We start from the raw sequence: 287667 nt of genomic DNA, 5'->3' as shown, positions 1-287667 counted from the left end.
CTGGTGCTGGGCCCGAGACATTTTCTGCCCCCACTGTACACAATCTGGCCCTCATAAAGTCTCAAGGACCATAAACTGTCTCTTTGTTTGAAAAGTTTGGAGACCCCTGTCCTAAAGTCTAATCTGCACCAGTGGCTGAAGTGTTTAGGCAGATACAAAGTACAAACTTAAAGCAGAGATACCTCCCCACCATTGTCATACCTGCTCCAGAATCTGCTTTCTGTTGTCAATCTCTTTCTGGCTGTCAGATACAGATAGCAATATAAAGGTTCTATCCCTCCTCTCCCTAGCCAGAACTAAAAAGTTGCCTGGAGACCTTTTTTTAAAGTAAAGGAAATTGAATTGTGGTCTCTGAAGGAGAAAGTGTCACTAAAGGCAAAACGTTTTCTTTTTTTTCCAAAAATACAATTTGTTTCCTAGGGTGACAATTCTTACTTAATGTGTCTGTGGAAGAGCTGTGTTGTCACCCTAGGCTGCTCTCCGGATTTAGTCTATGAAAACCTACCCCTCTTTTCATCTAAATTACATAGGAGGGGGTGTTTGTAGTTCACGGCAGATACTATAGCTGGATAGGCTGCTGACATTGTTTGAGATTTCAGTTCAGTACACAGGTAGTTACAAGGACACCTGATATCTGCAAGAACAGGTAGTTTTCTGTACTTGCAATGGAAAAAACACATGGATGGACATGGACACACTTGCAGAAAATGTGCTTAGGCTGAAAAAAGAAATCAAATTCAGCCCTATCTAAGAAATGGTATGCTGCAGTATAATGCATTTATGCTGTTGGCTTTCGATATACTTTGAAGCCAGGGCAAATAACCCAGTGGACACTCTTGTCTCATCCATTATTATGAAAAAAATAAGCTGATAATATTGAGGTATGCACAGGTATAAAATGATTTAATCAAAGCAATAAATTTAGATCCTATAATGACTGTCCCCATACATTACTTTCCATTGAACCCCGACCTCTCTAATCAGACACTTTTTCAGCATGCATATGTAGCGCACCCCATGTAGGAGCCGCAAGTAGAAATGGGATTCCGGTCCCCCACCCTGCACAGCCAGGCATACCGAATTTCCACAGTTTCCCAAAGTCAGAAAACAGTCCAGTACTTTTTTTGTATTTTATTGGGGGGATAAAACTTGGATGGGGAGTAGGGGTATTATGGGATCCCTCTTTGAAGCAACTTCAGGGACAACTGGTATATACAGTCCTATAAACAGCCACTTTCCTTCCTCCAGCACTTCACTTGCTTGCAGAATCACCAGCAGTGTCACTTTGTAAAAGTCCATAGCCCTTGCCCATTACAGGCAGGGACCGCAGGCCCCTATACTTGTAGGATGTAGAGTAATACCACTAGCACATTTACTGCACTGCCTCCTGTGGTCACTAATCCCAGCACCACCTCTCCAGGCCCTGCCAGCCCTCTTGGCTACAGCACCACAATCCTCCTGACTGATGCTCCCAGTCCTCCAGACTGACATTCCCCAGTTCTCAAGACTAAGGCTGGCCATACACTATTCAATTTTCCTGTTCAACTTTCCTTTAGATTTACCAAAACCATATAATAGGAGGTCAAACCTAAACACTTTCAATTTGGATGCAATCAGGCAGGCCCTTGTACTACATAGTTGAAGGTAAATCTAAAGAAAATTGAACAGGAAAATTGTATGGTGTATGGCCAGCTTAACACTCACCAGTCCTTCTAGACTGACTCTCAGGAGACCTCCCAGACTTGCTGAATCTCTCTTCTTCTGTCCTCACACCTGTTCCTAGGCAAAAAATGCTCTATGTGTTGTAGAGGGTCCCTCTAGCACCCGAGCCCCATGCCCAAGGTCACCCCCCCAAACTAGGGGGGCACCCTCAAGGGCCACGACAGCCTCTTCAGCACTCCATCTCCATCTTCCACGCGACTGCCCCTGCTGACATGACTTAAAGGTATTTAAAAGGTGCCCGTCCACTGGCTGGGGCCCTCATTAATACTCCAAGCAGCTCCTCCTAGACTCCCTCCTCCACTTCTAAAAGCGTCTCCAAGCCTCCAGAGAGCAGGGGGAGTTACCAGAGGTGCTGCTTGATGAGTCATTCAGCATTCCTGAGTCACTCATCCCTGACCCAGACTCAACCTATTTACATTCTAGCTACAGGTCCCTGCAGCTAACTCTACGCAGTATAAAACACATGCAATTTTAGCTGAAGTACCTCTCCCTGAGGCTGGGTTCACACCTCCGACGGATGTGACTCGCAGCAGGGGTCCAGTGCATCCCTGTTTTCTGTTTCAGGGATGAACCAGGGCCAAATTTTTGCCTTAATTCGGCCCTAAAACTGAGCCAAAGACACACAGGTTTCCTGTGCAAGCCGTTCCACAGCTGCAACGGAGATATGTGAACCACCTCCATAGAAAGTCGGTCACAATCTCCTGTCATGCGACTTGGATGCGGGGAAACCTGCATCCAATTTGAATAGATGTGAACCCAGCCTAAAGGGAAGCCCTCCCAGCAGGCTGGAAACGTTAAATCCATCACAAGCAGGGTGAATGGTCATTCACAACGATACCTGCAAAAACAGAACAAAGGAAGAACATATTCCTATCACTAACTTGCAGTCTAATCTGTACAGTCTGTCAGCAGGGGGTTATAAGCCCCTGGGAAATAAACACAGTGCAACACATATTTGTTTCAAGAGTCTCTGATGGGAGGAGCCCCTCCCTTTGCTGGCAGGCTTTTTTGAAAACGTTGTAGCAAAATATTAGGTCTCGGCCCTCACCCAAAGTTCCCTCAGTTGGGAATGGAACATCCATCTGGAACAGGTCAGGGTGCTAGGCTGGCCTAGTCCGTGAAGAAACAACAAGAAGGCAGCAACTTTCCCTGCTGTTCATGCAAAGTTTACCCATGGCTGAACACTTCCACATCAGTCCTTTACAGGTAAAATGAGGGTTTAGCAATCTCTTTAAGTTGCTGTCAGTTCCTCTGACAGCGACAGAGTGGCTCTTGGTGGGTTGTCCGGCTTTAACAATCACCACCCTGTCTTTGTAGATTGCTCTCCCCCGCCTCCATTCCTGCTGGACAGGCTTGGTCACAACAATCCAGCACCCGCAGAGGCTTTGGGACATAGGGATTGTCCAGACCCCACTCCAGAGCTGTTTTTCGCAAACATTCAACTGTTCTCAGCAGGACATTTCAGCATGCAGTCATTTTTTTAAGCAGCCCTCTGGACATTTTGTAATCCAAGAGCATGATGGCGCGCCGTGGTTGACACGGGTGACAGCACATTACTCAGTTCTCACTGAATAGCAGGTTTTTAGTACAAGTGTCTGTCCCAGCCATGGTAACTGGGTATGCAGGGCAGCAGTTTCGGCAGCAGCTCCTGCTGGTTACTATGGGCAACAGAACTTGACTTTAAGCACACTGCCACAAATAGGCAGAGCACAGTGGCGAAACTACCGCCATAGCGATCCATGCAAACGCTATGGGGCCCGCAGCCGCTATGGGGCCCGGTGAGGATGACAGCACCGCTGGTACAGTCTCCCAGCCAGGGGAAGAGAGAGGTGAGGAAGAGGCGAGCTGTCCGTATCAGCAGAGAGTGTGATTGCTCGCTGTAATAGCTTTCATTAGAACTTCCAGTGTTGCCGGGGCTCACGTCACATAGCTCCACCTCTTGGCCCAGTGCCTATGATAGACAGAACGCCGGTCCAAAGCGGGACGTGTGACGTCATCAAAGGCGTCAGGCCAAGAGGTGCGGCTATGTGACGATGAGCCCCGGGAAGACGGGATATTCAAATGAAGGCTATTACAGCGGGCAATCTTGCTCTCTGCTGATCCGGGTGGCTTGCTTCTTCCTCTGCACAGGTGAGGCTGTATGGGGCACAGGTCGCGCTGTATGGGGCACAGGTCACGCTGTATGGGACACAGGTCACACTGTATGGGACACAGGTCACGCTGTATGGGACACAGGTCATGCTGTATGGGGCACAGGTCACGCTGTATGGGGCACAGGTCACGCTGCATTGGGCACAGGTCACGCTGCATTGGGCACAGGTCACACTGTATGGGGCACAGGTCATGCTGCATGGGGCACAGGTCACGCTGCATGAGACACAGGTCACGCTGTATGGGGCATAGGTCACGCTGTATGGAGCACAGGTCATGCTGTATGGGGCACAGGTTGCACTGTATGGGGCACAGGTCACGCTGCATGGGGCACAAGTCACGCTGCATTGGGCACAGGTCACGCTGTATGGAGCACAGGTCACACAGTATGTGGCACAGGTCACACTGTATGGGACACAGGTCACGCTGCATTGGGCACAGGTCACGCTGTATGGGACACAGGTCACGCTGTATGGGGCACAGGTCACACAGTATGGGGCACAGGTCACACTGTATGGGACACAGGCCACGCTGCATTGGGCACAGGTCACGCTGTATGGGGCACAGGTCACGCTGTATGGGACACAAGGCACTCTGCATTGGGCACAGCTCACGCTGTATGGGACACAGGTCACGCTGTATGGGGCACAGATCATGCTGTATGGGGCACAGGTCACGCTGTATGGGGCACAGGTCACGCTGTATGGGGCACAGGTCACGCTGTATGGGACATAGGTCACGCTGTATGGAGCACAGGTCACACTTTATGGGGCACAGGTCACGCTGTATGGGACACAGGTCACGCTGTATGGGGCACAGGTCAGGCTGTATGGGGCACAGGTCATGCTGTATGGGGCACAGGTCACGCTGTATGGGGCATAGGTCACGCTGCATTGGGACACAGGTCACGCTGTATTGGGCACAGGTCACGCTGTATGAGACACAGGTCACGCTGTATGGGGCACAGGTCACGCTGTATGGGGCACAGGTCACGCTGTATGGGGCACAGGTCACGCTGTATGGGGCACAGGTCACGCTGTATGGGGCACAGGTCACGCTGCATTGGGCACAGGTCACGCTGTATGGGGCACAGGTCACGCTGTATGGGGCACAGGTCACGCTGTATGGGGCACAGGTCACGCTGTATGGAGCACAGGTCACGCTGTATGGAGCACAGGTCACGCTGTATGGGGCACAGGTCACGCTGTATGAGACACAGGTCACGCTGTATGAGACACAGGTCACGCTGTATGGGGCACAGGTCACGCTGTATGGGACATAGGTCACGCTGTATGGGGCACAGGTCACGCTGTATGGGGCACAGGTCACGCTGTATGGGGCACAGGTCACGCTGTATGGAGCACAGGTCACGCTGTATGGAGCACAGGTCACGCTGTATGGGGCACAGGTCACGCTGTATGGGACACAGGTCACGCTGTATGGGGCACAGGTCACGCTGCATTGGGCACAGGTCACGCTGTATGGGGCACAGGTCACACAGTATGGGGCACAGGTCACACAGTATGGGGCACAGGTCACGCTGCATTGGGCACAGGTCACGCTGTATGGGGCACAGGTCACGCTGTATGGGACACAGGTCACGCTGTATGGGACACAGGTCACTCTGCATTGGGCACAGATCATGCTGTATGGGACACAGGTCACGCTGTATGGGGCACAGATCATGCTGCATTGGGCACAGGTCACGCTGTATGGGGCACAGGTCACGCTATATGGGGAACAGGTCATGCTGCATTGTGCACAGGTCACGCTGTATGGGGCACAGGTCACTCTGCATTGGGCACAGGTCACGCTGCATTGGGCACAGTTCATGCTGTATGGAGCACAGGTCACCTTCTATGGAGCACAGGTCACGCTGCATTGGGCACAGGTCACGTTGCATTGTGCACAGGTCACGCTGTATGAGACACAGGTCACGCTGTATGGGGCACAGGTCACGCTGTATGGGGCACAGGTCACGCTGTATGGGGCACAGGTCACGCTGTATGGAGCACAGGTCACGCTGTATGGAGCACAGGTCACGCTGTATGGGGCACAGGTCACGCTGTATGAGACACAGGTCACGCTGTATGAGACACAGGTCACGCTGTATGGGGCACAGGTCACGCTGTATGGGACATAGGTCACGCTGTATGGGGCACAGGTCACGCTGTATGGGGCACAGGTCACGCTGTATGGGGCACAGGTCACGCTGTATGGAGCACAGGTCACGCTGTATGGAGCACAGGTCACGCTGTATGGGGCACAGGTCACGCTGTATGGGACACAGGTCACGCTGTATGGGGCACAGGTCACGCTGCATTGGGCACAGGTCACGTTGTATGGGGCACAGGTCACACAGTATGGGGCACAGGTCACACAGTATGGGGCACAGGTCACGCTGCATTGGGCACAGGTCACGCTGTATGGGGCACAGGTCACGCTGTATGGGACACAGGTCACTCTGCATTGGGCACAGATCATGCTGTATGGGACACAGGTCACGCTGTATGGGGCACAGATCATGCTGCATTGGGCACAGGTCACGCTGTATGGGGCACAGGTCACGCTATATGGGGAACAGGTCATGCTGCATTGTGCACAGGTCACGCTGTATGGGGCACAGGTCACTCTGCATTGGGCACAGGTCACGCTGCATTGGGCACAGTTCATGCTGTATGGAGCACAGGTCACCTTCTATGGAGCACAGGTCACGCTGCATTGTGCACAGGTCACGCTGTATGAGACACAGGTCACGCTGTATGGGGCACAGGTCACGCTGTATGGGACATAGGTCACGCTGTATGGAGCACAGGTCACGCTGTATGGGGCACAGGTCATGCTGTATGGGGCACAGGTCACGCTGTATGGGGCACAGGTCACGCTGTATGGGGCACAGGTCGCGCTGTATGGGGCACAGGTCGCGCTGTATGGGGCACAGGTCACGCTGTATGGGGCACAGGTCACGCTGTATGGGGCATAGGTCGCGCTGTATGGAGCACAGGTCATGCTGCATTGGGCACAGGTCACGCTGTATGGGGCACAGGTCACGCTGTATGGGACACAGGTCACGCTGTATGGGACACAGGTCACTCTGCATTGGGCACAGATCATGCTGTATGGGACACAGGTCACGCTGTATGGGGCACAGATCATGCTGCATTGGGCACAGGTCACGCTGTATGGGGCACAGGTCAAGCTGTATGGGGCACAGGTCACGCTATATGGGGAACAGGTCATGCTGCATTGTGCACAGGTCACGCTGTATGGGGCACAGGTCACTCTGCATTGGGCACAGGTCACGCTGCATTGGGCACAGGTCATGCTGTATGGAGCACAGGTCACCTTCTATGGAGCACAGGTCACGCTGCATTGGGCACAGGTCACGTTGCATTGTGCACAGGTCACGTTGCATTGTGCACAGGTCACGCTGTATGGGGCACAGGTCACGCTGTATGAGACACAGGTCACGCTGTATGGGGCACAGGTCACGCTGTATGGGGCACAGGTCACGCTGTATGGGGCACAGGTCACGCTGTATGGGACATAGGTCACGCTGTATGGAGCACAGGTCGCGCTGTATGGGGCACAGGTCGCGCTGTATGGGGCACAGGTCGCGCTGTATGGGGCACAGGTCACGCTGTATGGGGCATAGGTCGCGCTGTATGGAGCATAGGTCATGCTGCATTGGGCACAGGTTACACTGTATGGGGCACAGGTCACGCTGTATGGGGCACAGGTCGCGCTATATGGGGCACAGGTCGCGCTGTATGGGGCACAGGTCGCGCTGTATGGGGCACAGGTCGCGCTGTATGGGGCACAGGTCACGCTGTATGGGGCACAGGTCACGCTGTATGGGGCATAGGTCACGCTGTATGGAGCACAGGTCATGCTGCATTGGGCACAGGTCATGCTGCATTGGGCACAGGTCACGCTGTATAGGGCACAGGTCACGCTGTATGGGGCACAGGTCGCGCTGTATGGGGCACAGGTCGCGCTGTATGGGGCACAGGTCACGCTGTATGGGGCACAGGTCACGCTGTATGGGGCACAGGTCACGCTGTATGGGGCATAGGTCGCGCTGTATGGAGCACAGGTCATGCTGCATTGGGCACAGGTCACGCTGTATGGGGCACAGGTCACGCTGTATGGGACACAGGTCACGCTGTATGGGACACAGGTCACTCTGCATTGGGCACAGATCATGCTGTATGGGACACAGGTCACGCTGTATGGGGCACAGATCATGCTGCATTGGGCACAGGTCACGCTGTATGGGGCACAGGTCACGCTGTATGGGGCACAGGTCACGCTGTATGGGGCACAGGTCACGCTATATGGGGAACAGGTCATGCTGCATTGTGCACAGGTCACGCTGTATGGGGCACAGGTCACTCTGCATTGGGCACAGGTCACGCTGCATTGGGCACAGGTCACGCTGCATTGGGCACAGGTCATGCTGTATGGAGCACAGGTCACCTTCTATGGAGCACAGGTCACGCTGCATTGGGCACAGGTCACGTTGCATTGTGCACAGGTCACGTTGCATTGTGCACAGGTCACGCTGCATTGTGCACAGGTCACGCTGTATGAGACACAGGTCACGCTGTATGGGGCACAGGTCACGCTGTATGGGGCACAGGTCACGCTGTATGGGGCACAGGTCACGCTGTATGGGGCACAGGTCACGCTGTATGGGGCACAGGTCACGCTGTATGGGACACAGGTCACGCTGTATGGAGCACAGGTCGTGCTGTATGGGGCACAGGTCGCGCTGTATGGGGCACAGGTCGCGCTGTATGGTGCACAGGTCACGCTGTATGGGGCACAGGTCGCGCTGTATGGAGCATAGGTCATGCTGCATTGGGCACAGGTTACGCTGTATGGGGCACAGGTCACGCTGTATGGGGCACAGGTCGCGCTGTATGGGGCACAGGTCGCGCTGTATGGGGCACAGGTCGCGCTGTATGGGGCACAGGTCACGCTGTATGGGGCACAGGTCACGCTGTATGGAGCACAGGTCACGCTGTATGGGGCACAGGTCACGCTGTATGGGGCACAGGTCACGCTGTATGGGACACAGGTTACGCTGTATGGGGCACAGGTCACGCTGCATTGGGCACAGGTCATGCTGTATGGGGCACAGGTCACACAGTATGGGGCACAGGTCACACTGTATGGGACACAGGTCACGCTGCATTGGGCACAGGTCACGCTGTATGGGGCACAGGTCACGCTGTATGGGACACAGGTCACGCTGTATGGGACACAGGTCACTCTGCATTGGGCACAGATCATGCTGTATGGGACACAGGTCACGCTGTATGGGGCACAGATCATGCTACATTGGGCACAGGTCACGCTGTATGGGGCACAGGTCACGCTGTATGGGGCACAGGTGATGCTATATGGGGAACAGGTCATGCTGCATTGTGCACAGGTCACGCTGTATGGGGCACAGGTCACTCTGCATTGGGCACAGGTCACGCTGCATTGGGCACAGGTCAAGCTGTATGGAGCACAGGTCACGTTGTATGGAGCACAGGTCACGCTGCATTGGGCACAGGTCACGTTGCATTGTGCACAGGTCACGCTGTATGGGGCACAGGTCACGCTGTATGGGGCACAGGTCACGCTGTATGGGGCACAGGTCACGCTGTATGGGACATAGGTCACGCTGTATGGAGCACAGGTCACACTGTATGGGGCACAGGTCGCGCTGTATGGGGCACAGGTCACGCTGTATGGGGCACAGGTCAGGCTGTATGGGGCATAGGTCGCGCTGTATGGAGCACAGATCACGCTGCATTGGGCACAGGTCACGCTGTATGGGGCACAGGTCATGCTGCATTGGGCACAGGTCACGCTGTATGGGGCACAGGTCACACAGTATGGGGCACAGGTCACACAGTATGGGGCACAGGTCACACTGTATGGGACACAGGTCACGCTGCATTGGGCACAGGTCACGCTGTATGGGGCACAGGTCACGCTGTATGGGGCAGAGGTCATGCTGTATGGGACACAGGTCACTCTGCATTGGGCACAGATCATGCTGTATGGGACACAGGTCATGCTGAATGGGGCACAGATTATGCTGTATGGGGCACAGGTCACGCTGCATTGGGCACAGGTCACTCTGTATGGGGCACAGGTCACGCTGTATGGGGAACAGGTCATGCTGCATTGTGCACAGGTCACGCTGTATGGGGCACAGGTCACTCTGCATTGGGCACAGGTCACTCTGCATTGGGCACAGGTCACGCTGCATTGGGAACAGGTCATGCTGTATGGAGCACAGGTCACATTGTATGGAGCACAGGTCACGCTGCATTGGGCACAGGTCACGCTGTATGGGGCACAGGTCACGGCGCATTGATAATAGGGCGGCTGTGGGGGGCTGTTTGCAGGGGGGGGCCCATACAGCATTTTGCTACGGGGCCCTGTGATTTCTAGTTACGCCCCTGGCAGAGCACATAAGTCCTTCTCCCTGGCTTTGACCCACGTAGTCTTGGAACACAGCACAGTTCCCTGGCTCAATGAATCTTCAGTAGCTAGGCGCAACGGCTGTGCAGGTTGCCGTGGGCTATATCCCAGACGATGCCCCCCAAATGTAGCGCACCCCATGTAGGAGCTGCAAGTAGAATTAGGATCCCCCACCCTGTACAGCCAGGCACACCAAATTTCCACAGTTTCCCCAAGTCAGAAAACAGTCCAGTACTTTGTTTTTGTATTTTATTGAGGGGATAAAATTTGGATGGGGAGTAAGGGTATTATGGGATACCCACTTGACTTTGAAGCAACTTCAGGGGCAACTCCTAGTTTATACAGTCTTATATACAGCTCCTTTCCTTCCTCCAGCATATCACTTGCTTGCAGAATCACCAGTGGTACCTATGTACAAATCTGTAGCACTGGCCTATTACAGGCAGAGACCACAGGCCCCTATACTTGTAGGATGTAGAGTGATACCACTAGCACATTTACTGCACTTCCACCTGTGGTCGCTGATCCCAGCACCACCTAAGGCCCTGCCATCCTTCCTGGCTGCAGCAGCCTCTTTCACTAGTCCTCCTTGCTACAGCACCACAATCCTCCTGACTCTCCCAGTCCTCCAGACTGACATTCCCAGTCCTCCAGACTGATACTCACCAGTCCTCCCAGACTGACTCTCAGGAGATCTCTCGGATGTGCTGTCCTCACCCCTGCTCCCATGCATCCAGGCAAGGATTCCTCTGTGTGTTGTAGAGGGTCCCTCCAGCACCCGAGCCTCGGGCCTGAGCCCCCCACCAGACTAGGGGGCACCCTCAAGAGCCAACAACAGCCTCCTCAGCACTCCATCTCCATCTTCCAGCCGACTGCCCTTGCTGGCATGACTCAAGAGTATTTGGTACTGCCAGCCCACCTTCTGGGGATTGGCTGGGGCCCTCATTAATACTCCAAGCAGCTCTTCCTAAACCCCCTCCTCCACTTCTGGAAACTTCTTCAAGGTTCCAGAGAGCAGGGGGAGTTACCAGAGGTGCTGCTTGATGAGCCATCCAGCCTCCCTAAGTCACTCATCCCTGACCCAGATTCAACCCAGGCTTGGCTGCTAACCATGCCAAATTTACCTAATCTTACAACCATGTGCACCCTATCTAGCATACTAGAGGGTGCTACATATATAAAGTGAGCTTTATGTGTGCTTCTGTTCTCCTTGATGATGCCATGGCTTCAAGGTTGACAATAAGATTAGTTGTATTTGCATTAACCTACATCCATGAGACATGTATTAGTGAATTGTGACTACTATGTTTTTAAAAGATCGAATTGGATGGTTTACTTTTATGGCAAAATCCAGGTCAGCACACTTAAAATACAGTGTACCAGACTTTTTACAATGCACTGCAATGTATGAGAATAAGTTCTTATAAAACCACTAGATGTCACTATTAGCATATCATGTAAAGCACTTTTATTTTTTTGGAAGCTGAAAAGTCATAATTGAGTTCATGCAATAATCTGATCTTTTAGTTTTAAATGATATAATTCTGTAGGCTGACCTACAAAATATTTATATTGAGCCCCTTATTAAAGCGGAGTTCCAGTCGTTTCTGTGTTTATTAAAAGTCAGCAGCTACAAAAAGTGTAGCTGATGACTTTTAATAAACACACACTCACCTGTCCCACAATCCAGCGATGCGGCCGGTTCTCTTCCACGCCTCTCCCTGCTGCTGGCATCACAAGTGTGGGCACCTGGCTGTGACAGCTTGTGGCTTCACAGCCAGGTGCGCACTGCGCCTCCTCAATGGTAAATGCCTCAATGGAGAGCTTCTGCTTGAGTCGCCCAGGCGGCCCGAGCGGAAAAGCGAAAGTGGAAGCTGGGTACCTGTCAAAATTAGGTACCCACTCCCCTCCCCCCAAAAAGAAAATGACATGCCAAATGTGGCATGGAAGGGGGTGAGGATTCCTCAAATTGGAACTTCCACTTTTGGGTGGAACTCCACTTTAAGCATTATTGTCAGAGTTCAGGTAACTCCCCACCTCCAACTCCCAGGGTTTAGAGTAAGCCCCAAAGTTACTTACTCTATTCAGGTTTTGTGTTAGGGGCCAAGCAATCTATTTCCATTACTAAGAAATGTGGCTGCTGTCCAGTGGCGGCTGATGCTCAAAATTTTTGGGGGGGCACAAACTGAAAAATTCAGAAAAATACTGAAACAAAAACATCAATTGCAGCCTCACTGTCCCCTCAATTGCAGCCACTGTGCCCACCATATGCAGCCAACTGTGCCCATCATGTGCAGCCAACTGTGACCATCATATGCAGCCAACTGTGCCCATAATATGCAGCCAACTTTGCCCATAATATGCAACCACCTGTGCCCATAATATGCAGACCCTGTGCCCAGCAAATGCAGCCACTGTGCCCATCATATTCAGCCACCTGTGCCCATAATATGCAGAATCTGTGCCCAGCAAATTCAGCCAGTGTGCCCATCATATGCAGACACGTGTGCCCATCATATGCAGCCAACTGTGCCCATAATATGCAGCAACCTGTGCCCATCATATGCAGCCAACTGTGCCCATCATATGCAGCCAACTGTGCCCATCATATGCAGCCAACTGTGCCCATAATATGCAGCCAACTGTGCCCATAATATGCAGCCATCTGTGCCCATCATATGCAGCCACCTGTGTCCATCATATGCAGCCACTGTGCCCATCATATGCAGCCATTGTGCCTGTCATATGCAGCCACCTGTGCCCATCATATGCAGCCACTTGTGCCCATCAAATGCAGCTTATTGCTTATCAAATGCAGCCATTATGCCCAACAAATGCAGCCACTTGTGCCCATCAAATGCAGCCACTTGTGCCCATCAAACGCAGCCACGTCTGCCCATCAAACGCAGCCATTGTGCCCATCAAATGCAGCCACTTGCCCATCAAATGCACCCACCTGTGCCCATCAAATGCAGCCACCTGTGCCCATCATATGCAGCCACCTGCCCATCAAATGCAGCCACCTGTGCCCATCATATGCAGCCACTTGCCCATCAAATGCAGCCACTTGTGCACATCAAATGCAGCCACTTGCCCATCAAATGCAGCCATGTGCCCATCAAATGCAGCCACCTGTGCCCATCATATGCAGCCACTTGCCTATCAAATGCAGCCACTTGTGCCCATCAAATGCAGCCACTTGCCCATCATATGCAGCCACTTGTCCATCATATGCAGCCACTTGTGCCCATCAAATGCAGCCACTTTCCCATAAAATGCAGCCACTGTGCCCATCATATGCAGCCAACTGTGCCCATAATATGCAGCCACCTGTGCCCATCATATGCGCACTGCACCTCCTCAATGGCCAATGCCTCAATGGGGAGCTTCTGCTTGAGTCGCCCAGGCGGCCCGAGCGGAAAAGCGAAAGTGGAAGCTGGGTACCTGTCAAAATTAGGTACCCACTCCCCTCCCCCCATAAAGAAAATTACATGCCAAATGTGGCATGGAAGGGGGTGAGGATTCCTCAAATTGGAACTTCCACTTTTGGGTGGAACTCCACTTTAAGCATTATTGTCAGAGTTCAGGTGACTCCCCACCTCCAACTCCCAGGGTTTAGAGTAAGCCCCAAAGTTACTTACTCTATTCAGGTTTTGTGTTAGGGGCCAAGCAATCTATTTCCATTACTAAGAAATGTGGCTGCTGTCCAGTGGCGGCTGGTGCTCAAAATTTTTTGGGGGGCACAAACAAACCGAAAAATTCAGAAAAATACTGAAACAAAAACATCAATTGCAGCCTCACTGTGCCATCAATTGCAGCCACTGTGCCCACCATATGCAGCCAACTGTGCCCATCATGTGCAGCCAACTGTGACCATCATATGCAGCCAACTGTGCCCATAATATGCAGCCAACTTTGCCCATAATATGCAGCCACCTGTGCCCATAATATGCAGACCCTGTGCCCAGCAAATGCAGCCACTGTGCCCATCATATTCAGCCACCTGTGCCCATAATATGCAGAATCTGTGCCCAGCAAATTCAGCCACTGTGCCCATCATATGCAGACAAGTGTGCCCATCATATGCAGCCAACTGTGCCCATAATATGCAGCAACCTGTGCCCATCATATGCAGCCACCTGTGCCCATAATATGCAGCACCTGTGCCCATAATATGCAGCACCTGTGTCCATAATATGCAGCACCTGTGTCCATAATATGCAGCACCTGTGTCCATAATATGCAGCACCTGTGTCCATAATATGCAGCCACCTGTGCCCATCATATGCAGCCACCTGTGCCCATCATATGCAGCCACCTGTGCCCATCATATGCAGCCAACTGTGCCCATCATATGCAGCCAACTGTGCCCATCATATGCAGCCACCTGTGTCCATCATATGCAGCCACCTGTGTCCATCATATGCAGCCACTGTGCCCATCATATGCAGCCATTGTGCCTGTCATATGCAGCCACCTGTGCCCATCATATGCAGCCACTTGTGCCCATCAAATGCAGCTTATTGCTTATCAAATGCAGCCATTGTGCCCATCAAATGCAGCCACTTGTGCCCATCAAATGCAGCCACTTGTGCCCATCAAACACAGCCACGTGTGCCCATCAAACGCAGCCATTGTGCCCATCAAATGCAGCCATTTGCCCATCAAATGCACCCACCTGTGCCCATCAAATGCAGCCACCTGTGCCCATCATATGCAGCCACCTGTCCATCAAATGCAGCCACCTGTGCCCATCATATGCAGCCACTTGCCCATCAAATGCAGCCACTTGTGCCCATCAAATGCAGCCACTTGTGCCCATCAAATGCAGCCACCTGTGCCATCATATGCAGCCATGTGCCCATCAAATGCAGCCACCTGTGCCCATCATATGCAGCCACTTGCCTATCAAATGCAGCCACTTGTGCCCATCAAATGCAGCCACTTGCCCATCATATGCAGCCACTTGTCCATCATATGCAGCCACTTGTGCCCATCAAATGCAGCCACTTTCCCATAAAATGCAGCCACTGTGCCCATCATATGCAGCCACCTGTGCCCATCATATGCAGCCAACTGTGCCCATCATATGCAGACTCTGTGCTCAGCAAATGCAGCCACTCTGCCCATCTTATGCAGCCACCTGTTCCCATAATATGCAGCCAACTGTGCCTATCATATGCAGAATCTGTGCCCAGCAAATTCAGCCACTGTGCCCATCATATGCAGCCAACTGTGGCCATCAAATGCAGCCACTTGCCCATCAAATGCAGCCAACTGTGCCCATCAAATGCAGCCGCTTGTCCATCAAATGCAGCATCTTGTGCCCATCAAATGCAGCCACTTGCCCATCAAATGCAGCCACCTGTGCCCATCAAATGCAGCCAACTGTGCCCATCAAATGCAGCCACCTGTGCCCAGCAAATTCAGCCAACTGTGCCTATCATATGCAGAATCTGTGCCCAGCAAATTCAGCCACTGTGCCCATCATATGCAGCCAACTGTGCCCATCATATGCAGCCACTGAGCTCATCAAATGCAGCCACTTTCCCATCAAATGCAGCCACCTGTGCCCATCAAATGCTGCCACCTGTGCCCATCAAATACAGCCATTTGCCTATCAAATGCAGCCACTTGCCCATCAAATGTGTCCATCTGTGCCCATCAAATGCAACAATTTGCCCATCAAATGCAGCCACCTGTGCCCATTAAATGCAGCCATCCATGCCCATCAAATGCAGCCACTTATGTCCATCAAATGCAGCCACTTGCCCATCAAATGCAGCCACCTGTGCCCATGAAATGCAGCCACCTGTGCCCATTAAATGCCACTTGTGCCCTTTAAATGCAGCCACTTGCCCATCAAATGCAGCCACTTGTGCCCATCAAATGCAGCCACTTGCCCATGAAATGCAGCCACCTGTGCCCATGAAATGCAGCCACCTGTGCCCATCATATGCAGCCACTTGCCCATCAAATGCAGCCACCTGTGCCCATCAAATGCAGCCAACTGTGCCCACTAAATACAGCCACTTGTGCCCATCAAATGCAGCCAACTGTGTCCATCAAATGCAGCCACCTGTGCCCATCAAATGCAGCCACTTGCCCATCAAATGCAGCCACCTGTGCCCACCGACCCTCACCCCGCGGATCGTGGCTCCAAACCCATCCCCCCGACAGAGCCGAGAGGACTTACCGCAGCACTGTGTGCAGCAGATTCTCTCAGAGCAGCGGCTCCAGCGCGAGTCTCCTCGCTCCTCTTCCTAAGTGCCAGGCATCCAAGAGGGTGGCCTGGCGCTTTGGCCAATCAGGAAGCAGGTCTGACGTCCTGCCTCCTGATTGATGGAAAGGAAGGTTAGTGTGAAAATAGCGGAAAATTAATTCGCTATGGTTACGCGATTGGGTGGGATCAGGGCGCACTCTGCGCCCCGAGTCCACCCTATTTTGAAGCCTATTACAGCCTCTGGTTCTAATCAGGTGCTTCAAAAAATACCACCCCGCCATAGGAATCCATGAGTTCGGCGTCCTGAAAGGGGCGGGTCGCATGGATTGGGGGGCGGTGCCCGTGCGCCCACAGTGCACGGGCCGCCACTGCTGCTGTCAGGCCTGTATAAACTGTATGTAGCTTCAGCTACATTCAGTATACAGCACTGTTTTCCAGTAGTGGTATGGGGACGTCCTGTTCCAGTATAAAATTGAGTTGGTCTGAGAGCTACTCAGCCATTTATAGGAAGCTTTGGGTCCCAGCCGGGGGTACCCAAAAAAAAAGAGAATTGAGGCTGCTCTATGCAAAACCATTGGTAGAGCAGGTAAGTATAGTGTGTTTGTTAGTTTTTTTAAAAGCAAACCTTTAGATTCACATTAATGCATTCTCTGCATTAAGGTAAAAAACCTTCTGTGCTGCAGGATTCCCCCCAAATGGCACTGAGTAAATAAAGGGCTGCTGATCAGCTGTTGACAGACATACAACAGTAGAAAAGTGGTTAATCCAACCATCGTGGGATGGGTAGATGTTGAATGTCCAAAAACAGGATATAAATGCTGGGGTATCTTAGTGACACTCATTGGAACCAAAGGGAAGCTACAAAATGTCAACATTACAAATAAAGTCCAGTAGAGTGTTAATAACTACTACTAGCAATACAAAGCAACAATAGCACAGCATATGTCATCAACTGAAGTATACAAGACATCCCAACAGGTAACAGTGGATACAAATTATAATCAAATGTCCAGTATATAACAGTATCACTCTTTCCTTATAGTGTTGTCTATTGTACAGTTGTATACATTTTACTCTTCTGATACTGATACACATTTTAAGCGAAGCATACATTCAATTTAGCAATACACTATACAAACCTAGCACTTTGATGTGAGGATTCAGTTCAATACACAACTTGGACACCAAGTGCTATTAGGCACTCAATGTATGTTACAAGGCAACTCCACTTTCATGGGAAAAATATTGCAAATTAAAAAATATATATAGCATATACATATGTTACGCAACCTATATTGTAATATTATTAAATTACCTTTCCTTTTCAATCTACAGCTCTGTAATTTTCTGTAAAATGCAATGGAATATGGCTACCTGGAGGCGTTCTGTAAACAGATACATAAGCCTGCACTAAAATACAAGTCAGATATTTGGCATCCCCTGCAGCAAAAATTAAATTTTGGTGAGAAACTCCCAAATGGAAATAATGTCAAGGGATGCAGACCAGGCCACTTTCCCCATTAGAACCCTGCAAGTGCAGCAGCTAATTGATAATTATAAAGTCACTCCCATTCACATATACTTTGCACATGGACACAGACAAACAGCTATTTTTTCAGAAGGTAGCAACGAAGTTTGGTAAAATCCCTGCAGTGTACATAGATCCTGCAGATGGGAATGCTTTTTTCTCAAGAAAAGTAGTTACTCTTTAAGCCCATGTATCTAATGACAGCCATTGAATATTTTACACTTTCTGAACAAATCCTTATTATTATTCCCAGTTACACTTATTAGAGAAACATGTGGAGCAAACAATGCAGTCTTTGTCTTTCCCAGATTGCTGTCAGTTTGTCAAGCCAAAAGAAACATTAGGAACTGTGAAGATCTTTCTTTGTAGTCTGAATATGATGAATATGCCAGAATTAAACTAGTACAACATGCTATTGATAGATGTTGCTGTTCAGTTTTGCTGTCATAAAAATGCTATGCTATCCTCTCAGACCTCCCACACCTACTGTGGCCAAGGTCCAACACTGAGGCCCAAACCCGTTCTAAAAGTGGGCAATATTCCACTAACACCGACAAGGTGGCACTTTTTACCAGACCGCTACTGTGAAGGTGCGCTTCTACACAGGCCCCTCGTCTAAGAGTAAACTACAATTTTTAGAGTTTCTTTTTTGGCTATTAACTATACATTTTATTAATAATATTATTATTGAAGATAATTTTATCATATAGAGCAGGGAGGTATCATAAAGCGATCCTCTCTTAATGTTAAGTTTTCTAGTTACAGCATATTATTTTGTTTATTCCTGTAGCTACAGTCTACCAAACAGTAATATACCACAAACTAGATACGCACCGATTAGCCGTAAAATTATGACCAGTGACAGGTTACGTGAATAACATTAATTGTTTCATTACAATGGCACCTAAAAGTTGGTGGAATATATTAGGCAACAAGTAAACTTGCTACCGAAATTGATATGTTGAAAGCAGAAAAAATGGGCATCGCAGTTTGTTGTGTATGGGGCTGTGTAGCCGCAGACCAGTCAGGGTGCCCATGCTGACCTGTGCCCACAGCCAAAAGCACCTACAACGAGCATTAGATCTAGACCAGAGAGCAGTGGAAGAAGGTGGCCTGGTCTGATAGATCACATTTTCTTTTACATCATGTGGATGGCCAAGTGTGTGTGCGTTGCTGACCCGGGGAAGAGATGGCACCAGCATGCAGTATTGGAGGAAGGCAAGCTGGTGGAGGCAGTGTGATGCTTTGGGCAATATTCTGCTGGGAAACCTTGGGTCCTGCCATTCAAGTGGATGTTACTTGACATGTACCACCTACCTAAATATTGTTGCTGACCAAGTACACCCCTTCATGGAAACATTTCCTGATGCCAGTGGCCTCTTTCAGCAGAATAATCTGCCCTGCCACAATGAAAAAATGGTTTAAGGCGTGACGTCATTGCGGCTTCGACCACTCACAGCTCTGGACCTGCGAACCTGGATAAAACGCTGAGGGAACGTCAGCTCACTCAGTGGTGACTGGGAGGCGGTACAGGCGCTTCGTTCTAAGGTACTTCATAATGAGTTAGTATGCGGTGCATACTAGCTCATCATCCCTTTGCCTTACAGGTTTTTCATTTTTTTATATTTCAGGGCATACAACCGCTTGAAGGCCCCACCTTGCAGCTTATATGGCTTAAAAGATCTGCTACCGATGGCTTGGTGGCAGACACCACCGCATACCTTCAGAAGTCTAGTGGCAACCATGCCTCGATGGGTCAGGGCTGTTTTGGCAGAAAAGGGGAATCTACTCAATATTATGTGGGTGGTCTGACTGGTGTAGTTTTTAGCAGGGGTTCCCAAGGACCTGAAAATTATTTTAAGGATAAAAGGGCTCTCCTCTACAACTAGTCCAATCTGCCTTAGAGAAGCTTCTTAGGTTGGATTGCACAAAGAATGCTGCATCTAAATTGTATCTTCACTATCTCCCTGATTTAGAGAAATTAAGATCAAAATGGTCTAAGGATATCCCTGAACTTAATGAGGATGATTGGGATAATATATGGGACTCTCCCTTCAACTCTCTCGTTTCCTTGAGAGACAGACTTATTCCGTTTAAGATAGTCCACAGGGCATATTACACCCCCCATATATTAAATAAAATTAATTCAGACTCTGCTCCTGGTTGTTGGCAATGTGGGGAGATTCCTGGAGACTTTACCCATATATTCTGGACTTGTCCAGCTATCGTAAGGTATTGGGAAGAAATACTAGCTTTTATATTCAAAATAACATATATCCCACTGCAACGATCAATGCCAATATGTATTCTAGGTCTGATAGAGCAATTTATCCCTACGACAGCAGGGCGTACTTTGGTGGGGCTGCTTTTGTTCTATGCTCGTAAAGCTATAGCTCTCAGCTGGAAGAAAACCACCCCCATCGCTGACTTTGTGGAAACAACTCATTAATAATAGCTTACCATTATACAAAGAAACATATATAAATAGGGGTTGTCTCCTCAAATATGAAAAGGTTTGGTCCAAATGGCTTACAGACCCCTCTACAGCCTCAATAGCCTCCTAGAGGAATATGACTCTTTGTAATCTCTCCATTAGTTATTGGGCTCTAGGTGTACATATGTAACATGGGATAACACCTTTCTTTAAAATTAAACTGGCATAGGAACCAGGTATGACCAATGTATATATGTATGCGGGTTTTTTTTTTGTGTGTGTTTTGTTCTTTATGTATATAGTTTCTTTAATTGCTAAAAGTATTCATTTTTGTTTGTTGTGTTTTTTTGAAAATTAATAAAAACGTATATTAAAAAAAAAGGATAAAGGGGCTGGGAAAGGCCGAATCATGCAGTATATGTAATAAGATGGCACAAATATGAACCATGTACTGTAACCTACAGCAATCATTAAAGTGGTTGAAAGCCCTAAAATATACCCAGGGAAGTGAATGACCTTGGGTGATACACAAGAATGAAACAAATCCTCGTACATAAATGGTACCTGTTTATCTGCAGCCATTCCCTCTGTAGATCTTTCTATAAACACAAAGATCAAAGGATTTTTCTCAGCACTAGCTGCAGGGGGCAAGGATGTGAAGTCTCCCAGCACAGATTTCAGTAAGTGGACAGCAGGGGCACACTCTCTTTCATACAGTATACAGGAAGGATGTGGAGCTGTGGCTCTGAATCGCAGGCTGTGTGCTGGAGCTCCCTTACCATCACCTTTTTATCTCTAAGTGTTATAGGTACAAATGTTGAATGCCTCAAGTGTCAGATTCGTAAGTGATTTACCTATTTTATAATAAAGAAAACATTAGCAGAGAGAACTATCATTTTCTATCTGTTTTATATATATTGATAAAATCAAGGAGGAATCATCACTCAAGAGACTCGTATTTGGCCACAAGAAAGTTCTTAGACCCTTATCAGGGAATGCTTGTTTTGACCATCCTGTTTGTTTTGGGGGGGTCATACCTATGTGGTGAGTGGCTATAAGTGTCTCTGGTGGAGGTGATACACAGATTTTGACACCTGATTGTTGTGTGGATGCACAGCTTTACAACATCTGGATCTTCTATCTCTAGCATATGAACTTTTCTTTCTCTTCCTGAAGATTAGGCACCCAGAAAAGACTGCTAAAACAAACATACAGTGTATCACAAAAGTGAGTACACCCCTCAGATTTTTGTAAATATTTTATTATATCTTTTCATGTGACAACACTGAAGCAATTACACTTTGCTACAATGTAAAGTAGTGAGTGTACAGCTTGTATAACAGTGTAAATTTGCTGTCCCTTCAAAATAACTCAACAAAACTGAGTACACCCCTAAGTGAAAATGTCCAAATTGGGACCAAAGTGTCAATATTTTGTGTGGCCACCATTATTTTCCAGTACTGCCTTAATCCTCTTGGGCATGGAGTTCACCAGAGCTTCACGGGTTGACACTGGAGTCCTCTTCCATTCCTCCATGACGACATCACGGTGCTAGTGGATGTTAGAGTCCTTGCGCTCCTCCACCTTCCATTTGAGGATGTCCCATAGATGCTCAATAGGGTTTAGGTCTTAGCAATGGCCATCTTGGAGGTGTGTTTGGGGTCGTTGGAATATTGCCCTACGACCCAGTCTCCGAAGAGAGGGAATCATGCTCTGCTTCAGTATGTCACAGTACATGTAGCTCCCCAGTGGCGGCAGCACTCATGCAGCCCCAGACCGTGACACTCCCACCACCATGCTTGACTGTAGGCAAGACACTTGTCTTTGTATAAAGCCTGGTTGCCACCACACACGCTTGACACCATCTGAATTAAATAAATTAATCTTGGTCTCATCAGACCACAGGACATGGTTCCAGTAATTCGTGTCCTTAGTCTGCTTGTCTTCAGCAAACTGTTTGCAGGCTTTCTTGTGCATCATCTTTAGAAGAGGCTTCCTTCTGGGACAACAGCTTTGCAGACAATTTGATGCAGTGTATGGTCTGAGCACTGACATGTTTACCCCCCACCCCTTCAACCTCTGCAGCAACGCTGGCAGCACTCATACGTCTATTTCCCAAAGACAACCTCTGGATATGACGCTGAACATGTGCACTCAACTTCTTTGGTCAACCATGGCGAGGCCTGTTCTGAGTGGAACCTGTCCTGTTAAACCACTGTATGGTTCTTGGCCACAGTGCTGCAGCTCAGTTTCAGGGTCTTGGCAATCTTCTTATAGCCTAGGTCATCTTTATGTAGAGCAACATACAAGGAAAAGAGAGCGCATGGCTGCCCTAGTGTAATTCCACACAAAAAAAAACTCCTTTTTCAGGTCCACAGTGACTTCTCATACCATCACCACTCGTTCTTGGGAGCCAACCCAGTTACACAGGCCAGGAAGGGAGACATACATCCTGCTGTACATGCGATTTAAGTCCCATGTTTGTGAGTGCAATCTTCTATTGTTTGATTTTGCATTTGTATCATTAAAATGGAATTACACTAGGGCAGCCGTGCCCTCTCTTTTCCTTGTATATTTCAGATTAAGTCCACCACCCAGTGGATCTTTGAGAGAGCTGCAGCACTTAGAGCAAGAGAACTTTTTCTATATACACCCTGTTCATAATAAATTTATATTATGCCAATGATATTTTTCTCATTTTCCTAATTGATGTAAACAACAGTCAGCATAATTCTCATGTTATCAACTATTAAGAGTACAATTCAATTTTTATTGAATAAACCTCCTAATAACAGTTTTTTTTTCAAAATAAACTTACAATGCACTGTTCCAAATTATTACGCACAGTAAGTTTTAAAACACTTCATAGGTTGTAAAGAACTGAAAATTGTCATTTGTTGTGTTTGCAGTGTATTTACTAAAATCAAAAGCTATTTCGAACAAACGTTGAACAACATTTTAACAGGTCACGTTACATTTTAACATAGGACCCCTTATTTGATAGCAGCTTCACAGTTTCTGCTTGAATTTGTTTGCAAGATGCCAGAATAGCCTCCCAGAGCTGCTGTTTGGATATAAACTGCCTCCCACCCTCATAGATCTTTTGCTTGAGGATGCTCCAAAGGTTCTCAATAGGATTGAGGTCAGGGGAGGATGGAGGCCACACCATGACTTTCTCTCCTTTTATCCCCATAGCAGCCACTGATGCAGAGGTATTCTTTGCATGAGATGGTGCATTGCATGCATGAAGATGATTTTATTACAGAAAGCATAGTTCTTCCTTCTGTACCAGGGAAGGAAGTGGTCAGTCAGGAACTCCACATACTTTGCAGACGTCATCTTTACACCTTTGGGGACCCTAAAGGGGCCGACCAGCTCTCTTCCCATGATTCCGACCCAAAACATGACTCCACCACCGCCTTGCTGACATTGCAGCCTTGTTGGAACAGGGTGGCCGTCCACCAACCATCCACTACTCCACCCATCTGGACCATCCAGGGTTGCATGGCACTCATCAGTGAACAGGACTGTTTGAAAATTAATTAGTCTCCATGTATTTTTCTGCCCACTGCAGCCATTACTGCTTGTGAGCATTGGTTAGTGGTGGCTGAATGGAAGGTTTATGCACAGTTGCAAGACTTTGGGAGGACTCTACACCTTGATGTCCGTGAGACTCCAGAGGCACCAGCAGCTTCAAATATCTGTTTGCTACTATGTAATGGCAATCTAATTATCACAGGTGTCCGAGATTGTTTTCAGTGATCAAAAGAGCCCTGAGATACAATGCCATCTATGAGTTAAACTGAAAAACAAAATATTTAATCTTTGTGACACTGAAATAGAATTTGCATAATAATTTGGAACAGGGTGTAGACTGTGAACATTTGAGATTTGGTTGTGGGGTCAGCGCTGACTGTTTTTTTTTTTTTTTTTTTTTTTTTGTGTTTGGACTTTATGTAAAGCAACAAACCTTTTTTTTCAGATCCGTGCCATGAACTTCCAGTGACCAGCATGAGAGTGAGAGCAATAAACACCAAATTTAACACACCTGAGATCTTGTAACACTAATGAGTTACATGCCCCCGGGGAGGGAAAATGGCTAATTGGTCCCAATTTGGACATTTTCACTTAGGGGTGTACTTCACTATGTTGCCAGCGGTTTAGACATTAATGGCTGTGTGTTGAGTTATTTTGAGGGGACAGCAAATTTACACTGTAAGCAAAGTGTAATTTCTTCAGTGTTGTCAAATGAAAAGATATAATAAAATATTTTCAGCATACTTGCCTCCACTGTGCAGCTCACTTTGCACAGAGTGGCCCCAATCCTCAATTTCTGGGGTCCCCGGCGGCTCTCCCCACATCAGATAATCCCCTAGGAGAAGCGCTCTCCGGGGGGGGGGGGTTACCTTGCAGGCGCGATCCCGAGTCCAGAATTTGCATCCATAGACACGAATGCTGGACTCAGCGTCATTGGATTTGATTGACAGCAGCGGGAGCCAATGGCTGCGCTGCTATCAATCTGTCCAATCAAGTGCTGAGAACCTCGGGTAGAGGGACAGCACAGGGACGGGGGGGGGGGGGGGGGGGGGGGGTGGGGTGGGGGGGGGGGGGGGGGCGGCTGGGCTGGGCCAGTGACTGACAAAAGTTTTTTCACCTTAATGCATAGGTTGCATTAAGGTGAAAAAAAAACACGAGGGTTTACAACCCCTTTAACTCAAATGATGATTTCTGTGATTGAAAAAAATTGTACACTTTCTGCCACCTCCAATGAATACAAACATCCACAATGCATCTGGTAGCCAGAGACCTTGTCATCATTCCCAGGGCTATAAATGGCATGAAGGAGCACATAACAGCAGTTTTATTTACAAGGAAATTATATAATTTTTTTTTTTTTTACTTCAAAATATAACGTTCTTTGCTAATATTGACATGTGCCCTGTGGATTCACATAAAATTAAAAATTTCACTAAGTCCTCTTTAAAAGAAAGTTTTGAATGCACAAATATGCAATGCAATATATGTCACTGCCAACTTGGATTAAGATGTGAAAGTTCCAGGAGTGGTGTATTTATATTTTTGTTCTTCACATCTTTGTGACAGGTCTCATAAAACACAAGTCTTCAATGATAATGTTTAAAAATCAAAATAGTAATTGATGATGGTAAACCGATTATTATCCAGACACCAAACTTTTTATACAACTGGTTAAACATTGATTCGTTGTTAAACTAACATTTTCAGCTCTATTCAAAGAGTATTATCAAATAATATTTTATATATACACATTTTGAAGAAATAAGTGCCCTTTCCTGAACCAGGCCACAGCAAGCAACTGCTATGCAGTTTACTGAACATATCTCAGGGTTTTCCCTCCTACAATGCATTTTCAAACACTTGTGCTTGGAAACTGCTAACCCTATGGCAACACATTGAGCCTTAAGAAGTACTTCTGAGAGAATAATTGTAAACTTTTGTAGACTTCAACAGTCAGTCAGTCCTTCTACAAACAATATTTCCATCATGGGTGCAATCACCAGCTTGTTTCCTACAGTTCACGTATGTTTCCCAGATATTCAGTATCTGGTAAACATACGTTGCAGGAGATTTTTATGAGCTACAATTTACCAAGATACATTTACGTTGTAGTAAATATCACTGGCATAGCCAAACAGGGCTCATATAGTCCAGAAGCTTTAGAATCCTTAGTCACTAAAGGAAGATTCACTGTCAGAGCTGTCTTCTGCTGCAAGTTCTTCATCAGGAACTGGGGCATTGGGGGTTCTAGGGAAATGGGAAATAGAAAAAAAAAAAAATTAAGTCACACATACCCTTCCAGGCAAAAAAGCCATTAACACCCACCTTGGACTTCACAAAACCTTATTTATAATGACATATTGTAATATTCATTACCAACTGGGTTATATGCCATCTCTAGGTGAATGGACACTGGTAGAAGAAAGTCTTAGACCGGAATTGATCCCCTATATAACCCCTCGCATATAGGAAGTACTTCCGTTTTGTAGCAAACACCGAATCCTCAAAAAAGAGGGGAGGGATCTCTGTGTCCCATGAAGTACTCAAAGAAAAGGATTTTACAGGTAAGTATGACAAAAAAATCCTATTTTCTTTTTCATACATCATGGGACACAGAGTTAGGCTAATATTCATTACCTACTGGGACGTCCCAGAGCAATAGCCTTGAGGGGAGGGAGACACCCAGCCAAACAATAGCCATCAGACCTTATACGGCAGCCTGCAGTACACTGCGGCCGAAAGTCGAATCCTCGGCTGCTCAAACATCCACTTGATAAAATTTTGTGAAAGTATGCACTGAAGACCAGGTAGCAGCCTTACAAATCTGAGCCACAGATGCCTGATGGCGAAAAGCCCAGGAGGTTCCTACACTCCTGGTAGAATGAGCTCTTACCTTAAAAGGGAGGAGCTTTACATTTCAGACCATAGGCCTGAATAACAAAATTGACGGACCCGATTGGCAATGGAAGCTGCCTGCCCCTTTTTTGGGTTCTTTTGGTAAAACAAAAAATTCTGATCCTCTGACCTCTGCAGATCTAGGTAAAATAATGTCCCGATTTAAATGAAAGGCTGACAGCACTTTTGGCAAAAAGGATGGAACAGGTCGTAAAACAACTCTGTCGTGGTGAAGGATCAAGTATGGTTCCCTGCACGAAAGGCACCCTTTAGTGCACCGCCTACTCGGACACCCTTCTAGCCAAGGTGATGGCCATCAGGAAGGCAAGCTTGCGTGACAGCAAGTTTAATGGAATTTCCTTGACAGGCTCAAATAAGGTCTGGAAGACCTTGTTTCTGTAACACAGAGAGCACCAAGTTTAGGTCCCAAAGACACATAGGTGACCTAATGCGGGGAAGAAAACGAGTTGCCCCCTGCATAAAGTTTCAAACCAGCAAATGGGAGGCTAAAGGCCTTTGGAAGAATACTGATAGAGCCGAAATCTGACCTCTGATTGTACTCAAAGCCAATCTGATTTCCACAGCTGACTGTAGAAAAGAGAGAATTCTCCCAATTACATATTTCCGAGGATGCCATTTTCTGGCTTCACACCAAGCAATATAGGTCTTCCAGACCTTATGATAGACCTCCCTAGTGACAGCTTTTCTAGCATTCACTAGGGTAAACACCACTGGTTCCGAGATGCCACGGTCCTTCCCTACCTTGGCTTCAACAGCCATGCCATCAAATTTAGAGACCGCACCCGTGACCGCCGCGCCGGCATGTTATCCTGCTGGACGTTATGACTCCCAGTTAGGATAACAGAACCACTTCCCGGGCCGTCATTCTGCATACGACGGGCGGGAAGTGGTTAAGAACCGTGTGTGAGACTAGAGACCTGGAGCTCAGAGAGCTCAAACATGCTCATCCACCTTTTAGACACTGGTAAAAAAAACTGAAGTACTTCCTGTATGGGAGGGGTTATATAGGGGATCACATCCTGTCTAAGACTTTGTCTACCAGTGTCTATTCATCTAGAGATGGCGTATAACCCAGCAGGTAATGAATATTAGCCTAACTCTGTGTCCCATGATGTATGAAAAAGAAAAACCAAATCCTGTCCACAGCAACACACAAATAGGATCCTCTCACATTACCACTGCCGGGTGCTCATTGACTACAGTTAATATAACATGATACTATATTATTTTACTAGAGTTTTTCCTTATACATACATCTCTCTCACACACAGAGCCATGTTCTGCCTTTGGGATTTAAAGTGACTTACTCTAAAAGATCTGGATTAAGTCCTTCTGAAATCATTTTGTTTCTGATGGCCATCACAGGTACCCCCTATAACAGAAAAGGTAATATTTAATATAATTACAACAACAGGTGTACAGCGTATAGATCGAGAGTCTCATGCAAAGGAGAACTGAAGAAAACCATGTGTTATGCCACTAGTTATTTCTCTCCACTGAAAGGAATATTGCCCATCATTCTTTTTTTTTTTAAATGCAATTTGATTGATTAGTATAGAAAAACAGACATCCACCTCCATGTCTACTTTTAAAGCCCAACTCCAGTAAATCTAAAAATTAACCCTTGCAAGCATAGCCTCACTGCAAGGGAGAACTGCTTGTTTAGTCTAGGGGCAAATACGCACTCCCCCATGCTCCAGAAGTGTCCTCAGTTCCAGTTTAAGGCTTTGGACCCTGTATCGATTTGATGACATGAGAGAACTTTAAACTATCAGAGCATTGGGGAGGAGAAGGCTGCAGGGACTGATTTAGCAGTGCAGAGAAGCCTGCAGGAATGGAGGATTAGGTAAGTAAATCTGCTTTTCCATGTTCCCTAGACAGAAATGAGCAGTTACTGAATTTAATGGCGTATAACACTCACTTTTTCACCATGAAAATTGGGTGCAAATAGTGCGTGCGTGTTATATGCCAATACTTAAATTTTAGCTGCCTCGGAGGGGACAGGGAAGGGGTTGGGACGAGCGCCGTCAGATTAAATACAGTGAGAATCTCCTGTTTACTTGGCAGCCTCTGTAATAGGAAGTCCCGTCTCCTGGGACACCATTGGACCACTGTTCTGTCTATCATTATGCTGCATTGATGGCAATGGTGAGGCTGCATTGATGTGGACTGATGAGGCTGCATTGATGGCACTTGTGAGGCTGCAGGTGGGCATTCCTTATTTAAAATTTAAGTTTTTTTCCTGAAACTTCCCTCTTAAAATGAAGGTGGGGGTTATACGCCTGTGCGTGTAATACGCCGATAAATACGGTAATTCTTGCAGTGGGGCTGGAAAAGGTTTTCCTGGAGTTCAGCTTTTAACCCAATTGTCCCATTCACACTTGTGCAATACACATGTGCATTACCACAATGCATGTGCCATTGATTGTAAATAGCACCCCAACGCATTGTACAGTAAAGCCCAACACACCACAACACAAACCATGCAATGCATTATTACATTAATAAAAGGATCATGTAAATTATTTTGAAGGCTGTGGTGCATCATCGATCCATTCATACTGAACGGGCTGGCTTAACACAATGCATCTTAACGCACCCTATAACGTGCATTAATAAAACACCTAAAGGTGAATTGGCCCCAACTGATAAAGTGACATCATCCTCCTGACTTTGCTGTATGTGGATCACGAAGCACCAAAGTGACTGGACATGATTACAAATGTTTTGGGATATAAGATATTTCAGACATGTGCATTCAAACTGTAATTAGCTTTTTGCCTAGAGGTAGTCATCTGAAGTCTGTGAATAAACTAGGTTTAAACTTCAGCAGCTCCAGCTCCTGGCTTCCTTAGCAATTACTGTGGTTACATTTGCTGCAGTTGTCATCAAAGTACAGCACTGCCTTCATAAGTATACCCATGATAGGGATGTTTTACTTACCACTTGGACCATCTTCAGATATCTGGCATATCTAGGATCTTTAGCCACGGTTGCAACACTGTTTGTGTGTACTTCTTCCTTTTGTGATGTGTTATCATTTATGGAATTCTGCTGCACCACCTGCCAACAATAGTAAAAAGTCTTTGAGTAGATAAAGCTTGTGTGCTGGTAGAGCCAGCGAGCATTCTGTTGTGTATGCCAAAAAACTACTCCTTTTATTACCACACAAAACAAGGAAAAAACTCAATGAACGCATCTAACCTAGTATTAGCTTGTTATCCTCACAAGTCAATCCCAACATAGCATCAAATGCTGACAATGATCCTTAAAAATAGATCCAAATATTTCATACATACAGTATATCAGTCTGTAATAGGGCTGCCTATGCCAAATGTAACTATTACAATTAGCTCTGCAAAGTAGGTCATGTATACACAATCCAATGCTCAAAAGGGCTTAAAAAGATCCACAGCCATGATTCAGTGCATGTCTGATCCTTTCCTAATTGCTGCCTATAAAAGCATAACTGCTTGGCGCCAGGTTATCTGGATGACATCTGCTCATGTTGTCTGCATAGCAAGGAGGATAGAGAATCTCAGAACAATCTGCAGAAACCCTTTTTAACTCTGACACAGGTCACCGGGAGGCTACCAATACTATTGTTCTAATTGCTCTCACAGATCCCTGCCTGCCCTACACTCACGGTGGGGACAAGGGAGATGCAGGTGCAGTGTGGTCATAGGTGGGATGGGGCATCATGTGGTAGGCTGTACTGCGATTCCCATCTGTGTCCAGATGCCAACCAATGATCTCGCTGCAAGTGAGAGTGAGAGAGTAGAAAAGTAGCCTACACCGCATGGAGGTACTAGAGCCGGATCAGGTTTTTTGAAAAGGTAAGCTGCAAGGAAGCTTTGGGGGAGGGGAGATGAGGGCTGTGGAGGGGGGTGGGTGATAGTGGTGCATGAGTCAAAGCTGAGGAGGCATGGAAGTGTGAGCCTGTGAAAGAGCTGAACTCGCCGGCACTCAGTACATAGCGCACCCCTGAACCCTGCACTTTGTACATAGCGCCCCCCTGAACTCTGCACTTCATACATAGCGCCCCCCTGAACTCTGCACTTCATACGTAGTAATTTATAATGCACAATGTACTTCTGGTATTTATTGCCTCTTTTAAAGATTGTCCCACCATTGGATCCTGTTTGGTGGTGGTAGAGGAGGGGGGGGGGGTGGCGTGGTGGAGTTCCTGCACCCATTCTCTGGGAATAATAACCCTGGATACGTTTATGTAGTCTTACAGATACAACCAGCCCTTTGAGTGCAAATATAATGCTGATGTGTCCTGCAATGAAGTTGAGTTTGACACCTCTGGTCTAACAGTATTATCTTATGAGCAATTTTACATAGACATGCAGCATTATATACTGAACACGTACTGTGTATATAATACGATTCCTAAATATATATGATCTGTATTTATACAGTATATGGTCCATAAAAGGACAAGCAGTCAAGCTAGTGGGCCATAGGTTAATTTGCATATTCAATGTTTTACCACTGTGAAAATGGTCATGCCATTATCTTTTCATGTCTGGCAATGACAGTTGAAGAATACAGAGAAGGAATGTCATGTGGCCAATTTACTAAATGATTTGAGAATGCTCACATAATAAAATTGTATGTTATAAATTAAAGTGGTTCTAGAGGCTAGACATTTTTCATCTTAATGCATTCCTTACATTAGGTAAAAAATGTCCCACTAGTTGTATTGCCCTCTCTCCTCCCTTTACACTTACCTGAGTTTATTCTCAATCCAGCACTGTGCCCATCTGCAGCAGCACTGTTCCCTTTCTCTCATAGGCTCAGGGATGGCAGCAGGAGCAATTGGTTCCCGCTGCTGTCAAATCCTGTGAGGAGGGAGCTGAGCCACACTGTGTGTCAATGGATGCACACAGCCTAGCACGGGCGCAGGCCGCAGGTGTACCACCACAGGAAGCGGCTGGCACACAGAAGAGGAGGAGCCAAGCAGGCGACCTCAGAAAAGGAGGTTTTGGGTTGCTCTGTGCAATACTACTTCACAGAACAGGCAAGTATACCATGTTTATTAGTTTAATACAAATAAAAGAAAAAAAACAAAAAAAAAAACAAAAACACTTTACAACCACTTTAACCAATTATGTGAAAAACAAAAATGATTGGATAGTAAAAGTGCATATTTACACAAATGACTGTGTGAAGATTCTCAGCTCGTAGTAGTAAATCAGTTGTAATGTACCAGTTGAATATTTGTCTAGTTGCTAATGAAAATAAATCACAGGATTACTCATCAGCTACACTGAAAAAATCATGAAGTTCATTAATCTGCCTTTTTTATAAATAAGTCTGTACACAGTACAATAGACAGTGATGCACTGATGAGCCTGATGGGAAGCCTACACTTAAACAAAAAAAAAAAAACAGACAATTGCACTGTTGGTAACAATGTACTTACATCTGACTGGGGTGAAACTGTAAGGGATTCTGTATCAGCTTGTAATGATGGCACGTGTCCATTGGTAAGACTGGTAGGCAGAAGTGGCGTTTCAGCTTTCACATCTTCTAAGCCAGGGATGGAAGAAAGCTAAGGGGAAAAAACAAAAAACAAAAAAAACACCTTAGCAACTATAGATAAAAGGCAGACCAATAGTTTGATTCCTTAGTACATCATTTTGAATTAAAAAAAAAAAAAAAAAAAAGGTTTCACAAACCTTTGCTTCTAAAATGTTGAGAGTTGTTTCAATCTGTTGAATACGCAGAGAAAGGCCTGATAGTTTCTGAAGCAATTAAGAGAAAAAAATGTTATAGAATCATAAAAATAATGTTTTACATATGAATAGCCATATACATAAAATACTACTCTCTCATAATTGCGCAAGACATAACATTTCAAACAAACCCACGTGAATCAACAAATGACCATTTACATAAACCATACAATATCATAACACAATATAAGATGTCTAGGCATGTAGAGCACAGCAACATTTTAGCTTTAAGCCAGTCATAGATGGCTCCAAATAGCCTTGCTTTGGGCTCTTTCACACTAGATGTGGTGACCTTTTTCTGCACAAGAACAAAGCAAACAATTGCTATGTGCCTCGTTCACACCACAACGCCACGGTGATGTTAAGTGCGGAAAAAGATTTTTAAAACAGCTTACCTGTAAAATCCTTTTCTTTAAAGTACATCACGGGACACAGAGCCATAGTAGTTACTATGTGGGTTATAGGCCACCTTCAGGTGATGGACACTGGCACGCCCTAAGACAAAAAGTGCACTCCCTATATAACCCCTCCCACTACTGGGAGTATATCAGTTTTGTAGCAAAGCAATACACGTGTATACCAAAGAAGGAAGGGACCTCTGTGACCCGTGATGTACTTCAAAGAAAAGGATTTTACAGGTAAGCCGTTTTAAAAATCCTATTTTCTTATTGTACATCACAGGACACAGAGCCATAGTAGTTACTATGTGGGATGTCCCATAGCAATGCCAACTGATGGGAGGGAGACACAACAAAAAGTAAGCAATAAGAGACAAGAGGACTAATACTGCAGCCTGCAGTACCCAACGCCCAAAGGTGATATCTTCATGACCTTTTACATCTATTTGATAGAATCTGGTAAATGTATAGACTGAAGACCAAGTTGCGGCCTTACAGATTTGAGCCATGGAGGCTTGGTGATGCACTGTCCAGGAAGCACTAACGGCCCTAGAGAAGTGCGTTTTGATTTGAAAGGGTGGCATCCACCTCTTAATCATGAGCTTGAACGATTACTTGTCGAATCTATTTAGTAGATTATATAGTAGATTTCGATGCTGCCTATCCTCCTTTAGGACTCTCAGGCAACATGAATAAAAACATCCATTTTTCGAATCTGAGCAATCACTTTTAAGTAGACACTGACTGCTCTCACCACATCAAAAAAATGTAGTGATTTTTCTTCCAAGAACAGAGTTCTGGAAAAAAAAGACGGTAGAACAATATCCTGGTTTAGATAAAAACCTGATACTACCTTTGGTAAAAAGTTAGGATGAAGATACAATTAAGCCGAGTTACCCCCTGAATAAAGTTATGGACCAAAGAATGCGAAGCAAGTGGTCGTTGAAACAATACCGATAAGGCTGAGGCCTGTCCTTAGAAAGCACTCAAGGCCAGTTTCATTTCTCACCCCCTGTGCAGAAAAAAATCAAGGACTCTAACTAGACTTATTTCCTGGGGTGCAGCTTCTGGTTTCACACCAGGAGACTTAGGTTTCCTAGACTCCATAATATACAACCATGGAGCCTGGCTCTGCATAAACCAAGGTAGAAAACTATTGAACCTGACAGCCCATGCTTCTTCAGAGTGGGGGCCTCAATAGCCAAACTGTTAAATTTATAGTTTGTAAAGTAGGATGGAACTTCGGACCCTGCGAGAGAAGGTCTGGCCAACTTCCCTTCCTGCTTGATCCTGTGAAGACGTTGTGAAGAAGTTGTGGATACAGGCAGAATAGGAGGGAATGCACAAATCCGTGAGAACCAATTCCACGGTAATAGCAAGGCATCCGTTCCGCATGCTAGCGGATCCTTTGTTTATGACACAAAGTTGTCAATCTTATTTGTTGATCCTGGGCGCAAACAGATCTATGTCTGGGAGTCCCCATTCTTGACATATTGATAGGAAGATATCGGGGTGAAGGAACCATTCTCCCAGGAAAAACTGCTGGTGGCTCAAGTAGTCCGCCTGCCAATTTTCTATTCCTAGAATGAAAACTGCCGATAGGAAAAGCTTCACCTTTCTTTGGGCCACACAACTTCTTGTGCCCCCTTGGTGATTAATATATGCCATCGCTGTGGAATAAACGGATTGACTCCTAGCAGGACAATACCTTAAACTGAACGTTCAGGCCTAAGAACCAAGTGTTCTGCCTCATTTTTTAAAAATGTTAATGGGCAAGGCCATTTCTGATCTAGGCCACTACTCCTCTTTCAGGACTGTCCCCCAACCTAAACAAAAAAAAGGTTGGCATTTGTTGATACTATTTCCCAGGTAACTGAAAGAAGGATTTCCCCCTTCGCAAATTTTTGGATGTTTACCATAAACTGAGGCTCCGGCGCACTCAGCCTACAGCACCTGGTATTTCCAGGTGGTCTTTCATCCGGGTACTAACCAGGCCCGACCCTGCTTAGCCTCCAAGAGCGGACGAAATCCAGCGCTCCAGGGTGATGTGGCCATAGGCTTTGGAGTCAGATACATTGGGAATACAGACCTTGAATTCTCTGTTTCAAGCCGATAGGATACTGCTTTGCAGCAGTCCAGAACAAGACTGAGCATAAAGACTGGCCTCAAATGAAGCTCCCGACAACCTCACACAAAGTTGAATAGGAGAAAAACATCTTGCTTCGACTACCTAGATCAGACCTTTATGGTGCTGATCTTAGCCTGGGCTACAAATACCCTTTTCTGGGTGTACCTATGATCAGACCCAAGTATTTTCTTCATGTTTTAAAGAAGATTCCTCCTAGGTGAGAATCCGACCTAGATAATCCAGATAGTCGAATGTGGTGACCATACTTTTTGTCTAAGTTAGCTACCGACTGGTCTAACAAGAACAGATCGACTAGATAAACCATATTCGTTATGCCTTGGGCCCTCAATCTGGCTAGCAAAGGAGCCAGAACCTTGTACTTGAGGTGTAGCAGCTAGGTCGTAAAGCATAGTTAAATGCTGAAAAATATTACTAGTGAGCGAGAAAATAGGCATATGGAGATATGCATCTTCATGCAAAAAGGGGGAGATTATATTCAGCAATTGAATTTTAGATTTTTGAGATCTAGAATGTCCATTTGGATTTAACCAAATCCCAATCTCTGCTCTTACATGGGGCCACCATGAACACTTTTTGCCAACATATGGTCCAATGCTAGAGAGAAAGATTTTTTTTTCTCTGGATCCTTAGGAACGTTTGATCTGAAAAAACAAGGGGACAGAAACTCTTGGAACTCAAGCTTGTACATTGGAGCTATTGAGGAAGACCCCCATTCGTTTCGACATTCCTTCTGCCAGATCCCTGAGAACTGTAGAAGAATTCTCCCCATTGAGCAAGCGGGGGGCACCTCCTCATAAGGAAGCTACAGTATCTTGTAGACTTCCTCCCACAAGACCCCTTTTGTTCCTGGGGTTAACCCTGAGGATTACCCTTTGAACCTGATGGCGGAGGCCGTCGTGACTGAATGGAGGCTGATGCCCCTGGCACAGAAGAAGGAACTTTGAAATAAAAAACATAATTAGTCCTTCATTTAAAAAGACAAAAAGGGGTATCTTTCTTTTGCTAGAAATTCTTTGGATATATCCAAAATATCCCCATATAGCTGCCTTACCGCAAAAGACTAGACAGGAGCTTCTTGCATCGCTTAGTGAAGGCGCAATCTGTCATAGCAACTATTGCAAACATAAAGTTGCCTCCTAGCCCTGCTGAGCAGGATAACCTTAAACACCGGTTAAAACTGGTTTCTCAACGATTAACCAATTACTGTCAGCGCAGGCTGAGACACTCAACCTGCCAGAGAAAAGAGTGTTTTTTGTTTTTTTTAATAGGAATTCCAACCTTTTATCCATTGGATCCCTAAGTATTCAAGCAATGTCTGCCGGACAAGTCAAACTTACTCACAAAGGATATAAGTAGCGTTAATTGCTGGTATACCCCGTTTAGTGAATTTTCTCTACCACAGGATAAAGTAGGAAAACTTTTTAGAATGGAAAATAATGCTCATCTGGGTGATCCTGCAGAACAAAAAAAATTTCCCAACAAAGAATGGACAGGGAAAAGCATGCACAGCTTGAGGAGGCTTTAGCGAACCCAAACACTCAGTTAAGGGTACATAAATGTGGAACGGATCAATCAGCAAGAAATTGTACCATCAATCATACAGATTGTGAAAGCTGACTCTCCCGCAATTGACACCTCAGAAGAGGAGTCATCAGCCTCACCACAGTCCCCTGAGGGAATCGTCTTCTCCTACCTCTAATCCCTCAGACTGAGGGTCTTGTAGGAAAATGGAAGAGAACCTGTCACATCTTGACCATACTGGGATGCGATTAACCACACTGGGATGCGATTTAAAGTTGCTAAACTTCTTTTAAAAACCTACCATGGCTGAGGAAAAAGGGTAAAATGAACAGGGGCTGCAGTGTTGAAAACAGTTGCAAACATTTTATGGCCCCCATGCTCACTCTGACCAGCCACCCCCTCTCAGGGGAGGATGCCATTTGTAGAGTAGGATTGAGGGAGACCCTTTTCGCTATTTTTTGGGGGGCGTTTCAACCCCCCTTCTGAACATAGCCTGATGCACAAAGCAGAGGCACTACCAGAAGAAATCGCATCCATTGCTTGAGCAATAGTCAGCCACTGCCGATGCTATTAGCGCTCAGCCTGATGCAATAGTAAATTAGTTTAAAAAGAATGCTTGTGTCTCCAACCTCTTACATGCCCCTCTACACTCGTGTCCCTCTGCAGCTTGCAGCAATAACACTTAGTGCTTTAAAAAACACTCTCTCCTGCGCTGGGTGTTGAAGGACGCCAACGCCATGCTAAGCCCCGCCCCCTCTTCTCTTTCAACAACAAAAAAAAGTCTTCCCGCGCGAGCGTGGCCTCTGATCCTATGGGATCTACAGAGGGGAGAAAATGGCGAGGAGAGCCTGGAAGCCGCTGAGTAGTGCAACGAGCCGTTCGCTTTTTGTTTTCTTTGGTGCTTCTTCCTCTTGAAGAGGGGTACAAATAGCACAGGTGGGGGAGGCGTCCAGGGGGAGGAAACCCCCCCCCCCAGACTTACCAGAGGTCTGCTGCTGGCTGGAGGAAACGGAACCCGCTTGCTCCGGATACATCATGAGCTCTGCGAGGAAGCGTGCGACAGTATGTGCGCTATACAGCCCCCAGTGGTGACACATAAAAAGAGAAGCTTTTACAGGGAAGACCTCGTTTCTTCAGACACGAGGCCCGCATACCATTCAATGCGGCCTAAAAGACACTTTGAATGGATCTGGCTGCATGGCTAGACCCAGCAAGGATTGCTCCAGTGGAGCTCAGCACAGCGCATCTTTGCTCGTGACCAACACCTTAGACACTGGTGAAAAAACTGTGATACTCCCAGTAGTGGGAGGGGTTATATAGGGAGTGCACTTTTGTCTTAGGGTGTGCCAGTGTCCATCACCTGAAAGTGGCCTATAACCCACATAGTAACTACTATGGCTCTGTGTCCCATGATCTACGATAAGAAAATGAAAACCTGCTGTATTTTTCCACAGCGCAACCTGCTGCATCCTTATCAAGTAAGGCTGGAAACTCAGTGTCCTTTCCAAGCTATTAACTTTATTTGATAAGGATCTGCTATTGTGGGAGTTGAACGCCCCAGCCAGAGCACCAGTCTCCAGCTTCTGTGTGGTAGAGCTTGGGTAATACTTATTTTCTACAACTTGCTGCATGGCATGTCACTGCAGCTCAGCTGTGGCCAATACATGCTCATGAAGTGCCATTTTGTGAAATTTATGTAAAGTTAAAAACAAATATAAAAACAGTGCATTGTACTGAAACACAATGCGATTGCGCTTGTACACAATGAACACTAGCCTGTACATGAAAATGTTGCAGGCTGTGTAAACAAAGTATTATAAATGAAAGAAGTAAAAACAAATTAACCCTTTCTCATGCCCTCCTGAGGCTCTTTAACTGGGTCTTTACACCCGAGGGCAAGACGGACTTCTTGATCACGATTACTACGTTTGGCTGTCACAGTGGTCACATGATCGGGAGCCCATCCCATTGGCTCCTGACATAACCAGAGGCCAGGAGCTGTCTGTGACAGCTCATTCAGTGTACTAGGAGTATACAGTGAGCACATGTGGGTGTTAAAGTTCACCCTCCTTGCTGCTGCACATATGCATTACATGGCCAGTAAGAGATTAACCACTTCCATACTGGGCTTATTCTGGCACTCCTCTACTACATGTAAAAATCACAATTTTTTTCGCTAGAAATTTACTCAGAATCCCCAAACATTACATATGTTTTTTTTTTTTTTGTTAGCAGAGACCCTAGAGAATAAAATGGCGGTCGTTGCAACTTTTTATGTCACACAGTATTTGTGCAACAATTTTTCAAATGCATTGTTTCACGAATTAAAAAATAAAAAACAACAAAACAGTAAAGTTAGCCCAATTTTTTTGTATAATGTGAAAGATGATGTTACGCCAAGTATATAGATACCCAACATGTCATGCTTTAAAATTGAGCACACTTGTGGAATGGCGCCAAACTTTGGTACTTAAAAATCTCCATAAGCGATGCTTTAAAATATTTGCAGGTTATCAGTTTAGAGTTACAGAAGAGGTCTAGTGCTAGAAATGTTGCTCTCACTCTAATGCACACGATGATTCCTCACATGTGTGATTTGAACGCTGTTTATATATGCAGGCGCAACTAACATATGCGTTTGCTTCTGTGCGCGAGCACACGGGGGCGCTTTAAATTTTATTTATTATTTTAAGGTGAATAATCCCCAAGGGAAATCGTGATGCTAAATGACAGATTAACTAAATAATTGTGAATCAGTGTAAAAAATGTGTATATTAAATGTGATAAACCACCCACTGGTGATAGTGGGTCCGTTTAGTGATCATCCAATGATCCCTCCCACTACAGGTAGGGACCTTTTTAGCTTCAAAAAAATATGGAAATAAATAGTGACAACAGTCCATATAAATTAAATAATAAAATGAGAACTAAAAAAAAAAAAAAAAAAAAATGGATATTTATTTTACTTTATATATTTTTTTTTTTATCATCACTTTTATTCCTATTACAAGGAATGTAAACATCCCTTGTAATAGGAATGGTGCGTGACAGGTCCTCTTTATGGAGAGATCTGGGGTCTATAACACCCCAGAGCTCTCCTCTGGGATGGAAAGATTGAGATAAAAAAAAAAAAAAAATGAATGAATGATCTCTTTCTTTCCAGCCGAGTTCTCAGCTTTGTTTACTTCCACCGGTCGGGTGTGATGGCATAACGTCGTGCCCAGACGCCCGAAATCTCTATGATCAACGTCCGGCGGCAGTGGATTCTTTGTCCGGCTCACCAATTGCACGGACGAGCCCGGAGAAGCACCGAAGGGCGGCAGGAGGGGGGAGATGTCCCCTCCCATCACCTGTAAGAATGATCAAGCGGCTGAACTGCCGCTATGGTTGTTCTTACAGTGCACAGAATCGCCGGCTGTAAAAGATATCTGAATGATGCCTGTAGCTGCAGGCATCATTCAGATATCCCCACTTAAAGTCAAAGACGTCATAGGACCTCCTTGGGCTGGAAGTGATTAAAGGAGGAATTAAAAGGAAAACCAATTGCTGCATTACTTAAATGAGTAGTAATATAACAAACCTCTTCACACACAGTTGAGAAGCGATTGAGGAACTGCACTGTGTGCAGCACAAACTGATTCAGAAAAGCAACAGTCCTCTTCTGTTGGATAGCTGGGACCTGCACGGAAGGACATGCAAGGTTAAAAGATAATTATATTCAGCAGGGAGTTCATCAACAGGTAAAACCCATCATCAGGGAGGTCTGCTTCTGGAGCATTATTTGTCTTTGGTCATAATAAATTTTTCATTGTTTCATAAGGCCTTCAGAAAAACAGGATTTTTAAAACAGCTTACCTGTAAAATCCTTTTCTTTAAAAAGGTACATCAGGGGACACAGAGCCATAGTAATTACTATGTGGCTTATAGGCCACCTTCAGGTGATGGACACTGGCACGCCCTAAATTAAGAAGTGCGCTCCCTATATAACCCCTCCCACTACTGGGAGTATTCAGTTTTGTAGCCAAGCAATACACGTGTATACCAAGGAGAGAGGAATCTCTGTGTCCCCTGATGTACCTCAAAGAAAAGGATTTTACAGGTAAGCTGTTTTAAAAATCCCGTTTTCTTTTCATACATCAGAGGACACAGAGCCATAGTAGTTACTATGTGGGATGTCCCATAGCAATGGCAACTGAAGGGAGGGAGACACAATAAAAGGTAGGGCCATTAAGAGGCCAGAGGACTTATACTGCAGTACACTATGCCAAAGGCAATATCCTCATGACCTTTTACATCGATTTGATAGAATCTGGTAAATGTATGGACCGAAGACCAAGTTGCGGCCTTGCAGATCTGAGCCATAGAGGCCTGGTGACGCACCGCCCATGAGGCACCAACAGCCCTGGTGAAATGTGTTTTAACATGAAAAGGAGGAACTTCTTCCTCAGACCATAAGATTAAACAACCACTTGACTAATCCATTTGGAAATAGTAGATTTCGATGCTGCTTGTCCTCTTTTAGGACCTTCTGGCAGCACAAACAAAATATTTGTTTTTGTGAATCTGAAGGGTTTCCTAAAAATAGGCCTTAACCGCTCTTACTACATCAAACGAATGTAGCGCCTTCTTTTCCTTAGATCGAGACTCTGGGAAAAAAAGGCAGAATAATATCCAGGTTCAGGTGAGAACCTGTCATCACTTTCGGTAGAAATTTAGGATGAGGCCGCAATACCGCCTTATCCTTATGCATGATTTAAAATATGGCTCTTTAAAAGACAGAGCCGCCAATTCCGATATTCTTCTTGGCAGAAGATATGGCAACCAAAAAGACAATTTAAAAGAACTAAAGGGAATTTCCTGTATAGGTTCAAAAGGCTAATCTGTAAAGCCGACAAGACTAAAATTCAAATCCCAAGGATTTAGAGGTGCCCTGACAGGGGGATTAATTCTTGTTACCCACTGAATAAAAGTACGCACCAGAGAGTGAGAAGCAAGAGGCCGTTGAAAAAATATTGATAAGGCCGAGACCTGGTCCTTGATCGTACTCAGAGCCAGGTTAATTTCTAATCCCATATGCAGGAATTCAAGAATCCTACCTATGACATACTTCCTGGGGTGCCAACCCCTGGATCCATATCAGAAAATATGTGCCTTCCAGAATCTAAAGTAAATGACTCTGGAGGCCGGCTTCCTAGCATTAATCAAAGTAGAAACTACTGAAGGAGATAACCCACGATCCTTTAGAATGTGGGTTTCAAAAGCAAACCACTAAATTTAGCGTTTGTAAGGTAGGATGGAATACCGGACCTTGAGCTAAAAGGTCTGGCCATAATGGCAGGGTCCAAGGGACTTCTACTGCCATCTTTATGATCTCGGCAAACCAAGATCTTCTGGGCCACACTAGGACCCACCAGAATCGCTTCTTCCCCTTCCTACTTGATTCTGCGGAGAAGGCGTGGAAGTAGCAGAACTGGAGGAACGCATAGATCAGTGAAAAAAAAAAAAAAAAAAAAAAAAAAAAAAACTGATCCTATTGGGAAGACCAAGGTATCTGTTCCGCACGCTAGCGGATGCTTCGTCCTAGACACAAAGTTGTCGACTTTGTTGTTGAATCTGGACGCGAACAGGTCTATGTCCAGAATACCCCATTCTTGACATATTGAGAGGAAGATGTCGGTGTGAAGGGACCATTCTCCCGGAAACAATAGTTGATGACTCAATAGTCCGCCTGCCAATTCTCTATCCCTAGAATGGACATTGCTGATAGACAAGGTATGTTGCTTTCTGCCAAAGCTAGAACATGATTCACTTCTTTTTGGACGGCACAACTTCTCGTGCCCCCTTGGTGATTGATGAAAGCCATAGCCGTGGCATTGCCGGATTGAATCCTGACAGGACAATTCTGCAGCTTGGGCGTCTGGAAATTCAGGGCCAGATGTACTGCCCTAATTTCTAGAACATTGATGGACAGGGTCCTTTCTGGTCCTTGGACCATTTCCCCTGGACAGAAGCTTCTTCCAGGACTGTTTGCCAACCTAGAAGGCTGGCATCCGTTGTTACCATTTTCCAAGATACTGGTAAAAAAAAAAAAAAAAAAAAAGAAGAAGAAAGACTTTCCCCTTTTGGAGGTTGCTGACACCAATTTAGGTTCAGACACACCTGGGGGGATAAGCCTGAACCTTCTTGTTCCAGACCGACAGAATAGCGTTTGTAGCAGTCTTGAATGAAACTGGGCATAAGGAACGGCCTCGAAGGAGGCCACCATTTTCCTTAACAATTTCATGCACATCTGAATGGAAAGCTTTCTCTTTGCTTTGACAAGTTGAATCAGTTCTTTACTGGAACCAATGCTTGCCTGGGGTAGGATTACCTTCTTTGTACGGTATCTATGACTAGCCCCAAGAACTGTAATCTCCTTGATGGTTTTAAGGAGGATTTTTCTAGGTTGAGTATCCAACCTAGGCATTCCAGGTAGCTTACAGCAGAGATTAAACTTTGGTTTTAGGCCAGAGACTGATTGATCTACTAAAAGAAGATCATCTAATAGACTAAGACCGTTAACCTGACTAAGGGAGGTGTCAGGATTTTTGTGAATACCCATGGTGCAGTGGCTAGACCAAATGACAGAGCCACAAACTGAAAATGGCGATTTTCTACTTCGAAGTGTAGAAATTTCTGATGAACGGGAAATATCAGTACATAGAAATATGCATCTTTGATATCGACTGATGACAGAACTCTCATCCTTGCAAAATGGAGACCACCGATCGAATCGCCTCCATGCGAAAGGACCAGATATTTAAGTGCTGGTTTAGATCTTTGAGATCTAAAATGGGTCTTACCTCCCCGTTTGGTTTTGGAACCGAAAAAAAACAAAGGTTTGAATAAAACCCTTAACTCTGTTCCTCTAAGGGAACCTCTGATATCACCTCTTGAGATAAAAGATGATCCAGAGCTAAAAAGAGAGACTTCCTTTCCTCTGGATTTCTGTAAACATTTGACTTTAGAAAACAAGGAAACAGGAACTCTCGGAACTCTAGTTTGTAACCTAGAGAAACTGAGGAAGCCCATCTGTCCTGACATTGTTCCTGCCAGATTTGAAAATTGCAGAAGCCTCCCCCCCCCACCCGAGCAAATGGGGGTGCTCCTTCATAAGGAGGCCTTAGAATTTTGATTTGTCAGGCTTTCTGCCCCAAGACCTCTTCTGGCCCTGGGACTGCCCCTGAGGTCTACCTCTTGACAGTGAAGGCCATCGAGACTGCCTAGGGGCAGATGCTCCTGGTACTGAGAGGAAGCACGCTAAAAGGAGAAATGTTTGAACTTCTTCTTTTACTGGCAAAAGAGAACTTTTCCCTTTAGAAAACCTTTGGATATATTTATCCAGATCATCTCCAGTAACCGTTCACCATGAAAAGGGAAACTGGCTAGGAGCTTTTTACATGGTGCTTTGGCTGACCAATTTACCAGCCACAGGACTCTGTGTGTATGTACTAGTCCCAACATAAGCCGTGAGGCTTGAATTATACAATTTATCATTGCATCCACCGTAGTGCATCTGATACACCAGCCCACTGCTGGGCCTGCTGATCATAAAGAATCTTAAGAATCTCTACAAACTGATCCTTTATGGACGGAGATAACCCAATTGCCGTAAGAATCGGCTGCGCTACTGAACCTGCCAGAGACATGTTGTTCTTAAGCAGAAGTTCCAACTTTTTATCTGTTGAATCCTTTATCATTTGCGCATTGTCTATCGGACAAGTGAGATTTTTATTCCCCGAGGTGATTGCAGCATTAAATTGCTGGAACCTCCCACTTCTTATAGAATTCTTCCTCCATAGATACACCCTTTTTGGAGGAAAAAAAACACTTTATCCAGGTGTTCCCATTCTGAATATAACAGCTTTTTTAGCCCTGAATGGATAGGAAAAGCGTTCCCCAGACGGGGAAGGTTAGTGATCCCAACCAGAGGTGGGCTCATCACTAGACTGCACTACAGGCAGCAAAAGGGTTAAATGAGTTAAATGAACCAATCTAGTGAGGAAGTGTAACAGAAATGTGAGATTACTCCCTCCAAACTAGGATCCTCAGAAGAGGATATAGTAGTATCTTCCAGGTCTCTTTGGAAGACTTTCCTGATCCCCTGCCCCTTGTACCTCAAAACGAGGGTCCTGAGCACTGGATGGGGATCTGCTATGATTGAACCCACTATGGAAAGTGATCATAGCATTAATCTTCTTTTTTCACTAGAAATGGTAGAAGAAAAAACCTCCAGTCTCCCCTGACGGCTCATTTTGACCGATCGTATCACTCTCAGAGGAGGATGACATTCTTTTGGACATGGATTTAGGTTGTTTGTAAAATAATCAAACCACTACCACTCATAGCCTAAGGCACTACCAAAGAATGCATACACTGCTAGGCTATAGTCCAGCAATAAAAATGCTGCTATTAATGCCCAGCCTGAAAACAATGTGTCAAAGGAAATACCTGTGTTACCAACCTGAGAAAAAAACCACCTCTGCTTTTGTGTCCCTCCACAGCCTGCAGCAGCACACAGTGTGCTTTAAAAACTACCTCCATGCGTCCCTGGCGTCGGAGAACACAGACGCTGATAGCCCCGCCCCCCGCGCTGCTTACGGCTCCACCCTCCTTTCAAAAGTATGGGTTTTCCCGTGCGAGTGGTGAGCTATAGATTAATCAGAATCTTTCCAGAGCTGTCCGGCGGGGGGGGGGGTAAAACAACCGCCAGGCGGCCGCAGCGGTTTTCCTTTTTTTTTTTTTTAAAAAGAATCTGGGCCTCTACTCTCCCCCGAGGGAATCCCAGCGCAGGGGCTACCCACAGGAAGTCAAGTTACCCCTCTTACCAGAGGATCTGCTTTGCCGGAGGAGAAGGAGGAAGTGTTCGCTCCTGACACAGTGGCTGTTTTCAGCATGAGGCGGTGAGTGCTCAATACAGCCCCCAGTGGTGACCTTCATCCTTCACGGTGGGCTCCGTAAAACCTTCAGGAACAGGGGAACCTCGAGGTATCCCACAATCCTGGACCTGCAACAGCACCCTGCCAGTAAAACTTTATTGGCCTTACTACCAAAAGTACTGGATTCCAGGGTCCAGCTCTCTAGAAAGAGAAGCATTCGCAAGCAAAAACCTTGTTTCTTCGGATACGAGGACCGAGTACCATTCAACCTGGCCTGAAAGACACTCTGAATGGATCCGGTCAGCATGGCTAGACCCAGCAAGGATTGTTCCAGTGGAGCTCAGCACAGCACAACTTTACTCGTGACCAACACCTTAGACACTGGCGAAAAAACTGAATACTCCCAGTAGTGGGAGGGGTTATATAGGGAGTGCACTTCTTAATTTAGGGCGTGCCAGTGTCCATCACCTGAAGGTGGCCTATAACCCACATAGTAATTGCTATGGCTCTGTGTCCCCTGATGTACGAAAAGAAATTACGTTTTATAAAGCAATAAAATACTGTAGCAAGGAGAAACATAAAGGCGAATTTGCCAGTTATAACATTAGATGCAAATGTGCTCTACATCTCAGTCAGAGTGGCCTGTATAAATAAATGCACAGTTTTAAATTGTAAAAGTATTTACATTACCCTAGACTGTACAGCCTTAAAAGGATAATATTTATGATATACAAGTGCTGGTATGGAGGAAAACAGCAGTGAAAAGACAAGAAAAATATTATGATAATAAGCGATAGTACGCAATAAGCGTATATTTATTGGTTTGCACAAAAGTTATAGCGTCTACAAAAAAAAGGGAATAGATTTATAGCATTTTTATTTTTACTAGTAATGGCGGCGATCTGTGATTTTTATCGTGACTGCGATATTGCGGCGGACACATCGGACACTTTTGACACATTTTTGGGACCATTCACATTTATACAGCAATCCGTGCTATAAAAAAGCATTGATTACTGTATAAATGTGACTGGCAATGAAGGGGTTAACCAGGAGGCGCTGCAGGGTCTCCTCTCCCCTGACAGGACGTGGTTCCTGCTCATTTACTGGGCAATCGCGGGTGCCCGGCGGACATCACGGCCACCGGGCACGCACACCGGGACCCAAGTGACGCGGCAGCGCGCGCCCCCTGGAAGGCCGTCACGTCATATGACGGCGGCCCAGGATAACAGCTGCACCGTCTTGCCGTCATATGACGGTGGGCGGACAGCAAGTGGTTAAAGAAAGTACTTCCCATATAACCCCTCTTCCTTCCAGGAGCACATCAAGCAATATACTTAAATCCCAAAAAAGAGGGGAGGGACCTCTGTGTCCCATGATGTACTCCAAGAAAAGGATTTTACAGGTAAGCTGTAATTAAAATCCTATTTTCTTTATCGTACATCATGGGACACAAAGCCTTAATTACTTAATGGGAAGTCCCATAGCAATGCCACTTGAGGGGTGGGAGGAACAACTCACAGGGTACACCCAGACTTGAGGATCTATACTGCTGCTTGCAGCACACTGCGTCCGAAGGAGATATCTTCATACCTCCTTACATCCACCTGATAAAAGTTTGTGAATGTATGCACTGAAGACCGAGTTGCGGCCTTACAGATCTGAGCCATGGAGGCCTGATGACGCACTGCCCAAGAAGCACTAACCGATCTGGTAGAATGTGCCTCAACTTGAAACGGGGTATCTTATCCCTTAAATCATAAGTTTGAATTATCACTTGCTGAATCCAGTTAGCGACAGTGGATTTCGACGCTGCCTGTCCTTTCTTAGGACCCACTGGCAGAATAAATAAGACATCAGTCTTACGAATGTGAGCAGTTTTCTTTAAATAGATTTTCACTGCTCTCACCACATCAAGACAGACAATGTAGTGACTTTTCTTGCCTGGAACATGGTTTTGGAAAAAACGATGGCAGGACAATATCTTGGTTCAGGTGAAAACCTGAAATTACTTTTGGCAAAAAGCCTGGGCGAGGGCGTAACACCAATCTGTCCTCATGAAAAATCAAATATGGCTCTTTACAAGAAAGAGCAGCCAATTCTGAAACCCTCCTTGCTGAGGATATAGCAACCAAAAATACCAACTTCCTTGTCAGAAGGACTAGGAATATGTTGTATCGTTTCAAATGGCTGTTTTTGTAACACAGACAAAACTAAGTTTAAAGTCCCAAGGTTTCAAGGGAGGTTTGACGGGCTGATTAAGCCGTGTCACCCCTTGTATAAAGCCCTGGACTAAAGAATGAGTAGCAAATGGTCTTTGAAATAAGACCGATAAAGCTGAGACTTGGCCTTTAATAGTACTTAAGGCCAATTTAATTTCTACCCCTAATTGTAGAAAGGCAAGAATTCTGCCTATGATACATCTCCGAGGGTGCCAACCCTTGGATTCACACCAGGAAACATAAGCCTTCCAGACTCTATAATATATAGTTCTGGAATCTGGCTTCCTAGCATTTATCAGGGTAGAGATAACTGACCCGGAAAGCCCACGTTTCTTTAGAATGTGAGTTTCAATAGCCAAGCCGTTAAATTTAGAGACTGTAAGGAAGGATGGAATATCGGTCCCTGAGAGAGCAGATCTGCCGTTGTGTGAGGGACCATGGGCCCTCCACTGCCATCTTTACGATTTCTGCGTGCCATGACCTTCTGGGCCATGCTGATGCCACCAGAATTATCGGCTTTCTTTCCAGCTTAATCCTGCAAAGAAGTCGAAGTAGCAACTGAATAGGGGGAAAAGCATAGATCAGTGAGAACTGATCCCATGGGGTCACAAACGCATCCGTTCCGCATGCAAATGGATCCCTTGTTCTGGAACCTGGATGCTAGAAGATCCACGTCCAGAGTTCCCCCCTCTTTGGCAAACAGCCCGAAATATGTCGGAGCGGAGAGACCATTCCCGTGGGAATAACTGCTGGCGACTTAAGTAGTCCGCCTGTCAATTCTCTACTTCCGGAATGAAGATTGCAGAAAGGCACGGAACATTCCTTTCTGCCCAAGTTAGAATATGGCTCACCTCTCTGTGCTGAGAGACTTTTGGTGCCCCCTTGGTGATTGATATAGGCCACAGCTGTGGCATTGTCGGATTGAATCCTGACAGGACAATCCCGTAACCTGAAAGTCCAGGCCTTTAGAGCCAGACGTACTGCCCGAATCTCTAGGATATTGATGGGCAAGATTCTTTCGGTTCTTGACCACTGTCCTTGGACAGTTGTTTTTTCTAGTACTGCTCCCCAGCCTGAAAGGCTGGCATCCATCGTTACCACTTTCATGACCATGACTGGTCTGAAGGATTTTCCTTTCAGCAGATTCTGGGTTAATAACCACCGAGTGAGGCTTTGGGCCACTCTTGGGGACAGCTGCATTGGCAAGTCTAAAGCTTGAATTGTTTTGTTCCAAGCAGACAGGATACTGTTTTGCAACAGTCTTGAATGGAACTGTGCATAGGGAACTGCTTCGAATGAACCCACCATAGTTCCTAGCAACCTCCTGCAGAGGCGAATGGAGGGATTGCCATTTGACCTGACACTCCGCACCAGCTCTCTTATGGAGTTGACCTTTGCTTGAGGCAAGAACACACTTTCCTGGGCTGTGTCTATGATCAGTCCCAAGTACTCCAGCCTTTTATTAAGGAAGATTTCTCTAGGTTGAGAATCCAACCCAAACTTTTCAGGTAGTTGGTTGTAGTGCGTATGCTTTGCTCCAAACAAGTCACCAATTGATCTACAAGTAATAGATCGTCTAGGTACGCTACGACTGTTATGCCCTGTGCCCTTAACCTGGCTAGAGGTGGGGCCAGCACTTTGGTGAACACCCGGGGTGCTGTGGCTAGCCCGAAGGGCAGGGCTATAAACTGGAAATGCTGCTGATCTAACTCTAACTGCCGAAACTTTTGATGAGCAGGAAATATAGGGACATGCAGATATGCATCCCTGATGTCGACTGATGCCAGAAGTTCTCTTCCTAGGATAGAAACTACTGACCTGATAGTTCCTGAAGATCCGCTCCTTTCGCATGGAGACAGATTTAGCTTTCTTAGATCTAGAATGGGTCTGATGTCTCCATTTGGTTTTGGTACCATGAAAATATTTGAATAAAACCCCAGACCTTGCTCTTTTGTGGGGATCTGTACGATCACCCCTTGAGATATTAATCGGTCTAGAGCCTGAAACAGATTGTTTCTTCTCCGGATCTTTGGGAACGCTTGATCTCAGGAAATGAGACTGTGGAAAGTCCCAAAATTTCAGCTTGTACCCCAGCGTGGAGATGAGATGACCCACCTGTTTTGAATTTCCTTTTTCCAGACTTCTGAAAATTGCAGAAGTCTTCCCCCCCACCTTGGTGAGGGGGGTTGCCTTTTCATGATGAGGCTTTAGGATTCTGTTTTGCAGATTTCCTACCCCAGGGCTTCTTTCTTTTGAGCCTGTGTCTGACCCTTTTCTTTTCCTCTAGAGTCTGACGGCGGAAGCCGTCACCACTGCCTGGCGCAGGGGAAAGAGCCCGTTTAAATGAAGGGTGTTTATATTTTCTTTTGACTGGTAAAAGAGTACTTTTCCCACTAGAAATTGTCTTGATATATTTATCCAAGTCTTCTCCAAAAAGTCGCTCCCTATGAAAGGGGAACATGGTGTTTCAGCTGACCAATTTTTCAACCACAGGATTTCTACGCATATGTACAAGCATAAGCATAAGGAGGGATGCCTGGTGAATAGAATCTTTAATGGCATCTATGGCAGAACATAATGCCTTAGGTAGTTCAGCCAAATCCCGAGCTTGTTGTGTAGGACGCTCTCTAAGGGCCTGTTTAAATTGGTCTTTTAGGGATTGGCAGACGCCAATCGCGGCGACTGTGGGCTGGAGTGATGGCACCTGCTATGGCAAAGGCAGATTTTAGCAGGGATTTCAACTTCTTATGTGTTGGATCCTTAAGCATCTGTGCATTGTCTACAGGACAAGTTAGGTTATTATTCACATTGGAAATCGCAGCGTCAATTGCTGGTACTTTCCATTTTTTGAAGAATTTCCCCTCCAGAGGATAGAGAATTGAAAACCTCTTAGGAGGGAGAAAATGCTTATCCAGGTGATCCCATTCAGCAAAAATAAGCTGTTCTAGGTTTTAAAGAACCTAAGGAAGAGGCCGAGTTTTCATGAGACTCTGTAAGAGGGAGCATGAAAGTGGAACGAACCATTTCTGTAAGAGATTGTATCAGCAATTTCTCAGATTGAGAAGCTGAAAAAGGAACATCTACTGTTGTTTCCTCTGCAGAGGAATCATCCTTTTGCTTTTCTTCCTGATCGATTGAGGGTAACACCTCATCGTGTGCCCACTGTTCCCCTTGCAAAGCTGAAGTGTGGGAAAGGGACCTAGTACGCTTCCTATCCATTTGAATGGAGGATGTGATTAAAGCTGCTAATCTTTCTTCCAGACCCTGCAGGGAAGAGGAAAGGGCATCTTCAGTCACATATACAGGTGCTGAGATGTGAGAGGCAGCTGTACCATCAATTTGTTCCAATGGCTCACCCTGAGTTGCCATAACTGATAATTCAGGCGAGGATGACAGCGTGGAAATACAGCTCGAGATCCCAATGCCTGGGGGTAAAACCTTTACTTTTTTTGGCTTTTGTGGTGTCTTTTTTGGCAGGCATAGTCCTAAGTACAAAAACAAAGGAGCTATACAATTTGCACTAAATCGCTGAAAATAGTCATGACTTTAAAAGCTGCTATAAAGTTCAGCCTAGTGCTGGAAAAAAGAGTGTCCTTCCTGAATCAAGAATGCCAGTTTTTGCAACCCATACGTGTCCCACAGCTCGTGTGTCCCTGTGTGCAGGCAGCTTGTTTCCTCCTCATCAGCAGAGGAGAGACTGACACAGCAGTATTTATATGCTTTTAGCCTGGCGTGCGTCCTCGTGGACGTTCACGTCACCTGCCTTTAGGCCCTGCCCCCTCCGAAAAAATTCAGCCCCCTTTTTATTTAAACTGTTTCCTGCGCCTGAGCACGGCGTTTTTCGGGCCCCAGAGCCAACACGTAGGGTCGAGAGGGGCGGCAGAGACTCCTGCAATGAGGCACAGATATCTAAAAAGAAATACAGCCACAGTAACATACTTTTAGCGGTAAAATAGCGGGCCCTCCGCATCCCCCACGGCAGGGGGGATAATGTAAGGGGGGTGCAACGTTGCTCTCCCCCTAACCCTCTGGTCCCATCGGGGGGGGGGGGGGACATTTTATGCAGATTTCTTTTTTACCTTGCAAATCTCCCTCCACACGCTGTGCAGCCAGACACGGACTGAGCTAACAGTGAAGACAACAGAGTAAGGTATGTGCATAGACTCCATCTAGTGGAGATTTTAACCTCCCTGGCGGTTTTCCCGAGTGTGGCTCGGGGTTAAAATTCAGTACCATTAGCGGTAACCCCGAGCCACACTCGGGATCGCATTGCAGGATCCTGGGGCGGCGTTACTTACCTTGTCCCCGGGATCCTGCGATGTCACCCGCAGTGTCCGAGGACTCCGTCCTCCTCCGAAGCCTCTCCGTGCCAGGCTCCGTTCCCTGCGAGCGGCGCGACGCACGGGGGCGGAGCCTGGCGGCAAATTCAAAAAAATGTCAAAATCATAACACATACAGTACTGTAATCTTACAGATTACAGTACTGTATGAAATGATTTCACATCCCTTTTGTCCCCAGTGCTCTGGCCCATGCCCTGCATGCAGTTTTACATGATATACACTGTTCTTTCTGCCTGGAAACTGGAGATTGTCCATAGCAACCAAAAAGTGTCCCTTTACGTCAAAAGTGGCTTTAGACCAGCTAGAAAACAGCGATAGTAAATTAGAACACTTGCAGAATTGAGCGATAGTGAATTGTGGGGAAATTTATTTTATTACTATTTTTTTAATTATTTATTTATTATATTATAATTTATGTTTTTGTGTTTCAAACTTTATCATACCCGGGATATCTACTAGACTCTGGTTTGGACAGATTTAAGTGTGTTATTGTTAAGATTTACAGACCTACAATATAAAACGCCAAATTTCCATGCAAAATAATTGTACCGCTTTCAGCACCTAAAATCCGAAATAATCATACCACCAGGGAGGTTAAGGCATGACAACATTTTTTCCTTTAATGGAACTACAAAATATAAATTTGAAGGAGGAATCGGAACAGGGGCCTCTCCAATAGGGTCCTGCCTCCCTCAAAGAGAAGAAAAGAGGACTATTGCGGTACCATAACAAAAAAACTTGATTTAAAAGGAGTATAAATTTATTTCAAAATTGATAAAAAGTCCTGTAAGGGACATCATTGATACATATTAATATACAGAGACAAAAACAATGATAATTGTTCACAGCAATGTTGACACTACATTTTTGGTATAGCTAATGCCCACAAAGTGCATAGACAAAGGTTTATATGGTGTGATACTTGCAGACGTAACCTCAACGGTTTCGCGGTCACAGCCGCTTCTTCAGGAGGCGTCTGGTAGTATATAGTCTATGAAAGTGAAGAATAATATCAACATAGCAAACTTAAATATATGAACAGTTCATAGAAAGTACAAAGTACAAAATTAGAATTGGAGAAAATGTTCAAAGTTTACAAATTGCACTCACCACACTGTAACCAAAGAGGGTCTTCCTGGAATGATGTCGTGAGACGCCCTCGATAAGGCGTTCCCCCGGTGGCGGGCCCGGGAGGCAAATTTAGGGTATAGCTATTGTAAGGGAAATTTTTAGAAATTTTAAAAAAGTTTTTTTTTTTTTTTTTTTTTTTTTTTTTTTTTTTTTTTTGGAAAGGTAATAAATACTATTGCGGGGCCACCGAGGAGTGCCGTGATCAAGGTGAGAAGGGGAAGAAGGGGGAAAGCAGAGACCAGAACAGGGAAAAGAAAGCAGGAGAGGGAGGGGAAAACAGGGGGGGAGAAAAAAGGGGGAGAAAAAAGGGGGAGAAAAAAAAAAAAAAAAAAAAAAAAAAGGGGGGGGGGGGGGGGGGGGAGGGAAAAGAGGGGAAGGGAAGAGAGGATGGGGGGGTTTTTGGGAAAAGGGGAGGGAAACAAGGAAAAAGATAAGACGGGCGGACGGTGAGGAGGGGGGGGGGGGGGGGGGAAGGGAAAAGGAGAAGAAGAAAATCCAGGGACAACAAAGAACAAAAAAGAGGGAGAGCATGGGAGGACAAGGGGAAAAGGAAGGGAGAAGGGGGGAGGGGGGGGAGGGGGGGAAAAAAGAGGTATTGGGAACGAAGGGGAAAGGGAGGGAACAAGCAGAAGGAGCAGGAGGTGAGGGTGAAGTAGATATCCCAATTTCACCTGGTGAAGGAAAATCAAATGAGAAAGTATATGTGAGGCTGGTAAAAAGGGAATTTTTGAATAATGAAATTCCCTTACCTATCATTGCTTTGAGCAAACACCTAGACTCGGGAACAGTTCAAGCCCAAAGGGATGTGACTAGTGCCATCAGTGGCATAACCGCCACATTACACTGTCATAGCAGAACGCTGCAAAGGATGTAAATCAATGAAATAGACATAAGAGACTGGTTTTAAAGTTAAGGGATAATCAAACAGGCTTTCAAAACGCCAGGAGAGGTGGGGGGTACCCTATAGATTGGGGAGCCCCCACCTAGTAACAAAAAGGCATGGTGTAAGTACTTACATCAATTTTCAGTAGCGTCCGCACAGAGCTGAATGTTCAACTGAGGCTCAGACAGCTGAGTCTCAGGCATCTTAAATGCCTCCAACCCGGAAGTCAACCACGGCGGGGTCAGCCGCCACGATTGCTTCCGGGTCCGGTCCTCCACTACTGCGCATGCGCGGGCAACATGTCCAGCACAGGCGCAAAGCTCAACATTGATCAGTGCGAAGCACTGATCAGAACGAAGCGGAGGCAGGGCTGAATTTAGCCGAGCCCTCCGCCGGAGGAGCGCAAGCCCGCCACAGGGGGAGAATAAACTCCTCACATCTATCCAGGACAGGGCGGCCAGTGCAATTCCTGAAAAAATCTGAATAGAAATATGATAAAGGAAACAACAAATTGGACAGGGGAGATGCGCGGTTTCCAGCGGCGGGGGCATAAAAGGCCCCCCCAGCTGGAAAAACACGCATCTTGACCCATCTCAAAACAGATAAAACATCATAACCAGCATCATACATGATTTTAATAACAAAGAATCAAGCAATCACAGAACATTTAAATACAGCCGCTGAAAAAAACATTAAAGAATAAAAGATTTATGAATATAGTGTAAATCAACTATTGTTCAGAGTCCATTAGTCCATGATCAGGGAAGGGGGAGAGGAGGAGGGAGGGAGGAAAGGGGAGGGGGAAAAAACCTAAGTCCTAGACAGTACAATCCAAATATTGTGAAGCTTGATTTTTTATATTTTGTTATTATTATTATTTTGTATGTTTATTATTTATTTTTATTGGTGGAATAGGGTCACGGCAGAGATTGGGGGGTGGAGGGGAGGGGGGAGGGGAAACGAGGGGGAGAGGGGGAAAGGAGGGGAGGAGGGAAGTGGGGAAAATTAATAAATTTAATCGAGAAAATATTTATAAGAGTGTGCCTCGTTTATACCCGGAGGAACACATGCATCAAGTCGTTCAATCCAGAAGGATTCACGTTTCAGGATTTCACGGTCCCAATTGCCCCCTCGGGGGTCTTCAGGGATAACATCCAACACAGTGAACCGAATTGAGTCTGGATTGAAACGATGATGGATGCCTAAATGGCGGCCCACAGTAGTGAGTTTGCCATTTGTGGAGGCATAAAGGTGGTCCCCCAGTCTCTGCCGTAATTCCCTAATAGTTTTCCCAACGTAAAAAGCATTACAGGCACATGTCATAAGGTAAATTACTCCGCGCGTGCCACAATGGGCTGAGTGTCTGGGAAAAAACATTTCGCCGTTGGGAAGGAGAAATTGTTGTCCCTCTTGAATCCAGGGACAATGTGGGCAATTGCCACATTTATAGGTACCCCTAGGTCCCCTGAGATCAGGGGAGGGGATCCTATAGTGGCTATGTGTTAATCTATCCCTCAAAGATGTGGCCCTCTTAAAAACAAGATCAGGAGTTGATTTAATGTATTTTTTAAGAGTATGGTGATCAGTTAAGATATGCCAATGTTTGGACAGAATTTTTCTTAGTTGTTGGTGATGAGTGGAAAATTTAGTAATGATCTTGGTCATATATGGTTTTTTGGGACGTGCAGGGCCATATAGAAGTGTTTGTCGGTCAAGGGCTAAGGCCTTGTTAAAGGCTTTTCTTAGCACAGTGCGTTTATAGCCCCTAGCTAGCAACCGTGTACGGAGGGCATTGGCCTGTTTGTGAAAGTCGTCGTCCTCTGTGCAGTTTCTTCTCAGTCTAAGATACTGAGCAAAAGGGATACTGCGAACCAGAGGGCGGGGATGAAGACTAGAAGCATGCAACAATGTGTTGCCAGCAGTAGGTTTACGAAATAGGTCCGTGATAAGATGACCAGTGGTGTCCTTGATGATCTGTACATCTAGAAAAGGGATACTGTGTCTATCATAGGAATAGGTAAAATGAAGATTGAAGGTGTTAATATTGAGCTCTGTGATAAAGGTTTGCAAAAGTTGCTCTGTACCTGTCCAAATTACCAAGAGGTCGTCAATGAATCTAAACCATCCTAGTACATGGTCCAGGAATGGTTCCATATGGTCATCACTGAAAACTGTTCGTTCCCAACCTCCAAGGTATAAGTTTGCGTATGAGGGGGCACAAGATGTGCCCATGGCAACGCCTTGAATTTGGAGATATATTTGGTCCATAAACAGAAAATAATTTTTTGTCAAAATAAATTCTAGAAGTTTTAAGATGAACATATTGGTAGGCCAGGTGTGATGATCCTGTTCCATCAAAAAAGAACCAGCCATCCGGACGCCCTGCTCGTGGGGGATGCTCGAGTAAAGAGCCTCGACATCTATAGCCACGAGGAGGGCATCCGGAGGGATCTGGATCCCCTCGATTTGTTTCAACAAATCAGTTGTGTCCCTTATGTAGGACGGTAGTCTCGTGACATGGGGGAGGAGGAAAGTATCCACCAATTTGCTGGCGTTCTCAGTTAATGAACCTTTACCAGAGACAATGGGTCGACCTGGAGGTACAGAAAGATTCTTATGAGTTTTAGGCAAAGCATAAAACGTAGGAGTACGTGGGTATTGTACATTGATGAATTTATAGGTGTCATCATCGATGAGGCCCTCTAAGAAGGCCCAACCGATGAGTCCCCTAAATTCATCAATGGTTTGTTGAATAAATTGGTTTTCAATGGGTGAATACCAATTAGTGTTGGAAAGAATATTGAGACACATAGTCTGGTATTGGTGATGAGTCATCAGTACCAGGTTTCCTCCTTTGTCAGATTGCTTTATAATCAAATCGGTATTTTTCTGCAGTTTAGTGACTGCTCGAAACTGTTGTCGAGTTAGATTGGAGGGTAAAGTATGCCACCGTTCTTTTTTGAGGGAAGTGATACATTCATGCAAAAAGGCCCATATGGAGGGGCAAGTCAAAAGATCAGGGAAGACTTTGGACTTGGTTTTAAGGGGAATCGTAGGATTGGAATGTTGGGAGTGGGAGGTCATGGCCACCTGACAGGCCGGTGATGAGTTAGAGTCACCATCGGGGGTATCCGGCTCGACGTTTCCCTCATCGTAAAGTAGCATGAGGTCCCTTAGTGCTCTGGACTCCGCTATGGTGAAATTCTTAGTCTTTTCCGCCAGTTCTTTTTCAAGGCTGACGCGTTTGCGGTCGGGATCAAACATGAAATTAAACGTCAGTTTGCGGGCGAATAAGTAAAGGTCTTTTATTGTTTCATAGATATCGATTGGCTCCGAAGGACAGAAACCCAGGCCTAAATGAAGGACCTGTTCCTCCTCCGGAGTCAATCGATAAGAGGTAAGGTTGATGATGTTGAAGGAGTGAGGATCATCAATATTAGTGGAAGTGGTTAGTCGTGGGACGTGCTCGGGGTTGGGGCTCTTTGCACAAACATGTCCAGACTCCCCTGTCCACGGCCAGGACCCTTCCCTGGTGCCCCTCATATCCTGAGTTATGGATGTCTTGGGCACCGCCTGGGGGGACTTTATGTCCACCATACAGGCAGGATGCCTAGCCAACCAACAACGAGAGGATGAAACCAAAATATTCACTGACAGATTGTTCAACCTTCTTAAGAAAAAATCCCATCTACACTGGCATATCCAGTACTTTGAATTATATATTACTGAGAAAGTTTGCCCCCTTGGACTTCGTGTCCAATTATTTCCTACAATTAAAGATCCCTCTGCGGATTTCAAAAAATCCTGGGAAAGTACTCTGACAAACTGCAGCATCGAACTTATGTCAAAATTAATTACCCAATACCGCTCTGACATGATATCTCTTGATGCGGAAATAGATAGATTACTCAATCAGTTTCCTAACATTCAAGAGTCAAGCTCCTTCACTAACAAATGGAAGGAAATACGAGATAAAATTGAGGGCCTCAACAAAGACATTATTATCAAAAAACAGAGGAAATTTTCCCAGGATAAACTGGCTTTTGCGGAGGGCTATGCTTATAAATGGGCTGGGAAACCATTCTCTCACAAACATAAGCGTCCAAATCGGCAGTCTCTGGCCCCGACGGCAACAGACTACACGGAATCGGATTCATCGGTATCTTCTGTATCTTCACAGATGACCACTCGTTCCACTTTATCACGTGCACCAGGCGCCCCCCGAAAGAGGTCCCTCACTGGTGATAACCCTACTACTAAACACCCTAAAAAAGGCAAACAACAGGGAAAAGCACTAAAAACACCACCAACACCAAGACCAGGGGGACAGACCCCCCTCACAGGTCCCCCTCATTCTACTTTACATAATATCATTCCGAAACTGTTACAACCAAATATTCAAACACTCTTATCACAGCCCGGTTTTTTAGCACAACCAGGCCCAGAACTCTCCTCAAAACAGGGGAGTCTGGACATGTTTGTGCAAAGAGCCCCAACCCCGAGCACGTCCCACGACTAACCACTTCCACTAATATTGATGATCCTCACTCCTTCAACATCATCAACCTTACCTCTTATCGATTGACTCCGGAGGAGGAACAGGTCCTTCATTTAGGCCTGGGTTTCTGTCCTTCGGAGCCAATCGATATCTATGAAACAATAAAAGACCTTTACTTATTCGCCCGCAAACTGACGTTTAATTTCATGTTTGATCCCGACCGCAAACGCGTCAGCCTTGAAAAAGAACTGGCGGAAAAGACTAAGAATTTCACCATAGCGGAGTCCAGAGCACTAAGGGACCTCATGCTACTTTACGATGAGGGAAACGTCGAGCCGGATACCCCCGATGGTGACTCTAACTCATCACCGGCCTGTCAGGTGGCCATGACCTCCCACTCCCAACATTCCAATCCTACGATTCCCCTTAAAACCAAGTCCAAAGTCTTCCCTGATCTTTTGACTTGCCCCTCCATATGGGCCTTTTTGCATGAATGTATCACTTCCCTCAAAAAAGAACGGTGGCATACTTTACCCTCCAATCTAACTCGACAACAGTTTCGAGCAGTCACTAAACTGCAGAAAAATACCGATTTGATTATAAAGCAATCTGACAAAGGAGGAAACCTGGTACTGATGACTCATCACCAATACCAGACTATGTGTCTCAATATTCTTTCCAACACTAATTGGTATTCACCCATTGAAAACCAATTTATTCAACAAACCATTGATGAATTTAGGGGACTCATCGGTTGGGCCTTCTTAGAGGGCCTCATCGATGATGACACCTATAAATTCATCAATGTACAATACCCACGTACTCCTACGTTTTATGCTTTGCCTAAAACTCATAAGAATCTTTCTGTACCTCCAGGTCGACCCATTGTCTCTGGTAAAGGTTCATTAACTGAGAACGCCAGCAAATTGGTGGATACTTTCCTCCTCCCCCATGTCACGAGACTACCGTCCTACATAAGGGACACAACTGATTTGTTGAAACAAATCGAGGGGATCCAGATCCCTCCGGATGCCCTCCTCGTGGCTATAGATGTCGAGGCTCTTTACTCGAGCATCCCCCACGAGCAGGGCGTCCGGATGGCTGGTTCTTTTTTGATGGAACAGGATCATCACACCTGGCCTACCAATATGTTCATCTTAAAACTTCTAGAATTTATTTTGACAAAAAATTATTTTCTGTTTATGGACCAAATATATCTCCAAATTCAAGGCGTTGCCATGGGCACATCTTGTGCCCCCTCATACGCAAACTTATACCTTGGAGGTTGGGAACGAACAGTTTTCAGTGATGACCATATGGAACCATTCCTGGACCATGTACTAGGATGGTTTAGATTCATTGACGACCTCTTGGTAATTTGGACAGGTACAGAGCAACTTTTGCAAACCTTTATCACAGAGCTCAATATTAACACCTTCAATCTTCATTTTACCTATTCCTATGATAGACACAGTATCCCTTTTCTAGATGTACAGATCATCAAGGACACCACTGGTCATCTTATCACGGACCTATTTCGTAAACCTACTGCTGGCAACACATTGTTGCATGCTTCTAGTCTTCATCCCCGCCCTCTGGTTCGCAGTATCCCTTTTGCTCAGTATCTTAGACTGAGAAGAAACTGCACAGAGGACGACGACTTTCACAAACAGGCCAATGCCCTCCGTACACGGTTGCTAGCTAGGGGCTATAAACGCACTGTGCTAAGAAAAGCCTTTAACAAGGCCTTAGCCCTTGACCGACAAACACTTCTATATGGCCCTGCACGTCCCAAAAAACCATATATGACCAAGATCATTACTAAATTTTCCACTCATCACCAACAACTAAGAAAAATTCTGTCCAAACATTGGCATATCTTAACTGATCACCATACTCTTAAAAAATACATTAAATCAACTCCTGATCTTGTTTTTAAGAGGGCCACATCTTTGAGGGATAGATTAACACATAGCCACTATAGGATCCCCTCCCCTGATCTCAGGGGACCTAGGGGTACCTATAAATGTGGCAATTGCCCACATTGTCCCTGGATTCAAGAGGGACAACAATTTCTCCTTCCCAACGGCGAAATGTTTTTTCCCAGACACTCAGCCCATTGTGGCACGCGCGGAGTAATTTACCTTATGACATGTGCCTGTAATGCTTTTTACGTTGGGAAAACTATTAGGGAATTACGGCAGAGACTGGGGGACCACCTTTATGCCTCCACAAATGGCAAACTCACTACTGTGGGCCGCCATTTAGGCATCCATCATCGTTTCAATCCAGACTCAATTCGGTTCACTGTGTTGGATGTTATCCCTGAAGACCCCCGAGGGGGCAATTGGGACCGTGAAATCCTGAAACGTGAATCCTTCTGGATTGAACGACTTGATGCATGTGTTCCTCCGGGTATAAACGAGGCACACTCTTATAAATATTTTCTCGATTAAATTTATTAATTTTCCCCACTTCCCTCCTCCCCTCCTTTCCCCCTCTCCCCCTCGTTTCCCCTCCCCCCTCCCCTCCACCCCCCAATCTCTGCCGTGACCCTATTCCACCAATAAAAATAAATAATAAACATACAAAATAATAATAATAACAAAATATAAAAAATCAAGCTTCACAATATTTGGATTGTACTGTCTAGGACTTAGGTTTTTTCCCCCTCCCCTTTCCTCCCTCCCTCCTCCTCTCCCCCTTCCCTGATCATGGACTAATGGACTCTGAACAATAGTTGATTTACACTATATTCATAAATCTTTTATTCTTTAATGTTTTTTTCAGCGGCTGTATTTAAATGTTCTGTGATTGCTTGATTCTTTGTTATTAAAATCATGTATGATGCTGGTTATGATGTTTTATCTGTTTTGAGATGGGTCAAGATGCGTGTTTTTCCAGCTGGGGGGGCCTTTTATGCCCCCGCCGCTGGAAACCGCGCATCTCCCCTGTCCAATTTGTTGTTTCCTTTATCATATTTCTATTCAGATTTTTTCAGGAATTGCACTGGCCGCCCTGTCCTGGATAGATGTGAGGAGTTTATTCTCCCCCTGTGGCGGGCTTGCGCTCCTCCGGCGGAGGGCTCGGCTAAATTCAGCCCTGCCTCCGCTTCGTTCTGATCAGTGCTTCGCACTGATCAATGTTGAGCTTTGCGCCTGTGCTGGACATGTTGCCCGCGCATGCGCAGTAGTGGAGGACCGGACCCGGAAGCAATCGTGGCGGCTGACCCCGCCGTGGTTGACTTCCGGGTTGGAGGCATTTAAGATGCCTGAGACTCAGCTGTCTGAGCCTCAGTTGAACATTCAGCTCTGTGCGGACGCTACTGAAAATTGATGTAAGTACTTACACCATGCCTTTTTGTTACTAGGTGGGGGCTCCCCAATCTATAGGGTACCCCCCACCTCTCCTGGCGTTTTGAAAGCCTGTTTGATTATCCCTTAACTTTAAAACCAGTCTCTTATGTCTATTTCATTGATTTACATCCTTTGCAGCGTTCTGCTATGACAGTGTAATGTGGCGGTTATGCCACTGATGGCACTAGTCACATCCCTTTGGGCTTGAACTGTTCCCGAGTCTAGGTGTTTGCTCAAAGCAATGATAGGTAAGGGAATTTCATTATTCAAAAATTCCCTTTTTACCAGCCTCACATATACTTTCTCATTTGATTTTCCTTCACCAGGTGAAATTGGGATATCTACTTCACCCTCACCTCCTGCTCCTTCTGCTTGTTCCCTCCCTTTCCCCTTCGTTCCCAATACCTCTTTTTTCCCCCCCTCCCCCCCCTCCCCCCTTCTCCCTTCCTTTTCCCCTTGTCCTCCCATGCTCTCCCTCTTTTTTGTTCTTTGTTGTCCCTGGATTTTCTTCTTCTCCTTTTCCCTTCCCCCCCCCCCCCCCCCTCCTCACCGTCCGCCCGTCTTATCTTTTTCCTTGTTTCCCTCCCCTTTTCCCAAAAACCCCCCCATCCTCTCTTCCCTTCCCCTCTTTTCCCTCCCCCCCCCCCCCTTTTTTTTTTTTTTTTTTTTTTTTTTCTCCCCCTTTTTTCTCCCCCCCTGTTTTCCCCTCCCTCTCCTGCTTTCTTTTCCCTGTTCTGGTCTCTGCTTTCCCCCTTCTTCCCCTTCTCACCTTGATCACGGCACTCCTCGGTGGCCCCGCAATAGTATTTATTACCTTTCCAAAAAAAAAAAAAAAAAAAAAAAAAAAAAAAAAAAAAAAACTTTTTTAAAATTTCTAAAAATTTCCCTTACAATAGCTATACCCTAAATTTGCCTCCCGGGCCCGCCACCGGGGGAACGCCTTATCGAGGGCGTCTCACGACATCATTCCAGGAAGACCCTCTTTGGTTACAGTGTGGTGAGTGCAATTTGTAAACTTTGAACATTTTCTCCAATTCTAATTTTGTACTTTGTACTTTCTATGAACTGTTCATATATTTAAGTTTGCTATGTTGATATTATTCTTCACTTTCATAGACTATATACTACCAGACGCCTCCTGAAGAAGCGGCTGTGACCGCGAAACCGTTGAGGTTACGTCTGCAAGTATCACACCATATAAACCTTTGTCTATGCACTTTGTGGGCATTAGCTATACCAAAAATGTAGTGTCAACATTGCTGTGAACAATTATCATTGTTTTTGTCTCTGTATATTAATATGTATCAATGATGTCCCTTACAGGACTTTTTATCAATTTTGAAATAAATTTATACTCCTTTTAAATCAAGTTTTTTTGTTATGGTACCGCAATAGTCCTCTTTTCTTCTCTTTGAGGGAGGCAGGACCCTATTGGAGAGGCCCCTGTTCCGATTCCTCCTTCAAATTTATATTTTGTAGTTACACATATCCAGGATGATGGTACCTATTAATGCTAGTCTATTTCTTTGTGTAAATTATGTGGCAAACCAATGCATTCCTTTAATGGAAGAAATACATAGATGTTTTTAATACCCAAGTTTCTTCCGTTACCTTAGCCTCGCAACAGGATTTTGCTGAATTAACAGAAAATCCAACCTTCACCCATCACGGCAGGCTGCGTTTAGCAAACCTTCAAGGACTGGGTCCCTAAAACAGGGTTCCAACTGCCTTGGGCCATATACAAGCACCCTATCAGGAAGCTTTAGGTAATGTAACAAGACCTAAGCCCTGGGTTCCTGGGGTCCAGCCCTACAAAGAGAGGCATTACAGGCAAACCCTTGTGCTTCGGATACGAGGTCCCAGGTACCATCCATCTTAGGCCTCAGTGGCACTTGGATCTGGCTTCTTTTTATGGAGGAATTTAAATTCAGCATGGATCCTTCCTGTAGCTCCTCTGAGCACTTCACTCATGACCAACACCTTAGACACTGGCGAAAAAACTGATGTGCTCCTGGAAGGAGGAGGCGTTATATAGGGAGTAAACTTCCTTTAATTGGGTTTACCAGTGTCAACACCTGAAGGTGGCCTATAACCCATTAATTACTTAAGGCTCTGTGTCCCATGATGTACGATGAAGAAAAAGCTGTACTGAGCTTATTCAAGCTGCAGTGTGCAAGAGGCCACACAAATCAAGTTTTGTGTGTCTTTATTAATACAACCATTGAACATTTACAGTACTGGAGGAAAAAAGTGAACCCTTGGAGTCAATAGCTGGTTGAATCTTATTTGGCAGCAGTGACTTCAAGCAAGCTCTTCCCGTAGCTCTGGATCAGAACTGCGCAACATTCAGGAGGGATTTTTGACCATTTCTCTTTACAAAACTGCTTCAGCTCAGACACATTTGTAGGATGTCTGGTGTGATCAGCTCTCTCGAAGTCAATCTGAGTTTTACGGTCTATGGCCAGCCTTAGGCGCATTGTGTTTGTCTATTGTTGTGACTTGGGATGAGGATCAGACCTCATTTTATGGGAAAATGATTGCAGAAAACCAATTAATGCCAAGGAGTTTACATACTTTTTCTTGCCATTGTAATTCCTGTAAATGGTATTCTTTTTACCTAGGCCTGGGAACTATCCAAAGTTGGTAAGCCTAATGCCCTGTACACGCGGTCGGATTTTCCGACGGAAAAAGTGCAATCGGATCGTGTTGTCGGAAATTCCGATCGTGTGTGGGCTCCATCGGACTTTTCCATCGGAATTTCTGACATACAAAGTTTGAGAGCAGGCTATAAAATTTTCCAACAAAATCCGATCGGTTAAATTCCGATCACGTGTACACAAATCCGACGCACAAAGTGCCACGCATGCTCAGAATAAATTAAGAGACGAAAGCTATTGTCTACTGCCCCATTTATAGTCCCGACGTACGTGTTTTACATCACCGCGTTCAGAACGATCGGATTTTCCAACAACTTTGTGCGACCGTGTGTATGCAAGACAAGTTTGAGCCAACATCCGTCGGAAAAAATCCATGGATTTTGTTGTCTGAATGTCCGATCAATGTCCGATAGTGTGTACAGGGCATAAGACTAGGGCAGAAAGAAGGGTGGGCGAGCCACAGCATTATCTGTGCGCCATAGTAAAACCAAGAGGTGTGCATATTGCAAACATGATCTGGCCACCTGAGATTAAATGTGGAGCATCTGGCAGGGGAAGAGTTAAGTCTAGCGTCAGTCCTCCACTTCTTGCCAATACAGAAATGGAGGACAGGCCTCTACAGAAACTGCAGTACTTCTCATGTACACTGTCACTAAGGCTACTTTCACACTGAGGCAATTTTTTAGGAGCTTTAGTGCTAGAAATAGTCTCTGAAAAGCGCCTCCCATTCATTCCAGTGCTGAAATATGAGTGGTGTATCCGCGCAACGGAACAGAAAATTAAAAAAGTAGAGAAAATGGAAAAAAAAATGGAAACAATGGAAGAAATCGCATAAAGGACTGCTGCCTCCACAGATGTAATTTCCACCTAGGTGGAAAAAACAGAAGGTAAGTGAAGGGTTAGTGTGTGGGTGTGGCGCTGTCCTAATTTATAGAAATACTTGGTAAATTGTGTGTAGCCAAATCGCATAAACCAAAACTGCAAATAAAAAATTCAACGAAAATAAAACCAAACATAAAACAGCAAAGTGACCCCCTTTGGAGTGTACAATACAATACTTTGTAAATCGTGTGTAGCCAAATCCCACATGTAAAATCGCATGTAAATTATAAACAAAATATAAACAAAATCGCATATAGCAAATTTAACGGCTAGCTTGGCCCCCTTTGAATTGGGGGAGGGGGAAGGGGAACAGGGGATGAAATCAAAAAATGACTTTAGCCAAAGCTATTCCATCCGCATAAAAACCCCATATAGTGATTGACAAACATAACATTGCTGAATAATTACATAGGTTAAATCGTGACTAGTGCTCAGTGCAATTTAAGTGAAAAACTTGACATCTTTGTAAAACAAGGCAGATATTTTTATTAATCTTGGTGACCAGGTGCTCGTGTCTTGTGATCATGCGGACACTCACCAGCTTCTTTAACCCCTGCGGGGGTAATGCGCAGTCACAGTGTATGCCACTGTGCGGCAATCCACAGGCTGTTTCTGGGTCACGGTGACGTTTTAGGCATAAGAGAAGAAAGAGGAGATTCCATAGCGTAAAACCATAAAACACTCTTTATTGAACGCAGATGACAGAATGGTACTCACATTTAAGCAGTTTATAATAGGCAACCAAATGTCATCAAAACAGGAGAGCGTCAGATTTAAGTTGGTGATCCTCTGGGAGATGATGCAAAAGCGTCAGAATAGGCCACGCCCTACGCGTTTCGTCATAGGGACGTCAACTGGATCGTGTCTATTATAAACTGCTTAAATATGAGTACCATTCTGTCATCTGCGTTCAATAAAGAGTGTTTTATGGTTTTACGCTATGGAATCTCCTCTTATGCCTAAAACGTCACCGTGACCCAGAAACAGCCTGTGGATTGCCGCACAGTGGCATACACTGTGACTGCGCATTACCCCCGCAGGGGTTAAAGAAGCTGGTGAGTGTCCGCATGATCACAAGACACGAGCACCTGGTCACCAAGATTAATACAAATACCTGCCTTGTTTTACAAAGATGTCAAGTTTTTCACTTAAATTGCACTGAGCACTAGTCACGATTTAACCTATGTAATTATTCAGCAATGTTATGTTTGTCAATCACTATATGGGGTTTTTATGCGGATGGAATAGCTTTGGCTAAAGTCATTTTTTGATTTCATCCCCTGTTCCCCTTCCCCCTCCCCCAATTCAAAGGGGGCCAACCTAGCTGTTAAATTTGCTATATGCGATTTTGTTTATATTTTGTTTATAATTTACATGCGATTTTACATGTGGGATTTGGCTACACACGATTTACAAAGTATTTTTAAACTAGGACAACGTTACACCTACACACTCCAAAGGGGGTCACTTTGCTGTTTTAGGTTTGGTTTTATTTTCGTTGAACTTTTTATTTGCAATTTTGGTTTATACTTTATATGCGACTTTACATATGGGATTTGGCTACACACGATTTACCAAGTATTTCTATGAATTAGGACTGCGCCACACCCACACACTAACCCTTCACTTACCTTCTGTTTTTTCTACCTTGGTGGAAATCACATTTGTGGAGGCAGCAGTCCTTTATGCGATTTCTTCCATTGTTTCCATTTTTTTCCATTTTCTCCACTAGGAAAACGTTACACCTACACACTCCAAAAGGGGGTCACTTTGCTGTTTTATGTTTGGTTTTATTTTCGTTGAATTTTTTATTTGCAATTTTGGTTTATGCGACTTTACATATGGGATTTGGCTACACACAATTTACCAAGTATTTCTATTAATTCCAGTGCGTCTTTTCACACTGGGGTGGTGCGCTTGCGGGACGTTACGAAAAATCCTGCAAGCAGCCTGCTTGGGGCGGTTTGGGAGTGCTGTATAGCATTCCCAAAACGCCTTGCCCATGGCAATGAATGGGCAGCGCTTACAAAGCACTTTGAAAGCGTCACAAAACAACTTTTTACCTCTTTTTTGGGGAAAAGGCACAGCTAAAACAGAGCTAAAGTTCCACAAAAACAAGCAGCGCTTTAGCGCTAACGGCCGGGCACTGCCAGTGTGAAAGGGGTCTTGTACGTCATTACAACCAGGACACTATCTTTCAATAGGCATGTACCAAGGCACCCTGTACACACACCACTGGTTGAGGGCAGCAGGAAGGATGTTTTATTTCTTAGGCCTCATGCACACCAGGCGTTTACCCAAACGCCTTTTCTCCTGGCAGGAGAAAAGCAGCATTAAAAAACGTACCTAAAGCCAGGTTTTGAAAACATGTTTAGGAGCGTTAGGCATTTATTCATTTCATTTGCCAGAATATAAATTTATTCTGGTCTTTAAAATATATATGTCGGCAGAATGGCACGGCTGGGCAAAGTAACTTACCTGTGCGTTACTTTGAATTTCCAACCATGCGCGCGCCTGCCGTGGGCTCCGTGACCGTGCCCGCGGGACCCGATGTCCGCCAGGTGCCCGCGATCGTGTCATGGAGCTGAAGAACGGGGAGATGCCGGTGTAAACACAGCATCTCCCCGTTCTGCCTAGTGACAAGACACTGATCGTCTGCTCCCTCTCATTGGGAGCAGCGATCAGTGTCGTGTCACTGCTAGCCCATCCCCCAGACAGTTAGAATCACTCCCTAGGATACACTTAACCCCTTCACTGCCAGTGACATTTTTACAGTAATCAACCCAATTTTATAGCATTGATCGCTGTATTAATGCCAATGGTCCCAAAAATGTGGCAAAATTGTCGACGTGTCCGCCATAATGTCGCAGTCACGATAAAAAGATCGCCACCATTACTAGTAAAAAAAAATTATTGATAAAAATGCCATAATACTATCCCCTATTTTGTATAACTTTTACGCAAACCAATCAACGCTTATTGCGATTTTTTTTTTTACCAAAAATATGTCGAAGCATACGTATCGGCCTAAACTGAGGAAAAAAAATGTTTTTTTTTATACATTTTTTGGGGATATTTATTATAGCAAAAAGTAAAAAATATTGAGTTTTTTTCAAAATTGTAGCTCTTTTTTTGTTTATAGCGCAAAAAATAAAAACCGCAGAGGAGTTCAAATACCACCAAAAGTAAGCTCTATTTGTGGGGACGTCAATTTTGTTTGGGAGCCACGCCGCACGACCACGCAGTTGTCAGTTAAAGTGACGCAGTGCCAAATCGCAAAAAGTGCTCTGGTCTTTGGCCAGCCAAATGGTCCGGGGCTTAAGTGGTTAAAGTGATTGTAAAGGTAAATAAAAAAAAACAAAAAAAAAAAAACAAACATGTCTTTACTTACCTTTTCTGTGCAACAGAATTGCACAGAATGGCTGCAAACCTCCTCTTTTCGGGTCCCCCCGCTTGCGCTCCTGTCCCCTCCCCTCTGTCCAGTGCCCTCCTGGGAAGCCGCCTAATGCCCAGCAAAGTCAGTGAGACCAGGAAGTGAGGGGAGAGAAGAGCTGCAGACGTCTACGCGGCTGGATTGAATGAGGGCTCAGGTAAGTAAAAAGGGGGGGGGGGGGTGACAGGAGATGCTGACACCTAAACATTTTTTACCTTAATGCAAAGAGCTTCCCCTTTTTGGTGGTGCTACACTTTAAGGGCCGATTTACACCAGAATGCGGTGCAGGAAAAGCACGTTCCTTGCATCTTTCCCGCATCGCGTTCAAAATGCACTGTCTTTGCAATCTACTGCAGGCGCCAATACATTTTTAACAGTAGCCCAAACGCAGATTACAAACTCACTCGATCACATGATACCAAGTGATTTGGTGCAGTGCATGCATTACTTTTTGTGCATTTCATAGAAATGGGCTGCCTAATCACGCAGGAGGGGAATACGATTCTGGTGTGAACCTGCCCTAAAAGCTGAACTCTAAGCAAATAAAAAGGACACAAATTAATTTAGCTGTGCAATCATTAATGTAGAACTACAGGATAATAGTGAACAGTAGCTCCATGTCTGTTTAGTCAGGTGCAGCTCTCTCAGTGAAGATATTTAATAAAATAAGTAAAAAAGCACAGCTATACATTGACTAACCTTAGTAAGGTCTATCCCAGATCCAACTATCGGAAGCCCATCTTCATCCATCTCTGCAGCTCCACTTCACAAACACTTCCTACTACAGTCACGTGTCAGCTCTCGTGATGTAAAGCAGCGAGACGCTCTGGAAGCTGAACGCGCCATCTTTGATGTGGGTTTCCTTTACAAACACAACTCCAGAAATCTCAGCTCTTAAATCGTCACTACATGGGTGTATTTAAATCTCACTAAATAGCAGTTTACTTCACTCCCTGCTTTATTTTTAACGATGACATTGGAAACTAACTACCGTAGCAAGGGAATACATATCAGTGAAGTCAAGTCTGCAGAAAAAGTGAAGTCGGCCATTTTGTCGGCGATTGCCTCAGATGCAACTATGCTGTACAATACAGAATCTCTGTGCATTAGGTCTGTTAGAGGGGCCTGTGTTTCGTTAGAAAACACATGCACAACTAAATGTCATTTCAATAGTAGAAGTCTTTACATTACCCTAGATTGCATAACCCTAATAGAATTGTATCTAGGACATTAAAGTCCTTTTATGATATACAAGTCAATTTTTTAAGACAAAAAAAAATGAGGTGTGGCATGTAGGGTTGCCACTTTTTCTTCAAGCTACACCCAAACACTTTAGTGGCACACAGCACCATTTTTTTTAATTTTTACCATACACTATAGGATTGTAACAGACCTGGGACATCTTTGGGCGATCCAAAGGGAATAGTAATGCGGTGTACACAGACATGCAAGTCTTCCGTGTTTTGCGGGAGTCACCCGCATTTGGCTGCGGGCTCCCGGACACCTGCGAGCGCTAGGCGATCTCCCGGCTGGGCCTGTCACTCAGCCACAGACAGAAGACAGAGAAGCCCGAGCAGCCGAATGGAGTACGGCAGCGGCCGCGGCGGCCGCTCTGGCTGCTCTGTCTTCTGTCTGTGGCCAGGGGAGGGAGCGGGACAGAGCCAGGAGCACTCCGCTGGTGGACAGTTAGGCTGCACTGGTGAACACTGATGAGGTGGCACAAATGGACACTGATGGTCACTGATAGGCTGCACTGATGGACATTGATAGGCTGCGCTGGTAGGCACTGATGAGGTGGCATGGATGGACATTGGACAATGATAGGCTGTATTTAATTGGCACTGGTAAGGCGAAGCGTCACCTCCCTGAAATTAGTTTTTGCAGGTTGGGATGTCTGCGTACATAGTGCCCCCTCACCCTCTTGTCAGGCCCTGTTCTGAGCAACATTCCTGTCTGAATATTGTGTAGCACCCTGTAGTTTAGGCAGGGAGCTTCTCACAAATTTACTTGCCAGGAGTAGTTATCCTGGTTAATTGATAGAGATCTATTGATTTCTCCCTAAGGTTGGCCTTGCTGCACTTTTCTCTTCTACCGTTAGGTGGCTGGGCACTTGGTGGTACTAAATATGAGAAGGGCAACCCAAGGTCAAGTTATGGGTATGTGGGGTGTCTCAGCCAATGGGCAGGGGTTTTCCTAAATCCCTTGGCCTGCTGGGAGAACCTATATATTCAGGTGGAGTCAGGTGATCTATGTTCTGTGCCACCCAGGCAGCTGTCTGGGTGGACGTGTGTCGTGTGCCCTGGGCTACTAGGCCGGAGATTGGGCCTATTCCAGGGGGCATCTGGCTACTAGGCTGTGTGAGGGCCTATCCAGAAGTAAGAGAGCAGCGCAGGGTTGGGATTGCGGCTTGCAGTCCAACCAGAAGTGACGATTCTGCTGGCCGGAGAACCTGTCAGTGGTCAGAGGTAGAAGGGAAGCCTTCGCCACAAAGGGGCCAACCACCTTATTACCAGGGACCACAGTGAGTAACTGAAGCAAGTCCTGGAGCAACATTCTCACCAAATGGGCACGGTGGAGAATCTGGAAACTTCAGGCTGTGATCAAATCAGGGATCCATCCAGCGGAAATGACGCTTGCAGAGCAGCCTTGTGTGTCAAGCTAGGGACTGAGCCAGTCAGCAGGGGTGAAGCTTGAGAAGTATCTGGAGTGCCAAGCTAGGGACCCAGCAAGGAAGTGGGAGATACCACCGCAAAGATTGGAGGAGCTCAAGGGATTCAGAGTCAGTGAATTAGAGGGTTTAGTGAGAGACTGGGAGCTCAAGTGTTGAAGAACTACAAGAGGCAGTTGTAGCGAACCTGAAGGAACTGTTACGTTTGAGTTGGGAACTGTTAAAGACTGTTGCCATAGGAGACAGCATTCCTGCATCTGCAGATGTGGCACCTTGCTGGGGCCTTTCCCTGCATGGCTGTTCTCCTATTAAAGTCTCGGAGTCTGCCAATTGAATTTACAGCTACTTAAGAGTGTCCTGGCCCTGACCCTCTTTCCCCCAAAAATACAAAAAGGACTGTTAAGAGAAATAAAATCTCTTTTACATCCAAGAAGTGTCTGGCGCCCAATAACCTTGTCCACCTTGCACCCACTATGACCCAAAACCCACCACATACAGAAGTATGTCAGCTATCTTTGGCCTGGAAAGTTCTCATTAGACTGTACAAGGCCAGAGACCTTGCTACAATTGTGTCTGGTTTCAGGCAGACTGAAACCCAGACACATGATTCTAAACCCGAACTGTCCGGGTGAATCCCGGACAGGTGGCAACCCTAGTGGCTTGATTCTTCATTGTTGTGTCTTTTCTGCAATAAAACAAACTTACCTGCTCATTCTCAACCTTCTTTAGAGCTCTTTCACACTTGCTGTAGAGTGTGGCACCCTCTGAAGGAACAATTTTCAGAGGGCATTTGACAGGCGGTGAAGTGTGGCGTTATAACACCTCCTTACCAGTTGATTTAATCCCACCCCACAATGTTGCAATTGCATGCATTGCACGTGGTTGTGGTGCGGCCTATTTAAACTCAATGGGCCAGTTTGACAGGAGGTATCATCTGTCAAATTCTGCACCCTGAGTTAAGCCACAATAGCAGCATGTATACAGCCCCTTCTGGCTGTATTCAACAGTTCAGGTGGGTGGCTGAGGGGAAGGTAAAACCATGACTTAGCCCCATATGATATACATCGCCCAGCAGCAGTGGAGGTTTTATGTGTACTCATGCATGTAAGGTTCCATTTACATCAGATGCTTGGAACACATTGATGAACGCATGCCAACACATATACATTAAAGAATAATGTATTTCAATAGGAGCAGTTTACACTAATGCATTGTGCCGATGTGTGCATTCCAGTGCTGGGGAAAAAAAAGAACTACGCCCCACTTTTTTTTTCATCGCGACACAACGCATGTAAGCACATCACAGCGCGCATACACACAAGAGTCAAAACAGTCAGTTGATGTTCTTTTACAAATAAAATGTAGTACCCTCTACCATAGGTAGGTGCTAGCATAGGATTTTTGCTAGGGAAACTGTCAGCACAGGTAAATTTAGGCAGGCCTATGCTTTGAGCTAGGCCTATCTGTTTTGATCTGGGGGCAGGGAGGTAGTTAGTGTAGCAGTGGCTGTGGCCACCTGTGCTTTAGTTCTGAGGCGCCTCCCCTGCTTTCAGGGAGAATGTTCTGGAAGAGGGGCAGGGCCTAGAACTGGAGTGGCAGGCAGCTCATGTGGGAGCCCTGACCAATCCCAACTGGTATTGGCAGGGGGCGGGCCTCCTATATAAGCTGAGGTAACAGGCCACTGGGGGAAACGTCACCTTTACACGGTCATTGGTGAAGTCCTCATTATTACTATAGTTGACAACATTGTAAAAAAAAATTTTAGGGACACTTTTTTGGCTGTAGGCGGAGTCTTGTTATAATTATGGGGCGGGGCATGCGTTTGTAGGTGTGGCACAGGGGGGAAAGTAAAAATGCGGCGCGCGAAGCATGGGCGTGGTTTATGCAAAATAGTGGGTGTGTCTTAAATGGGCATGGCTCTAAGGGGGTGTGGTTAGAGTCTGAGATGAATAAGGATGGAGAGGGAAAGGGGGGGGAGAGGGATGGAGGGACAGCAGCCCCAGATCCTACACAACAATAGAAATATGTGTACTCCAGAAAGTTTAACAATCAGCAGATAAAGATACTCCCAACACCTGGTGTTAGCACTTCAATCATCCCGGCACCATGGTTGTTATGGTGTCAGGATGATTGAAGTGCATTATTTCTATTATTATATTATAATATAAAATGAAATCATTCAACTCACCATAATGCTGAATCAGTGGGATCCCTGAGCATGTCACCTGCCACGTCGCCTGCCACCAGCCATCCGTCCTTGCATCAGGTGCCCCCAGCAGAGTCTGTCCTTGCATCAGGTGTCCCCAGCGAAGCCCCCCCTTACATCAGATGTCCCCAGCGGAGACCCCCTTACATCAGGTGTCCCCAGCGGAGCCCCCCCTTACATCAGGTGTCCCCAGCGGAGCCACCCCTTTACATCAGGTGTCCCCAGCGGAGCCCCCCTTACATCAGGTGTCCCCAGCGGTGCCCACCTTACATCAGGTGTCCCCAGCGGAGCCCCCCCTTACATAAGGTTTCCTAGTAGGTCTCCGCCGGCCGCGTGGTTATACAACCCCCGCCCCTTTCCATAACAGGTCAGAGCGACCCGGGGCGGGGCGGAGGGTGGGCGGCGACACAGGAGCTCCGTATAGCTGCCCAGCCGTGTTCCTGGTGTTCCTGGTCTTCTCAAAAATGGCGGCTGGCGGAGACAATGTCTCCACCGGCCGCGGACCTCTAGCGGCAGCGGAAAATCGTAAAAGAACTGATTTCTCGGGACATTTCCCGGGAAACAATAAAATCGGGAAAATAGTCTAAATCCTGGAAATGTCCCGGGAAATTCGGACAGTTGGTAAGTATGCATTACACGGTCATTGATGAGGAGTCCTGGATCAGTGGAGAGACTGTGGGGAATAGTGTCAAATCGATATGGCCCGAGGGCACAGGATTTGCAAGCTGGGCTAGCTGGGAACAGTAGTCCACCAACACATGCTTTTAAACTACTAGGCCTCCGGGGAGAGGTACTGCAGGCCTCTGGCCTAGTAGCAGCAAGCAACCAGAGTCAGCATTAGAGACTATTCAGAGTGGGATCTTTTGCACAAGAAGATTTGACAGGAAATTAATGTGCTTCAGTATAAGTTTGTGCAGGAGGAGAGGATTTCTGGAAACTTCACCCTCACATGGTCATGGGTGAACCCCTTATCTTTACATGGTAACTGATGAGGAATTTCTGGGAGCAATAGTCTGCAGGAGTTACGCAGAGGAGGAGCAATAGTCTGCATGGTGATGCAGGGAAGAGATTGTAGCTGTTATATATGCGTATCATTTCTTCAGGCTCAAACTAGGTTCTGATCAATAATTTCTTTAAATATGATGGCAAAGTGATCAAAAAACAAAACAATGCAAAAGACTGTTCATTGTCTCAGATGAGATATATGGAGGTCTGGCAAAAGGGTGATATGATGGATGTTAGTGAATTTTAAGAAAAACATTTAAAATATTCCAGTGCATTTTAAAATGTTATGCAACATAGCAGACAAATGCATGTCAACACACATGCACTTAACTCACACTTTGTGGTGTGAATGGACCTTTATCTGACAAGCCAAATGTCAGCTGTCAGATGGAAGCAACTGGATGACTGTACATACACACCCTGGGAACATTCTTTCCCCTTGGCCCCACACATTTCCCAGGTCCTGCTTCCCTATTGAAAGACCAGAGACCAGCATTGAGGGTGCTCTCAGGTTGATGGGAAAGAGACCAGCGAATATCCTTACACTAATCTCCCTTACCTACTAAGAGCCCCGAAGGAACGTGAAAACCATCATTTCCAGTTTCTGCTGTCACTTTTCTTGGACACTGTGGCCTGGAAAGGAGCTAATGTAGTGTGATCTACACTCCATTAGCTTCATAGAAGGGCAGAAGAGACATCAGGGATCTAAAAGACTCCTGATGCCTCATTGCAGAGAATCTATCACACCCAAAAAGCATCACATAAGCAACTTTTAATTGATTTGAAAAATTAGCTTTAGGTGGAAAAAGAAGTTAAAATATAATGTTATATCCAAGCACTTAACCCTCCAAAATGTTTGAGCCCCCTCCCACCCCACATATAAAAATAAACACAGGTGTTGGGTGTGCTTACCCATGACAATGTTGATTGTGCTGTGCATGGTACATATCACTGTGCATATCAGAGTAAGAGCAATAATTCTAGGCCCATTATTCATGGTCATTTCCAAACTGATGACCTGTAGGGGCTTTAAAGCATTACCTATTGAAATTTAATGGCCCTTTCACATTGATGCACTTTTTATGGGTTCCCATTGACTAATAATTGAAGGTGACTTTCTGGTGTGCTTTTGAAAAACTGCACCAAAGATGTAGCTGGACTTTTTAAAGTGCAGCACACCCACAGTGTGATCAGTTACATAAGATTTAAACCTGGTTTACACTAGTGAAGTTTCAGATGCGACTTCTGTTGCACCAAATCACATGACAATGAAAATCACATTGATCAATGCAACACAACTGCGATTTTGGGCCCCATAGACTTCAATAAAGACACACTAAAAACGCATGTACATGTGTTTTTTGGTGTGTTTTTACTTATGATTTTTGTTGGTTGTTAAGAGTACGGCACCAACTGTCTTCCTAGCAACCAGTGACTCATCCCTGCTCTGAAAGCAGGGATGAGTCATTGTTTGTTAATGAGCCAGCATATGCTGTCAGAGCTAGGATGAGTCACTAGTTGCTAGGAAGACAATGGGTGCGGGCTCCTTAGCAACCTACAAAAATCGTAAGCAAAAACACACCAAAAAACACATGTACATGCGTTTTTGGGGCATCTTCATTGAAGTCTACAGGACACAAAATCATATCGCTGAAAGCAGAATGTAACCAAAAGAGCCTGTCAATAAAAATAATAATTAAAAAAATGTGTGGAGGTCCATTACAATCCACACCAGGCCATTCAGGTCTAGTGTGGATTTTGGGGAGGACCCCATGCCAAAAACAGAAAAAAAAATTGGCATTATATCCCCTTCCCCCCAAAATCCATACTAGACTCCTATCCAGGCATGCAGCCTGGCAGGCCAGGAAACTAGGGTGTGGAGCATGCTCTACCCCTCTCCTCTCCAAACCATACCAGGCAATGTACCTTCAACATGGGGTGAGAGGTTCAAGGGCTTCTTCCCCACAACTCTGATCCGGTGTTTTTTTGGGGGGGGGGCTTATCAGATTTAGGAAGGCCCCAAGGGGGAACCTAGATCCCGGCTCCCCATGTGAATGAGTATAGGGTACATAATACAACTACTCCTTCAGCAAAAAAAATGAAATATGCCCTAGAACAAAATACACAGAAACATTCTAATTTTGGAGGCCAGGGTTGTGGGAAGAGGCCTTTGTGCTCATCAACATGGGGAAAGGTGCTTTGCCATGGGGGGGTTCCCTCCCCTAGCAAAGTACCCCCCCCCCATGTTGAGGGCATGTGGCCTGGTATGATCTGAGGGGGTGCATCCTGGAATGGATTTCGATCTCATGACATTTTTGTGTGGGGTCCTCCTTAAAATCCTCAGCAGACCTGAAGGGCCTGGTATGGATTGTTGGGGAACTTCACTCATTCGTTTTTGTTTTCTGCTGTAAATCCTGCAGTTGACAGCAGAGATGAGTCTCTGACTGGTTATTAGTATGCTGGCAGGTGCCTGCTCCTGATCAACAAATGACTCATCCCTGCTCTCAGAACAGGGATGAGTCCCTGCTTGTTAGGAAGCCAGTAGGTGCCGACTCCTTAACAACCAACAAAAATTGTAGACAAAAACACAACAAACACTGTCAGCCAGCAGGGATGAGTCAAAACGCAGTAGTATGAAAAACGCAACCAAGTCACTCTACAGAATAGCACTAAAAATCAGATGAAATTTCAGCTGTACTAGTCAAAGCCTAGCCTTAATGGGCAATAGATTTATTGCGCCTTTGTTGCCTTGGAAAAGCGTGGCAAAAGTGCACCAGTGTGAAAGGGGCTTAGAGTATGAAGTTTGCTGGCATTTCAATGGAGCATGCAAGTTTAATGCTTCATGCACACATTTTAAATGCAGATTTTAGAGGCCCCTCAGTGTTAGCCTATGTGTTCATGCAAACATAAGCATAAAACATAAAATATTAACAAAAATGTGAGGGGTGTACTCACTTTTGTGAGATACTGTATTTCCTGTAAAATATGTTCTTTTTAGCCATGCATGGGAACTTTCAAGATTGGTAAGCCTGAGATTGAGGTGAAGATAGGGGTGTGCCAAGGGTAGGGGCTAAACACGGCATGCTATGTATGCCCTGGCGAAACTAAGTGGCATGCATAGTGCGACAAAGCCAAATATGGGGCTAACAGTGCTGTAGTTTGATAGTGACAATATTCAGTGATAATAGTTCTTGAAATGGACAAAAAAAAGGGCATTTCTGACTAAACAGGCAATGCAGATAAGCAATTGTTAGAATATGTGGGCAACAACTGAAGTCATGTGCAAGTCACAAACATGAAGGCAGATGCAACCTGGCCTTCATCCAGTAGGTGACGGTGTACCACTGTACAGATGAAGCGGAGTCCTAAGAGGAAAATTGATCCTTTGCAGACTCTAGTTGTCACAAGGGTTGCAGCTATAAACCACCTCTCCAGCAGAAGTCGTCCTCCGGTAAAACAGGAACATTGCCATTACATTGCTGTAATACTGTGCCATTGTCAAGTAACCTGCTACTGCAATACTGTACCTTTGCTCAGTGTTAAATGAACACCTAGTGACCCGGGGTGGACTAGATGGGTCAACGGACAGCAGCAGCAGCAGCCAGCAGCACTTCAGAACACCATCCACATCCATGTCCACGTGACAGGCTGGTGGCTAACAGCACCTTTGAGGGTCCAGCTCCTCGCCCAAGCGGCAGTCAAAGGTGGGAAGCTGCACTGCAAGGAGGCGGAGCCAATGGAAATAGAGAGGACCAGTGGGTGGGTAGGTGCCGGTCGCTCCCACTCTGCTCAGTGCTGACTCCTGTCCTGGTGGCTGTGGCTGAACATGTCAAGAAGACATGATCTCATATAAAGGAGCCTGGAGGCACCAAGCTGCAGAGGTGGAGCAGCGAGAGCCAGGACCCTCTATAAAATTAAATGGACCCTGGCTCACTGATTAGTTGCTAGAGGTTACTGCACTTCATTTCTGCTTGCTGATTGGTTGCTAGAGGTTACTGCACATTACTTCTCACTGATAGGTAGTGATATATTACTGCTTATCATTACCGCTCACTGATTGGTTGCTAGAGATTACAGATGACAAAATACCAGTCCTCCTGGGATACAGTTGAAAAACAAATTCTATTGAGCATGCCGCAGAGAGTAGTGGGCATGACCAGATTGGGTATAAGAATGGCCTAAACCCTCGTTCACATTGGATCAACTTGTGCGATTTGACCTGTCAAATCGCATGACAAGTCACACCCTATTGCTGGCCATGGCCATGTTCAAATGCCGCACTGATTTGAAAAAGTAGTTCCTGCACTACTTATGATGATTTCAGGTGCGGCTTGCATAGACATCTGTACATGAAGCCGCACAGATGTCTTCCAAGTCACATCTAAAGTCGAGCTCACATGCGGCTTTGAAATCAAGCGATTTCAGATGAAGTTGCATGATTTCAAAGCCGCAGTCAATGTGAACAGGGACTCAAATGGGATGATTAAACAGAGCCACCCCTTGACCACCTACCTCTAGATAAACATAGCAGCTGCATCATTGACTACACATTGCCGTGACATCAATGCTTAACTTCACGGTGCTGCCATTAAACTTGCCCATTGATGTCAGAGTAGCCGCAGCCACAAGCCAAATGCTCAGATAATCAGAGACTACAGATGGATTACAGGACATAACTAGAAAATGCATTTCCTGGGGAAAATGCGTGGGAATGCTTAATAGCTGAATTGCTAAAACGGCCCCCAGCAAAACTGCCCCCATCATATTGCCATCAAAACTGCCCCATCAGAATTGCCCCATAGAAATTGTCCCCATCAAAACTGCCCCATCATATCGCCACCATCAAAACTGCCCCATCATATTTGCCCCATCAAAACTGCCCCATCATATTGCCACCATCAAAACTGCCCCATCAGAATTGCCCCATCAAAACTGCCCCATCATATTGCCACCATCAAAACTGCCCCATCAGAATTGCCCCATCAGAATTGCCCTATCAAAACTGCCCCATCATATTGACACCATCAAAACTGCCCCATCAGAATTGTCCCATCAAAACTGCCCCATCATATTGCCACCATCAAAACTGCCCCATCATATTGCCACCATCAAAACTGCCCCATCATAATTGCCCCATCAAAACTGTCCCATCATATTCCTCTATTATAAATCAGTACATGGTGTGTCTGTCCCCTCCCCCGGGCTCTGTAATCAGAGCTGAGATGCTCCAGCCACACACCCCCCCCCCCCTGTGTATAACAGAAGCTTTGGTAACCATGGCAACAAAAGCAATACAGTACACTCTGATTAATGGCTAAAATTTCCTGAAATGACCTCTAAACAAAAAGCTTTGTCACAAAAACTGTAAAAGATATCAAACTGAAAAGATATAGCCAGATAGCTGAATATTTTGTGAACATTTTAAAGTTAGTTTAGCGTCTGTAGGTGAAAGTATAAAGAAGCTGAAACTTTTGGGAGCGGAAGAAGATTTTAAGGATCTGAAGCATGCTCCCATTGACTTCAATGTTAAAAAAAGTGATAAAAAGCTTAATATTTTAAAAAAGTATAAATGGTAGAAAAAAAGTTGAAAAAGTCCCATCATCAGCTGAAAGAGAACATTTTAATAGTTGAATGGTTTTAATAGCTGAAAGTATGCAGAAGTTACGCAGAGCCAAAAAACGGACGGAATAATAGAGAAATAAAAATAAATAAAATCGAATAACAATAGTGGGACTGCTAAAGCAGTCCCACTAACTAGAGACTGTGGATGTGACTACAGGAAATGACCAGAGACTGCGACTATAGGGAATGACCAGAGACTGCGGCTGCGACTACAGGGAATGACCAGAGACTGCGACTATAGGGAATGACCAGAGACTGCGGCTGCGACTACAGGGAATGACCAGAGACTGCGGCTGCGACTACAGGGAATGACCAGAGACTGCGGCTGCAACTACAGAGAATGACCAGAGACTGCGACTACAGGGAATGACCAAAGACTGCGGCTGCGACTACAGGGAATGAAATAGCATAACAGTGAGTCTACTGTCTACAGGCAGTGTGTAATTATTGGCAGAAAGACCTACCGGGGCAGCGGGCTCACCTCCCACTCTCAGAGGTTCGGGGACGGGGCTTTCCTCAGTAGGGGGCAGGGCTTTCCGCGATAGGGGCGGGGCTTTTAGTGATCAAGGGGTGGGGCTCTATGTGCTCCATGGCGGGGCTCTCAGATGTACAGGGGAGGCACTCTCAGCTCCTCTCTGCTCCGAGCCTCCAAGCACATACAGGCTACATGGTGCAGGGCAGGGGCAGAGTGTCAATGGAGCTCCCGGCCCCGTCCCTCCCTGCCGACAGAGCCTCCCACAGCCCAACAGCCCTGGCCCGGGTACCCTGGTGGTCTACAGTATAACAGCAGGCCCCAGCAGCACACAACAACAGCGTGTGTGAGTCAGTGCCTGCCGAGTGTGGCGATGTAGCTGAAGCACACATAACGTTACTACTTTTGCACTGATGCTCTGGGGGGTTTCAACCCCCAACCCCCCCCCCCCCCCCCTCTTAGCTACGTCCCTGCCATGGGCCTCTTGGCTGCTTCTCCGATTAATGCTCTCCTTGTCTGGCCTGTCAGTTTAGGTGGACGACCATGTCTTGGTAGGTTTGCAGTTGTGCCATACTCTTTCCATTTTCGGATGATGGATTGACCGGTGCTCCGTGAGATGTTCAAAGCTTGGAATATCTTTTTATAACCTAACTCTGCTTTAAACTTCTCCACAACTTTATTCCTGACCTGTCTAGTGTGTTCCTTGGCCTTCATGATGCTGTTTGTTCACTAATGTTCTCTAACAAACCTCTGAGCTTAGGTGACTTTTGAAAGTAATTGGTTCCACTAGATTTTAGTTAGGGGTATCAGAGTAATGGAGGCTGACTACAAACGCATGTCACACTTTTCAGATATTTATTTGTAAAAAATTTTAACTACTTCAGCCCCGGAAGATTTTACACCCTTCCTGACCAGAGCACTTCTTACAATTTGGCACTGTGTTGCTTTAGCTGAAAATTGCGCAGTCATGCAATGCTGTACCCAAACAAAATTTGAGTCCTTTTTTCCCACAAATGGAGCTTTCTTTTGGTGGTATTTGATCACCTCTGTGGTTTTTATTTTTTGCGCTATAAACAAAAAAAGAGCAACAATTTTGAAAGAAAAACAATATTTTTTACTTTTTGCTATAATAAATATCCCCCAATTTAAAAAACAAAAAAACAAATTTCTTCATCAGTTTAGGCCGATATATATTCTTCTACATATTTTTGGTAAAAATCAGCTTTTCCGACAACGTTGTGCGACCATGTGTATGCAAGACAAGTTTCAGCCAACATCCGTTGGAAAAAATCCATGGATTTTGTTGTTGGATTGTCCGTTCAATGTCCGATCGTGTGTACAGGGCATAACATTTTGCACCTGGCTGGCTCAATAAACAAGAGGCCATGAGTACAGACAAGAAAATCAAGAACTTACACATGAAAACACATGAACTCCCTTGTAGGCACATGCCTACAAGCAGACAGCTTTACTGGCATTGCACCTGCGATCTGTTGATCATGGATGCAATGTTCTGCAGGCTCCACAAAAAAATTAATAAATGCAAATTTTTTTACCTGCAAAAATATGTGCCTTTAATATTTTTCTTTAAAGGTGAACTTAGCCTTTAAATCGCAACTTTATAACATCCTACAGCTTGTTCCTTGAACTACAGTGCCTATTCGACTACTTGCATATGTCTGTTAACCTTACTATAAACTACAAGAATTTATACAACATGTTTGGGAACTCAGCCCCTTGCCCCACCCTCAGACAGGCCATAAAAATATCTAAAACATAGCTTTTATACCACTAAATCTAGAAAAACTGTATAACTTACACCCTTTAAACTGCCAGTCTGACTGCATTTGTCTGGTATTAAGTAACTGTACCGTCTCCCTTTATTTTGTTAACTGCTGTACAAACTGTTGGCGCTATATACACTGAGAACAATAAGTATTGAACACGTCACATGAAATGTTCACGACATGGCAGTAACAACCCATGCAATCCATACATACAAAGAAATCAAAACAAATAAGTTCAGAAATTAAGTTATGCGTAATAAAATGGAATGACACAAAAAGTATTGAATGCGCTAACTGAAATTTATTTAATACTTCGTATGTAGCGGTCACATTTTTGCTTAATAATTCAATGTTATGTTATAGCTTAGTATTTGGCGCCATCTGGCGACCAAAATTGTAATGGACTTGATTTTATTTTTCTTTCTGGAGAATGTGAGAAGATAATAGGAAGTGACTATCTTATTTACATTCCCACATTAACTTGACCTACCCACAATGCCTATGACCTCCCATGAGCTCCAAGAGAACTGAACTGCATTGTGGGAAGGCTATAAAAGAACTCGGCATGACCATCTTGGGTCCCTTGGGAACACATGGCCAGCCTGCGAGGACCTGTGTGGAGGTCTCCAGCGAAGCGCGGCTTACACCCATTGCGGAGCGATCCGATCAGCGACCCTGCAGCACATCAGTGAGCTGGACGGACAGCGAGGCAAGACTGGGAAGGATCCAATGAAGCCTGTCGGAGCCCTGTGAGAGTCCCAGAACATCTCACGGAGTGGAGCAGAGTAGCAGTGTCGGTCGGCCGGAAACAGGACCCTGTGCAACCGGAGCAGAACTGTTCTACATTACAGACCTGGTTGGGTGAGAGGGCTGCTGCCCAAAAGTTTCCTGGATGCACTTTTACACACCTGCCTTTATAATACAGAGTTGCTGGGACCTGTAGTCCCACAGAGGAAATTCAAAGGATTAAGACTGAGTTCAAAATAGGCCTCAAGCCTGTACCTCATTACAATTCTGATACTGTGTTATTGGCATCAGAGGTAGTTGCAGTACTGTTACACCACAACATTAGTTCAATATTCAGCTTGCTTTGACCCGGGAGTTGCTAACCAATTTACTAACCAGATTACAATTTACTTTACACATAGCTAGCAGAAGAGAGAAGAAAAGAAGGACTGCCTCTTTAAATGCAAGGCTTTGTGTTTCATTGCTCTATTAAAGTTACTATAATATAAAGCAGTGGGAGCTCCCTAGGGATTGTACTATACTTTATTAAATCAGCATCTGCTTTCTCTACAGTTACAAAGCGTCTTGAGGGTGGGACAGTGCCCATAGCGAAGTCAGTTAACTCTGTCATTTTTTCCCATTTCCTAGACACATTGCTATTAAGTTAATTTAAACGCTTTACATTTGTGTAATACCTTTGTGAGTTAAATCTGTTGGCTGTCACACTACGTTGGTCTGAAAGTACAACTGCTGTAACCATTACTTTGAAGTTGATACAGTAAAACATTATTCTTGTTTAAGTATTCTTGTGTGGAGTGTTGTTTCCCTTTGTATTGCTGACCAGGTGGAAGCTGGAGGTTGAAGGTAAAGGCAAAAGGTATATTATATTGTACACTGTGAAATTGTCTTTAAGTTTATCACACACTAACATTACACCACAGCTGTGTCAAGGGGACTGAGTAAAAATGTAAGGGCGTAATAGCAGAGTACAGGCCCAAATAAAATAGCAGCAGCTCCTTCGGGGGTCAGTGCTACACGTACAAAATCCTTTGTTGGTAATGACAGCTTTAAGATGCCTCCTATATGCAGAAACTAGTCGCATGCATTGCTCAAGTGTAATTTTGGCCCATTCTTCAAATCTTGAAGGTTCTGTGGGTCTCTTCTATGAACTCTGATCTTTAGTTCTTTCCATAGATTTTCTATTGGATTTAAGTCAGGTGATTAGCCTTATTAGCAGCTTTATTTTCTTTCTTTGAAAGCTATTGAGAGTTTCCTTGGCTTTGTGTTTGGGATCATTGCCTTGCTGAAATGTCCACCCTCGTTTCATCTTCATCATCTTGATAGATGGCAGTAGATTTTTAGCAAGAATGTCTTGTACATTTTTCCATTCATCCTTCCTTCGATGACATGAAGTTTGCCAGTACCGTGTGCTGAAAAACAGCCCCGAACCATGATGTTCCCACCTTCAAACTTCACTGTTGATATGGTGTTTTGGGGGTGATGTGCTGTGCAATTTAACTTCCAAACATGGTGTTTATTATGGCATCCAAAGAAATCAATTTTGGTCTTATCTGGCCAGACTATATTCTCCCAGTATCTCACAGGTTTTTCTATATGTTGTGCAGCAAACTTCAGCACAGGGGCGGATCCAGGGGGGGCAACGGGGCAATTGCCCCCTCCGAGAAATGCGGGTGTGTCAGAAAGCCGGCGGGCGGCTCCGTAAGTGACAGAGCCGGCGAGCGGCTCCGTAAGTGAAAGAGTGGCTCCATAGGTGACAGACTGAGCCGGCGAGCAGCTCCGTAAGTGAAAGAGCCGCCGGGCGGCTCCATAGGTGACAGACTGAGCCGGTGAGCGGCTCCGTAAGTGAAAGAGCCTCCGGGCAGCTCCACAGGTGAGAGAGCCGCCGGGCGGCTCCGCAGGAGAGAGACAGCGGGCTGGCCCGGCAGCTCAGTTGGTGAGATGTGCCAGCGCCGCTCGATGTGTGAGCGGGCTGCTGGCCAATCAGGGAGCCGGTGGGCAGGGGAGCAGAGAGATGACATCATCTCTCACCGCCCGGCGCCCGCTCTGCATCCCTGCAGTTCCCCCCTCACCATGCAGGCAGCTGTGGCAGCAGAGAGATTACATCATCTCTCTGCTGCCTGTCTCTGGGACACAAGAGACCACCTTAGCAGGTGGCAAGTGACAATCTTCATCTGGTGACAGGCGACCTGGCAAGTGACAATCCGCAACATGTGGCAGGCGACGTGGCAAGTGACAATCTGCATCTGGTGACAGGCAACATGGCAAGTGACAATCCGCAACATGTGGCAGGCGACGTGGCAAGTGACAATCTGCATCTGGTGACAGGCGACGTGGCAAGTGACAATCCGCAACATGTGGCAGGCGACGTGGCAAGTGACAATCTTCATCTGGTGACAGGCGACCTGGCAAGTGACAATCCGCAACATGTGGCAGGCGACGTGGCAAGTGACAATCTGCATCTGGTGACAAGCGACGTGGCAAGTGACAATCTGCATCTGATGACAGGTGACCTGGCAAGTGACACATTCAGGGCTCCCACTGATTCTGCATTATGGTGAGTTAAACTATTTAATTATTTATAACAATGTAATAATAGTAATAATGCGCTTCAATCATCCTGACACCATAACAACCATGGTGCCGTGATGATTGAAGTGCCAACACCAGCCATTTCCCCGATAGATGTACCCCAAAAAAATATATTTTCTGGCAGTGCCCCTCCCGAGACTAGACTCTGGATCCGCCCCTGCTTCAGCATGCTCTTTCTTCAGCAATGGGGTCTTGCGTGGTGAGCGTGCATACAGGCCATGGCGGTTAAGTGCATTACTTATTGTTTTCTTTGAAACAATTGTACCTGCTAATTCCAGGTCTTTCTGAAGCTCTCCGCAAGTGGTCCTTGGCTCTTGGACAACTCTTCTGATAATTCTTTTTACTTCTCAGAAATCTTGTGAGGAGCACCTGGTCACAGCCAGTTTATGGTGAAATTATGTTCTTTCCACTTCTAGGCTATGGCCCCAACAGTGCTCACTGGAACATTCAGAAGTTTAGAAATCATTCTGTAACCAATGTCATCAGTATGTTTTGCAACAATAAGGTTGAGAAGGTCTTGTGAGAGCTCTTTGCTTTTACCCATCATGAGATGTTTCTTGTGTGACACCTTGGTAATGAGACACCTTTTTATAGGCTATCAGTTGAGACTGAACCAGCTGATATTAATTTGCACTGACAAGGGGCAGGATTGCTTTTTAATTACTGATAGATTTCAGCTGGTGTCTTGGCTTTCCATGCCTTTTGCACCTTCCTTTCTTCATGTGTTCAATTCTTTTTCCCTGTGTCATTCCATTTATTACACGTAACTTAATTTTTTAACTATTTTTAATTTTTTTAATATACCGTATTTATCGGCGTATAACACGCACTTTTTTCCCCTTAAAATCAGGGGAAAATCGTGGGTGCATGTTATACGCCAATCCCCGCTAATTGTGAGCTATCGGCGGCGATCGCCGCTGACATTCACATAGCGAGTAGTTTTAAATATGGCGCCGCGGAGTTCGGAGGGACTCGGCGGAGCTGAACGAGCGCCGCCGAAATCACAGAGCCGAGATACACATAGTCGAGTGTATTCGGCTCTTTCCGGCGCCGCTCACAGTCACGCCCAGTCCCGCCATTGGACCTGTGTTATGTCCATCATAGGGCGGGACTGGGCGGGACTGTGAGCGGCGCCGGAAAGAGCCGAATACACTCGACTATGTGTATCTCGGCGGCGTTCGTTCAGTTCCGCCGGCGCCGAGTCCCTCCGAACTCCGCGGCACCATATTTAAAACTACATGCAGCTATGCGTATGGCGGCGGCAGCGGCGGCGGTAGGCATGGACACTGGGGGCAAGGCTGCACTGACCACTGGGGCAAAGCTGCACTGACAAGGCTGCACTGGGGCAAGGCTGCACTGACAAGGCTGCACTGGGGCAAGGCTTCACTGACAAGGCTGCACTGGGGCAAAGCTGCACTGACAAGACTGCACTGACAAGGCTGCACTGGGGCAAGGCTGCACTGACAAGACTGCACTGGGGCAAAGCTGCACTGACAAGGCTGCACTGGGGCAAAGCTGCACTGACAAGACTGCACTGGGGCAAAGCTGCACTGACAAGGCTGCACTGGGGCAAAGCTGCACTGACAAGGCTGCAATGGACACTGGGTCAAGGCTGCACTGACACTGAAAAGGCTGTAATGACACTAACAAGGCTGCAGATGAACACTGATGAGGCTGCATTGATGGGCATTTTAATGTAAGTTTCTTTTCCTTAAACTTCCCTCCTAAAAGTTTTTTCCCTTAAAATTCTCTCCTAAACTTGGGGTGCGTGTTATACGCCGATAAATACGGTATGTATGGATGGTTGGATGGGTTGTTACCGACATGTGGTGAAAATTTCATGTCAATAAATAGCACCTTTAAAATATATATTTACCTAGAAAAATGGTGACGTGTTCAATACTTATTCTTCCCACTGTAAATCCTATTTGGACCTCAAAAGAAAAAACTAGAACGTGGCCCCATGGAATTGTCACCCATTTGTTTATAAATAATTTCTATTCATGAGAACTATGGTGACTGTAGTGTACATGCCTACCTGGGTCTGCTTTGCTGGTTCTTGCTGATTTGCGTTTCATGTTACAAACTGCCTGCTGTTGCTAACGAAAAAGAAATGTGAAATTCTGTATAAAACTGTACACCATTTTGTATGCTTTGCCTGTTTTGCACAATGCACTCATAATATGCAGTCAGCACTAATGTTTTGCACACGATCACCCTATTCACTTAAATATTCACATTCTTCAGATAAGAAACTAGCCTGCCTATGAACTGCTTCAGTTGCTCCACTTGTTACTGTAAAACGCTAGTAAACTGTCAGGGCTGATCTCAGCCCTTCCTTCTCAAAGCTGGCCGCTCAGCTGTCAGCTAATTGCCAGCTCCTTTCTCTCCACAGTGATTCACCTGTTGATGATATCCTGCTCGTCAGTCCTGCCTACTTTAGCCATCCAGCCAAGATGATGTCTGCCTTCGCCTGGGTTACATCTCTAGAGACGCTCTCCTGTGTTCCTGTTAAAGACTTGCTTGGCTGACATTCCTTCTGGCTGCAGATCCTGCTTGCTGTTCTACTACGCTCATCTCTGGCTCCCTGACGTTTTGGCTTGTCTGACTATCCGTTCCAGGTTCCTGAACTCTGGCTATGTTTTGAGTACGTTTACTCTGTTTACCTTTTTATTATTATTAATAAACAAGTGCGATTTAACAGTACTTCTGTCTCAGTCTGATTCATGGTTTCTGACAGTAGGCGAAGGCCATGAATTCAGAAGATGCAGTCAATCCACTTGTTGATAATATTTTTTCCAGATTGGATGAGTAAGATCACGACATGGATCAGTTTGCCATGGCGTTACAAATGCTCCTGAGTCGTACGGCACACCTGGAATCTCCCACTGTGGCTGCTCCGGTACAACCTGTGTTGCAGGCCATCCCTGCTGCTGCTCCAGTCTCTGTGCAGGCACCCGCCTTGAGTATTACCTCTATAAGAGGTATGTGTGGTTCCGCTCCGCCTCCCCAGCGATTTGGGGGTGATCCAGTCCAATGCAGAGGGTTTCTCAACCAGGTTGAGACATACTTTGAGATGCTGCCCCAGGCATTTCCCACGGACAGGAGCAAAGTAGGTTTTGTGATATCTTTGCTTTCTGAAAGAGCCTTGGTCTGGGCAAACCCACTATGGGAGATGCAAAAACCTGTTGTCTTGAGTTACCCAGAGTTGGTGGCCTCATGTCCATCAGAGTACGAGAACTGTTGCCGATTACGCCATTTAATTCCGTACTCTGGCAGCAGAGGTTACTTGAAACAATGAGGCCCTCGTGGCTGCTTTTTCTCATGGTCTCTCGGATACCAATAAGGATGAGACAGCAGCCCGAGATATACCCACTGAGCTGGAGAAGTTGATCATGTTTGCCATCCTCATTGACTCCAGACTCAGAGAAAGACTTCCTTTTAAGGAGCACTTGCGGAAGCTTCCTGTACATTTGTCTCTGAACTTTACAGTCCCACCCTTGCCTCCCTCACTTCCCATGCCTCCTGGTACCCAGTCATTTTGTGAAGATGAACCCATGCACTCGGACTTCATGCGTCTCTCTGTGGATGAGAGAACCCTTAGGAGGAGGGAGAGATTGTGCCTTTATTGTGGCCAGGCAGGTCACTTTTTGAAGTCTTGTCTTACCCGTCCAGGGTACGCCCAAACCTTGAGGCCCTGTCATGGACAGACCTTAGGTGGTGTTGTTTCATCCCCAGTTATTCAGAAGGATAAGCCCCTGGTTTCGGTTACCCTTTCTTGGGCTGAGTTGTCCGTCAAGATACAGGCTCTAATCGAGTCTGGGGCTGCAGGCCTGTTCATTGATGCTGCCTTTGTATTTAAGTACTCGATTCCGCTGCAGCTGTGTGACACTTCACTTGTTTCCACAAAGCTTGATATGAGAGGGGCATAGAATCTCGTGAGGATTAAGGAGGGCGACGAGTGGAAAACTGCATTTAATACCAGAACAGGCCATTATAAGTACCTTGTAATGCCTTTTGGCCTTTGTAACACCCCGGCAGTTTTCCAGGAATTTATTAACAATGTCCTCCGAGATTTGTTGCAGTTATGTGTGGTGGTTTATCTCAACAATATCCTCATATTTTCCAAGTCCCTGGAGAGCCATCACACAGATGTCTGTCCTGTGCTTCAGAAACTAAGAGAACAATCTCTATTGTAAATTGGAGAAGTGCGAATTCCATCGTGAACAGGTTAAATTCCTGGGTTATGTCATTTCACCTGCTGGTTTTTCGATGGACCCAGAGAAACTTTCAGCAGGCCTACAGTGGCCCCGACCCATGGGTTTACATCCTCTGCAGCGTTTTCTTGGCTTTGCCAACTATTATCGGAAGTTTATTTGTAACTTCTCGTCTCTGGTCAAGCCCCTGACTGATATGACCAGAAAGGACCCACAGAGTTGGTCTCCGGAGTCCATTAAGGCCTTTGTGAGTCTCAAGGCTGCTTTTGTTTCTGCTCCTGTGTTGGCACATCCTGATCCTACGTTACCTTTTAGCCTAGAGGTTGATGCTTCTAAGACTGGAGTTGGCGCCCTTCTGTCTCAACGTCCTACCTCTGAGAGCGCTATGCATCCTTGTGGCTACTTTTACAAGAAATTGTCACCTGCGAAGTGCAATTACGAGATTGGTGACAGAGAGTGGTTAGCGATCATTTTAGCCCTGAAAGAACGGAGACATCTCCTCAAAGGTACCACTGTGCCGGTTCTCATTCTTACTGACCATAAGAATCTCACATTCTTGTCTGAGGCTAAAGGCCTCTCTCCCAGAAGGGCGCGATGGGCTCTTTTCTTGTCTAGTTTCAATTACATTGTCTCATTCTTACCCGGTACCAAGAATGTAAGGGCTGACGCTTTGTCACGACAATTTTCCTCCACTTCCAAGATGGAGTCAGTTCCAATGCCTGTGATTCCTCCTGATGGTATTCTGGCTACGGTTCGCACTCGTCACTTCTCCTTTGGGTGACAAAATTCTTGCCGCTCAGGTCCATGCTCCTCCTGAGAAACCGTGTGACCACTGCTTTGTCCCAGAGAGTCTCCTTACTGCCATGCTCCAGACTTACCATTCTCCCAAGGCTGCTGGGCACCCTGGGAAAAATCAACTCTTTTGGGCCATTTCCCAACAGTTCTGGTGACCTAGTCTACGTGCTGATGTAACTGCCTTCGTAGCTGCCTGTTCCGTGTGTGCTCATAGTAAGACTCCACGACACCTTCCAGTGGGCCTCCTACAACCCATACCCAATGGAGAAGCCCTGGACCCACCTGTCTATGGATTTAATTGTGGAGTTACCCAACTGCCAGGGCAACACAGTTATCCTTATGGTGGTTGACCGGTTCTCGAAGATGTCCCATTGTATTCCACTTAAGAATTTGCTCACTTCTAAAGAACTGGCTTCCATTTTTGCTCGGGAGATCTTTCGCTTACATGGGCTACCCAGGGTGATTGTCTCGGACAGGGGTAGTCAGTTTGTGTCCTGGTTTTGGTAAGCCTTTTGTGCACAGTTGGGAATTCGGCTTGCTTTCTCCTCTGCGTATCACCCGCAGTCTAATGGGGCCACAGAATGAGCTAATCAGTACTTGGAGCAATTCCTACGTTGCTATATTTCTGACCATCATAACAACTGGTCAAACCTCTTACCGTAGGCAGAGTTTGCTCACAATAGTGCCTTGAATTCTGCTTCTCAATTGTCCCCATTTATGGTGAACTATGGTTTCCAACCTTCCATGTTGCCTGACTCTTTTGTTCCGCAGAGTATTCCTGTGTTAGAGGAGCATCTTAGTGGTCTTCGTTCCACTTGGGCACAAGTCCAGGAGGCTTTGCGACATGCTAATGATAGGTACAGACTCCATGCTGACCGCAGACGTCTGCCTGCGCCTTCCTATCAGGTTGGGGACAGGGTCTGGCTGTCATCTCGCAACCTTCGACTTAGTGTTCCCTCTCTGAAGTTTGCACCTTGGTTTTTTGGGCCTTTCCGTATTCTTCGCCGTATTAACCCAGTGGCTTACGCATTAGACCTTCCTTCTAATATGCGTATCTCGAATGCATTTCATCAAATTGTACACACGCTGCGCTTATCAAAATAAAAAATAAGAAATTTCCACTAAAATATTAATAAAGTGATATTGTGCTTAACATATACAAAATCTATTAATACTATACTATACGTTAATGTGCAATAAATTTCAATGAATTAATAAATAGGTAAAAGTGCTCCAATAAGCCTGTGTATTGCAAATATTCCTCAAAGCTTGTGCAATTTTCAAACATTAATAGATAATTCAACACAAACATCCATGCGATTTAGTGTTGCATCCAAGCATATCAGTACTGCATCTATGCAATATGGTGTTAGTGCAATGTTCGAACAATAAAAAGTTAAAAAAATACAAAAAAATGCATCCATGCGATTTGGTGCTACATCCATGTGATTCTATTCAATTCAGTGCTGTGTGGCTGTGCAATGATTAAATTAACAGTCCGATTTAGTGTTGCATCCATGCATTTCAGTGCTGCATCTATGCAATATGGTGTTAGTGCAATGTTCAAACAATAAAAAGTTAAAAAATACAAAAACCGCATCCATGCGATTTGGTGTTGCATCCATGTAATTCAGTGCTGTGTTGCTGTGCAATGATCAAATTAACAGTCCACAGATCTTCCACAATCCATTCATGTGTTATGGTGAACACAAACTAAAGTGCTGTGCGATCATACAAGTGCTCCCCCCCAGGTGATAGCCCCTCACCTTAGGGCGTGCGACCTTGCAATTAAGCTTGGTCAGAATGCGCCTTAGAACCTCTCTGTGTTCGATGTTGGTCCTGGATAGATTTGCACTTGTGCCTCTGTTCCTCACAGCAGTCCCGTTTGTACCTCAATATATCAACATAAAAAGGACTTCATGGTGCAGTATGTACTAAATTTATTAAAGCCCCTGATGAAGATACGAAAGATACGAAATACCCCTTGTATCGAACACGCGTAGGGGAAGGGGACAGGACGGAACGTTATATATACAACCTGTTGGGACAGATTAGCACGCCACCCCATACCGGCCGCTGTTGCCCGTTCGTCTCTGCTGTTTTAGTGTGGCGCCCTTAAGCGCCTTGTTACTGTGAGTACCCATTGCGGGATTTGTTTATGATTTTAATAAATTTAGTACATACTGCACCATGAAGTACTTTTTATGTTGATATATTGAGGTACAAACGGGCCTGCTGTGAGGAACAGAGGCACCAGTGCAAACCTATCCAGGACCCTGCATATAACATCGAACCCAGAGAGGTTCTAAGGCGCATTCTGACCAAGCTTAATTGCAAGGTCGCACGCCCTAAGGTGAGGGGCTATCACCTGGGGGGAGCACTTGTATGAGCGCACAGCACTTTAGTTTGTGTTCACCATAACACATGAATGGATTGTGGAAGATCTGTGGACTGTTAATTTGATCATTGCACAGCAACACAGCACTGAATTACATGGATGCAACACCAAATCGCATGGATGCGGTTTTTTGTATTTTTTAACTTTTTATTGTTTGAACATTGCACTAACATCATATTGCATAGATGCAGCACTGAAATGCATGGATGCAACACTAAATCGGACTGTTAATTTAATCATTGCACAGCCACACAGCACTGAATTGAATAGAATCACATGGATGTAGCACCAAATCGCATGGATGCATTTTTTTGTATTTTTTAACTTTTTATTGTTCGAACATTGCACTAACACCATATTGCATAGATGCAGTACTGATATGCTTGGATGCAACACTAAATCGCATGGATGTTTGTGTTGAATTATCTATTAATGTTTGAAAATTGCACAAGCTTTGAGGAATATTTGCAATACACAGGCTTATTGGAGCACTTTTACCTATTTATTCATTCATTGGAATTTATTGCACATTAACGTATAGTATAGTATTAATAGTTATTAATAGATTTTGTATATGTTAAGCACAATATCACTTTATTAATATTGTAGTGGAAATTTCTTATTTTTTATTTTGATAAGCGCAGCGTGTGTACAATTTGGTTTAACTATTTTGCATGGTTATGAGACATGCGTAACGTTAGCAGCTGATCATTTGCAAAGATATACTATTTTGGAGACCAGATTTGGTCAATTACCTGGAGGCTCACAGGACTATAAATTAGCATTCGAATGCATTTCATGTCTCCTTATTAAAATCTTTGGTCTGCAACCGTTTACCACCTCGGTGCCTCGTCCTCACCCTGTACAAGTTGAGAACCATGAGGAGTATGAAGTACAATCCATTGTTGACTCCCGTAGGTTCTGTGGGTGCATACAGTACCTGGTGCATTGGAAAGGATACGGTTTGGAGGAATGCTCTTGGGTCTCATCCCCAGACGTACATGCCCCTGTCCTCCTCCATGATTTCCATAGACGTTTTCCCCTCAAGCCTGGTGGTCCGCCGAGGGGTCATTGAGGAGGGGGTACTGTCAGGCCTGGGCTCAGCTCTTCTTTCTCAAAGCTAGCCGCTCAGCTGTCGGCTAATTGCCAGCTCCTTTCTATCCACAGTGACTCACCTGTTGATGATATCCTGCTAGTCAGTCCTGCCTACTTAAGCCATCCAGCCCAGATGATCTCTGCCTTCGCCTTGGTCACATCTCTAGAGACGCTCTCCTGTGTTACTGTTAAAGACTTGCTTGGCTGGCATTCCTTCTGGCTCTAGATCCTAGTTGCTGTTCTACTACACTCATCTCTGGCTCACTAATGTTTTGGCTTGTCTGACTATCCATTCCAGGTTCCTGAACTCTGGCTATGTTTTGAGTACATTTACTCTGTTTACCTTTTTATCATTAAACAAGTGTGATTTACTGTACTTCTGTCTCAGTCTGATTCATGGTTTCTGACATAAACTCTGCTTTTTAACTTGTACCTACAGGTAAGCCAAAAAATAAGGCTTACCTGTAGGTACAGCTAATATCTCCTAAAAGTGCACTGTTTAGAAGATATTCACTCACGTGTGCCATCCATTAAGAGTGCTGTGTCACGATCGTAACTTTAATGTGCATGCAGGTGAGCGACACGTTATCACAGCTCGGCCATTCAAAAGGCCAGGGTACATGAATCCAGAAGGAAGACAGAGGGGGGGGGAATGGGATCTCTGTCAGTGGTGACAGTGTGGCACTGGATGGAACGGTTTTATAGGCGAGTCTGTCATAATGTTCTAGTATTTGGTGTATACTAGGACTAGGGATGGGCTTTATGTTCGGGTCGAACATTGGCTGTTCGCCCGTTTGCCGAACAGCGAACAATTTGGGGTGTGCGCGGCAAATTGGAAAGCCGCGAAACACCCTTTAAAAGTCTATGGGAGAAATCAAAAGTGCTAATTTTAAAGGCTTATATGCATGGTATTGTCATAAAAAGTGTTTGGGGACCTGGGTTCTGCCCAGGGGACATTTATCACTGCAAAAAAAAGTTTTAAAAATGGCTGTTTTTTCGGGAGCAGTGATTTTAATAATGCTTAAAGTGAAACAATAAAAGTGTAATATTCCTTTAAATTTCGTACCTGGGGGGTATCTATAGTATGCCTGTAAAGGGGCTCATGTTTCCCTTGTTTAGAACAGTCTGACAGCAAAATGACATTTCTAAAGGAAAAAAAGTCATGTAAAACTACTATCGCTAGCACCGGCTATAATGAATTGTCGGTCCGGCAATACACATAAAAGTTCATTGATAAAAATGGCATTGGATTCCCTCACAGGGGAACCCCGAACCAAAATTTAAAAAAAAAAGTGCGGGGGTCCCCCTAATTTCCATACCAGGCCCTTCAGGTCTGGTATGGATATTAAGGGGAACCCCCCGCCAAAACAAATGGCGTGGGGGTCCCCCTCAAAATCCATACCAGACCTGAAGGGTCTGGTATGGATTTTAAGGGGAACCCTGTGGCAAAATTTTTTTTAAAAATGGCGTGGGGTCCCCCCAAAAATCCATACCAGACCCTTATCCGAGCATGTAACCTGGCAGGCCGCAGGAAAAGAGGGGGGACGAGAGAGCGCCCCCCCGAACCGTACCAGGCCACATCCCCTCAACATTGGGAGGGTGCTTTGGAGTAGCCTCCCAAAGCACCTTATCCCCACGTTGATGGGGAGAAGGGCCTCATCCCCACAACTGTTGCCCGGTGGTTGTGGGGGTATGTGGGTGAGGGGCTTATCGGATCTGGAAGCCCCCTTTAACAAGGGGACCCCCAGATCCCACCCCCCCATGTGAATTGGTAATGGGGTACAAATGTACCCCTACCATTTCCCAAAGAAAGTGTCAAAAAGGTTAAAAAACACAAGAGACGGTTTTTGACAAGTCCTTTATTAATTTCTGCTTCTCCCATCTTCTTTCTTCTGGTCTGTCTTCGGTGTTCTTCTTCTTCCTCCATTTTCTTCTTCCTCCGCTCTTCTCGTCCTGCATCTTCCTCTGGCTTCATCTCCGCTCCGTCAGCACGATCCGCCTCAGTGAGAGTCTTCCACCGTGTGACGCTACGGTTCTTCTGACACTTCTTATATAATGGAGGGCGGGGTCACCAGGTGGCCCCGCCCTCCATTATATAAGAAGTGTCAGAAGAACCGTAGCGTCTCACGGTGGAAGAATCACTATGATGCACAGGAACTTCCCTCTGGCTTTCCCCGTGTTGTCAGAGGGGGTGGGGTCACCCGTTTACATAACCGGGTGACCCTGCCCCCCTCTGACAACACGGAGACCCACCCTCCGTTATATAAGAAGTGTCAGAAGAACTGAAGCGTCACACGGCGGAAGACTCCCACTGAGGTGGATCGTGCGGACGGAGCGGAGAAGAAGCAGGAGGAAGATGCGGGACGAGAAGAGCGGAGGAAGAAGAAGAACACTGAAGAAAGACCAGAAGAAAGACGATGAAAGAAGAAGTGGAAAGAAGAAGAAATTAATAAAGGACTTGTCAAAAACCATCTCTTGTGTTTTTTAACCTTTTTGACACTTTTTTGTGAAATGGTAGGGGTACATTTGTACCCCATTACCAATTCACACAGGGGGTGGCTGGGATCTGGGGGTCCCCTTGTTAAAGGGGGCTTCCATATTCCGATAAGCTCCCCGTCCACAGACCCCCACAACCACCAGGCAAGGGTTGTGGGGATGAGGCCCTTCTCCCCATCAACATGGGGACAAGATGCTTTGGGGGGCTACCCCAAAGCACCCTCCAAATGTTGAGGGCATGTGGCCTGGTACGGTTCAGGAGGGGGACATCCCCCCCTCTTTTCCTGCGGCCTGCCAGGTTGCATGCTCGGATAAGGGTTTGGTATGGATTTTTGGGGGGACCCCACGTCATTTTTTAAAAATTTTGGCGAGGGGTTCCACTTAAAATCCATACCAGACCTGATGAGGTATTAGATGAGGGAATCAGCTTATTGCTTTTGAGATTTTTTTTTTTTAGTTGCATGGTAGTTGTTTTACTTGATTTGTTATGTCCTCTGTATACTGGTAACCACTGGTCCTGCATATTGGTGGTCAGTGTGCCCCCTGTATGCTGGTGGTACGTGCAGGGTGCAGGAGAATGCTACATGCAGGGTGCAGGAGGATGCTACCTGCATGAGTGTATTACGTACATAGTGCAAGGTTCAGGGGTGTGTTGTACAGAGTGCAAGGTTCAGGAGTGTGTTGTACAGAGTGCTGCGCCCCCCACCCCAGATTTCAGTTGAGTCCCCCCAAAGTCCCAACAGCATAGACATCTAATTTGTAAACTCTGCTACCTCTCTGCATAGAAGCAGCCACATCCATCTCCTTATCAGCTAGTTGCTGTTGTTCTGTCTGGCAATCCTCTACCTGACACAGCGGTATGCTCTCCAGCAAGCAGTAGTGAGTATGCCCTGTTCTCACCCGATTTTCTGAGCTAACGGCACATCTCCTGGCCTGGGGACCATGGCACTACTGTTCCCCAGACTCTTCAGACTCTCCCAGCATAGGCTGCCAACCTACCACTCTCCCTCCCAGTCCTGCCGCCCCGTTTCACTATTTTTAAGGTGGTTCTGCCCCACTAAACTGGCGGTCCTCTCCACTTTACTCTGCCATGTTTTTAGAAGCTAAAAACCTATGCATACCTCTTCCCCATCTCCGCCCTCCAGAGCTGCTGCTACATCTCCTGGCACAGAAGCCCCTGCACTGTGGTCCTCCAGACTCCTCTCACTCCCTCCAGGATTAAAGGATAAGTTTACCTCTATGGAAAAATGAATGAATGCAGAAAAAAATGTGCATTTTTTCCAACAGGGGCCTGGAAAGCCTTGCACCCACGATCAGTAAATCATGCATGCAATGGGGGCTGCTGCGACATGTCCTCCAGCTTTCAGACCATACCACTGATTGAAAGCCAGAATACATCAGGAAACATCAGACAGGCTAGATCTGGCCCTGCCCCTTCCTCCTGCCACCTGCCTGCTATGTAATGGCAGGTGAGGCAAACTAAAATGTCCATTTTGCGGCTGTAGAGGAGAGGGTGCAGTGTTAGGGAATGAAAGACTGGTATTTTAAAAATACAAATACCCAACAAGTGGTTGAGGATTTGGATTTTCAAAAAAGAAATTCAGGAATTAAAAATAAATAAATAAAAAACACACACCTTACATACGGAGGTGGATGTTCTCCGATACTGCATCTGTCCCTCGCTGGCTCCACACTGAGAACTGAATGACCAAACACAGCTGATCACTCCCCTCCACTCTGAGCAGAGAGCTGTGACTGTCAGTCGCTCTCTGCTCTGCCTCTCCAATGCTCACTGGAGTGCTGGGCAGTGGAGGGGGCGGGAGCTCAGGTTTTTAGTGGAATGCCAAGCCAGCTGCTGGTCAGGCATCTGGGTGGATCCCGACTTTAATCTTGGGATCTTCCTGGAGTTTGTACCAGCTCTGCGATATCAGCCGACAGCGGACTTCACCAGACTGAGTCTGGGTCACAGGAGTGCAGAACAAACTGCACTCCTGTGATCCATAGGAGAAGTACAGCCAAATGAGCTTTGGCCATACATCTCCTTTAGCCCTGGTTCACACTTGTGCGGGCAGGCTAGCCCATTCATTTAAATGGGCTGCTGTGTCTGCGTTTTCCGCAAAAAAGATGCCTGCACCCTTTTAAAAACCCAGTGGCAGGGAGAAAGCATGGTCTTTTTGACCATTTGATTTTCCTGCGGTTACCACAAACTCAGTATGAGCTAAAATGTGTGTGTGTGTGTGTGTGGGGGGGGGGGGGGTGTACCATTCAGAATGAATGGCAGCCCCCCACATCTCATAAGAGCAGTGCAATTTAGCTGCAGGCGGGAACAGATGTGATTCCTGCACCTGTAACCAGCCTGCACAGTGTGAACCAAAGTCTAATATCATCTATTAGGGGTATGTAAGTGCGAACTGCTGTCAGGACTGTTTTGGTACATCATTAGTTAACAGAGAAAGTAGTTGTAGGCAGCTGAGTAGCCTTACTCACAGTGTTTGAGGGGGAAGGGGATGCTGAGGTATGCAGTCTGTGTGTGCTCCAGAGATGTAAAGACTCTGCAGGTACAGCAGCAGATAGTTGAGATTGACTGCTGATTGAAGAGTGAGCAAACCTGCTCCCTTCAGAAGTTGTGTCTGTTTAGTAACTCAGCCCATTCACACAGGGACGACTTGTCAGGCGACCTAGTCACCTGACAAGTCGCCTCCCGTTCTGTGCTATGGAACCGTTCTAAGGGGAGCGACGCAAGTCGCTCTGACTTAGAAAAAGGTTCCTGTACGACTTCGGGGGCGACTTGGGGCGACTTGCATAGACTTCTATACAGAAGTCGTTTTGCAAGTCGCCCGGGCAGTCGTTTGCAGGTCGCCTCGCTGAGGCGACCTGCAAGTCGTGTTGCCCCTGTGTGAATGGGGTCTGAGGCAGTGCTGCTCCACCATCCTGGATCTGCCTACCGCTCTACTCCCCTCCTCTGTTGAGGATTTATTATGCGCAGGGTGCAGCGATTGCTTGGTACATCTGGTCTCTCTATATTTGCTGCTTTGTAGGGGGAGGTCAGTAGCTCCCCAGGGAAGGATGCTGGACGGAGATGCTGATCTCCAATATGGATGTCCAAACACACCACCAGGGTTTCGGATTGTACTGCCCCCTCGTTTTGGCACCCTAAGGCAGTGACCTGAGCAGTGAGAGGGAGTGGAGCTGTCACGTCCAACCTCTGATGTCAGGAATGGGCGAGGATGATATGTGATGCTCCGCCCCCTTGACAGACAACCCTGCATTGACAATGTTTATACATAGGTGGGTGGGGAGGAAGGTGGCAGGGGGCGGGACCAATTGTAATTACTGTATGTGCACCCACAGTGGTGTATAATAAACCTGAACTATACACCGCTGCTGGTACACATACAGTAGTTACAATTGGACCCGCCCCCTTCCTCTCCGCCCACCAATGTATAAACGCCAGCTTTTTGTCTATGCACAGGTTGTTTGACAAAGGGGGCGGGGCTCCACATATTGGCCCCGCCCATCCCCGACATCAGAGCTCCGATTTGACAGCTCCATTCACTTGTGGCCATATACGCCCCTGGCTTGCCCACCAATCCCTGCTATGCTGGATAGATATTCACATTGCTGCATGTCCTGCTAGGGCTAGGCTCTCAGCAATGGCTATAGGCGCTGCCCCTGAATCCGGGGACAGATTTTGTCTGGGGACAGGGCACTCAATCCGGGGACTGTCCCTGGAAACCGGGACGTCTGGTCACCCTAACCTGGCTTCTTCTGGGTGCCCGGCTGCGGATGTCTTTATTGGCCAGAGTGAGATGGCATCACTCTTGCACATGTACAATAATCCCTGCATGCGCAGCTCAGTGTACATTCCGAAGAAGACCGTGAGAAGGCAGAGGGGCTTAGTCACGACATTCCATGTGTGCCACGGCGAAAACTGGTGGTGGTGTGTGTAGTACAATGTAGCATTTCAAGAGAACCAATATGTTGTTAGACTTTACTGGTACCAAGAAGGGACAGACACATGCAGAAATATGTAAAAAAAAATAGTGCATTTTATTAAAAAATATTAAAAATTGTTAAAATCATGAAGGAAAATCCTTATCAAGCAATGTGCGCCATATACAGTATACTATCAATATGTAGATAATTTTGCTGAATTGTCCAAGAGGTCGACTCGTTTCACATCTATAAGCTTCTTCAGGACCTTTTATATCTTGGCAGCAAAGAAAAATGGCCTAAAAATCGCTTAAAGGCTATGGCAAAGACAGGGTGGTCAAAAAGCGGTGCCTGTGTGGCTGACAGAACCACAAGTAATGGTTGGAGGCAGTACTTAATAAAAATGGTTCACAAAACTTAGAAAGGGGTCATAGATAAGCTTCAATGTCAATAGATAGGATCCATGGTATGCCCCACCTAGATGTTCATATCCCCCATCGAGACCATTACCTGGTACACATCTCAAGTCACAGCAGTCCTGAATCTAGTCCCCCTTAAGGTTGATGAGCGTACATCTACAGTATAGCCACTGGGTTTGTCTACAATATCACCACATGTAGCAAAAGCAGATGAGCTGGATGTAAATGTGGACGGGTCTCTCAGGTGACTGAAAAACACAGATTCTTAGGATGTTAAGAAAATTTGGTTGCTATATGATCATGTATCTCTATCTGCAAAATAACATCATATATACGAATATCAGGATCATATATGAAATTATATGAATTCATACTGTTATCATGTCAATCCATTATGAATTAGCTCATTGGAATTTTAATGTGTCTATTTATTGTATATGAAATTTGCTATCATGTTTAACACTCTGTTATGTCCATTTATTTTATTATGAAATTATGCATACCAATTATTATTATGTTTTGGATGTGATTTGCCTCATACAACATTCCATGACCAATGTATATTTTATTGTGTGTGTGTATATATATAAAAATTATTTAGGGGTGGAGGCATGTCGCTCATGGTGCTTCAGAGCACAGCAATTCTTGTTTATACTGTAGTTTAATAGTGACACTACATAGTCTGGTTGAAAAAAGACACAAGTCCATCTTTTCAACCAATAAAAGGGGGGGGGGGGGGAAATTATACAATCCTTTATACACTATCCCGACTGTTGAATCAGAGGAAGGAAAACAACAAACAAAAAAACAAGCAAAGCATGATCCAATTTGCTCCAGCGGGGGAAAAATTCCTTCTTGATCACCCAAGATGCAATCAGATATTTCCTGGCTCAACTTTACCTATAAATGTTTTTATCTAGTTATATTATGTACATTCAGGAAAGAATCCAGGCCTATTTAGTGATATGACTCTTTAAACAATGACATCCAGACTTGCTGGTAGGTTAATTAGATCCTGCCTAAAAATTGGCCCTAGTATGTGTATATGTTTGTAGTGCGTCGGGATCCTATGGGGTAAAGGACCGTGCTACACCCATACGGACACCGGCGGCAAAAAGCGCCCTGAGGCGATTTGGTTCGCATAGGCAGCGCTATACAAGTCACTCATTCATTCATTCATTGAAAAAATATTCAAACCCCTTGACATTTTCCACATTTTGTCATATTACAACCCAAAACCGTAAATGTATTTTACTGAGATTTTATATGATAGACCAACATAAAGTGGCACATACCGTATATACTCGAGTATAAGCGGAGTTTTTCAGACCGTTTTTTTGGCTGAAAAAACCCACCTCGGCTTATACTCGAGTGAGTGAAAAAATGTCCGAGATGGAGGAGAAAAAGGGGTGGGGCCGCGCTGATGGGTGACGCTTGTGAATGGGCCCGGCGCCCCTCTGAGTTTCCCCTCCCTCCCATGCAGTCAGATCGCCGTGCAGCACCGTGCATTTCCCACCTCTACTTGTGATAGATGGCACAGTGAACCAGTGTCAGATTGCCATGCATGTCCCACCTCCTCTTGTGATAGACGGCACAGTGAACCAAGGCTAGAAATCATTGTGCCGCATGTCATAGGAAGTGGGACATCGTTACCGCGGCTGTACGGTGATCTGACACAGCGGGACATCAGGAACTGGTAAGCTTTATACACTGGCATTCAGAGCATTTCCAGGGACACTGTGCTATATATCCTAATATGACATGAATGGCACTAGACTGGCATACAGAGCATTTCCAGGGACAGTGTGCTATATATTCTAGTATAAATCCTAGTATGACATGAATGGGGTTAGACTGGCATATGGGGCATTTCCAGAGAAACTTTGCCGCGTATTCCAGGATATCATATGTTACACTGGACTGACATACCAGTAATTTCCAGGGACACTGTGCTAAATATCTGAGCATCCCCTGCATGGCACCAGGCTTAGATACCAGTCAGAGACACTGTTCTATATATCCCATAATATGATCTGTGACACTGGACTGATATACCGGTCATTTCCAGGCACACTTTGCTATATATCCCAGCATATTATGAATGGTATACAGGCCAATTTCCAGGGACACTTTGATATCCACATAAAGTGTGGGAGGGAAGCTGCATTTCTCACCCTCAGTTTTTTGTGGTAAAAGTAGGTGCCTTGGCTTATATTCGGATCGACTTATACTCGAGTATATACAGTAATTGTGAAGTAAAAGGAAAATGATAAATGGTTTTCAACTTTTTTTTTTACAAATAAATATGAAAAGTGTGGCTTGCATTTGTATTCAGCCCCCTTTACTATGATAATCCTAGCTAAAATCTAGCAGAACCGTCAGAAGTCACCTAATTAGTAAATAGAGTCCACCTGTGTGCAATTTAATCTCAGTAGAAATACAGCTGTTCTGTGAAGCCCTCAGAGGTTTGTTAGAGAACCTTGGTGAACAAACAGAATCATGAAGACCAAGGCACACACGAGACAGGTCAGGGATAAAGTTGTGGAGAAGTTTAAAGCAGGGTTAGGTTATAAAAAAAAAAAAAAAAAAAAAAAAAAAAAGGCCCAAGCTTTGAACATTTCACTGTTCAATCCATCATCTGAAAATGTAAAGATTATGACACAACTGCAAACCTACTAAGACATGGCCGTCCACCTAAACTGACAGGCTGGGCAAGGAGAGCATTAATCAGAGAAGTATCCAAGAGGCCATTGGTAACTCTGGAGGAGCTGCAGAGATCCACAGCTCAGGTGAGATAATCTGTCCACCGGACAGCTATTAGCCATGCACTCCACAAATCTGGCCTTTATGGAAGAATGGCAAGAAGAAAGCTATTGTTGAAAGAAAGCCATAAGAATTTCCATTTTCACTTTGTGAGAAGCCATGTGGGGGACACAGCAAACATGTGGAAGATGCTCTGGTCAGAAGAGACCAAAATTTAACTTTTTTTGCCCAAAAGCAAAACTCTATGGGTGGTGGAAAACTAACACTGCACATCACCCTGAACACACCATCCCCACCGTGAAACATGGTGGTGGCAGCATCATATTGCAGAGATGCATTTCTTCAGCAGGGACAGGGAAGCCGGCGAGAGTTGATGGGAAGATGGATGGAGCCAAATACAGAGCAATCTTAGAAGAAAACCTGTTAGAGTGCAAAAGACTTGAGACTGGAGCGGAGGTTCACCTTCCAGCAGGACAACAACCCTAAACAGCCAGAGCTACAATGAAATGGTTTAGATCAAAGCATATTCATGTGTTAGAATGGCCCAGTCAAAGTCCAGACCTAAATCCAATTGAGAACCAGTGGCAAGACTTGCAAATTGCTGTTCACAGACGCTCTTCATCCAATCTGACAGAGTTTGAGCTGTTTTGCAAAGAAGAATGGGAAAAAACTTCACTCTCTAGCTGTGCAAAGCTGGTAGAGACATACCCAAAAAGACTTGCAGCTGTAATTGCAGTGAAAGGTGGTTCTACAAACTATTGACGCAGGGGGGCTGAATACAAATGTACGCCACACTTTTCACATATTTATTTGTAAAAAATTTTGAAAACCATTTATCATTTTCTTTTTTGGTTGTAACATGACAACATGTGGAAAATGTCAAGGGGTGTGAATACTTTTTCAAGGCACTGTAAGAATGAAAGCAATGATTTTACAAAATCAAAAGACAAAAAAGTTGTTTCTGATTAAACAGGCAATGCAATTGTTAGAATATGTGGGCAATAAATGAACAGTTGTGACAATGTGCAAGTGACAAACCTGTAGGTAGGTGCAACTTGGCTTTGATAAAGTACGTGGCACCGTCCCTCTTTCAATAGACCAACGCCATCCTAGGGGTGCCAAGCCGCAGCTGTCTTCATTGACCAGCATAAGATGGCATCTCACCTGCGCCTTTGTGCAATCGTCCTGGCTTGCGCAGCTCAGCATACATTCCAAAGAAGACTGAGCTGGCAAGTAGGATTTTATCATGTGTTTACTTTATTTAATGATGCTATGGTATGAGAGGTGTTAAATAGGGTGTATTCGCATGAATAATACAGCTAATGGCTTCCTACTGCTGGTTACTTCCTGGCGCTTGGCTACATTGGTAACTTGCAGTAGGTAGATCTAATTTTCTCAATTGTATACAGTACACTTATTTCTATGAACAGTCTCTTTTCAGGCTTCATTCACATGGGCACTGAGACCTGTACAGCTCAAATGAGCCATTTGTTTATACGGCTGGAGTCACCTGGAGCTTCATCCTATGTAACGGATTGGGTACACAGCCGCTTTAGGGTCACAAACGCACATCCTAATTTGATGGCATGTAGAGGTGGGTGTGCAATGTTCGTGGCCACGGACCCGTCCCAACATGCCTGTCAAATTAGGATGTGCTGCTGCTTCATCCCCATTCAGTGACATAGGCTGCCTGCACACAGCTCTAGCCACATAACCAAACTGCTTGTTCAACCTGCACAGTGCCCATGTGAATGAAGCCTTATCAAGATGCCTGATTACTTACATACCTGTTCCAGATCATTGATGATGGCCATCAGATTAAAGCTATTTAATGTAAAAAAAAAAAAAAACATTTTGTAGAAAATCTCTGGATTGAAGGTGAATATTTCAGAAAAAAAAATTAGTTTTTGTTGCCTTATCTTTTAATGGGCTATTCATTGTATTGTTTTTTTGCTTTAACTTCCCAGAACAGCACCTGCAAAATTGTGCAAAGGCTGCCTCCTACAGGAAAGACATGGTCATCCACCACAGTTGGACCACCACTGCTGCTTCTTCAGGCCTACAGGATTCATCAGGTTCTCATGGTAGGAAGACATCATATTACTGCAGGCCTCCTGTGACTTACAGTTGCACATATGCAATGGAGAGCAACAAGTAGTATACTTTGTTTTACATAAGGATATACTTGGGCGCTTTTGACCTAACCTAGTTTTATTCATCACAGAAAATGGAGAGCATTCTGCATATAGCACCTTAAGTGAAAAAAAATGGATTAAAGTTTGACTGCATGATACACTTGTTGGCCTGTCCTAAATTGTAGCTTCTGCTGACAAACAGACACTAAAATCAATTGATCTAATGATTGCTTTGATAAAACTTTGTAGATGTGCAAAAACCGGAGACTCTGAAATACTGAGAGCCATTTTTCCTGTAGAAAACTCTTGCCAATATTATTTATAAAAGTCACACAATATGCAAAACTAAGTGTCCAAACTTTTTTTCCACATGTACTCTGCAAAGCCTCTTTTAGAGGAACAAGTCAACCTGCTCCACAAGCTTGGCTAAGGATGGTGAAGTTCTTGTAGGTCAGTAGATCACGTTTCAGCCTGTGTGTTGAAACACAGGACATGATGATTACTTCATGAAATATGACTTTTTTCTAAGTTAAAAAAGCCAAGTATGTATTTAGGATACTGACCTTTATTTTCTGTTGTATAAGCAAATCTGTCAAAATGAACTCCAGTTTGTTAAAGGGGCATGATGTTTGAGTTTTATGCTAGATATACTAGTATTTTTATGTAAATTTTAATAATAATAATTTGAATGAATTCAGTATTTTTACTTTACCCCATGCACCATGTTTCCTGGCAGCAGCCCTATAGTTGCTGCTTCTACCTGTGCCCCCCGCCCCGCACAAGTTTTTTCATTTAATAAATTAACACTGTGTACTCTAAACAAGAGACATTGGGCTTGGATCCCATTGATGCAACAGCCATTGGTCTGTTTTTCATGTACAGCTTACATGAACCAAAATTCTTTTAACTAAAATCTGTAACCTGTCTAACTCCAGTGGGAAGATCGTCTGCCATAGTGCCTTCCCATTACTTAGTTTTGGTTAGCTCAATTGTCCATAGAAATAAATGAAAACTTCAGCATGAAGAATAGAACGTCTCACACACAATAATAGATGGGCAGACCTGAGAACTGAAGCACGACCGATATTACCACCAAAGCCTCTACAGAAACTGCCAATAAATGAAATATCAATTAGGGGTTGGTTGACCCTTTTGCTTATTAAATGCCACAGAGCTATACATGAGGAAACTCATGCAATAACCAACACTTTCATTTTCTCACTAATTGAACACAGGTAAAATACAATTCAAGCTTACACCTTTGTAAGAAAGATGTATATACTTGCCTATGTTCAGGCTGCTCCAGTCCAGTCACGTAATCTTCCCTGTGTCATCCAACAGCTGCTGAAGGGGAGGGGAGAGGAGAGAGAGCTCCGACAGCAGCTAGTAAAGCCTGGGGTGTTTACTTCACCCATAAGCTTTAATAGCCCATTTGTTGTTGGCGCTCCCTTCTCTCCACCACAGCCGTGCTGGCTGACACAGGGGAGCTGGATCACGTGACCAGCGCGGCCTAAAGATAGGTAAGTGTACCTTTCATACACAGGTTAGTTAGCAAAGGTGTTAGGAGGGACAATTTTAAAGTGATACTAAAATCTTGTTTTTTTTGTGTTTAAAAATAAACATCTTACCTGCTCTGTGAAGTGGTTTTGCACAGAGCAGCCCAGATCCTCCTCTTCAGCGCTCCTGGCCCCTCCCTCCTGCCCCCACAGCAAGCAGCTTGCTATGGGGCCACCCGAGCCGAGTTGCAGCTCCGTGTGTCCATTCAGACACGGAGCAGCGGCTAGGCTTCACCCCCTCTCTCTCTCCTCATTGGCTCACTGACTTTGATTGACAGCAGCAGGAGCCAGTGGCGCTCTGCTGCTGTCTCAGCCACTGAGGAGGGAGAGTCCCAGAATGCTGAGTCTCTCCTGCAACAATCGCTGGATAGACATAAAAACGTTAGAAACAAGGCTTAAAAAAACCTTGTTTTTATGTGTATGTATCTCAGTCAAATAAATCTGTCATTCAGCCCTAATTCACATGGGAAAAAAAAAAAAAGTATTAGGGGTGGTGGTGGTGGTGGACCCCTGCAGTTGAGGAAGTTTGATTCGCCTCATCTCTGATCCTTGATTATAAGACTTTCTACTTCTTTCGGTCATCATTCATGGGACTATTTATTTGGATTGAGCACTTTGCACAGTTTATTACTTATTTTAGAGCAACATTTACTAGATTACAAGTTCAATTCCCATATTGCCTAAAGTTGCTATTTAAAGTGGAAGTAAAGTGTCCCTGGTGTATCCTGGTCGTTTTCAATAAAAGGCATGGTTTTGGAACCCTTGGATGTGCAGCCATTTCTTCTTTTCTCAAGTCTATAAAAAGGCTTACCTGTAGATACAATAAATATCTCCTAACCTTGCACAGTTTAGGAGATATTCACACTGCATGCAGACAGTGACGTCACCAGGACATGAGTTCTGAAGGGACGGCATACCCGTGCTGTCCCTTCAGAGCTCTGTGTCGTGGCCATGACACATGCGTGGGATTGACGTTATCGCAGCTCGGCCAGTCAGTCGGCCAGAGCACGTGAAAATTGGGTGAAGATGGAAGCCCGTCAGTGGTGACGGCGCGCCGCTGGAGGGCTTCATTCTAAGGTGAGCATTGCGATGCATACTAGCACATTATGCCATTGTCTTTTTTTTTTTTTTTAAAAGGTTTTTTTTTTTCTTTTTTTTAAAAAAAAGGATGCTGTCTACTACCGCTTTAAAATACAAAAATCTTCAAGATTTTGAAGTTTGATAATGCTGTTCTGAAATGAGCCCAATTCCTGAATATAGAAGATTTAGATTTAGCTTGTTTAGGTGCGTGCAAGGATGTCTCTCCCTTCAGTACCTGAAATCATGCTGTAGTTTCTTGTGCTATACATTCAGAATTTCAAGTTTAAATAGCATATCCATGCTTATGGATTTTTTTCCACCCAAAATATACTTTATGCATTCTTTATTCCAAGGTTTCTCAACTCCAGTCCTCAAGGCGCCCCAACAGGTCATGTTTTCAGACCTGCCATTATTTTGCACAGGTGATTTGATCAGTTTCACTGCCTTAGTAATTACCACAGCCGTTTCATCTGAGGGAAATCCTGAAAACATGATCTGTTGGGGCGCCTTGAGAACTGGAGTTGAGAAATATTGCTTTACTCTATTCTTTGTGTCTTAACATACAGTGTGGGATCCAAAAAAAAAAACAAAACACAAGAACTAAGGAATCAATTACCACTGCGTACACATGTTAGGACACAGTGCTTCAAAAACAATAAAGACCTATAAACAAAGTCTTTGTGACCTGTCACTGTTCCCTATAAATAAAATTTATGGCAATGGGCAGCTGTCCTAGAGGACTTTATGAAACGTGACTGCAGGGCAACAGATTTAGATTGTGGTTCTGAATGAGTCGTGAAAAAGAACAGACTGCTTGCTATGTGCAATGACTCCTTTACTGCTTTCATCCTAGATTAGTTTATTTTGGCCTATAAAATACAATCTGAAATTGCAGAGTACTGGAAGTAATTGAGACAGTAAAATGCTGAAATGTTCTATAGATATACATTAGACACTTATAAGGTTTCCATTTACAATATAAAACATAAATGCACTATCCACAAACATGGCACCAATCTTCCCTACATTTGTGACCCAGCATCATCATTCCCATGCCTCCAAAAAGACCAAAACCTCTTGTCCATTTGATGAGCACCTGAAACACTCCCCTCCCCCAAACCTTACATGCAGAGATGTGCAGGAAAGCTTACACTTACAGGCTGGTTATGTAATGTCACTATTTCAGAAGCAGAGAGGAGTTTCCCTGTACCACCTGGCTTTAGTAAAGTCACCTAAGGCAGTCCCACCCAACAGAGTAGCCTCTAACAGGATACATTCTCCAATATGGGTATTTAACCCACTCGACTGATAAACTTCCACCCTCCTGTGACCTCTCAAACAGACAAATTGCCACCAACATTCCCCTGGACCAACAGCTATTCTTGATCAACCCCCTCCAAAACTCCAAAGTGAAGAGTCGCTGAAATTATGAGCAAATCTTCCCCATTGCCCAAATTACCAGCCATCTCAGGTTTGGAAACATCGACAAGTTACAACAGTAATGTATTCTAACAAAGTATACAGTAATGGCATATTGCCAGGTAACATACTCAATCACAATGATAAATAATATGCCCTCTCATTTTAATATACATATTCAAAAAGGCACATCTTTTGTTTTATCAATGTTCTGATGATTCAGTCAAATGTTTCCAAACACTGATATGCATTATTTCTCATATATATACATATACAACGTATATACTCGAGTATAAGCCAAGTTTTTCAGACCATTTTTTTGGCTGAAAAAACCCGCCTCGGCTGATACTCGAGTGAGTGAAAAAATGTCCGAGATGGAGGAGAAAAAGGGGCGGGTCCGCGCCGCTGGGTGACGCTCATAAATTGGCCCGGCGCCCCTGTGTGTTTTCCCTCCCTCCCATGCTGTGTCAGATTGCCGTGCAGCGCTGTGCATGTCCCACCTCCTCTTGTGATAGACGGCACAGTGAACCAAGGCTAGGAATCATTGTGCCGTGTGTCACAGGAGGCGGGACATCGTTACCGCGGCTGCACGGCGATCTGACACAGCGGGACAGATTTGACACAGCGGGACATCAGGAACTGGTAAGCTTTATACACTGGCATACAGAGCATTTCCAGGGACACTGTGCTATATATCCTAGTATGACATGAATGGCACTAGACTGGCATACAGAGCATTTCCAGGGACACTGTGCTATATATCCTAGTATGACATGAATGGCACTAGACTGGCATACAGAGCATTTAAAGGGACACTGTTCTATACAGTATATCCTAGTATGACATGAATGGCACTAGACTGGCATACAGAGAATTTCCAGGGACAGTGTGCTATATATTCTAGTATAAATCCTAGTATGACATGAATGGCACTAGACTGGCATACGGGGCATTTCCAGGGAAACTGTGCCATGTATTCCAGGATATCATATGTGACACTGGACTGACATACCAGTAATTTACAGTGACACTTTACTATATATCTGAGCATTCCCTGCATGGCACCAGGCTTAGATACCAGTCAGGGACACCGTTCTATATATCCCATGATATGATCTGTGACACTGGACTGACATACCGGTCATTTCCCGGCACACCGTGCTATATATCCCAGCATATTATGAATAGTATACAGGCCAATTTCCAGGGACACTTTGATATCCACATAAAGTGTGGGAGGGAAGCTGCATTTCTCACCCTCGGTTTATACTCGAGGCAATACGTTTTCCCAGTTTTTTGTGGTAAAAAGTTGCCTCGGCTTATATTCGGATCGACTTATACTCGCGTATATACGGTATATATATACACCTGCAGTAATTATTTCATCTTTCCATCTACTAAATCTTCTGCTCTTGTTGTTTAAACGTTGGATAGTAAAACATTTTTTTTCTGCCAGTAAATACCTTATACAGCCCACTTCCTGTTTCTTGTCTGGTAAAAAGCCTAGGCTTATGACATGCACAGCTCTCTCTCTCATTCACTCCCGTGAGCGTTTGCCAGGAAGGGAGGGGGGATGAGTCATAAGAGGGCCAATGAGAGCTGCAAGGCTGCAGAGCTGGAGGTGTGCCTGTGTGTAAATCCAGGAAGTGAATGGGCAGCAGCTTCAGCTGCCCACAGTTAAAATGGATGCAGCCAGACTTAGTGGAGGGAGATTTCTGCAGCATATTCAGCAAGTACAGAATCACAGTATATATAAAATATTATAAGTGGTTGGAGAGAAGCTTCAGAATGGCAAAGATGTTTTTACTACAAATGATGTGAGCAGACTGCAGTTCCTTTTTAATTACGACTTACATCCTAAAGGTTCCTATCCTTCTGGCTTGGTGCCAGCAGTCTTCTCCCCTGCACAGCCCATTGTCTCTGTCAGACCCCTTTCACACTGGATGCGTTTTAAGGCGCTAAAGGGCTAAAAATAGCACCTGTAAAGTGCCTCCCCTGCAGCCCCAGTGTGCCTGATTGATTTCACACTGGATCGGTGCGCTTGCAGGACTTTAGAAAGTCATGCAAGCAGCATCTTTGGAGTGGTTTCAGATCGGTGTTCTACACTGATCCTCCACCGCCCCTGCCCATTGAAATGAATGGGCACCGCTGCTGAAATGCCCGTAAAGCACTTCGGCAGTGGCGCTTTTTGCGGGGTTAACAGCGCCCCACTAGTGGCCGAAAAGTGCCACTAAAACAACAGTAAAGCGCCGCTTAGAGCGGTGACAGTGTGAAAGGGCTCTCAGGAAGGGGACACTGGAGGGGCAGTGGATAGCGGGCTGTTTGCTGAAGCAACCATATAAAACAGAGTAGGGAATGCAGCTAAGGACATTACTAACCTGGACAGCTAGAAGAAGTTCTGTTCTGCCTTTTTCTTTATATCAGTGGCAGATAAAGGGTTAAAATGGATATTCAGCTGGAGTAAAACAAAAATTTAGTTTTACTGTGAGATGCAGCAGAACCTAAGTTCTGTTGTCCCACCTACTAATTGTTATGCTGCTGTTGCAATGGGTTGAATTGTATTTTTTAATATTGTGTACATTCTTACACTCAGGCTGGGTTCACACTGGTCCGACAAACGCTCCGACATTGGGAGCTCATGTCGCATGACGTGTGAAATTTAATGTTTCCCTATGGGAGCCGTCCTAACTGGTCCGACACAAGTCGTTCCGACTTTAGAAATGCTCCCTGTACTACTTTGGTCCGACTTTGATCCTACTTCAGTCTATTGACTATCATTGAAGTCGGATCAAAGTCGGATTGCCGTCTTGCATGATCCGACTTTGGCACGCGACTTGTGCTCAGATGTTCTTGAGGGGGAACTCCGCGCCAAATTTTAAATAAAAAACCGGCATGGGTTCCCCCTCCAAGAGCATACCAGGCCCTTGGGTCTGGTATGGACCTTGAGGGGAACCCCCTACGCCGATAAAAACGGCGTGGGGGTCCCCCCCAATCCATACCAGACCCTTATCCGAGCACGCAGCCCGGCTGGACAGGAATGGGGGTGGGGACGAGCGAGCGCCCCCCCCCTCCTGAGCCGTACCAGGCCGCATGCCCTCAACATGGGGGGTTGGTGCTTTGGGGGAGGGGGCGCGCTGCGGCCCCCCACCCCAAAGCACCTTGTCCCCATGTTGATGAGGACAAGGGCCTCTTCCCGACAACCCTGGCCGTTGGTTGTCGGGGTCTGCGGGCGGGGGGCTTATCGGAATCCGGGAGCCCCCTTTAATAAGGGAGCCCCCAGATCCCGGCCCCCCACCCTATGTGAATGAGTATGGGGTACAGCGTACCCCTACCCATTCACCTAGGAAAAAAGTGTCAATTTAAAAAAAAAACACTACACAGATTTTTAAAGCATTTTATTAGACAGCTCCGGGGGTCTTCTTCCGACTTCGGGGGTCTCTCCGGTTCTTCTCCACGCTCTCCGGATCTTCTGCCGGGCTCCTCCGCTCTCTTCTGCTCTTTTGCCGCTCTTTTGCTAAAGCGGAGGAGCCCGGTCTTCAATCTTCTGCCTTCTGCCCTCTTCTCCTGATGTTGACACGACGCTCTCTGGGGCTAGAATGCTCTCTGTGCGCTCTGCTCTGACTTATATAGGCGGTGACCCCGCCCCCTTATGCCGTCACAGTCCCTGGGCATGCTGGGACTGTGACGTTTTAGGGGGCGTGGTCATCACCCGATGACCACGCCCCCTAAAACGTCACAGTCCCAGCATGCCCAGGGACTGTGACGGCATAAGGGGGCGGGGTCACCGCCTATATAAGTCAGAGCAGAGCGCACAGAGAGCATTCTAGCCCCAGAGAGCGTCGTGTCAACATCAGGAGAAGAGGGCAGAAGGCAGAAGGCAGAAGGCAGAAGGCAGAAGATTGAAGACCGGGCTCCTCCGCTTTAGCAAAAGAGCGGCAAAAGAGCAGAAGAGAGCGGAGGAGCCCGGCAGAAGATCCGGAGAGCGTGGAGAAGAACCGGAGAGACCCCCGAAGTCGGAAGAAGACCCCCGGAGCTGTCTAATAAAATGCTTTAAAAATCTGTGTAGTGTTTTTTTTTTAAATTGACACTTTTTTCCTAGGTGAATGGGTAGGGGTACGCTGTACCCCATACTCATTCACATAGGGTGGGGGGCCGGGATCTGGGGGCTCCCTTATTAAAGGGGGCTCCCGGATTCCGATAAGCCCCCCGCCCGCAGACCCCGACAACCAACGGCCAGGGTTGTCGGGAAGAGGCCCTTGTCCTCATCGACATGGGGACAAGGTGCTTTGGGGTGGGGGGGCCGCAGCGCGCCCCCCTCCCCCAAGGCACCACCCCCCATGTTGAGGGCATGCGGCCTGGTACGGTTCAGGAGGGGGGGGGGCGCTCGCTCGTCCCCACCCCCATTCCTGTCCGGCCGGGCTGCGTGCTCGGATAAGGGTCTGGTATGGATTGGGGGCGACCCCCCACGCCGTTTTTTCGGCGTAGGGGGTTCCCCTCAAGGTCCATACCAGACCCAAGGGCCTGGTATGCCTCTGGAGGGGGAACCCATGCCGGTTTTTTATTTAAAATTTGGCGCGGAGTTCCCCCCTAAAGATTCATACCAAACACAGTGCCGGCATTGGCGGGGATCCAAGTCGGATCCCCGTTCATTGAAAGTCGGACACATGCTGGCTTCATGTCGCAGGGCAAAGTCGGATCCAAAGTAGGACGGCTGTCGTGTCGCACCAGTGTGAACCCAGCCTCAGTGGCAGAGTGGTACTACTACAGCTTTTTTTTTTTTTTGTGAGCATATTTGGTGTATTAACCCCAACCCCTCCCAAATTTTAGGACAATCTTTTCACTTCCTGCCTTTCCCCTGTTCTTTCAGTGTTAGTTTCTTGGCAGACACAAAGTTTAGAAAGTCGTCTTCATAAATGTCATAAGACTGGAAAAACATCCTCTGTAATGTAATATGTAAAGTAAAACTGCTACATTCAACGTCGGAGTCTTATTGCTGAATAAGCAAGTGGCCATATTGTCTGGACACATCGAGATTTATCCCAGTATATCAGTGCATAAAATGGCAGCAGAGACAGAACAAAATCGCTTTACCTGAGGTTTCTGAATGTCGACAGGGCAAAGTTCACTACTGGATGAAATGTGTATACTGGCTAATTTGCAGTCTGGAGCCTATAGAAGCACATTGTCTGCAAATGTTTATTTCCTGCTACACAGCAAAAAGCTGTGTATTTTCTTCCAAATGATAAGTGAGATTTCTTCAGTCTGCTGCAGGCAGGAGGAATCATTTTCAATCAGTCTGCTCTACCCAAGTCATCAGACTGCAACATTGTAATTTTGTAATAAGTCACAAGGTGAGAAGCTGTGCCAGACACCTGTGAACATAGCTGAAGCAGAGTTTACAGGACTACTTCATCTCTGAACCAGTGTCTGTCTGGGAAGCAGATGCTGACCCTAGATGATAGCACTGTCCTGGAAAGAAAAATGGATGAAAGCTTTGCCAGGGAACGTACTGTGATCTCTGGGAGAGGTAATAATTATCTGTAATTATGCCCTTCTAACACTTTGACCTTACTATCCTCTAAGTACCCTATGCAAAGCTATATCTTTATTATATATAGGATTTTTCCATATAAGCTACCGATATATTTAATGAACATTTTGAGCTTATGTTGCTCGCCCTTTTTGGGTGAGTGTTGTTTCTTTATGTTTGTACCATTTTTGTCTCTTTACAAACAATAAAGTTACCTTTTAAAAAAAAAATATTATCTGTAAGCGTCCTTTCACTCAGGTGTTCCAATTAGATCCACCAGTCACTAGATCAGGCAGATCTGAGCAGAAGCTCATTAGTTTATGGGCAGGTGAATGTAAATAGACTTTCATTTACCCTTGAGTCTTGTCTAGGACCAAAAAAAAAATTATATAAAAACACACACTACTGTACAAACATCTTGGGCAGTTGTAAAAAAAATGCAGTAAATTAAGAATGCTTTTAGAAAAGAAGCGTTAATCATTTATTTGAATCAATTAACAAAATGTAAAGTAAATGAACAGAAGAGGAATCCAAATCAAATCAATATTGGTTTGACCACCCTTTGCCTGCAAAACAGCATCAATTCTTGATTTTTGAATGAACTTGGCAGATTGGCTGTTCCAGACATTTTGGAAACTAACCACAGATCTTCTGTGGGTGTAGGCTGCCTCAAATCCTTCTTTCTCTTTAGATAATCCCAGACAGACTCAATGATGTTGAGATCAGGGCTCTTTGGTGCCAAACCATCACTTCCAGGACTCCTTTACACTAAAGATAGTTCTTAATGACATTAGCTGTATGTTTGGGGTTGTTGTCCTGCTGCAGAATAAATTTGGGGCCAATCACAGGCTTCCCTGATGGTATGGTATGACTGATAAGTATCTGTCTGTATTTCTCAGCATTGACCCTGACCAAATCTCCAACTCCATTTGCAGAAATGCAGCCCCAAACTTGCAAGGAGCCTTCACCATGCTTCACTGTTGCCTGCAGACACACAATATTGTAACTCTCTCCAGCCATTCGCAAACAAACAAACAAACTGCCTTTTTCTACAGCCAAATATTTCAGATTTTGACTCGTCAGCCCAGAGCACCTGCTGCCATTTTTTGCACCCCGGTTCCTGTTTTTATACATAGTTGAGTCGCACAGCCTTGGATCTATTTTCTGTTCATTTACTTTCAATTTTGTTAATTGATAAAAATAAATTATTAACCCTTCTATTTCTGAATATTCTAAATTTACATTTATTTTTCATACCTTCCTAAAACATCTGCACAGTAATATATATATATATATATATATATATATATATATATATATATATATATATATATATATATATATATATATAAATAAATATATATATATAAAATGTGTGTGTGTGTGTGTGTTGCACTAGTAATGCTAGTAGTGTAAGTGTAGGCAAATTTATGTTTTGGCTAATGGTTAAAGGGCTTGTAAACCCTCAAGTTTTTTCACCTTCATGCATTCTACCCTTCTGTAGTGCAGCAGCCTCCAAGAGCCCCCCTTTTACTTACCTGAACCTGATCTTTCCAGCGACAACAACAAGCCCAGCAGCTCCAGCCGCTGTCTTTGGGTCCTCATTGGCTAGACTGATAGCAGCAGCAATTGGCTGCTGTCAATCAAATCCAGTGACACAGGAGCCGGGGGCGGGGCCGAGTCCTGCTGTCTGTGTCAATGGACGCAGCAGCAGGACTCGAGAGCGCACACGCACAAGTGCCCCCTTGGAATGCGGGTCTCCGAGGGACACTCGATGTGGGGAGGAGCCAGGAATCCTTGCACAGAGGAGGCAAGTACACCATGTTTTTTTTTGTTTTTTTTTTAAAACAAACAAACCTTTACAACCCGTTTAACAGATGAGTCTTGAATCTCGGTCAAAAGTTTTTTTGCAGGTCAGGGCTGGATGACTCATACAGGCAGATCTCTGGTGCCTCCTCCTGGTCTTAGGAGTTTGGAGAAAGTTCTAGAAGCTGGAGGGCGGAGGCCAGGAGGGTTGATTTGCATATTTGGGGGAGTTAGGCCAATCCCCAGGCAGTGGGCCTGGCATGGTGGCTAAGCCAGCCCTTAAAGTCATGAGTCATGCTGGCAGGGGAGATGGGTGGAAGATGGAGTGCTGAGGAGACTGTCAGTGGCGAACCCCTGCTAGGGGATGGGACTCTGCCTCAGTCTGGCTTGGGATGATCCTGACAGCATCACAGTTTGAAAGGAATCTTACCTAAGAGGGTGCAGGAGCAAGGAGGACAGTGTGAGTATGTCAGCATGGTCAGGGACTTACAAGGGCAAAGACTGCCACATGTAGCAAGCCTTTCTGGAAGACAGCATTGTGCTTAAATCTTTCCTTTACCTTGCCCTGGGAGATCTTCAGTAGCAGCCGGGTGGGCTGGTGCAGAAGCAGCCAGGTGTGCTTTTAGTTCTTGCAGTCAGTAGAACTGGGATCAATGTTTATGGTGGAGTTGGAGTTACTCCTCTATACTTTGTGCTACTTTCCAAAGGGATTGAGAGTTCCTAATCCTTAAGGGGCTTTTGCATCTTTTCTATCAGAGACTGTCAGCAGTCAGGTGTGAGATCAATCTGGAGTTGTACATAGAGAAGGAGACAAATCAGAGTTGCACATGGGGAGGAAGTTGTCCCTGGTTTTGTTGCTATCAAGTTGGGCATCCCATAGTTCCTATTCCCCATCCAAGTTATTACACGTGTGTAAAAGGCTTGCATCCTTTTCCATGTTTTTTTGCACATAAACATGGCAGATCACTTACATCCGCCTCCCCACTGGGTTAACATGAGTCAATGACAAAAAACCGGAATGGCCACAGCTGTCACAGAAATTACATCTCCTCCATTCTGAAGTAGCAGGGGATCTGTTCACAGGTCCCTGCTGATTGAAAAGGATGCGGCCTGTGTGAAAAGGCCATTAGACGTATTCCTTAGTATGCATGCAATTGACACAAAAATATTTATATATCTGTCCAATTTATATACAATTTTTTTAATACAAACTTTATAATTATTTCATATATTTTGTAAATTTACATTTCTGTGAGCCAAAAGAACAGCTTGCGGTAACCACCAACTACACACAGTGGCAGAGTCCTGTGCCAGCTGAGTCCAGATCCTACAGATGCAGATCCAACGAGGATGGGCTACGAAAGAAATGACAATTTGTTAATATACAAAACAAGGCACCATTATTACCATTCAATAGCAAAATAAATATCTTACATGAGGGTGACCTAAATGATGAATAAGAAGTTGGCTGTTCATCTTTCCTGGACATCCCGTGGTTGCAAACAAGTTTTCATTACATTTAGACCACCTACATTGGAAACACGGCAATAGCAATAGCAACTTTAGTAAGAGAGGTATTAGGGCCCATTCAACTCACTGTGTTACAGCAATCTAGACTAACATCTTAACGTACTCCAGAGCACACCTGTGCTGCATAAAATAAACAAAACCGAAAACTAGCAGAAGTAATTTTTCCTAAAATGGGGCCCATTTGAAACAAATGAGCTGTGGTCACGACCTACGCAGTGTGACATATGATAAAGTAGTAAGTAGGAGGCAAAAAAAAAAAAAATGCGCTTTTTTTATGATATATTCTAATAACCCTTGCAGCACCTCATTAGCCCTAATTAAACTGTACCCGATACAAAGAACACAAATGTTCTGTATTGCAGCTTACCAGTCCTTAGATATGGTGACTGCAGTAACATTCCTTTCTTTAAGTTTTCACCCTTTACTTTTACCTGATGATCCTGCCAGTAACACACTCCCTGTCCTAGGGTGCCAACTGTACCAAATTCATGGAGAAGCATTGTTGTCAACGAGCAAAAGACTACAGAATACTCTCCCTGCTCCTCATCTCTCTAAAATTTGGCGGTATTCTATGGTTCACAGAAGAGAACTGGGAAGGCTAAGGTCTTTGGCAGTATCAAAAGACAAAACATTGCAGAACTAAAAATGAATGCTTACCTTTTTTAAGTTTTTATTCACTTGCTCAAACTCCTACCAGTCATATTAAGAATGTGGCTGGGGAGATATTTAACATATATGTGCATCTTCTATGCGTGTAAACACAGCCCTTGCATGGGTGCATGCTGTAGTTCCCCCGTGTAAACAAGGGCAAAATGGTTAGAATAAGGTTTTAAATTGGTAGGTATGCTGTGTGAATGGGAACACATAACGTAGGATTTTCTCAAGTTTGATTGCAAAAGTAAAAACACATTTTTTAGGGACCATGACATCAAATCAAAAACGATCAAAAATCAAATATTGTAAATGTTGTGTGACAGCTCTATTGGGGCTGCTAACATCTCATCCAAGACAGTAGCAACAAGCAGCAGTCTTAGGCCCTTTGGATGTCTACGCAAAGGAGGCTTTTAAAGGTAAATGCATTACATTTGCATATAATCTTATGAGCAGCTTTTTGTTGTCTATATCTATAGAAACACTTGTTTTAAAAATGATCACTGTACAAACTATATATACACAGTGTATAAAACTTGATTTTCAGTAACTAATTAAAAAAAAATAGGGGTCATATACATACCTGAAAAATCTTGCTCTGTCAGCATGTGATGGCTTATTATCCTGAGGATAGCTTTAAAAAAAAAAAAAAAAAAAGTTGCATCTTAGCAAATCAAATAGTAATAAGGTAATACATGGCAAATAACAAAAATTTGTATGTGATATGAGTAAGATTTTACTAATACAGAATGATTCCTTAGATCAAAATGGCGCAATGGACTGAATGTAAAATTTTAACAGGCAACTGCTATTTCAGAACTTTTTTTGCCAATAATTTACTCCACCCTAAACCTGGTCTGGAGGAGACCTAAAAGATAGAACTTACCTCAGTGTGTTTTTTCCTGTGCTGCTTTTTAACATTTGTTTTTTAATCGACTCTATTTATAGAACCGGTTTTACACTTCACCTCAAAATTGTATATTTTAAAGTAGAAGCAAAATAATCACAAAAAACGCAGCAAATAAAATAGGAAATATTTTACAAACCTATATAAAAACAGGCCTCTAGGAAAATCAGTAATAAAATAAGCACCAACCTTGAGCGTGGCATCTCCCAAATGACCCAGTCATTTCCTGCAACTGCTCCAACTCTGAAGGTATTCTTCAAGCACCAGTCTGCAGACATCAAAGGCACTTGCATAGACTCAAGGGACAGAATGGCCTGATGTGTAGTCAAATCATAGAAACGTATGGTGCCAGTTTTCTCTGCTACCATTAGCTGAAAAAGTGGAGTTGTAGAAGTTTAAATAGTTAAAATGGCAAAAAAAATGCAGTTAAATACGTATGTGCTAGCTGTCTTAACTTTCAAAAGATTTATAAGTCTGTTCTTGCACTATTGTACTTAATAGGCCTCTGCCTCCTTCCTGAGACACCCTCCTGCTTATTTAAAGAAGAATCCACACCATAGCGCTAAGCATTTGCTGGGGCCAGGAGTTGTGTCAATATAAAAAAAACTCTTCGTGATCATTCTTGGCATTACCAGATGCAGACCTCTTTAGAGTGGCGAATATTTCTAGCACACAGTAAAATAAAAGCAAAAGGGCACAGAAGTCTAGTGCATTACCGGTGACAAGTTTATTATAAGTATTTATAGCATTTACACAAGAGATATAACTATAATTCTACCACTTTACAAAACTTTTGTTTGGCCACATCTTGAGTATGCAGTTCAGTTCTGGTCACCCGTCCTCAGGAAGGATGTACTAGAACTGGAAAGAGTCCAGAGTAAGGATGAGCTCTGGTGTGTTCGCACAGCCCACGTGCAGAGCCCGCCAGGTAGTAAGCACTGCGCTAATCACAGGCAGTGAGACATTTCCCGATCTCTGCAGCCGCGCATCAGGACAATGTCTCACTGCCTGTGATTAGCGCAGCTGCGACTTCCTGGCGGGCTCTGCACGTGGAGTGTGCGAACACGCCAGAGCTCATCCTTAGTCCAGAGAAGGGCAACAAAGCTAACAAGAGGGCTGGAGGACCTCAGTTATGAGGAGCGACAACAAGCATTAAACGTATTCTCCCTGGAGAAGAGACACTTAAAAAAGAAGTCCAGCCAAAGCTCGTTTGGCTGTACTTCTCCTATGGATCACAGAAGTGCAATTCGTTTTGCACTCCTGTGACCTGTTTTCAGCAGAGATTGGGTTGAAGTCCACTCTCTACTGACGTCACAGATTTCAGTCCAGACACCGTGTCATTGCGACAATAAAGTCTGGATCCGCCAGGTGCCTGGATTTACACCTGTCTCAGCGAGCTGCTGAGAGGCTGAGACGGGCCGCTCCGCCCCGCCCCCTCCACAGCTCCAATGAGCGCAGAGGGAGATGAGCAGAGAACTGGAAACCGAGTGATCGGCGATGTTCGATCGCTCGGTTTACAGTGTAGAGGCGCTGGGGGACAGATGCAGCATCAGACCAATGTTGCATCCCCTAGGTAAGTATTAATGGGAGGAAAAAAAGAAACCTTTACTTCTCTTTTAAGAGGAGAAATGATAGCGATATACAAATATCTTAATGGTAAGCCCAGCATTAAGAGGAAACTATTCAGTCTCAGGTCACTCATGAAGACACGTTGGCACTCAATGAAGTTGGACGAGAAAAGGTTCAACCCTTAAACTGCACAAATCCTTTTTTTACTGTTAGAGCTGTAAGAATGTGGAACTTCCTTCCACAATCTGTGGTTGTAGCGGGTAATGTTGCGAATTTCAAAAAAATTACCAAAATCCTACTCACAAAATGCCCAAGGTAAAAAAAGAGTTGAATGAACAATACCCAAGTGACAGGAAGGTTAGGATGTACAGTTGTGTGAAAAAATATTTGCCCCCTTTCCGATTTTTTTTTGCATATTTGTCACACTTAAATGACTCAGCAGACAAGATTTATTATTACAAAAAAAATAACCCGAGTGAATACAAAGTGCAGTTTTTAAATGATGGTTTCATTTATTAAGGCAAAAAAGCTGTCCAAAACCTGCCTGGCTTTATGTGAAAAAGTAATTGCCCCCTAAACCCAATAACTGGTTGTGCCACCCTTGGTGGCAACAACTGCAACCAAGCATTTGCGACAAGTGGCAATGAGTCTTTCACATTGCTGTGCAGCAATTTTGTCCCACTCTTCTTTGCAGAATTGTTTTAATTCAGCCACTTTGGAGAGTTTTCCAGCATGAACGGCCTGTGTAAGGCCATGATACAGCATCTCAATTGGATTTAAGTCTTTAAGCTTTGACTAAGACACTCCAAAACCAAACTGTTGCTTTGTTTGAACTATTTGGAGGTGGACTTGCTGTTGTGTTTTGGATCATTGTCCTGTTGCATAAACCAAGTGCACTTGAGCTTGAGGTCACGAACTGATGGCCGGACATTCTCCCTTAGGATTTTCTGGTAGAGCTCAGAATTCATGGTTTCATCAATTATGGCAAGTCATCCGGGTCCTGAAGCTGGAAAGCAGCCCCAGACCATCATGCTACCACCACCATGTCTGACTGTTAGTATAATGTTCTTGTTATGAAATGCTGTATTAGTTTTATGCCAGATGTAACGAGACGCACACCTTCCAAAAAGTTAAAGGTTTGCCTCATCAGTCCACAGAATATTTGCCTAAAAGTCTTGGGGATAATCAAGATGTTGTTTGGTAAATGTGAGATGAGCCATTGTGTTCTTTTTGGTCAGCAGTGGCTTTGGTCTTGGAACTCTCCCAATGGATGCCATTTTTGCCCAGTCTCTTTCTTATTGTTGAATCATGAACACTGATCTTACCTGAGGCAAGTGAGGCCTGCAGTACTTTAGATGTTGTTCTGGGTTCTTTTATGACCTCCTGAATGAGTCGTCATCCAAGGGAAGGTTCACCACTGTTCCAAGTTATCTCCATTTGTGGTTAATGGCTCTCCCCGTGGTTCACTGGAGTTCCAAAGCCTTAGAAATGGCTTTGAAACCATTCCTAAACCGATACATGTACATTACTTTGTTTCTATTCTGTTCTTGAATTTTTTTAGATTGTGGCATGATGTGTGGCTTTTTGTGATCTGTTAGCGTGCTGCACTTTTGTCAGACAGCTTTTATTTATGTGATTTCTTGATTCAATAGGTCTGGCAGTAATCAGGCCTGGGTGTGGCAAGTGAAATTTAACTTCGTTTTCCAAAAAATTGTGATTAAATCATAGTTCATTCATGATTCAACATGGGAGGGGGCAATTACTTTTTCACATAGGTCCAGGCAGGTTTAAACAGCTTTTTTCCCTTAATAAATTAAATAATAATTTAAAAACTGCATCTTGGATTTACTTGGGTTATCTTTGTGTAATATTAAAATTTGTTTGATCTGCATCATTTAAGTGTAAGAAATATGCAAAAAAAAAATATATATCAGGAAGGGGGCAAATACTTTTTCACACAACTGTAGATGTGCATCACCAAGACCAGACATCACTCTTGATGCATTTCGAGGGACAAACTCTGTTCCCTTGAGCATAGTTCCTCTGTATATTAGCTCACCTTTAAATTTGCTAGGATCTGAACCAGATGACTGGTACCACACAGGCCTTCCTCTTCCAGGGAGGCTACTGCATTAGCAATGATTGTCTTTCAGAGCCATGAACAATAAAAAAACAAAAGTAGAGACAAAAACAAAATGAAGGTAAAATGTTCAGTAATCTAGATCCAGTCATTGCTGGTGTTAATAATATTATTGAGAAGAGCTGCCTTCTCCACAGCTGCATTGATTATACCTGGTATGTAAACAGTGTAGTGTTAAATACTTAAGAGCTTGTTAATGGACTAACAGTTACATAAATAATCTTATCAACTGTGTTCTATTGCGTAACCTCCGGTCTTATCCAGAGCGTCTAATAATTCTGTGACTCCTAAGAGTAAAATTGATAAAATAACTGCTCTAAAGGTTGCCCAGGCTCCCCAAAGTGGCAGCATGACTGTTCAAACACATACCACTGGCTCCTGGAACACACGCTGTCACATACACATCCCACAATTGGACCGCCCCGCACATCAAAGCACAGATGGAAGGCAGCATTCAGTATCCGGAAATGCGCATGTAACTTCCACCACCACACAGGGAGGAGCCTGGGTGGGACTAGAAGTAAAAAATAGACGACATCAAACCAGCACTTATGCTGCAGCAAAGCGAACACAAGAAACGTGCAGACACTTCACACTCCCTTTCTAATTAATAATTGGGTTAAGAATGTCAGTTCCTCTGAACAATATATTCATAATTACACTATAAAATGAAATCATCACCTTCTACTTTATTCAATGTTATACTGTAGATGTCAGCAATGACCTGATCTAGTTTATTAAGCATTTTACCTTCATTTTTGTTCCTGCTTTCTATTTTTGTTCATGGCTCTGGAGGACAATAACTGCTTATGCAATAGCCCCTTCCCGGAAGGGAAGGGTCTGTGTGGTACTGGTCATGTGGTTCAGATCCTAGTAAATTTAAAGGTGAGCTGACAAACTATGTTTTAAGGAAGAGGGTTCGTCCCTTGTAACGTATCAGCATGTCTGAGTCTTGGTGATAGACATCTACATTCTGACCTTCCCTGCCACATGAGTCTTGTTTATTCAAAGCTTTTTTGTCTTTGGCATATTGTGAGTATGATTTTGGCACTTTTTTGCTTATATTAAACTTGTCATCAAGTAACACACTAGTCAGTAGATTTTGAGAAAAAAAAAAACTACCAGGCCCACTGGGTGGCAGTGTGGAGATTCACTTGTTAACAAAATAAATGGTCCCACATCCAATTAATATAACCAACCTGACCAATACACGAATAATACAATAATAATACAATACATGAAAGAGGAAACAAGGACTTTATAGGCACCACATTATACCAAATAAGGAAGTAAAATCCACCAAATAATTACATAAAATCCACTATTTTAATAATACAAAAGATTAAAAACATTAAAAGTGAGAACTGACTATTGAACTACTCAAGCACCCCATTCGTTTTGAGAGGTAACTCCTCTGGTGTTTAACATTAACAGCACATTGTTTAGATACTCAAATAGGTATAATGACCCAGGGGATTTCACCATCTCTTCAACTGACTTAACATGTTTCACGATCAGGAGAAATGTAGGTACAATTAAAAAACAGAATAACATTTTTATTGCACCAAGGTTTCTCCTGAAGAAGCGGTGGGCCGCAAAACATGCTGAGCCACAGTTGGAGATGATGACACCTGTAATGTTAAACTACGACACGTTATGTATTAACTTCATCTATCACCTTCATCTAAGCCAGGAGAGGTGAGAAATGTGTCTAAGAAGGTTGGTTTTTGGGTGTACTGTACAGTGTTACTGTATGCAGTCAATTCATTGATTATTAAAAAACATTGTAAGAGGAGCTAAGTGGAGTGTGGCTGTCATTCTTTCACAGGATATGTTCTGTATTTGAATTCCATCTTTCCTCTGGAACCTAGTTCTATTTATAACCCAAGAAAACAATACCAATAAAAATGTTTGAGAAAAAAAAATCCACCATATGGCCCCTTTAACTGAAAAAAAGAATGTAATATTTTATATGAGAAACAAAAGTCTTTTGTTTATGCACTAAAAGTAACCTTAAGCCCAGGTTCACCTAAATTTGCACAATTTCAAATCAGCAATGCAATCCGACTTCGGGGGCGATTTGACAGACATCTGTGCGGGTTCATGCTTTTCTTTTTTTATTTACTGATACAGTTCATAAAAATTCTATTTACATTTTTTAGAGAAATTGTCTACAGAATGGAATGCTTAGTGGCCTTATTCATTACAGCCCAGTTAGGTGAATATTAAAATAAAGATGTAGCTCATTCTTGGGCACGTGTGGACATCGTTCATCTGGCCAGTGACTTAAGCTGCATTCACACCTGAGCAAAGCAACTTTCAGGCGTTTTCATTTGAGAGTTTTGGAGTGTTTTTAGAAATGTATTACAAGCGTTTTACAGCTTCAGGCATTTTTGTTTAGAAAATAGAAAGCACTAGGGGGAGGGGAAGTGGAGGAGATTAACTACTTCAATACAAGGCACTTACACCACCTTCCTGCCCAGGCCAATTTTCAGAGCTGTCGCACTTTGAATGACAATTGCGCGGTCATGCTACACTGTACCCAAACAGAATTTTTATCATTTTGTTCCCACAAATAGAGCTTTCTTTTGGTGGTATTAGATCACCTCTGCATTTTTTATTTGTTGTTTCTGTTGTAAAATTTTGTAAATAAGTTTTCTCCTTCACTGATGGGCACTGATAAGGCGTCACCGATGAGGTGGCACTGATATGCAGCATTGATAGGCGGCACTGAAAGGCTGCACTGATGGGTGGCGCTGCTGGGCACTGATAGGCGGCACTGATGGGCACTGTTAGGCATCACTGATGGCACTGGCAGGCATTGGGCACGGATTGGCAGCTGCCTGGGCACTGATTGGCATTTCCTTGGTGGTCTAGGGTGGCATACCTGGTGGTCCAGTGTGGTGGCCTTCCCTGGTGATCTGGTGGCATCCTGGTGGGTCCTGGGCGGGCAACCGAGGGGGGGCTGCGCTGATAATCAGCACAGACCCCCCTGTCAGGAGAGCAGCCGATCGGCTCTCCTCCATGCGCGTCTGTCAGATGCGAGTGAGGAAAAGCCGATCAACGGCTCTTCCTGTTTACCACATGATTAGCCATGTCCAATCACGGTGTAAAGAGTCTCCATCAGAGGCTCTTTACCAAGATCGGTGTAGCGGTGTGTCAGACTGACACACCGCACCACCGGTTGCTGAGATGCGGGCCCCAACGCGCGCGAGCGGTCGTTCTTGAGATCATCATATGACATCCACCCAAGATGAGATCCGCATGCCGCCCAGCCGTGTGGCCGGCGGGTAGGAAGTGGTTAAGGGTGAAGAGCTGTTTGAGCAGAAGACGTGACGAAATGCTTGAAAACGCTCATGTTACATTTTCAGACATTCCTATTGAAGTCTATAAGGCCCAATCTGCAAAAAAGAAGCTCATCTACGTTTTTGAGTGACAGGCGTTTGATTCAGTGTGAAACGGTAATGGGAAATGTGTGACATTCCAATACCAGTGGGTCTGCATTAATGTGCTGCTTCAAGGGATCCATCCTTTGCTCAACAGGCGTTTGATTCATGTGACAGACCAAGGGCCATTGAGATCAATGGGATTTGGCATATTTAGTATTTTAGAGCTACAAGCAGAAAATCGCTCAGGTGTGAGGGGGCCTTAGGTATTCCATACTTTTCATAATGCAGTGCAGCAGGTTGGTAAATTTCCACTTTGTGGAACATGATGTACCTGAGCTTCAACATATCCCTGTTACAATGTGTTTATAAATTAATTATTCTAATTATTCCCACTTCTGAAGATCATTCATTAATCTAACAGATGCATTAATTAATCTAACAGTGGATGTAAACCCGATTAATGAAATTTGAGCTGGGCACATATATCTGCAGTGTTTTCTTATCTCTCTTCAAAGCACTACATCCCGTGGCTTTCTCCTGCTTCATTCTTCTGTTATCAGTATGATAACTTCTGAAAAGTTCTCCTGAGACGTGATAATGCCAACCTAAATTTTGTGTCAGGGTGGGTGCTATAAATAGATTAGCAGAAAGCTGCTCTACTCACAGGACAGCTCTGAAAGTCTCTGCCTATGTGGAGGCGAGTGTGTGCCTTTCCTCCAATCAGCTGTCTCCCACTGTAATCCAACACTACACTGCTACTGCTGAATGAAGAAGTGGAAACACTGACACAATGTGCACTTTCTAAACAATATAGAGCTGAAGACAGCAGATATACATGTAAAACTTATGTAGGAGGATTTGTTTCATCTCTGTGTATCATCTCAGGCTGTTTACTTCACTGGGTATATGTGAGGGTTTACATCCACTTTAAACACATTTCTTTCCCTACAACAGAGGAGCTTAACTGGGAATATTCATAAACTTTGGGGAAGTGTAGGAACCACAAAAGAAAACGCAAAAGATAAAGCACCTACTAAAGCTACCATATACCTTTATAGAAAATGGGACATATAACAATAACATGCCAGTGATCTAAACCAATAACCCTGGGTCATCTCCCTCCCCCTCAACATCCCCCTCCCATCCAACTCCTAGCCCCGTGGTCCTGCCCCCTCCCTCTCTCCCTTACCCTGAGCCCCTCCCCCTGTTGTCAAATTTGGAGTCCTATCAGAGCCCCACCACGGGGCTAGGAGTTGGGTGGGGTTTGGCAATTATAAGGCCTCATTGCACACTGGACGGTTTTACAGCAGCTGTTTTTGGCTTCAGACGTTTTTTTCTACAGTCAATAAACTCCCCATCATGTTATCCTATGTGTCCATGCACACATAGGCGGTTATCAGCAGTTTTTGTCTGGGGCGTTTTTTGGCTTTAAAAAGAAAAACCCAAACTAGTGGGTTCTAAGAGGAGTTTTTCAGCTGTAAAAATGCTCCAATGTCAAAAAACGCTGATAATTGCTCAAAAACGCTGCTCACCAGTGTTTAACGTTTTTGATCCATTGAAAAAAAAAAAAAAAATGCTAATGCGGAAAAACGCTATTGCAAAAACAAAAAAACTCACTGCAAAGCTACTGGCCTTTTTATAACATTATTTTAATGTGTGAATGGGTGTGGGGACATTGAGAGGTAGGGGGGTGACCCAAGGGTATTGGGTTTTTATCACTGGCACGTTAGTCTTACACAATGTCCCATTTCCAGTAAAGGTATATGGTAGCCTTAGCCTGCTTTATCCTTTGTGGTTTCTTTTGTTGTGGAGTGTTTTGGATGCTCCTCCCTATATTTTGGGTTTAGGCACCATAGCCACTTTACCCTCCCAGGATCTTATATTATGTGGGTTTTTCTAGAAGTATAGGAACCAAATGATGGGTGTAGGAGACAATCTCTCAATCTTTATTCTCTGTTATATTACACCTGAAATCAAAGTGAAAAAAAAATCTGACTTAATACATCAGATGATATGAAAGCAACATTGCTAGTAACTGCACCTAGATTTTCAAGCTGTGACTTGAGTAACAAAATCCTTACAAATATCTAGGAGCAGAACAGTTGAAAATCATATATAAACTAAAACCAAGCCATTTTTTTGAAGTCTTACTGGTGCCTAATAGGGCTGGTGCTAATGTTTTTTGATTTTGACAGTTCGATGAAGGGGGTAAGGGCACATACTGGGAAATCTGTTGGGGGTCTAATTAGTTCCGAACCCTTGGCTACAGGAATATATTATAAGTAAGCAGTAAAAAAGGAAAGTGGGGAAGAAAAAAATTAATGGTAGATGTGAACAAATCCCTCCTGAAAACTGCACATGGGACAGCACCGGCAGTAGTGCATTTACTGTATACCCACAGCCTCCAGCATTAGCCATAAGCACACAACTACCTGACTTCACACATATATACAGAGATGAAAAATCCACACTATTAACTTTGTTAGTGGAAAATGGTCAACACAGCCACTTCAACATCTGCAGATGTGAAAAAAATGTTTTCCTGTTATTACTCTCCAGGCTATGCCCATAGCCAAATGCAGTGTCACAGCGAGTGTAACAATAAAATGAATTACAATGCAGTGACCCTTTGTGCACAGAATATAACTGGTGATAAACTAAATCAGTATTTAGCGGATTTAATCAGAACTTCTATTTAAAATTAACACGAATTAAATGTACTGGATTCTGTTAAAAATGTACTCATTCAAACCTTAAATGCTTCTTCTGGATGCCAGGCTACACTCATCCCAGGTGATCGTAGCATAAACATTGCAATCTGATTTCCTCCTAAATCCCAAATTCTAAAATAAACAAAAGGGCAAAATATTAAAAGTAGAATCATTTAAGACCCCCCCATCCTTCCCCTCAACACACACACACCTACATATGAAAACCTCAAATGTTACATATCACCGTGCACGTCGGAGTGAAAGTAAGAATTCTCGGCCCAATATTCATAGTTAATTTTAGCGGCTGGCTGAGCCGGGTGACAGTCAATGTGGATCCTGACCCCATATATCGCAATCTTTTCCCAGCCTGGACCAGCTCTGTGACATCAGCCGGCAGTGGGTTTCAGCCAGCTATTTGCTGAAACCGGGTCACAGGAGTGCAGAAAGAACTACACTCCTGTGATCCACAGGAGAAGTACAGCCAGACAACCTTTGGCTGTACTTCTTTCAAATGTAAGCAAAACTGTCATGAATGGCTTCCATTCATTATGGCTTGCTTGCTATTGTGATTCCGTAATGGGCCCACAGCTATCCCACGGTACCTGGGCCAATCACAGCACCCTGTACCATGCGATTAGCTGTAGCCATTCACAGCATCACAATAGTAAGCAAGCTGTCATGAATAAAAGCCATTCACGACAGATATAATAATTGCTTTATAACAGAGATTATCAATAGCAGTGTAAAAAAAATTAAAAATCCCTGATCACCATCTCCCCAGAGTAGTACGGTGTCACCCTGGTGACACTGAACTACTCTGATGACAGTAAATGTAAAAAAAAACATCTGTTAAAATTATATTTTTTTTCATACAGTCACCAGTCAATATCCCCTGATCACTGTCACACTAGTTCTATGATGACGCTGTACTGCACTGGTGAGAGTATAAACAAAATGTGAAGAAAAATGCGCTAAGAAATATTCTGAATGAAACGTGTAATCAGCAAACCTTCTGTGAGACATATACACAGTGAGTAAACATAAAATAGATAAAGGTTGCGCTATTCAATTATATATATACACAAATGTAAAAATTAGATGATTAGAACAGTCCACAAGTGATGTGAAAATAAATCCTGATGTCAATCTCCACTATCCACTACCGTAGTGATCTTAAATATCAGTGCCTCCACCAACAGCTGAAAGGCTCGCTTACCAGCTCCAAAGACTCAGTCTTTGTGTTTCTGGAGGAGATGCATCACATGGAACCGGAGTGAGAAATCTTCACATCTTATACAATGCCAAGGGGTGATCTTGTTGGGAGACCATCTGGACCTGGTGAAAGACCTTGGCTGGGCTAAAGCCACAAGCGCAAACGATCCCTTGCAATGAGTGATCAATAGGAGCTGGTAAGCGAGCCTTTCAGCTGTTGGTGGAGGCACTGATATTTAAGATCACTATGGTGGTGGATGGTGGAGATTGACATCAGGATTTATTTTCATATCACTTGTGGACTGTTCTAATAATCTAATTTTTACATTTGTATATACATGATTGAATAGCATGACCTTTATTTTATATTGGTGACAGTATGTAAAAAAAAAAAAAAAAAAAAAGCGAAAAAAACCCAGCCAGTTCTCACATTGATACATAATTTGTGCAGTCTGCACCTGTTACTACTAATTTTCACTCCCAGTGGGTGGGGTCCGCTCATTACATAGAGAGCATTTAAACACACTTCTTTCATTCACAGTCAGTCCTCTGACTGATACACATCTTGTGCAGTCTGCACCAGATATCGCTGGCCTTTACTCCTACATCAGCAACACTAGGTAGCTACCACTATCATTATGACATTTTGGTTTCAATCCCAGGATTATACCAATTTCTGGGGACCTATGCTGTCTTGATATCAGTTCATACTCATGTTATTTGGGCTGCTTTCTCTGATTAGCTTACTTCTTTATATTTTCAGCATCATTTGGTATTCATATTTTTATTGATCCACAGAATGGAGCCCATTTTTCCTACTGTTCCAGATACTCTGGGTCACACCTACATGCGTGCTCCTTGTGTTCCTGTTGGACCCTACTATTACAGCTTCCGGACCAGGCATTCCTTCTGGCCCTAGCACCCCGGTGGTGTGTTTGTTTCACACTAAGCAGATATGTGAGTCTTACAGGGATGATTAACCTATCCTCCCTGTATGTATATTCATTCTTTTCCAATTTTTGTCTATGAATGGTTGATTTTGATATACTTACCTCTCTATATAGATGTATCATGCATCCGCCTCTGATAATTGGATAGATCCCATGAAACGCGTCGGGCTTTACCTAGATGCAATGCATACATACCTACATGGTTTTTGGATCCAGGTAATACCGTGGATTATAGCTTATATTATAGTGATTTTTTATTATGAAGGATAATGCTATTGTATATTCTATTTATAATTTTAACATGTAAATGATTTGTATACATGATTTGTTATATTATGTGCCATTATTGCATGCATTGTCTGCCATGTACCTACTCAATCATGGCAAAAAAATACTTGTTCATGTTTACTTTGACTCCTTCGATTAGCCACAATATACACACCTCATTTAAAGTCCCGACCCTCTTTCTTTACGTACTTAAATAGGGATGGAGATGCATGTTACCACGCGTCTCATTTAAAGTCCCAAAAGCCCCCTCTATTGCGGTAAAAAAACTTTTTTTTAAATTTCCTACGTTTCCAAAAAATTGTGACAAAAAACTCTCCATGCCTCTTACTAAAAATCTTGGACTGTCTAATTTCCAAAAAGGCATAATTTGGGGGGGTATTTATGCTGTCCTGGCATTTCAGGGCCTTAAGAAATGAGATAGGCCATCAGTACATCAGGACTGATCAACTTTCAAATATATATACACCATAGTTTGTAGACTCTAACTTTCACACAGACTAAATAATATACACTGACTGGGTTATTTTCACCAAAGAAATGTAGCAGACTACATGTTGGCTTAAATTTATGAAGAAAGATTTGTTTGCAAATTTTTACAACAGAAACAAAGGGATATATATATATTTTTTTTTACATTTCATTTACATTACATTGTTTATATAGCAAAAAATAAAAACCCCAATGGTGGTTAAATTCCACTAAAAGAAAGCTCTATTTGTGTGAAAAAAATGATTTTTTTAAATTTGCATACAGTATTGCATGACCAAGCAATCGGCAGTTAATGTAGCGCAGTGCTGAATAACAGAAAATGCCCTGGTCATGAAGAGAATAAAACCTTCCAGAGATCAAGTAGTTGAACTGATGATCTGTAAGAGTCCTAAATGTGTCACCTATAGAAAATCTTGGGTACCATCCTTGTTGCTGTTCCATGGGCTTGCGCAGTTTTAAAAGGTGAAAATGTTTGGCATCTATTTACTTAGTACAACCTCCTATTTTATAGTTTACAAAAGAATTGGTAATATATTGTGTTTGTGTGCACTAAAATGAACTTTAGTATATTTTTTTAATTGAAAATGTGGCCTCGGTAAACCGATGCACTAATGTTGGAATTACCAACATTTTCTTTAGGGCCTCTGCTTTCAGGAAGCATATACTGTCTGGGGGTTTAAAACTAATCTTTAGGCCTAAGGTGTGTAGTTTAACGTGCACAAAAAAAAAAATGCAAAAACCATCTCTGGCAGCTAAACTCCAGTCAGCCAAAATATTGGAAGAGTGTGCCCCACTCACTCCTCCCTTTCCCCACACGAGGTGGGTAAGCCCTTGACATCCTCAAGTACTGTACAATGCACCGCTGGTGATGTTGTGAGAGGGGGTGGCTGGATTATATCTATATCCACAAGCCAAGTGTGGGGCCACATCTAATGTGACCTTTTTTTTTTTTTTGTTATTCACAAATATTAGGCGATGGCCATAAGTATTGTCTTCAGAGGTCCCCCTGCTCAACTGCTACTGCAGCTATATTCCTATCTCATACTAGCCTATAAAGAAGTGATGTGCTGGGAGGGTTTGTGGTATTGAGCTCAGAGCAGAAGCGGCAATAATAAACCTCACCCCTTCACTGGTGTTAGCAATAATAATTCCCCTTCCCCTTTTCACTCATTTCATTGAAAGGGACAACAATAACAAGACATGTTCCCCCTTCCTTTTGGGCTGGAACTACACTATTCCTGTTGGCAGAGAAAACTCCCTGTCCAGATGGGTAAGCAGTAATTCACTCTGTGCGACAGGCAGTGCTGAGTGCCGGAACGCAAAGAGCATTCCGATACTTGGCACCCCACTGCCATTCTACATTGTGGACTGTCTAGCTGGGGCATTGTAGGCTGCAAAAGAGGGCCTCCACAGGCTGCTGGTTGTACTAAAAAAAATATTAAGGCTGTCATTGCTGACCTTTCTGAGAATGCCATTTGCCTGACTGTCATGCTGATCTAACAGCTTTATTCATTTCTGAAGCATGGACCTTAAACAGATATTTACATTAGGTCAGGAGTTCTGATTTTACACTGAGTATCGAAGCCAAAGACAGCCCCTTTATTTCACTCAGTATACCTTCAATCCTATTGCCACTAACTGCAGCAGTACCGTAATCCAGCGGTCATCAACCCTGTCTTTAGGGCCCACTAACAGGCCAGGTTTGCAAGATAACTGAAATACATCACAGGTGTTATCATTTGCTACTCAGTGATTGAAGTATTCTAGTCTGCATCTCCCCAAGGTAATACATAAAACCTGGCCTGTTAGTGGGCCCTGAGGACAGGGTTGATGACCACTGCCATAATCCATGACATTATAATGAATGTATGACATTATCCAGGCAAATTTAGAGATCTGCCCTGAGCTCCAGATATTTGTTAAAAAAAAAAAAAAAAGCAGGAACAAGCCTTACCACTATTTACCATACAACCAACCTGATTTCTGCCAGGCTATGGCAGGCAATAGCAAAACTTTACCTTGAAGATCATATGAAAGAACCATAGTATAAGTTTTGATATAATAATTTATGTATAAAAAAACATGTCTGTTTTTCCTAAATTAATGGATGAAAGTCTTGGCTGTAAAAACTACCCTTTACAAGAGAAATGATGCATTTGGAGTTGTGCAGAATGAGAACAAGTTGACCTTTTGCAAACGCTCTTGGTGTTCTTTTAGAGAGTACTTAGTTTTTAATATAGTTGGCAATGCTTTCTGGTTTCTCGCCAATGTCATAATGCTTTCCCAAGATTTAAGCCATCACTGCACAGAAACATTTTAGAAGCAAATGCTGACAATGTGCTGATTTGAATTGGAGGAAAATGTAACTCAATAAACCCATGTGTAGGTTTTAGTTCTTGATTATATACAACAGAAATTTTAAATGTTAACCACTTAAGGACCGAGCCTCTTTCTGAGATTTGGTGTTTAAAATTTAAAATCATTTTGTTTGCTAGAAATTTACTTAGAACCCCCAAACATTATATATAAAACTAAAAAACACCCTAGAGAATAAAATGGTGGTCGATGCAATACTTTCTGTCACACCTTATTTGCGTAGCAGTCTTACAAGCGCACTTTTTTGAAAAAAAATTTTTTTGCATTAAAAAAATAAGACAACAGTTAAGTTAGCCCAATTTTTTTTTAATATTGTGAAAGATAATATTATGCCGAGTAAATTGATACCCAACATGTCATGCTTCAAAATTTCGCCCGCTCATGGAATGGCGACAAACTTTCACCCTTAAAAATCTCCATAGGCGACATTTAAAAAATTCTACAGATTGCATGTTTTGAGTTACAGAGGAAGTCTAGAGCTAGAATTATTGCTCTCGCTCTAACGATCGCGGTGATACCTCATGTGTGGTTTGAACAATGTTTTCATATGCGGGTGCTACTCACGTATGTGTTCGCTTCTGCACGCGAGCGTGACATGACGGGGTGCGTTAAAAAAATGTTTTTTTTTTCTTATTTTACTTTTTTTTTTTACATTGTTTAAAAAAAAGAAAAAAAAAAAAAGTGTCACTTTTATTCCTATTACAAGGAATGTAACCATCCCTTGTAATAGAAAAAAAGCATGACAGGACCTCACGTGTGCCACACATTTACACTAAAATACAAAAAAAAAAATAAAAAATGTCCTTTTAAGAGCTATGGGCGGAAGTGACGTTTTGACGTCGCTTCCACCCTGCAATGTAGGGAGACGGGTGGGGGCCAACAAAATCCGTTGTCGGAAATTCTGATCGCGTGTACACAAATCCAACGCAAAAAGTGCCACGCATGCTCAGAATAAATTAAGAGACGAAAGCTATTGGCTACTGCCCCGTTTATAGTCCCGACGTACGTGTTTTACGTCACCACGTTCAGAACGATCGGATTTTCCGACAACTTTGTGTGACCGTGTGTATGCAAGACAAGTTTGAGCCAACATCCGTCGTAAAAAATCCATGGATCTTGTTGTCGGAATGTCCGATCAATGTCCGACCGTGTGTACAGGGCTTTACAGTTCAGGAACACTCGAAACAGCGTGCAAACAAAGGGAACTTCCTGTCTCGGCCGCGACCGGAACTGACGACACCCGGCTCCTCCCTGACACGTTGCGTCACTGAACAAGTGACTTCATCAAAGGGTAAAGATTACCCTTTGATGAAGTCACGTGTTCAATCACATTCACTTTTTTCTATGAACTTTTTACTTGGATGTTTTCCTATTGGACATTATTATTGCACTACTACCACTTTGGAGCATTTTTTGCACGTTCTATATGTTCTAAGACTGTTTTGCACCTTGAGAGAGATTATTGTGATGTGATTACCATTTTTGCACGTTGATGAAATCTTATTCAATCTTGCACTTTATCATTCATCATTTGTAGTTGGACATTATCATAGAGTTGTTCCCGTGAAGTCTGAGTATTGCACTTTCATATTTGTATAAATTTTTTTATTGATTGATTTTACTTATTCGCTCCATGATGTCACCTAGGATCCCCAGTTTACAAAAACCAGCAGGCTGGGAATCGGTCATTTAGCAACAGTAACTTTTTTTTTTTTTTTTTAATGTCACATTTATAGTTAATTTGTACTGTTCTGTAATTTCACATTAGCTCATTCCTAGTATTGAGCAAGTATATGGGAAAAAAAAAATCACAGTAAGTCAAAGGTATTAGAAAAGAAAGGGGCAAGTAAAAAAAAAAAAAAACAATTCATTCTGCGGTTTCCAGGATTCTATCTAGGTCAGGAGTTCCAAAATCTCATTAAACAGCACAACATTTTGGACTCAAATGTCTTACCTGCATGTGTGGTCATCACTGACACTTGCAATATCATTTCCTTCACAAGAACAGAAAACTACATCATTGATGTAGCCAGAGTGACCATCTATGATCTTTCAAATAGAAAAGTGCACATAAAAAAATATGAAGATTTTTTCTAAAATTGTATGAAATAGTACAAATCATGTGGCTAATGGGAATTTGTTATATACACTAGATAGCTCATTCAGTAGCAAGAAAGCACATTACAATGTTCAATGTACAGATGTCGACAGTAACCAGTCATAATGCATCTTATAGTGGTCTGACTTCATTTAAATAATGTGATTGGTTGCTAAGGATTATTACAGTTTGCGTTGTCAGCTTTGTTTTTTGCATTTATTAAAAGGAAAAGCTCACTTAAAAAACAAAAAATAAAATAAATGTACATTTGGAGCCTGGAAAGCACTGCATCAGCAATCAACAGATCCCGAGATTTACAGAGCTACAGTATCTCACAAAAGTGAGTACACCCCTCACATTTTTGTAAATATTATATTACCGTATTTATCGGCGTATAACACGTACCGGCGTATAACACGCACCCCAATTTAGGAGGGAATTTTAAGGAAAAAAAAACTTACATTTAAATGCCCATCATTGCAGCCATGTCAGTGCAGCCATGTCAGTGCAGCCTTGTTAGTGCAGCCATGTCAGTGCAGCCATGTCAGTGCAGCCTTGTTAGTGCAGCCATGTCAGTGCAGCCTTGTCAGTGCAGCCTTGTCAGTGCAGCCTTGTCAGTGCAGCCTTGTCAGTGCAGCCTTGTCAGTGCAGCCTTGTCAGTGCAGCCTTGTCAGTGCAGCCTTCTCAGTGCAGCCTTTCCCAGTGCAGCCTTTCCCAGTGCAGCCTTTGATCCCCTGTCCTGAGCTTTAAAATCGCCGACCGCGATTTGAAAATGGCGCCGCCGGCGCCGAAATACACCGAGCCGGTCCTCGGCTCTTTCCGGCGGCTCTCGTTCACTTTCGGCTCCACTCGCAGTCCCGAGCGGAGCTATCCGAACCTAGCCGAGAAGGTTCGGATAGCTCCGCTCGGGACTACGAGTGGAGCCGAAAGTAAACGAGAGCCGCCGGAAAGAGCCGAGGACCGGCTCGGTGTATTTCGGCGCCGGCGGCGCCATCTTCAAATCGCGGTCGGCGATTTTAAAATTGTGACAGCTCGGGATCGCAGGGGATCGGCGTATAACACGCACCTGCGACTTTCCCCTGATTTTAAGGGGAAAAAAGTGCGTGTTATACGCCGATAAATACGGTATATCTTTTTATGTGACAACACTGAAGAAATTACACTTTGCTACAATGTAAAGTAGTGAGTGTACAGCTTGTATAACAGTGTAAATTTACTGTCCCCTCAAAATAACTCAACACACAGCCATTAATGTCTAAACTGCTGGCAACAAAAGTGAGTACACCCCCAACTAAAAATGTCCAAATTGAGCCCAAATAGCCATTTTCCCTCCCCACTGTCATGTGACTCGTTAATGTTACAAGGTCTCAAGTGTGAATGGGGAGCAGGTGCGTTAAATTTGGTGTCATCGCTCTTACTCTCTCATACTGGTCACTGGAAGTTCAATGTGGCATCTCATGGCAAAGAACTCTCTGAGGATCTGAAAAAAGGAATTGTTGCTCTACATAAAGATGGCCTAGGCTATAAGAGGATTGGCAAGACCGTGAAACTGAGCTGCAGCACGGTGGCCAAGACCATACAGCGGTTTAACGGGACAGGTTCCACTCAGAACAGGCCTCGCCATGGTCAACCAAAGAAGTTGAGTGCACGTGCTCAGCGTCATATCCAGAGGTTGTCTTTGGAAAATAGACGTATGAGTGCTGCCAGCATTGCTGCAGAGGGATGGGGGGGGGGTCAGTGCTTAGACCATACGCCGCACATTGCATCAAATTGGTCTGCACGGCTGTCATCCCAGAGGGAAGCCTCTTCTAAAAATGATGTACAAGAAAGCCCGCAAACAGTTTGCTGAAGACAACCAGACTAAGGACTTGGATTACTAGAACCATGTCCTGTGGTCCGATGAGACCAAGATAAACTTATCTGGTTTAGATGGTGTAAAGCGTGTGTGGCAGCAACCAGGTGAGGAGTCCAAAGACAAGTGTGTCTTGCCTACAGTCAAGCATGGGGATGGGAGTGTCATGGTCCTGGGGCTGCATGAGTGCTGCCGACACTGGGGAGCTACAGTTCATTGACGGAACCATGAATGCCAACATGTACTGTGAAATACTGAAGCAGAACATGATCCCCTCCCTTCGGAGACTGGGAGGCAGGGCAGTATTGCAACATGATAATGACCCCAAACACACCTGCAAGACGACCACTGCCTTGCTAAAGAAGCTGAAGGTAAAGGTGATGGACTTGCCAATCATGTCTCCAGCCCTAAACCATATTGATCATCTGTGGGGCATCCTCAAACGGTAGGTGGAGGAGTGCAAGGTCTCCAACATACACCAGCTCCGTGATGTCGTCATGGAGGAGTGGAAGAGGACTCCAGTGGCAACCTGTCAAGCTCTGGTGAACTCCATGCCCAAGGGGGTTAAGGCAGTGCTGGAAAATAATGGTGGCCACACAAAATATTGACACTTTGTGCCTAATTTGGACATTTTCACTTAGGGTTGTGGAACATGTAACATTAATATATTCCCAAAGGTGAACTTATCCTTTAAAGAGGAAGTAAACCCTGATGAATTTTACGTCCTCTTTATTTCCCTGCAAAGTAAAAGCATAATGGGCTAGTATGCATCGCATACTAGCCCATTATGTAGCACTTACCTGCAAACGAAGCCCGCAATGTCCCCGCTGGTGGCCGCGTCCATCTTCACCCCTCTTCCTTCCAGGGCCGTGGACTCCGGCTCTGTGACTAGCATTAATCGCGTGACATCACTCCCGCGTGTGCGCGTGGGAGCCGACGGTCATGGCATGGGCCCTATAGAAACGGCACGATCGTGCCCTTTCTTTAGTGCGCATGCGCTGATGATGTTGGCGCAACCATATATGGTAAATGTCTCCTAAACCGTGCAGGTTTAGGAGTTATTTCTAGTACCTACAGGTAAGCCTTATTAAAGGCTTACCTGTAGGTAAAAAGTTTTGTGTGTAAGAGTTTAGAACCACTTTAAATGAGTTTACAGTTGTTATTTTATTAAAGCAACGTACATGCTGCGAACACACTCTTAATGCTAAATTTCTACTTAAGAGTGTTACAGAGCACTGTCTTTTTAAAAAAAACAAACATACTGTATACACTTCATTGAATATGAGGATAAAATGAAGGACATTAGCTAGGTTTTCCAACAAGAGTCATGCAACTTTCACCCAGGATTTAAAGGAGAAGTACAGCCAAAGCTTGCTTGGCTGTATTTCTCCTGTGGATCACAGGAGCGCAATTTGTTCTGTCGACTGACATCACAGAGTCAGTCCAGGCTGGGGGAAGATCGCAACAATATGGTCGGGATCCACCCACAACCCCGGCACCTGGCTAAGCCTCTCAGCAAGCCGCTGAGAGCCTGAGCCAGCCGCTCCCGTCCTCTGACAGTCATCAGCTCTCTGCTCACAGGGCTCCAAGAATCAAGCAATCAGCAGTCTTCGATTGCTCAGTTCACAGTCTTAGAGCCAGCGGGAGAAAGATGCTGCATCCACCTAGGTAAGTATGGTTCTTGAAAAAGAAAATACTCAACTTCTCTTTTAAACATGGTGCAGTTGGGTGTTTTTGATAGATTACATGGCTCAACAACAAAAATTTACAGTCAATCATGTAAAGCTCTGCAACCCCTAAAAGGGAGGTATCACCTGTTGATTAATGTGCCTACTTTGTTACATGTTTAGCGTTTCATATAGACACAGGTTTTAATGGCAACAGCAACTGCTTGGAAACTTAAAAAGTCTGAGTCTTACCTGGCACTTATTCTCTTCATGAAAGTCAGATGTGAATATTCTTAACGTTTTATCTCCAGCAGCTGTGCAAAATCTAGTTTGAAAAGAAACACATTTAGTACTCTAAATCTTATTATAGGCTTTATTTTGTGTTGAAAGCTATGATTCAAAAAGACCCAAGATTGTTAAAGTGTAGTGTTTTGCAGTCCACTACAGTGAAAACTGCCCCATTCTCAAACCTGGAGATGGATTGTTCCAGAGCAACACAAGGTAATCGATGTGAATGAGCCTTTAAAGTGTTTGTAAACCCTAATAGTAAACTTCTCTTATTTGATACATTTTGATCAAAACAGTCTTGTCACATCTAATAAGTAGAAAAAAAAAAAAGTCAGAATTAGGACTTACCTGTAAATTCCATATCCTGGAGTACAGTCCACAGTCAAAGCATTCATAGACCCTAGAACAGGGATCTCCAAACTACGGCCCTCCAGCTGTTGCAAAACCACACATCCCATGAGGCGTTGTAGAACTCTGTCATTCACAGATATGACTAGGCATGATGGGAATTGTAGTTCCTAAACAACTGGAGGGCCATAGTTCGGAGACCCCTGCCCTAGAATATAGGCTCGTAGTTCAGGTAACTGGACACTGACAAAGGGTTTGAGGACATGTCCCCCGGAAGCCTCCCCTATAACTCTACCCCAACTCCTAGGTCACTCTGCATTGCTTGCCACAAAACTAGTCCTGTACTGTACTCCAAGATATGGAATTTACGGGTAGGTCAAAATGTCTCTTAATTGTACAGTACAGGACACAAGCAAAGTATTCATAAACCCCAAGACGTGTTCAAGCAATGAATGAAAAGGGTGGACTACAACTAGGCAAACAGAACTGTGCCAAGAGGACAAACCGCAAGGGTCAGGATCCAAATTTACAGTGCTACTGCATAAACCATGCAGCCAAAAGCAGCATCCTCAGAGGAATGGCCATCCACCTGGTAGAACCTTGAGAAGGTATAACCAGAGGACCAGGTGGTGGCCTTACACAGCTGAGCTACTGAGGCCTGGTGTCCAAATGCCTAGGAAATGCCCTCTGATCTGGTTTAATGGGCATGTAAAAGCACAGGAAGAGATTTGTCCTTTAGAGTGTAAGCTTCAGTAATCTTGTAATGGTGTACTTGGAACTAGGGTGTCCCTTATGAGGTCCTGTGAACAAATAGGGAATCTATCTGTATGATCAATGGTTTAGCCTCGAGGTATACTCTAATGGGTCTGACTACATCCAGGGGATGAAGAGAGATTTCCTTAAAGGAGATATGGGGTCTTAAGCTCTTTTGGCCCTACTTCTTCTGTGGACTGTCGGCTGATGTCACTCAGCTGGTCTAGGCTCTGAAGTGATTCCAACTTAAATGTCAGGATTCATCCAGATACCTGGAACGGCAGCTGGCTCAGCCTCTCAGCGCGCTGCTGAGAGCCAGAGCCAGCCGCTCCCTTCCACTGCACAGCCCGGCGCTCCAGTGAACACTGGAAGGGCAGAGCAGAGGGCCAGTGAGTGACAGTCACCGGCTCTCTGCTCACTGAAGACTGAGAAATCAGCTTTTTTTTGATTGCTTGGTTCTCAGTCTTTGAAGTAGCAGGGGACAGGTGCAACATTAGACCGATGTTGCATTCACCTACGTGAGAAGAATTGTGTTTTTTTTTTTTTTTGTGTTTTTTATTTCCCATACTTCTTTTTTAAGATGCTTAGGAACAAGGCAGAAGGATGATAGTTCTATGTCCTCACTGAGGTTGAAGACCGATCTCACTTTAGGAAGAAAATATGGTCTTGGGTGTAAGGCAACATTTTCTGTGTGGAGTATGAGGAACAGCTCCTTACAGGAGAGGTCCACCAACTCAGAGACACATCTTACAGTGATAGCAACCAAAAAGGCTACTTTGCAGGAGAATCTCCCTTATGGGTTCAGATGGTAGTTTTTGCAGGACAGAGAGAATCAAGTTTGGATCTCAAGGAAGCAAAGTGTGCTTCAAGCTTTGAAGAAAAGGTTATATAAGGGCGAGTAAAACCAGAGTTCTATGAAAGGAAACAGGTGAGGCCGAGACCTGTCTTTTCAGAGCGCTTAAGGCCAAGTACCGATTGTATGAAGGCCAGAATGTGAGGCACAGATTAATCTATTGATTGAAGTGCCTCTGTTCACACAAGGCAAAGAAGGATATCCAGGTTCTATGGCAGATCTTTCCCAAAAGTGGCTTTGCTTGCTTTTAGCAAGATGGGAATAAACTCAGAGATCTCTCTACCTTTGAGACCTGATCTTCAACAGCCATCCCATTAAACTCACAGAGTGTGAAGCAGGATGGAATAGGGGGTTAGTCTAATTATGTTATAATTACAGATATTATCAGGTATTACAGATAAGTATGTCTGTGTACCAGATCTATTAATCCAATTTTGTGGAATTAGAATAGTTTTCCTCCTGCTTGGCTGGACAGGAGCATGGGTAGATCGAGAGAAGAATCATGTCTGTTACAGGTTGACAGGTTGTTGTGTTGGAGAGCTCTTGAATGAAATTGGTAAATGTTACAGCCTTGAGGGAGGCTACTATGAGGCCTTGAATACTTATGGAAAACCTCATTGTGGAACGTCACTTTGATCTCAAGTCTCAAGCGTGCACTATGAAAGAAAGAATTTTCTTTTCTGGAAGGAAAACCTTTGCTTGAGATGTGTCCAGGCCTGGACCTAAGTATTCCAAGCAATAGGAAGGCTGGAGAAGAGAGTTGTTGAAATTGATCCCCCAACCCAAAGCATAAAGCATCTGAACTGTCCTGTGGATGTTTGACGATAGCTGGATGGGAAGGTCCTACGGGAGAAGGCTGTCTAGGTAGCCTGTGAACTGGGTGTGCTGAGTTCTGAGAAGGGCAAGAAGATGTACTAAGATCTTTGTGAATACTCTGGGAGCAGAAGATAGGCCAAAATTCAGTGCAACAAACTGGAAGTGATTGTCTGCCACTGTGAAGCACAAAAAGCACTGATGAGGCAGCTAGATGGGAACATGTAGATAGGCATCCTGGACAATTACAGCTGCCATGTATTTCTCTTGTCTCAAAGAGGCGATTACCAACCATGTGACATTTTTGACCTGGAAGGTATTTGTTGAGGGATTTTAAGTCCACAGAATAGGACAAATACCCCTGTAAGGCGTGGTGTCGTAAACAGGTTTGAATAAAATCCTTTGAATCTGTCTCTTGGAGGTACTAGCACAACTATTCCCTGGGACAAGAGATGGTTCAAGGTGTTCTTGAAATCTGACTGTCTTTGGGAAGTTTTTGGTTGATTTGAGAGAAGAAAGCAGTGAGGGATTAAAGTTTTAAGCTCTATTTTGTACACCTTTGAAACCACCCATTGAACTGGGACAACATTCCCCTATCAAAACTCCAGCAACTGGTCTCCTCGGTTCAAAGAGGTTTACAGAGTGTTGTTAAAAGGAGAGGGGATGCTACACCATGGTAAACATGGCCCAAACATCCCAACTCTTGGAAATGGGTTTGTACTTTGCCACCTTAATGTTGCCCTTTCACAACTTTTTTTTTAGACGTGTTGCGGCCATCTGCTGTCAATACTGGTAACTCAAAATCTTTTCTTCTTAGTTGTACATCTGAAAGCAGTCCAACTTAGCAGTGGGCAACACAACAAAGAAAAGCAACAGGCCCACATAACAAACATGTTAAGAAAGGCTCAACAGACAGAGCAGCTTATAGTACCTTATTACTGAAACTGAGCAGAGGCCTGAACATCCACCTGCTGAAACTTAAAAAATGTATGTACAGAAGTCCAGGTGGCAGCCTTGCAAATTTGAGAAATAGATGCCTGATAGCAACAAGAAGGAAGGTCACCTTGCAAGTGAGGTTAGACAAGGGAATATATTCTAATAGGTTCAAAAGGCAGTTTCTGAAGAGCCAAGAAGCCCAGGGTAAAGAATCAAGAAAACATATGGGAAATATGCGTGCAACATCCTGAACAATGTCCTTAAAAGGAGAAATATAGCCAAAGCTTGTTTGGCTGTACTTCTCCTATGGATCACAGGAGTGCAATCCGTTTTGTACTCCTGTGACCCGTTTTCAGCTGAGAGCGGACTGAAATCCGCTCTCTGCTGACTTCACCAATGTCAGTCCAGGTACCGCGTCAACCCGACCACGGAGTCTGGATCTGTCAGGTGCCTGGACTGACGCTTGCTCTGCCCCCTCCACAGCTCAGCGCTCCAGTGAGCGAGGAGGGAGAAGAGCAGAGAGCTGTGACTGACAGTTTTCAACTCTCTGCTCATGGAGCGCTGAAAACCGAGCGATCGGCGGTGTTCGATCACTCGGTTCTCAGTGTAGGGGTGCTGGGGGACAGATTGCAGCATCGAAACGATGCTACATCCACCTAGGCAAGTATAAAACTGCAAAAAAAAAATCCTTTACTTCGCTTTTAAAGTGGTTCTAAAGGCAGGTTTTGTTATCTTAATGCATTCTATGCATTAGGATAAAAAAGCCTTATTTGTGCAGCAGCCCCGCTAATACTTGCCTGAGCCCCAGCTCGATTCAGTGATGTTGCACAAGAGCCTTGGCTGTCCAGGGACGGGACTTTCCCTCTTTGGCTGAGACAGCAACGGGCATCATTGGCTCCCGCAGCTGTCAAAGTCAGTGAGCCAATGAGAAGAGAGAGGGGGCGAGGCTGAGCTGCGGCTCCATGTCTGAATAGACACACAAAGCAGCGGCTTGACTCTGGTGCCCCCATTGCAAGCTGCTTGCTATGGGGACACACGGCAGGAGGGAGGGGCCAGGAGTGCTAGCAGGGGGACCCGAAAAGAGGAGAGCTGGGCTGCTCTGTGCAAAACCACTGCACAGAGCAGTTAAGTATAACTTTTTTTGTTTAGGGCAGTTAAGTATAACATGTATTTTTTTTTTTTTTTTAAATAACAAATGAGACTTTAATATTACTTTAAGCAGAGAGTGAGAGGCTTAGGGTCTCTTAAATAAAACTGAACTGCCAAGACCAGGATTGGTCCTTAGATGGCACTCAAAGCCAGATGCTGATTAAGAGCAGATTGGAGGAAGCACCCAATACATCCCACTGGGTAATTTGTAGGATGAAAGCCCCTCAAATTGTACCAAGCAAAACAGGCCGTTCTGGTGCAATGGTAGACTTTCCATAGTCTTTCAGAGTATAGGGATGATCCGTCTCTCAAGACTATGGCTTCAATTGCCATACCCTAAAACCAGCACCCAAAAAAAAAAAAATCAGGATGTAACACTGTTCCTTGGGACAGAAGATCCGAACACTCCAGTTGGACACATGGAGGGTCTGCCAGGAGTTATACGATGTCCGAGTCATCTTGGGCCAATTCAGTGTCATCAGAATCACTTAAATTCCCACCATCTACAGTGGAGCAGACAAGGTAGGACCTGAAGGGGCAGAAAAGGCACAAATCAGGTTAAACTGATTCCTTGGGGTCACCAGAGCATCCACTGCAAAGTTCAAAGGGTCCCTTTTTATTGAATCTGGACGCCAGAATATCTACGCCCATTTCCAAGGACTTAGTCCGTTTGTCCCACGCTGTCAAAATGTTGACTTAAAACTGAGCATGTGGCACAGCTTTGGAGGAGTAAACGGTTAGATCCAAGACTCTAAGACCCCTTTCACACTGAAGGCACTTTTCAGGCTTTTTCACGCTAAAAATAGCTCCTGTAAAGCGCCTCTCAAGTCACCCAAGTGTGAAAGCCAGAGTGCTTTCACACTGGGGCGGAGCGGGAGAGCTGTATACACCACTCCTAAACCTCCCCTGCCATTGAAATCAGTGGGCAGCTCTGCCGTTATGCCTGCAAAGCGATTCGGCAGTGGCTATTTGCAGGCAGTCTTAACCCTTTCCTAGGCCGCTAGCGGGGTTAAAAGTGCCGCTATAACAGCGGTAAAGCGCCGCTATATCAGTGGTAAAGCGCCGCTAAAACTAGCGGCACGTTACCACTGACGCGGCCACGCTAGCAACGTGAAAGGGGTCTTATACAGGCAAAGATCAATGGCTTAGTTTGGGCCTGAAGAACTTGGGTACGAGAATGGCGGGGCAGAAGTTTGTCAAGGTAGGAAGATTCTGAATCATGTCTAAAGTCAGGTCCAGGTAACCCATAACATGAGTCCACTGAGAAGTGGGGTTGCCACTGGGAAAAACCCTTGTGACAAGCTTTGGCTGGTTTGGAGGGCCATGCACGTTCCTTTCTTAGATTTGGAACTGGAAGCTTGGGAGGGATGAAAGAAGCCTTTTCGAACATCAGTAGTAGACCTTTTGGTGGAAGTGCAATCCTTTTTCTTTGGCAGAAGTACAGGTGCATCTCATAATATTAAAATATCTTCAAAAAGTTAATTTATCTCAGTAATTTAAATTCAAAAAGTAAATCTCATATTTTATATAGATGGTTTACACACAGATACATTTCAAGCTTTTCTTTCTTATAATTTTGATAATTGTGGCTTACAGCTAGTGAAAACCCAAAATACAGTATCTCAGAAAACTAGAATATTACATAAGACCAATGAAAAAACATTTTTAATACAGAATTGTTGGCTTACTGAAGAGTATGTCCATGTACAGTATAGTATGCACTCAATACTTGGTTGGGGCTCCTTTTGCATCATATACTGCATCAATGCAGTGTGGCATGGAGGCGATCAGCCTGTGGTGCTGCTGAGGTGTTATGGAAGCCCAGGTTGCTTTGATAGTGGCCTTCAGCTCATCTGCATTGTTGGGTCTGGTGTCTCTCATCTTCCTCTTGACAATACCCCACAGATTCTTTGTGGGGTTTAGGTCAGGTGAGTTTGCTGGCCAATCAAGCACATTGATACCATGATCAATAAACCAGGTATTGGTACTTTTGGCAGTGTGGGCAGGTGCCAAGTCCTGCTGGAAAATTAAAATCAGCATCTCCATAAAGCTGGTCAGCAGAGGAAAGCATGGAGTGCTCTAGAATTTCCTGGTAGAGGGCTGCATTGATGTTGGACTTGATAAAACACAGTGCACCAATGCCAGCAGGTGACATGGCTCCCCAAATCATCACGGACTGTGAAAAATTTTGCATTTCATTTGGAAATCAAGGTCCCAGATTCTGGAGGAAGAGTGCAGAGGTACAGAATCAAAGTTGCATGAGGTCTAGTGTGAAGTTTCCACAGTCAGTGATGATTTGGGGGGCCATTCATTGGAACTACACAGGTACACTTCGCACACTCTGTGGTGCCACAATCTGTTACTACATCACTATTTCCCAAACGTTTCCCCCCTTGTAATATGCAATTACTAGGGATGGAGGCACATCAGTGTCTGGAATGTCTTTTTTTTACACTGGAGCCCTCTTGTGTGCCCCATCTGGGCTCAGTTATGTGATTCTTTCAATTTTATTTTACATTCTGATTTCAGCTAGTACTCAGTTTAGATTCACTAGGTCACACAATTTTATTTTTACATCCCATGTCCTCGTTTGGATTTGACTGGCCGGAGGCTGTCACTCTGTTTCATTGGTCCGGGAGCTGCAATGCGCTCTGGGCACTCTCCCTTTGCCCCTCGTTGTCATTTGACACAAGGGAGGCGGGGCAGGATGGTCCCATTACGCATCGGCGCCACACACTAGGCCAAACGTGTGACGCTCTCCCTCTGCGCTGCATTGTCGGCTGGTATTCATCTTGTGGCTGGTTCATGAGGTGCCTTCCCACGCCATCAGGGGCGGCGGCCACCGGTCGGGTGGAAGTGCTCCTCTGATTGTACTTTGCCAGAGTGACGCTGGTGGGTGGTCTTCCGTGCGTATCAGCTGCCTGAAAATATCCCCGCTTGCATTGTCTGTCTCAGCTGTTCGTGGTTGGTGTCTATGGGCGGTCGTAGCTTTTCACACTTTTCATTGGAACTACACAGGTACACTTCGCACACTGTGGTGCCACAATCTGTTACTACATCACTGTTTCTCTCCCAGTTTTTCTGGGAGGCTTTATGCACTTGTATTTTATTTCTTGCAATTCCCTGGCACTTAGCTATGTTGCCTATTCTATGGCTACTACACACCCACCATTCCCTATGCACACCTGTCTCCAAGTGGTTGGTACTACACACATTCTATCTACAGTCATATGGATATTTGACCATGTATTTACTTCAGCTATATATATTCTTCACAGACACCTTGGAGTCACTATCAGACAATATCAGCCATGGTGGCATGAGCTTCCTTGTTCTGGTGGGGAGTTGTGTTTACGCTGTGTCCTGTGGGGCCCTCTCCACCTCAACTCCCAGCGGAGACATCTGTGATGCTTCCTGGCAGTTTAATATTCTGCTTCGACATGTTGAGTCCTCAAGTGAGTAGGGAGATGATCACTTTCTCCCCCCCCATGGCCCTCTTATTTTTTTGCTCCTTTCCCTTTTATTTCTTCTATTAGGGTTAATATATGTTCAACGCTCTATATCATTTTTTTTCTACAGAACTGTCATACGCATCAGCTCCTGATGAGGTGGTATTTATTCCCCGAAATGCATAGAGCTTACTAAGATGCACATCCCAATAACTTTATATTTGAGGACAATTATTCCTGGTTATATGTCTTATACGATGGAGTAATAGCGGCTATGACATCACATATTCATCTGTGGTTTATGTTTATCTTTTTTGCTGTACTAGAGTCTATGCAACCTTAACTTTTACTGCAATATGTATTTTGGTTATATCCTGTCATGTTTAAGATTATTTATCAAATTAATTTTCTACATCCGGTAAACTTTTGTGCCTCATTTAAAGTCCCAACCCCCCCCCCCCTCCCATTTTTTACATTGAATACAGGGATGGAGGCACCTCTTCATCTGAGGTACCTCATTTAAAGTCCCAAACTTTCCCCCCTTACTAGTTGAACAGTTCAACAAGAGACACCAACCTGGGCAGGGCTGAAACCACTCAGTCAACAAAAAGGCTGTGCTCCAACAATACTTAAAAAGCATTTGTAACCCCCCCCCCCCCCAAAAAAAAAATTGATCCTGTTCCCTTAAACCATGAAGACCAGCACAGTTGCTTGTGCTGTGTCATTTGGCCCCTTCTATCACATAAAAAAACCTGGCTGATCCTGCCTGGCTATTCCCTCCCCCTTGTAAACTGACCACGGTTAATCGTGGCTGCTGAGCCCTGACACTGTGGTCAGTTTAGGTGCTTCCGTCATCCGCAGCTCTTCTCTCTGCTTTCCTCTATCCTCTCTCCCCCTCCCCTCCCTGCCTGTCAGCTAGTCTGTGCCACTATGCTCTCCACCCCTTCCTGCTGCTATCATAACTGTACAAACATCCCACCCTCTCTGTTAGCCAACATTATCTATCCTAGTGCGTGTGCTGCTGCAAAAAAGCAGATTTCTAACTGAGCTTCTTCCGGCTCTCACGTGACTCCTTGGCTCTCTCTCCTCTCCGGCTGACGTCAGCGACAGTGATCAGCCCCGCTCTAGCTGTCAGCCGGGCAGAGGAGAGAGACAAGTTCAGTTATAAGGTATAATCTTTTTTTTTTTTCAGCATGTGCACTAGGATAAATGATAGGTAACAGAAGGGATGGGATGTTTGTAGTACAGTGGCTTAACAAGCACTTTAACCGCTAGCCGACCAGCTGCCGCAGTTACAGTACCTGACTGTGAGATTGTGTTTCCAGCGCGATCCCATCCGATCTCGCACTGGCTCACTCATCGGGAAAGGAAAACTTTTTTCCTTTCGCAATGAGCGACGGGCAGTGCTGACAGCTGTCTGGTATGAATCATGAGGGGGAACACCGTGCCAAATTTTAAATAAAAAACCGGCGTGGGTTCCCCCCCAGGGGCGTACCAGGCTGCATGCACTCAACATGGGGGGGTGGGCGCTTTGGGGCAGGGGGGGCCCTGCGGTCCACCCACCCCAAAGCACCATGTCCCCATGTTGATGAGGACAAGGGCCTCTTCCTGACAACCCTGGCCGTTGGTTGTCGGGGTATGCGGGAGGAGGGCTTATCGGAATCTGGGAGCCCCCTTTAATAAGGGGGCCCCCAGATCCCGGCCCCCCACCCTATGTGAATGAGTATGGGGTACATCGTACCCCTACCCATTCACCTGGGGGAAAAAGTGTCACTAAAAAAAAAAAACACACTACACAGGTTTTAAAAGTAATTTATTAGGCAGCTCCGAGGGTCTTCTTCCGACTTCTCCGCTCTCTCTGGTTCTTCTCCCGGTGTCCGGTTCTTCTGCCCGGCTCCCCCACTATCTTCTGCTATTTTGATGTTGACACAATGCTCTCTCCCGCTATTATATAAGTGATCGCGCACCGCTCACCCAGCATAGGCATGGTGCGTGGTCACCTTTCCTGACCGGCCGGGCTGCGTGCTCGGATAAGGGTCTGGTATGAATTTTGGGGAGGGACCCCCATGCCGATTTTTCGGCGTAGGGGGTTCCCCTTAAAATTCATACCAGACCTAAGGGCCTGGCATGCTCCTGGGGGGGAACCCACGCTGGTTTTTTATTTAAAATTTGGCGCGGCGTTCCCCCTCATGATTCATACCAGACAGCTGTCAGCACTGCTACAGCAGCGAGATTGACACAATATCGCGGTCACCTACTGTGTACGCAAACTGCCGTAGCTATACGTAGCTCTCTTAAGACATCATAGCAGGTGCGCACACACCGCCACGTGTCCCCGGAGCCGAGGCACAATGTCCATCGGGCATCCGCCATCACTCGTGACAGAACGAGAACGGGGATATGTGTGTGTAAAACACACAAATATCGATTCTCTCAGGGGAGAGGAGACGGATCGTGTGTTCCTACTAAGTAGGAACACTGATCGGTCTCCTCCCCTAGTCAGTCCCATCCCCCCTACAGTTAGAACACACCTAGGGAACACAAACAAATAGATCCCCGTTCTGTCAGGGGCGTAGAGAGAGATCTGCTGTTCCTAGTGATCAGGAACAGCGATCTCTCTCTACTCCCTGTCAGTCCACTCCCCCTACAGTTATAAACAACTCCCTAGGGAACACTTAACCCCTTGATCGCCCCCTAGTGTTAACCCCCTTCCCTGCCTGCCAGTGACATTTGTACAGTAATCAGTGGCTATTTATAGCACTGATTGCTGTATAAATGTCAGTGGTCCCAAAATAGTGTCAAAAGGGTCCGATCTGTCTGTCGCAATCCTGATAAAAAAAAAATTGCAGACCACCACTATTACTAGTAAAAAAAAAAAAAAAATATATACATAATAAAAATGACACAAATCTATCCCCTATTTTGTAGACCCTATAACTTTTGCGCAAACCAATCAATATATGCTTATTGAGATTTTTTTTTTTTTTTTTTACCAAAAATATGTAGAAGAATACATATCGGCCTAAACTGATGAAGAAATTAGTTTATTTTTTGGTTTGGTTTTTTTGGATATTTATTATAGCAAAAAGTACAAAATATTGTGTTTTTTTTCAAAATTGTTGCTCCTTTTTTGTTTATAGCGAACAAAATAAAAACCGCAGAGGTGATCAAATACCACCAAAAGAAAGCTCTATTTGTGGAGAAAAAGGGACATAAATTTGTTTGGGGGCAATGTCGCACGACCGTGCTATTGTCAGTTAAAGTGATGCAGTGCTGTATCACAAAAAATGGCCTGGTCAGAAAGGGGGCAAATCCTCCGGGGCTGAAGTGGTAAAAGTATAACTAAAAAGGAAAAAAAAATTTTAGTTTTGGATAAAGGGGAAATGAATTAGAACAGGTCAGGTTTTCTTGCGGTCTGTGCCCTCGTTAGAGAGATTCACCCTCTCTATTTGCCCTGTTTACCATTATCATTGAAAGTAAAGGAAAATCCCAAATTTTGGGTTCTCCCCAGAGGGAAAAACTTTAAATGAGGACACCAGTTCTGCTGATTTGGGGGTCCCCAAGAGAATCCCTTATTTGCAGGGATTTCCTCTCACTTCCTGTTTGGTTATGGGAGGAAATGAGGATAAATCTACCCCAATTGGACACAGATGGCAAATAAACATTACAGGGGTTATAACCCTCCCTCACTCTATCCAAAAAAAAAAAAGTTTTGATCTATAGTTCTACTTTAAAGTATCCACCTTTCTAGATCATGTTACACCCATATACATCAGAGATCTGAATGAACTACAACTGCCTCTGCTACTGTAGCAGATGGACTTGTAGTTCTCAATGGAATACAAGTGTGGTTATTACTAAGTAACTGAAAGTCCATACTTCAGTATGGACAAGAAGCCCAAGGAATAGCCTGCAGGAGCCTGTGCACTGTACCCATGATCCACTGATCACCGTTGGAAAGCTTTGTAGGTTTACTTGCGCAAAAATAATAAAAATGCACATTTCTTTATCGTACATCACGGGACACAGAGCACCATATTAAATTGCTGAATGGGTTATACGCCACCTTTTAGGTGATGGACACTGGCATAATTAAAGACAGGAAGTCCCACTCCCTATATAACTCCTCCCATATAGGGAGAACCTCAGTTTTTTTTCACCAGTTTCTAAGGTGTTGGTCACAGTTAATGAGTGCTAAGAAGAGTGCCACAGGTGATCTTGGATAAGGATCAGGAGGGGCTATGCAATCAGATCCATTCAAAGAGCCAGAAACAAGGGCTAAGGTGGATGGTACCAGAGCCTCAGTACGGAAGAACGAGATTTTGCCTGTAACGCTTCTCTTAGGAGAGCTGGGCCCTGGGATCCATCACCTTGGTCACATTTCTATACCACAGGTTTGCTCTGGTGGGGCGCTATACAGGTCCAAGGCAGTGGCCCCTGCATACAAAGGGGACCCCGTCCTTGAAGGTCTGGCATGACTCCAACCCGCCGTGATGGGTGAAGATTGGGTCACTGAGTATTGCAGTAAGTATCCTGCAGTGATGGTAAGTTAAAAAGATCCTGGGGTAACTTCTATGGACTTCTTTAACCACTTGCTGCCCGCCCGCTGTCATATGACGGCGGGATTGCGCAGCTGTTATCCTGGGCCGCCGTCATATGAAGGCGCAGCCTTCCAGGCTCGGGTCCCGGTGCGCATGCCCGGCGGCCGCGATGTCCGCCGGGCACCCGCGATTGCCCGGTAACCGAGCAGGACCGTGGATCTGTGTGTGTAAACACACGGATCAACGTCCTGTCAGATGGGAGGAGACCGATGGTATGTTCCTTGTACAGAGGAACACCGATCGGTCTCCTCCCCTTGTGAATCCCCTCCCCCCACAGTTATAATCACTCCCTAGCAACACATTAACCCCTACAGCGCCCCCTCCTGGTTAACCCCTTCATTGCCAGTCACATTTATACAGTAATCAATGCATTTTTATAGCACGGATCGCTGTATTAATGTGAATGGTCCCAAAAATGTGTCAAAATTGTCCGATATGTCCGCCGCAATATCGCAGTCATGTTAAAAATCGCAGATCGTCGCCATTACTAGTAAAAAAAAAAAAAAATAAATAATAAAAATGCTATAAATCTATCCCCTTATTTTGTAGACGCTATAACTTTTGCGCAAACCAATAAATATACGCTTACTGCAATATTTTTTACCAAAAATATGTAGAAGAATACGTATCGGCCTAAACTGAGAAAAAAATTTGTTTAAAAAAAAAAAAATTTGGATACTTATTATAGCAAAAAGTAAAAAATATTGTGTTTTTTTCAAACTTGTCACTCTTGTTTTGTTTATAGCACAAGAAATAAAAAACGCAGGGGTGATCAAATACCACCAAAAGAAAGCTCTATTAGTGGGGAAAAAAATGATAAAAATTTCATTTGGGTAAAGTGTAGTATGACCGCGCAATTGTTATTCAAAGTGCGACAGCACTGAAAGCTGAAAATTGGCCTGGGCAGGAAGGGGATGAAAATGCCCTGTATGGAAGTGGTTAAAGATCTGACTGTCTGTTTATGTGCTCTTGCGGGCTGCTGTTTTTTCCTCGCCACTAGAGGGCGCAGGTTCGCTCAAGTCTAGCCTATTTTTTATATAGGTAGGAAGAGGAAGGGCTTCCATTGCGATGTGGTGACAGGTCAGATAGACCTTGGAGAGAACAGCGGCCCGTGTGAGTACTCGCTTGGGGGAACTGGTGCAGACAAGTCATGATTACATGCTGCATATTTTCTGATTATCCGAGGAGCATGTTCATCTGTAAGTAGATAAACCCCTGGATGATTAGGAGTTCACTTTAAAAGTGTTATTATCTGCTTGTAGGCGGGAACAGCATTATATACATACTTGCAAAATTTATTGCTTAAATTGCATGTTTTTAAAGTACATGTTTGAAAAACACGAGCATGGGTGCATTTTAGGGAGTTGTATCTCCAATATAGTGCATATGTGTTTGCTAACCTGCAGGTTATAGGACTAACTGCAGTTGGGCAGGTGCTTGCTTGCACAGTTACTAAAAAAAACGCACAGTTGCTAAAGGCGCACAGATACAAAAACGCACAGATGCTGAAACACACGGATGCTAAAACACCCAGTTGCTAAGACTCTAACGCATAGTTGCTGAGGCACACGGTTGATGAAGATAACTGTTACCAGTTCACGTTTGCATAAAAATGATCATGGTTTTTACATTATCGCATAAGATGTTTGATTGCACAAGGGTGCTTAATCGCACAAGGGTGCTTGATCGCACAAGGGTGCTTGACCACATAAAGATGCTTGATCGCACAAGGGTGCTTCAGTGCACAAGGATGCTTGATCGCGCAGAGAGGCTTGATTGCATAAGGTTGCTTGATCGCATAAAGATGCTGGATCGCATAAGGATGCATGATCGCATAAGGATGCATGATCGCCTAGAGATGCATGGTTGCATATTGAGGCATGTTAATACAGGTTTACTTAAATATACAGGATTCCCCATGATCACATGGGAATGCGTGTCTGCATAGATACGTGTTGCATAATGTTGCATAACACGTTTTATAAACGCATGCTTGCTTTGCAAAGATGCTTGTTCCATGGCACGTGCTATATGAATGCGGGGATACAGCACACACTTCATATTTTGCCATGCCTAAGGGCAAAAGCCTACAAAACAGAGTCCCAAGGCCTCCTTGTGATGGGGCACCCCCCGCTTAATTATGGTGGGGGGGGGACTTCTGTGGTTTTTCAGGGGCTTGGCAAGTAAAGATCCTTGACGGATGGGTCATCTCTGTTGGTAGCCCTAGGCTACTCCCCAAAGACTCAATGATGAAAAGGTCTTTATTTCTGGCGCTAGACCACTTCAGGCGGCCCTCCCCTCCGGCCGAAGGGGAACCCGCTGGCAGGCCGAGCCAGATACCGCAGGGCACCGCTACCCTTTACCTGGGCGGGCGCCCCTCAGGGGTGTCCTGCCGAGCACCCGGACACTCATGGCCGTGGAGGGATTGATGTCTCAGGGTGTAATCACAGAGACCCCCTTAGAAAAGCAGGGTATGTGGTTTTATTCAAATCTCTTCACGGTATCAAAACCGATTGGAGATGTCAGACCCATTTTAGATCGCAAAGATCTGAATATACTAAACATCCTCTCTTTTCGCATGAATCCACCCTACGGGGAGAAGTTCTAGCATCAATATACATCAAAGATGCATATTTACATGTGCCAATTTTCCCTGCTCATCTGAAGAGCTGCGTTTTGCGGTAGAACAGCGCCACTTGCAGTTCGTGGCCTTGCCCTTTGGGTTAACCATCCTTTCCCGAGTATTTACGAAAGTTTTGGCCCCAGTACTAGTAAGACTAAAAGGCCAGGGTATAGCAGTAATGGCATACCTTGATCTACCAGCAGCAGGTTATCTGTCAGTGGCACGGTTAAACCAAGGGGTGTCCAGTATAGTCACTTATCTGGAACAACTGGGCTGGATTCTCAACCTTGAAAAATCATCCCTATGGCCAGTAAAAAGGCTAGAGTACTTGGGTCTAGTTATAGACACAAGAGTGTTTTTTACCCCAGGCAAAAGTTTGCGCTATAAGAGAACTGGTCCACACGCTCAGGACAAGGGTGAGTCCTTCCGTTCACCTTTGCATGAGGTTGTTTGAGAAGATGGTAGCCTCATTCGAGGCAGTTCCCTATACCCAATTCCATTCAAGGCTACTGCAAAACAGTATTCTGTTTGGAGCAGGAAAAAACAGGACTTGGATTACCCGGTGAGCTTGACTCCAAGCGTACGCCAGAGGCTCAATTGGTGGTTGTTAACCAACAACTTGCAGAAGGGAAAAGCCTTCATACCTGTTGAGTAATGACGACCGATGCCAGCCTCTTAGGCTGTCTTAGAAGGGAACTCTGTTCAGGGAAAGTGGTCGGAGTTTGAAAGGGCCTTGCCCATCAACATTCTAGAGATTCAGGCGGCACGTCTGGCCCTAAGGGCCTGGACAAGCAGATTACGGAACTATCCTGTCTGGATTCAGTCTGTCAATGCCACACCTGTAACCTATATCAATCAGCAAGGCAGCACCAAAAATGCCGCCCAGAAAGAGGTAAGTCATATTCTGGCTTGGGCAAAAGAGCATGTTCCTTTCCCGTCTTCGGTGTTTATCCCAGGAGTGGAAAATTGGCAGGCAGATTTCTTGAGTCACCAGCAATTGCTTCCCGGAGATTGGTCTCTGCATCCCGACTTTTTTTCTGGCCATATGTCAAAAGTGGGGTACCCCATACGTGGACTTAGCATCCAGGTTCATCAGAAAACTGGACAACTTTGTGTCAAGGACAAGGGATCCGCTCGCGTGCGGGCCAGATGCCTTACTGACTCCGTGGGATCAATTCTCACTGATTTATGCATTTCCTCGAGTTCGCTTGCTTCAGCAGGTTATAAAGGGAACGGAGGCTAGTAATCTTAGTTGCTCCGGCTTGGTCCAGGAGATCCTGGTATGCGGAGATCGTGAGGTGGCTTTCGCAAGAGCCAGTGATCCACCCTGCCTTACAAATGCTAAATTTGACGGTTTGGCTGTTGAGAGCCTCGTTCTAGGTCGTTGAGGGGCTTTCAGGATCAGTGGTAACTACCCTGATTAATGCAAGGAAGCTGGCCTCTAGGGCTATTTACTATAGGATCTGGAAGGCCTATGTCTCTTGGTGCGGAAACAAGGGTTGGCATCCTTGCAAGTATGTCATAAGTGGAATTCTCGCCTTCCTACATTTAGGAGTAGAGATGAAACTAGCCTTGAGTACTATCAAAGGTCAAGTCTCCACCTTGTCAGTTTTTTTTCTTCCCAAAAACCTCTGGCTTTGCATTCCTCAGTTCGGGCTTTTTATACAGGGAGTATCCAGTATAAACCCACCGGTTAAACAGGAGTCTCCCTTTGAACCAATGTGTGATGCTCCACTGGTACTTGTCACAAGAAAATTGGTATTTTTGGTTGCAATAACCTCCACAAGAAGAGTTCGAGTTGGCAGCTTTCTCTTGTAGAGAGCCATACTTGATCATTTATAAGGATAAGGTGGTCTTACGTCCTCGCCCGTCCTTTTTTATCTAAGGTAGTATCCAATTTTCATGTGAACCAGGATATTTTTCTACCTTCTTTTTTTTCAGAACCATGTTCTGCAGAGAAAAACTTACTACACTCCCTTATGTAGTAAAAGTGGTTAATTTCTATCTGGAAGCAACTGCTCAGATACAAAAAAACTGACACTTTGTTTGTGTTCCAGAAGGCCCCAGAAGGGGGCAAGCAGCGTCAAAATCGACCATTTCTAGGTGGATCCGTCAGGTCATTATTCAGGCCTATGATTTAAAAGAGAAAATTTAGCCTTTTTTCGTCCGAGAGCACACTCTACCAGGGCAGTTAGTGCCTCTTGGGCAGTTCATCATCAAGCCTCCATGGCTCAGGTTTGCAAGGCCTCAACAAGGTCATCAGTACATACATTCACACAATTCTATCACGTGGATGTAGGTCAGCAAGAGGATGCCGCCTTTGGGCGTAGTGTTCTGCAGGCAGCAGTAGAGGTCCTCATGTCTGACGGTGGTTTGCATTTGTTTTTTTGTGTCCCCCCCCCCCCCCTCCCCTCAGATAGCATTGCTTTGGGACATCCCATTCAGTAATATGGTGCTCTGTGTCCCGTGATGTACGATAAAGAAAATAGGATTTTTATAACAGCTTACCTGTAAAATCCTTTTCTTGGAGTACATCACGGGACACAGAGGTCCCTCCCCTCTTATTGGGATATATGTATATTGCTTTGCTACAAAAACTGAGGTTCTCCCTGTATGGGAGGGGTTATATAGGGAGTGGGACTTCCTGTCTTTAATTATGCCAATATCTATCACCTAAAAGGTGGCGTATAACCCATTCAGTAATATGGTGCTCTGTGTCCCGTGATGTACTCCAAGAAAGGAATTTTACAGGTAAGCTGTTATAAAAATCCTATTTTTTTGCTGCAAATATTTGCATTTAAGAGATGAGTATTTCTGGCAGATCAACAGAATTTTTTGTGTACTTGCAGGATCTTAAAAGGGATGACAAGGGATAAAACATGAGAAAATGTGAAAGTATTGCAAAAAATGTACTTCATACATGTTGGTAGATTTCTATTTTTCTTAGTACAGGCTTCATTTAAACAGTACAGCTTACCACAAACTGAATGAATAAACACACTACACTGGATTTCAGGAAGAAGATATAAAGATATGTTCTTGCATACAATCAGGTCCATAAATATTGGGACATCGTCACAATTCTAATCTTTTTGGCTCTATAGACCATCACAATGGATTTGAAATGAAACGAACAAGATGTGCTTTAACTGCAGACTTTCAGCTTTAATTTGAGGGTATTTACATCCAAATCAGGTGAACGGTGTAGGAATTACAACAATTTGTATATGTGCCTCCCACTTTTTAAAAGGGACCAAAAGTAATGGGACAGATTAACAATCATCCATGAAACTTTCACTTTTTAATACTTGGTTGCAAATTCTTTGCAGTCAATTACAGCCTGAAATCTGGAATGCATAGACATCACCAGACGCGGGTTTCATCCCTGGTGATGCTCTGTCAGGCCTCTACTGCAATTGTCTGTTCTTCGGGCATTTTCCCTTTAGTTTTGTCCTCAGCAAGTGAAATGCATGCTCAATCGGATTCAGGTCAGGTGATTGACTTGGCCATTGCATACCATTCCACTTCTTTCCCTTAAAAAAACTCTTTGGTTGCTTTCGCAGTATGCTTCGGGTCATTGTCCATCTGCACTGTGAAGCGCTGTCCAATGAGTTCTGAAGCATTTTGCTGAATATGAGCAGATAATATTGCCCAAAACACTTCAGAATTCATCCTGCTGCTTTTGTCAGCAGTCACATCATCAATAAATACAAGAGAACCAGTTCCACTGGAAGCCATACATGCCCACACCATGACACTACCACCACCATGCTTCACTGATGAGGTGGTATGCTTTGGATCATGAGCAGTTCCTTTCCTTCTCCATACTCTTCTCTTCCCATCACTCTGGTACAAGTTGATCTTGGTCTCATCTGTCCATAGGATGTTGTTCCAGAACTGTGAAGGCTTTTTTAGATGTTGTTTGGAAAACTCTAATCTGGCCTTCCTGTTTTTGAGGCTCACCAATGGTTTACATCTTGTAGTGAGCCCTCTGTATTCACTCTGCTGAAGTCTTCTCTTGATTGTTTACTTTGACACACATACACCTACCTCCTGGAGAGTGTTCTTGATCTGGCCAACTGTTGTGAAGGATGTTTTCTTCACCAGGGAAAGAATTCTTCAGTCATCCACCACAGTTGTTTTCCGTGGTCTTCCGGGTATTTTGGTGTTGTTGAGCTTACCGGTGCATTCTTTCTTTTTAAGGATGTTCCAAACAGTTGATTTGGCCACACCTAATGTTTTTGCTATCTCTCTGATGGGTTTGTTTTGTTTTTTCAGCCTAATGATGGCTTGCTTTACTGATCGTGGCAGCTCTTTGGATCTCATATTGAGAGTTGACAGCAACAGATTCCAAATGCAAATAGCACACTTGAAATTAACTCTGGACCTTTTATCTTCTCCTTGTAAATGGGATGAGGGAATAACACACCTGGCCATGGAACAGCTGAGCAGCCAATTGTCCCATTACTTTTGGTCCCTTAAAAAGTGGGAGGCACATATACAAACTGTTGTAATTCCTACACCGTTCACCTGATTTGGATGTAAATACCCTCAAATTAAAGCTGAAAGTCTGCAGTTAAAGAAGCACATCTTGTTCATTTCAAATCCATTGTGGTGGTGTATAGAGCCAAAAAGGTTAGAATTGTGTCGATGTCCCAATATTTATGGACCTGACTATGTATAAGTGGAATTTAAAGATCAATTTTAATGAATACAAAACCGCTTTATATCGTGTGTTTTTTTTTTTTTTTAAATACTTTAAATTTACCTTAAAACGGGAGTTAAGGTATCATATCTAGTTTCTGGACTCCAGGTTATAGCATCCACTCTTACTTCATGGTGAAATGTTTTGAGAATCTTAAACTCTATACCATTTACAGAGGTATCTTCTTCCTGTATTACAAATGATACACATTTTTTATGTTATAGACAGCTGCATACAAATATTCCTGCAATACAGCACACAGTTTTAATGGAGACAAAATAGGATTTTTACCTTACCACTAAAATCTATTTCAGTACAGTACAGGACACAGGCTTCTTTATATCATTACAACTGTATTACTTGCAGCTACATTCAGGTGACTTGACACTGGCCGCTGGGGCACCCCCTTATAACCCTTCCCACTCTCACCTACCTTAAGTTTTGAAGCATATAATATGGAGATTGTGAAAGCATTGGCGAAGGACCTGTGTCTTGTACTGTGTTCCAGGACACGGATTTTACTGGTAGGTTTTTACTGGCTGATAATACAGTACAGGACATGAGCTTCTTTATATCATTATGGCTAGGACATCCAAAAGCAGTCCAGTGGTCAACACTCCAATGTCACCAGGTTTATAGAACAAAAACAAATCAAGGCAGCTTGACACATTCAGAGCAGCTTGTAGTATACACCTGAATGTGGAATCAAAAGAGGTCTTAACGATCACTTGTCTGATCCACCTAGCAATGCTGGAGTAAGATGCAGGGAGACGCTTAGCTCTCAGGAAGCACAAAGAATGAATCAGATTACTGAAATTAAGTTGTAACTCACAGGGCACACTGTGTGCAGATGGTGCAGGGGAATTTCCCTAGGATGTTTGGAGAAGGACATAAGAAAGTAAAGACAATATCTTTTCAGAGGTGGAAAGCAGAGACCACCCTGGGGAAAAAGGAGGCCTGAGACCTCAAAATAACTTTATCCCTCTGCAAAATGAAGAAGTGTTTCTTACAGAATAAGGCTGCTAATTCAGAGACTGTCCTTGCAGATTAGATAGCAACAAGAAAAGCCACCTTATGGGTATGTTTAAAGGGCAGCTACTGCAAAGCCGAGAACAAGATTGAGGTCCATGACAGGAAAGCGACATAGGATATCAGTCAGGAGGAGAGATGTGAGCTAGGTAGAGAGAGAATAGCTGAGGTCGAGATTTGTCCTTTGATGCTACTCAAGGCCAGATGTTGGTCCAGCACTTTCTAGAATGAAATCCCTCACCTTGCACCAAGCAAAATATGACTTTCAGGTAGGATGGTAAACTTTGTGAAAAGTAGACTTCCTAGCCTTAAAGGAGTTGTAAAGGCAGAAGGTTTTTTTATCTTAATGCATCAAGATAAAAAAATCTTCTGTGTGTGGCAGCCTCCCCAGCACCCCCTAATTACTTATCTGAGCCCCATCTCTCTCCAGCGATGTTCACAAGTGTCTTGGCCATTCAGGACTCTCCTCCTGTTTGGCTGAGACATAGCAGCGGCGCCATTGGCTCCCGCAGCTGTCAAAGTCAGTTAGCCAATCAGGGTAGAGAGGGGGCGGGGCCAGGTCAGGGCTCTGTATCTGAATGGACAAATGGAGCTGACACTCAGCTCGGGTGCACCCATAGCAAGCTGCTTGCTGTGGGGTACTCGACAAAAGGGAGGGGCTAGGAGCAACGAAAAGGAAGCTGGGAAGAGGGGGATCCAGGCTGCTCTGTGCAAAACCAACTGCACAGAGGAGGTAACTATAAGTGCCGGTTCACACAGGGGCGACTTGTCAAGTGACCTAGCTGCCTGACAAGTCGCCTCCCATTCTGTACAATGGAACCGTTCTAATAGGAGCGACGCAAGTCGCTCCGACTTAGAAAAAGGTTCCTGTACTACTTTGGGGGCGACTTGGGGCGACTTGCATAGACTTCTATACAGAAGTCGTTTTGCAAGTCGCCGTGGCAGTCGTGTGCAGGTCACCTCGGTGAGGCGACCTGCAAGTCGTGCCGCCCTTGTGTGAACCGGGGCTAACAACATGTTTGTTTATTTTTTTAAACAAGACTTTACAATCACTTTAATATAAAACACCACTGTCTCTCAGGACTGTGTCTTTGTGAGAGTAAAACTGCGCTATTAATAGTGAACTAAAACTACAAATAAATGTGGAAATGCAGCAAAATCCAACAGTGAACACAAATCACCTTATAACAATGAGATTAATATAAAATATATGTGTGATATTACGCATGACCTCAGTGACTAAAAACCGTGATAATAATGATCAAACAATAGTGATAACCATCTAGATGATCAAATACAATGCTGATATCACTGGTGATAATGCAAACTAACTAATCAACATGTTGCTAGAATCATCAAGCTGATAAAAAACCTCAAACAGTGAACAATCAAAATATATACAGTGTAAAATTCACGAGCTACTCTATAGGTAACTCCAATGTGCAAAAAGTTTAAAAAATGTAAAAAAGTTCAAGAAATCAGCTAAAAAAAACCTCCAATGTGCAAAAAGTTCAAAAATCTTCACAGTAGAATAGAAGAACACATAACATGTTGACAACACCCACTCAATGTGCTCTCAGAACTCTTACCTCATGGGCATAAGTAAATGCCTTAATCCATTAAATGGATAATGGCCTCGATTTCAGGGTCCAAGATCAGTCAGGGTAAGAGAAGCTTGGTGGAATAAAGTGTGTGTTGCCTCCAGCCCAGTATGCAGATCCACATGTAAAAATAAGTAAGCCTCCAATAGTGCATTACCAAAACTAACAAAGTTTATTAAATAAAAAAATCTGCTTACATCAAAAGCAGTGGAAGACATGCCAAACAACGTTACGTTACACTCTTGTGACTTCCCCGAGGAAGTCAAGAGGGTGTGTCGTAACACGTAGGATGCAAAAAGCTTAACTGGAAGTTATTACCGCGGACCGGAAGTGACGTATGAGGTGGCGTAGAATGCCGTTTTTTGGTCTTTGTTTGGCATGTCTTCCACTGTTTTGATGTAAGCATATTTTTTATTTAGTAAACTTTGTTAGTTTTGGTAATGCACTATTGGAGGCTTACTTATTTTTACATGTGGATCCGCATACCGGGCTGGAGGCAACACACACTTTATTCCACCAAGCTTCTCTTACCCCGACTGATCTTGGACCCTGAAATCAAGGCTATTATCCATTTAATGGATTAAGGCATTTACTTATGCCCATGAGGTAAGAGTTCTGAGAGCACATTGAGTGGGTGTTGTCATCATCTGAACCACTGTCAACATGTTATGTGTTCTTCTATTCTATTGTGAAGATTTTTGAACTTTTTGCACATTGGAGTTTTTTTTTTTAGCTGATTTCTTGAACTTTTTACACTTTTTTTTCAACTTTTTGCACATTGGAGTTACCTATAGAGTAGCTTGTGAATTTTTACACTGTATATATTTTGATTGTTCACTGTTTTTGAGGTTTTTTTTTTGCCAGCTTGATGATTCTAGCAACACGTGGATTAGTTAGTTAGTTTGCATTATCACCAGTGATATCAGCATTGTATTTGATCATCTAGATGTCTCTCAGGACTGTGGCTTCCACAGCCATACCATTTAGGTCAGCAACTGAGAAGCAGAATGGAACACTGGTACTTGCGACAGGAGGTCAGCACAGTCCAGAAGTGCCCGCGGAGCATCTGTCAGAAGTCAGAGCATGTCTAAGCACTTCATTCTCCTGGGCCAATTTGGTGCTATGAGAATCACCGGAAAGCCCTCCATCTCAATCCTGCGAAGTAGGTGGGGTAGAAAAGCATAAAACTGTCTGAACTGATTCCATGGAGTCACCAGAGCATCCACTGCAAAGGCCCACAAGCATTGCTGGATCTGGTGAATAAACAGTCCAGTGAGTTGCAGAACCTGGATGCCAATAAATCTACATCAAATCTACTCCATCTATGACCAAAAGCTTGCGTTACCTCTGAATGGAGGTCTCATTCCCCCATACACAGACGCTGGCAAAAGAGAAAGTCTGCCTGCCAATTGTCCACACCTGGGATGTGAACAGTGGGCAGAGCCAGTGAAGTTCCGCCCAAGAGAGAATCAAGAGTGGCAGGATGCCAAGAGTCTCCTTGAGGATTGACGTAGACCATGACAGTGGCATTGTCTGACTGGATTTAGTTGGTTGTCCTTGCAGAAGAAGAGTCCCACATTGAAGGGACAACCAAATCACTTTGAATTCAAGGATGTTTATGGGAAGGCGAGCTTTCTCTGGATGCCCATGTTCCCTTCACTGAGAGGGTCCCCAGGACAGTATCCCAGCCTGACAGGTTGGCATTGTGTGAACCCTCCACAGTTGTAGGAGAAAGCTTCCCTAACGCCAGTGCTGAGTTGGAAATCCAGCATGGCAAGGGCAGTCTGGGCCTGGGGGTCAGAGGAACGGGGTGGTCTAATTACAGAGTCCGTTTGTCCCACACTGCAAGAATGTTAAGCTGCAATGGTCTGGGGTGAAACTGGGAATATGGAACAGGCTCTAAGGAGGCAACAATGAGACCCAATACCTCACTCAGAGGTGAGAGTAATGGGACAGCAGTTTTTCCCAAGGCAAGAAGATTTTGTACAGGGTGGTGTCTAGATTCAAGCCCAAATGTTTTAATCTGAGATAGGTCCAGCAATGACCTCAGACCGAGTATCCACCCGGAACTGTTAGGGACTGAGAAAACTGGTTCTTCCGTGGAAGATCATCCAGGTACTACATGGATTAGCATGAAGCAGAGCCAAAACCAGGGCAAACACTATGGTGAAACCCAAGGGGTTGTGGACAGGCTAAATGGGAGGGGAACAAATTGGTAATGCTGGTCACCCATATCATCGTTTATGAGATTATACATTACCTGTTGCTTCAGTTCCAAATGCCATTGCTATAACATGCTCAACACCAGCGTCAATTGTCAAGTAAGTGGCTGCACATATTGCTGACACCAATAAATGCATAATTACAGAATTTTTTCCCTTATACAGGTTTAGTTGCTACTAATAGCAAGTGATGGCTTATTGCTGAGGGTATCTTATATGACACAGAAAATATAATGTGGGCAGGCTAGGTGAGTATGTGTGTATTAATCTGTCTGTGCATTTATATCAGTGAGAGCTTACTGCCATTGTGTGTGGAACTGGGGACCAAACTGAATAGCTGGTGGTCTTCCATCTTATATACTTTAAGCTCACATAGAACTATTTATGCAGATAGATTGGTACATCAAAATGTATTGTGCTGCATCAGGTAAGTCCCTTCAGGTATCACTTGCTATGATGCTGTAAAGTTTTGCCAAGTTTTTGTAATAAAGCTTTTTAAACTTTTCATTGTGTCTGATCACCTCTGGTGTGTAGTTCAGAGTGGGGATATATGATCCATAATTAAAGGCAACATAAAACAATTTTAATAGAACCTTATGGTGTTCAGTTAACAATATACACCTTTACTATATGATCAATATAAGTGCATTCTATTGGGGAGGACAAACTAGCTTCAGTGGGCAATTAGGACGTTCCACAAAACACTGCAGTTCTCATTGGCTAAAAACACAACAACCCTTAGATTGGTTGCTGCGCTTTTTACCCTGTTTCTGTAAAGCTGCTTGTACTACAGCACCACAGACAGATCATCTCCACAGCATTTGCAGCTTTCTACATGACATGATGAAGATTATGCTGTTAGCTGTAGGGTTCCAATGTACATTCTGGAATATATCATGAAGCAAAATGTGCAGGAAGAAGGCTCCGTAAAAAAGGACTGGCATCTCATATGACACGGTGAGTTTATCTTATTTTCTTGGTTTAAAACTTTATTTCTGGAAAAACAGGAGTTAACAGGTATGAACACTTAAAAAGATAGTTAAGATTTACATATGCATTTGCATATGAATTACAGACTTTCGGTATTCGGTGCCCCCCCCCCCCCCCCATTTATTTCCGTGCGCAGTTTTGGCTGTCAAACACATACAGTCAGTATTATGTTAACAGACAACATTTTTAACAGGGGGTCTGCCTTTTCATGTGCTTGTTTACTCAGCATGTAGGAGGTGGTAAACTTGTTCTAGTAGTATTTTGACAGGTTATGCACCGGTAATTCCCAATTATTGGAAGATACTGTAGAGGTGGTTGATAAAAAAAAAAAAAAAAAAAAACTTGGCTACAGCACTGCAATGGTTACCGAAGGAAAATCAAATAAAGTGCATTACCAATTATTGTATATTTCTTATCCTCCTATAAAATACAACATTCATATAATCCTAGAAAGGCACTAATAAAGCACATTGTCAGACTTCTTTCCTGGTACTTCACAACTGCTTCTACTTAAGCAAGAAAGCCAATGGTTCCTGTGTAGTTCTGAATAAGTGATGACATAAAAAAATAGTTTGTTTTATTTAGCCAATGCTATACTGCACAGTGTTTCGATAAAGGGATTTTGATTCGCCTTGCCCTTTCAACATATTCAGAATAATTATATTATAAACATTGCAAAGAAACTGTAGTTTTTATAGTGTAGATTTTTTGTAATTATATAAAGAACACTAACTGAGTTTGTCGATCTTGTTACTCGAGTATATCCACTGAATGTATTCATGCCATGTACTAACAAATGAGTGAAAAAGCGATCCACACCAAACTTTAAAACAATGTAAAAATAGCAGTTTTATGCTATATGGAAATACACGGTGCAAAGTCTTCATTGCAACATTACTAGGTTGCAAACCCTAAAAAATTTGTTATCAAGCTTGGAGTAACAAGCTTAATACCAATCTTGACCGGAGTTTCTTTGATAAAGAAAGTACTCTGATCAAGATTGGTATCAAGCTTATTGCTCCAAGCTTAAATAACTAACCTGTTAGGGTTGGAGATGTTGCATAAAGAATTTTGCAACTTTGTTACAACAATTTTTATATGTAACTAAAGAGTTATTTCTGTGCTGTTGTTAAGACATTGGTGCAGGTCACTTTTTTTTAGAATTGTTGACGAGTGACAACCCCTCAAGTGCCAAAAGGGGCTGTGTTCTTTCCAAGAGGCATTATGAAGAGGTGTGCATGGTGAATGGACAAAAAAACGAGTGGCAACTTCACAAGCAAAAAAATTGGTTTCCCGATGCTCAATTTGCAGCCCTTGAGGCACCTACAGACAGTATTTTGTGTCTACTCTAGCCAGTGAAGGAAATATATTCTTTCAACTAGCTCTCAGTAATAAATAGGTTTATTTATTGTAGTCTTATTTTACCTATGCTGCCCATCCATTTTATCTTAGTCTAGGTTCACACTGAATGCGGCTTTGAAATTGCGCGACTTCACAACAGTAGAGCAGTAGGGAACTGGTGTCCTTGGGGGGAGGGGGGCTATAGTGGGGAAGAGGGGTTAAGGGTGGTACAAGGGGGAACAGGTTACAGGGGGGCACAGTGGGGAACAGGTATGTAGGAGGTAGAGAGGGGAATGGGGTGCAGTGGGAAAGAGGTGTGTGTGGGGGAGGGGGGTACAGTGGGGAATAGGTATTTAGGAGGTACAGTTGGGAATGGGGTTGCAGGGGGATACAGTGGGGAACAGGTGTGCGGGGGCGTTCAGGGTGGTACAGTGGGGAACAGGGGTGCAGGGGGGTACAGTGATGAATAGGTGTGCAGGGCGGTACAGCAGCAGAGCAGGTATGCAGGGTGGTACATCAGCAGTGCAGGGGGCTACAGTGATGCAGCAATCGGGGGGGGGGGGGGATCTGAGGTATGAAGGTGCAAGAATTGGGGTGATCTGAGGGGTGAAGGTGCAGGAACTGGGGTGATCTGAGGGGTGAAGGTGCAGGAACTGGGGTGATAGGAGGTGTATTTTTTCAGACTTTTATTAGAATTGGGGACAATTCGCAGCGATCGGGGACATATCCAGGAGGCTTAGGGCTCCTTCGCCTAAGTAGACAAAAATGTTTGCACCAGTCCTGCCGCTAGCCATCAGTGTGTCTGCAGGAGCTGAATCTTCACCTGTGGAGTCTGCTGTGCATGGAGAGAGGAACAGTCTGGATGTACCACTGCAGAGGAGTGTGGGGATGAAGGAACGACTTTCAGAATGCTTCCTATATCAGTCTTGCTCAGCCCACCAGGTGAAAATTCAGCTAGGAACTGAGAAAAAGGTATCGGTAATTGCGATCAGCGAGTACATAAAAACAAAACAAACAAAAAAAAAGCGCATCCCTAGTCTTGACCCTAGGCACATCCCAAACCAGTGACCATTAAGGGGTGGGGAAACCAGAAAAAAAACCACACATAACCCCCAGAAGACAGAAAAAAAAGTTGCTGCCTGCAAAATCTTGCAGCCAAAACACACATTTGAAGATGCAGCTAAATCCACCGTTTAGAACTTAGTGAAGGTGTGGACAGATGACCATGTAGGTGCCTAATCGACCCAAGATGTGGACACCTGATGACAAAAGGCCCAGGATGTGCTAAATGCCTTGGTGGAATGGGCCCTAACAGGTAATAGAGGAGCCTGACCTTTAATGGCATAGGCTTGAACCACAGTAGTTGAAGAAGCAGCCAACTCCTTTTGTGGACCATGGATGACCACAAAGAGAGAGTCTGTCTTGATAAACAAAGCCATAGCCGACAGATATACCTGAACCACATCTAGGGAATATGCTTAGGGTGTGTTGGTCGAGGACCGGGAGAAGAAAGAACAATGTCCTCATTAAGGTAATAGGCATACACAACTACTGGAATGTAGAACACTGAGAGAGCAATTATGTGATGTTTCACCCACCAAAGAATGTGAGACTCCTCCAGCACCACTGCCAGACTTTCACAAAGACGTTGAGCAACCTGGGTCTCAGGAGCATCTGAACGCCACCCTTCTTTGGCACAATAAACAGATTGACATCATAAACAGAATAAAAATCCTCAAACCTACGAGGATGGACCAGAGAGTTATCAGTCCATGATGGAGCAAGCCCTCGACTTTAGAAGCATATTTATAAAGCAGGTAATCTGACATTCACCTGACATTCACTTCAGGGATATTTTCCAAGTATGCTTTAAAGTGGTTGTAAACCCTTACAGACCACTTTGACCTACAGGTAAGCCTAGATTAAGGCTTACCTGTAGGTCCAGGAAATATCTCCTAAACCTACACGGTTTAGGAGATATTTGCAAAAAGACAGGCACCGCTGTCTACGGTGCATGCGCCGTAGACAGCGGCGCGCAGGCGCACTGAGCATGCCGCTGCTAACGGTGATATGTCGTTAGTGGCGGCTCCCATGCGCGGGAGTGGCGTCATCGCGGCTCCGGCCAATCACAGCGACAGGGCCACGATACCGGAAAGAAGATGGACGCTCCGTAGCAGAGGGGACAGCGGTGACATCGCAGGCTCCTGTGTCAGGTAAGTGACACATAATGGGCTACTATGCGATGCATAGTAGCCCATTATGCTTTACCTTTGCAGGGAAGCAAAGAGGAAGTAAACCCATCAGGGTTTACTTCCACTTTAAATGGCAACTGATTAACTATCAGTGAATGTCAGGCAAAGTCACATCTGCTGCTTTAGAAGTATGACCCCATTCATGTACATCCACATATGACGTTCTTTGTATAAATTTTTATCGTCATAATTGTCAATGTCAAGCCACAGGTCTACTGAACACATTTTGATGTTGCTTTAGAAAAAAAAAAAAGAAAAAAAAAAAAAAGAGTTAAAGTCTCAGGAAATTCTTGCTTAACTTGGCTCAGGGACTTCACAAAAACCTATGTGGTTACACAAAGTCCTATATTAGTTACATATCTGGGACTAATAAAACAAGTCAATATAATATTTTTATGAACTTCTAAAAGGTTTCACTAGCACATAAAATATTTGTCACATTTTAGATAACCAGAAGGTTTTGTTCCCTTCCAATTTAAATGTACTTTGTTTTGAAGACTATTTCAGGCAATGTTCCTTTGGCTTAATATAAGTTTAAAGCGGACCTTCAGTCATTTTTTTCAACTTTCCATCTATTAAATCGTCCGCCCTTGTTGGTTTAACTTTGGATAGTAAAACTTTTTCTCTGTTTACTGTGCGTTTTGCTGCATTTTTCACTAGTTTTTTTTTTTTCAATTTTTTTTTTATTAACGCCCAATGTGGGCAAAGACAGTGCAATACAGACATAAAACATCGTCATAATAAACAGCAGCATGGAGAGAAGGAGAAGAAGCAAGGTCTCATATGTACATTTGATCTTATAGTTGTGTTACAGATATTAAACAATTTCTGAGTTGGTATTGAGTGGTAAAGGCCACTTTAATATATACATTTATCCACCTAAGGGATTAATTGGAATAAGGGACCCAGGGCTCCCTTTGTCACCTTACTCATTTCTCTCTCCTTTGTCTGTTTCCCTTCCTCTCTCTTCATTCTCATCATTTAGCCTATAACCTAGGTGTGAGTTTGCACTGGAAAACAGAGGAGGGAAGATATAAAAGAAGGAAAATACAGTGGGGGGAGATAAGTAACTGCAGGGATGGGGGTTATTAGGGCGGGGCAGGATAGGACCCTGGTTGATTCAGGAAGGCCTTGAAGTTTGGACTTACAGAGGTGTCTGCCCTATCAGGAAGTTCAGAGAATGAATGAATTGAATGAATTGATTCCATATCATCCAACGTCTTGGTATATTTTTCCTGCTGTTGTCTTGCAGCGAGCACCAGGTCTTCCATTTTACTGATATCCTCCACCTTCTGGATCCAGCTTGCCACCGTTGGTGGGGATTGCCTCTTCCAGCAAAGTGGAATACAGGCCTTTGCAGCATTTAATAGGTGACTTATAATCGATTTTTAAAAAAAATAAATTTTACGATACAGTGGAGACATGTAATAAGAAGGCTGGGTCATTCGGGATAGTGTATTCCGTGAATTTCTGAATAGTTGTTCTGATTGTGGACCAGAAAAGAGACCAAAATATATGTAATATCGTGCCTCTGTCCCCCGGGCATCCCTAGCAAAGTATCAGGATAACAGATGTGTAAAGCGTCTGGGGTGAGGTACCAGCTTGTTAAGAGCTTGTAGTTGGTCTCCTGTACTTTGGTACAGGATTTTAAGGCAAACCTGATTATGCGTTGAACCTGGGCTGACATAAAAGTACGGTTTAGGTCTCTCTCCCATTTACTTATAAAGTGCAACATCGTGTCTCTTGCTGGGGAGATCAGGAGATTGTACATTAAAAATAAAACGCGTGGAAGGGTATCCTCTGTCGCGCAAAGTTCCTCAAATGTTGTTAATGGTTTATTGAAACGTTGTGGATTAGGTATAGACGTGAGGTAGTGTCTTAGTTGGAGGGCAGTCCAAAAGGGCAGCTTAAAAGGACCTATGTCGCATGTTAGTATCTCTATAGAGGGCCAGGAACCGTTTATCAGAAAGTGTTGTGCCCTCGTGCGTTTAGCTGCTGGTAAATTGTTGTACCTATAAGTGGGTGTTTCTTCAGATTTAGTGGCAGGTGATCATAACACCAGATAGCTCCCATCAGTGGAACTTGTTTTTGGGCCTGTTCTAGTTGTGTCCGTATTTTAGAGATTCTTGGTGCCGGCACCAATCAATGACTCTACCCAAGTGGGCGGCCTGATGGTATTTTCTCACATCAGGAACTGCCAGGCCATGTTAAGCTTGGGGAGGGACATAAGGGCGCGGGGTAAGCAAGGTTTCCTGTTTTCCCATATGAATCTATTAAATTGAACATGTACCTGTCTAAAGAACAGGAGTGGGATTGAGACTGGAAGTGTCTGCAGTAGGTACAGAAACTTAAGTAGAATACACAGTAGAATACACATCTACATCTACAATACACAAACGGTTACATCTACCGAACCAGGTGTGGAGGCCTTTGTGCCAAGAGTCTAGCAGGGACCGGGTTTTAATCTGTAGGGGTGAAAAGTTCAGGTCAAAAGTACGGGATAAGTCAGCTGGGACGGAGGTATTGTACCTAAATATTTCAGGGCGGTGGATGTCCATTTAAAATTAAAGATAGTGGAGTGTGGATAAAGAGTAGTCGGTACTCCGACCCCCATCGCCTCTGATTTATTATAATTGATTTTCAGATTAGATATAGTTCCATAAGTGTCAAATTCTTAGAGGAGGTTCGGGAGTGAGATAGATGGATTCATTAGGGATAAAAAGTAAGTTGTCTGCATATGCAGAGACTTTGTATTGAGTGTCTCCAACAGTAAGGCCTTGAATGTCTGGGTTCATTCTAACTTTACATAGGAATGGCCCTAGGGATAGGGCAAATAGAAGGGGCGACATAGGACAACCCGTTTGTAATCTGGAAGGGCCCTGAGAGGATGCCATTAGTTTTGACCTGTGCAGTAGGGGATGAGTAAATTTAGGTAATCCATTTAATCATAGTCTCCCCTAACCCGATATGCCTTAGGACCGCAAATATATACTGCCAGTGAACACCGTCAAACGCTATTTCCGCGTCGGTATTTACAAATACAGATGGTGTATGAGTCTGATTAGCAATGTGTATCAAGTTCAGAACTTTAGCTGCGCTGTCTCTGGCTTCCCTTGTGGGGATAAAACCCACTTAATCTAGATGAATTCGATTTTGCAGATGTCGGGCTGGGCGGGTCACCAGGATCTTAGTGAACAACTTTACCGTTATTCCAAAGGAAGGTAAAGTGTGCCTTTAAGGTGTCCCTGGAGAGGGCCATTGTCTGTCCCAGGTCGTTAAAGAAAGTTACCATACGGAAACTAAGGATCGGGAGTAGGGTCTTATAGTATTGAAGGGTGAAACCGTCGGGTCCCGGGGCTTTATCCGGTTTAGTTAAACAGATTGCTTATTCTAGTTCCTCTGGAGTGATTGGGGTATCTAGTTCGGCTTTGCTATCAGATGTCAGTGTAGGCATCTGAGAGGATGATATGTAGTCTTCTATTAGGGTGTGAGTACTTGATGGGGCCGATAAGTTATACAGGGTCTCGTAGTAATAGCTAAATGTTTTAGTTATTTGGTTTGGTAAGTTAACCTTTGGTTCAGTCGGGGTCTTGATGTGAGGGATGTAAGTTTGTGTTTTAATATCCCTGACCGCTCTGGCTAGGACTTTCCCGCATTTGTTTCCGGATTCGTATGTTGTGAGGTGGCATCTTTGTAGAGCCGCCTTGGCCCTATAACTAAGGAGGTCATTAATTTGAATGTAGAGAGGCAAGTTCTGCCTGCAAAAAGGGGCTGGTGAAGTGTTTATGTTGTGATTCGACAGTGTATAGTTTGGAAATAAGCAGCTCTAGTTGCCCCTCTCCTTTTTAATGTGAGCACCGTGTTTTATGAATATTCCTCTGATGACCGACTTGTGGGCCTCCCAAACCCCCCCCTGGGTTGCAGTCTACTGTAGTGTTTGTTTGAAAGTAGAGTTTCTTTTTTTTTTTTTTTTTTTTCAAATAACAATTTTTATTAAGCATAAAGGTATATAGATACAAAAGACATTGAAGCCGTGAAATACTAAATGCAACTGGCGAGTAACCAATCAATAAACATCAGGATGTAATCATCCAAATACAGTAGGATTGTAGCAAATTCCAAATAGCGTTGAGTAGTCAACCAGCAGGTGTCATTTTTAATCTGAACATAATCTAACAATACAGAAAAGGAAAGAAAACAGAGGAGGAAGGAAGAAAAGAGGGATAGGATGGGAGAGGGGGAAGGGAGAGGGGGCTCTACCATCGGCCTAGGGCGGATCCTCTCGCCTATGCCATTCCTCCCAGACCTTATCATGTGCCTCTAGTCTATCTTGTAATCTGGCTGTCATTTTGTCCATTAGCTCTATGTCTTTTATTCTGGTATATAGGTCTGTTTGGGTGGGTGGAACCTGTCTTTTCCAGTACAGGGCGACAAGGGATCTCGCTGCCGTAAGAACATGTCTAAGCAGTTTCCTGGAGTGTTGGGGTATCTGTAATCCAGACACTCCAAGAAGAAATAATTTCGTAGCTCTAGGCACCTGCACGCCTAACAGGCGGTTCAATAGTAATTGTGTCTCCGTCCAAAAAGGAACTATTTTAGGACACATCCAATAAATATGATATAAGGTCCCTCTATCTTTTAGACACCGCCAGCATCTGTCCGAACTAGAAGGGTAAATAGCATGGAGAACATCAGGCGTCAGGTACCAAAAAAAAAGAATTTTATACGCGTTCTCCTTATACAATGTACAAAGGGAACTCTTAGCTGCCTGAGACCAAATCGTCTGCCATGTAGTTTCTGGGATCTCCTCGCCCAAAGACCTCTCCCAACGGAGCATATATGCATGCTTACCCTGGTCCGTGAAGCTGTAGGAATTTAGTACCCGGTAAATGTCTGAGATTAGCCCTCGTCTTGCCGAACCTTCCAATATCAAGCCCTCAAATGGAGTTGGAGCCAAGAATTGTAGGTTCGGGGCTAATGATTGAGCATAATGCCTAATCTGCAAATATCCATAGAATACATGCCGTGGTAAGTCAAATTTTTTTTGAAGGTCTGTGAATGAAAGCAGTCTACGCGTACATGGATACACAAAATGACCAAAATGGAACAGGTCTCTTGTCGCCCACAGGGAAGACATCTGGTGTGTGAGGCCTGCAGGCAATCTGGGATTATAGAGAAATGACATGAGGAGTGATCTCTCTGAGCATAACTTGTGAACTCTGGATAATTTATGCCAGAGTGAGCTGAGGTGGAGCATGGGGCCCAGGAGCTGAGCTGAGTCTACCTTCACCATCGCATTCCAGAGCATACTATTTGGATGGACTGGTGCCATCCATATTTTTTCAATTTCTGTCCATCTATTGTAAGAACGCTGGGGAAACCAGGAGGCCAGGGCTCGCAATTGGGTAGCTTGATAGTATTTAGTTAAGTCAAGGAATGACATCCCGCCCTCCGAACGCGCTGCCGTCAGGACCGATTGTGATATTCTATGCCTCTTATAATTCCAGATATAACGTATTAAATCTGCCTGGAGTTTCCGCAATTCCACCTGTGGCACTGGGATGGGGAGGATAGCCATTTTAACAGAGGCCATCCTCCCCAGTAGGGAGATATGATGGGCCTTCCATTTTAGTAAGAGGTCCCTTATGGTTTTGAAGAGAGGGGGGTAGTTGGCTCGATATAGAGTAGAGTAAGAGGGAGTAATCTGTACTCCCAAATATTTCAGGGATGATGTCTTTCAGTGATAAGGGAAGCATTGTTGTAAGTGTTGGGTCTCCGGTGTTGGGATATCGATAGGTAACGCTTTAGATTTAGCTGCATTTATTTTATAGCCCGATAGAGATCTATACAGGTCAAGTTCAGCGTACAAGTTGGGAAGTGAAACCCTAGGTTGGGTCAAGGTGAGTATGATATCGTCTGCGAATAGTGCTAACTTAAATTCCCTTCCCCGCACTGGGATCCCATGTATATTCGGGTTTTTTCGAATGGACGCCGCCAGAGGCTCAACACACAGCGCAAACAATAGCGGTGAGAGCGGACACCCCTGGCGGGTTCCATTTGCAATCGGGAAAGCCGACGATAGGGTAAAGGGAGTCTTGACTTGGGATGTGGGAATGGTGTACAGATGTCTAATAGCTTGCAGAAATGGGCCCTGGAATCCCATGCAGTTCAATGTGGCGAACTGGAAGGACCAGCCTAGCCGGTCAAAAGCTTTTTCTGCATCCAAGCCGAGGACTAATGTCTCCAGCTTGTTCCTGTTCGCCACATCTATCAGGTCAATAATCCGTCTCGTGTTATCTCCTGCCTGACGCAGGGGGACAAAGCCCACCTGATCCTTGTGTATTAAGGAGGGAAGTATCAGGTTCAATCGCATCGAGAGGAGTTTAGTAAAAAATTTTAGGTCAGAGTTTAAAAGTGCGATTGGCCTGTAACTGGCACATACTGAAGGATCTTTGTCAGGTTTGAGGATCAGCGTGAGGAATGACCTCTGCATGTCCGCGGGGATAGTAGTTTTCTGAAAAAAGGCGTTAAACAACCTACACATATGGGGTAGGAGAATCGGGAGAAATGTCTTGTAGTACTTATAGGGGAGAACATCCGGCCCGGGAGATTTATGTGAGGGCAAAATTTTAATAGTGACTGTCAATTCTTCCTCCGTAATTGGAGCATTGAGTGACAATAGGTCCGTCCCCTGGAGTTTGGGAAGTCCACTTTCCTCCAGGTAATGCCGCATATGAGCAGTTAAGTCGGGAGGAAGCGGATCCTGAGGGATCTCAGGGTTGTTATATAGGGTTGTATAGAATTCCCCAAAGGCCCGAGCTATATCTTGAGGGTGCGATAAAAGTGCCCTCTTCCTATCTTTAATTTGGTGGGAGGTGGACATATGGGAACGTTCTGACAATTTACGCGCCAGGAGGGAATGGGCTTTGTTGCCTTTATCGTAATAGGTTTGTTTTAACCAAAGAAGTGCCTTCTCTACTTGGCCTAATGCTAGGTCTCGGAGGGTGTTTCTGAGACAAACCACTTTTTTAAGAAGAGGTATGGATGGCGAGGTTTGTAATCGGAGTTCTAGGGCTCTAAGATCTCTCTCAACTTGAAGTTTAGATGCTATCGCATTTTTCTTCATAGCCGATGAGATCGCAATACACCGTCCCCTGAGGACTGCCTTGTGGGCCTCCCAGAGAGTGGAGAGGGAGATGTCGGAGGTGTCATTTTCTAAGAAATAGTTCTGCAAGGTTGTTTCTAATTCCGATTTAGACGGAGTATGTTGGAGGAGAAAATTGTTTAACTGCCAATTACTAGGTTTACGGGTAGGGGTGCCCATCTCTAATGATACAATAACAGGAGCATGATCAGACCAGGAAATAGGTAGGATCTGAGCCGTTTTTGTGGCATGTAGAGTCTATTCGGGAATGCATGCGGTGAGGGGCGGAAAAAAATGTGTATTGTCTATCCCCTGGGTGTAAAGCCCGCCATGCATCAAATAGGGCATGACGTCTGGTTAATTGACGAAATAGTTTGGAGTCACGGGCGGCGCGGGTCTGTGGGGCTGTAGGGTTACTCACATGGCGCTCTAGACCCACCGAGTGGGCCAAATTAAAGTCCCCGCCGATGATCAGATAATCATTGGGGGATCTGAACAGACGTGCAAATACCTTAGAGAGGAAGTGTATCTGATGGGTATTGGGGGCATAAATATTACAGATAGTTACCGCCTGCGTTTGCCACTGGCCCCGTAGAATTATGTAGTGTCCCCTCGGGTCTACAAAAGTCTCAGAGCATTTAAACGGGGAACCGCGTTTAAATAGAATAGCCACACCCGCTCGTTTGCGGGGGCTTAATGCCTGGTAAACCTGAGGGTATTGTCTGGATGCAAAGGTGAAGGCACCTCCCTTGTTAAAATGTGTTTCCTGTAGCAGAGCTACGTCTGCTCCAGATCGCCTAAGCTCTCCCAACGCAAGGTGTCTTTTTTTGTTTGCGTTCAAACCGTGGACATTAAACGACATGAACTTAGCCATGGTCATTGGTGTATGTGTGCACGTGGGTACTTAGCTTATCCAGCCGCGAGACCGCTATGAAGTCCAGAGAGCGAGGAGATCCGTAGATGGAGTGCGACCAGTTGACCGTCCCAAACCCACGGCGAGCCAGGAAAGGGGGGGGGGGGGGTAGGAAGGAGAGAGATGAAGGAGGATAGAGCGGAAAGGAAAAAAAAAAAAATGGTTATTGACATTTCAATTAGAAGTAAACATTTCGTCATAGTCCCGGGCAGTACACACCGCCCAGGATCTATTAAGTTCCAGTAGGTCTCTCCGGTCAAAGCCCTCAACAAGGGCCCGGTTCGGGGGGACATAGAGAACCACTCAGAACAAATTCAACTGTGTTCAAAATATCTAAGCAAGGTAACAAGGGGGAACTTTAGTAGGGTAAACCTATAGGGGCACTAGTGATCAGAAACCTGGGACGTTTAGTTGGGGGGGGATCTTCTGTCAAACCATTGGAGGTGGCGTTGGTGAGTCCACTAAGTCCCATTCAGGCAGACGAGGGACGGAGATCTCCATGGTGTCGCAAAAGTTATCCAGGTCCTCAGGGAAGCGCAATACTGCTGATTTTCCCTGCCGGCGAGCTGTTAGTCTACCGCTGGGGTTTCCCCTTTAGCCTATGTCATTCTCTTGGAGCAAAATGAGCAGGGGTTGGAGCAGTCTTCGTTTCTGCAAAAGAAATCCAGGATAGGTCTGGAAATAGCTGGATTTGTGTGTTTTCAAAGACCACTTTCTTGGTGATGCGGGCTTTGTGCATGATGTCTTCCTTTAGGGGGAAGGAGTGGACCCTGCATATAACATCTTGGGGTCTAGAGTCAGGCCCCTTAGGGCGCAAGGCGCGGTGAGCTCGGTCCATTTCTATAGGTTTATTTGGGGGGTCCCTCAGGAGGTTGTTGAATAAGGATTTCAGGGTTTCATGTAGGTCTTCGGGACCCTCTGATTCAGGTAGGCCCCTGATGCGGATGTTATTTCTGCTCCCCCGATTGTCCAAATCTTCAATATGGCGCTGCATATTCCGGAGCATTAGGTGGTGGGCAGCCCCCTGCACTTGAGTGCGATGTACTGCCAGTTTAGTCTCTTGAATTTCCTCCTCCGCCATCTCTACCCTCTCAGATAGATGCTTAAGGTTGGCGTGTATCACTTGGATTTCCGCCCGACAAGCGGATTTGACTTCCTCAATAAGGAGTTTAAAGTCCTCCTTGGTAGGGATGGCTCAGAGACAGTCTTGCCATGAGGTGGGCTGCTGAGAGCGTGGGTTATTTCCCATGTGATATTGTGGATGATGTGGGGGGGAGAGTTCCCTTTGAAAAGCAGGGAGGAGTGCGGGTCTCCTTGATTCCCAGGGCTGCATCTGGGGATCCTCCGAATCTCCCCATAGAGGCATCTGTATATGAGAAGGGGGGGCCCCCTGCCAAGGCATCCATAGGGGTCAGGTTCAGCGAGCTGGCCACCTGAGCATATGATTTTATCTGGCCTGTCCCCTGTTCTGTGGGCCTGGGGACACTGTGGTGGGCTTGTCTCTGCGGTTGAGGGGAATCAGGGGGGGAGACAGTGTACTTGCTGGGGGGTGCACCCTCCATATTGCGCCTCTGAGATATGTCCTTGGCCCCAGACGCCCTCTGGGTCTGACAGTGGGGGGAAGTCTCCAGATTGCAGTGAGGGGGTAGGAGAGACCGTTCCATCCAGGGACAGGATCAGATCTGATGCCGAGCGCAACAGCTGCAGAAAGGCCTCTGAACACTGCGTATAGGAAGCTGCAGTGAGGCCTGGTGTTGTGTCCCGGGGTGCGTTCTGGGGCTTCCCTTGTGATGAGTGAGGAGGGGACGGACTCACCACTCTAGATCTCCTGCTCCTCGACCCGTCTGTCTCCCGGTCCGGATCTGCTGCACATTGGGATGATGGTGGCGATGCAGAGCTCCGCTGTAGCGGCGGCCTCCTGGAGGAGGTGGGGGCCGTTGGCGGCATCTTGTCCCGCCCGTCCTCAGACATGGAGGGTGTTTTAAAGTATCCACGGAGCGTCACAGAGGAGCCGGAGGGTGGCTGGGATGTTCCCCTGGGCTTAGTGGATCTAGTTCTCCTGCTTCCACCCATGTACTGTTACTAAAAATCCCCCTTACAGGCTGTGAAGCTGTGGGCTAGTGGAGAGCTAGGAGTTCAAGCTTCCATGCAGGGCAGCTTCCGGTCACGCCCCCCCGAAAGTAGAGATTCAATTTCCTACTTACCTCCTCCAGGACCTCTGGTCTCTGTAAAAGGCTTTCATTTAATTGTCAAAAGCGCGTTCTGTGGGAGTATTAGAGCATATGTCAGGAAGATGGGGGCATGGTCAGACCACGTCCTAAGGCCGATGGAGAAATTCCGTACCTCGTGGAGTTGGCTGTGAGGAATGAGGAAGTAGTCTATTATTGTGTATATTTTATGAGGGGGGAGTAGAATGTGTAGTCCCATTCTCTTGGGTATTGAAGACGCTAAATGTCAATCAACTGGGCCCCGTGCAGGGTTTGGACAATGCATTTGCGGGAACTTGTTGAAACAGAAGAAGAGCCTGATGAGGTGTCCACTGCAGGGGCTAGAGGGACGTTAAAAAGTCTCTCCCGAGGATCAGATGAATTTGGACAGGGTGCGTCTAAAGAAAGTGTCTTGATGGTCGTTGGGGCATAGATAGTCGCTAGTGTCAGAGTCCTGAAGGGTCCATGGTAGTTTACGGGATAGAAGGATGGAGACCCCTCTAGACTTAGTTTTGTTAGTAGAGTGGTATGTTAGGGGGAAGAATTTGTTCTTGAGAACAGGGAGTCGGTCCTCTTTAAAGTGAGTTTCTTGAATGAAGGCTACATCTACCATAGCCCATTTTAAGTCAGGCCTTTCGCATTAATAGAGTATATCTGTAGTCCGTCTATCTTCAATCAGGGTTATAGAGAAATAAAGAGGGGGGATCAGAAGGAGGGGAGACTGGGAAGGGGTGCAGGTGAAAAGATATAGTGAACAGTCTATAAAGCGAGGTTCCTCAACTAAACCTCTAATGATGTTAACACCGTACTAATGCTGACAAATCAGAGGGAGAAGAAATGACAAAAATAAAAAATAAGAAATAAAGTAGAGAAGGGCAGTGAGTGGAAAAAGAACAGCTAGTAGTAGCAAGCAACAAGCTTGCATTAGCACAACTCGCCTGGGCCTGGAGTGGAGCTGGAGCTGTGCCGACCTATATGGGGGCGTGACTGGTTCGAGCTGCGAGGAAGTGCTCCTGACCCAACCCGTCCGGCCCAGCTGCTGGATCCAAAATTTCAGGGTCTATGTCAGTCCCATCGGAGGGGGGGTGCGCGTGTCTCCCGCCCCACCGACAGCTCCTACCCCCCCAACCCCCATGCAGGGGCCACGAGACCAAGGCCAGTGCACGGCCGCATCCACTCCCCACTGGCCACCAGGGAGCCCAACACTCAGAAGCCAGCATCGTCAGGGACACTGGGTCAGAAGCCCTGTCGGTAGGGGGGTATAAAAACATCAGATAATCCTACATTTGTACATTTGTCATGTTTCCCTCCTATGTGGCCTATAACTCTGCCAGGTCGTCGGATGGACACATTAATCACCTCCTACCTCATAACACAGGTAAAGATTGCGATGTTAGATTACTAAAAAGCTATATAAAAAGGCACAACATGGCAACATCTTTTCAACCAAAATAGAGAACTAAGTAATAGAGGGCCCGCTCCCCCACAGAATATACAGGTAGTCGGGCCCCATGTACACGATATTTGTTGCCGCTCGAGATACACCGAGTGGGGGGTACAAGCCCCCCTCACCTCTGTGGGTCCCGGTTTAGTCTCAGGCGACGATTCTCATCCGGACTCACAGACACCATGTCCCAGCTGTGTTGTAAACAGTTCGTGATGACCTGTCTGTTCGGCAGTGTCTGCACAACAGGAGGAAATGGTATGTGTGTTCAGCAGTCTTTCAGGGAACAAAAACAGTGTACCTGAATTCAACAACTGCAGCTCAGTGTCACTAAATCTCGTCCCGTCAGGGACGGAGAGGAATAATGCTCCGGGGATCTGACTCAGCAGGGCTGTCTGTTGGGGGGGGTTGGGGGGAGCAGGCACCGGAGAAAGTTTTGTAGATGGGATGTGGCACTGATGACAGGTGGCACTAATACATGGCATTGATGACACGTGACACTGATAACAGATGGCACTGACAGGTACTGTGGGCACTGTATTTACTGTTTTATTCAGAGTTCACTCACAATCTGCAGCACAGAAGCTCTCCCTCCTCACACGCGGTCTCTGTGTGAGGAGGGAGAGCCGGCAATGAGAGATGATTTCATATGTTTACATTTGAGACACATTTGAGACACATTGGACACGCCGATCGAGTGCTAAATGGCCGCAGTGATTGACCATTTAGCACGATATGTGATTGACTGTGTCCAAGGGGAAGGCACCGGAGAAATGTTTGTAGATGGGATGTGGCACTGATGACAGGTGGCACTAATACATGGATCAAATGGAAAAGAAAAACCGCGCTGCAGAGCAGATAGAACAAAAATAAAAGCTGCGCTAAAAACACACCAATATCTGTGTATACCATGAAAAATAAAATAAAAAATAAAAAGTGCGCTAACAATATGAAAATGCACAAATATAAATGCATATAAGTAATAGTGAAAAACAAAATCTACTGAGAACAAATAAATAACTCAATAAATAACATAAGTGTATACGTGCAAATCATGTGATAGAATGGCAAAATGAAACTAGTAAAAAGTGTACATGTGAAGTACAAAAAATGTGAAAGCGTGAAAATTACAAATCCTAATCCGTGAATTCAGATATGAAAAGTTCATCAGTAAAAGCACTTCCATCCACTATGCAGCTTTGCAACAACCAATATCTCTATGAGTAGATCGACAAAGGAGAGGGATGTGCAAGGTAGTACAACTCCGCTGGCGATGACTCCAATCAATGAGAGTAGTAAAGGTGGACTCTTACCCTCCGTGTTGGACCCCCTCGCTGGCAGGGTCTATCCAGCATGCAGATTTTGCCCTCTGCAGGGACCGTATTTTGAGAAGATCTCCCCAGCAGCTGTCAGAGATGCTGTCTTCGGTCCGGGCTAATCCAAGTGAAACACCTGGAGGGGGGGGGGGGAAGAAAGCTCTCTTGCTCCCAGTGTGGCAAAGAAAGAGAGCGGGGCTCCAATAGTGTAAAAAAGTTTCGAAATTTATTAATGCAGGAGACACTGCAGGAGAGGTCATTGGACATCAACATCTTAGAACTGAGGGTGATTTGCCTTGCCCTACAACCTTGTTCAGCGTAGCTGAAGGACCTCTCTGTGAGAGTCCAGCCAGACAAAACCTTGGCAGTCGTGTACTAAAGTCATCAAGGAGGCACCGCAAAACATGGTCCAGAACCTCACCCTAGACCACCATGCTGGCCCCTGTGATCAGGACCTTAAAAGATAGAGGGAGAAACGAGTTTCCATTTCCAGCATCCACGAAGGAAGTCAATCAGTCCAAAGACAGGGGGAGGGTCAAGAGATACATTTATATTATACACACATATACAGTATAAGTGTATATCTATCTATATATATCATAAACAGTATGTACTCCTGAACTCAATAAATTAGGATTTGCTAGAAAGAAACGCGCGGATCAGCTCTGACTATGGCTGCCTTCACATTGGACATAGTGCAAAGAAAGGCATAATAAGTCAGTAAGAGGGAAAGTAATGGCTGCATAAAAACCACAGACAACAATAATGACTAGTCCTTTTAAGGATTAGTCCACCTTTAAAATGAATACATTTTTGCAGGTAAAAATGTGCATTTATTATTTTTTTTTCTAAGGAGCCTGCAGAGCATTGAACCTGAGATCAACAGATCACGGGTACAATGTCCAGCTCCTGCAAACTCTCAGAATAGCTGTCTGCTCATACCTCACCTGAGAGCAGGAAGATCAATGAACTATGAGGACTCTCACTAGCATCCTTGCAGCTCTGTGAAAACTACAAGCAGCCAGCCGCAATGGTCGATGGTACTTGTAGGCATTCATTCACAGTAAACTGTGAATGAATAACATGGCCACGTGGTTTTCAAAAAGTGTGGGAAGAATACCCCCCCCCCCCCGCTGTCACAGGGAGGGGGGAGAGAGGCTGCAAATGTTGGAGCATGTTACATGTTCCACCCTAAAAATGAGTGGAACATGCAACATTTTACAAATGTGAATTTATACTTTAACCCTGCTTGCCTTTTTTGTGGGCACAACTTACACGGTTCAGGTCCTCTGTAAAGCTTAATTCCAGGAATTCAAAAACTTTGTAAAAAAAAGTGCAGGCATACTATGAGTTAAGTCCAGTGAGGTGCTTGCGTTACAGGCTAAGTTCACCTTTTTTTTTTTTTTATACACCAATATAGAATTCCTGTACTTTTTTTACAAAAACATCAAAGCTTTCCATAAAATCTACAGTCGCGTACCTTACTGTCTTACATCCATGATTCAAACTGTATCTATTGCTTCTGTCTTACGTCCTTACAGACTTTAGGTTATGACACAGGAAGGAGTTGACCAGCTCACCTCATTAGCTCCCAGCTGCATGTTTTTTTAAATGAAATGCAATCAATCAGTGAGCACCCTTCTCACTAAATACACAATCAGATTGCATAGTGTATGGCCATCTTTATACAAGTACATAGAAACACTCAGCTGTCAAGCCCCTATCACATCTCTGCATAATCATAGTGGGAACTCGCATTCCCACATGCATTTTTTTTTTTTTTTTTTTTTAGGGGGGGGGGGATGTGGTGTTTTGGAGCATTTTCACTCATCACACATAGGGAAGACCACCCACCTGAATGGGCTGCCCTACACGCAGCAATCACCCCAAAGAAGCTTCAGAACTTTTTTTTTTAGAGTGGAGCTTGGTGCATTTTTTACTGCAGTGCATTTCTGAAATGCAAGGAAACGCACAGATGTGAATGAAGCCTCATTGTTCTTGTGTTATCGACCAATTTTACTTTCAGGCCCCATTCACATCTAGCATAGTGGGAGCGAACGTTTTGTGGCTTGTTTTTCCTGTGACACGCATAGGGAAGCCTGTTGATTTAAATGGGCTGTGCTATATGTGGCTTATGGGACATTTTGGCATTTTGTGGGCTGCATGTTTTTTACTGTGCGTTACACAGCATTTACCACTCGTTTTTTCACATGGCAAAATGTGTGTTTGCTTCTGTGTTTGGTGTGCCGTTACCAATTAATGGCACTGAAAGTGCAACTAGTAATTTCAGGTCTATAAAGGTAGCCATACACTATACAATCTGATTGTATAACCTCCTTTAGATTTACCAAATTTATATAATAGGAGGAAACACCTATCTAGCCAATCACTCTATATCCAATCAGGCAGGCTCTTGCACTACATAATTGATGGCAGATCTAAAGGAGATTGTATAGTGTATGGCCACCATTATACACCTAAAATTACTAGTTGAGCTTTCAGTGCCTTCAATTGTTAAGAACACACCAAACGCAGAAGAAAACACAAATTTTGGCATGTGAAAAAATGAGGGGCAAATGCTGCAAAAAAAAAAAAAAAAAAAAAAACGCAACCCACAAACCTCCAACATGTCCCATACGCCACATATAGCACAGCCCATTTAAATCAGCAGGCTGCCTTATGCATGTCACAGGAATAAAGAGACACAAAATGTGCGCTCCCACTATGCTAGATGTGAATGGGGCCTGGAAGTGAAATTGGTGCAGTAACACAAGAACAATGAGGCTCCGTTTACATCTGTGCGTTTCCTTGCATTTCAGAAATGCACTGCACCAAAAAAAAAAAAAAAAAAAAAACTGCCTCCAATGCCTGGTAGTGCCATAAACCTGTCAGCTGTGAAATAAAAGAGAAGTTCAGGAGGTTGTGTGCACCTTGCTAGACTTAACTCATAGCATGCCAGCAATTTTTACAAGTTGCTAAATTCCTGGAATTCAGCTTTAACACAGAGTAAATGTCTAATGCCTGGAGAAACACACATTGTCAAGTATTTTTTCTAGGCAAAAACAAGCTACCCTATTGGTGAAAGTGATTACCAGTACCTTAACCACTTCCCGACCGCCATATGCCGTCCTTGATTTTGAGCGGGTATATCTGAATGATGCCTGCAGCTACAGGCATCATTCAGATATTGTCTTTTTCAGCCGGAGATTCCCTACACCATAAGAAGATTCATAGCGGCAGGTCAGTCATTCTTACGAGCAACGAGAGGGGACGCCCCCCCCTCCCGTGGTTCTACCGACTCACCGCTGCCATCGGCGAGTTGGAGAACGGATAGGCTGGCCCGCCGGATGCTTACCATAGAGATTTCCGGCAGACCATATGGTTGCCGGAGTCTCTATGATTGTTCGGAGGCCGGGCGCGATGTTATGACGTCCGGCCTCTGTATTCAAACAAACAGTGCTGCCTTGGCTGTGAAGCCGAAATTTTTTTTTTTTTTTTAATTCCAGCTGTCCCAGCCTAGAGGTGAGATGTGGGGTCTTATTGACCCCACATCTCACTGTAAAGAAGACCAATCATACCATATTCCTATTACAAGGGATGTTTACATTTCTTGTAATAGGAATAAAAGTGATATATATATATATATTTTTTAAAGGCGTCAAACTAAAAAAATTGAAGTAAAATTAACAATAAAAAATAAAATAAATTAAAGTGCCCCTTTACCTGAGTGCTCACACGCAGAAGCGAACACATACGTAAGTCCCGCCCACATATGAAAACGATGTTAAAACCACACGTGAGGTGTCACTGCGAACGTTAGAGTGAGCAATAATTCTAGCCCTAGACCTCCTCTGTAACTCTAAACATGTAACCAGTAAAATATGTTAAAGCGTTGCCTATGGGGATTTTTAAGTACCGTAGTTTGGCACCATTCCACGAGTGTGTGCAATTTTGAAGCGTGACATGTTAGGTATCTATTAACTCAGCGTAATTTCATCTTTCACATTGGGCTAACGCAATTGGGCTAAGAGCCCTTTCACACTGAGCCGCCCCGGGCATCAGCGGTAAAACGCCGATATTTTTAGCTGCGCTTTACCGTCGTTTTTGCGCCACTATTCCACCGCTTTTAACCCCCGCTAACGGCCAAAAAAGGGGTTAAAACCGTCCGCAAAGTGCTGCTACAGTGGCGCTTTGCCATCGGTTCGGCGGCGCTGCCCATTGATTTCAATGGGCAGGGGCGCTTTAGGAGCGGTGAGTTCACCGCTCCTAATGCACTCCAAAGATGCTGCTGGCAGGACTTTTTCTGACGCCCTGCCAGTGCACCGTTTCAGTGTGAAAGCTCTCAGGCTTTCACACTGGAGTTAATGGAGCCGCTGTTTCAGGGCGCTTTGCAGGCGCTATTTTTAACGCTATAGCACCTGCAAAGCGCCTCAGTGTGAAAGGGGTTTAACTTTGCTGTTTGTTATTTTTTGTTTTTGAAAAGCATGAAACTCCCCCCCCAAAAAAAAAAAAAAAAAAAAAACGCGTTTGAAAAATTGCTGAGCAAATACTGTGTGAGATAAAAAGTTGCAATGACTGCCATTGTATTCTCTAGGGTCTCTGCTAAAAAAAACATATATAATGTTTGGGGGGTCTATGTAATTTTCTAGCAAAAAAAAAAAAAATCTGATTTTTCCATGTAGGAGAGCAATGTCAGAATTGGCCTGGTTAGCAAGTGGTTAAATGGCTGACTGCAAGATTACATCCACCCTAACCACTCTTGAAAAAAAAAAAAAAAAAAACCTCTCAGAAGCTGAATGATTTTTTTTTTTGTAATTTTAGCCTTTTATTGCACTACATCGTCCTATTGTTTCAGTAGGATCCGGAATGGAAATAGAATAGATGTACTATACTGTACATCTATCACAATACTGATGTTAGAAGATTTAAAAGCAAGTTATTACATTTTGCTATTTATTTAAAATCTACCAAGACAATATGACAAATGTACTTACCTGAAATCTACAAGAAGCAATAGCTACATAATCGTTTCCACCATAGGCAATCAGTGAGCCTGGACTTACAGAGTCAAAGGGATTAAACTCCACCACATGTATATAGTCTTCACAGTCCACTGTGTAGGTGGCACCTCTGATGGTGTCTTGTTTCATCCTCTGAAATTTAGCCTTTTGTTTTCACCTAGATTAAACATGTAAAAGGAACATTAACTGCAATTTTTTTTCTGTAACCCCCACACCCCACTACTATTCTGATGCTCGGGCTGACTGTTCTCTTTTAAAAGGGAAATATGCCTGTTTATGCCACAGTACCTTGAAGCAACCTTATGATGTTCTAGACTTTGAGTGGGGATATCTGAATGATGCCTGCAGCTACAGGCATCATTCAGATATCATCTTTTTTGGCCGGAGATTATTTGCACCGTAAGAACAATCATAGTGCCAGTTCAGCTGCTTGATCATTCTTACAGGTGACGGGAGGGGACACCCCCCCTCCCGCCGCCCTCCGGTGCTTCTCTGGGCTCATCGAGTCAGAGAATGACTCGGTCGCCATCGGAAGTTGGTCATAAAGATTTCTGGTGACCAGATGGTCCCCAGTCATCTCCATGACCCTTGGAGGCCCGGGCGCGACGTTATGATGTCACGTCAAGGCCGTCAGATGTAAACAATGCCAGGGACTCGGCTGGAAGACCAAGATTTTCCTCGGTCTTCCCAGCCTGGAGGAGAGATGTGGGGTCTATCCATAAAGAGGACCTGTCACACACTATTTTTATTACAAGGGATGTTTACATTCCTTGTAATAGGAATAAAAGTGATCAAAAAAGAAATAAAAATGTAAAAGATAAAAAGTGTAAAAAAAAAAAAAAAAAAAAAAAAGGGTAAAACAAACAATAGAAAAAAAAAAAAAAAATTTAAGCGCCCCATCCCCGCACACAGAAGGGAATGCATAAGTAAGTCGCTCCCACATATGTAAACGGCGTTCAAATCACACGTGAGGTATCATCACATGCATTAGAGCAAGAGCAACAATTCTAGCCCAAGACCTCCTCTGTAACTCTAAACTAGTAACCTGTAAAAAAAATTTAAAGCGTTGCCTATGAAGATTTTTAAAGTACCAAAGTTTGGCACCATTCCACGAGTGTGCGCTATTTTAAAGCGTGACATGCTAGGTATCCATATACTCAGCTTACCATCATCTTTCACATAATACAAAAAATCTTTTTTTTTTTTTTCATTCATGAAACTGTTTTTTTTTTTTCCCAAAAAAAATTGCATTTGAAAAATTCCTGCGCAAATACAGTGTGATGTAAAAAGAAAAACATATATGATGTCTGGGGGTTCTGAGTAATTTTCTAGCAAAAAATGATGATTTTTACATGTAGGAGAGAAGTGCCAGAATAGGCCCGGTATGGAAGTGGTTATACACCAGTTTTTTTAAGGTTATTATCCGATTTATCTAAACAATAGTCGGCTAACTAATCGATTCTGAAAATAATAGTCAGTTGCTGCCCTAATGCTGTTGTGAAGTTTTTACCCTGCTTAGCTATGTATTGTCAGCAAACAGAGATTGAACTATTTATACCAAGCTCTGTATCATTTATGAACAAGTTAAACAGAATTGGTCCCAGAACAGAGACTTGGGGTACCTCACTTACAACTCCAGAACATTCAAAAGTACAGCGCCTTGCAAAAGTATTCCCCCCCCCCTTGGTATTTTTTGTGTTTTGTTGCCTCACAACCTGGAATTAACATGGATTGTTTGAAGAGTTGCATCATTTCACCGGTTCAATACAGGGCAATTTCACCCCCTTCCTTCCCAGGCCAATTTTTAGTTTTCAGCGCTGTCGCACTTTAAACGTCAATTGCGCGGTCGTGCGACGTTGTACCCAAAAAAAAAGACGTCCTTTTTTCACCACAAATAGAGCTTTTTTTTGGTGGTATTTGATCGCCTCTGCGGTTTTTATTTTTTGCGCTATAAACAAAAGAAGAACGACAATTTTGAAAAAAAAAAAAAAACACAATATTTTTTACTTTTTGCTATAATAAATATCCCAATTTAAAAAAAAAAAAAAAAAAACACATTTTTTCCTCAGTTTTGGCCGATACATATTCTTCTACATATTTTTGGTAAAAAAAAATTGCAATAAGCGTATATTGATTGGTTTGCGCAAAAGTTATAGCGTCTACAAAATACGGGATAGATTTATGGCATTTTTAAAAAAAAAAAAATATTTTTTTATTTTTTTAGCGGCGATCGCGATTTTTTTTTTGGTGACTGCGACATTATGGCGGACACATCGGACACTTTTGACACATTTTTGGGACCAATCACATTTATACAGCGATCAATGCTATAAAATTGCATTGATTACTGTGTAAATGTGACAGGCAGTGAAGGGGTTAACCACTAGGGGGCGGGGAGGGGTTAAGTATGTTTCCTAGGGAATGATTCTAACTGAAGGGGGAGGGGACGCACTAGGGGAGGAGACCGATCAGTGTTCCTCCGTTCTGGGAACACAGATCGCTCTCCTCAGAGCTGACAGGCTGTGGATCTGTGTGTTTACACACACAGATCCACATGCCGGCCCGGTTAACGGGCAATCGCGGGTGCACACGCACCGGGTCCCCTAGACGGCCGGGAATCCCAGGACGTCATATGACGTCCACCCAGGATGGGAGATCCCATCTGTGGACGTCATATGATTATACGCGGGTATTGAAGTGGTTAATTTACAGAACATGCCTATGACTTTGAAGATTTTTTTTTTTTTTTTTATTGTGAAGCAAACAACAAATGGGACAAAATAACAGAAAAAGTCAATGTGCATAAATTATTCACCCCCCTAAAGTCAATACTTTGTAGATAAGTCTCTATGAGCTTGCCACATCTTACCACTGGGATTTTTGCCCATTCCTTCTTGCAAAACTGCTCCAGCTCCTTCAAGTTGGATGGTTTGCATTTGTGAACAGCAATCTTTAAGTCTTACCACAGATTTTCTATTGGATTGAGGTCTGGGCTTTGACTGCATGGCCTTAGTCATAAATGAGAAAGCTCCAGCCATGCTGAAAGACAGAATTTAAAACAAAAAATACACATACAACATAACATTGCAAGTCATAACGGAAACCACTAGGGAGGGAAATAGCTGCTGTCCTGAAAGACTTCTAGAAATACCGCCACCGGTAAGTCTAACTAAGGTTTTCTCAAAATGTCTTTCAGGACAGCGCCTGGAGAGGATAAGCGAGAACTTACTCTAGGGTGGGACCACCATCTGTAGGACCTTCCGGCCGAAGGATTTCTCCGAGGCTGACAGTGGGTCGACTCTATAATGCCGGATAAACGTAGTGAAACTTGTCCATGTTGCTGCCTTACAGATCTGCTCGAGTGAGGCGCCAGCCCTCTCAGCCCAGGATGTTGCTACTGCCCAAATTCAATGGGCCAGGATACCCTCCGGGGGTATCTGCCCTGAGGCCTTGTAGGCTTCTTTAATGGCTGTCCTGAGCCATCTTCCTATTTAGCTTTTGGAAGAACGCTCTCCCTTACGAGCCCCAGCAAAAAGTACAAAAAGGGAATTTGATTTCCTAAATTGCCCAGTCAACTCCAGGTATTGTAGTAGACCTTGTTTTACATCCAGTGCGTGGAAGCATTCCTCTTTAGGATTGGCTGGAGATGCACAAAACGTTGGCAGAATCACCTCTTGTGAGCGATGAAAAGAGGAAGAGACCTTAGGTAGAAAGCCTGGGTCTACCTTTAGAACTATCCGGTCTGAAAATATTGTTAGGAAAGGTTCAACTATGGAAAAAGCCTGCAGCTCATTAATGCTGCGTACACACGGTCGGACTTGCCAACAGGATAACCTCCGTCGGCATTTCTGACGGAAAAATTTAGAACATGTTCTCTATCTATGTCCGTCGGAAATTCCGACAGAAAAAGTCTGATGGGGCATACACACGGTCGGAATATCCGACCAAAAGCTCCCATCGGAATTTTTCTGTTGGAAATTCCGACCGTGTGTACGTGGCATGACTCTTCTGGCAGAGGTGACTGCCACCAATAGGGCCATTTTCAAAGTCCAATCCCTTACTGTAACGTTCTCTAGAGGTTCGAAAGGTTTTCTTGTTAGTCCCTGCAGAACCACTGACAAGTCCCAACTTGGAAAAAATTTGATAGGCGCTGGTCTTGACCTAGCCATGGCCTTAAAGAACCCAATTATCAATGGATCTCGTGATAATTGTGTTTCCAAAGAAACTGATAACGTGGCCACCTGTTTCGTCAAGGTGCTAACCGCCGACCCCTTCTCCAATCCATCTTGAACAAATTTCAAGATGGAAATTATTTCCTGCGGCAAATACTTCTTTGTCATGCACCAGGAGTTGTAGCATTTTCAAACCTTGAAATAAATATCTCTAGTAACTTTTTCCTGCTTTAGCAGCATAGAAACAAATTTGTCCGATAGACCCCTTCTTTAGGATCCGTTCCTCAGAAAGCAGGCTGCTAACTTGAGCCGGCTTACATTTGGATGAAGGATGGGCCCCTACTTCAGTAGATCGTCCTGTGGAGGTAACATCCAATGGGGTTTTGCCACCAGGTTCAGAAGTGTTGAGAACCATTATCCTTCTGGGGCAATAGGGGGAGTCTCAAGTATAAGATTTGTGGATTCTTCCTGAATTTTTTTGGAGAACCAGCGGTATTAACTGGAAAGGGGGGGAAAAGCATAACACAAATGGAAGTCCCACGGCTGGGCCAGAGCATCCAAACCACTTGCCTGATCCCTTCTGTTCAGTGAAAATTAAGTCTGGAGCTTCGTATTTGAGTGAGTCACAAACAGGTCGTCCTGTGGACTGCCCCACCTGTTTACCACCATCTGAAAAACTTCAGAATTTAGACTCCACTCCGATTCGTAAATTCTCTTCCTGCTCAGGAAGTCTGTCATCCAGTTCAAACTGCCCTTCAGATGTAGACAGAGATGCCAGATTCTCCTCTGCCCAGCTTAGGATCTCCCGAGCCAAGGTCAAGAGCACCCTGCTATTGGTACCTCCCTGCTTTGCTACATAGGCGATCGCCGTGGCGTTGTCGCACAGGATCTGAACATTTTGGTCCCTGATCTCTTCCTGGAACCAAAGGAACCCTATCCAAATTGCCTTAAGTTCCCTCGAATTGAATGATCTTTTTGCATCTGAAGTTAAATATAAATAGAACGTAGGTATGGCACTGTTCTGATAGGGTAATTTTGTGATGAACCTGTGTTGCACCCTCTGCAGTTAATCAACACTTGAATTGGGTGTATAAGGAATACGGTCAGTACAATGCTAAAAAGGAGTATCTATATGAAATTTCAGCAAAAAGCAATTATACCTATATGTGTATGTTACACCCTCTGTTGAATGTAATGAGAATTCTTATATACCTAGTGTGTAAGTCTGAATAAGAAAAAACAAAGTAGGTGAAAAGAGACAGCGTCGTCGTTTTTAGTGGTGCTACACCCTCTGCATATGCTCAGTGTGGGTACTATGATAGAAACACAATAATACACTGAAGGCTTGCCTGTACCAAAAAAATTCCAAAATGTGTTACATCCTCTGTAAACCGCTGCCCGAGAAAGTGTTACCAAAATAGTGTGTGCAGTAGAACAAAGGTATGTGAATAAATTATTACCTAAATTATGTAATGAGACCAAATGAGAAATGGTGCAGACCGATGTGATTAAATCTTTAAAAAAAAATAATAAAATGAAATGTCGCACCCTCTGGTACGTTTAAACAAAAAATATTGGTATACAATAAATAATAAATTACATATTATAATAAATACATATCCTGATGGATCAATATGCCCAATAAAGTGACTAGTGCTCAAAAAAGTGTCCAGTGCTTTTTATGAAACAAGGTGACTTGTGCTTATAAAACGTCCAGTGCTTATAAAAGTTGTTTTTTTAAAAAAACTCTTGTGTAGGCGACAGCTGGTGATCCTTATTCGTGCTCTTATTGTGAATGCACTCACCAGAAAAACTCACCCCCCCCCCCCAGGGGTACTGCACGGTCACAGTATCTGCCACTGTGCAGCAATCCTTGGTAGCCCTGGTCTTTACTTTAAATGTTGTTGGAGACGTTTTATCACGTATAGGAGAAAAGGGATGCCCATAGCGTAATTCCGTATTTATAGTATATTTATTTAATCAATGAGAAATATACTAATTTTACACAGTTTGTTAAAAGCATGTAAACATAGATGAATGGATGCTGTCAGAATCCTATTTTTGTTTGCCCGGGAGTGACGCGAAGACGTTCGTAACCCTGTAATACGCGTTTCGTCAACAGGAACGTCCATCTTGCTACACCTCTCGTCCTTATATAGCCCGCGGTGCTCCCAATGCGCCCATGTACAAATTTGTGATGCCGGTGGCCAGTTTGGTTGAGATAATGGAGACCAAAGCCCGTAATGCTTAAATAAACAGGATTTTTCCGTACCATGGGTGTATTGGAAATAGCGTCTGTGTAAACATAACGGCCACATTTGTTACAATGTTAAAAGCAAAAAGGTAAATAGCTAGGGTGCTTAGGAATAAATAAACCATCCATTGCCATTTTAAAGTACATATAGATGTTTGCACATAGACGATAATGGTCCTTTGTGACTAGTAAGGGCTTTGTATTTCCAATTTGTATCCCCACATGGCATTAGATTAGGGGTCATCGCATACTACTAATCTGAGCATATTCTGTCGGCATATACACAACATTAACCATACATATCTTAATTTATTCCATAATGTGAAAAACTTGAAGTAAAAACTGATGTAAAAATACACTTAATATCAAATTGGAAAGAAGAAAAATATATTTTTAAAATAAAAGTAAAAATAAAAAATATATATATATAAAAACAGAGGTATCTACATCTACTGTGAAGGGGAGAGAGGAAATAGAGGTTGGTGATGGGTTAGGCATAATTGTGGCATGGTTGTGTGGGTAGGGGAAAACCCAGATATCTTTAAACTTATACAAGATAAAAGCAGTATTAAGATCAGATGTAATTTATAGATCAGATGTTTTTACGTTTAGCGTTTGGCGGTTGTTTTAGGGTCTAGATAGGCCCAGAAAAGTGAAAAAAAAATGAAAGAAGTGTTCTAATGTGGCAGAATCAGAACACTTTTAGCTGAACATACAGTATATTATATATTCCATAGTGCTAATTTAAGATTGAATGTAATATATTCTATATTATATGTTCCTAGGTTACAATCTTTCGAGATTTAGTAGGCCATGCCAACAACATTTTATTAATATGTCTATTGAGGCCATATGTCCCAGAAATCAGAGTGATATCTATTAGTATATACAGGGATGAATGTAATATATTCCATAATGAAAAAGTAACTGATGTGGGTCATATTTTCCAAACTTCAAAGTAGTGTCCTTTGGGCCCTGATAAGGCCTGCGTCATAATTATTGCACCAAAAGTTAATTACTAGACTTTAATTAATTGGGAGGATCAAAAAATACTTATTAAATGTTGCATATATAAAGGTCGAATGTAATGTATTCTAAAGGCTACCCCATATTACATCTGTCTTATGTTTTAGATGGAATGTCTTTGTTGGTAATGATATGTGATGGTTTTCAAACTTTGAAGACCAGTACTAATACATCTTAGAAGTTGATCAAGAAGCAGTTTAGATCCACATCGATGTTCATTCCTGCCGGTTGGAAAGTGTCTAATTGAAAAATCAATTTCGTCTCGTTTTGTGAGACCTTGATTCTTTTATTCTCCCCCCTCCAGGGTCCTTTTATCTTGTCTATGGCATAGAAGACCATGCAAGTTGGATCTTTACCATGGTGGTCCCTAAAATGTCTTGAGACACTGTGTTTTTATTATACCCATTTTTTATGTTGGTAATATGTTCTCGAATTCTAACGCACAGTCTAGTTGTTCTCCCCACATATTGTTTGTGGCATGGGCATTCTATTATATAGGTGACATGGGTACTATTACAGGTTATTAGTTCATTGATATTATATTCCCTTCCATTAGCTGCTGAACTGAATTTCGATATCTTTTTGTTTATTTTCTTACTGACCCTGCATGGTAGGCATTTTCCGCACTTGAAAAATCCCTTAAGATTTTTAAATAGTTTAATCTGTTTTGGTGGGTCCAGGGCATTGGGTACCAATTTATTTCTTAAAGATGGAGTCTTTCAATAGAAAATAGATTTTAGGAATTTGGTTTTCTTGGTAGTATGGAGCTCAGAATTGTATCAGATTGCAGAACTGGCCAATGTTTTTTTTTTTTTATAATGGACTCCATGGCTTTACATTGTCTGCTGTATCCCGTCATAAAGGCCATGTCGATGTTCCTCTTCCTCATGTTATTTTCCAACTTTCCTTCAATTAACATGTTTCTGTCCATCATCTTAACTTTTTCTTTTAGTGTTACTAATTCTTTTTTTATTATATCCCTTTTCAACAAATCTGTTGATTATTATGTTTGCTTGTTCTTCATAATCAGTTAAATTACTGCAATTTCGGTGTATACGCATTAATTGCCCTTTTGGTATGTTGCCTATCCACTGCGGGTGGTGGCAACTGCTAGTTGGGATGTACCCATTTCTATCTGTGGTCTTGAAAAACGTCCTTGTATTTAAATAAAGAATGGGATAAATGGCGCTCCCTTAAGGGGGGTGTGTAAACTATATGTGAGATACCAGTGCTGACAAAACCACTATAATGTTATGCTTATAGTGATAGATAAATTGAACCAACCCCCTGCAAGCATATACCTATGTAAACACTAATCATTCAGTGCAAAATCCCATAAAAACAAACCGTAAATAAATATAGAACCATCAATATAAATGAAGCATAACATCCGCATATATACTGAGGTAATCAACGGTGCTGAGCATATGTGCAAACGTGCCACAAAAAATATATTGGTATAAAAAAAAAAATATATATATATATATATATATATATATATATATATATATATATATATATATATATATATATATATAGTCCAAATTGCTCCAAAAAATTAATTATTCATTTTATAAAAGGAGATATTATTATCAGAAAAGTTCCAAACAGTCTGGTGACTCTTGTGCTCAGAGAAAGATCCGTGACTTCTGTGCTCCCCCTATGGCTCCTTATACCCCTGCAGGGGTGACAGGCAATATGGGATATCATAAGCAGTCTTCACAGATGGTATCCTGTAGTCACTGTAGCAATGGCTCTCGTTTCCCTTGTATCCGCTACCCCAGGACATCCGGATAAATCATCTGTGCACCACAGCCTCCGCCACCACATCAAAGAAGGGGATCACCAGAGATCAGTCCTCATAAGAAGAGATACCATTCCATAGTGTAGTATGTATTTTAAAAATGCTTTATTTAAAACAAATAATTCCCATAGGGACTAGGCTAAAAACAGCACTACACCATGTGTAAATGCGATACCAGGAAGAGCCTTCCCGCAGCGTGCGGTCCAGCTGCGTTCCAAGCTCGCTAGCTACGTAACCGGAAATGATGTAAGTGCATAGCCCCGCCTTACGCGTTTCGTCCGTTTTCAAAGGCGGCGCCATATTGTTACACCTCACAGGTTATATAGCGAGCGCACATGCTGGGTCCTCCCTTCTCCCATTACTAAGGAGGACATGATTGGGCGCATTAGGAATCAAAAAACAGAACCCTCCCTCTGGTATAAACCCTATTGGAGAAAAGGGAAAATAGAAAAAATCTATCCAAACACTGCACTGTAAATTATCACGGACCTATGCATCTCCGCTCGCCCTTACATATATTGGCAGACATTATCATATACAGCATATTGAAGAGGCATCATACATCTACAAAATGATACAGGCTAAAAATATATACAGAGAACATAGACTAATTAAATACGTTCATATACCTATATTGGGTCGTATCCCATAGACAAGGCCCCCAGTGGTAAGTACCGGTACTACAAGTGCGCCTCCTTGCAAACCCAGATACTAACTTGCAAAAGACCGAGAGGTATTGAATGCAAGACTGGGATGTCAAAAGGAGCATATGTACAGGTTATAAAAAATCATGACCTTTAGTTATTACATGCAGTAGTAGCTAGTAGCTATTGGTTGCTGTTATAACTTATATAAGCGTATATATGCACATGTAGGAAGTACAGCTTTTTACACCCATACATATACTGTTACATGTTTCTATTATTACAGTTAATACATGGGCTATTTTTTCTAAAAAAAAAATTGGAGAACATTGCCCGTCCGTCTAGGAGAATGCTGGGATGGCCTCACAGACCACCATGGTCTTAAAAGAAAACAAAATATGTAAGGTATGCCATGCTCTCATATACAGGACCTCTGCCTGGAGAGAGCGCAGCACACCCCTAGCTTCTTGCAGCGCTTCCACCAAGGCGGAGGAAACACTACAACTGAGGCCATGGTGGAAGTGGGCGGCCCTAAAAGGCATCAATCACAGTGTTTCCTGGGAAGTTGGGTGGAGCTACGCTCTCTCCAGGTGCTGTCCTGAAAGACGTTTTGAGAAAATACATTTGGGGGGTATTTGCACTGTCCTGGCTTGATAGGGTGTCAAGAAATGAGATGGGCCTTGTCAGTACATCAGGTGTGATCAATTTTCAATGATTGGCACCATAGCTTGTAGATTAACGTTCACAAAGACCAAATATTATGCACTTATTTGAGTTATTTTTACCAAAGATATGTAGCAGTATACATTTTGGCCAAAATTTATGAAGAAAAATTACTAACTTGCAAGATTTTATAACAGAAACTAAGAAAATTGCAAATACAAAATTTTTGGTCTTTTTTCATTTATAGTGCAAAAAACAAAAAAAAACACTGGTGATTAACCACTTAAGGTCCAGAAGGATTTGCCCCCTTAATGACCAAGCCATTTTTTGTGATACGGCACTGCATCGCTTTAACTGACAATTTCGCGTTTGTGCGATGTTGTACCCAAACAAAATTTGTCCTTTTTTTCCCACAAATAGAGCTTTCTTTTTGGTGGCATTTGATCACCTCTGCAGGTTTTTATTTTTTGTGCTATAAACAAAAAAATAGCGACAATTTTGAAAAAAACAAAAAAAAAAAAAAAAAAAAACAAAACACTATTTTTTACTTTTTGCTATAACAAACATCAAAAAAGTAAGCTAAAAAAAAAAAATCTTCATCAGTTTAGGCCAATATGTATTCTTTACATATTTTTGGCAAGAAAAAAAATAAATAAATAAAAAATAATTGCAATGGTGTATATTAATTGGTTTGCGCAAAAGTTATAGCGTCTACAAAAAAGGGAAAAGATTTATGGTATTTTTATTTTTTTTTATTAGTAATGGCGGCGATCAACGATTTTAAGCAGGACTACGACATTGCGGGGAACAGATCGGACACTTTTTTTTAGATAACTGACATTTATACAGCGTTCAGAGCTAAAAATAGCCATTGATTACTGTATAAATGTCACTGGCAGGGAAGGGGTTAACATTAGGAGGCAATCAAGGGGTTAAGTGTTCCCTAGGGAGTTGTTTATAACTGTAGGGGGACTACTACCAAACTGGATCTCCAAAGACCAATCAGGTTTCATTCCCAATAGAGAAGCAAAAGACAATTCCCTCAGAGCGATTTCCCTAATTCAGTATGTTCAGAGAAGCGCCCAGCCCACCCTACTCCTTTCTACTGATGCTGAAAAAGCGTTTGATAGGGTGGATTGGGACTATCTTAGAATGACATTGAGACATTTCGGATTGGGTCCTAAGATGTTCTACCGTATTTTATCCCTATACTCTAACCCCACAGCACAAATCAGAATTAATGGGACGTTGAGCGACTCTTTTGCTTTACATAATGGTACAAGACAGGGATGCCCCCTGTCCCCCCTCCTTTTTGCTATTACCTTGGAACCTTTTTTAGCGACAATTAGGAACAATATTGATATTCGGGGCATTCGAGTTGGTAAAAGCTCCCATAAATACGCAGCATATGCTGACGACATACTATTTTTTATTCAGCAACCCCGCATCTCAATACCTAACCTAATGTCGGCATTCTCCACCTTTCAGTCAATCTCTAACTTCAAAATTAACCTATCCAAGTCGGAAATTTTGAACATTAACTTCCCCCAATCCGAGGTGACTTCCCTGAAACCTCTCTTTCCCTTTAAATGGGAACCAAAACATATGAAATATCTAGGTATCTATCTCACCCCCAATCTCCATTCCCTTTTCCGGCATAACTACATCCCCCTGCTTAACAGGATTAGGGAAGATTTACGAAAATGGTCTAGTTTATCTCACACCTGGTTAGGTAAAGTAAATATTATTAAAATGAACATATTGCCCCGCATACTCTTTCTTTTCCAAATGCTCCCACTAGGGGTTCCAGCGGGGTTCTTTACTATTTTACAAACTATGATCTCCCGGTTTGTTTGGAGGAACAGTCACCCCAGGATATCTAGAGAAATATTATTTCGCCCCAAGGTATCCGGGGGATTGGCACTACCTAATTTTAAGGCATATTATCAGGCGGTTGTACTTTCTAGGGTGGCCGATTGGAAGTATGCCCTTGACTCAAAATTATGGGTTCAACTTGAATACCTTTTGAGCGGCGCTGATCTCTCAGTGGTCCCTTGGATACCCCGCTCCTACAGAAATCTTGACCGATCCACCTCAACACTCACTATATCCTCACTAGATATATGGGACGCCCTACATAAAAAATTCTCATGGGGGTATAACTCTCCTTTAACACCTCTCCTTAATCACAAATATTTTCTACCAGGCTTATTAGATACCGGTTTCCAATCTTGGAGACCGAGAGAACCTCTCTTACTACATCATGTCCTCCGTGGCAACACACTAAAACCATTACATTTGATTATTGACCCCAAACCTGCCTCGTTTCTCGACAAATGGAGATACCATCAATTGCAATGTTTCTTGAGCTCTCTCCCCCACCCACTTAGAAGTTTGCAAGACCTAAATCGAATAGAAGAAATATTCTACCCAAAAGACCCTCCCTTACATAGCATTTCTCTATTTTATAGAGCTATTGTTGCCCTCCAAAACCCTGGGTTCCCACCCTTCCTGGCGAAGTGGGAGGCTGATCTGGATTCTCCCATTTCAGACAATCTAAAGGATAGGATCTTACAACTGGCCCACACCTCCTCCCTTGCTTCTAAAATGGCAGAGGTCAATTATAAACTACTCACTAGGTGGCATTACACCCCTGTTAGACTTCACCAAATGTTCCCTGCCAGTTCCCCATCGTGCTGGAGGAACTGTGGGAACAAAGCCACTCATGCACATATCTGGTGGTTTTGCCCACTCATTCGCCCCTATTGGATAGCCATCTGCAATTTGATCTCACAGATTTCGGAGGTCAACCTACCCATGAACCCATGGACTATCCTTTTCCATGCCTCTAAAACCTCCATAGGCTCATATAAACGTTCACTCATTCCTCACCTTTTGAACACAGCCAAAGCCTTAATACCCGCCTTTTGGGGCCAAGCGACAATTCCGCCTATTAGGTCCTGGCTGCAGAAGGTTGATGAAGTTCAACTAATGGAGAGCACTACTCATAACATCAAAGGCACTTCAGAAAAACACTCAGCCACTTGGGCCCCTTGGATAATATTTCAGTCCACCCCCTTATATAAGGATATCATAGTGCAAATCTCATAAATTTATTATTTATACATCACTGCCCCAAAAAAATTTTGATAACTCAACATTTTGTACATGAATGCCAGCACCCCCCCCCCCCTCCTTACCCTCTCCCTTCCCATCTTACTTTCTATTCTATTCACTATCCCTTTTCTCTCTTTTTATTTTCTCTTCTACTATCTAATTTTATGTATTCCATGTTTTCTGCTTGCTTTATCATTTTTTTTTTTTCTCTTTTCTAATTGAAGCAAGATTTTTCACCTTGACCTTATATTTTGAGTTCTATGTTTACATTGAAAGAAGCCTCTTTTCTACTCAACCACTACATTAATTCTCACCCTCCCTTTTGAATACACAGAACTGGTTAATGTTTCTCTGGCTTCTGGAAACTCATTGTAAATTTCCGAGTATTGAAAATGACTTTGCTTCTTCATAATGTTTGTACTCAGTTTGTGACATAACTGTTTATTTTTGTACTTATTTCCTTTAATAAAAATTTATTAAAAAAAAAAAAAAAAAAATAACTGTAGGGGGAGTGGACTGACAGGGAGTAGAGAGAGATCGCTGTTCCTGATCACTAGGAACAGCAGATCCCTCTTTATACCCCTGACAGAACGGGGATCTATTTGTTTATATATCGTATAATGCACTTTTTTCCCCTGAAAACAGAGGGTAAACAGTTCCTGCGTGTTATACGCCGATAATATGTTTAACCAACAGGGGGCAGGGATCAGGCGGTTCCCCCCTGGAGCAACCCATTGGGGGTGTGCCAGGCCAGCCACCTCACCTCTCCTGGTTCTGGGACGGCGCTGCCTGCATAGTCTAAAGTTGAGAAAAAAAATCACTTGCCAGCCCCTTCTCATACACTGCTCCTCCTTTGTCAGCGTTATTGTAAAATGAAGCCTCTAAGTATCTCAATATCTCAGTTTTTTTCTGACTGCTCTCCTCCTCCCGCTCCTACTCTGGGTGTAGCTTTAGATTGGAGGAGAGCGGTCACATGACCATCTATGTAACATCAGAGGAGAGCAGTCATGTGACCAGGTCAGTGAAAAAAAAAAACTGAGCTAATGAGGTATATGGAAGCTTAGTTTTACAAAATGAGTGACACAGGAGGAGCACTGTAGAAGGGGCTGGCAGTGCTGTCCCAGGAGATTGGGGGTCTCCTGGGAGTGCAGGGGGGCAGTGCACAGTGAGGGGGCTGTATACTGGATGGGGGGCTGTGTACTGAGGACGGGGGCTAACACTCAAGGGAGATAAGAAAAAAGCTCCATATTATGATTGCTAGATTGTTAGCTTGCTGTGAACATTTGCTGTGAAGTTTTACCAAAGTTTTTTAAATTGCTGTGAGCTGCTGTGAAGTTTTTTGGAATAAAAAACCCCTTTTCAAAGTTTATCTGCACTATGGAGCTTTTTTCTTATCTCCCTTGAGTGTTAACCGCTGAGATCATCCATGAGATAAGATCTGAGTCAAGGGTGATTATAACTGTTCCTGTGTGTGGATTCCAAAAGGAGAGAGGAGTTAGCTTCGGTCGTTGAGGGTGATTGTAATCACGATCCCTGGATTGTCTTCCATCTCTCCTGATTACTGAGTTTCTCCATACTCACATTGTCGTAATTTTTATGGACTTTGCTTATATATTTTTGATCACTTATGCCGCGTACACACGACCGGACTTTACGGCATACTTTGCCCGGCGGACTTTTCGACGGACTTGCCTACACACGATCAACCAAAGTCCGATGGATTTGTACGTGATGACGTACGACCGGACTAAAACAGGGAAGTTCATAGCCAGTAGCCAATAGCTGCCCTAGCGTCGGTTTTTGTCCGTCCGACTAGCATACAGACGAGCGGACTTTTCGACCGGACTCGAGTCCGTCGGATAGATTTGAAACATGTTTCAAATCTAAGTCCCTCAAACTTTTGAGAAAACAAAGTCCGCTGGTGCCCACACACGATCAAATTGTCTGATGAAATCCGGTACGCCAGACCAAGTATGCCGTAAAGTCCGATCGTGTGTACGCAGCATTAGATACACTCACCTTAATGGATTTTGTATATATCAGAATACTTTTGCTTTAGGTCCTTGTAACAGGTTGATGGTGCACACCACTGTTCACATGGGCATTTTTTGGTAGCATTTTTTTTTTACTTTATTATCACTTTTGCACAATACTATATTATATACATTTTATTTATAATATATATATATATATATATATATATATATATATATATATATATATATATATATATATATATATATATATATATATATATATATATATATGAGTTTGTATGGTTGTGTTTAATCATCTTCACTGATTAATTAATGGTTGCGCGCTTGTTTTTCAGGGATATATGTTTTTGAACTTTTTTTGTATTTAGGTTTACACAAGCAGCTGCACTTTTTTCACTTAGTTAGCACAGAAATTTCCTTTATAGAGCATTATTTCTAGTTTGGGCATCAACTAACTGACACATGAAATTGTCCTGCAAAACATTCAAGAAATGACGAGCCTCAGATGAGTGGAATGATTCCATCTGAAGTCCCCCATGATAACAACATTGTCCTGTCTTGCCGCCATTCTGAACTGAGAGTAGATTGGTCTCCATTTTATCCTTCAGGTTAGGGGGCTTGTAGCATATACCCACTATAAATTTACCCTTTGAAGTTTCAGCCACCTCCTCCCTTGCCACGGTAGCAAACGCACCCTCGTATTTACTAGCAAATCACACTCGACATTCAGGCACACCCCTACCACTCTTTTACCTACTCTGTCCCTCCGATACAGGAAGTACTTCTGGACAGTTGCAAGCCAGTCATGAGAGCTGTCAAACCAGGTTCCTGATATTCCCACCAAGTTGAAATCCTCCTCATGCATCAGTAGTTCAAGATCTTTTCTTCTTCAAAGTATTTTAATTTTGTACATTCACATATTATTTTCTCCTTGTTTGTTCTGAGGCTGTAATAGGATTCTGCCAGCCTACCTTGTCTTATATACTCTATTTACACTACCAACATTGCCTACAATAGCACCCTCTGACCCTAGCTCACGACCTGGTATAGTTTCCACTGATCCCCCCACCACCACCTAGTTTTCTCCAACGTTCTGGCCATCTTTTCCACCAACAGAGCTACACCCTCCCCATTTAGGTGTAGTCCTTCTCTGCTATAGAGCTGGTAACCAACTAAAAAAGTCAGCCCAGTTCTCCATGAACCCAAACCCCTACTTTCTGCACCAATTCCTCAGCTACTTGTTAAGTTCCTAAGCTTTTGCTGCCTCTATAGTGTGGCTTGAGGTATAGGTAGTATTTCTGAAAATATTGCCTCGGAGGTCCTTTTCTTTGATATAGCACCTTAGACCCTGAAATAGTTTTTTAGGATGTTCCATCTTCCTCAGACTTTGTCATTTGTACCAATATGTACCATGACAGCTGGGTCCTCCCCAGCCCCACCCAGCAATCTGACCACCCAATCTGCAACGTGCCGAACCTGAGCGACCAATAAACATAGTGTTCGGTGATCATGGTCTTTATGACATATTGCCCTATCTGTCCTCCTAAAAACCTGAGTCCCCTACCACCAGTATCTGACTATGCGTTTCTGTTGTTCCACCAGGCAGCTAAAGGAGGTACACTGCTCTAGCAATGCTACTTCTGAACTGATATGCCCAACATCACGCAACTGGGTTTCCTTTTTGGAATGCCAGCTCACAACTAGCCCAACCCTTTTCCCTCTACCCCATCTTCTCACTACCCTCCTCTGGTGCCCGCACCTCCATATCTCTACCTTCCTTTATACTGGCCCAGTCAGCATCTGTCGGGTACGGATCAAACTCCCCTTCAGGTTAGAAATGCTTTGTATTGTTGCAAACTGCTTCCTTAGATTCAGGAACTGAGTTTTCATTTCCACTGTAACAACTTGCCCACATTTCGTACAGCAGAATTCAACCTTGAACGGTTGTTCAAGGAACCTATGCATGGCGCAGAAAGTGCACTGAGTCACACACATCACCATTCCCGTTGAACATGTTATTCACCAACATAATGGAGATAATCCACAAAAAAATTAGGAATGATATTTTATGTAATTAATTGTTAATCTTCCATCTTAATTTTATCCTATTCTTTCCCCAACTGTTCACACTTGTGCAGGTCCTGCATGTCACATTTGCATAGGCACCGAAGCCCATTCATTTGAATGGGGTGTTGTACCTGCAGAAAACATGCGGAAAAAAGTCTGATCTTTTTTTTTTTTTTTTTTTAACAAACGCAGCTACATGGAACCACATGGTGCTGCAACATCTTGCGGTCTCACACACCTAAAAATGTGCCACGTTTCTGAATGCAATTAATGCCACCTCCATGTCTCTGCTAAGGAGCATCGCATTTCGCCTGCGGGTTGGGAAAACATGTGATTTTGCATGTAGTCCTACCTCACACACAGATGTGTACCCCTAGCCTAAAAGTCTGGTATTTTTTAACTTCTATTGACAAGCCAAGCTAATCAACAAAACTGGCAGTGAGGCTCCATTCACACTTGTACGACTCCAAAGTTGCATGAGTTTGGAGTGCAACTTTGAATGGATGTGACTTGTTGTCCCTCTGCAAAGTCAGACCCGCTGTAGCATGTAAAACATTCAGTTATGACTTTTTGAAACCTTTGAAGGTTAACATTGAAGTCTATGGCCCTCAAGTTGCATGAAAGTCGGATCAAAGTAGTGAATCAACTACTTTGAAGTCGCTATGACTTTAAGTTGCACATATATGAATGGTTAACATTGGAAAATATAGGGTTTAACTTGTCATGCGACTTTGATGTACAAAGTTGCACGACAAGTCGCCCAAGTGTTAATGGGGTCTTAGAGGGTTGAGACCAACCATTTAACACTGAGAGGGGTGCTTACAATGGTCAGCTTTTATTAATTTATCTAAAACCTTTATTCAAAAAAGGAAGAAGAAAAAAACCTGTTCCTGTAACTTCTTAAAAGAAGTGTTAGCTGGAGTTCAACTTTAAAGGATAAGTTCACAAAGCATGTTTTTTGCAGGTTAAAAAAAAAAAAAAAAAAAGTGCATTTATGAATTTTTAAGGAGGCTGTAGAGAACTGAACCCATAATCATGCAATGTTTGGGCTCCTGCAGACTCTGATACAGGCAGGCAGTTACTTGAGAGAAGGAAGATCAATGGCTGACAGTACTTGTAGACATTCATTCACAGGAAACTGTGAATGAATGATGCGGCCGTGCGGGCTGAGCCCTGCAAGGCTGCACTGTTTTCAAATGATGACAGTGAGTGCAGGGAGAAGACCAAACAAACACAAAACCCCCTGTGCTTGAGAATGGTCCCCAGAGGTGGCAGTTGCCTAGATTCCCATCCTGACTTTAATGGGCATGCCACACCTTGCTGCCCTCTTATGACTGAGGAGGTCTGGATACACTAAAACCAAAAAACAAAACAGGAGGGCGCATCAGACTACAGGATTAACCACTTGAAATCCGCGCTATGGCCGAATGACGGCCACAGCGCGGACCTGAATTTCTGGGAGGCCGTCATATGACGGCCTCCCCTGTGCACGCGCCCTACAGGGCGCGCTGTGATCACCAAGTCACTGAGACTCAGGTGATCACCGATCCGAGTAAGGGGCCGGTCCCGGCCCCTTACCATGTGATCAGCTGTCAGCTGATCACATGATGTAAACAAAAGATCGGTAATCTTTTTTTTGTTCTACTCATGCTGATAGCATGAGTAGAAAAAAAAGCCGATCACCGGCTCAGCTGCAAGGGACATCGGTCCCGAAGTGGAAGAGGCACATCTGCCTCATCTGTGCCACCTGCCATTGCCACCTAACAGTGCCCACAAGTGCCACCAATCAATGGCCACCAGTAGTGCCAATCAGTGCCACCTAGCAGTGCTGCCTATCAGTGTAACTGATCAGTGCCCATCACTGCCACCCATCAGTGCCGCCTCATCAGCGTACATCAATGAAGGAGAAAAATTACCTGTTTTAAATTTTTTATAACAAAATATATAAAAAAAATATTATTTTTTTTTCTAAATTCAGTCTTTTTACATTTTTTTAACAAAAAATAAAAACTGCAGAGGTGATCAAATACCACTAAAAGAAAGCTCTATTTGTGGGGATAAAAATTTCATTTGGGTACAGTGTTGTATGACCGCGCAATTGTCATTCAAAGTGTGTCAGCGCTGAAAGCTGAAAATTTTTCTAGATAGGAGCAGGGTTTAAGTGCCCAGTAAGCAAGTGGTTAATCCTTAAAAAAAAAAATATTGCAATCTCAATTCAGCTCTCCCGATCTTAGTCTGGCATTTCCACGATTCATGTAACAAGTACAGAGCCATTCTCCGCTCAGAGCTGTAAAAAAAAAAAAAAGAAAAAGGCAGCCAAAGGCAGTTTAACTACTTAAAAACCAAGCTTTTTTCTCACACTTGTTGCTTACAAGTTAAAATCATCATTTTTTTTTGTGCTAGAAAAGTACTTAGAACCCACAAACATTATATATATTTTCTTAGCAGAGATCTACTATTTCATGTCACACTGTATTTGTGCAGCGGACTTCCAAAAGCAATTTTTTGGGAAAATGTACACTTTTAATTTAAAAAAAACTAAACAGTAAACTTAGCCAAATATTTTTGTATAATGTGAAAGATGATGTTACGTCGAGAATCGTGATCTTTATTCTAAGCAAAAAAAATTGTGATTCTCATTTTAGCCAAAATTATGCGCCTCTAATGCTGGCACATGTTACATGCTCCACCCTAAAATCGGGTGGAACATGTTCCAAAGGTGAACTACTCCTTTAGCCCAGGTTCACACTGACGCAGGTTTGAAATTGTGCTTGTTCAGCTGAACTCACATGATTTCAAATCGGCAATGCAGTCTGACTTCGGAGGCCATTTGACAGACATCTGTGTGGGTTCATGCACAGATGTCTAGTCAAATCATCCAAAAGTCAAGTCGCCAAAAGTAGTATAGAAACTACTTTTCAGAATAGATGTGGCGCTGCACCGATTCGGACTGTGCCATTACCGGCAATAGCTGCCAATTTAGCATTCGATTTGACATGTAAAGTTGCATGCCAAATCAGCCCAATGTGAACGTGGGCTTATAGTGGGACTAAACCCATGCAGGTCAACACATGTGCCTTGCATTTAACGTTCACTTTTCTTAGACTGCTAATTTCCTGTGCATTAAAAAGAGAAACCCCCCCTGGCTCTACACCAAGAAATGAATGTTCAAATAACGCTGATTGCTCAGCTCTTGGTCCTCAGGCTGCAGAAAGCTGATAACTCTCCAGGTCTGCCCCTCCAGCGCTCACTGGAGCGCTTGGCTGTGGAGGGGGTGGGAGCGGCTGGTTTAGGCTCTAAGCATATCATTGAGAGGCTGATCTATCTGCCGGTCCAGGCATCTCTATGGATCCCAACTGTAAAGTCAGGATCTTTCCCCAGCTATCGGCTGAAAACGGGTCACAGGAGTGCAGAACAAAGTTCACTCCTGTGATCCATAGAAGTACAGGCAAAATACCTTTGGCCATACTTCTCCTTTAGGCCCCTTTCACACTGCGGCAACTTGAAAGTCACGCGATTTCAGGGAATGCCTGTGTAAACTTTAGTTCTATGGACCTCAACTTGCATCAAAGTTGGACCAAAGTAGTACAGGGACTACTTTGAAGTCGTACAGATATGAATGGTTATTATTGGGAATCATTGAGTATGAATTGTCATGCGACTCTGATGTCCAAAGTTGCAGGAAAAGTCGCACAAGTGGGAAAGGGGCCTAAATGCGCACTGCGCTGACACGTTACGCTGTAAATGTTGGGCTTAAAGGATAAGAAAAAGTATCTGAAAGAGTGAGCTCCATGGGTGTGCCACATCCCAATAACATGAAAAGAAAAAAAGGAAAGGTTCCCCTAAATGGGATTTTAAAGGCACTAACACATAAATAGTACAATATAAAGAAAAATACATTTTATTACAAAAAAATACAAATCAAACATACATAAATATGGATACAATAAAAAAGACCATCAATGAAGGTAAGTAAATCTTGCTGAACCGACGCGTTTCAGAAACTCTTTCTATCTTTAGGGTTCATACAGAGAGAATTTTCCATTTAAATTTCATTGACAAAATATGAGAATCCATATAGTTAAAAAACAGCTTCACGACTAGCCCCCCACAAGCATCCACTCAAAAGCCTAAATGGAACCTCCGAGGCTATATCGAAGAAATGCCAAGGGGGCAATGACCCGACTGGCGTGAAAATCCGCAGCACCCAGAGCCCAGGTGCAGCGTCTGTGTGTATGCTGGGGTCCAGAAGGTAAGAGACCTAGATGTGAAGGTACAGATGTATACCGGTAGGTAGTCAGGTATGTAAAACACACTGGTGGATAGAATTCAAACCCAGGACTGTTTAACAGTCACGTAGGTAAGTGTGAACCAGGGCAGGAGCAGGATGCCGCACCCCGATCTAACAGCTAGCAGGGGATCTTCTTTTCCCCACTAGCTGTCTCAATTTTAAAAAAAATGTGGCCGAGTGGGGGCTTTGCCCACATCACTCATTCACAGTGTCCTGTGAATGGGAAAACGACAAGATCTGGTAACCTTTGTGGCTGTCGGCTTGTGGTTTTCAATGAACTACCATGGCGCTGAGGTAGTTCATTGTGTCTTCCTGTGACAATGTACCAGCTTCCTCATATAAGGTACGACCAAGCAGATACACTGACAGATCTGCATGGCATCAGTGATCTGCTGATCCCTGGTGTAATGCTTTACAGCAGTGGTTCTCAACCCCTGTCCTCAGGACCCAATAACAGGCCAGAATTTAAGTATTAACCTTGGGGAGATGCAGACTAGAATACTGCAATCACCGAGCAGCAAATAATATCACCTGTGATGTATTTCAGTTTTCTTGCAAACCTGGCCTGTTAGTGGGTCCTGAGGACAGGAGTTGAGAACTACTGCTTTAGGCCCCTTTCACACGAGGCGGACTCCGCTTCCACGGAGTCCGCCGGCTCATCGGGAGATCTCTCCGTTGATCTCCGCTGAGCCGGCGGGTGACAGGTCCCTCTCTGCTTACTGAGCGGGGAGGGGCTTGTCCAGCGCCGCTGCTGCCTATGGAGAGATTGGACGAATCTCACCTGATCCGATAGCGGCGGATCTGAACGTAGGGCCATCCGTCTGCTTTTAGCGGATCGGACCAGGTCGGATGTCAGCGGACATGTCTCCGCTGACATCCGTCGCTCCATAGGCTAACATGGAGCGCCCGTTCAGGTCCGCCGTCAAAACTGACAGGCAGACCTGAACGGTCCGACCATGTGAAAGGGGCGTTACAGGCTCCTAAAACAAAACTACAAAAAGCAGATTGATGGCCAGGCGGTGGCTCTGTTATCCTGACTGGGCCTCATACGACATCCAGCAGGATAACATGCCGGCATGTGGCGATTGCAGTGTGTCAGTCTGACACGCTGCATCTCCGATCGTGATAAGGAGCCTCTGTCAGAGACTTCTTACCACGTGATCATCGCGTGAACCAATAAGTGTCGGTAAATGGCATTTCACGGTTCACGCTGACAGGGAGACAATCTGTGGCTCTCCCTGTCAGAGAGGGGGGGGGGGGGGTCTATGCTGATAATGAGCACATTGATTATCAGCACAGCCCCATCAGATGTGCCAATCAGCTGCCCATCAGTGCCCCAATAATAGTGCCAATAACAGTGCCAGTGACCACCAGTGCCAATCAGTGCCCAGCAGTAACACCTGTCAGTGCCCATCAATTCTACATAACAGTGCCACCTTATCAGTGAAAGGGAAGACAAAATTTTATGACAGAAACTAAGAAAAACTTTTTTTTTTTCAAAAATGTTGGTCTTTTTTAGTTTTTTTACCAAAAAATAAAAACCCGAGAGGTGATCAAATACCACCAAAAGAAAGCTCTATTTGTGGGAAGAAAATAATAAAAAATTAGTTTGGGTACAGTGATGGATGACCGCGCAATTGTCATTCGTAGTGCGACAGCACTGAAAATTGTCCTGGGTAGGAACTGTCTAGTATTGAAGTGGTTAATCTTCCCCCCCAACAGAACGCTCCAGTGTGACTCACTCCCATTCACATAGCTTATTTATTACAGGTTCCTGCGTTTGCATGCGTTGAAGAAAAGGCTTCATGGGACCTTTTATGGAATACAGATCAATGCTCCTGTTATGAATTAGCCGGAAATCTATGAGTTACCCCCAGTCACAGCGACATTCCCGTACGAAAACCCCCGCCGTCACACACTATGTACATACCGCTCCCGCCAGTAGATTCGTAGCTCTGCCCTCAATCACGCCTCTACAGGGCTTCTACTTCCGGGTGTTAGGTCGAGCCCGCTGATTGGCTAGAGAACGGGTCACGTGAGCAGCATTTAAATTGTTCAAAATCTAGAGTGGAGGTGCAGAGCCGTTGTGTGTACCCAGTTCAGGAGCGGATTGGGCAGTTGTTGGAGAAGTGGCAGAGAGTGAGTATAGTGTGCATGGATTCCTCTGTACTGGGAGATGATACTATTGGCTTATCATTAATAGAACCGAATGGTGGCAACCTATAATGTACTGTATATGTCATCTCTGCTTTAGCCAGTCCAGAGTCTGTGGGCTTGTTAAAGGTTCTTGGAGCTTCCAGACCGTTCCTTGTAATTTATCTACGTAGTGCACTGCTAGGTGTTCGTTTTATTCCTGGTTTAAATGTTGCTTTCCTGATTACTGGTTATCTCAGTGTATGCAAATAACAACTGCAGGTATAAAGTGATGCTTGCAAATATAAAAAACAGGAAAACGTTCTGACATTCAGCTGACTCTTACTTAAAGGGATGTTCTGCCCCAAAAAATTTAAAAGCTAGCAGCTTCATATATTGCAGCTGCTGGCTTTTAATAATCGGACACTTACCTGTCCTGGAGTCTAGTGATGTTGGCAACGCAGCCGATGTTTCCATCAGCTAGGACTGCAACTAACGATTATTTTCATAATAGATTAGTTGGTTGATAATTGTTTTGATTAATAACCTTAAAAAAAAAAAAAAAAAAGTGTGGTGTATAATTTAGTCAATATGTAAAGGTGTGTGTGTGGGGTGTTTTTTTTTTTTTTTTTTTTTTTTTTTTTTTTTTTTTTTTTAAAGGCAATTTATTCTTAAATATCTCTATGCAGTGGTAAACATACACAACCAACTATGGTTAGGGAGCAAAATATCGAATCCACTCTGAGAATAACAGACAGCAGAGATATACGGTATACACTATTAGAAGAGAAATACCGTTTTTTTTTTTTTTTTTTTTTTTTTTTTTTGGCTAATTTGTTGTTGGGCAGATTAAAAAATACAAATTGCTGCAAAAATGCATTACATGCTTTTCTGCAGCTTCTCCATTGAAGTATATTGAACCAAAAAAGCACCGTTTTGCGTTTAAAAAAAAAAAAAAAAAAGTCCTTGACCCTTTCCAAATACGCAGCGGCTGAAAAAAAGCATAGATGTGAACGTGTCCCATAGAAACCCATGTTAAATGAACTGTAGTGCGTTTCTGCAAAAAGCACCAAAAAAACCCAAAGATGTGAACCAGGTCTAAGACGTTTAGTAACATAATGGGGTTAAAAAAAACTAAAATGAGCCCTTTATAGTGCAAATAATCGCTACTGTAAGGGGTTAATTTTTTATTTATTTATTTTTTTACTGTAGAACTGTGAGTAATATTTACAGTAGCGATTATTTGCCATTTTTGTACTAAAGGGCTAATTTTATTATTTTTAACCCCATTATGTTACTGGCTGATTAATCTATTATGAAAATAGTAATCGCTTAATTTCATAATCGATTAGTTGGTTCAGCCTTACCATCAGCTGTCTGGCGCTGCTGCTGCCGCCATTGCGGATAAGGGTACCCGGCAGTGTAACCTTATGGCTTCATGCTGGGACCCCTACTGCGCATGTGCCAGGCACGCTCCTCTCTCTCCTACTGGCCCGGTGACAGGGAGAGGAGGAGGGAGCCCCGGACTCTCGCAAGTGGGAACAGGATACCTGTCAAAGATCCTGTCGTCCGTCCGTCCCCCCACCCCCCCCCCCCCCCACCTTTAAAGGTACCAATTGTGGCAACGGAGGGGAAGAGGAGACAAATGAAAGTTCCATTTTTGGGTGGAACTCCGCTTTAAACCACTGGAAGCAAAATACTGAATTGATGATACATAATAGGTGAGGTTGAAAAAAGACATAAGTCCAACCTATGTGTGTGATTATATGTCAGTATTACATTGTATATCCCTGTATGTTGTGGCCGTTCAGGTGCTTATCTAATAGGTTTTTTTTTTTTTTTTGTTTTTTTTTTTAAACTATCGATTGCCCCCTCCCGCTGAGACCACCACATGACGGTGCTTATCTAAAGTCATTAACAACTAATTGTGAAAATGGGAGTTTTGAGGTGCAAAATTGCTCAACTTGAAACAAAATCAAAATTTTATCAAAAACATTCATGCGATTGTGGTACAAGAGATTTTCAGCTCTACATGTTTCGCCGTCAACATGGCTTCCACGGGAGCTTATTGTAAACCTTGTTCACTATAAGTTAAGCGATTGTACACAAGTAGAGTTGCCACCTCATTCCTTTAAACCCAAACACATATTGTTTACGCAGGTTCTCTGGCTGATTAAGGTGGTAATTAAACTTACCGTATTTATCGGCCTATAACACGCACTTTTTTCCCCTGAAAATCAGGGGAAAATCGTGGGTGCGTGTTATAGGCCGATCCCCGCCGATTTCTGTGTCATCGGAGCGATCGCGGCAATTGCCGCGGTCGCCGCCGACATACACAGCCGTGGGTAGATTCAAAAATGGCGCCGAGACTGCAGGGAGCCAAGATACACATACCCGAGTGTTCTCGGCTTTTTTCGGCGCCGCTCACAGTCACGCCCAGTCCTGCCCTATGATGGACATAACACAGGTCCAGGGGCGGGACTGGGCGTGACGGCGGCGCCGGAAAAAGCCGAGAACACTCGAGTATGTGTATCTCGGCTCCCTGCAGTCTCGGCGCCATTTTTTTGAATCTACACCGAGTGCACAAAGCTGCACTGACATGGCTGGACTGGGGCAGACCTGCACTGGGGCAAGGCTGCACTGGGGCAAGGCTGCACTGACACTGAAAAGGCTGCAGATGGACAGATAAGGCTGCATTGATGGGCATTTTAATGTAAGTTTTTTTTTTTTCCTTAAACTTCCCTCCTAAAAAATTTTTTTTCCTTAAAATTCTCTCCTAAACTTGGGGTGCGTGTTATACGCCGGCGCGTGTTATACGCCGATAAATACGGTACTTAGTGCATTATATGCATTAAATTAGCTTCAGAACCTGTGTAATTCATATGTGTTCAGGTTTAAAGGGATGAGGTAGCAACCCTATACACAAGGTTTATAACAAGCTCCTGAGGAAGCCATGTTGATGGTGAAACATGTAGAGCTGAAAATCCCTTGTATCGTATGAATTTTCATATGTTAACATTTTTAATGCTTATTTAATAAAATTTTGTTCATTTTTGTTTCAAGTTGAGTAATTTTCCACCTCCCAAAACTCCCATTTTCGCACTTTAATGTCTCTGTTATGGGGAGGTGGTACATTTTAATGTGACCCACCCATCCTTGGATAAAAAAATGTATTGTTCGTTCTCAAATGGGTTACTAAAGTTATGAAAATTCAAAGGCCAAATACAACTTTGAAAGGTTTGTGTGTGGTCTTGACAACTTAAAGTGGAAGTAAATGTCCATCTCTGACACTTTGTTGTGTGTTTGTTTTGTTTTTTTTCCCCTATAGGTAAGCCTGTAATCAGGCTTACCTATAGGTACTGTAAATATCTCCTAAACGTGCGCCACCCAGGCCATTCCTTAAGAGTCCTGTGCCGTAAACGGTGGCTCCCGCACACATGCACGAGAGTGACATCATCGCGGCTCCGGCCAATCCCAGCCGGAGTCCGCAAACCTGTAAGGAAGACTAGGTGAAGATGGGAGCGCCTGCAGCGGTGACAGCTCAGCGCTAGAAGGCTTCGTTTTTCAGTATGTGTAACATAATGCGCATACAAGCACAGTGGTGCGCTGTAGGCATTAACATCTTCACTCAGTTTTCCTTCTGTGTTCGTAGGCTTTGGCGATATGAATGGCCAAGCCCCAAAGATGTCGCTCCCGCGCATGTGTGCAGGAGTCACTGTTTACGGCACAGGGCTCTGAAGGAACAGTGCGGTATGCTGTTTCTTCAGAGTGCTGGAGACGTCGCATGTTTAGGAGATATTTACCGTACCTACAGGTAAGCTTTGCTATCGGCTTACCGATAGGTAAAAATCAACCAAGGGAGTTTGTTCTCACTTTAAAACAGAACTTCACCTCCTTCAATTCCCCCTCCCATCACATTTGAATACATTTAATTTGGGAGGGGGGGGGGGGGTTGTTACCCACTCCCACTTTTGCTTGGATCGCCTAGGCGATCTGAGTGGGAGTTTGCCCTACCCACCTTCTGGGACATGTTACAGGTGCCATAAGGTTGCGGATCCATTCACAAGGCACAGCATGGCTCACGCATGCACAGTGGGGAGCCGACTGTGAAGCCGCAAGAAGTCGAATAGCTTTTTTAGTAAACATGCTGGGGACCAAAAGACCAGTGAAGAACTGGCCCAGGTGAGTGCTCTTTTATTATAAGTCGGCAGCAGCAGTATTTGAAACTGACTTTCTATATCTATATCTCGATCTATCACACATCACATTCACTCCTGTGATGATGGAGGTGAACAGTAACGGCTGTGAGTTTCTTGGCAATATCCTAGCAACAAGGCAAGACAGGGTTATGTCATCTCTGGGGGTTTTCTGGCTTGGAGTTGTGCACATGGCCTGCACCTATTGCAGGGGCATTATTCAACTTTGGTCAAAGCTGTAGGGTTTTTTTTTTCTACATACCCCCTCCCATCATGTACATGGGCAGTTTTTTGATCAAGGTGCACTATGCCTTTTTAAGACTGTTCTTCAAGTGGCAGTTACTTCAGCCCTCTAGGTTAGACAGTTAACAAACAAATGGTGCGCTGTTCCTTTTAAATAATCTCAGCATGTGTGACTGTGTATTGAGGAAAAATAAGTGATACAATCTAATTGCATGGTGCTCCTAACTTGAATGTATTGTATACAAACTGTGCTGCAAACGAAAAATCCATTTTGTGCAGTCTGGAGAAACTTTTTTTTTTTTTTTTTTATTTTCACATGCTTCATGATCAATTACTGTTACCTGGTGGTAACTGAAGAATTCAGAAGGACAGAATTTTTTCATCTTGTTTGCAAGAGCCAAGAAATGTCACAAAGCTTCAAAAAAGTGTCATAGCCAGATGGGTGGTTAAATAGGAATAAGCAAATTCGTCAAAGTTTGATTCACAGAAAGTTTGGAGAACCAAGGGGGGAAAAGAAAAAATCCACTAAACCTCACTAGAGTCTAGATGTAAAAAATGCACCTTCAAATAACTTGAAAAGAGAACCAATGGGAGTGTTGAATGCCGCTTTCAAGAAGTTCTGAAGGTTGCTAGCACCTTGTTTAACCACTTGCCTACTGGGACTTTCACCCCCTTACTGGCCAAACCACTCTTCAGCTTTCAGCACTGTCACAATTTGAATTACACTTGCGTGGTCATGCAGCACTGTACCCATAGGGGGGGTTGGGGGTCCCCTCCCGCCGCCTGTAATAACAGCCGTGCCACACTGGTTTTTGTTGTTGTTACAACAAAGCCAACTGTCTGCTCTAAAGAACAGTACTGGGGTGATGCATGCATCACCCCGGTAAAACCCCTTTGAAGTAATATCGGTCCTTTTTTTTTTTTTGACTGATACGTTGCAAAAAAGTGAATATCGGCTGCACAGCTAATCGGTCGATCCCTAATCTTAACCTCCCTGGCGGTATGATTATGTCAGATTTTTGCGTCTCAAAGCGGTACAATTATTTTGCATAGAAATTTGGCGTTTTATATTGTAGGCCTCTAATTCTTAGCAATAACACACTTAAATCTGTCCACCAAGAGTCTAGTAGATATCCCGGGTATGATGAAGTTTGAAACACAAAATCATAAATTATAATATATAAATAATTATAAAAAAAAATATATAATTTCCCACGATTCACTATCACTCACTTCTGCAAGTGTTCTAATTTACTATCGCTGTTTTCTAGCTGGTCTAAAACCACTTTTGACGTAAAGGGACAATTTTTTTGGTTGCCATGGACAATCTCAAGTTTCCATGCAGAAAAAAACAGTATATATCATATAAAACTGCGTGCAAGGCACTGGGGACAAAAGGGATGTGAAATAATTTCATACAGTAATGTATTATGTAAGATTACGGTGTACTGTATGTATTATGATTTTTCACTTTTTTGAATTTGCTGCCGGGCTCCACCCCTGTGTGTCGCAACGCTCGCAGGGAACGGAGCTTGGCACAGAGAGGCTTCTGGCGGAGGACAGAACATACGGATACAGCGAGGGGGACATCGCAGGATCCTGGAGACAAGATAAGTATATCACACCAAAATCCTGCAACGCAATCCCGCGTGTGGCTCGGGGTTACCGCTAATGGTGCTGAAATTTTAACCCTGAGCCGCACTCAGGAAAACTGCCAGGGAGGTTAAATAGAAAACTATGGTGGTTTTTTGTTTGTTTGTTTGTTTGTTTTTTTTTTTTTTTGGTTTTTTTTTTATATACACCCTGCTTAAAATAAAGGGTCCCCCAGATATCTGCCCTTAGGTGGGCAGGGCCACACTCTAGTATGCTGTCCTGGAAATTTAATTACCAGGTAACGTGTGTGTGTGTGTGTGTGTGTGTGTGTGTGTGTGTGTGTGTGTGTCTACTTATGCTTTCTATATTTATTTCTAATCCTGAGTTCTACACTTCTTCCCTCTTTTTTTTACTTTTTTTTTTTTTTTTTTTTTTTTTTTTAGGTCGAGATGGCTGATTATCAGAAGAGTGTGTTAGATTTGATTAAATGTTTCAGGCAGCAGTGTTCCCTTCTGTGTGAAAGTGAGAGGACCACCATATGCAGTGCAGATGACATGCTGCTTATGTTACAGTTAGCAGTGGCAGAAGTGAACAAAAAGGTAAGCAAAGCATGAGGCTGAAAAGGATGCTGTAGTCCTCTCTTGCTCAATGGGTAAACCTACTACTTTATCTGGACCTGTTGCTGTGTCTTTTGAGAACACTGAAACCTCATTAGAAAGTTTTTCAAATAACTATCTGTTGCCTAAACCAACTAACTACCCCTCACCATAATTGTGCAAGACCGCAAATAAAACGGCTACTTATGTGCTAGGTATGTGTGGAAGATTGATGTGAAGTTGCTAGCTTTTCTTATTGTACATCACGGGACACAGAGCCATAGTAGTTACTATGTGGGTTATAGGCCACCTTCAGGTGATGGACACTGGCACGCCCTAAATTTAAAACGTGCCCTCCCTATATAACCTCTCCCACGGGTGGAGTACCTCCAGTGTCTAAGGTGTTGGTCACGAGTAAAGCTGTGCTGAGCTCCACTGCAGCAATCTTTGCTGGGGCTAGCTATGCAGCCAGATCCATTCAAAATGTCCTTTAGGCCGAATTGAATGGTACCTGGGCCTTGTATCCGAAAAAACAAGGTCTTGCCTGTAACGCTTCTCTTTAGAGAGCTGGACCCCGGGATCCAGTACTTTTTGGTATTAAGGCCATAAAGTTTTTACTGGCGGTGGTGCTATTACAGGTCCAGGATTGTGGGTTTCCGCGAGGATCCCCAGCTCCTGATGTTTTAATGGAACCCACCGTGAAGGGTGAAGATTGGGTCTGTTGGTTTACCGCGGGAAAGGTAAGTGGAGTTTTCTAAGAAATGTTTAAAATTTTCTTTTGAAATGTCTCCTTTTTAATTTAGTAAATGTTGTCATGCCTAAGTGTCACCACTGGGGGCTGTATTGAGCACACTGTGTCTTGGAAGCTGCAAATTCTTCTTCCTCTGGCTAAGCAGCAGACCTGTAAGTCTGGGGGGGGAGCGCTGCAAGGTGTGTAGTGTGGTTTGTTTTGTTTTTGTTTTTTTTTGTTAAACTGCGCGCCACTCGATGGCTTCCAGAAGGGGGGGTGGAAAACTCCTCATAAAGGGCTCTAGAAAGACTTTACAGTCACACAGAAGCCTAGAACCATCTCGGTAAAGATGGCATCCTCCCCTGAGAGTAATATGACTGGTCAGAGTGAGCCATCAGAAGGGGCAAGTGTTGCAGCTGCTCTTAACACTGCAGCCCTTGTGTAAATTACTAAGGAGGTGGTTTTCTGCAAAAATTGATGCTTTAATTGCATCCCAGAGTGGGACTAAGCATAGCAGGTTCCCGTCCAGTGCTCAGGACCCTCTTGCTGTGGAACAAGGAGCGAGAGATGTCGATTTTTCTCCCAAAGGACCAGGAAGAGGCTGATGTCTCCTCTTCTGAAGAACCTGATACGGAAGTACGCAGGTTCGCAGGAAAGGTTGTTGGTACAGTCTCTCACTGAATTGGTCTGCTCCACATTTTTTCTGCCAGTAACACAGCCAGCCAATGAGCCCACTTCTGGTTTGGGGTCACCAAAAAGCCTCCCCAATCTGTTCATGCTTTTCCTATCCATTCATGGCTAAGAAAGCTTATTCTGAGTATTCAGATAAACAAACAGGTTTTTTTCCTCCGAAAAGTTTTTCAATACTTTATCCTATGGCAGAAAAGTTTTATAAGACATGGGGAATTCCAGCAATTAACGCTGCTAAATCCTCTGTAATCAAAAACCTGACTTGTCCAGTAGACAATGTTCATTTGCTACCCAACAGATAAAAAGTTGGAGTTACTTTTTTTTCGCTCACAGGTTCAGTTCAACCGGCGCTGGCAGTGATCGGAGTTTATAGAGGTACTCCAAAGTTATTCCTGATCAGCAGGCCCAGAATTTGGCTGGGATATCAGAAGCGTTGTGTTCTATAGTAGACGCTATGAAAGATTCTACTCTCCAGGCCTCACGGCTCATGCTAGGGCTGGTACATGTGCGTAGAATCCTAGGGTTGAAAAATTGGTCAGCCGAAGCGACATGCAAAAAGCTCTTGACCAGTTTTTATGCTGAACGGTTATTTGGAGACAATCTGGATAAGTATATCCAAAGAGTTTCTAATGATGGAAGTTCCCTTTTACCGGTTAAGAAGTTTAGGCTTTTTTGTTTTTTAACCCACAAAACAAAATACTAAAGCCTCCTCATGAAGGGGCGCCCCCGCTCGCTCGAGTGGGGGGAAGGCTTCTACAGTTTCAAGGGTCTGGCAGGAACAATGTGAAGACAGATGGGTGGCTTCCTCTTTTTTTTTTTTTTTTTTTTTTTTTTTTTTGCCACATCAGTTAACTTTATCCAGAGACTTCTTTCAGAGTGATATTCATATATGTCTCTAATCCAGTCACATCATTGTGGCCATTCGAAGGTGTTTTTTTTTTTTTTTTAAGTGAGGTATTGTATAACCAAATGCATTTCAGAATGTAGCTAATTATAGAGGTGCGGCAGTACAAAGTATGAAACCAACATCCTACCTCTCAAAACCGGAAGCCGCACGCCCACATATTACTATTGTGCGTATTAATGCATTAATACTACTCTCACTAATGCACCCACCCCCCCACCCCCCTTTAACCCCCCCCTTGTTGAGCCCTCAAGTTTCCAAAGCGCATTCAATGGCCAGAGTTAGTTCAATACATTGTTCTCTCTCAGCTCTGACCTCTAAGCTACTACTCGCTCGGCCTAGCCCCATCGATGGGGGAGGCAGGTGTGTTCAACACTAGGGTAACACTGCTGGCGGACAAGGCATTGCCTGAATCCACGGGTTCCACATTCTTACAAACTTGTTATGGTTGCCTAACCTAGTGTAGAATGTTCTTTAACTCCACACTGTGGAGTTAACAGTTCTGATCCAGTCTTCCGGGGTGGGGGGAGTTCTTGACTGCCAAGACTGTGCAATTAGTTTCCTGGCCTGGAACAAACATCTTGCTGCCGCTACCACCGTACTACTGTCACTCAGTCCGTTAGTCACATGTCCCAGCACGCATGTCTTGGGATCTAACTCTAAATTAATTTTAAGCGTGGTATTTATTTTCTTTAAAATCTCAGGCCAGTACCTAGCTAATTTTGGGCACCTCCAGAACATGTGGATTAAGTCGCCTGTGTTTCTACATCTAGGACACTCGTCGCTACTTCTGCGGCCAAAGATAAAAAGCTTTTTCGGTGTATCTGTGCAGCAGCATCAGGTGAGAAGCTTTTTGTGAGGGAGAGACCGACACCTCTGGTCCAAGTTCCAGAATCCTTTTCCACTGTGTATCCGTGATTTCCCCCACGTCGGCCACCTACCTGTGTGTTTATTTTCTTTATTAGTTGGATATATATCATTGTGATTAACCCCTTAGAGGTCTCTGATTTTATTGTTGCTTGTAATAATGGGATCTTGCACCATATAAGGGGTTGCCTTCCGAACTGTTTGCTCAAGGCATGTCTAATCTGTAGGTAGCTATAAAATACTCGGTTTGGCAACCCGTATTCGTGCCTCAGTTCCTCGAAGGATTTCAGGGTGTCCCCCTCATATAGCTGCATCAGCCGGCGTATCCCGCTCCTTTCCCACAACTTGTTCCTATCGACTGATAGTAATTCCTGCAGGAACCTATTGTTCCAAATTGGTGAATATTCTGAGATTCCCTTGTACCCCATTACTCGCTTGGCTGTCTGCCAGACCTTAGTAATCATTTTAAGTGTTGGGGTCTCTCGTTGTAGCGAGTCTGCCTCCAGTGCTTCAACTAATGAACTATGAGGGCTTCCCTGCAAAATAATTTGGACACTCTTGCCTCCCCCTCCATCAGTGGCACATCCACCAAGTTGTTGTAGTTGGGCCGCCAAAAAATAGGCAAACGGGTGGGGGATCCCCAATCCCCCTTCCGTGGCAGGACACTGCAGTTTTTGTAGGCCTATCCTGGCCTGCCCTTTTTTCCAAATTAATTCCCTAAAGAGGGACTGAATTCTTTGGAACCACTTCTCCCCAATCCACACTGGGGAATTGTGGAGCAGGTATAACAACTGAGGCAGCCATACCATTTTAATCAAGTTAGCCCGACCCGCTGTGGAGAGAGGGAGTCTACACCAGATGTCACATTTTTTTTTAAAATTTCGATAGAAGAGGGACCAAGTTGTCCTCAATGAATGTGTCGGGGTCCCTAGACAACACAACGCCAAGGTACTTCATTTTCCCCGTGACTCTTAATTGAGGTAGGCTCGTTGGGATAGACTGGCCAATGGGTCAACCGGCAGGAGCGATGATTTCTCCCAGTTAATGGTCAGACCTGAGAATTTACCAAAGTCCTCCACCAAATGGACTACTTTCTCTAATGAGATCGTGTCCCCAAGGAAGAATAAAACATCGTCCGCAAAAAGCGCTATTCTCTCTTCCTCGCCTTTCCTATGAAAGCCCTGCAGATAGGCTGATGATCTCACCGCTCCCGCCAATGGCTCCATAGCCAAACAAACAACAAAGGGGACAAGGGGCAGCCCTGCCTGGTTCCTCTTTCAAGGGGGAAGCTTTCCGAGTAGTCATTGTTTACCTTGAGTCTTGCCTTTGGATGGTTATATAGGGTTTTTAACCAGCTGATGAATACGGGGCCGAATCCAAACCTCTCCAGGACCCACCAGAGATATTCCCACTCCAGGCTATCAAAGGCCTTGGCGGTATCCAAGGACAGTATGGCTCTAGACCCCGCATTCTCCGCCGGTACCTGAAGGTTCAAGTAGGCCCGTCTAATATTGGTACTAGTAGACCGACCGGGAATAAACCCCGATTGGTCTGGATGTACAAGTTTTGTAATGCATTTATTTAGTCTGGATGCCAGTACCCTTGCAACAATCTTAGCGTCCGAACACAGTAATGAAATTGGTCTATATGAAGAGACTTCCGATAAATCTTTCCCCTCCTTTGGTATCACCACTATATCGGCCTCCGACAACGACAAAGGTAGCCTTCCGTCCTTGGTCGACTGCTCCAGTACTTTTAGAAGCTCCGGAAGTAGCACCTCCCCATACTTTCTATAGACCTCCAATGGCAAACTGTCCGGGCCTGGAGATTTCTGGCCTGACAGCTCCGCGACGGCCTTTTGCAACTCCTCCAGGGTCAGGGGAGAATCCATCTCGCTCCTGTCCCTTTCCGAGAGCACAGGCAGCTCCACCCCTTCTATAAACCTGTTCATAACGCGCCGGTCCGACCCCCTGCGCGACCTGTACAGATCCCTGTAAAACGCCGAAAAAGTCTCTAGGACCTTGGCGGGGTCGGAAGTAATTTCTCCAGGCAGTGTCTTAATTGAGAAAATGGCCGATGGGGATAGGTTAGATTTGGTTATAAGTGCCAACATCCAGCCCACTTTCTCCCCTTCACCAAAATAATTTTGCTTCTGGAAGAGTCTTTTATTTTCTACTCTTCTATTGATTACTTCTCCTCTATACTCTTGTTGTCTACTGAGCCATAGCGCCTGTTTTTCCGGAGTTGGGTCCGCCACGTATTGTGCTTCAGACTCCATAGCTTCCCTACTGGCCCTCTCTTCCATTCCCTTGACATTTTCTTAGTTATGACAACCTGCTGGTGTAGCAGTCCCCTAAGAAACGCTTTTAAAGTATCCCACACTACCCCCACAGGGGCTGAGCCTGAGTTAAACATTACAAACTCTTTTAATTTAGAGGTTACTTCTACTGGGTTTATTAAGTCCAACCATAATGGTTTTATTGTCCACCTTTTTATGGCTAGATTTAGCAGCTAGGTTCAGAGTCAGGATCAAGGGTGAGTGATCTGAAATGCCCCTCGGCTTATACTCTATGTTCCCTATTAATTGCATAGCATCCCTGTTGCCTATCGCCATGTCTATGCGCGAGAGAGTAGAGTGCGTCCCTGAATAACAGGAGTACTGTCGGATGTTTGGGCTGTGGGATCTCCATAGATCGCCCCACCCCAACTTCCTCCAGGAGTTGGCCTAAGCGGCCCTCTGATAGCCTTTCCGCCCGGTTCATGGGCGGGAACCGATCCAATTTATTATCCAAAACAGTATTAAAATCCCCTACTAATATGATCGGTACGTCTACTTTGCTCTCCACAAACTCCAGCAGGTCCAGAATGATCTCTGTTTTAAACGGAGGGGGGATGTAAATATTTGCTAACACCAGGGGCTGATTTTCCACAACGCAGCTCAGAAAAATATAGCGACCCAGTGCGTCTATTCTGGCTTCCCTGCAGGAAAATGAGATACCTCTCCCCACCAATATGCTCACCCCTCTTGAGTATGAGGTGTGAACTGAGTGATACTGTTCTTGGAATTTGTGGTTCCGAGCCTGTAGTTTGGTATCATTAGTAAGGTGGGTTTCCTGCAGACAAGCCAGTTCAACGCCGTGAGCTTCCATTGCCAAAAATACCGCTGCCCTTTTGGTAGGATCACCCATTCCCCTAATATTCCAGGAGCCTATCCTTAACGTTTTAAAAGGCATCTAAAAAGGAGAAACGAGAAAAAGCAAGAGGGAAAGGGGGGAAAAGAAAAAAAAAGTTTGTTTGTGCATTTATGGGTACCGGGCTCGTTGTGAACTCTGTGGTTGTGTAAGCGAGAAAAAAATACAGAAAAAAAGTGAGAAAAAATAAGGTGAGAGGGGGGCAGGGGGCCCCCGCGTCCGGGGATCCCCCCCCCCCCCTACAATTCCTAGCTGCAAATACAAACCATTGTGCTAATATACATTACATTTGTTTTTGTGAACCAACTCTTCATAACTGTATATACCTTGCATTTACACCGTTGCCTATCCCTATGACTCACTGTGAACCCCCCTTCCCACCTGCCTGCAGTTTTATCCCCCCCCTTCTTCCCACCCTTATTCGTGATCCCCCCCCCCCCTGCCTAATTAGGCTAGCCCTGGGGGCTACGCTTGTGACCCTATTCCCCCCTCCCAACCATACAAGAAGTGACTCCCCACACATATGCTGATAAATTACATTGTGACTCGCTACCACGCTCATCCCCCCCCCCCCCCCCCCCCCCCCACCCCCACGACCCATTTCCAAGCCCACAAAACAACATACACAGCTAGTGGAATCACATCCTTCATCCGTGCCTCCACTCTCGTGCCCCCCCCAACCCCCCGCCCCCCGTGTCAACTGCTAATTACTATGAAAAAAGAAGGGAAGAGAAAAAAAAAAAAAAAAGGAAAAATAAAAAAATTAACAAAAATCGAAAAAAGAAAAAGTTGCGTTTTCCTCCTTTCCTGTCCAGGTTTAAATAACCTTTTTTTAACCCTTAACTCTGTAGGCCCGTTTTATTGTCTTCCAGCCATTTTGTTGCCCCTGCTGTTGTACCAAAGAAATGGGTAGATCCCAAGGCAGTGATGCGCAGCCGTGCAGGGTATAGCAGGGCGTATTCTATATTGTAAGTCCGTAAGCTACGCTTAATATCCCTATATTCAGCCCTTCGTTTCTGGAGGTCTGGGGAATAATCAGGAAAAAATGAGGTCTTGACTCCGTTATACAGAATATCCCCCAGTTCTCTGGCCCTACGCATCAATATTGCCTTATCTCTATAGTTAAAGAGCTTCATTATTATTGGCCTAGGGTGCCCCCCTGATGGCGAGGCCCTGGTTGGCACTCTGTGGGCTCTCTCAATTGCAAAAAGATGGGAGAAAGTTTCCGTCCCAAATATACCCCTAAGCCACTTCTCCAAGAACTCCTCGGGGTGAGGACCCTCACACCGCTCCGGTAGGCCTACCACTCTCACGTTGTTCCTACGGGACCTTTTTTCGATTTCCTCCATTTTCGCTTTGTATAGGCCCATCTGCGTTTTTAGTGACTTGATATCTTGCTTCAGTGGGGTTAAGTCGTCCTCAACCTGGCTTACTCTCTCCTCCAATTCAGATGTTCTAGTTGTTACCCTTTGCAGTTCTTGGCTTACCCTAATAATCTCTTCCTTTAGTCCCGTCAGCTGGTCGCTTAAAGAGGCTTTACAGGAATTGACAGCACATAAAACGTCCTTCAGCGTGGGTTCACCGTCTGCTGGTGCGTTTTGCGCAGCGGCATTACTGGTTGCTAATCCCACGGGGTCGCCCGTGGTGCCTTTACTAATCGCCATTTTCGTTGTGTGCATTGCAGTTGGTCCCTTTCCTAGGCTCTTTCTGTCCCCTGAGCCCCCTACTTGCGACCTGTCCTGGTGCTGCTGAGTGTTTTTAGGTGGCGATGAAGTGGAGGGGTGAGCAAATTTTTCCAGTTTGGCCGCTGCTGCGACTGCTGCCTGATTCGCCTTTTCTTTTGAAGTACGGGTCATTTGGGATCCAGTATTGTCCTGTTGTTGTAATTCCTCTCCCTTTTTTCTAGTCATGGCTTGTTGTATGAGCCGGGGGGATATATAAAAGGGTTTAGCCGCTCGTGGGGTTAGTATTTCCCCCCCCCCCTCTCCAATCTCTTCCCCTGCTCCTTTTCTCTTCACTCAGTGCAGTTACAAACTCAGTAGTATCCCTTATTAGTATAGCCCTCAACCAACCATCAGAAAGTAACTTTTCCCAAATATGCACAAGTCACTATAAAATAGTGCAACAGGTTGCTTGAACCTGCCTGGGCTCAGGACAGGTCACAGAATGATGATAAATCAGGCTGGCTGAGCTCACCTGTACCTCCTCTCCCCCTTCATCCACGGCATTTAGGCTAATCCCTGGGGAGAGGGGAGAGACAGTCCACTTCCAGCACGCCCGCTAGTATGGTCACAAAAGCTGATACCTTAACGCTGCCGGGTACCTGGGCAGCACAGGGACGCTCCTGTTGGTGGCTCCTTTCTCTGTGAGTACACGCCGTCCCCACCGTCTCCTTCCTCTGATAGTGAAGCCTTAGCCGTCGCCCAGGCAACCGCCCCAAGCAGGGAGCCAGAGCTCCTCCTCTCCACTTCCGAAGGATCAGGGCACAGCTTCTCCCGAGCGGCTAGGCTAATGTTCCGGCGTCACGCTCCGGGGGAGGCAGGGGCAGGGGGGCCGAGCAGCTGGGTAGGCACAGGGTCCTGTAGGGGGAGAGATCGCTCGCAGCCAGGTCGGAGGCGCTGGAGCGAATTGCTATAGACACGGAGGCATCGGGCTGGGGGGAGTTCGCTCACCCCTCCTCACTCCCACATCCGGTCACGCCCCCTCAGCCGGCTTCCTCAATTTCTCTAGAGTTCCCGTCTCCTCGTTTTCTCAAATGAAACGTTCCCAGAGATCCAGTGAAAAAGAAGTCTCTTTCTAGCTTTGGACATCTCTTGTCTCAAAGAGTGCTATCGGTGGTCCCCTTGGAAGAGCAAGGTCTAGGCTCTACAGCAAAAGTGGCAGTTAAATCGAGACAAATCATTTCATGCTCATAGGCATGCTTACAATAGTCAACCATTTAAAAACTTCCAAAGGAAAAATGACTGCTTCTGTAACTGCTTAAAGTGTTTGGCAATTTGCTAGTCACTTGTGAAGTCCATCTAAATCTATTGGTTCCTAAACCCACCCTCTCCAGACAGTGCTGCTGTCCAAGAGTGAGCCCATTCCTCCATAGACTGGTCATCCTAAGCCAAGTAGTGTTAACAGCCAGATCACCAGTTGAAAATGAAGGGAAAAACCTTTAAAAAAAAAAAAAAAAAAAAAAAAAAAATAGGCACATTTTTAGCCCTGGTTCACACTGATGAGATGCTGGGAATGCACAAGATTCGCTGCATTTCTCTACATTGCAATCGCACGGCATTCATGTGATCTGCTGTGGGTGTTAATGTTAGATTAATGACACCCTGAAACAGATTGCAAAACAGTGCGATTGCCATAATTATATCGCATGGGTATGAACACTGATGCGATTCAGGTGAGGGAGGAAGTTTCCTGGACCATTTTGGTGTGAATGCAATTTGAGCCATACAAAATGTATGGCTCAAATCGCACCTCACAGACATTGCATGTGATGTGCACAGGTATATGCAGTGTTTCATACACACCAGTGTGCCTAGGCTTGAGGATTGGTAAGTATTGTATTTGTTTTAGGGTTTAATGACTCTCAAAGTTTTTATTTCATTTCTTTGACAGTTTCTTCAAAACGGCTATTGTGTTATATGTATTTTATTTTTTTTCTCTCAATTTAGAATGGGGAAGAATTTACAGCTTCCCTTAGTGATGTGCTGCTTATGTGGAAACACTTGATTAAAGATAAACTTGGCTTTATTCGTGATGGCACCGTAGCGCCTGGGAACTATGATGATGTCCAAAAAACATACAACCTTTTATTGAAAAATGGCAATACACTGGATCTAATTGATATACATGGAAAACTGAGTTGTACTCCAGAAGCAAGCAACTTTTCTTCTGTAAGTATCAAAAAAACGTATGTGTGCTCTCCATCCTTTACCTAATGTTTGCTGTTCTGTTTGTGTGCTTCTCTATTTTCCTTAACCACCTCGCTACTGGGCACTTTCAGTCCCTTCCCGCCCAGGCCACTTTTCAGATTTCAGTGCCGTCACACTGCGAATGACAATTGTGTGGTCATGGCTCTGCGCCTTGCCCCCATGTTGATGGACAAGGGTCTCCTCCCGACAACCCTGGCAGGTGGTTGTCGGGGCCTGCGGTCTGGGTGCTTATCGGAATCTGGAAGTCACCCATTCACATAGGGGGCCAGTATCTGGGGGTCCCCCTTGTTAATGGGGATCAGGTACATTGTACCCCTACCCATTCACCCAAAAAAAAAAGTAACATGTTAACAAAATACAAGAGCCAGTTTTTCACAAGTCCTTTTATTAAATAAGCAGCCCGGAGCCATCTTCTCCTGATGCCATCTACCCCAAAGTCTCTAAATACCTTTTTTGTCATGTATATTAAGGCCGGTCACGTGACTCCCTGCCACTCTAATACTCAGTTTTAGGACTACAGCAGGAGAAGCTGAAATTTCCCTCTGACGGCAGCCTAGAGGTCATGTCACCACCATGCTGGCCGCTCAGCCCCTCTTGCTGTGTAGCCCTGAATCGGAGTAGGAGAGTGGCTGGGAGTCGTGTGACCGGCCTGAAGATGCATACCAAAAGTTTTTGGAGACTTTGTTGAAAACAAACTATTACACAGTGCAGGATGGCAGCTTAACCTCCCTGGCGGTTTTCCCGAGTGTGGCTCGGGGTTAAAATTCAGTCCCATTAGCAGTAACCCCGAGCCACACTCGGGATCGCATTGCAGGATCCTGGGGCGGCGTTATTTACCTTGTCCCCGGGATCCTGCGATGTCACCCGCAGTGTCCGAGGGCTCCGTCCTCCTCCGAAGCCTCTCTGTGCCAGGCTCCGTTCCCTGCGAGCGGCGCGACGCACGGGGGCGGAGCCTGGCGGCAAATAAAAAAAAAAAAAGTAAAAATCATAACATACAGTACTGTAATCTTACAGATTACAGTACTGTGTGACATGATTTCACATCCCTTTTGTCCCCAGTGCTTTGTCCTATGCCCTGCATGCAGTTTTACATGATATATACTGTTCTTTCTGCCTGGAAACTGGAGATTGTCCATAGCAACCAAAAAGTGTCCCTTTACGTCAAAAGTAGCTTTAGACCAGCTAGAAAACAGCGATAGTAAATTAGAACACTTGCAGAATTGAGCGATAGTGAATTGTGGGGAAATTTATTTTATTACTTTTTTTTTTTTTTTTTTTTTTTTTTTTTTTATTATATTATTATAATTTATGTTTTTGTGTTTCAAACTTTATCATACCCGGGATATCTACTAGACTCTGGTTTGGACAGATTTAAGTGTGTTATTGTTAAGATTTACAGACCTACAATATAAAACGCCAAATTTCCATGCAAAATAATTGTACCGCTTTCAGCACCTAAAATCTGAAATAATCATACCGCCAGGGAGGTTAAGAGGGTTCTGGCAGTGGGTTTTTTTAAATGAAATTTTTTTTTTTTTTTTTTTTTTTTTTTTTTTTTTTTTTTTTTTTTGTTCCGGAGGGGGGCGGTCGAAGACCGTTGGCAGGGAGGGGGGAGGACTGAGGAGAGAGCTGATGACTAAGGCACATAAACTGACCATGGTGTCAGGGCTCACAGCCATGATAACCTGTGATCAGTTTACAGGGGGGAGGACAGGATCAGCCAGGTATTTTACAGCTTAGACCACACAAGAACTGTTTAACTTGCTATAAGGGAACGGGATCTTCCTTCTGCTGCTAGGGAGCATTTCCAACAACAGACTGTTGAGAGGGAAAAACTACTGCACTGTATATATTGCCATTCTAAATGTCATCCCAGGGCATATACAGATAAACAAATACCCCTGCATTTATTGACTAAAAATATTATAAATATGTGGGGTGTGGGTTTTTTTTTTTTTTTTTTTTTTTTTTTCCTCCCCCATGCAAGGGGGCTAGTAAAGGACAATTACAAAGTGGGCTGCCCTAACGCAGCTTATGAAAAACATGCACCTTCATAAGTGGTAGCCTGTAGGAAAGCGGTGGGTACACATGTACAGTTAAAGTCTGCCTGACCGTAAGCTCCTGCAGCTTATCTTCCCTTTCAGCACTCCAGGTATGGGAGCTCAGAAGATGTTGCAAGGTGGCAGAAACACAGTAAAAAAAATGAATTCATGAATAAAGATTACTTACTTACACATGCAGTGGCTGTCAGCACAGTGTCAATTGCGGGTAGTCTCCGCTACATACAGTGTTGTGTTCTGGCAGCGGGACAGACTTCCATCCTGTTTCTGGCGCTTAGCCATTCACAAGAAGCTTTGTATTTATTTTATGAATGAATACAAAGTTTCCTCTGGTCGAGGTAAGGATCGTGAAGTTCCCTGCCCATCTTTTCATCTCAGCCAATTAGAGGAAGCTTTTGTATTCAGTCACAAAATACAAGACTTTCTGTGAATGGCTGAGCATTGCTCAGCCCAATGTGCTTTTGTTTGGGGGTGGGAAGTCCCCTTTCTGCTGCAGGAACACAACACTTATGGCAAAGGCTTCGTACAGTGCTGCATGTGTTAGATTGATTTGATCTGAAATGCTGCAGTTAAATTGAAACTAAATCCAGCAACATGCCTTGAATGAGAATGTATAACTGTTACACTTACCCTTGTACCAATGTTGGCTCTCAAACTGTCAAGCCATTCAATGGCTGGTGCCTTAACTGATCACATGTGCAGCACCATGGCAGCTTAAATGGGCTAAGATGGTAGCTTACTTGGCTTTATAGGCTAGGAAGGTTTGGTCTTATGAAATGCAGATTAGGTGCTCTAGCAGTGCACAGAAAGTAGATGACAGACCTAATTTTTTATTAATAACTTTTACATTTAACAACCAATAATTTTGACTTTTTGATGTCTAGTGTTTTAATTACTAGAGTGCTTCTTTTCATAGGAACACTTACTGGAATTTCTATCTGGAAGCCAGTTGGAAGACGAGTGCAGGATAGCCTCGGTTTCAACCCCATGTAAGGGTATGGATTTAAGAAAGGTATTTGTTTTAAATGTTTTTACTTTTAAAGTGGTTGTGTTGTTGTTGTTGTGTGGTGTTTTTTTTTTTTTTTTTTTTTTTTTTTTTTTTTTTTTTTTAAATAACATTTACATCTACATTTTCTACAGAGGAAAGAAGTTGTACAAAGGATCTTTTGTTCATACTTAAGTCTTTTAGTGAATTCTAAAAATGACATTGCTCTAGCCCAAGTCCTAAACTGCCCAGACAGAGGCCTGGAAAGAGAAGCCTTTACAGACCTTAAACATGCTGCAAGAAGCAAGCAAATGTCCTTGTTCTTGGTAAGTTATTTTAAGATCATATATGACTGAATTGGTAATTGGACTTGCCTGTTCTCATACCCTTAAAGTGTTACTGAACCCAGGATCCTGCATTCACTATATCTGGGCTCCCACAGTAGCCTCCCCTACCTTTTTTTTTCTCATCAGCAGAATAAAGTCTTGTGAATTCTATCAGTGTCTTACACTGGTTAAAGCTTGTAGGATGAGTTTAGTCTTCTGACTGTCCTATGAGTCTGCATGACCCCTGGCATGCTGATTGGCCCTGTGCTGATCATATGCACCCTCCCAAAAGAAGCTTTCTAGCAATACACACCAAACTGAGCATGTGCAGAGTGCCTCCTATGGCTCTTTACTATGAGCAGATGAATTGGAGACAGTAAAAGGGAGGATCAGATCAAACAGCCCTTTTTACCCAATTCAGAGGATTAACCCCTTGGGTTCAAGAGTATAACAAGTATGCTTTACTGTAGATACAGACTGATTTTTATTGTTGTGGGTTTAGTAATACTTTAATTGACGGAGTATTGTAAATCCTGCACTAAGGATGCTTGAGGGTGGCATGGAAAATTTTGAAGCTGTAAAATTCCCTAACTGTTTGAGTAGTGTTAAGGTTGAAAATGTTATCCCTCTTAGGTCCTCATTCACATGGGCGTGTCTATGCGTGCACCCATGCAAAGGGCAATCTTCATCCGCTGGGGGATGCACTGGTGTTGCATGCATCTGTGTGTTGGCAGTACCATTTATCTCTATTGCAATATTTTTTTATTACACGGTATTTGTGCAACGGTGTTTTAAACGCAAATTTTTGGAAAAGGGACACTTTCATGAATTTTAAAAAATCCAAACAGTAAAGTTACCCCAATTTTTTTGTATAATGTGAAAGATGATGTTACGCCGAGTAAATAGATACCAAACATGTCACCCTTTTATAATTGCACGCACTCGTGGAATGGCGACAAACTACGGTACCTATGAATTTCCATAGGCGACGCTTTAAAAAATTTTTTATGGTTACCAGGTTTGAGTTACAGAGGAGGTCTAGGGCTAGAATTATTGCTCTCGCTCTGACGATCGCGGCGATACCTCACATGTGTGATTTGAACACCGTTTACATATGCGGGCGCGACTTCCGTATGCTTTTTCTTCGCTGTGCGAGCTCGCAGGGACAGGGGCACTTTAAAAAAATTTTTTTTATTTATTTATTTTTTTTTTTTTTACTTTTATAAATTGTGTTTTAAAAAAAAAAATTTTTTTTTTTTTTTTTTTACTTTTTATTGCTGTCACAAGGAATGTAAACATCCCTTGTGACAGTAATAGGTGGTGACAGGTACTCTTTATGGAGGGATCGGGGTCTAAAAGACCCCCCCATCCCTCCTTTACACTTCAAAGTATTCAGATCGCCGAAAACGGCGATTCTGAATACTGTGTACTTTTTTAAAATTCGGCTCCATTGGCAGCCGAGTAAACGGGAAGTGACGTCATGACATCGCTTCCGCGTTTACAACGAGAAGGCTGGAACGAAGCCGCCCACAGCTTCATTCCAGCCCGCCCCCAGCCGCCGAAGGTACCCGATTGGACACCGGGCCTCCCGATCGCACGGGAGGCCCGGTAACAGCAGCGGGAGGTGGGGGGGCGGGGGGATGTCCCCTCCCGCTCTTCCGGTATAACAACCGAGCGGCTTTTAGCCGCATCGGTTGTTATACTCGGGTAGCCGATCGCCCGCTGTTAACAACGGTACCGGGATGATGCCTGCAGCTGCGGGCATCATCCCGGTATAACCCCGGAAAGCCGAGTACGCATATCTGCGTACGGTCGGTGGGAAGGGGTTAAATTGCAATTAAGATTATCAAAGGGTCAACTCTTAAAGTTGAGTTCCACCCAAAAATGGAACTTCCACTTTTTGGAGGTGGTGTGTGGTGGTTTTTTTTTTTTTTTTTTTTTTTTTTTTTTTTTTTTTTGCGAACCTCCGCTTTTAAAAGCGGTGGTAAAGCTTTAAATAAAGAAACTAACCAACAAATCCTGCAAGGTAAAAGCATAATGTGCTAGCATGCATCGCATACTGCTACATTGTGAAAGACTTGCCTTGAAACAAAGCCCTCCAGCAGCGAACTGTCACCATTGCAGAGGCTTCCATTTTCACCTGGTTCAGGGGCTGTGGCCATTTGAATGGCTGAGTCGCAATGACATCACTCCCGCACATGGGAATTACAACTGCAGCACAGAGCTCTGACAGAACAGCACGGATATGCTATTTAGAGTGCATGCACCGGATGCTGCTACCTAGAATATCTCAAACAGTGCATGTTTAGGAGATAGGCTTGCCTGTAGGTAAAATACCGAAAGACCGAGTTTTAATATTAAGTCTTAGGACTCCATTCACGGTATCACTACTTCCACGTGGAGGGGTTGCATGCCTATTACTTTCAGATCAGCCCTTCAAAAAAGGTGCCATATATGTGTGCAAGAGACAGAGTAGACCTCAGACTTGACAGTCAGTGGTGACAACCGTCCTGTGTGCATTTAGTTCACTTGGAATGTGCTTGTTGTATAGTTATTATTCAAGACCACCTTCAATAAATAACACGCACTTTAGTGGTATCTTGTGTGGTTCTCTAAAACTAAAGCAGTGATTCTCTGTACTAGGTGGCAACATCATTTATAAGGACCCTGGAGCTTGGTGGAAAGGGCTATGCGCCATCTGAATCTGATCCATTAAGGAAACATTTGAAGGGCCTTTCTCTGTTTGTTCATTTTATTGACAAACTCAACGAAGTGCTTGGGGAAACACAAAATGCAAGGTAAATCCACTGTTTTTTCTTATGTCTTCTCGAGCCTCATATACTAGACTATTGTTCGTTGGTAACCTGCACACTCTGTGACTCATCTGTGTATTGCATGCTGAAAGCAGTTGTCTAAAGTCGTTAGGCATTGCACGTATAGCTGTGTTATGTGATGTGTCCCCAACGACTTTGGACATCTTTGAATCCTTTAAAGCAGGGATCTCCAAACTATGGCCCTCCAGCTGTTGCGGAACTACACATTCCCATGAGGCATTGTAAAACTCTGACATTCAGACATGACTAGGCATGATGGGAATTGTAGTCCTTGAACAACTCGAGAGCCATAGTTTTGGAGACCCCTGCACTTAGAGGATCGTTGCTTGCGTTTTAAAAGTCAGCAGGTGCAAATACTGTAGTTGCTAACCTTTTTTTAGCGTTCAAGTATTTGATGCCTTCTCTGAAGCCAATTCTTTGCAAGGGTTCAGATTACCAGGTTTACATCACTTCCTGATGTCTCAAAGCCGGCTCTCCACTGTGCATGATTGGTCCTGCAGCTTCCTGGGATTTGTGACGTGTCCCAGGAGGTTGCGAGCAGTGGAGGGGGCAGTCCAAGGTGACCTAATTCTCACTTAGATGAGGATTAATATATGTAGCAAAGTGGGGGCATTAAACGTCTTTTAATGACAGTGATTTTCTAGCATTTTCAGGCAATGAGTCCCTAACCACAGCTGTGGCATGTCCAGACTCCTGTATAATGTCTGCATTCTTTGACAGTCTTCTGTAGCATTACATAACTAAATATATACAGCTCCTGGGTGGTGATAGGGGCCACAGATTAGATCCCAATTTTTGCAAGCTGAAATTTCAAGTGGCATTAAACGAACAAACAAATCTATTGTGTTACAGCTTACTAATTAGATGTGGTGGCTGATTCGGGTTTTTCTTAAATTTTTTTTTTTTTTTTTTTTTTTTTAATATACAAACAAATACCGCAAATAGTGTGTTTGTGGTTTTTTTTTTTTTTTTTTTTTTTTTTTTTAATATACAAACAAATACCGCAAATAGTGTGTTTGTGGTTTTTTTTTTTTTTTTTTTTTTTTTTTTTTTTTTTTTTTGCTCTAAAATTTAGCAAACCGGTAATTTTTTGTTTTTCTCTGAGGCAGCACTGGTAGGCGACACTGATAATCAGTGCCCTAATTATCAGTGCCAATGTCCCTTTAACGCAAGCTGGGTATCTGGGGTTTTTTTTTTTTTTTTTTTTTTTTCCCTTTCTTCTTTCTTTCAGCATGAGGAAAGAGCTGATATTCTGCTTGTTCACTTCCATGATCAGCTGTCATTGGACACAGTTGATCACGTGGTAAAGGGCTGCTGTGATTGGCCCTATACCCCAACCTGTGATCAGCTGAGTCCAAAGGACTTGGCAATCACAGAGCGGGGCATGCGGGCAGCGCAGTCACGGGAGAATGGCCATGTACACCCTCAAGGCAAGCTAAGGCCGTGCTGTAGCCGACTCTCGACTGTAGTGTGGGCAGGAAGCAGTTAAACATTTTAGACCTGAAGATTCTATAAAACGATCAAAACATTTTATGTAGGTTCTGAAATCGGACACCGTAGAGAATAAACATAATGGTTGGTTTCTGTCACACGATATTACTGCACCAGTTTAGAAAGCACATACACTAAAGGCATACAAATGCAACAAAATGTCCAATTTTCTCCCTTCGCCTTTCAGGACTGCACCTTGGAGAGAGCGCAGCTCCACCTCTTGACAGGAAACACTGCGTGACAATGCCCCTTTAAAAAGCAGCTGCTTCCACCATGCCGTCAGTTTTAGTGTTTCCTCCGCCATGGTGGAAGCACTGCTTGGGGAACCAGAGGGGCTGTGCTCTCTCCAAGGAGAGAGACCAGCCCAGCTCCTTCCCACACATGAGGGGGGTGCTCCGGTGTCCCTTCCTTCTCTTTCTCACAGGAGTAATGGTCTGCCGGAAGTTTTCCACCCGGGGTGTTCGGGGGGCCGCGGTTGTGCTCAGTAAGAGCGTCCATGCCAGGCCTCTGCATGGCGGCGCCGAATCCTGGGCAGCGGATGACGCCAGTTCCAGTGGGTGGAGACTTCCGGCGGGGCGTAGCAGCGATTGGTTCCTGCTGCTGGAAAGCAGGAGGAAGGGGCGGGTCCTCTGGCCGGGACTTCCTTTTGTTTGGCACATGGAGCATTGTACACAGTGCAGCGGCTGCGGTTTTCACTATGGAGACAGCGGAATCGTCAGCAGCAATGGCGGGTGCAGGCACCCAGGTTCCCGGCCAGGCCCAGGTAGGAGAGGTGCAGTGGCACCTCTTTCCTTATGTCACTGGGTGTGTTTTTATCTTTATATGGTTCAAAGCCTGCTGTCTGCTATGGGGTAAAATTTTTCCATTAGCAGTTCACCAAAGGAGTGAGACTCTGGGCACTAAGGGCCCTTTCACACTGAGCCGGGGGCTCTGCACATTGCTGTGTGCAGGACGCTGTCGGTCTGAGCTGATGTCCAGCAAGTCTGGATACAAACCACCCAAGATACATTCAGCCTACATCAGTCACCCTCCTCCTATTCCTTTGAACCTTCTACAGTAGTTCTATCAGGACCCGCATTTGGCCTCAGTGGAATTTCAGATCCAAAACTTCCTTACGCCCCACATCTGTGGGCCTTTCCTCTAATTTTGAGGAATCAAATTATCTATATACATCCACACTTAGTCATCTTCATTTGCTATGCATGAAGTACTAACATCCTGGATACGTTAATCAACCCTTACCTATCACAACTGGGAAATACGCTGGATGGACAGACAGTGTCAGCGCCTTTGTTTTTAAACTGTTTTGGAATGCGAAGCTAGCCTACATAATGCCAATAAACCTTTGCTAAACTGACATCCACCCCTGAAGAAGGAGGCTAACCAACTCCGAAACGCGTCGGCTGCAAGTACATTGGTACCAATATTCCATATATGTATAAATGCATGAATCGCATTCCTTTCATTGTTTGTTATATTGCTATTGATGCTTTTATGATGTCTTTGAAATTAATAAATTATTTATATACTATACAATTTTCCTTATGTTTCTCCACATGTGCCTTTAAAGTCCACCATTAGGGGAACTTCCTTTTTGTTTGAATATTGATTTGAGAGATGCCTATCTCCATATACCAATAGCACCCCCATCACAAAGATTCCTGCGTCTCGCAGTCAATCTGGGGGGGAGGGGGGGGGGTTTGGCACCTGCAGTTTCGGGCTCTGCCTTTTCAGACTTTCCTCCTCCCCCAGGGTATTCACAAAGGTGATGGCGGAATCTTTTAACCCCCTGAGGCCGAAGGGGATTTCAATAGTACCCTATTTGGACGACCTGCTACTGTTTGCCGACTCAAAGGGTCAAGTAGAGGTCAACCTACTGACAGTTCAAACACATCTAAAGTTTGGGATGGCTTCTCAATCTTCAGAAGTCAAACCTAATACCATCTCAAAAGGTAAGGTTTTTGGGGTACGAAATAGACTCGATAGAACAGAGAAATTTTCTACCCCACGGAGAAAATGGAGAAGATGCAGTTGACCCTGAAAACGCTTCAATCCAACACCTAGATCTCTGTAAGACAAGCCATGTCCGCTCTGGAACTGTTGACAGAGGCAATTCCTTAGGTACAGTGGGCCAGGTTGCATGCCCGTCCTCTGCAATCAGATATTTTGATGAATTGGTCATACCAGGAACCTCTGGAGAAGAAATTCAACATGGAGGCAAGAGCAAAAAGATTGCTCTGGTGGAGGAGGAACCAAGGAAACATCTCAGAAGGGCTTCCTTGGGCCTTTCCGGTAACCAGAAGGCTGACCACAGATGCCAGCGCATAGGGATGGGGAGCTCATGTGGAAGAAAAAACAATTCAGGGAGTTTGGACCAAGCCAGAGGCGAGAAGATCTTCAAATTGGAGAGAGTTAAAGGCTGTTCACCTAAGCCTCCTCTCCTTTCAGGAATTTCTAGTGAATCAACATGTCCAAATATTGTCAGACAATATGACGGCAGTATTCTATTTAACAAAGCAAGGGGGCACAAAAAGCAGAACTCTAATGGGTCTAGCTCATCAGATCCTAAGATGGGCAGAGAACAATGTGCCCTCTCTATCAGCAGTCCATCTGAAGGGGACGGAAAACACCTTAGCAGATCAGCAGGAAAGAAATAAGGGAAGCAGAGTGGTCTGTCAGTCAGGAATTATTTGAAACAATTTCCAGGAGTTGTTATCCCCAGGTGGACCTCTTTGCAAAACAGGAAAATGCAAAAATACCAGTCTTCTTCTCTCTTCAGAGACAGGATCAAGCTCTCAGAGTAGATGCGTTAGCTCACAAGTGGGACTTCCATCTGTCCTACGCTTTTTTCCCTGGTTTCAACTAACACCAAAGGTGTTAGCCAAATTCAGATTGGAGTCCACGGAGCTAATATTAATAGCTCCTTATTGGCCGAAAAGACCCTGGTTTTCAACCTTGATGAACCTCTCAGTGAAACCTGCTTGGAGATTACCAATCAGGGCAGATCTGTTGAGTCAGGGCCAGATTCTCCATCCAGATCCAGCTTATCTCAAACTAACAGCTTGGTTTCTGAAGAACAAATCTTAAGACAGAAGGGTTTATCAGAGAAGCATATTTCTACCCTTCTTGCAAGTAGAAAAAAAGTGACGAGAGACATTTACTTTAAAGTCTGGAAGATCTATAATTCTTGGTGTTCCAGTAAAAACTTTGATTTTTGTACCACACTTTCAGTTTTAGAATTTCTTCAAGAGGGATTGGAGAAGGGGTTAGCAGCAAGTACGCTCAAGACTCAGGTAGCTGCTTTATCAGTTTTTTTGGAAAGAACCCTGTCAGGGGAACCTCCCTTTTTTTTTTTTTTTTTTTTTTTTTTTTTTTTTTTTTTTTTGGGCAATGGCAAAAGTAAAGCCTAGACCTGTTAGTTTTCCCAAATGGGATTTATCTTTAGTTCTTCAGGGACTGACTAAGGCACCGTTTGAACCCATAGAAGAAGCATTATGTTTTTTGACGTTAGACTATATTACTAGTAGCAGTAACTTCCGCACGTAGAATTAGTGAGTTACGAGCCCTTTATGAGATGTCTACAGGATAGGGTAGTCTTAAGGACGGATCCAGCATTTCTACCAAAGGTGGCTTCAGTTTTTCACCGTACACAGGAAATCATTCTCCCTACTTTTTGTCCTTTTTACCTTCGGGGGCAGGAGAAGAGGCTTTCCATACTCTTGATGTCAGGAGGTGTCTGCTTAAATATCTGGAAAGAACAAAGGAAATCAGAAAGTCATCTTCACTCTTTGTTTTAATGGAAGGTACTCACAAAGGAGGTAAAGCTTCCAAGAGCACCCTCGGAAGATGGTTAAAGCAAGCCATTAGAGGCATACAAATCTTTTGGGTCTGGAACCTCCGGAAGGGGTATTGCCTCATTCTACTCGAGCAGTGGCAGCATCATGGGCAGAAAGGGCCGGGGCATCTCCTGAGCAAATCTGCAAAGCTGCCACATGGTCCAGTTTTTCGACCTTCATAAGGCACTACCGCTTGGATCTACTATCAGCCTTGGACCAATCATTTGGTAGGAAGGTTTTACAGGCAGTAGTCCCACCCTGAAGTAAGTTTCTCGGTTATCCTCTCCAAGGTGCTGTCCTGAAAGGCGAAGGGAGAAAACCTTAGTTAGACTTACCGGTGACGGTATTTCTACGAGCCTTTCAGGACAGCAGCCTACTTCCCTCCCTTGGTTATCATATGTAAAGTATAATTATAGGACCTGGTAATTGTCTGATTATATTTTCCAGCATGTCGGAGGATTTCTCGGTAACAACTGACGGCATGGTGGAAGCAGCTGCTTTTTAAAGGGGCGTTGTCACGCAGTGTTTCCTGTCAAGAGGTGGAGCTGTGCTCTCTCCAAGGTGCTGTCCTGAAAGGCTCATAGAAATACCGTCACGGCTAACTAAGGGGGGTTTTTTTTTTTTTTTTGGTAAAATATTAGATATGGTTGCAACGAGCAAATGGAATAGAAATTAAAATGGATGGGGGGCTGCTGTGTGGGTAGAGGGCAGCAGTTTGGTGTTCTTTTGTACCTGCCACCACATTACTACTTTATCCTGTAGTGTAATGAAGGTAAATGGGAGGGACCACTAAGTGCAGCAGAGGGAGGGGTAAGTTTAATTTTTTTTTTTTTACCTGACATGCTTGCTTTCAGATTGCAGGGCGCATAAGTTCGAGTCTTTTAAAACAAAATTCTGCACACCTCATTATTGGGCCTTTCTGTGTTTTAAAAGACTTCCTTAAGATGGCAGTCAAGAAAATTTTCAGACCATATGTGTGTTTTTGTTTTATAAATTGTCTTAACAGTTGTCCAGACCAGTAGAAAATGTGACATTCTTTCTAGTTTTTGGAATTGTAATTATGAATATGTTTTAACAGGCATTTGGAATTCGTCCATAGCCCTATTTTCTCACTAGAGTGCTTTAGTCTTTTTTCCAGTAAAGGGTGTTTTTTTTTTTTTCTTCAGAGAATATGCACTTAGAGATGTTTAAATCATTCACTGGTTTTGTGTGTTGTGATTTATGCATTCAAGAAAATATTAGCTATGGAGAACAGTTTTTGGTACATAAACTTTTTAAACTCACAATGGCCCTTAATGCTTATTTTTATTTTTCCCTTTGTGATATGTTCCTGTAACTCACAAGCAGTTCCATGCCATGCGCCAAAGAATGGTGTTTTTCTTTGTTTGGCTAAAAATATATAAACTATAAATGGAAAGCAGTGGGGAGAATTCAATAAAGCATTTATGGCACTTTTTTGGCAGTATGGTACAATTTTTAAAAATGTTATGAGCCAAATTCATGAAAGCCCTGCAACAGTTTTGGTTAACAGCTATGACCTGTACTTCAGAATCTTGAAGGTTTTAGATGTGTAACATTTACAATGTGTTGCTATGCTGCAGTTTATAGATACAAAACAAAAAAGGGGGGCAAAAAAAAAAAACTTCAGGTAATTAAGACCAACTTAAAGTTGGAATACAGACAGACCAGAGTTATTTGGGAGTTGTGTATTTGATCCATTGGTTGCTAGGACTCGACAACCAATGACATAGGGCTGAACTTGGCCAGTGGGTGGAGCCTGATGGGGATACTGAGTCCACATGCCTTTGTGATTGGCAGTGAGTGGATTCCCTAGCTGCTACTGTACTGAACAGTGGCTATGGAATAGAACCACTACCTTCTGCCGTAAAATCCCAAGGGAGACGGATCTAAAGGGGAATTGGTTTAAGTTCTCCATGAGGCTCTGCCTACCCCACAACAAATTGCCTCTGGGCCTTCCTGTGTGACGGATGCAGTGACTGAGCAGGGAGCATCACTGAGCCTCTGTATCAAGCTCAGGTGCACTGAGCTGGACAGAGTGTCTGGCTTAGACACTACAGCCTTAATTTTTTTTTTTTTTTTTTTTTTTGGCATAAATATTGCTTTTAGGGCAAATGTGATGCATTTTCTTAAATGGGGACTCCTCAAATAAGCTATGCCATCTATGTGGTAGGCCTAAAGTGTGTGTAAATATAATATCGAGAGCAAACAAACACATGGAACTCTCATCACTTGGAGTATCTGAGCCTAATCCTATTTTCAGTCTTGTTCCAATTTTTTTTTTTTTTTTTCCCTTCTCTGGACAAGCCCCTGCTTTTTGAGCTAAAAATTGGACTCTGTAGTCCAGGGACCAACCAGCTGTGGGGGTGTGTGTTTTTGTTTGTTGTGTGGTGTTTTTTTTTTTTTTTTTTTTTTTTTTTATTTTGGTATGCACCCGTAAGGAGCCCTTTCTTCATTAAAGTTGTTTTGAGGCCATTGCTTCTCTTCTTTCTCAGGTGTTTTTCTTTATTCAGCTAGACATGTTGTGCTTCTTTCTGTCCTACTCATGTGCATCATCTGAAAGTTTTCGTTCTGTTGGAATATGGTATGGGCTGGTTGATTTTTCTCTCAGCTGTTACACGTTCTCCAATGCCAGTTTTGGGTTGACTGGTGCTTCATGTTCTCCAATTTCTTTTAAACCCTTCCTTGACCTGTTACAGGGGTTACTTTAGTGTTTGCTGTGTTGCACACCCCTCATTTGGACCGCTTTTGGATGTCCATGATTTAAGACAGTTTCTGTGTCCTGTAATGTAAAATTATGAAAATGATTTTTGACTTGCGAGTATATTGTTTCTTGGAGTACACTTCTCTTCCCTCCTGTTCTTATGATCTTCCTATTGCTCGCTACAAAACTTGGTGGTGGTAAACCCATGACCTGGCATTCACTATATCTGGTACACAGAACATGGAAATGCAATAGTATGAGTAAATTTAAACTGATCAATACCTTTTTATCAGTTAGAGCAGTCTTGTAACTTCCATCAGTGTCTGGTTAAAGCTTGTAGGAGGAGGCAGTTTTCATTCTGCTCTGACTGTCCTATGAGGCTGCAGGACCCCTAACCCTCTGTCTAGACAGTGCTGATTGGCTCTGTGCTGTTCACATGCACCCTCCCCAAGAAGAATATCTCTAGAAATACACACCAAACTGAGCATGTGTAGCTTGTCCTATAGACCCTGTTCTATCAGGGGATGGTTTTGGGACTGTGGAAGGAGGAGGAACAGAGGACAGAATCCAGCATCCTTTTTACACAATGCAAAGGATTAACCCCCTAGGTTCTATAGTGAGTATAACCAGCATGCTTTACTGATTTTACTGTTGTGGGTTTAGTAACACTTTAAGCTTACTGGGAGTAGAAAAGCTGGTTTATGGGATGTCCCTGCAGCTTTTCTTTTTTGCATTGGTGCAATCAGTTGAAGGTAGCTGCATGTAACTCATGGTTAACAATAGGGGGTCATGTACAGTTAGTTCAAGAAATTGATTTTTATTGGCAAGTCAAAAATATTGTTTTTCAGCTCAATAGTTTGGCTTTATAGGATAACTGTACATTTTAACTATACATTCTCTTAAACTATGCTTCCAATATCTATTTTTTTCCAGGATTTGAACTTGTCACTTTGCCCTGCATTCAGAGTGTGCTTGGTAATTTTTTACTTAATGCCAGAGCAGTTTGTTAAAGTCAGTCAAAACTTTTTTGTTTGTTTTGGAGAGAGGGAGCTTTTATTACTGTTAATTTGTTGAGATTTCTTTTCACTTACTGCGATGGTGTTCATATTCCTAGTAATGGGGATTGAAGCTAATTCTCCTGAGTAGGCACAGCAATAAAATCAGCTGCTGACTCTCCCAGCACGCTTTGCAAAACTCAAAGGGTGGAAGGAGAGGAAAGTTTGGATAGAATTCTGCTATACCTGTCTTCGGTACTTTAAAAGACACACTGGAATACATTTTTCAACCGTTCCAGTTTGCTGGTTAATGTAGTAATTGCGTGGTGTGTTTTTCTTCTTCCTTTTTTTTTTTTTTTTTATTTTTTTTTAATATGATTTGGTTGGGTCTTTCCTATGTCTTTCAGAACTGCAGCAGATCGGATTTTGTCAGCCATTAAGATGCATCTTATAAAGGGAAGAGGCAGTGGGGATCTCTTTAGTGAAGCTGTGATGGAAGTTGCACACAATTTGGATCTGAGAATTAAAAACCTTATTAATTTATCTAGTGAAGTGAAGCATGAGAGCTCCGCAGGAATCAGTCCAGCACGGGTAAGCTTTTTGCTGCATTTTTCTTTATAATCCTTCGTATAGGTATTTCATTCTTTTATTCTAGAACTGCTGAAATTCCAGGATGCCACTGAAGGAATGCCGTGGTGTCTGGCACAAAACCATCAGTAGCAGATCCTTTATCAAGTCCTGTAATTTGTGAGGTAGGGTCTCCATGGTTTGGACTTGTTGTTTTTCCAGCACATCCCGCAGATGCTTGATCTGGAGAATTTAGAGTGCAATTCAACACCTCAAACTTGTGTACATCAGACCTGGCTACCTTCTCCCATTGCTCTTGTGTTCTAATTATGATGCTCAAGTGCACATTGTAAGCGCTTTTGGCTGTGGACGCAGGTTGGTATGAGCATCTGGACCGGTCTGCGGCTATGCAGCCTCATATGCAACAAATTGTGATGCACGACAGTGCCGGGACAAGGTCATGGCGAAGATGAAACCCCCCCCCCCCCCGTGAAAAGTTAGTTCCTACAGACAATGGAATATATACTAATGCATCAGTGACAGTGCATTAACTCCCTTCCTGCTGCATATTACCAATACCATTGCTAATTAAGCAAACTCTCCTCAGACTGCAGACATGATACAAGAGATCAATGCAGTCTCACCAGTGCCCATCAAATGCAGCCTACCGCTGCCATAATTGCACCCTTAATGTGCCCATAATCGCAGCCTCTCTGTGCCATAATCGCAGCCTCTCTGTGCCCATAGTTTCATCCTCTCTCTTTGTGCCCATAATCGCAGCCTCTCTGTGCCCATAGTTTCAGCCTTTTTGTGCCCATAATCGCAGCCTCTGTGCCCATAGAGAGAGTCTCTCTCTCTCTCTCTCTCTCTCTCTCTCTCTCTCTCTCTCTCTCTCTCTCTCTCTCTCTCTCTCTCTCTCTCTCTCTCTCTCTCTCTCTCTCTCTCTCTCTCTCTCTCTCTCTCTCTCTCTCTCTCTCTCTCTCTCTCTCTCTCTCTCTCTCTCTCTCTCTCTCTCTCTCTCTCTCTCTCTCCCTCCAAGTTCCCGCCCCCCTAGACTGGCTCGTGTGATAGGCGAACACTGATTCAATCTGCTACCACATGAGCCAGTCTGGGGGGGCGGGTCCTTTTTTACGGCGCCGCTGAACACAGACCTAGCTGTGTGACACACAGCGCTCCCGGCGCTGTGTGTCAAACAAGAGGAGGAGGTGGGAGGGGAGCACTGCAGCCACAGATCAAAGCGGTCTGTAGCGTGGCCTCTACTGCGCCCCCCCCCCCTTCCTCCAGTAAATGGTCCCGCCCAGGGCATCCCCCCTTCTGCCCACCCCTTGTACCGGCCCTGATGCACGATGTTCTGACACCTTTCAATTGAAACCAGCATTAAAGTGATTCTAAAGGCAAAATCTAGAAAAAAAAAGACCTACTGCTTGGATAATCTCAGTCAAGTTCTAGACCTCTCGGGAGTGTTTTTCACAGGGGAAACTGCAGACCCAGAAACAATCAGACTCTCTGGTTTTGTATGAGAGGCCTGTTCCCTTTGCCCACTTCTCTATCCAGAAAGCTTGGTGGCTCAGGAATTTGGCTATGGAATTGGTGGTCCTTCCCTTTTGGTGTGTGTGTGTGTGTGTGTGTGTGTGTGTGTGTGTTTGTTTTCACCTGGTGATCTAGCCGGTAACACCCTTCCTGTATAGGAATGAGGACAGCAGTGTTTTAATGTCTTAGCAGATTTAAATACACTAAATTATTGACACCAAACTCCAGCTCACACTTTATAATCAGTTACACCAAACAGTATATATATATATATATATATATATATATATATATATATATATATATATATATATATATATATATATATATATATATATATATATATATATATATATTAATATAATATAATATAATATAATTTTATATTATAAACAACCCTGCTGGCTTCATCACCAGATGAAAATCGAGCCTAAAAAAAAAAATGAATGCTGCCATCGCATCTTAATTGGTATGCTGCAATATAATTGCCTCTGGGTTTAATATTACTTTTAATATGCAATATTTCACGCTTGGCCAGCTAAAAATGTATGCATTTCATTCCTAATATAAAGAGTCTGTACTAAACATTTCCTTTAATACAAAAAGACAAGGGGTTGTGTCTTAAAGTATGATGGAATTGTTTTTCTCTTTACAGCCTAGAATTCATGCAATCAACCGAGGCACAGCTTTATGTGGTAGGGAAACCATAAAAACATTGCTAGTACTTCTGGATGAAGAAGCTGCCAATCCACCCAGCAAAAACAAAGCAGACTTATTATATGCTGAAGACTCCACCCTCTTTGGATCCATTTCTATTCTATCACTTTTTAGGTATGTAGAGTTTTGATAAGTACTTTCCCATAAACCATATGATGAGCAAAGTTAAAGTGGAGGTCCGCCCACCCCTACAAATAGCTAATAGGACACTTGCCTGTCCTGGAGTCCAGCGATGTCGGCACCGCAGCTGATGTTTCCATTAGCTGTCGGGGGCTGCCGCTGCCATTGCCGATAAGGGAACCTGGCAGCAAAGCATTACGGCTTTAGGCCGGTTCCCTGCTGCGCATGCGCGAGGTACTGCTGCGCTCTTCTACTGGCCTGGCAGCAGGGGAAGGAAGATGGAGGAGACAAATAAGTGGAAGTTCCACTTTTGGATGGAACTACTTTAACCCCTTCAGATCTGCGCTATAGCCGAATGACTACTATAGCACGGAACTATTTTGCTGGGAGGCCGTCAATAGACGTCCTCCCCTTTGCATGCTCCCGATGAGACTCGGTCAATGAGGCTCGGGTGATCACAGATCGGAGTAAGGGGCCGATCCTGGCCCCTTACCACGTGATCAGCTGTCGGCCAATGACAGCTGATCACGTGATGTAAACAGAAGATCGGTAATCGTGTGGTGGGGTTTTTTTTTTTTTTTTTCCCCTCCCTCGTCTCCCCCCCCCCCCCCCCCCCCCATTAGGTTAGTCTGTTATGATTTCTGTACAAAAAATACACACAAAAAAAACTAGCGGTGCGCTGATTAACAGTCAAGTCAAAGGGTGCTGCTCTCTGGATCCTCTGGGTGGCAGCAACACTTCTAGACAAAACATGAACGCAAAGCTGCCCTAGTGTAACTCTGCTTTTAATATGGTAAAGTTAAAAACACTACAATGGTCAAACTGGCATTGTCTGAAGATGAATGCAGCATAAGGATTCCACTGTGGCCATACTCCTATAACCACCTCAAGATCTCGACAGGGGAAGAGGGAGCTGTGGACATTCAACCTAGCTGCCCGGATTCTGGCAGCACATCCGAGGCTATCCACCACCACGCTCAACATGCAGATCCTAATGTGCATGAGTCTGGTCCAGCCGGCGCTGCTCTTCGCGGACAAATGAGCAGGATACAGAGGGGAAGAGTGGGGACGTCGCACAGTTGCCATGACAATGCGTTTCAGAACCATGGCCACCTTCCTCAGGTAACTCGCCAATTTATAGAGGAAGAGAGCTGTGCTCATGGTGATGCCTCCCCCTGTGTTTTGTTATGGTTTCTGTTAACACCTTCCCGCTGCCACCTCACGTCCCTTATAGGGGATCTAAAGGCTGAGAGGTGGAGATGGGCATTCAGATCATGTAAGTATGATTGGCGGTCACATGATCTGAAGCTCCCATTTGCAAGTACACATTGGGAACCTTCTAGTTTCACTTTAGTTATTGTGCCAGGAGCGCGCAATAAGCGTGCTCTCATCACAGTAAATGGTACACTATGGAAGCATATATGCGGCTGCTCGGTGGTGAAGACCAACTGTTGAGGCCGCATGTATGCATACAGCCTGTGGAAAGAGGTTAAACAATAAATATACTTTCAAAGTGCACATATTTTTGCCCTGACTTAAACAATGCCACCCTCCCCCTCCACAGATGTACATTACTGAGATTTCATGACCAGTTTGTTTCGTTATTCAGTGCGTGTGCCATATAGATCCGTAGACTTTCTATGGGGCTGTGCAGCCAGATGAGGGAGCCCTTCACTACTAGAGAACTGTAAAGTGACATTATACAACCTATTCAATAAAAATGATCATAAAACTGTTAAGGTAAACCAATATTGCCTAGCAATATTTTATAAATTACAAAAAATTGCTTTTAGATCCATGTGACACCTTGGGCCTCATGCACACTGGACTTTTGATGCTGCAGAGCTAATGTGGTAAATGGAATTCTCTACATGCTGGAACTCCTACATGTGTATTACCCACAGGAACTTTGGATTACACAAACCATGTGTGCAGAAAATCAACTTATTTTCTTTAAGCCTATTAGAAATAAAAATCTTCTTCCTCCTTCTTTTTTTTTTTTTTTTTTTTTTTTTTTTTTTCTTTTGTCATTGGTGATAACTTAAAGGACAAACCTTTCCCACATGCAAAAAAAATCCCAATTTGATCAAAACAAAAAATTAACAATGGGTGGGTTCACAATATTTAAGAGTGTATGTGTACATACATACGTGTATATAATTTTTTTTTTTTTATATGTAAATTAAAATCTGGCAAAAGCCCAATGTAGACTGCCTCAAATCCTTCTGTCTCCATGTAAACCCAAACAGACTCTATGTTGACACCACGGCTCTGTGGGGCCAAACCATCTCAGTTCCAGGACTTCGTTCTTCTTTACGCTGAAGATGGTTCTTAATGACAATAGCTGTATGTTTGGGGCCATTGTCCTGCTGCAAAATAAATTTGGAGCCAATCGCACGCCTCCCTGATGGAATAGCATGATGGGATAAGTACCTGCCTGTGTTTCTCAGCATTGAGGACACCGTTGATTCTAACAATCTCCAACTCAATTTGCAAAAATGCAGCCCCAGCCTTGCAAGGAACCTCCACCATGCTTCACTGTTGCCTACAGACACTCATTGTACCGCTCTCCAGCCCTTTTGCAAACTAACTGCCTCCTACTACAACCAAATATTTCACATTTTTTGACTCCTCAGTCCAGAGCACCTGCTGCCATTTTTCTGCACACCCAGTTCCTGTGTTTTCCTGCATAGTTGAGTCGCTAAGCCTTGTTTCTACAGCCTACAAATAAAAACCTAGGTAGTGGGGTACAGAAAAATGGAGGCAGGTGTATGTAATCAATTTTCCCTGTGGAGATCTACTGTGTATGTAGATTTATAATAAGCGTGTGACTTCCAGACCTCTACAAGTAAGGATGCAGAAACCATAGAAGTATTCTTTGGAAGCGGAGATGGCCAAAAACTGGTCTCTAAAATCTCTCCTCCACCCTAAAACTTGTATACGGTGGAGAGAGACCAGTTTCGTGCTTGAGACTTTGAAGGATACCAAATTTGGGATTATACCAGTATACTAATTTCTTTCTTTTTTTTTTTTTTTTTTTTCCCTCATAAGATTAAGGCATCTGACCAATACAATATCGTAAACATTGCCCTAAATGTGACCTGCTAGGAGCTTTCTTAACTCATTGTCTATAGGAGTGAATCCTATATATTTTTTTTTCTTTCTTTTTTAAAAAAAAAAAAAAAAAAAGTTTGAAATTTTCACATTACAGGAAAGAAGCACGTATATAACTTGGAGCTCCAGTATCTGATTCACAATTATGAACATAAGAGAACCAAAATTTGAGCGCTAAAAAGGGAATGGAGGGGGAGGTGACGGGAAGTATATTTACCCGTAAACAACATGACCTAATATTTCAAAGTGAAACAACACAGATATTATTACTTTCAGCAGTGGAAGCAATGTTGGGTAAATCTGAGTGGCGATCTTGGGACATGACGACAATAACCGATAAATCAACCTATTTAGAATCTAAGATCTTGAATCCTCAAAGAGCTTCAAAGGTGTGGCATTTCTAAGGTGGTAGAAAGATGGAGGGATCTGATAAGTTGGATTTTTAAAGTTTACCTAGGGAGTTTAAGAGGTCTTGTGTTAGATACCAGTCCGTGAATTTAAATGGGTGCGTAATATCCAGCAGCTCCTTTTTTGGGTGAACGTGACCTCCATATATTTACGCCATCTTGCAAAGAAGCGTGAAGTAGAACGGAAGTTTAGTACAATGGTGTCCAGCTTCAAGGTTGAAGAGCAATAACGTTAAGTGTTCCACAGCTGGAACGCTGGGTGGTGTTGGTTTAATCCAATGGGACATGATCGTTCTACAAGCAACTAGGAGAGTTATGAGTCCATTGTGTAAAGTTGCGTGAGTCTGCTGATGATGTGGAAGGTAGTGGTTCACATCCAAATATACACAATAACGGATTGTTGTGTAACTGGATCTTATTGATTTTGAAGATGTATACTAGCACGCGTTCCAATATCTAGTAATGGTTGGACATTCCCAGAGGTGGTGGAGTAATGTAGGACGTGGTAGTGAACACCAGGGGCATTGTGCTTGTGTAGAGTCTGCCTTATTGGTGCGGCATGGGTAATATGCCCTGTGGATAACTTTAAATTGCGCTTTTTCACGCCACTTCTCTGAGATTTGTGAGTTTGTGAATGCGCCACCACAGCAAGACCGTAGATAGGCTAGAATTTGCTGATAATGGAATATGTGTGATGTCTGCAATGCAAATTCTCATGAGAGGTTTTGTAAAGACTTGAATTCACCAGGTTTGCCTTGATACAGGGAGGTTATGTTAGTGAGTCCATGGGTGCACCATAGGGTAAAGGCTTTATGCATGATTGATGGAAGGAACATAGGCTTGCCTTGAATGGTTAAATAGCAGGATATTCTCGAGGGTAGCCCCAGCAGTCTTCGCACTTCTCTCCACACATTTGTCTTTGATAAGAACACTTGTTTTACGGTCAGAGTGTGTGGAGAGGCCAGGGTGCTCAAGTATATTTTCTTTATTTTACATCACGGGACACAGAGCACCATAGTAATCACTATGTGGGTATATAGGCACCTTCAGGTGATGGACACTGGTATACCCAATACAGGAAGTTCACTCCCTATATAACCCCTCCTCCTCCTACCAGGAGTACCTCAGTTGTGTGGGGGTTTTTTTTTTTTTTTTTTTTTGCCAGTGTCTAAGGTGTTGTCACGAGTGAAGATGTGCTCTGAAGAGCTCCGCTGGAGGGTTCCTTGCTGGATTTAAACAGCCTCCATAGACTGGATCCATCCAAAGTGCCACTGTGGCCAAGGTGGATGGTACCCGGGCGTCGTATATGAAACACAAGGTTTTGCCTGTAATGTCTCTCCTTGCAGGGCAGGACCCAGGGCTTTTTGGTCATGTTTACATTGCCTAAAGATTTTCCTGGCGGGGTGCTAATACAGGTCCAAGTGAGTGGAACCCCGATAAAAAGGGACCCGGTCCTTTTGGTTTTTTTTTTTTTTTTTTTTGTTCCATGAGTAAAATGTTGTATGCCTTGAAGTCTCCACTAGAGGGAGTAAATGCACATACCTTGATACGTTGCTTCTCAGTCAGCTCAGTATCCAGCTAAAACAGCGTGTGTGTGTGTGGTCTCGGCAGCCAGGGGGGATTCTTAGTTGAACAAAGTTTGGCATGTTCTTCTCCCCCATGGGGGAACTAAGGGGCTGGGGGTACAGCAGCAGTTTGTACACTACCCCCCCCCCCCCCCAGAAGGGGGGTGCGGTAGTGGCTTCCCTGTGTTGTATTTACCTCGCAGCTTTGCATGCCTAACGGAGTCAGTGAAAGATTCCCCACATAGCCATGTCAGTGTTACAAATAAAGATATTGTCCTGCCATTGCCCCAGCCCTGGTACATACTAGATTTTATTTTTTCAATTAGGCGGTCACAGAGCCTCCCCTTCTACAGGCACTGGCAGACCCGAATGCCGTCCGTGCACGCCTGGACTGCTGTTCATTTTGAAACGGGGGGGGGGTTGTGGCTTAGGCGTGGCACCGTGTGCTGGACGTAGCGTCCACGTGTAGCACATGGTGCAGATGCTGGGGACGCCGAGCAGAGAACGCACCTGAGTCATTTCAAACAGACGCTTCTCATTAACAGAAGAGCTCTATCAGATGCAACTGAAGAGATGGAAGTCTGACACGCAGGACATGAGTGCTGGGGCACGTAAGGGATGCATGCAGGTATTTCCAGTACAGGAAATACATTGTTACTCGGCACCAAGCTGAACTTTTATAGCGGCATTGTATTGCTAGTCTATTGCTCAGCAAGTAGTGCATTTACTTAGTGCCTCTGCGCTTAGCACTATGGCTTCCAAAAAAAACACCACAAAGAAGGTACATAAAATTCCACCCCCAGGCGCTGGGAACTCCAGTCGTGCCTCCACACTGTCATCCTCTCCTGAAATACCAGATATGGCAAGCCAGGGTCAGTCTTTGGAACCAGTTGGTGGTGCAACTTCTCACATTTCAGCACCTGTATACGTGACTGAAGATGCATTTTCCTCTGCCCTGCAGGGCCTAGAAGGAAGACTAGTGGCTTTAATCTCCTCCTCCATCCAAAAGGATAGGAAGCGTGTTAGATCCCCCTCCCCCACCTCAGACCCTTTACCAAGGGAACAGTGGGTACAGGATGAGGTGTTGCCCTCAGGCGATCAGGAGGAAAAACAAACCGATTACTCCTCTGCAGAGTAAACAACGGTAGATGAACCCTTTTCAGCCTCGTAATCTGAGAAATAGCTGGTACGATCTCTTACGGAGATGGTTCGCTCCACTTTCATGCTACCCCTAACTGAGTCAGCTGAAAGTTCGTTTTCTTCCTTGGGTTCCTTTAAAACCTTCACAGCTTTTTCATGCGTTTCCTGTCCATGCATTGCTAGAAAAGCTTATTTATGCTGAATGGGGTCACCCGGATAAGCATTTTCTCCCTCCAAAGAGATTCACAGCACTCTATCCCATGGAGGAGACATTCACCAAAAAATGGAATGTACCAGCAGTTGATGCTGCGATTTCCAGTGTGGATAAGTTTAACTTGTCCAGTAGACAATGCGAAAATGCTTAAAGATCCAACAGAAAAGTTTGGAATTCCTGTTAAAATCCTCCTTTTCCTTGGCAGGTGCCGTTACCTAGCCTGCAGTCGCTGCAATAAGCATTTGTCAGTCCCTAAAGGACCAGTTTAGACAGGCCCTTAAGGAGGTTCCTGCACAACAAGCCCGGGATTTGGCCGAACTACCAAAAGCATTATGTTTTGCCATAGACACCATGAAAGATTCTATTCCCCAGGCGTCCTGCCTTGCACTTGTGCTAGTACACCTGCGTAGGATCCTGTGGTTTAAAAAATTGGACAGCCGAAGCACCATGCAAAAAGCTTCTGACTGGCTTTCCTTTTCATGGGGATCGGCTATTTGGGGATGATTTAGACAAATACATCCAAATGATTTCTAGTGGGGGGAAAAAGTACTCCTTTGCCAGTCAAAAGAAAGTAATTCATTTTAAGCTGACTTTTTCTCCTGCGCCAGGGGCATCCGCCTCTAGGCTGTGGCGATGGCCTCCGCCGTCAGACTCTAGAGGAAAGCCTCAGGATCAGGCCCAGGCACAAGTCCTGGGGGCGGAAACCTGCAAAGCAGAATTTTAAAGCCTCATTATGAAGGGGCGCTCACCCTCGCCAGAGTGGGGAAAGACTTCTGCAATACTCAGAAGTCTGGTAAGAGGAAATTCAGGACAGATGGGTCATCTCCACTGTGTCTCTAGAATACAAACTAGAATTTCGGGAGTTTCCAATGTCTCGTTTTCTGAGGTCAAACGTTCCCAAAGATCCAGGGAAAAGGCAATCTCTGTTTCGGGCACTAGACCGATTTTACTGGCTCTGGGGGTGATCATACAAATCCTCACAGAAGAGCAAGGTTTGGGGTTTTATTCAAACCTCCTTTATGGTACCAAAACCGAATGGAGATGTCGGACCCATTCTAGATCTAAAGAATCTAAATCCGTTCCTGAAGATCCGCTCCTTTTTTGCATGGAGTTGATCAGGTCAGTGGTTTCTATCCTACAAGGAGGAGAACTCCTGGCATCTATCGACATCAGGGATGCATATCTGCATGTCCCTATATTTTCTGCTCACCAAAGGTTTCTGCGGTTCAAGGTAGAACAGCAGCATTTTCAGTTTGTAGCCTTGCCCTTCGGGCTAACTACAGCACCCCGGGTGTTTACAAAAGTGCTGGCCCCACCTCCTAGCCAGGTTAAGGGCACAGGGCTTAACAGTCTTGGCGTACCTAGACGATCTATTGCTAATAGACCACGCAAAATGTACGCATTACAACAAGTTACCTGGAAAAGTCTAGGTTGGTTTCTCAACCTAGAGAAGTCTTCCTTAAAACCACTAAAAAGACTGGAGTACTTGGGCCTGATCATAGACTGACACAGCCCAGAAAAATGTGTTCTTGCCTCAGGCAAAGATCAATTCCATAAGAGAGCTGGTATGGATGGTCGGGTCAAAAGGAGATCCTTCCATTCGCCTTTGCATGAGGTTGTTTGGAAAGATGGTGGCTTCATGTGAAGCGGTTCCCTATGGCCAGTTCCATTCGAGACTGTTGCAAAACAGTATCCTGTCTGCTTGGAACAAAACGTTTTCAAGCTTTAGACTTGCCAATGCCCCCAAGGGTGTCCCAAAGCCTCAGTTGGTTACTAACCCAGAATCTGCTGAAGGGAAAATCCTTCAGACCAGTTTTCTGGAAAGTGGAGACGACAGATGCCAGCCTTTCAGGCTGTCCAGGGACAGTGGTCAAGAACCGAAAAGAGAGCCTTGCCATCAACATCCTAGAGATTCGGGCAGTGCGTCTGGCTCTAAAGGCCTGGACTCTCAGGTTACGGGATTGTCCTGTCAGGATCCAATCTGACAATGCTACAGCTGTGGCCTATATCAATCACCAAGGGGGCACCAAGAGTCTCGCAGCGCAGAGAGGGGTGAACCATATTCTAATTTGGGTAGAAAGGAATGTTCCGTGTCTATTGGCAATCTTCATTCCGGAGTAGAGAATTGGCAGTTGGACTGGTATGCAGAAATTGTAAAGATGGCGGTAGAGGATCCATGGTCCCTTCCACTACGGCCAGACCTACTCACAGGCGCCGATATTCCATCCTACCTTACGAACGCTAAATTTAACGGCTTGGCTATTGAAATCCATTCTGAAAAAAAGTGGGCTTTCCAGGTCAGTTATCCCTACCTTGATTAATGCAAGGAAGCCAGCTTCCAGAACTATATATTAGAGTCTGGAAGGCTTATGTTTCCTGGTGTGAATCCAAGGGTTGGCACCCTCGGAGTATATCATAGGCAGAATTCTTGCCTTTCTACAATTGTGGGTAGAGGTGAAATTGGCCTTGAGTACTATTAAGGGCCAAGTCTCGGCTTTATCGATCTAATTTCAAAGACCGCTTGCGTCACATTTTTTGATCCTGGGTTTTATGCAAAGGGTGATGTGCTTTAATCCACCAGTTAGATCACCTTTGAACCCTTGGGACTTGAACTTAGTTTTGTCAGTGTTACAAAAACGACCATTTGAACAGATGCAACATATTTCCTTAGTCCTTCTGACAAGGAAGTTAGTGTTCTTGGTTGCTATATGCTCAGCAAGGAGGGTTTCGGAATTGGCTGCTCTTTCTTGTAAAGAACCATACTTGATTATTCACGATGACAGAGTGGTGTTGCGCCCTCATCCAGGTTTTCACCTGAACCAAGACTGTCCTGCAATTGTTTTTTCCAAAACAATGTTCCAAGGAAGAGACCTCACTACATTGTCTTGATGTGGTGAGAGCGGTCAAAGTCTATTTAAAGACTGCTCAGATCCGGAAGACTCTTATTTGTACTGCCAGAGGGTCCTAAGAAAGGACAGGCAGCATCGAAATCCACTGTCGCTAAGTGGATTCAGCAAGTTATAATTCAGACTTATGATTTAAGGGGGTAAGATTCCACCTTTTAAAGTCAAAGCGCACTCTACCAGGGCGGTTAGTGCTTCTTGGGCAGTGCGTCACCAGGCCTCCATGGCTCAGATCTGTAAGGCTGCAACTTGGTCTTCAGTACATACATTCACCAAGTTTTATCAGGTGGATGTAAGCAGGCATGAGGATATCGCCTTTGGGCGCAGTGTGCTGCAGGCAGCAGTATAGGTCCTCAAGTCTGGGGGTGCCCTACAGGTTTCTCCCTCCCCTCAAATAGCATTTCTATGAAACATCCCACATAGTGATTACTATGGTGCTCTGTGTCCCTTGATGTACGATAAAGAAAATACGATTTTTATAACAGCTTACCTGTAAAATCCTTTTCTTGGAGTACATCACAGGACACAGGTCCCGCCCCTCTTTCTGGTGTTTAAATATATTGCTTTGCTACAAAAACTGAGCTACTCCTGGTAAGTGGAGGGGTTATATAGGGAGTGAACCTCCTGTATTGGGTATACCAGTGTCCATCACCTGAAGGTGCCTATATACCCACATAGTGATTATTATGGTGCTCTGTGTGCCAGGATGTACTCCAAGAAAAGGATTTTACAGGTAAGCTGTTATAAAAATCCTATTAGAGCACTTTGATTTTACAGACAACAAGTCTAAGTGGGCAAGAGCGGTTGTAAAACAACGTATATTGGGTAAGCCTGCACCGCTCTCAGACTTAGGGAGACATAGTTTTTGTAACGCTATGCGTGGTGGGTCGTCTGCAAATAGGGCAGAACGAAATACTTGGTTGCCTAGAGTGATGCCACTGACTCCATCAGACGAGTGAAGTATCCTGGATAGAGGCTCAATAGCTATATTGAAGGGGAGAGGGGGCATCCCTGTCTTGTCCCTTTCTGTCAAAGGGATTGTGTCAGACGAAATCAGGAGTGACGAGGCGAGCCATCGGACGCATACATTTGTTGTAGAAAGTGCACAGTCAGGCCCGAGAAACAGAATACTTCCATGACAAACTGAATTTGTCAAAAGCTTTTTCGGCATCAAGTGAGATGATGGCTACATCTTGGTCTGGGTGTGATTTAGCGTACTCCAGCGCCATCAGAACCTTACGGATGTTCAAGGTGGCAGAACACCCTGGAACAAAACCAGATTGGGCTAGGTGGAGTAATGGCGCTAGACGTGAGGTTGCTATTTTAGATAGCATTTTAACCTCTGCATTGATCAGGGAGATTGGACGATATGAGCCCGGGTGTAGCGGGTCTTTTCCTTTTTTGGCGATTAGTCTAATGTGTGCCTGCGTTCCCGTGGGGAGATGAGGGCCACCATCCCACATAGCGGTGAAGACATGTGTCAGGGAAAAAGTCTTTTATCAGTTTGTAGCATTCCGCCGTCTAGCCATCTGGGCTTGGGGCCTTGGCAGATGCTAGAGATTTAATAGTCCTCTGGATGTCTTCTAAGGAGATGGGAGCATTGAGTGTTTTTCTAAGTGAGTAGCGTTGAGCTTTAGGTAGGTGGATCTTGGCTAGGAAGGCCTCTGCTGTTGTCTAGTCTAAACCTTTGCGTTCAGGGTTGTATAGTAGTTGGCAAGAAGTTTACTAATTTCCGCAGGTAAGGTAACAATGGAGCCCACAGTGTTTAAGGCAGGAAGGTGGGTAGGTCGCTTCGGGCCCGAGCGTAGTTTGGCCAATGGTTTGCCCGCCTTGTTGCCAAACCTGTGAAAACATAAGGTAGAGTAAGATGTGTTAGCTGCTTCTTGCTGGTCTGCCCACATGTCAAAACTGCATTTAGACTGTTGCCAGGTTTGTATGTTCTCGGGGGTGCTGTTTAATGTAAGAAGTTTGTGTGCTGAGCATAAAGCATCGCTGTCTTGCATGTACTGTTGCCGAGTGTTTCTCAAATTGGGTAGTGTAAAATATTTTTTTTCCCCCTCCAAAAATGCTTTACCTGCTTCTCAGAAAAGGTTTGGGTCTGTAATGTGTGCCCCGTTTGTACAAGCATAGTCCCCTCAGGCTTCATATAGCGTATGAAGGAAATCCTCATTATCTGCCAGATAAGAACGAAAAGTGCCATGTGGGGGAGGGAGGTGAGGGTTTGGCATTGGTTAAATGTACTGCGATTGGACTATGGTCTGAAATTGTCGTGTCACTAATTTCCATGTAATGTAGTGATGATAGTAGCGCAGGGAAGGCAAAGAAATAATCGATACGTGAAAAGAATTGAGGATGCGAAAGGGTAAAATCCTGGTCTGTCAAGTGCGTTTGTCGCCATAAATCTACAAAACATATGGAAGCGATGGATTGGGCTAAAACAGTATGGTCAGCATTTGGAATTTGCTTTTTGCAGCTTACGAGATTAACACTGGCACGGTCCTCCTATGAGGACATTGGAGTTTAAAATCTCTGCCTACTAGATGAAGAGCTTCGGGGGCACCCAATATCCAGGATACCATGTTTTTAAAAAAAAAAAAGAGTGTCAGAGTTGGGAGCATATGTTAGTGATAGCTGTCTTTTTAGCACCTAGCGTCATATGTAGTATCATTTTGCAGCTGGTTGAATCAGTCCGTACATCTCGAATAGCATGTCTTCGGTTTCCGTGAAGCAATATAACCACTCCAGCTTTGCAAGCTACTGCTGGAGAGCCGTAAACCTCGCCTACCCATAGTTTACGAAGACTGGTTAAATCGTCTGCAGATAGGTGAGTCTCTTGGAGTGCCATATCTATCCGCAGATGCTTCAAGTGTCTAAGGATTGACATGCGCTTATTTGGGGAGCAAAGCCCTTTAACATTCCAGAAGACCATCTTTAGGTGATTCCCATTGGTCTGGGGAGCCATTTTGAGAGAGAGGGAGATGTGCTCCTCCCAAGAGGTGAAGGCGCTGCGGGGGAGGGTAGAAATGGGGATGAAGGGAAGGGGGGCCCACTTAAAGCTGGGTCAAGAGACAGGTTCAGACGAGCGAGAATGTAATCCATGATTTCAAATGCGCAGCCTTTTTGCTATACAACATGTTACTGGGAAGAGGCCCTCAAAAGGCGTATGGAAAAGCTACAAGCTTAACTGTTTTGAACTAACCCACCTCCCCCTTTCACATGTCCTATAAGCAATCCAAAGCCTTTCAATGAGCAAGAAGGGTACTCTTCTCTCCAGTGTCCTCTTCTTGCCTTTTTAATCTGGGCCTGACCATAAGGTCTTCCCATGTGGACAGGCCTTGTATACCCATAAAGGAGACTTCAAGGTTATGTGGCATCTGCAGCTCAATTTGAAGTTCCACTGTTCATACCATACTTGTTTATGTTCTACCGTTTTTTTTCCAATTTTGGATTTTTTTTTTTTTTTTTCGATATTCTAGGGGTTGAACGTTAAATTGGATTTATATAAACGGTTTCATTATTCTATAAAATATTGCTAGGTTGGCGAATAGCCAAAATGTTTTAATAATATATTATTATTCTGCTGCTACCGATACTTGGTGGGTATACAGTGGGGACGGAAAGTATTCAGACCCCCTTAAAATTTTCACTCTTTGTTATATTGCAGCCATTTGCTAAAGTCCTTTTTTAGGTTCATTTTTTTTCCTCATTAATGTACACACAGCACTCCATATTGACAGAGAAACACAGAATTGTGATATTTCAGTTTTTTTGTTTTTTTTTTTAATCTGCAAAAAATGTCAACAATTCTGTTTTTCTGTCAATATGGGGTGCTGTGTGTATATTAATGAGGAAAAAAAATGAACTAAAATGACTTTAGCAAATGGCTGCAATATAACAGAGTGAAAAAATTAAAGGGGGTCTAAATACTTTCCATCCCCACTATATATGTTCATGATTTCTTCTTATAGTTATTTGTAAGTAAATATGGCTTGTGTCCATTACCCATAAGTCCGTCCGTGTGTGTGGTGTGTTTTTTTGTTTTTTTTATTACTTTACAAGATGAAATGCGTGTAAGGCAGGTCCTTGTGGTGACGTAGTCATGTTCTTATGCTGTCGGCATTCCTGGCTAAGACTATAGACTACCTCAGAGTAGCAGTGTTGGGTACGAACATTTGCAGTTTTGCTCAGATGAAGATGCTACTGCATAGAGATGAACTCTATGGTATAATTGAGAATTTTTTTTTTTTTTTTTTTTTTTTTTTTTTTAATCTTGACGTTTGCTCTTCATCTTTGAGTACACTGCATCAAAGGATAGGGTAAAGATGGTGTATGTGGCACCTTACCATATGAGGATGGAGTTTCTTGCATCCTGAATTGCATCGCTGGTTATCTACTTTCCTAGAAATGGGGGTCATACTAATTTTAGTTTTGAGCTGTTTTCTATAGGTGGTAGGTTGGGCTTGTAAAAATCTTTTTTTTTTTTTTTTTTTTTTTTTTTTTTTTAATCATTCATCTTAACCTCAATGAGTATTAGCCTATAATTATGTGTTGTATTGCTTTCTCCTTTTTTCTGTTTGTGTGTGTGTGTGTGTGTGTGTGTGTGTGTGTGTGTGTGTGTGTATTTTTTTTTTTTTGTCACATATTCTGAGATAATAGCAGCAATTTGTTTCACTTGTAGTTCATTTTAAAGGTGCAGTGCATATCTTTATTTTAGTTGGCATAAGCCTGTCTTAATTGTGGATGAAAGATGTTGTCGGGTAGCTCCACTATGGTGAGCTGAGTTAGAGCTCAGTAGTGAAGAGAACAGGAGAATATTTGGATGTAGGGAAATGACCCGGTAATTTACTCTAATGCAGCTATAATTAATGGAGTCTTTATTTCCTTTAATAAAATCATCATCTATTTAATTTGTTCATATATTTTGGTTTGAATTCCTAGGACACCTGAACAGTGCAATGAATCATCTCTCAAATCTCTTGGCCAGCGTGTCCAGAAGTGCATAGACAAACCTAAGGTATTGTAATGAGCGAATGCAAAACATTGTGTGCTGTCTCTCTCTTATTTGTCTAATCCTACCAGATAATGTATTCTTGCAAAATATAAAGATTATATTCTAATGTATAAAATTACCACTACAGTAGCAACAAATCTTGTATTTATCGGAAAAGGTTTGCAGAATATGTAACTTTAAGGGTGTTTTGTAAGACTGAACGTGGCTACATTTTTAGTTTGGGACAGACTCAAGGTCATTGGAATCAGGTTAAATGCTGTCTACGTCCCCTTTGAGATTTTTCCCTCTAGTCTTATTGTGCCTGATACCAGTCACCAGGCTTCTGTAATCTCACTTCCTGTTTCTTCAGACAGGAAGTGATGAGAAATCTCCCAAATTGGGATGCAAACCTAAAGTCGATAGGTTTAATCTATTCGCTCTGTCCAAATACACTATATTACCAGAAGCATTAGGACTCCTGCCTTTACACGCACATGAACTTTAAATGGCATCTCAGTCTTAGTCCGTAGGGTTCAATATTGTGTTGGCCCACCCTTTGCAGCTATGACGGCTTCAACTCTTCTAGGAAGGCTGTCCACAATGTTTAGGAGTGTCTATGGGAATGTTTGACCATTCTTCCAAAAGCACATTTGTGAGGTCAGGCACTGATGTGGATAAGGCCTGGCTCGCAGCCTTCGCTCTAATTCAGCCCAAAAGTGTTCTATCGGGTCGAGGTTAGGACTCTGTGCAGGATAGTCAAGTTCCTCCACCCCAAACTCGCTCTCGATGTCTTTATGGACCTTGCTCTGTGCACTGGTCCAAATCATTTGGTGGACGGGGATTATGGTGTGAGGTTGTTTTTCAGGTGTTGGGCTTGGCCCCTTGGTTCCAGTGAAGGGAATTCTTAACGTATCGACAAACCAAGACATTTTGGACCATTTCATGCTCTTAACTTTGTAGGAACAGTTTGGGGATGGACCCTTCCTGTTACAACATGACTGCACACCAGTGCACAAAGCAAGGTCCATAAAGACCTGGGTGAGCAAGTTTGGGGTGGAGGCACTTGACTAGCCTGCACAGAGTCCTGACCACAATCTGGTAGAACACCTCTGGGTTGAATTAAAGCGGAAGCTGTGAGCCAGGCTATTTCGTCCATATCTATGCCTGACCTCACAAATGTGCTTCTGGAAGAATGGTCAAACATTCGCATAGACACTCCTAAACCTTGTGGACAGCCTTCCCGGAAGAGTTGAAGCTGTTATAGCTGCAAAGAGTGGGCCAACTCAACATTGAACCCTAGGGACTAAGACGCCATTTAAAGTGCATGTGCGTGTAAAAGCAGGTGTCCCAATACTTTTGGTAATATAGTGTATTGCATATCAAGCATTTAAATGGAAAATATTGATGCGCTTTCACTTGATCACTCTTGTATTCTTATTTGATCAGTTTTAGTGGGGGGGACTCGTGTCTGTTGCTTTCCAGTGATGAGAAGGTGCCTTGCATTGCTACAAAGTAAGGCACTCTTTACCATGTGTGGTGTGTGTGTGTGTGTGTGTGTGTGGTGTTTTTGTTTTTTTTTTTTTTTTGTTTTTTTTTTTTTTCTGCAGTGCAATGCAACCCACCTGAAGGCAGTGTTGCCGTGTGAACAAGGCACAAACATTTTGTATTCTGTGCCCATGCAGTGACTGGCATTTTTTGATCACGTGCGAAAGAATGCCCCTCTCTGTGAACCAGCCCTAAGACCAGTTCGTTTTTTTCTTTTTAAAGGGTGCTTTTTAAAGGGTCCCCTCAGCTGCATATTGTGGCCATTTACATCTTTCTGTTGCATGCACGTTGGTGTCTCATTTATTTTCGAACGATCGTGATCGGGCAGGTCTATGAAAGTTGAGTATAATTTGGGTTGGTTGGCTTCAGAGAACCCCTGTCAGTTTACCTTTTTAATGGGGAAAGCAATGGGACCTCTTGGAGTAATTGACATGAGTTACTGCACCACAAAAATGTAGGTTTTTGCTGTGTGGTTGTAATGTTGGGGTTTTATATCATAATTATTATGAAGAAAAAAAAATTGTGTGTCTCATGTATAATATGATCTATATATTTTTTTCCTAACACCCCCCCCCCCCCCCCCCCTTCAGCTGAAGCAGAACTTGATAAAATCTCAGTTTTCCTGCACTTACAAAGAGACCTCAGCAAGTCAGCCCAAGACGGATTTTCCTAGTATGAGCCAAGTTCCAACTTGCATCCATCCAGCTCCAAAATTTGTTCCAGTACTTTGTTTTGATGAAGAACCAATAGGTATTGTTTATGCAGTATTACATATCTCTCAAACACATGCGCAAACTACTGTATTCTAATGGGTATTTTAGTGCACGAATGTGTGCCCCTTCTTCCTTTTTTTTTTTTTTTTTTTTTTTTTTTTTTTTTTTTTTTTTTTTTTTTTTTTTTTCTGTAAATCCCAAATTTTCATCCCAGAAGACAGCATCTTTGTTTCCAAATAGAAGACAAGGTGCAGACTAGGCAGCTTAAAGAGAAAAAAAGTGTGTACTTGGTGTAAGCATGTAGGGGAAGAATCAAAGTTTTGGGTCTCTAAAGACCAGAAACGCATGTGGGATCTGCCAGGTGTGATTACTACTTGTTGACTTTCACCAACCTACCCTCCTTCTCCTTTCCCCAGTTATATTGTTCTTTATGCCACCCCTTGCCATTTTTCTGTTTCACTGGCACTGTAACCTGTAAGATGGTGACATGTTCACCCATACCCTGCAGCTACAACAGGGGAGGGCTATGAAGGTGAGTATAATGGAAGTTGTAGGGGTTTGTGTTAAGGAAACCTGTCACTCTTGCAGAGAAGATGGCTAGTTTATAGAAGAAATAAAGTACATTTCTACTGCCAAGTTTGGACAATTTTTTTTTTTTTTTTTTTCTTTCATTTTTACCTGCAGGTGATATAAGCAAGAAAACTTTTGGCATACGTTCCGGTAATATTGACTCTGGTAATAAAGATGTGAAAGGAAAACACAATAAACCGTCAGTACAAAAGAGCTCAAAGAGAAAGCAAGTGGACACTGATGAGAACCAGGGCAACCTTGAAGATGAACCTCCACAAAAGAAACTTGCTGGATCAACAAAAACAAAGGCAGCTAGCAGTAAAGCTGTAGCTAAGAACAGGCATATTGTGGGACAAGCTAAGTTAACAAGCTTTTTCCGGGTGTAGTTTTTGTATAGTTGAAATGGTTTATATACATGACCATTTAGCTGTTACTTGTTGTTGTTTTGTGGCTTTTGTTATTTATTTTTTCTTTATTGCATTTTATCATGTTTGTTTTCAGAAAATGACATGGTTTTTTATGTTGCACTGATCACTTTATTTACATTTAATAAATGTACATAAAATGCACTTTTTCCTGTACGTTAATTTTATTCATGTGTCAGTGGTAGATGTCCTTTCATCGATAGCCTTGTTCATCTCATATCTGCCAGCATGGTCTATAGACTCTTCCAAGCATACACCTGAGCACTAAAGAGAACAAAATAATCAGGGTCTCCTGTATTTTCATCTTTTTAAACTGGAAGCAAAACAAATGTCACTCAAAGGGGAGCATCTACTCCTCAAATGTTACCTGAAATGTTACAATGTAGTTATTTGAATAAGTAGACAGTCTTCCCACCTTACTTTGTTCTAAAATCTCATGGATAATCAAGTTTCAGAAGATCCATAGTTAAAGTGAACCTGTGCCCAGATAATTTTCATCACAGTATTTCATTATTAGTAAAGTAGTAAAAAGCACTTTAAAACCAGCCCTACTCTGAAAATTATTTTCTTTACAATGCTTATAAATGTCTACAACGCAAGCCTTAAACTCTTAAGCCTCGTACACACGTTCAGAATTTCGGCAAGGAATTGTGTGATGACAGATTGTTGGTACGCTCCATCAGACAATTGTTGTCCAACTTTCCGCCAACACATGTTGGCAGGCTAGTAAATTTTCGGCGGACAACGGTCTGTTGTCAGGTTTTCCTATCGTCTGTACACAAGTTTTAAAGTACAAACGCACATGCTCTGAATCAATGCTCACCAAACACGACATTAGCAGACGATGCCCAAAGGGTGGCGCTCAAGAGCTGAAAATCCACTTAGTACATCACTACTTTCGTTTGTTGGCTGACAATTGTGTACAGATTGTATGCAAGACAAGTTTCCGGCACACGCCCTTCGGACAAAAGTCTGACGCTTTGTTGGCCAACAATCTGATTGTGTGTACGAGGCTTAAGGCTGGGTTCACATATATGTGGTGCACACCTCATGTGATTTGGGTAGGAATTGCACCACATTCCTTTTTCAAATCGCATGCGGTTCTTTTGCAGTGTGAATTGAGTAGATTTTGTTTCTGTATGGGCTCAATTCGCACTGCACAAAAAAAGGTGCAGGCATCTTCTTACAAGGCTCACAAAGACTGTATCAGAAGTCAGACCGAGTGCAAATACAGAATCCTCATACACATGGCAAACAGGGCATAATAAGATGAGGCATGGTATGGTGTGGCCGTTAGACAATAGTTGCATACCATTAAACTATCAGTAAATTCAATGAAGGGGGAGGGTGGGGAGCGTATTCTGGTTAAAAAAAGAGGGGGGGTTATGCTGCTATCCAACCTCCTCGGCAGAGAGGTTGGCTCTGTAAACTACCCAAGCCTATGTTCAGGACACCAAGGAGTCAAGGTCTGATGAGTAACAAAAGTGGGACCATACCGTCCACATGAGCTTATGACTCCAACTTATTGTTTCCCTAGCAATTCTATGTGCCACTTGGTCAATTTTATCCCCTTCGCATTCCCATTTTAGCCAGGGAAGGGGGTTCAGGGTTCTGCTTGTATCTGGTGATTAGACTGTGCAGCTGTCAAAGTGTCTTATCAAGCTTTTCTTGATTTGTTTGTAAGTACCAGGGAGCATAGAGAGGACAGTGATTTGAGGCATATTTGGAAATTTGTTTCCTACCAACTTTTTATATCTCATTCCAAAGTGTTTTGGGGCATGTGCCCCATGTATTGGTCATGGTGCCCGTTCCATGTAGGCATCTCCAACACCTTTCTGGGATAGTTGGGTTCATCATGCAAGAGCGCAGGGCAACTGTATCATATCATGTAGTTGCGCTCTTGGGCTAACGAATAGACCTTTTGTATGCCAGTGTCTTGTCCCAATCCAAATGCTCAGAGGACCCATCCAACTTCCTCTCCCACTTCGCTATAAAAGCTGGAGGGTCTGGATAAGATTATTTTAGCCAGATCTGGTACAGTAAAGAAAGGGTACGTTCCAGCCTAGTGGACTGGGAGAGCAACAACTCTGGGTCTGTGTGGGGTCTGGACAAAGAGTCCAAGAGTAGTAGGGTTCCGAAGTAGTGGTGATGTATAATTCTAACATGCTCTTGAAGGGGTTTGGCAATTCGGCAGTGTTTGTACGGAGGTAAATTGTCTTCCCTGTCTGAGTGTGACCTAGCTGAGGTTTGGCACTTCTGTCATGAGGGGTATTGTGAGTGATGAAGTACCGGGGGGGGTGATGCGGAACATCCAAATAGAGTGATCACAGGGCTTGGTTGAGAAGAGACCTTTGGGTATGTATCAGTTCCGTTGATCGACTTTGGTACAATCAGCATGCTGGGAGAACTTTGTGATTACTGCCAGCAGCTATAGCCGCTGGCAATAATCGCATGTTAAAATCAGATCTGGTTTAACAGAAGTCGATCGATGGATCAACTTTGGTACAATCGGCCTGCCTATAGATGGGTCGAATCTCAGACCGGCAGAGATCTGAACCATCAATGGCTGGCTTTATAGTCTTTGTTGTAATTTTGAGAGGTTAAACATTCACACTATAAGCGGCTAGAGAGAAGCTTGTAGTGCAAAAATAAAACCATTGCTTGGTCATATGCAGAATCTTTTGTCTTAAACATGAGTTCTATGTAGCCTCTTTGAGGTGATTGGACACTGACCCAAAAAAAGCTTCTGGTACATACACCCCCTTATAATGACCCCTTCATCTTGCAGCTAGCATAATTTTTGAATAGTGTCTTTTGGTGGACCTTTGCTAAAAGATAAGTTCACATTTTTGTTACATGTTCCAACTTTATTCAGGGTAGAACATGCAACATGTTCCTGCAACCTCTTCCCCCTCCCCGAGATCTTCTCCCTGCGCCAGCTGTCGCTATTTCATAATTGCGCAGCCATGAAGGGCTCCACCCACCTGGCCACATCATTCATTCAGTTTCCTGTAAATGCACAAACTACAACTACAACTACCACTGTGGTTAACGGCTTGTAGTTCCAAATGAACAGGCTCGTTGGGGGGGGGGGGGGGGGGGGAAGAATAATAAATGCACTTTTTTTTGCAGGGTGAATGGTTGTGGTCTGCCAATGGCGGAGCCCTATCCCTGAAGATGCCCACCAAAGGCTGTTTCCTAAAGGTCTAGCCCTCCCACCTTTTTACCAAGACACCTTCCTTCAAAGGGAATTTTACATTGTCTTGACATAGTACATGCTGTGTCGGTTTTACCTTTTTGGCTGCAGCCCGTTTAAGCAATTGGTTCCTCTTTGTATTATGAGTAGTTTCACAGGGATCTCCTTTCTACTTACTCCACCATTGCTAAATGGATCTAGCAAGTTATCATTTGAGTCTGTTTGAGGGATAGAGTTCCTCTCTCTTCCCTACGCACTTTACCAGATCAGTTTAGTGTTTCACAGGCATTTTCAGCATAAAGAGTCTGTCTCAGATTTTCAAGGTTGCCACCTTTTTCTTCTGTTTAACACATTTAAGTTCTATCAGGTGGATTTTCAATCCTCTGATGCCAGCTTCGGATGCAAGGTGTTATAAGCTGCTCCCTGGTTTCTTTTAAACCCTTCTTGACCTGTTTTTAATTTGGTCTTGTTTGTGTGTGTTTGTCTGCCCCTTTTTTATTTTGATTGCTTAGACCTCGTAGTCATAATGATTACAACAGATCCTATGTCACGTACGACTTAAAAAAATAAAAATAAAAAATAGGATTTTTGACTTGCAGTAAAAACTTTCCTGAAATGCAGTACAGTAAGTAGGTCTCTCCTCTTTGTTATGATCTCCCTAATTGCTTGCTAAAAAACTGCTGGAACATGTTACACCCAAAATGTGTGTAACCTGCTCCAAAAAAAATGAACCTGAAAGAACGTGTGCTGTACCCAAAGAAATGGATTTTACTCTTGTGTTGAAAATCCTATTCTCTATCTGGTATGTATAGAAGCTCAGTTTTAATCTGGCTCTGAACAATTCCATGGGCCAGCCCTCTGGGCACTGCATCTGACATGCTTGAGGCAGCTTATCCATAGAGATTTCTTGGCAAACTTTTTTTACTTGCTGCTGGGCGTTATAAAATGGCAGTTGTTATAACCTTAAAAGGGGGGGGGGATAGTTAAAGTATTTCAAATCATTGATCTTTGCACGTGAGTCTCCATTATGCTGTGCGTTTTGAGCCTCCAATTTACCCAATTGTTCCTGACATGTTGAGCTAGACTGCTCCTATGCTGGTCCCTTCCAGTCACAAAGGTCTGGAAGGAGTTTGTGTGGGACTTTGACACTGTGGGGTGCTTGTGGTCCACAACAGGAGGAGAGCTGATAAGTGCTCTTCTGTTTGGTAGACATGTTTTAACTGTTGCACTTCTGAATTTATCCGAAGTGCAATAAAAGTAAACTCCACTGCAGCTAAATTAAAAATTTGTGGTACACTTTTTAGAAAAAACAAGCTTTTCACTTTAAGGCAACGGTGCTCAGCTCTTGTAACCAACAGAGTATGTTTTCCTGGACTCACAGGCAGGGTATATAATAATCTCCATTTATTTATGCAGTTCCCCCTACATACCAGTGGGGGAAAATGACTGCCCTTAAGACCTGGGTTTAGTACCATTTGATTTTCCCTTGAAAGTATTAAAAATGATTCAGGGTTGGGGGCATTTGAGAGCCATTGATTTTAGTTAAGGCACAGATCACCATATGCAGTGGGTGCCAGTCTCTGGCTCTCAAATGATTTGCATATTAGCTTTGTCTAATTTACAAGCTGAGAGAATATTTGAATGGGTTAATCATAGTAAGATAAAGCTAAGCCATTAGAATCTGTAGGGCAAAATCATTATTATTTAATAGTTGAATGTTGTAACCCCTTGTCTACCAAGGTAAAATGTTTTATATATAAAAAAAAAAAAAAAAAAAAATGTCCTGGTATTCAAGAGTTTAAAGCAAGCTTATGACTGCTGCAACTGCTAGTTTGGTGTTTGTTTTTATTTTTTTCATAGCCAGTAAAGGGCTTCAAGTAAAGGTGATCTACAAGGCTGTAGAAATGCTTGATGTCTTTTACGAGGCTCTGATGGTGTTTTTCCTTATGTTAGAGTGAAAAAAATTTAGAAGTGACCTTTCCCAGCATAGGGTGTATATGTATGTATGTGTGTATGTGTGTGTGTGTGTATATGTATATGTATGTATGTATATATATATATATATATATATATATATATATATATATATATATATATATATATATATATATATATATATATATATATATATATTTCTCGCACACACTGCACTACATGTTGGCTATCACCACAACTGCCAAAGTGAGAGCAATAATTCTAACCTTGAAATGCATTTAAATAGTTGCCTATGGAGTTTTGGGTACCATAGTTGTTGGTGATTTCAGAGACATGCAATTTTAAGGCTTAAAGCAGGACTCTGGGGTTCTTCATGTTTTTAGCTTATACAGGTCCTCTCCCCAGGCTCTATAAAAACACTGGTAAGGATTACATTAAGAGTTCTTATCTTTTCTTATAATCCTTGTTTCACACCCCCCCCCCCCCCCCCCAATGTGATGTCATCCCATAGCTGCAGATCTGTTTCCATGCTTGGGCAGGAGGACTTTCTGCCCTGCCGCATCTCATATCCATGTGGGTATAAAGAAGGATATTTCCCTTCATGCAATGGGTAGGTGGGCGGAGCTGGGGCTAAACTTCACACAGATGAATGTGAGGTAAGCGGCGGTTGAGGTGCGGGCAGGACTGGGTAGTGACATTTGAGTCTCCTGTTCACATGGAACTACAGCAGGGAGGTTACAAGCACTCGCCAATCTAACAATCTGGATATGAAGGGGAATGAGTACTCGATGTAAAGACAACTAATGTGAGTTTCTCATTTGCAACATTTCATTTAAACAATAGCATGTTCTTTAAACAAAACACCTTCCCTTTTTTTTTTTTTTTTGTGTAACTCCCTGGTTGAACAAAAAAGACTCCTTTTTATAGCAAGCCTAACAGATGGTGAATAGCATTAGGCAACTACACTGCATCTGAGCACCAAAAACCCTATTTAATTCATTTTTCATATTCAGAGCAAACTGACCCACCCATCCATCGCTCCAGTTTTGTTTGTATTGAAAATCACTTTGATAAACACTGCCTAGCATTTTGTGGCCATCTTGAGTAAAGGCAGATGATTCATGGTGGCATTTACTTCCTGGAATCCATCTGCCTTTTAGCTCAGGCATGCAGACAGGTGGGTGTGCTTAGCTGAGAAAACCCCTCCTGAAGACTCCTGAGATGTATGACAATATTTGCCTAGGCCTGGTAACAAAGTAAGGGAAAAAATGTAAAAAGAAAAAAAGTTCAAAACGACCAAATATAATATACTTTGCTATCTATTTAGTAATGCTATTAGCGTAAGTTTTAAAAATAGTTAACATTGAGAGTGACTTTCGGCTTTATTAAATACTTACTGTCAAAATCTCGCCTTCCAATGGGAAATTTATTTTCCTCTTCTCCAATATCCCTTCTTTCATGCGTCAACTCAACATTCTCATCCCCAGTGTCTAAATGTCGTGAGCTTTTAAGTGGTGAAAAGGCCATTTGCTTCACTCCACTGCTTATAGGAAGACCATCTTGGCTGAAATAACTGTTACGAGAACCCAAACTCTGGGGGGGAAAAAATGTATAATAGATTTGCAGTAATGGGAATAACAAATGCATTCTGTTTTTCAAAGTATATTTAAACACATTTTTAATACTTTTTACTTTATTCAATACATCACCTCTCTGACTGGTCCTCAGGGACCACTTTTAGGTCACAGTTTTTGTAAAATTACAGGTAATTAAAGTTAAAGGGCAGATTTACCAAGAGTGACTTTAAGTTTTTGGTGGACGCTGAGCATTTTGCAGTTCAGTTTTCCAGAGTGTACTTGCTAACAATTATGGAGCATCAAGAGTGGGTATGTATGCATACATGCGTGAGGGCACATTGGATGTCTTCCACTGCCATTGCTTTGCTGAACTTCTAATGTGTTCCTGTGCCTTTTTTTTAAAGCTGAACTTCAGCTTTTTGTTACACTTTACATAGCTGGCCCAAACGAACAATGTCCCTCACTAACATTGGAGGCCCCTGGATGTGCAGTGTAAAGTGTATATACCTGAGGCTACATACCTCACTGTGTCGGATTTGAGCCAAGACATCCTGTGTCATAACACATCTGATCGGCGCTCAGCCATTCATGGAAAACCATGTATTCTAGCAATAGATACCAAGCTTCATCGGAGAGGCTGGTTGATGATGTCACAATCTCTGACTCAGCCAATCAGAGTAAGCTGTGTATTCATTACTAGAATGCATCTTTCTTCGAATAGCTGAGCACCGCTCAGACTCTGTTCCAGATATGAGACATGAAGGTGTTAGAACCCGTAACAAAAGCTAAAGTTCAGCTTTGGAATGAGGTACCTGCCCTTAATTTATCTCCTGCCATATACTGTATGCTGCAATATGGTGACCCTCAAATATAAGAGTTAGGACCATACTTTACAAGGGGGCCTCAACATTAAGGCAGTGCGGCTTCTACATGTCTTGCCAAATGTGTGTAACACACACACTGTCAAAGGTATTGAGACACCTGCCTTTACACGCACATGAACTAGGGTTCAATATTGAGTTGCCCCACCCTTTCCAGCAATAACAGCTTCAACCCTTCTGGAGAGGCTGTCCACAAGGTTTAGAAGTGTGTCTGTCTATGGAAACATTTGACCATTCTTCCAGAAGCACATATGTGAGGTCAGGCACTGATGTTGGACGAGAAGGCCTGGCTCAGTCTCGGCTCTAATTCAACCCAAAGGTTGTTCTATGGGGCTGGAGTCAGGACTCTGTGCAGGCCAGCTGTGGGCCAGTCAAGTTCCTCCACCCCAAACTCGCTCATCCATGTCTTTATGGACCTTGCTTTGTGCACTTGTCCAAATCATTTGGTGGAGGGGGGGATTATGGTGTGGGGTTGTTTTTCAGGGGTTGAGCTTGACCCCTTAGTTCCAGTGAAGGGAACTCTTAAGGTATCAGCATACCAAGACATTTTGGATAATTTCATGCTCCCAACTTTGTGGGAACAGTTTGGGGGTGGCCCCTTTCTGTTCCATCATGACTGAGCACCAGTGCACAAAGCAAGGTCCATAAAGACATGGATGAGTGAGTTTAGGATGGAGGAACTTTATTGGCCTGCACAGAGTCCTGACCTCAACCCGATAGAACCCCTTTGGGATGAATTTGAGCCGAGACGGCCAGTGCCTGGCCTCACAAATGTGCTTCTGGAAGAATGGTCAAACATTCCCATACACACCCTTAAACCTTGTGGACAGCCTTCGCAGAAGAGTTGAAGCTGTGGGCCAACTCTATATGGAACCCTATGGACTAAGACTGGGATGCCATTAAAGCGCGTGTGTGTGTGTAAAGGCAGGTGTCCCAATACTTTTGGTAATTGTGTGTGTGTGTGTGTGTGTGTGTGTGTATATATATATATATATATATATATATATATATATATATATATATATATATATATATATATATATATATATATATAGTTCTTCCTTTTTTTTTTTTTTTTGTGTGTGGACTCCCACTTTACCCCTTTTTAAATATATATTGTATCAGAGACTGACCACCAAATGCCTACATACTGTATATCATGTCTACAGTAAAAGGAAAAGTTATTTTATATATATATAGATACAGTGACAGACTGGATAGCTCAGACAATTGGGCATTAATCCAGGATAACCACCGTTGCCATGATCTCGCAAACTTTCCTAATATACCAACATGCAGTGAGAGCAGTTTTTCATATTCATAAGTAAGGTTAATGGACATAACCACCTCAGACAATTTGGGGACCTTATCGTTTTTTTTTTTTCCTTCCCAATTTCTGGTTATTACAGATCTGGATGCTAACAATATGTGAGCAACTACCAAACGAAAGGAAAGCGGAAAGTTTCCAAATTCCAGATTTAGCAGGGCCAAAGCTGGGTTGGAGGAAGTTAGTATACCTGTAAGAGAAGAAATTAGGCCAAATACTTGGTTCCAAAAGAGTTAGAAGGGAAATATCGTATTGGTTAGACAACTTGGAAGACTTGGGCGAGCCATTATCTAGCAAATCATCAACCCACTGGATGTTACGATCACACCACTTCTGAGCAGACATGTATGGAATATATATATATATATATATATATAAATTTTTTTTTTTTTAATAAAAAGGTTTGTATAAAGTATCATTCATCTCTTGAATCCAGCGAGTGGCAAGCTTCAAGCAAATTGTGCAACCTTTGCATGATCATATATATATTATCACTTTGGCAGAGAAATTGTCTGCTAGATCTTATCTCCCCTGCTTTTCATTGAGGAGCAATAACTTCCCCATCAGTTTAATTGCAGTAAAACTGAATTTTGAGAATTGTGGTTAAACTATGACAGGCTGGCTGAAAGAAGAGAGAAGGGCAAGTTACAATATAGGATGAGACACAGGAATAAAAATTATTATGTTTTATAATCTTATAAAATAAAAACTGGAAAAATGGAGAATTTGTTTCTCTTATCTGTGAGGACATTAAGGCCGGGTTCACACCAGTCCGGTGCGAATTCCAGCTCCGTTTTCTCTGCGAAGAGAAAAAGCAGCTGTTCAGCGGTACCTCTCCATCTGCGGATCAGCTGAGCAGGGAGAGTGGGGAGGTAGTGAGGAGAAAGAGAGAATGCCTGTTCACAACGGAATGCGTTCCCAAAGAAGATATTGCGCTTGTAATTCGCACCGCGATGCCCAGAAAACGCACACGTTTTTTGGGCAATGCACAGTGTGAATGCAACGCACATATGTGAACCAGCCTCATTCAAATGAAGGTATTTTAAAATGTCCTGCGAATTGAATGTGGTGTAAGCCGCATCTAATTCGCATAGGTGTGAACGGGGCCTAATATGTAAGAAGCTTCTAGAAAATATTTTTTTATTCAAACATTTGGGCCAGCTTATCCAGGAAGCTGCATTGTGTTCCCTGATTTCACCTTTGTTTACTTTTGTATCCAACCCTACAATTCCTTCAAAGTAGGGGACTCTGCTTTGTAAAAATCATCATTATTATATTTACACGTTCACATTATAGATGTACTTTTTTTTTTTTATTAATAAATTGCAGTGTTCTTAACATCCATAAGCATTTTCTGGTTTTTAGTTGTGTTACCATATGCAGTTGTTATCTAGCTTACTTACTTTTGCTAATGCTTTAAAGTGGTTGTACACCCTGTGCGGGAGTGACGTCACGTGACTCCGGCCAGTCACAGAGCCAGAGTTCGCGGCCCCGGAAGGAAGAGAGGCAAAGATGGACGCTCGCTGCTAGTGGGGACAGCAGTGACATCGCAGTCTTTGGTTTTAGGTAAGTGACGCATAATGATGCATAGTAGCCCATTATGCTCTACCTTTGCAGGGAAATAAAGAGGAAGTAAAACCCATCAAGGTTTGCTTCCTCTTTAACTGGTTGTGTCCGGAAGATCCAGATGTACGTTAACACAGCGGTGTGGAGATCGCACTGCAATCGCACCGTGTATGCGATCCGCTGAGGGTGACACCAAAAAAGGTGCCTGCACTTCCCTGGGTTTTTGAGCTCATTCAAAATCAATTGGCTCAAAACGCACCATACTGAATCAAATGTGAATTGCACAGGAATGCAATGAGGTTCCTATGCAATTCACATGCAGGTTATAGTGTGAGGGCTTAAAAGTCTGGTTTCCTTTATACTAGGGGTAGGCAACCTGGGCCCTCCAGCTGTTGTAGAACTACATTTTCCATGAGGCATTGCAAGACTGGCAGTTACAATTACTCCCAGAGGCATGATGGGACTTGTAGTTCTGCAACAGCTGGAGGGCCCCAGGTTCCCTACTCCTGCTTTATACCATTCTAAATGTGATTCCTGCTTCATCTTTCAAGAAGGATGCATACATGATAAACATGGAAGAAGAATTTAGTAACTGCCCAACACCTCCTGAAAAATATGCTTATAGGAGTGCCTCTTACCTCTGAAAATCTGCAATGCTAACATGCATTTGTGCATTGAAATATAACTTGAGCATCATATTATAGAACAGCTGACTTTTAGTCTGTATCAAATTTTACTGTCCTTTAAAACACATTTGAAAAATTAGCTTAGTTACATTTCTTTGTGTTTGTGCTTTTATATTTTTGAATCTACCACTACTCCTTTTTTTCTGCGATCTCTTTCTTTTTTCTTTACTATTTCTGTTTTAATTTTTCTCCTCCTACCATACTTAATATGTTATTCCCTTGCTCTGACATATAAATTTAGAAACCCTGTTTTCATTGCGGTCAGGCCAGACCCATAGATTTGCATTCGGAAAGAGGAGCTGAGAAGTGCAGTCAATGTGGAGCACTTTCAAGCAGGAAGCAGAACCTGCATATATAATGAGCAAATATTAGCTTCTCGTGCTTCCATAAAAATTGACAAGCTGTACACATCAACAAGGATTTAAAATGCTATCACAAAAGGTTCTAGTTATAAATAATTTGCATGAATAATGCCACAAACATTCACCCAGCCCTAATGCATTCTGACCGTATTTTGCTTAATATATTGGTTTCCTGATTGTCAGCCCAAGCTAGTGGCCATAATATGGTATTTTTCCAGAAATACCTAATAGGGAAAATCCAGCATAATGGCCACTAGATGGAGCTGGTGGACATAGGAAATTACTGTATTAAGCAGAATACAGTCAGAATGTGTAAGAGCAACTTTTTATAAATACTGTAGATCTATTAGCTTATGTATATGAAGCTGGTTATGTATTAATAGATTGTAAAACTAATATAGTTCCCATTTAAAATGAAAGATGTTTCACTTACCTTTATACTTCTTTCCTCTTCCTCTTTCATGTTTGAGCTTTCGTCTGCTAAGTAATGATCTGGTGAATTGGCTAAAGATTTATCTGTCGTGTCTCCATTGCGTAATGCTTTTCTTAGAGCAATTGTATCTAGCAAAACCTCATCGTTCTCTGATTTGCGGATAGACTTTGAAAATGAAAAAAGGAAGCCTTGGGACAGAATGGATAAAGATATAATAAGAGGATACCCTAAGCTAGTCATTCTTACCATTGTATGGCTAGCTGCCTGGCAGATCTAAATGTGTTTGTGATAATGACATGCTATGAGCGCAGACCTTTATATATATATGTTTTACAACATAATTACCCTTTTGCTAAAAAAGATGTGCCACTTCTCCAGGACACTGACTGGGGAAGCTGTTTGAACAAACTATTGTATATCTCAATGGCTTTCATATGGAAACACTTGTAATTAATTGATTTTTAACTTAATCCAGCAAAGTACATTGCTAAATTTGCACAATACAACCCACCTTCCTTCCAGACCAGCAGGGTGTTATCTGCTGAATGAAAAAAAGATTTTTATTTTCATACAAATTGTAAAAGTCATATACAAGAAGCCTGTGGTTTATAATTATTTGTACTTCTCTTTAGAAAACGTGTTTGTATCTTTCCAAACTTCTTTCAATGGGGTTCATGTTATTATAGTATTGACTAATCCTAAAGTTTGGCAACCTTTAAATACTTCATTAAAATGCCATTTTAGCATTATATATATTTTTTTTAAAAAGACACATGAAGAACATCCTAGATTGTAGAAGGTCCTGCTGTGTCATGCTTTGCTGGTCATTTATACCTCTAGTGTACAAGTTCTGAGAAACATGCTAACATTTTCTACAGACATTTTTTTTTAAACCAAAAAGTAAAATTTGTGAACTGCTATATGAAAAACTTTCTCTTTTTATTTTGGATAGAGTAAGGCTCGATTCACACCTATGCATGTTGCTTTTGAGCGTTTTTGGAGGTTTTTTTTTTTCATGCTTGCCACGTTTTTGAGCAGCGTTTTTGCTGCGATTTGCGTTTTGCGTTTTTTTTTTTTTTTTACAGTCTAAAAAAAAAAAAAAAAAACGGCAAAAACGCATCAAAAACGCTGCAAAAGCGCTGCAAAAACGGTGCACTTGCGTTTTTGATGCTTGTCCATTGAATTCTATTACATGCAAAACGCTGCATTTTGCATGAAAAAAAGTCCCTGACCCTTTCCAAAAATGCAGAGAAACAAAAAGGCATTGATGTGAACATGTTCCATAGGAACCCATGTTAAAAAATTCCCGTGCATTTCTGCAAAATGCAAAATGCATCAAAAAACGCGCTAGTGTGAATGGAGCCGAAGGGAGGGTTATATAACCCCCTGTTAAATTTTTTTTTTTTTTTTTTTTTTATCCACCATATTTGTCCCATTTTGGGGATTTCCCTTCACTTGCTGTTACATAACTAAACAGGAAGTAAGAAAAAAAAACCCTCTTCCAGGTGCATAATTTTGAAAATTGTGATGTATTCAGTTGCAGTAAATATTTGTTGAAAGCCATATTCACTGCTTTATAAATATGCTCCAAAGTGTATCCCTTCTGCAAAAAAATCCTTCCCTTTGCAAATATTTTTCATGTATAATGCCTGCAGCACCTGCTTAGTGCAGTGTACATTCTTGGCCCAATCTAGGGTTTTGTAAAATGCCAAGAATGGAATGGGGTGATTTACATGTTATAACGCAAGCACACATGCACAGATTCTGCAGGATCAGTGGTTGGTCAATGTCTAAGATAATATTTTGGATAGGAAAGAAGTGGCGGAGAAGGCAGCAGTAGCAGTTATGGACATCATAGAGCTGTCAGGGCTGGAAGATGGTAAGCCTGGCATAATTTGAAGTATCCTGTGCATACTTATGTAGCAATACGGACTACAAGCATAAAGCACCGTACCTTCTAGCATTTCAAAGTATCGCCTGTCCCTCTAGTGATCAATGTATCCAGTGTCATCATATCTGTGTGCCAAATAAAATGATTGTGGGACAAATAGTCCCATCATCAGATAATTGCTTTGCATGATTGTGTGCCAGGACTACATATCCCAGGGATCTTTGCTGCCATTTGAAGATTGCTGGGAGTAGCTACAAAAGCAGCAGAAGCTCACGCAGGGGCCTGGCGCAAGAGGGACCTCTCTGTACAACAGGGAGAGAGGTCGTGGCCTACCACGCAGAGTTTTACTTCCAACCCGTGGCCTGAGGGGCCTAGCTCTGTTGTTCACTGTCGGATATCCTTTCCAGCACCACTCCGGTCATTTGCCTGTCGGTGTGTGTGGCAAGCTTCACGTCGGGAGATCGGGACAGCGAATCTATTGCATGTTTGTCGCTACACGAGTTGTTGAGAGGGCAAATTGCTTGACCTTTATCCATTCTTTACCGCCGTCACATTAGGACACTTTGCACAGACAGCTCTACTCCAAGAACACTTTACGGCATTATTTGAATACTGTGCTCAGACACCTTTAGCTTTCTTCTCTACAAGGAATCTACTGTCCTCAATATACCCAAACAGGTTATAGTTAACAAGCTCCGACTAGCCAGTGAAGAACATCAGATCTGCAACGTAGATTTTATTGCCATTACTTATAGCAAGGCCCCTATATTACTCTTCTTTGGACCTGCTCTCCCTTCCTAGGATAGCGTGTAGTCTGGCCAGGTTCCACCTTTATAGTGTGACAGTATAAGCAGTTAACGGAGACATCCATCTAGGGTGTAACATTATCTCTAAAGGAAATGTACATATATGTATATAGTATTGTCATTAAAATATTGTCTTGTGTCTTTCGGAGGAATTATTTTGCTGACTTGGCGCTGTTGCCTAGAACTCAGCAGATTTATTACCTCCTCTTGTGACAACTTCCCCTTTTATTGGTTCGAGTAAATTATTCATAGAACCTAAATACATTGAGTTGTTTGATTATTGCCATACAGTCATACAAGGATGTCTGAACCCAGAGTGTCAGGTGGGTTGGAAGGTTCACCAGGTCATGGCCATGCAGTTGAGCAGGTAATTCTGAGCAGCCCTCTAGGGGGCCTACTACACTTACAAATAAGGGTAAGAGCTGTCAGATTTACATATTACAGCTCCTCCTAATGCTACCAGAAAATACTGCAACTCTAAGCCAGGAAACTCAATTTATTTCTAGCTTGAGTATACAGTGCCTTGAATAATTATTCATACCCCTTGACATTTTCCACATTTTGTCATGTTACAACCAAAAGCGTAAATGTATTTTAGTGGGATTTTATGTGATAGACCAACACAAAGAGGCATATAATTGTGAAGTGATAAATGGTTTTCAAAATGTTTTACAAATAAATATGGGAAAAGTGTGGTGTGCATTTGTATTCAGCCCCCCTGAGTCAATGCTTTGTAGAACCACCTTTTGCTGCACTTACAGCTGCAAGTCCTTTTGGGTATGTCTCTACCAGCTTTGCACATCTAGAGTGAAATTTTTGCCTAGTCTTTTGCAAAATCGCTCAAGCTCTGTCAGACTGGATGGAGAGCATCTGTGGACAGCAATTTTCAAGTCTTGCCACAGGTTCTCAATTAGATTCAGGTCTGGACTTTGACTGGGCCATTCTAACACATGAATATGCTTTGATGTAAACCATTCCATTGTAGCTCTGGCTGTATGTTTAGGGTTATTTGCAGACTCTAACAGGTTTTCTTCTAAGATTGCCCTGTTATTGGCTTCATCCATCTTTCCATCAACTTTGACCATCTTCCCTGCTGAAGAAAAGCATCCCCACATGATGCTGCCCTCACCATGTTTCACGGTGGGGATTAGGGATGGGCTAACAGTTCGGCCCGAGCACCAAGTTTGCACCGAACTTTGGCTGTTCGGACGTTCTCCGGACAACCAAATTATATGGTCGTTCGACCGTTTGTTTGTCCCACACAATGCACTGCACTTCACTGAAGCAATGAAAGCTTTGCCCTATCAGGGCACAGAGCACTGTTAGAGCCATGATTGGACACTGTCATGATGTCTGTATCCAGTCATAGCTCATTGCCCTTAACCCCCACACTATAAAAGTATTCTTTCCATAGCAGCCATTTGTAGTGTGATAGCGGTGTGGAGAGAGATAAAACAGGGCTCTGTTCAGTGCTATTAGACAGTTAGTGTGCTATAGTGTACTATTCTGATTCTATTGTCAGTGCAGAATATCAGTTTAGTGTGCATCAAGGGATAGTTCAGTGTGAGTGTAGTGCGACTATTCATCTTTACATTAGTGTGAATGTAGGGATAGTTCAGTCATTGTGAGTGTAGTGCAACCATTCATCTTTACATTAGTGTGAATGTAGGGTTAGTTCAGTCAGTGTGAGTGTAGTGACCATTTAATACAGTATATTTCTGTGCTTTACTGCAAGTTTAACACTGTATGTTTCATTGCGTTACTGCAAGTTTAAAGCCATATAGTTCTGTGCATTACTGCATGTTTGACGTAGTATATTTTAATGTACCCGTGGAGTTTGTCTGTCGTGAATACTCAAATTAAAGTGCACCAAACACCGTTTTCTATTGATTAAAGTGCATCCACGTACACATTTGCACATCTTTATTACATTTTGTTAATAAGCACCCCCCACTTCCCCCATCATGTCTGGGAGGACAGCAAGGAGAGGCAGACATTCCCATGTCACTGTAAGGGGGCCAGCAGCATATGTGTCCACAGGCAAAGGTGGACATGGTCAGTCCTCAGGCAGGGCATCGTTTCCTCTGTTTAGTGATGTTGCCCATGCTATCCAGCCACAGCATGCAAAGGAGGTAGTGGACTGGCTTACTAAACCGTCCTCATCTGTCACCCAAGCAGAGACTAGTGCGCAGTGCCCTGTAGCTGCCAGAGTGGCAAAACCTGCCTCCTTGTCCACAGCTATTCCTACCATAGCCCCAGCATCAGGCATGGAGGAGTCAGCGGAGTTATTTGCTCCTTGACGATGCACAGCCATTACTTGATTCAGTATTTGTTCTGAGGTTGAGGAAGACAGGAATATGAGCCTACGGAGAGGGGAGAACACTGGTACACAAATTGGCATTCTTGTTCCCCCCAGCCGCAGTTGTCTCCAGTGGTAATGAGGATGGAGGAGATGATGATGAGGTCACTGACTCGACTTGGGTGCCAGGTAGAGCAGGGCAGGAAAGTGAAGGTGAGGCACAACCCCAACAAGGCAGCCATCATGGAAGTGTAGAGAGCAGCCATCCTATTCCCTCACATTGTGGAGCTGTTATCTCCCGGCCCACTTCCCACAGCTCAGCTGTCTGGGCCTTTTTTAGTACATGTGCAGCCAATCACACTGTTGCTATTTGCAAACTTTGTCTCAAGCACATCAAGCATGGCAACAATACCAACCATTTGGGTAGCACATGCTTGACAAGACCTCTAACCTCCCGCCACTCAGCCTGTTGGCAAGAACACCTAAAAGCCACACAAAAGGGGCACAAATCTGTCCCTCGTCTTTACTCACCTCAGTCTGTCCCTGCTATACCTCATAACTTCTCAGCAGCCTCCCCTGACAGGGATGATGGTATAGCGCAGGGAGTCCCAGGTCCTTGCAGCACATCTGCCAGCAGCACACCACCAGCTGTGGACTATTGCCGGCAAAATTCTCTGCCCCATCTGCTGCAGTGAAAAAAAAATACAGTCCCTGTCAAACATGTGCAGAAAAATCATTCTTTGTGTGTTAATTGTGCCCATGAAACCTACACCAAAACATTCTTCCTGATGAAATCAACACCCACAACATTAGGCAGCCTAGAAGTCCTGCAGAGATTCCACATCCCAAAAACACTTAATCGCCGACATCGGCATCAGGGGGTTAATAGCTGCTGGTAATCCAGGACTGATTCCTCTTTGATAAAGGTCAGATGGTCCAGGGGGTCTATGGACAGACACGTTCTATGATCAGTAACAAAACCTCCAGCAGCATTGAATGCCCGTTCGGAATGCACGCTGGATGCAGGGCAGCCCAGCAGCTTAGCATACTGGGCAAGTTCTGGCCAGTGGTCTATTCTCATGACCCAGTAAGCCAGTGGATTGTCAACTGGAAAGCTCTCCATGTCTGTTTTCGCCCCTAGATAATCATCCACCATGTGATGCAGATGCTGCCGATGGGATGTGGAAACTGACAGCCCTGGGCGGCGAGGACTAAAAAAAATTCAGAAATGCATCACTTAGACAGCCACCTTCTCCACCGCTCCTCTCTTGACCAACAGAAGCCTCAAAACTATGTTTTTCCAGGACACTGTAACCTACCAGAGTCAGGAAAAGCGTTTGATAAACTCCTCTTTAAGGTGTCCTCAAGAGATTTCATCTTCTGTCTGTAATCTCTGTGGGGATGGGATGAGTTCTGAGACTTTTCTCTTATAACGGTGGTAAAGAAGGGTTGCCAACCAATAGTGCTCCATTCCCTTTATGCCACATATTCTTGGGTCCTTTCACAGGCTTTGAAACATGAGGGATTTGCAGAGGCATGTGAAGCAGACTCCTCGGGGTCACTGAGGACTACAGTATCTGGAACTGCCTCCTCCCAGCCACGTCCTACTCCCAAGGGTTCTGGGGGGGGGGGATCTATTGGTCCAATTAATGGCCCTATGTAATAGAGGTGAGATACCATTCACCTCTATGGCGCTTGGACACGCACATTAAAACTGGATACAGGACACACCTGCACTGAACTTTCAGACAACCTATGTTTCAGGTAAGCCCTAGGCCAGTGGCTCTCAACTTTCCTAGTGCCGTGAACCCTTGATAAAATTTCCCAAGTTGAGGGGACCCCTAACAGTAAAATTATTTTGGTAGCATGGGTTGTCAGCACCCAAGGCAAGACAAATAATTTGTGCCCCTAACCCACGGACATTTAACGTTCCCTGAGTCCCTTCCACTTGTTCAGTATTAAAACCCCTTATGGTACATTTTAGGATGTACCACTCTTTCTCTTTGTTCTCCTTTCTTTCACTTTTATCTCTCTCAATCCTAATTTCTTGTTTTTTTTCCCCAATCCCTCTCTTTAGCTGTCTTTCTTGTTTTTTCTTTTTCTCTCCCTTTTTCTTTGTTCCTCCCCCTCTTTTCCTCTCCCTTCCATGTATTCTCTATATTTATTCCTTCTCTTACTCCTTGGTGGGGGGGGGGTGGCGGGGAGTTGGGATGGGTGGCAGTGCTGGTGGGGTGGTGGGATGAGTGGCAGTGCTGGTGGGGTGGTGGGATAAGTGGCAGTGCTGGCGGGGATTTGGCATGAGTGGCAGTGCTGGCGGGGAGTTGTGCTGAGTGGCAGAGCTGGTGGGGGGAATAGGATCAGTGACAGTGCTGGCAGGGAGTTGGGATGAGTGGCAGTGCTGGGGGGGAGTTCTGATCAGCCTACTTAGGTGCTCTTGATCAAGGTCATCTGCTGATCTGAGAACTGTAGTGGCGACTTTTAATGGCAACTACAATCACAGGTAGTGTTACTCACTCACTGTGTCTCCTGCTTCACTGTGTCTCTGACTTTTTGGTGTCATGTAGCAGTGACACCTATGCCGAAATCAGGAGATAGGGTCTCCTCCAGCCCCTCCCACTTCACATTTCTCACCAGTCAGCTAACCTCTAGTCTCTGCCATCCAGCCATGCCATGAACTGAATGGGTGGCTGCAAAGAGGCTGAGTGGGCAGCCGCAGGCACCAGGAACAGCTCTGCTGGGCGGCTGCAAAAAGGCTGGGAGAGTAGTGCGGGCCTCAGGAACAGCCCAGGATTCGGGTACCCCTGGCAAATCATTTGACCCCCGAGTTGAGAACCATTGCCTTAGGCTCTGCTGGATGGATTAGGATATATTTACTGCTAAACTCTACCCTCTATGGAGGATACTCCTATACATACTATTGGTACTTTTATTTTCATAGATGGCCATTGTCCGCTGCCTATAAAAAGAGTGACACAGAAAAAATAGGACCTCTATGAGGCTTTGGCATCAACCGCTATACCTGAAGCTCACAGGACCACAGGTGCTTGGTCCTTGAACTTTATAAAATGCATCAGTTTTTATATCAGATATAATCATTTGATTGGATGAATCACAGCCTCTCTTGATCCATCAAATATGTCATAAAATAAAACTTCTCTATTTAGATCTCTTATTCTGAAATCTTTAGGCGAGGACTAGATATACTGAGTCTCAAACTGCTTGAAAGACAACTACGCATTCAGCATATAATACAGAAAACACAGCATACTCTAAGGTACATTTATGCGCTGGTCATATGCAATGCTGTATGCATGTCTGTGGTTCTGCGACACACCTGCACCGATCAGACTCTCCCTGGCCGTTTCTTTTCTGCACTCTATCTTTTAATATTCAGCTTGGCCAATTTCAGCACGGCTCTTTGACCTCTTACATTGTGTCATAGGTTTGTGAGTACTCTAACAACTATGGATGCCCTTCCCCCTGCTCTATTGCCATTTTATGTTTGGCAGATGTATATGTTTCTATATTTTCTAGATTATAAAATTGTACTTTATTGCACATTAGACTATCCCTGAAGAAGAAGTCAAAGCTACTCCGTAATGCGTAGGAATCACGGTTGCAATCATATTCATTGTGCACATGAACTGTGTCTATGACATGTAAATTATATCTGTTGCTCAACTCTTTTCTAAATATTTGAACTTTTTTATATACTTGTATGTGAATAATCTTTGTTACTATTAAACTTTCAATTTTAGTTACTGTCTCAGTAATTACTACTGACCCCCACCCCTTGGCACTATACTGAGAGGAATTTTTCATTTTTATGCTTTCACTTTAAGCATCAATAAATCACTGCTCATTTAAAAATGAAGTTTTTTACAAACTTTTGATTTTTTCACGTTCGGGTCCCATAGACTTCGATGCGGTTTGTTATTTGGTTCAGAACTTTCGCGATGTTTGAAAATACTGGTGCGAACCAAACAGGGGGTCGTTTGTCCCATATCTAGTGGGGATGGTGTGTTCAGGGTGATGTGCAGTGTTAGTTTTTAGTCACACATAGTGTTTTGGTTTTAGGCCAAAAAGTTACATTTTGGTCTCATCTGACCAGAGCACCTTCTTCCACATGTTTGCTGT

At 44.0% G+C, this 287667-nt stretch overlaps 4 protein-coding genes across 6 annotated transcripts; 1 reads left to right on the top strand and 3 right to left on the bottom strand.

The window, feature by feature from the left end:
- Nucleotides 1-25674: 25674 nt before the first annotated feature.
- Nucleotides 25675-69977, bottom strand: WASHC3 (WASH complex subunit 3). 2 transcript variants are annotated; one of them, XM_073620321.1, is made up of 7 exons: nucleotides 69830-69977; nucleotides 40390-40488; nucleotides 32685-32750; nucleotides 32429-32557; nucleotides 29941-30060; nucleotides 28305-28369; nucleotides 25675-26328 (listed from the first exon to the last, which is right to left on the bottom strand). In XM_073620321.1, exons 1-7 carry the CDS (start codon nucleotides 69878-69880, stop codon nucleotides 26250-26252), a joined length of 609 nt encoding a protein of 202 aa, XP_073476422.1. In that variant the 5' UTR covers nucleotides 69881-69977; the 3' UTR covers nucleotides 25675-26249. The 2 variants fall into 2 exon arrangements, with proteins under 2 accessions (XP_073476422.1, XP_073476423.1); XM_073620322.1 differs by lacking the exon at nucleotides 40390-40488 and having other exon boundaries at nucleotides 69830-69942.
- Nucleotides 69978-119048: 49071 nt separating this feature from the next.
- NUP37 (nucleoporin 37) lies at nucleotides 119049-213755 on the bottom strand. 2 transcript variants are annotated; one of them, XM_073620318.1, is made up of 10 exons: nucleotides 213661-213755; nucleotides 189669-189852; nucleotides 162279-162403; nucleotides 141950-142022; nucleotides 138035-138129; nucleotides 130807-130897; nucleotides 121146-121327; nucleotides 120633-120683; nucleotides 119303-119396; nucleotides 119049-119223 (listed from the first exon to the last, which is right to left on the bottom strand). In XM_073620318.1, the coding sequence occupies exons 2-10, from the start codon at nucleotides 189822-189824 to the stop codon at nucleotides 119110-119112; spliced, it is 981 nt and encodes a 326-aa protein (XP_073476419.1). In that variant the 5' UTR covers nucleotides 189825-189852; nucleotides 213661-213755; the 3' UTR covers nucleotides 119049-119109. The 2 variants fall into 2 exon arrangements, with proteins under 2 accessions (XP_073476419.1, XP_073476420.1); XM_073620319.1 differs by lacking the exons at nucleotides 130807-130897; nucleotides 138035-138129.
- On the top strand, nucleotides 213716-266715 carry PARPBP (PARP1 binding protein). Its single transcript, XM_073620317.1, has 11 exons — nucleotides 213716-213869; nucleotides 220339-220494; nucleotides 230542-230763; nucleotides 233779-233874; nucleotides 234003-234173; nucleotides 236817-236971; nucleotides 246459-246642; nucleotides 248804-248979; nucleotides 263267-263342; nucleotides 265454-265613; nucleotides 266261-266715. The coding sequence occupies exons 2-11, from the start codon at nucleotides 220345-220347 to the stop codon at nucleotides 266530-266532; spliced, it is 1662 nt and encodes a 553-aa protein (XP_073476418.1). The 5' UTR covers nucleotides 213716-213869; nucleotides 220339-220344; the 3' UTR covers nucleotides 266533-266715.
- PMCH (pro-melanin concentrating hormone) lies at nucleotides 266679-278848 on the bottom strand. Its single transcript, XM_073620320.1, has 3 exons — nucleotides 278535-278848; nucleotides 273100-273295; nucleotides 266679-266835 (listed from the first exon to the last, which is right to left on the bottom strand). The coding sequence occupies exons 1-3, from the start codon at nucleotides 278781-278783 to the stop codon at nucleotides 266786-266788; spliced, it is 495 nt and encodes a 164-aa protein (XP_073476421.1). The 5' UTR covers nucleotides 278784-278848; the 3' UTR covers nucleotides 266679-266785.
- Nucleotides 278849-287667: the final 8819 nt, after the last annotated feature.

The sequence above is a fragment of the Aquarana catesbeiana genome, linkage group LG03, assembly GCF_042186555.1.
Source record: "Aquarana catesbeiana isolate 2022-GZ linkage group LG03, ASM4218655v1, whole genome shotgun sequence".
Taxonomy (NCBI): Eukaryota; Metazoa; Chordata; class Amphibia; order Anura; family Ranidae; genus Aquarana; species Aquarana catesbeiana.
Note: the sequence above shows the minus strand (reverse complement) of the source record. Positions and strands in the feature narration are given on the sequence as shown.

What these genes read in the sequence shown, in the direction of transcription:
- WASHC3 (XM_073620321.1), bottom strand. Translation starts at nt 69,880, where the DNA reads ATGGATGAAGATGGGCTTCCGATAGTTGGATCTGGGATAGACCTTACT. An exon ending in CTGGGATAGACCTTACTAAG is followed by an intron (nt 40,489 to 69,829) that starts GTTAGTCAATGT and finishes CCTTCCGTGCAG; the next exon opens with GTCCCAGCTATCCAACAGAA. An exon ending in TCTCAACTGTGTGTGAAGAG is followed by an intron (nt 32,751 to 40,389) that starts GTTTGTTATATT and finishes TAATTGCTTCAG; the next exon opens with AAACTATCAGGCCTTTCTCT.
- NUP37 (XM_073620318.1), bottom strand. Translation starts at nt 189,824, where the DNA reads ATGAAACAAGACACCATCAGAGGTGCCACCTACACAGTGGACTGTGAA. An exon ending in AGTGATGACCACACATGCAG is followed by an intron (nt 130,898 to 138,034) that starts GTAAGACATTTG and finishes TGTTTATTTTAG; the next exon opens with AATTTGGGATTTAGGAGGAA. An exon ending in ATCCAGAAGAAGCATTTAAG is followed by an intron (nt 121,328 to 130,806) that starts GTTTGAATGAGT and finishes CCACTTTTTCAG; the next exon opens with CTAATGGTAGCAGAGAAAAC.
- PARPBP (XM_073620317.1), top strand. Translation starts at nt 220,345, where the DNA reads ATGGCTGATTATCAGAAGAGTGTGTTAGATTTGATTAAATGTTTCAGG. An exon ending in TGGCAGAAGTGAACAAAAAG is followed by an intron (nt 220,495 to 230,541) that starts GTAAGCAAAGCA and finishes CTCTCAATTTAG; the next exon opens with AATGGGGAAGAATTTACAGC. An exon ending in CAGGAATCAGTCCAGCACGG is followed by an intron (nt 246,643 to 248,803) that starts GTAAGCTTTTTG and finishes TTCTCTTTACAG; the next exon opens with CCTAGAATTCATGCAATCAA.
- PMCH (XM_073620320.1), bottom strand. Translation starts at nt 278,783, where the DNA reads ATGGTAAGAATGACTAGCTTAGGGTATCCTCTTATTATATCTTTATCC. An exon ending in AAGAGGAAAGAAGTATAAAG is followed by an intron (nt 273,296 to 278,534) that starts GTAAGTGAAACA and finishes TTTCCCCCCCAG; the next exon opens with AGTTTGGGTTCTCGTAACAG. An exon ending in TGGAAGGCGAGATTTTGACA is followed by an intron (nt 266,836 to 273,099) that starts GTAAGTATTTAA and finishes TGTTCTCTTTAG; the next exon opens with TGCTCAGGTGTATGCTTGGA.